Here is a 288,358-nt window from a genome sequence, read left to right on the forward strand (position 1 = left end):
TTCTTTTTAGTAAGTGTCTTTAAATAAAGGAAAACGTGTAATTTTAGAGCTTCACAATGCTACCAACAAGCATTGTTTTTTAGGGAAAGGATGGAGTTCGCAATAGTGTTTTGAAGAAAGAAATGCTATTTTTAGAGTTTCGTGAACTTCACCAAGCTTGATGCTAAGAGGTTTTTACTTCAAGAAGCTCAGTCCCCATAGTCTAGGTAGGAAGGACAAAGTCATTTGAATAATCCATCTTAAGTTTCCCATGTTTCAAGAGTTGATACCTTAACTCAAAAGCAAGAAAATTTAATTGAATTAAGATGGCAACTCTAGTAGATACATGGATTAGGTGTTTGTGACAAGTAAGGGGACATTAGGAAGATGGCAACAAAGCGGATAGGTTTAAACAACAATGTAAAAGCTAGTGAAAACAACAAAACAGAAGTTAGTAACAACAAAGTGGTGGCAAGGAGGGTCAAGCGTATCATGGACAAAATCTTGGTTGAGGTAGATGTAATTCTAGAAGTAGGTGTAAGTATCAAAACCAAAGTCTAAGATGATTTAGAGCATGTCTTTACTTGGGCATAAAAAATATGAGGAAAAGATTAAAGGCTGGTTGACATTGAGTTAGATGTGCAATCATAAGGAAACTGTGATTCAACTAAGCGAAAGGATATGGGCAAGGATAAAACCTTGTGTGCCATGATGTGTCGGGAGTAGCATGATAAGAAGATTGGTATATATATTCAAGAGCATGAAACCGTATATCGTCACATGGTCGATGATAGCATATTTAAACCAGGAGACCTTTCTATGCATTTAGTAATGATGATACTATTCACCCAAGTATTACACACGAAAAAAAGTGTCATTCAAATTGCCTAAAGCTCGGATGGATTGTGTATTGAATATATTGCATGTTATACCAAATCTTATCTTAGTTGGCCAAATGGTAGAGTAACATTTATAGATTAGATTTAATAGTGATAGATGCTTCATAGATAACATATATATATATATATATATATATATATATATATATATATATATATATATATATATATATATATATATATATATATATATATATAGATGTAGGTTGATTGCCAAAAGTAGAAGGGAAGGCAAAATGTGTACATTGGATGCATCAACGCTATAGTTGCAAGTAACCATGTATGCCCAAGGTACAAGAAATAGGCATTGTGATCAAGTTACCTACATTTATAGCCACAAGACTAGAAAGTATATGTGAGGCATAGTCATTTGTTGGTAAGCACCATTCCCACAACAAGGAAAGAGGACTAAAATGCTAGTGAACTTGATTCATACTCATGTATTGGATCCTACTCTATAGACACCACTTGTTGGATAGCATCACAATGATTTATAACTATTCTAAGAAAGTGTGATCCTACTTTCTAAAGGCAAAGTCAAATGTGTGTTAGAAGTTTAAAGAATTTAAGTCAATGGTTGAGAATAAGAAAATCAAAGTGACTAAGGTTAGATGGAGGAGGTGGGTAAATCTCAAAAGAACCTAATTCATACGTGAAGCAACATGAATGCTTGAAGCAACCCATTTCTAGGTGCACTCCTTAGCAAAATGGAGTAGTTGAGAGGAAGAAGAGGCATATAGCAAGATTGTTATAGATCTCATGAATATGAGAAGCGAAGCACATGCCATTATCTTATTAGGATGAAGTAATTGCATGTAGAGTGTATGTTATGAGCTGGATGCCTACAATTGTAGTATATGATATAACTCTAAATGAAGCTTTTACAATTTATTCAAACCAGATATTTCACATTTTGTAGTGTATGGATGTATTTATTTTATTTGCATGGGCGAGATGAGGTTAGGACAAAATTATAATCCAAGGCTTAACATATATTTTTCTCTATTGAGAGCAAGCCACCAAGAGATGTTATAGTCCTATATTTATCAAGCAAGCCAAGAGATGTTATAGTCCTATATTTATCAAGGAAGTTTCTAGTAAGCAAAGATGTTTTTTTGATGAGTTTCTAGTCCTATATTTTTCTCTATTGAGAGCAAGCCAAGAGATGTTATAGTCCTATATTTATCAAGGAAGTTTCTAGTAAGCAAAGATGTTTTTTTGATGAGTTTCTAGTCCTATATCAAGGAAGCTTCTAGTAAGCAAAGATGTTTTTTTGATGAGAGCAAGCCAAGAGATGTTATAGTCCTATATTTATCAAGGAAGTTTCTAGTAAGCAAAGATGTTTTTTTGATGAGTTTCTAGTCCTATATCAAGGAAGCTTCTAGTAAGCAAAGATGCTTGTTTTGATGAGTTGGATAGCTTGTACATGTTAGGCATATGATGAGTGTATGATGTGGATGTAAATGACATGCATGGGAATATAGATGGATCTCTTAGAAGGGGGTTGATCAGGTTGTAGCAAACGCTATGTACAAGTATTGGACTTGGTGAAGTTATGAGCATCCTGGGAGTAAGGTCACCATGTATAGGAAAATCAAGAACATATGTAAAACCGTCGGGAAAAGGACAAGAAATTCAGTAGTAGCATCAAAGTCTCTTATACGTATCTTGAATGGAAGCATCAGTCAAATGGAAGCTACAAGAATTGTAGAAGTTGAAAATGGAGTTTTGTAGGCTAAAAGAAGGGTTGGTATAGTAGCCATAAAAGAAATTTAAAAAAAATACAATCAAACATGCATTTTGATGCTGGAATGACAACCTAGATGTTGACTCAACATTTGAATTACATTTCATATCAGGGGAAAAAACAAGGATATATTTCTATCTTAAAACTACAGAGGATGAGGTAAGTTCTTAGTTCCTAGTCATGTACATGACAAGTTCCTAGAGGGGTAAAGTAGCTAGAAATAAAAGGAGATATCAGAGGGGTGATGAGGTCATGATCAACAAGTGGGATGAGGAACACACTAGAAAAGAGAAATTGCAATTTGAACATTGGTGGAGGATGCATGGGTAAATTAAAGGGAAGGAATTCTTTAAATGTCTCTAAGGCAAAAGGTAGAGAAAATCTATTAATCAAATTCTTAGCGATGAAGGAAAACTTCTACCATGGTTAGATTCCTAAAATTTTACTCAAAACTACTCAATTCACAACCTTGCCATGATAGAGTCAAACAAAACATTTCATAAAAGATCATTCCCAAAATTATTTTCAGAGTATGCCAATTATTCTGTAAATGCACCCCTAGATGAACTTAAAAAGGCATTAGATAAGATGGAGGATGATAAATATGTAGGTCCATATGGATGCACTATTGTGAATAGTCTAAATGGGCTTGGAAAGTCATCATGGATGACTACAGGGTAATGATTCAGCATAGCGTACAGGTCTAGATGGATTCACTACTATTAAATGGTTTAAATGCTTGGGATTTTATCCAAGAAGTGAGTTTGTGAGTTTTTTTAAAGGGGGTCTTTTTGGCTTTTTATTTTGGATTAGTGGTTCCACTTTAAATCGCCCAAATAAATTACACAAAGGGATTCGATACATGATAGGGGAAGAAGAAGAAGAAGAAGAAGAAGAAGAAGAAGGGGAGAGAGAAAGGAGACACTAAAGTAGAGGTGTAACATACCCATGAGATAATCATAGTGAAGCACATGTGTAAGAGACATGATAGAGGAAAAAGAAGAAGAAGAAGGGGAAGAGAGAGAGAGAGAGTTCTATTAATATCTACAAAAGAGGAAAGGGTCTATGAGATCAAAAGTGTTACAATGTGTCCATGAGATGACAACATCATGAAAACAACATAATAATAAAAACCCAAATAGAGGTGAGAGAAGAAACAACATCCGTGTAAGTTCCACTGGTATAATGTTACTATAGTACAATGTGATGGATCGTTGACATCTATGACTGTATAGAGACTCTTCACATCCATTACTTATGTGAGGGGCACCTTGGTTGATCTTTTGAAAGAATTTAGGGATTTCTTTGCATGGAAGTACATGGATATGAAGGGTGGTGCAACCTACCGTTCCATCAGAAGTGGTGCAACAACATATCACTGCTTTACATGGAAGTGCATAGATATGAAGGGTATCCCATCTAAAGTGGTGTAAAATATCATTCCAATCATAGGAGAGTCCCAACCTACTAGGCAAAGACCAAATGACCTAAAATACTTACATTAATTGTAAAGAAGAAAATCAGTAACTCATTACTATTTGCGGGACTCATTTATGAAATCAAGCATATTGAGTGGATTTGTCCCATTCTCATTATGCCCAAGAAGAATGGAAATTGGAGGGTATATGTGGACCTAACGCTGAATGTCAATTTTACAACACACAAACACCATTATTCACCCCACTGTCCTACATGGAGCATATTTTAGGAGTGGCTAAAGAAGCCACCTACATCTTCTTGGTTGGTTTCTCAAGATACAATCAAGTGCCTATTGCTCCCGAAGACTAGCACAAGACCACATTTACAACAATAAGTGGACTATTTACCTATAGGGCTATGCCCATTTGGTTAACTAATGCACCGACCATATTTCAATGGTTGATGTAGATTACATTTAAGGAGGATTACTTTAGGATTCTTTGCAACATCTGCCATTGCACTCTGACTGTCAATGAGAATACGAGGTGTTTGAAGGGACACAAAATGCAAAAGTGGTTAGAGGTATTCATAGATGAATTATATGCTCACTCAAGATGGAAAGATAATCTAGCTTGCTTAATAAAGGTGTTTCTAAGTTGTCAATTATATCCGATATCTTTAACCCCTTTAAAATGCAAATTTTGGGTAAAGCATGGGGTAATCTTGAAACACATTATATCCCAAGATGGTATTTCCATCGATGATAGCAAGGTCAAGACCATATATCCATATTAAATAGCCTTTGATGGGATGGAAGAATACCAAAAGTATATGATGAACTTAAGAATGGTATTGGCTGGTGTACCCACCTTAAGACCACCCAAATGGGACCTAATCTTTCATGAATACATATATATGCTTTAAGCTTTGTAATCGGCTATGTGTTGTCACACAACCAAGGGAATACAAATTGGACTACCATGTTTTTTTTTCTAGTAGACAACTCAATGATGCTGAGATGAATTACAGGAGGGTGAGAAGCTGCGAAGCCAAAAGTCGTCGCATGGTTGGCTTCCTAGCTTAGTTTTCTATATGTGTAGTAGACAGTTACACTTTGGGTAAGATTGAGGTTATGGTTAGTGATCCTTCAGAGATTGGCTTGGCACTAAGGAGAGAAGAGATACCCTAAGCTTTTGTGCACTTACACAATGCTCTGGGGAGGTTAACTCCTCCAGGTCAAAGATTTGATTTTAATAACAATGCTACCTTCTCTCTAATGGTCTATAGAGTCCCAACAGGAGGATGGGCGCATGGGGTTGGTGAAATTTTGCCTCCGTGGAATAATTACACTTGAGAAGAGCAAAATATATGGGAGATTGCTAACAGCTAGTTTCTAACAATGTTTGTGCCTCATTTTATAAGTAGCTTGAACTCGGCCACTTATGCCACCAGAAATAGTCATTTATAAAAATATGGGAGCTTTTAATGATGCACACATTGAGGTGTGAGATAGAGGTTAGCATAATCCACGAAAGCCATGTAAGTAGATTTTCCAATGTGTAGTCTCTAATCTAAAAAACTGGAGCAATAATTGGCTTGATTTAAAGCATCTTTATGTTTTTTGCATTTTGCAGGCTTACAATCTTGTACTATCCTTATTTATGAGGGCATCCTTGGTACCGTCTTATGTATACCCTGAGCTAGACTATTGGAAGGATAAAGGTGGAGCAGGGGAATGGAAAATAGACATTTGTGTGGATGAAGCTTATAGAGGTGGGTGTTCCTTTCCTAAGTTTGACGAATAGGTGTGGTTTAGAATCTTGGTACTAGCTTGATAACTTTGCGATGTTCATAAACAAGTGGGTTACAACATGGAAGAGCTTAGCCATGTCATGCGACATGTGCGTGATTCCTTCCATGGCCCCACAACCAAGGATGGCGTGGAATGGCACAATATCACCCGGTAGGAGTCAGTGATGCTAGCATGGGTGCTCTCCTTCCTCCTCACCACACATTGGGTGGATCACTTCAACCACTGGAACCTCTCCACCCTTGCCTGCGTTCATCAAGGCATGCCAGTCAACTGGGTGGAATACCTACATAAGGAGCTACATGCAGTCTATATGAACCCACAAGGCAGGCTGGTAGCCTCATCCCTTCTAACAAAAGTTTTATATCACAAACTAGAGTTTATTCGGACTCAAGAAACAGGAAGAACTTGAGTGTAACTCCATTATTCAAGCTCAAAGAAGACGGGCACAACTCGAGGGTGATTGAGTGTTGCACAAAATACGTGCAAACTATCTACAACATTTTTATTTTTGCTTGTAAATTTTGTTTTCACACCTTTGAAAAATCTATAGAATTGAAGGTCTTAGCTTTATTTTAGATACTGTGTGCAAGAAATGGGAGTTATACATGGAGAGGTCATCATTAGAGAGGCCATGAGAGGGGTGGCCACCTCCCTAATTGTTGCCAACAACTAGGATTAGACCTTTCACAAGCGCAACATCTCTCAAAATTCTCTCTTGAGAGCTTCCTTATGCGGTTCTCTACAAATATAATCTTGAGTTGTATGTCTTAGATCCCTCTCCCACACTGTGAGTTTAGTCAAATCTAGCTCTTAGTGTTTGCTTGCTCTTCTTCCATGGATAGTGCTTTCTATGCCTCTGCTTTCCTTCTCAACGCCCTTCTAAGGCTATTAGCATGTGGAGGCGTATATAATGCAGCAGCAAGGTGGCGTGCTAGGGTTGCATATGCTGGCATAGATATAATGGGGCAAGGGAACGCTAGCGAGAGTGGTCTCTCTCTCTCTCTCTCTCTCTCTCTCTCTCTCTCTCTCTCAAGCTCGATGCCCAATCTTGAGTGAGAGAGCACCATCGAGAACCCCTTTCATTGCACCACTCACACACACACCCATGTCTCACACACCACCCATGTCAGGGTTTAAACCTGGGTCCATTTGTTTAGGTAGGGTAGTGGTCTGAGCTAGACCACTTGAGCTAGAGCTCACTGACCCATCGATTACCTTTGAGTTACTTCTAGCTCTCAATAAAAGTTTCCAATTGTTTCATAATGCTATATTGGCATGGTCCAAATTGTAGTAGACGTGATGTACATCATTACCAAGCCTCTCAATCCAAACAATGTACATCATTACCTTCCACATCTTCAACCTAACACACCTAGACATTTCATATAAAAATGACAAAATGGCAATAACTAATCTGCAACCTAGGTATGGGCTAACTTAGTGTGAGATTTCTAGATCGAGAAGGGTTTTAAATAAGTGAAATCATCTTTACACTAGACTATCAATGGAGGAATGCATTCTCGTGGTGACAATGAAATCAATGTATGACAAAATTTGGATAATTAACGTATTTGATACTATGCATGCTCTTGCAAGGAGCTACATTAAGGTATTTGATACTATGCATGCTCTTGCAAGGAGCTACATTAAGGTATTTGATATTATGCATGCTCTTGCAACAAGAAGCTACATTAAGGTTTACTAGCTCTCCATGTCCTTATCAAAAGGCTCAATAAAAACCTTCTCATCTACAATGATTTAATTTTTTAGTACTTAAGGATTACCACATTTTAAATTTAGAATAAAGAATAAACTTTCTTTAAGAGAACAAAGGAAAAGAACAAGACTATGCTAGTTAAATTTAGAATAAAGAATAAGCTTTCTTTAAGAGAACAAAGGAAAAGAGCAAGATTATGCTAAGTTAAATTTAGAATAAAGAATAATCTTTCTTTAAGAGAGCAAAGTAAAAGAACAAGAATCAAAAGACTATGCTAATTACAAAATAATGTTGAGTGTTTTCATCATACTAGTTAGAAAATCATAGCACTAGTTAGAAAATCGTGTCGGTGTTGCTTGGACAAAGCCCAAGCAAATGTGATTGTGTGAAATTGAGAAGAAAAATTATTGATAATTTTTTATAGTTTAAAATGTATGTAATATAATGCTGGGTGTATCAAATTAGAGTCAAAGTATACAAATATAAATACAAATTATGTTTAAAACAAAACATTACAAAAGTGACCAAAAGCACATAACATGCATGCCGGTGCCTCCCTTGAAGGTTAACTATACATAAAAATTAAGTTATCTTATTTGGGTACTTGATATGTGTATACATAATTGTGTGTGTGTGTGTGTGTGTGTGTGAGAGAGAGAGAGAGAGAGAGAGAGAGAGAGAGAGAGAGAGAGAGAGAGAAGGGGGGAGTGTTATGTGTGTGTGTGCGGGTGCGCGCGCGCGCGCGTGTGTGTGTGTGTGTGAGAGAGAGAGAGAGAGAGTTGTGTGTGTGTATAGTTATGTGTGTGTGTGTGAGAGAGGGGGGTAGAGAAAGGGGGAGAGAGAGAATTGTGTGTGTGTGTGTGTGTGTGTGAGAGAGAGAGAGAGAGAGAGAGAGAGAGAGAGAGAGAGAGAGAGAGAGAGAGAGAGAGAGAGAGGCATTGTGTGCATATCTCTGTGTGTCTAAGCACATGAATATGTTTATGTTTATTTTCACCTCTCCTTCCTTTATTATTTATCTCATGCATGTGCTTCACCCTAATTCTCTATTGTGTGTGTTACATAATAGCAAATGTGCTTCACCTTAATTCTCTATTGAGTTTGTTACACAACAAGTTTTCTTTATTCTCTTGTTTCATCCTTCAATTTATATTCACCACATCAAGTTTTCTTTTCCCTCCTTTAATTACTATCTCATGTGCATGCTTCATCTTTATTATCATCATTAGGTATCACAAGACTTAGCCTTAAACTATCGTCACCTTCCTGCTAGGCAACATTGACTCATCTTCACCAACATATTATGAGGACGGAATCTACATCAAGAAGGGGGCATGTTAACCCTTGTTGTTCGATGTATTGTATATTTTACGTGAGTGCTTGTCTGGTGAAAGGTATTCCATGAGACACCTTACTGAAAGCTAGGGCCTAATTTTTAACTTTAGCTACCTAAATGGTGTAAACTCTAGACACAAAAAAGATTAGCAAGCAAAAGGAAAGCCAACCCCTCATTCTTTTGTATTCTTTTATGCTAATTGAATGGAGTGCTCTCCTTCTCTACTACTCTCATGTGCTATTTCTTTCTTAGTTGCATGTTGCTAGCTTGAGCTTTTGTGTGCTTGCTTGCATGGCCTATTGCTTGTTTTTTGAGCTCTTATGTATGCTTGCATGCATGGCCTATTTCTTGTTTGAGCTCTTATGTATGCTTGCTTACATGTGTGTGTGAGAGTGAGTCTGTGAGATTGAGTTGTGAGGAGGGTCCAGCTTCCACCATTGGTGTGCGGAAAACAATGAGGAGGTCAAGCTTCCACCTTGGTGTGCGGCGAATGACAAGGAGGTTGAGCTCTCAAGTTCTTCTTCTGCAATGCTACCTATATGAGGATCAGTGAGAGCTGCAACAACAAGCATTCACGACATGAGTGACACACCTCGACTGTGCTTTGTATGTTAGACCATGGCATATTGGTTTCTTGATTGAGCTTCCACGTGCTCTCAAGAGGGCGAGACGAGGCAAAGCCCCATAATAAGAGTTCTTTCCTATACCCTTCCCATGGAACAAGGAGTTAGAAGGCATAGCCTATAGTACAAGCATCTCTCAAACACTTACTATAGATAAGGAATATACTCTCTGCTCAACTTTGAGTTCACACATAGGTCATCTAGAGGTCACACAGAGGTCATCCACCATGAAAACCTCTAAGAATTTCTATAAAAAGAACTTGTACACGCGGTGAACATCAGTCTCATTAAAATATAGTTTTTTTAGTCCATTTGGTATTACTTTGTATGCAAACGTCTAATCCTCTATAGCAAAGGAAATTTTATGTTGGACTTTGGGATCTATGGATCCTTGGTTATATCTTAAAAATCCATTTAAGAAGCTGTAAGCTTCTTTTTTTGCTACCCTTTTAAGTGTTGAAGTATCGAGCTCAACTAGTGCTATGGACATTGATGCCATGCCTAGGTGATATCTTCCGCACTTACACCACTAGAGTAGCTGGGTTGGTAAGGTTATGGCCAATATGTCGCCAGTGGTTTATGGGCTATATGATAGCCACTTTGGTGTACTAGAGTTATAGTATAGTTATAGTACCATCTCATGTAGTGGAGTTCATAGTATGGACCAACATTTATAGTAGGAGAATACTTTCCCTTATAGTTTGTACTCTCATCTCTTTATGTTATGGTTCTAAAGAAAAGAAAATTCAGCCATCCATCTCTCTTGTGTGCTTATCTACTCTTGTGTGCATGTGTTTGCTTAAGGAGCTCAAGCTCATCCTCTCTCTTGTTTGCTTATCTACTCTTGTGTGTATGTGTTTGCTTAAGGATCTCAAGCTCATTCTGTCCCCTATATTGTTCTCATGGTATTAGAGCATTGGTTTGTGTAAAGAGCTCAACAGGCAAGAAAGAGGGCAAGCAAAGGAATTAGTACACGGGTAAGAGTAACTTCATCATTTTCGCTTTAATTTGGAAGAAAAGCTCTACAATATCTACTAGGTAGGAGTAACAAGTAGGCACAATAATAAGGTGCATTGTAGGTGCACCTTACTATTGTTGCTACTAGGCAAGAGGAGCAATTAAGCACAATAGAAGGTGCACCTTACTATCTTCACAATGCATTGTAAGTGCATTGTCACATCTTGAGGTGGGTGAAGCAAAGGCATTGTATTATGATTTTAGAATTTAGATTCGAGACCATTTTGGCTTTGCAAGTTATCCACATGCACTATGTGAAAGTGTCAATGTTGAGTCCCATTTTGGCTCTACAAGTTGTACATGCACTATGTGAAAGTATCGATGTTGCTGTGTATGTCTAATTTTCGGTTCGGTGCAAAGTTATAGAAAATTTTTTGTTTCAAAACAACCTGTGCAAAGAAACTGAGATTTACAAGTTGTTGGTGGATGTATGTTTGTGTGGATGTTCCATATACAATTACTGTATAACAAGTTTATAGTTGTTGGTGGATGTTGGAGATTTTACTGCCCGTAAAATAAGTGCAGAAGCTTTTGCAAGCACTATTTGGTAAGTTGCAGAGCAAGTAAAGATGTCTGACAACTTATCATAAATTGTGAACGAGAAGCAGACAAGAATAATTTCTAGGCTTGGAAATTTAGGATGGCCAAATTCCTTAATGAAAAAGGATATTGGGAGTTCATTATAGGTGATAAAAAGGAGCCAGAGATTGTCGATATCCCACCCTATAGTAAGTGCATGCATATAAAGCATGGCATGAAAGTGCTAGAAAGGTGTTGTACTAGTTGTTTGTCTCAGAGTGACAAACTATGTAATTATGTATATATAGCTAAAGCAAGAATTGCATAATGTGACTAGAGGAAATTCCAGTTTAAATGATTATTCAATGAAGGTTAAAGGGCTTGTAGATGCTTGTAATTTTATTGGATCACCAGTAGAAATGATATTAAATAATTATTCGATGAAGGTTAAAGGGCTTGTAGATGCCCTTAATTTTAATGGATCACTAGTAGATAATGATGATATGGTATCGATGTCAGTGTCCTTGAATGGTGTTCTTTAGACCTCCATTGGAATTCGAGAGAACTTTACTAATTTTTAGGGAAATGAATTCTCTCATCTTTTAGGAGATGAAAATTATGGGAAGTTCATCCTCCAAAAATTCACATGAGCATACCTTCTACTTAGATACATATAGAGTAGCAACTACTATTTATATTATGAACAAGACCCCCACATCATTTATGGCATAACACCTAAACATAAGTTTACATGCATAAAACCAAATGTGTCTCACTTTTGAAAGTTTTTGGGTATATTATATATGTGCGTGTTCCTGATAAAGTGAGAACCAAGTTGGATCCAAAGGCAAAGAAATGCACCTTCATTGCTTATGCTTTGGAGCAAAAGGTTATGGATGCTATAACCCTAATATTCATGAGATGCAAGTAAGCAAAGATGTTATCTTTGATGAGATGAGTAGCTAGTATGCACCATCGAAGGTAACCAAAGATGCTATCTTTGATGAGATAAGTAGCTCTGGTCTGCACCAATGAAGGTAACTAAAGATGTAGATGTAATAAGATAAGTAGCTAGTATGCACTAGTAAAGGCAAGCAATAGTGAGATGAAGATAACTAAAGATGAGTAGCTAGTATGCACCAGTGAAGGTAACTGAAGTTGATTAGCTGGTATGCATTAATTAGCTTCAATGGTATATAGCAGTGAAGGTAATTGGTATGCACTAGTAAAGGTAATTGGTATGCACTAGTGAAGCTAGCTGAAGATGTAGTTGGTATGCACACCACTTAAGGTAACTAAAGATGAGTACCTAGTATGCACCAATGAAGGTAATTGAAGATGAGTAGCTGATATGCACCATTGAAGGTAACTAAAGATGTAGATGTAAGAAGTAATGATGTTGTCCCACATGTAGAGTAGCAATCATAGGTGCTTTTAATGGACCTACAGAGTCCTCTAGCAGTGAATCTAGTGTTAGTTCATGGTCAGGCTAGTGTGCACTAGTGAAGGTAATTTGGTATGAAGCACTAGTGAAGGTAACTGAAGATGAGTAGTTAGTATGCACTAGTAAAGGTAGCTAAAGATGAGTAGCTAGTATACACCAATGAAGGTAAGTGAAGATGATTACCTAGTATACACCAGTGAAGGTAAATGAAGATAAGTAGCTAGTATACACCAATGAAGGTAACTAAAGATAAGTAGTTGGTATACACCAGTAAAGGTAAACTGAAGATGAGTAGCTAGTATACACCAATGAAGGTAAACTGAAGATATGTAGCTGGAAATTACCTTCACTAGTATGCACCAGTGAAGGTAACTATTATTATGCACTAGTGAAGGTAAGTGGTATGCACTCTCACTAGTGAAGGTAACTAAAGATGTAGCTGGTATGCACCAATGAAGGTAAGTGAAGATGAGTAGTTGGTATACACTAGTGAAGGTAACTGAAGATGAGTAGTTGGTATGCACCAGTGAAGGTAGCTGAAGACAAGTAGCTACTAATTGAAGATAAATATGTGAAGATAAGACTAGCTTTGCTGAGACATATAGCATTCACTATGAGGAGACATTTAGCCCAATTAGAATGGTAATAACCATGAGAGCTATCACATTTCTATGGCTATAGTGAAGGGTTGGTCTTTACATCAAATGGATGTAAAGAATGCATTCTTACATGGTGATTTGCAAGAAGAAGTTTACATGATTTAGCCACCAGGTTATGAGAGATAATACACATCCAAATTTTATGTGCAAGTTATGCAAAGCCTTGTATTGTGAGAGCGATGTTATGAAAGTAGCTTATGAGAGAAATGCACATCCAATTTTTTTGTGTAGGTTATGCAAAGCCTTCTGTGTGGCTTGGAGCAGGTTCCCAGAGCATGATTAAACAAGATCAAGGAGTATCTTGTTACCATTAGATTTCAGATATCCAATGTAGATTTTTTATTTTATGTGATCATGATGCTAGTTATTTATGTGGATGACATCGTGATGCTAACATATATGATGTCAGTAGAAGTTTGAGCCTTGGCCATGTGGTCAAGTATGGTATGATAGCTTGAAAGCCTTTTAGCGCCATTAGAGTAGAACGCTATGCTTTCCACGGATATAGGAGAGAAATTGGAGAATCTCACTATGTACAAGTGTATAATGACCATGTTGATCTACATGGACCTTATTTGTCTAGATTTGGGCTATGTTTTTCAAATCATGAGTCAGTTTATGCAAGCCCCCCAGTGATGATGAGAAGAATATGAGGGAGAGGATGATCTTGAGCTCCTTACAAGTAAACACATACATGAAAGAGTAGACAAGCACACAAGAGATGGATGACTAATTTTTATTCTATTCTATTCTCTTCTCTACAACTCTATCATAAAGAGATAAGATTACATACTATAAGAAAAAGTTATCTCTTATTATAACATATAAAGTTTGGTCCATAGTGTGAGCCTGACTACATGAGCTAGCACTATAACTATGTCATAACTCTGATACACCAAAGTGGTTTTCACATAGCCTGGTAGCATATCAACCGTATTTCCAACCATGCCAGTGGCATAAGTGTGATGATGTCCTCCCAGCATGTTAGTATCTCAACACTTCCCCTCGATCTCAACTCCATACCCTACACTCTAAGTAAGCTCCTAAACAACTTGCAGAGCTTCTCTATAAACCAACACCTTTGTGAAGATGTCAGTTGCATGAACCTATGTGCTGACATACACCAAATCCATGTCACTTGCTGTGTTAGAACCTCCTCCCTTACAAAGTGATAATGTACCTCAATGTGCTTTATCCCAGCATGATACACAGGGTTACGTATGTTGCTTATGTTTTCGTAATATATGACAATATCCCTATCCATGGGCACAAATATGTATGCCAGCATGATACATTGGGTGACGTATGTTTCTTATGTTTTCGTAATATATGACAATATCCCTATCCATGGGCACAAATATGTATTCCAGTAGCTTCTATATCCAACCTACCTCACATGCCTTCCATAATAGTGCCCTTGCACTTAGCCTTTATACTCGATAAAGAAAACCCTTGGTTACTTCTTGCTACTCTACCTAATAGTAACACTCCCAAAAGAAAACATAAAGCCGCTAGAGTAGATCTCCTATCTAAGATACTACTAGCCCAATCTTCATCTGTATATCCATGCACCAGCACCTATACCTTTTGTACCTCTATCTGTAAAAAAATTCCATAGTGTACTATATGGACTTTATATATTTAATTATCCTTCTAGATGCATTCAAGTGTGGCTTCCTTGGGGCTTGTATAAACTGACTCACCAACCCAACAACATAACCCAAATTTGGATCGATGATGGTCATATAAATCAAAGTACTTAAAATGCACTTGTACATAGTATGGTCCTTCAAAAGATCATGTGTATCCGTAGCTAATTTTGTGTTCTACTCCAATGGCACTGAGATTGATCCAAAGCATAGTAGCTCTATAAAATCCAAATACCTTGAGGTGATCTAATCACCTCTATACCACCCAAGAAGTAGTGCAGCTCACCCAAGTCCTTCATTTTAAACTTCCTCTTAAGGAGCATCTTCAACTCATGATGAATGTCACCATCATTTTCCCTTGTGACAAATCAAGTCATCAACATAGATGATGAGTAAAATGATGTCCCTTTTTCATCTTTTTCACATAAAGTGAAAAATGTGTTGGTAGATATATGAAATCCAATACTGAAAAGATACTCTCGTATCTTGTTTGACCATGCTCTAGGTGCATGTTTCAAGTCATATAAGGCTTTATGTAACCTATAAAATAACTCTTGGTGTGCATGATGGTCCTCATATCTTGGTGGTTATACCATGTAAACTCCTCCTATGAATCACCATGTAGAATGTATTCTTTACATCCATCTAATGTAAATACCATTTCTTAGATAAAGCCATAGCACAAGGACTACTCTCATGGTTTCCATCCTCGCTTTTCATCCTAGCAAACAACTGAACTGAAGGTCTCCTCATAACCAATGCCATAGGTCTATGCATATCCCTTGGCTACCAACCTTGCATTGTAGCTACTCACAAACCCATCTAAATTTTGCTTTATTGTATAGACCCACGTGCATCCAATTGCCTTCTTCTTCTCCTTAGGAAAAGGGCACCAATTCCCATATCTCATTTACATCCACCACTGCAGCCATCTCTTCATCCATAGCATCTTCCCAATGTTTATGTCTAAGTGCCTCCTCAAAGCATGTGGACTCTATATGTTGTATTGCTTTGACCATATAAGCATGTTCCCAATGCTTATATCTAAGTGTCTCCTCAAAGCATGTGGGCTCTATGTTGTATTGCTTTGACCATATAGCACAATGAGATGGGATATATACCCATTATATCTTAACATGTCCAGTGGGGATATCTAACCCTTGTATATTGTATGTGCACACCTGGATCACTACACCGAGTGTTCTCAACACCGCTTTGGCTCTATGTACACATGGTGTAACAATAGTCGGGATCCTAAACTCCTTATTAAGATTCTATTTTAAGCCATTATTCCCATCAAAAAATAAAATCAAGTCATCTACATAGATGACAACAATCACCACAATACCATGTGTTGTCTTCTTTGCATATAGTGATGAATCTGATGCTCCCACATGAAAACCAATGCTAATGAGATACCTGCTTATCTTTCTGTCCAAGCACATACAAGGCCTTCTTCACCTTACATACATGTGTAGGATATTTGGGATGCACATAACCTTTTGGCTACTCCATGAACACTTCTTCTTGCAATTCACCATTTAGAAATACATTCTTGACATCCATCTGATGCATTTCCCAACCATTTGATGCAGCTAATTTAATCACAAATCTCATTGTTCCCATCTTAGCCACAAGGCTAAATGTCTCATCATAATCCAAACCATGTGTCTGTGCACATCCCTTTGCGACCAGCCTTGCTTTATGCCTTTCTATTGATCCATCTGACTTACATTTCTCTTTATACACCCATTTGCAACAACCAATGACATTCTTTCCACTTGGTAATGCAATCAAGTCCCATGTATCATTGTGTACTAAGGAATGCATTTCTTCGTCCACACCATTGCTTTCTCCCATACATGCTTTCCAATAGCTTTGCTAAAACATGATGGTTCCACATGCTTTATCATTGATGTCATGTATGAATAATGCATTAAATACCCATTGTATGTCAATCTCTCCACCACTAGATACCTAATCTTTGTGATCTTCTCAAAACCTGTGAATCACTTTGTACACCCTGTGCTCTAGCATATGGGGAGGAACATATCTCTTTTGCCTTACACCTAGAGTACGTAAGGCTGGGATGCCAAGTTCTTTATCTAAGCTTTCTGAGCTAGATGACTCATAACCTGTTATACCGATTCCTTCAACCTTCTTTTTTCCTTTGTCAACAACACTTTCACTTGTGCTCACACTAGCATGTCTCAACCTTCTTGACCATGGACTTACATTATCACTTCCACTTGATGTTTCACTTGGCCTAGATAATGAAATAGTACTCTCTTTTGGCAAGTTCACATGCACATCTGCATCTATGTTATCCACCATAACATCATCTTTGTTTTTGTACCAACTTGCCAACTCATCAAACACCACATCTCTAGAAATGATCACCTGTTTAGTTTTTGGATTGTAACATTTGTAAGCCTTTTTATCTTGCGCATAACCAATGAATATACACTTCTTAGCCTTTGGGTCCAATTTCCTTCTCTTCTCATCTGGCACATGTACATAGACAATACATCCAAAAACTTTGAGATGTGCAATATTTGGCCTAAAACCTATCATCCAGGAGTACTCTCATGTATGGCAGTTGTAGGTGTCTTATTCAAAAAGTACACCGTTGTGGCACATACCTCTGCCCAAAAATACAAAGGCATACTCTTCTCATTCATGAGTGCTCTTGCCACTTCACCTATCACACGATTCTTTGTCTCAGCAACTCTATTTTGCTGAGGAGTGTACCTACATGTAAGTTGCCTTCTAATGCCATGGTCTCTCAAGAATGCATCAAATGCAGGTGAGCCGTACTCACCACCACCATTTATCCTCAAACACTTAATCCAATGACCATATTGCTTCTCCACAAGTGCTTTGAACTCTTTGAACTTGCCCAAGGCTTCACTCTTCTCTTTCAAAAAATAGATCCATGTCATCCTGCTGAAATCATCAATAAATGTGATATAATACTTGCTCCCATTTATTGATTGGGTTTGCATGGGACTCCATATATCACTGTGCATAACCTCAAGTGGTCTTCTACTCATTTGACTATCCTTGGGAAATGGCAACCTTGCTTGTTTCCCAAATTGGCATGCATCACACACGTGTACTCCACACACGTGTACTCCCATCATATTTGAATCTAGGTAGACCACCAACAATGCCCTTTGTTTGCATAGATTTTAGCTTTTGAATGTTTACATGACCAATCCTTTTATCCCAAATATCAATGTCTGACACTATCCCATGACTATGAGAAAACATGGCTGACTTCAATTCTTGAATGCTTGCATCTAGCTTAAACAATCTTCCTTCTTTTTAACCTTTGGCAATCAATTTGTAGCCATGCTTGAAATCCTCAACAAAGCAACCATGTTCATTAAATCTCACTTGCAATCCTTGTTCAACCATTTGTCCCACTGATTCCAAACTGTTTGTAATCGATGGCACATACAACACCTCAGACATAGTTTTCACCCTACCATCATGCATCCTCAATGGCACACTACCAACATTTATAATAGGATGTTGAGTATCATCACCTGTAGTAACATAACCTTGGTTTTGTGTTGGCATCATATTATCAAACCACTCTCCATGACATATGTGGTTTTATGCTCCTGAATCCATGTACCCAAGTTTTGTGTTAGCATCATATTATCAAACCACTCTCCATGACATATCATGTGGTTTGATGCTCCTGAATCCATGTACCATGTGTCATCACTCTCTTTGCAAGATGTCATAGTACCCATCACATGTGTCATGGCAAACAAATGATCTATGTGTCCTTCATTGCTAGATGATGCATAATTTCCATGCTATGCTCTACCACTTCAACTATCATTTTTCTTTTTGTAGCAATCTCTAGCCATGTGTCCAAATTTGCCATAATAATGGCAGTCACTGTCATGCATATTTTGTTGTTGTGGCTTCGACCTCTACCACGAGATCCAAACATCCCTCTAGCATGAGGGTAAAAACCTCTACCACCACGTGCACCAAATGATGGCTCTGAATCATGTTGTTGTTGTGGTGGTGGCCTATCATGCCAACCACGTCCACTTGTACATCCTCTTGGACTAGCTCTCCCCCTGCCTCTAGCACCTCTATGAGTGTAGAATGCTTGGTCCCTTGCATGTCCACTTGTGCCAGATGAGGCACTAAGACCAAGTTTCATCTTCTCCACAATAAGGAAAGAAAAAGCACATCAAAATCTGGGGAGTCTCCACCCTTTAATCTCGATAGAGGTTTCAAATGCATTGTAATCATTTCCCAAACCATTCAATGTAATGGCAACCAAGTCATCATCTTCCATGGGATAACTAATGGAAGCAAGTGCATCATCACATTTTTTGATCTATTACACATAATCATTTATACTCATGTTGTTTCGAACCACACCACGTATCTTTTGCTTTAATTGCATCTGCTTTGGTTGTGTAGTCGTATCATACAGCTTCACCAAAGTATCCCATATATCCTTGGGATTATGTGTGTCCTGAATATGGCATAACATGATATTTGTCACACAAATCGAGAAATAATGCAACACTTTGAAGGCCCTCTCTATCCAATTCCTGTGTTGTAAGCTAGGCGGGTGTTGCATTCACTGGGGGAACCCTTGGCTCTGTCTCCTCGCCTGTCACCAAGTTCCATAGTCCTTTATCTTTAAGAAAGTTTGTCATGTGGTACTTCCAAATCCGGAAGTTATGTCTATCAAGATTTTCCCCAACAATCTTGTCTGGTCTGTCACTCATTTTGTTATACACAATGTTCACTGAGTGTTTCAACCAATCAACTCAAACACACATACATACATATACTTCATCACCAATGTTGTCCACACATTCGACAAATTTTATCGACAAAATCCAGGACTCAAAACCATTGTTTACATCAGTTGTTGCTGATGAAAATAACTTGGCGCCACTCACAAAATCTGAGAAACACATCCAAAATAGTCCTCCACTTCCGAAACACTCCAATGAGTTCACACTTTGCATAAAAGTTCACCCAATTAGCATTTGAGCTCAACTATGTATGAACAATCCACTATGCCCTATTGTGACGGATTTTGCCGAGCTTTCCAATCCTTCAAATCACTACAAAATGATCAAATCAAGTGTAAAACATATACATTTACATCCATACATCCTCCATGTTGCATATGGGCATCATCCGACCTCATTTCATGCCAAACACTTGTCAAAAATTGTCAAAAGTTGTTCTCTGTTTTTGATGTAAACCTGTAAACATTGACTAACAGTAACTAATCCCACTCTAATCACTTCAAATGAGATCCAAATTCAAGGCTTAGGAATTCATTATCTTTGTATCAATGTCCTCTAACTTCGTATGCGAGGAATTAGCCCAATTGTGAAAGTGGAGAGAGTAATTAGTGTTTTAGTGATGCTTTGTTCACTAATTACAAATTAATCTCTCTACTAATCTGCTCCAAATCAGCTTCTTATTGCTCAATGTACTAATCCTAATGTTGAAAAAGCTTCTCCACATCAATTTTCACACATTTGCCAAGCTCTATGTGCATTCAACCACTTCATATGGCTCCAAGAGGCATCAACCATGTGTAAAATGATAAAAAATTGTAATGCACAGTAAATTCAGCGTCGCCTACTCCTAGGGGATTTTGGAAGCTTTTTAACCGTCAATTATTACATATAAGCCTTAGAAAACTATCTATGCATGCTCCCAACACATCAATGCTTCCGATTTGTGCAATAAACACCTCTAATGGCATCCATTTGTGGCAGGTATTCTCTGTTTTTGTGAGGCTTCCGAAATAGTGATTTTCCCACTTGCACAATGCAAAGATTTGCTCTAAAAATAAATCTAGGGTTTACATATGAGTTGCTATTCGATTCACCAATGCCATGTACATGTGTCCTTGACCTATTACATGCATTCAAGCTCTCAAGCGTTCCATTAAAGTTTGCAAAAAATAGAATTTCCACTTGCTTTTTGGGCAACTTAAATCTTGCTTTGCTTGTGTCAAATCACCTGCAATCCGCTCAAGGGTGTTTAGCATTGCTTACTCATGGTCCTTAGCTTTCAGATCTGTTTTGAGTAGGTGTGTGCTCTAAGCTTCTCTTTGCTCCAAGCTCCAATGGATAACTCTAAAACATAATTTTCCTCTTATTCACTCACTCACAAAACCCTAATAGAGAGAACCAAGCTCTGATACCATAGACATAAGGATAGAGAGGCAAACCCTAATTAGATTTCATTATCTAAAACCATCAACATCTACATGACAGAGAAGATGCATAGCTTTCCTTCACTGCACACCACAAAACACAACACACTACACTAGTGATAAGTTCACACCTGAAATAACCTAAGTCTAATGTCCACACACTTGGCCAGCTAGACGCGGCCATTATTTTCCACATACACCACTACTAGAGTGGTGTCCACATGCTACCACTATCCACCAGATCTCGATGAGCTTGCATTCTCAACACAAAAGAAAAGAAAGAACATACAAGATGAGTTTTTTTTTTCTATTTTTTAATTCTCTAGAAATCCAATCAAATCAGTGATCCAAATATCTAATTAGACGATCTAAATGTTAAACAATTTGAATATTTGGTAGTAATCCGAACAAACCGTAATTTGAAAATTCTACAATCAAGATATCTTGATAATCCATAGATTGTATTAGCATTTGAATAGAGGCTGTGATCTAGATCATAAAAAGTCTAGAGATAGGATCAATGATTAGGGAACGACCAATATCTGATCATAAACTTATCTGATCTGAAAACGATAAAGATTTGATTTTTGGGATAATTTTAGAGAGTAGGATCAGCGATTCAGAATCTCTAGCTGAGATTGGCGAGATCAAGATTAGATGTAGGGTCAAGGCGGTGATCCATATTTGGGATCAACAATCTAATAGTGCATTAATGGTGATTGCTGGCACCGATTTCTATGTACTTTCTAGGTACAACATGGATCTTTACTCAACTTTATACCCTCTTATGAGAGAATATTTGATTGGTACATTGACAACCCTTGAAAGTCCCCTTTCTTAATGTTTAAGTGTGTGGAAATGGAAGATTATTTACTAGAGATAGTCCCTCATCACAATAATGATCTGAATGCGGATTTAACAATTTGATTTTCTTAATGATCTAAAAAATTTCTTAATATTTTCTCAAAAAAGAAACATTTGGCATCTTTCAAATTTTCCTTCCAAAAAGGACCTTTTTTTAAGAGTTTTTTTGAAAACATTGTACTCATAAGTAAAACATGTCAAAAAAATGACAAAATGTTGGACATTGTGTACAAATTTGACATGATACAAAAACGACAAATAAACTAAAAAATTAGGATTTTTTTTACAAAATGTTACTTGAAAAGTAGACTTCTTCTCGATTAAAACTACAAATTCATGCCATAATTTGGAGTCTTACATTAATGATTGGAATGTCAATAAAAAACCATACTCTACTTAGTGCAGCTCCCACACTACTTATTCTTCACTACCACTGAGTCCTCCACTATCACTAGTGGTAGTCTCATCCCCTGACGAAGTTGATGATGCATACTCCTCCTCACTATCCACAAGTACATTTCCCTCCTCTACGTGAACTCCTAGACAGAACTCCACTACTTCGTTGGCGTGTAAGCGGCACATTTGGTGATGAAGTGTTTGCATGCTCCCCAACATTCAAAGTAGGAATTTTTTACTTAAGAATTGATATTGCAGACTTCCGTAAGTAACTAGCTTTTGTGAGAGTAAAGTCATAAACCAAAATATCCACATCTGTAAGTACCAATAGACTAGTTCTTGGAGTGTCCAACATTCATTATGTTTCAACTTGGATGTCCAACATCCATTATGTTTCAATTCGGATGTCCAACATCCATTTTTTTCATTTGGATGTCCAACACCCATTAGATTTCAATTTGGATGTCCAACATCCATTTTGTTTCCATTTAGATGTTGAGAATCCATTTTGTTTCCCCATTATGTTCCCATTTGGATGTCCAACTTCCAACATCTATCTTGGAGCAAAAATTGGAGCAAAAATGTAAACTATCACACCAACCTGTTTGTAACCATTTGAATGTGGGACATCCAATTTTTTGTCACCCTAACCTCTTGTTCTTTGATGTCACCTATAGTGGTTGTTGACTTTTTATATCACTCTAGGTTGAGTTTTGTGGCAATTTAGATGTTAAACATCCAAATTGCTACAAATATTTTTAAGTTTTGTGGTAATTTGGATGTTGAACATCCAGATTGCTACAAAAGTTTACCTCTCTCCAAACTTAGCATGAAAAATGCAAGAAGGCACCTTCTTACAAACTGCTAGAACACATGCCTTTGATGTGGTTGATAAAGCGGGTACCTACCTCATGTATAGACAAAAGGGCAATGAAAGTAGTTTGTCATGGGGAGAGCAACACTTACATACATATCATAAACATTCTCATTTATCTTCTTTATATTTTTAATTATTAAAAAATATATTTTTAAGTAATACAACCATTTATGGTACTTGAACCATTGATAATATATTATATTAGCTTAATTATTATGTTGATGATTTATTAAAATCACATATAGTAATATTAATACGTATATATAAAAATAGTAACATATAGATATTAATCTTCGTGGGTGTTGATCATCGCTTCCGGCCTCCTCAGGAGCCGCTACCCTGCACCCCCCTTCGATGTCGACCCCGTGGCCGTGGCTTCCACCCCCCCATATATGCCACCGACTATTGCCCAACTTTTCAAGTTGTAACGGATAGCTTTATGGTGAGATGACCCTTTTTGGCATCCTAGTAAACAACAAAGATCAAATTAAACAATTATTATGATAACGGAAATTAAATACTCTTGGTCCTAGCATCAAAAATCTCTCTCTTATATATTTGGATGGTATTTTAGATTTATTGTATTGTCATTTATACACACCGTTAGGCATCCTTTTTCCTTCGTTGAGTTATAATTGGCTTCTACATGCATCAAGTATGTTAAGTGCACTATCCTCCCATCCCATTCGCGCTACCCCCATCTCTTTCGCGTTACCCCCACCTCTTCCCTCTTTGCTAACTATATCAATTGATTTCTTTTTCAAAGAAACTAATAAATTCTTTTTCTAGCTTGCCTTGTATGTTTAAGTATTTTAAATTTTAAACATGCCATGTCATCACACAAACTTTTGCCTCTTTAAGAGCTACTATTTGTGTAATAATAAAAAAATAAGCATTATATAAGCATTGTTATTTTAAAGATAATTTAAGTACAAAAAATTGATATATTTTGAAGGTAGTACTTTGATTTACTTAAGTTATTTAAACTCTAAACAAATTTTAGTTTTTTTTGAGAATCAAATTGTAAATTTATGTCCAATACTCAAAAAAGATATATATTTTTAATATTTGGAAGGGAATCTTTCCAGGTAGTCTAGGTCAATTACTTTTTTACTCGCAAACGTGTTCTAAGGATTTGCATCCAAGGGTAAGAGGAAAGATAGAGTGAGTATAATAAAGGATTTTTTAGTAAAAGATAGCTCTCTTTCCTTACTCATCCAAGACTAATTCAATCCCCAATAGGAGCATCATTTGTTTATGTCAACTTTCTTACTCTCTAGCAAGGAGCCATAGTGTCAGTGGTGGTTAGACCATTGACACTATGGTTAGACCATACTCTCTAGAAAGGAACCATAGTGCCAGTTGGTTAGACCAATTTTCTTGGATCATGGAAGTCCCTCTGGGAGAGACTAAAGAGGCCAAGAGGTGTGTCAATCCCTCTCATTTGATCCCTTCCTCTATTCTCAATCAACTAAGTAATCCTTACAAAAAGCACCGGTTAAGCTAGAAAGCTTGAACCAACTTCTTCTCTAATCATGCTCAATCACACTCAAGCTAGCAAGCATGCACACTCAACACATTCCATCCACACACAAGCATGCATTCTACAATCAAGAAAGCAAGAAGGAAAGAGCTCAAGAGAAGAAGAAAGCTTTGCACTTGAGAAATGATTGAATTCTCTCATTCACATTATCAAAAGTTGCATATATATATAAATGGACTTTGCTTGGCCACCCAACTTAAGTGGGTGCCCATTGCCTATCCCTACCCATATATATAAGGCTTATGGGCTAGCTTTCGATACATCATTGGGCCTATGGCCATACATAATGTAAACTAATCCTAGGCTAGATGTGGAGATTTTGGACGTATAGAAAGAGTTACCATTCATAGAAAATAAATGCCATGTTGTCCTTTCTTGACACTTGCTAATGCATAGTTATCCTGCACTTTGCCACTTTTAGCATCCACTTGCTTCTTCCAACCATCCTTTTGCATATGCAGCCCCACTTGCTTGGCTAGTTGTGCTAAGAACCTCTTACTCTAGAGGTTTTCCTACCTCTAGAACCATAACCACTACCACCTCCACCACCTCATGTAGACTATTGTTGTTGGAGTTGTTGTTGTTTGCCATTGGCCTCTATCTCTACCTATGCCTCATCCATGAGAAGAGGCTCTCCCCCTACTTCCTCTACCTTTGCCTCATCCATGAGAAGAGGCTCTCCCCCTACTTCCTCTACCTCTGCTATGTCAGTGTTGCACCTACATGACTAGGTCCTGCCAACTTCGTCTCCTCACACTAATGAGAAGAGCCACCAACTCACCAAAATTTGGAGAACTCCCACAACAAAATAACCTTAAAAAATCAGGTCCAACACCCTTTCAATACTAAAAGCAACTCCACAAACCACCAATGGCATTCTCAAATTCAATGCCAACACATAGGCAGTTCCATAGTACATTCATATTGGGACATGTCCACAATATAGTTGTGTTCTTGCTTCAATGCACTAATACATATGTGATCTTGAGGCTTATTATAAAGCTTTTTAACCTTTGCAAATCTCTTGTGATGTCAAAAAATCACCAAGCTTACACACATTAAGCAATGCATTATCACCATTCATTACATACATTGAGCAATGCATTATCACCATTCATTACATACAGAGAATGGTTAAGAGCTGCCTACACTAACTTTGAGCAAGCATTACTCACACATGCTTCAACATTTTACTGAGCTATCTTCATAACTTAGCAAATCCAAAGTTAAACCATACAAGAGGGATCTTGAAAGCAAGGCCTTGAAATTACCACCTCAAAAGTGTAACAAAAAACTATAACAATCTATTTTAGTGTAAAACTATAACTTCTTGTTAGTTTGATTTCTCTTCAATTTGAGCACCAATCCAATGGCTTTCTTACTTAAGATTTAGCTTAAAAACAATGCTAAACATATACCCAAGAGAATTGGAACTAACATGGTCTCTACACTAATCAATTTGTTTGATTTTCAAAAAAAGCGCCACATATTGCTGTGTGTTTTTGGAGCTCTTGCCAAGCTTCCCATGCTTCACATAGCACATATGAAGTACTCAAATGATAGGCTATGTCATGAATAATACATGTACTAGTTTTTGAGTTTAATGGAGCTCCCAAATCTCGCTCTAATACCAAGTTTAAACTCTAATTTGCAGCTTCAAGGGTGTGGACACTTCATAACCAGAGATGTACCTCACTTAATTAGCTTAATTAACATACTTAATCAACTCAAGCTGCTTAGTAATTATGTTGGAAACACTATAGGTCATGGGCTAAAGCTTCTCTTCACTTCATTTGATATAATAATTTCTCCCAAAAGCAAAAACAATTTTTTATATCTTCTAGATCCTATTTTTTCTCCAAGAACTCTTCATTACAAGCCCCCATTCACATGCATTAGGAAAAAAGGGAGCTCATTTTGGGGCCTTTTACGGTTTGGAAAAATAAGCTCTCAACCAATCAACAGAGGGCCAACGTAACGTTGGAAATTCACAAAAATAAGAGAAAATAGATAAAGAAACAATAATTTATGTAGGTACAAGCGTGCTACATTAATGTGGAGATTGGTTTTTTATTCTCACAAGATCTTTGGACATGAAGATAGAATCTAGTCTGACATTTTCTCTGACAAGGGCCTTCCCGCTTTCACCTTCCTTTGAACTTTGAAATGTTGTGCTGCCTTTCCTTCGAAAGGTCTACCATTCTACACCACTGCCTCATTGTGCAGCAGCCTCTTCTTTTTCAAAACTGCTCCCTTGGTCCTGTTTGTCTTAGAGTAAGATGTTTCTTGTCAACTGTCTGTCTGCCCACTTTCTCTTTCTTGAAACTTCACTTTGTTATCTTGTTTACATTACTTTGCTATTGTTACAGATTCACAAGGTCTCCATGGTGAATAAAAACTATGGCCGTTCTTGTGGAAGATGCTCTGTGGATGATAATGCTATGAAGGCAGAATTATACCCGTCGACCTGCTTCTTCTATTTCTTCGGTAGAGAATTCAAGTACAGTCAAAACGGAAGGAACTTGGGAAAGGTTTAGTGTTTCGAAAGGAGCATGGATGCTCATGCAACCTAGCAAAAGAAAGAGACCCCAGACAAAAAACATTTTCTTGGCGTCATGGAAGGGAAGAGTACGAGATTTTAAAATCACCAGAGGGAAGATATCGGTGAAAGAAGTTTTGATTAAGCATGTGTACATGCATAAAGAACTTGTCTTGCGAGACTATCCAAATGATCTTCCGCAACACAGGCCTAATTGTATATTTTTCTATTGTGGTTTTGTTCTTTATGAGGTGTATGGATTTTTAAGATGAAGCTTTCTTTCTTTGCTTATTGACATTCTTGTGTTATTTTATTTCAGATTTATACCCTTCATCGTATGAGACATGGCAAAACATCGATTGTATTCTGGGATTTATAGATGTTTTGCATGGATCGATAGGAGAACAACAATACCAAGGTCGATGTGCAACAGAGCTAGCTCAATCGGGTATATTTTTTACTGATCATTTTTATCAGTTGGCTGGACAATGCTAACACACATGGTGTGTTAAGAAAACAAGATCATATGACTTATCCTAGTCTCATTAAGCACTGCTATTAGTTTACTTTACCCTATTGATTCATATTGCTTTTTTGCAGGTGCTCAAAAGAAGAGAGAGTTCAATAAAATGCAAAGACATTGAAAATTTGAAAATTGAGATAACACAGACTCCATAAACAAAGGTATTATATTCAATAAAGTAAAATTTTGTACAGAAGTGTTTAATTGTATATGTAGAACATATTCTTGACAACCATTTTCTATTTATCTACAGCCTGATCCAGAGGTTGCTCTACATGGTCCAAGCTCTCCGTATCATCTTTTTTTGGAGAATCTGTTTTCTGCTACTCCATCCTGTCCTGTATAATCTCTTGGTGCTGCTCCATTGTCTTCTCTACTACCCCTGGAGAATCTGTTTGCTGTGCTGCTCCATCTTCTCCTCAATAACATCAGCAGCAGCAGTCCTTGTTCCTGTGGCTTCTCCTCATCATCACTAGGTCCTTGTTCCTATGGCACCACATCAGCATCATCTGTGTCATCAAGGTGTATGACACCTTCTCGGACTTTAGAGCTCTCACCCAACTTGACAGTAGCTGGTACAATAGGTTTGGGAGAGGCATACTTCAAAAACTTCCAAATTGTATCAACTCTGAAACTATATATATAGTTCGAGCTGAAGCTATCTTCTCTCATTTGCAATGGCATATGATGATTTAGAACACTTTGTACCAATATCAATTATTTTGAAGCTAAATGAAAATTATTTTTTCTTACAAGGTCTGGCTGTCCTATCTCAAAATAGCTTGAAAGTATATATTTGGCACTGATCAGCACTCTCCAGCAGCCCCGCAGCTACTTGAATCATCTTGTTATGGTGTCTGTACAGTTGGAAAGATATGTTAGAAACTGTTAACATCTGAACAAAACAAAATTATTCAATAGGTTCAAAGGCATAGCATGAAATAGACATCAGTAGTAGGGGAAACGACTTTCTACCTCTAAATTTATTGACTCTATTGAATCCAAAAGATTGACATTAGGAGGATAGTGATCCAATGCATCTAGAAACCTTCTAATACAACTACAATACATATAATTCAGTTAGTGTGTGCATTAAAACAAAATAATAAAGTTTAAAGTTAAAAATAGCACACACACCACTTACAATTTCAGCTCTCTGTGTGTGTTTTTAAGAGAGTTGAATATAAAGCATTGCTTCTGCTGGATATCAATAGAAGCAAAGCTCCAGTGGTCACTGTGTAAGAAAAAAGCATTAAGAAATCAAAGGCTACAAGAGTTCTCAATCTTAAAGAAGAATCCCAAAAGAAGCAGTCACCCACATACCTGTTATGGTATGGAAGTAGCAAAACATCGATAACATCAAAATTGCAGTGTCTGAACCAATTGAAAATATCCATGGGAGTTTCCTTTGCATCTCTTAACCTGGAGAAAATGGCAGGATTAATAATATGAACTGTATGTTGTACAGCGTGGTTAAGCTAGCTTCTCATCATGCTGCATTAGACTAAACAATAATTAGGGTAGGGTGTAAAGGAGGTATAAGAAGGATTGTTTTGCAACAAACAAATGTAAAATAAAAGACACTTACTAGAGCATTGCAAGAATGATAGTATCTGAGCAATACTCATTCTTATGAGCCAATGCTGCCAAGCATGGTTTTGTCAAGTCAAAATTATTCACTGAAGTTTCATCCTCAATATGGACAACTATGTTAGGACCCCAGCTCCTGCAACCTTCTCTGTATCTGCAGCTCCCTCTTTACAGTCTCCACATCTATAACAGATTTGGATTCTTTTATTTGCTGCTTCAGTGACTCCTCATAAGTAGCTTTCCCTCTGGTGTTCTTTGAGTGGGTTACTTCAACAACCTTAACCTCATCTACCTTCAACTTTCTTGTAGGTGGAATTAATAATATGTCTCTCATCTTGATGTCCTGCCATACATTGCATCTTCAAAATATTTCTCCAAGTAATCCTCTGCCATTTCCTGTAAGGAAAGAATGGCAGTCCTGTTCCACCTGAAACCAAGGTGCCAACTATCACATATGTCTTTCACTAGTCTCTAAAAAGGTACCTTGGGGATTGCAAAGCCTATAGCTTTCTATTGCTTCCTGATCTCCTTTAGCACACCTGCACCATGTTTCAATCTCTTGGCCTTTTGCTGGAGCAGGCTCATTGGCTTCCCCTTCCTGCCATGTGCAACTCTTCCCTTTGGAGGCACACTAAATTCTTTGATACCTGCCCCAGCTGCTGCTGCTGCAAGCCCTGGCCCCTTGCCAGCACTCCTTGCAGTTGACTTGGTTCTAGCCATCACTCTGACAAGCTGCACACAAAGCAATAGAAAGAGATTACAGCCATGGAGAACATGGAATGATACAAAAAGGCAATGATAGGGGTGGATGAAGCAAGATTTATAAATTTGCAACAAAACGCGATTTCGACAGTTTGAAATTCCTAATAGCTAACTCGCGTTTTCCTGCAAATATTTGAAGTAACATGTTGGTACATTCCTACAGTGATTTCTCTGTCTTTATAACTAAATACAATACATTAGGAAAAAAGGAAGCTCATTTTGGGGCATTTTAGAAGAGAGAGAAAATAGGCTCTCAACCAATTAGGAGTGGGCCAACGTTACGTTAAAAATTCAACAAAAGAAGATGAAAATAAGAAAAATAAATAGTATTGTATGTTCATAGAAGCGTGTCACATTAATAAGGTGATCCAATTTGAATCTTTAAAAAATTTATTTTTTGTGCAGAATTTGGTGATTCTGACACTGCAAACGCGTCTGGAACGGCCCAAAACCCCAAAAACGGCACTTGAAACACTGGAATCGGACATCCGGAGGCCCGGAAACGGCCAAAAAAGGCCCCAAAAGTGAATTTGCAACAAAACGCGATTTCAGCTGCTTGAAATTCCTAAACCCTTCTCCTCGCGTTTTCTTGCAAATTTATGAGATAGCCTGCTGGAACATGCCTTCAGTCATTTCAACCAGCCCAATTCAAAAGTCTTTCTGCTTGTGGTATTTATTCTAATATCTAAGCTACATCACATCCCAAAAGTATGTGTTATACTATTAAACAAGAAGATAAGGATATAGAGAGTCTTACTGACCTGGAAGCTATCTGTGGGTGTGCTGTGCTGTTGATGAGTACCTTGTGCTGGGGATGAACCTGTGCTACTGGTCAGGATGCTAATGGTGCAGAGTAGGGAGGTAGGGAGGCAAGAGAGCTGAGAGGGGAGGGCCAAGACAGGAGAGATTAAACAAGAGGGAAAAGATTAGTGCAAAATACAAAAAAGGCAGCTACTAAATGATGGAGCCGTTTTTTCACACGTGTGGATGGGACCCAGATCTCTTGGAGTTTGAAACTTGGCACTGTGAATGGGACACTTTTTGCCTTGGAACTTGTGTCAATCATGATTTCATAATCAGTTCCATAACCACTCTTCCCTCCCCGTCTTTCATCCTTGCCAGCACCCTCCCATCATCCTTTTCCTTCCCTCTCTGATCCCTTCCTACCCAACACACTCCATCCAGACTGCAACCTGCCTGAAGACTACTACCACTGCCAGATCTCTAGGTTACCTAGGCTGTAGCTCAAGTTTGGGAGAGAGCAGAAGATTCACCAACTCCAACAGCATGGAAAAGGAAAAGAAAGGTCAGAGTTCTATATCCTTTTCAATGTTTTTTGATATATATTTCTTCCATCCATAGAATTCTTGATGTCCAGATATCTGGGCAATTCCCATCCACCACATCCCATATCCCAAATTTCCACATCCTAGTTTTATATTTGCAACAAAACGCGACGCGATTTTGGCTGTTTGAAATTCCTAAAGCTTTCTCCTCGCATTTTCCTGCAAATTCATGAGGCAGCCTGCTGGAACATGCCTTCAGTCATTTCAACCAGTCCAATACAAAAGTCTTCCTGCTTGTGGTATTTATCCTAATATCTAAGCTACATCACATCCCAAAAGTATGTATGTTATACTATTAAACAAGAAGATAAGGATATAGAGAGTCTTACTGACCTGGAAGCTATCTATTTGATTGGAGATGGATATCAATAGAACCTAGAAGTTTGCAACAAAATGCGAGGAGAGTGCTTAACATTTTCCAAATAGCCCTATATCGCGTTTTCCTGCAAATTCCTATATTTCTTTTGGTTTTCATTTCTTCCTCATTGTTTTGCTTTCTTTGGCCCTGGGGAATTCTTCCTAGTATCATCTACTGTCCAGGAATCTTTGAGGTGATCCTAGCATTTGATTGGAGATGGATAGCAATAGAAATGGAAAATTTGCACAACAAAATGCGAGGAGAGTACTTGACATTTTCCAAATGGCCCTACATCGCGTTTTCTTGCAAATTCCTGTGTCCCTTTTGGTTTTCACTTCTTCCTCATTGTTTTGCTTTCTTTGGCCCTGGGGATTTCTTCCTTGATGATGAGAAAAGTTTTTGCTTTGGAACAGTTGATTCTCAGGCCCCTCCTTTCAAGAGAAAGTTGGACTTTTCTGCTACTATACTTAGACCACAACAATCACCAGGTGAGTCATGTGTGCTCATGAAGGGAGTTGTTTGGTGATATCTTATACATTCCCTGATTACATATGTCAACATATAGAATTCATGATATATAAATTTTGGTTCAGGCAAAAGGAAGAGACTGGAGCAGAAAGCTGAGTCTTCCCTCTCAAAACAAAAGGAATCAGAAGAGCACAAATCTCCAAATTTGCTCCTATTTGACTTTCTTCACAAATGCAAGGCTCAGAGGAACTTCCACATATACCACAGTATTTTCAAACAGGGAGTTCACTATGAGCTCTGTATTGGAGCATCATAGAGATTTTCTTTCAGATCATTGGGATACCTTCAAACAACTGACAGAGGCAGGAAGAATTGTGGAAGCTGAAAAGGTTTTTGTGCATATAAATCATATTGTCTCCATTGACAGGCTGAGGTACCATGTGAATAGAAGATTTGACAGCCTGCCTGAGAAATATAAATCTTGCACACCAGAAAGTGTAGAGTGCTTGAGGAAACCATGGCATTCCTTATGTACATTGTCTTTAGTCAGTACTCTCTAGAAGAGCAAGGGCAGGAGGCTGAAGAACAAGACACATTTGAAGAAAAGGAAAAAGAGGATGTTCCTATGGCAACAGAAATGGCAGAGCAAGAATTAGATATCACTCTCCAGGAAAAAGAGTCCAATCAAGATCAAAAAGAGAGTTCCGATTGGTAGGCCCTGGGAGTAATAGGATTTAGTCATCAAATATAGCACAAACATTATGTTGAAGTTGAACTGATTTGTACAAAGTCTTTGATCCTCTACCTTTCCCTTTTGCATTTGTCCCATCACTGTACGACACTTCAATACTCTTCCCACACTCAGTAGCTTCTAAAAGCGTTTGACACTCATCAGTACACACTTAGTAGCTTCTAAAAGCGTTTGACACTCAGTACACACTCAGTACCTTATTGGTAAGGATCAATAGTGTGTCTAGCATAATTAAGTAGTATTGATTGAATTTTTTGTGTGTAGCTCATGGATGTATTGATGCTTGTTTAATATAGATCACATGTTTCACAAAAGAAATACTTTTGATGGAGTCTTAAAACATATAGGCATAACACCAAGAGTCACTTGTTCCACAAAATAAAAATCTATTGATTGAGTTTGAAAACATGTGGACATAACACCAATAAGTTACAAACTGCTATTCATGTTTACTTGTCCATTTATGGTTTCTAAATATCTTCGAATCCCTCCATTGTCTATGTCTCTCTGCTGCCATTGAATTGTCCAAAGTTTGTCTTCGTCTTTGCTTTTGGGCTAGAATAAAAACAAGCTTGACTTTGGAGCTAGCAACTTTTCTTTTAGCATGCAGCCTCTGTAGTATGCCTCAGTAAAACCATTGGAAGACTTCCTTCAGACTATTTGCCTTTTGACTCCCTCCGTAGTGTTGTGTGTGTCTGAAAAATGCATTACGTGCCATGTAGTGAGACTTCTCCATGCCTTGGGTAGACCAACAAATTGCTGGGCATCCATACTTTTTGACAAAATAAGGAAGGTGGTTGTAGATGATATGCTGTTTTCACGGAGACATAAGAATGCATAGTAAGTTATAAAAAAAAAGAGGATCACACTTAAGTAAAAGAAGAAGACAGAACTTTACCATGTAGTGAGTTATATTGCAGGCTGTCCATGCGTCTTTCATTGACTTTCCAAAATGTTTAATTGCCTCTTCAAAGTTCTTGTAATCACTTTTTGTCCATGTTACATTGTCACAGAACATGAAGAGTTGATCAAGAGACCTCCACACCTCTGCCTTCACATTTCGTGCTTCTCCATCTACCTCATGATCTTTCACGGCATTATGGACTTGCTTCCACAATCCATAATTAATCCTTGAAACTGTTCTACCTTGCCTTACTTGCTTACTACTGTGTTTGGGTCGAGACAAGAATCTTCTTGCCTTAACGCCACCAATAGAGGGCTTGATTGGTACCTCCTTGCCATTGGTAGACTTTTTAAAATCCTTTGTGATATGAACATCACCTCCATGCAGACCTATATCAGATAACACTTTTTCCAATGCTTGAAGAGCATCCTTTCTATTTTTTTTGGGACGAAGTTTCCAAGCAAATCCAATATACAAAAATACCAATTTCTCAATAATTCGACACAGACCATGCAATGAGCATATGTGAACATTACATAGTGGAATGTCAAGAATGGCCTTGAAGTCAGGGTCAACTTTATCTCTATTAGGTGCTCTCTTTCACCATTTGGAATCCATTACTTGAGCTGATTCTTTGCAGTAAAGACAAGGAGACTTTGAGTTGCCTCCTTTACTAACGTTATACATGCACTTAAGTGTTTTAAGATCCCCCGCCATGTGCCACTCTACTTGAAAATTACCTTTTCCTGCAACATGGAGATTCTCTCCTCGCACTTGTCTTTTATTTATTCTTGGTATTTCCGTGTGGTGAAACACCGAATCTAGTGTTTCATGGTCTTCTATCTTTACCTGTGATTATAGAAAACAAAAGTCTTACTATAAAAGATTTGAAAACAATGACTAAAATCAAGTACGAAACAAAAAAATGATCATACCTGGAATGAGCCTAACCACCATATGTGTTTCTCTGACTACACACTAAAATACTTCAAACTCGCTTCAGTCAATGATGTATCAAGTGCTCCATTCATCAATGTAATAGTAATCCTTTCCATTTTCTTTTCCTTTACAACCTCACACTCATCCAGTTTGATAACAAATTTCAAAATGCCTTTGCACTCCTCAAATGTTATTCCATAAAACTCGACCATTCTTCTAGTTGTTGTAGATCTACAAATATATTGTTCCAAGGGTCATACACAGTGGTTCCTTTACCACCATGAAATATTTCTTCAATATGCTTGTCAATCTCATAGTCTTTTTGTAACATGAATCATGGAAGTGTGGCAGTATCCATGTAAATATTTTGAAAAAGTGCAATCATCAAGTTCAGTGATGGATTCTTTATGAGAGGCCTGCACACGTCGTCAAAAGAGATGCGGAATCTTCGGGAAACAAAAAAAAACTAAGGAGATATTTAATGCAAAATCGTGTTAGTTAGACAAAAGATTATCTTATTCCTTTCTGAACTGACAGTTCTGTAGTCCTTACTGACAGTTCTGAGCCACGTTTCCGTATTTTACTATTTTTGAGGTCTTTTAGGAGAGAAATAAATAAAAAAATAGTGAATTTCTTACAGGGGCCCAAAATGAGCTCCCTTTTTCCCTAATGAAGCTTCACACCTACTCATATGCATTCACACTTTGGCCATGTGGTGACCAGTAATTTCTTCTACACGGGTGCATATCTATCAAACATAACTATCATGTACTATCAATAATGCCTCATGATGGTGCTTATGATGGTGCTACCCATCATCCCACTACCTGTCAATCAACCATGATCCATTCATCTTGCTTTCTCAATAGGTATGGATCCCAAAAGCCAATATTATGATCCTGTAAATAGAAGGAAAGTGAAAAGTTGGCATGGATCCCAAAGAAAGGGAGAAGCCATAAATTGAAGAATGATCTAGCCTCATAGGGATGAGTAACCATAGAACGCTCCTTAAAAGCCTCAATAAAGATCATCATCGTGCTCAAAGAGAATACACCAAAACAGGCTGCATCAAAGCAAGTTTGAGTGTCTAAAAAAAGATCAACAAAGGCTTGGCCAAGGTAGAGGGGCCATGACTAAGAGAGAAAGTAAAAGAAAATCCAAGAATTCCCATCAACCTCTAGCCTACATGAGATTCCCTTAAAACAGATCCCATCATTTCCTACTGCCACACACTCACAGTAGGAGTAGAAGAGCTAGGTTGAGAAGCAACCTCAATCTTAGGCATCCCCAAGTCCCTTAAGTCTGTGATTCTTACATGGACTAAAGCTTTGAAGGGGTTGTTGTAAACTATGCGTTGAATTCACAAGATAGAGGAAGGTGTTGCTTACCCAATAGTGACAAAAAGGTAGAAAGGAAAGATAGGTATATAAAACCCGCCATAATGTCAAGTTGTTGGAGCCAAAATATGCTAAGGGCATAAGAGTTAAGAGTTATGTTAAGAGTCATGTTACGAAAAAAAAGCCCAATGTAAGCACATCACATGTTGTAATTCACGATCTCTTCAAAATCTATCGCTTATGCTAGAGGGGCAAGCATAAAGTGTCAAGTCAAGTCACCTATGTGGGATGCGGTAGGCATAAAAGTCAATTCCATGTCTAAGTCTAAGGAGTGATGAAGTTATGTCTCACTCACATACTACTCATTAAAAACTTTTAAGAAAATCCTCGACTTTGAGAGCCTCTTAGGTACGTTTCTAGGTGGAGGGGCACTAGTGAGAGGATGGAAGGGAAATCTTTCTCTGTTTGGCCTAGTGTACGACCCATTGCCTAAGAACTACCTGTTTAATCCTTTCTCGCACCACATGACTATGCCTTTAAATAACTAAGCAACCATGATAAAAACCTTATCACATATCCCCACTAAGTTTACTTGCATAGCATGTTTTATGCATTCAACTGCATACATGGGACACATACACATGCATTAGGTACCTTGAAATTGTTGGGCCCATGCATAGATACCCTGGTCAAAGAAGAAAAACTTAAAAAAAAGAAAATTAGTACAACTATTATTTGAATCACCGAGTCCGATCGCCGATCCGACTTTCGAAGGATCGACCCATTTTTGATCATCATCCTAAATTTACCAGTTTCGATTATCGATCTTAAATCCGACAGTTGTGATCGATGATCCTGAAATCTAATAGTTCTGATCGTCAATCCCAAATCCGACAATTCCGATCGCCGATCCTGAATCCGATAATCTTGATCTCACCAATCACAAAATCAATATTTCCGATCATCGATTCTACGTTTGGATCATCCCAGTTCCGATCCGTCTCCGCGGATCCCAAGTTTCAAATCGTTAACACTTTGAATCAGTGCCGATCCCAATTTCACATCGTCTCACTTTTGGATCGTCTCACTTTTGGATCGTTCTAAGATTGCAGATCGTTCCAAGTTTTCAGATCGTCTAGTTTTTGGATAACCACAATTGAGATCACCGATCCCGCCTTGCGGACGATCTCACTAAGATTTCTATTAAGCATAGAGTGCAGACTACCTTGTTCATTTCTCAACAATCTGAAGTGCATTTGTGTCTACATGCTACTATATTCACACCAAAACATCTAGATCACCCTTTATAAGAACAATCAAGCCATTAACGATCTGCATCAAGCAACAAATAGCTACACCAAAACATCTAGATCAAGAACAATCAAGCCATTAACAATCTTTTAGATTGTCACCTATACTCTTTTAGATTGTCACCATGTGGCATCGATTGCTTCCACGCATTGAATTCTTATGATAGGATGACCAAGCAATGGAATGGCACTTATCATATGTGTGTTGACTATAGAACCTTTAATAATATTACGATAAAGAATAGATACCTTATCCCTAGAGTTGATGATTTATTGGATAGATTTAGAGGTGCTAAAGGATTTAGAAAAGACCTTTAGGTACCACCAAGTGTGAATGGATGAAGATGATATTTATTAGACTACGTTTAGGACCTAGTCTGGTCATTATGAGTTATGATTATGCACTTCGGACTACTAATGTTCTCGCGACTTTTAATGATATGATGAATCGAATATTCCTCAAGTATCAATCCTTTTTGTGGTAGTATTCTTTGATCTCAACCCCGAGAAGAGTAGTTTCTTCCAAGATAGGATTGAATACTTAGGTGAATACTTACGCCACATTGTTTCAGCCTAGGGAATCGAAGTTAATCCAAAGAAGATCGACACGTGATATACATGGGTTATGATCATTGTTGTGTTTATGTGGCTACTATAGGAAACTCATCAAGAATTTTACTTACATTGAACATCCATTGATTGAACTCTTAAAGAAAGCTAAGCATTTTCATTAGACTAAAAGACAAGATAGGTCCTTTGAAGCTTTGAAAGAAGCTCTTACTCATGCACCAGTGTTACAATCAACTACCTCACTTTCATAGATTAATTTTTGTAGTTGTAAGGCCAGTGGTTATGGGATTGGAGAAATTCCTATGCAGGATGGGCATTGCTTAGCCTATGAGAGTCACAAGTTAAAACTAGCATAAATCAATTATAGTACTTAACAAAGAGTTAACTCTTGTGGTACATGGTCTGGAAGAATTATCTTCTGGGATCAAAACTTTTGATAAAGACTAAGCAACAAAAAGCATTAAACACTTGTTGTCTCAACCATTAATTTCAAATAGCTATATCAAGTGAGCATCTTTTATTTAGAGTTTTTAAGCTATGATTCAATACGAACCTGGTAAAGAAGATGTAACTAGTGATGCTCCAAGTAGAAGACCAAGTGTTAATTACATCTTAGCCCTAGAGAGTACACCCTTTGAGGAGCAAGATCTGATTTTTTATAACATTTGGATCAAGTTGCAAGACAATAATTGGATTCATACCATGAGGGCTATTTTTTGATAGTGCATCGTAGGACCTTCTAGACACACAATGATGGAAGAGATACACCAGCCTCCATGCATGGGACCTTTTAGACACACATTGATGGAAGAGATGCACCAGCCTCCATACATGGGACATGGGGGGGGGGGGTTTGTCCTCTACTTTACAAATATTGGCTCAAGAATTTACTGGCCTACAACGAAAAAGGATGCAGCTACCTTTGTTTCCAAATGCATGACATGTTAGAAAATCCAAACCTATAAAGGTAAGCAACAAGGTTTATTAATATCATTGCCTATACCAACAAATAAACTGTGTAAACAGATCTTAATGGACTTCATCACAAGCTTTCCTAGTCATAATGATATGATTTGGAAGATAGTGGACCATTTTAGTAAAACAAGTCTAATTCATTCCTTATAAGAAGACATTGACATCTCAGCAACCCGAACACCTATTCATCAAGAAAATCTTTTTGCACCATAGCTCATCTCATTTCATTGTATCTAACAAATACTCAAAGTTTTGCAGAGATCCCGAAACCAATGGACAAACATACTAATAGCACCATTATGGATTTACTTAGAGCCTACGTTTCTTCTCAAGCAAAGATTTAGGACAGATATATTCAAACCTTCTCCTACCAAAACACACGTCACTTTAAGCGATTGGATGAGCGCACTATTTGATTTATCAGACGGCTTTACCCATTCCGACTATATGTTTTTCTCATATACTCCTAGTAGTTAATGATTTGTAGGACAAGACTTTGATGCTATATTCAAACAAGTATGACAAGCTATACGTCAATCCCAATAGAACTATTCTAAACATGCAAATAAGAAGACAAAGTATATATCATTGTGAAAGAAGATGATTATGTTTAATGAAAAATTGAGAAAAGGAGACTCAAGAGCGTAGAGAAGCATCCAGTTGTGTAATTGGCACCAAGGTATTATGGCCCATTTAAGATTATTAAAAAGTTAATAACCTTGCTTATATTGATTAGATCTATTAGATTGGAATATACACAATTCTTTTCACATTAGCTTGTCAAATTTTTTTGGAGGACCACTTCCTACACATTCTATGAAGAACCACTAGTGTTATTAGTATTACAAGTAATCTCTATGTTAAAAATGTTGAGCTAGTGCATTATTGGTGTATGTGTTTGTGCCTATTTTACATTGTCATGATGTTGAGATTGATTGTGTAGATTCTAATTAATTAGTTGAGCTGACATGGTTGACGTTTGTGAGATATGTAACGAGCAGTGCAATGGCGCCTACTGTGGTGCAGCATTGATGATGGTTCGTACATAGTGCGTAAATACCCACCACTGAGTTGTTGCATTGATGATAGTTTGTACATAACACGTAAACACCCACTATGGTGTCGTACAAAGTATTATCTTAGTTGACTATGTGCCACATTTTTATATTTGATATTATTCCACTTATTTTGTATTCTTGGAGCATTGGTTCATAAGCTTACATGCTTTAGTAATTTATTTTATGTAAAAACCTATTATGCATAAACATATGGTTATTTATGTGAAAGGAAAGCCCAATTTTCTTGGGCTAATTTTGGCAATATGATTTTAAATAGCCCCATCAAAAGAGGGAGTCTCTCATTGAGATAAGAGATTGCACCCAACGCTCTTTGCGTTGTTCTTTTTCCTCATGCTTTGCACCCAACGCTCTCACATTATTTATGTGAAAGGAAAGCCTTCTTGGGATAATTTTTCACAATATGATACCCACATCAAAAGAGGGAGTTTCGCATTAAGAGAAGAGATTGCACCCAATGCTCTTTGTGTTGTTCTTTTTCTTCATGCTTTGCCTTAGGGTGTTTAATTTGCTTATGTCTATCAAGGAAGGGTTGTAGGCATGTATGTGGTTGATTAATATCTACTTGTTGAAGATTCTAAGGTCAGATCACATCCCTCTATGGTTATTCAGGGATACATCAGAACAGGAAGCTTCTAATATTGAGAGAAAGACTGCACCCAAGGCTCTTTGTGTTGTGCTTTTTCTTCATGATTTTCCTCGGGTTGTTTAATTGCTTATGTCTATCAAACGATGGTTGTAGGCATGTATATGGTTGATTTTTCTTCATGATTTTTATTGAGTTCTTTAATTTGCTTATGTCTATCAAGCTATGGTCGTAGGCATGTATGTGGTTGATTAATATCTCCCCTACCACTAATGCTAGAACACATCCCTCTATGGTTCTTCAGAGATGCCTGGGTGACCATTGTACCATGCTGAGTGGTTGGTATCATGGATAAGACCACTTAATACGGATGACTCACGATTATTGGTATATGTATTTGGGACCATGCTAGTGTTATTTATATTTGCAAGTGATCTATATACTGAGCCAATTGTAATATTGGTATATGTTTCTGCATGTTTTACACTATCATGTCCAAATTGATTGTGTGGATTCTATTTAATTTTTTTAACTAACATGATTGACATTTGTGAGATAGGTGATATGAGAAATACGATGGCACATTGACTAAGGTGCTACATTAATGATGGTTTGTACATAGCGCGGGAAAACCCACTATGGTATAGAGTATATTCTTGATTGACTATGTGCCACATTTTTGGATTTGATAATATTCCACCCATTTTGTATGGTTAGGATGTTGATTCATAAGCTTATATGCATAGACATCTAATAATTCATATAAAAGGGTAGCTTAATTTTGACAAGGAAAGCTAATATTGTCTCATGTTTTGTGAGGTTTTTATGAATAGATCTGGTGATTTTTACTTTTTTTTTTTGGGTATTATCACCAGGCTTAGCTTCAATTGATTAAGTGTCTAACTATCTTAAAACTATCATTAAAAATATGATTAAGTGGTTTGATCTACCATAGCTTGACACTAGATTTATGTTTTTACTTATAAAAGACACCCAACTACCAACGCAAACACATGAGGAGTTGCATGTAGTTATACATGCATTAAAGAAGTGGAAACATTCCTTGTATGGTATGTACAAATTACAAACAATTCAAGCACTTTTACAACCAATCGGATCTTTAGAAAGAGGAGGCTTGATGGACCAAACTTATTAAAGAGCTTAAATTGAGATAAGGAATGTTGCAAATGCCTCCAACTAGATGGGTAATGTTCTTAAGAATATTGCATAAAATATATTATCCATAAAACTCATTTCATGGGGATGTCCAAGCGACTCATACTTTGGTCATATTTGGATAGGAGCATCTGGCACAGCCAACACGATGTTGAGTACCCATGCTACAAGAGAACGTGTGAATATAGCTCGTCATTTTGCTATTTCACAAGGAATATCATTCCGAGACGGTCAAGTGTGAAATAAAACATGAAGATTTAAGGCACCAATCCAATATGAATCTCACGATTTACCATCCACAATACATCTGGGCATGTAGAGATCTATATCTCTCATTTCATGGAGATGTCCAAGTGACTCATACTTTGGTCATATTTGGATAGGAACATCTGGCATAGCCAACCAGATGGTGAGTACCCATGCTGCAAGAGAACATGTGAATATAGCTCATCATTATGCTATTTGACATGGACTATTTTGGGGATGATTAGGTGTATGAAATAAAGCATGAAGATTAAGGCACCAATACCTATACGAATCTCACCATTTACCATGCACAACACATCTGGGCATATATGGATTTAATTGAGATAAGAGTTTCTACTACCATGCCAACAAATTCCAAGACATATAGAGACCTTCAATTTTCTGTGAGAATTTGTATTAGCCTAAGATAAAGGTGGATGCAGAGGATTATGCACAAAACTATAAGCAATGCCGAGCAAATAGAGTAATTTGGCTACTTGACCTTTCGAATATGGAAAAAAGGTGGCACAATCTATTGATGGATTTTGTGAAGAATTATGTATGCCCATGACACTATTTGGATTGTGGCTGATAAAATACGAAGTTGACAAAGTTATACCAACATGACTCAGCAAAAGCTTCTAGTCTAGCAGACTTGCTCATAGATGAAAAATTCTAGAGTTATTTGAGAGAGAAAGTTGTGGACTTCTTGTTTTCTAATAAAAAATTGTGGGCGGAATATAACATTCTAAGAAGATGTATACAAATAGAAAAAGCGAGAGGTGGGGGTGGGGGGGCTTTTTTATGGTTGGCTGCTCTTGGAAAGACATGGAAGAAGCCACTGGAAGCCTAGAATACAAGTGACACCCAAGTAACAATCTTTGTGGTCTCAAGGTCCAATGCAACAGATGAATCTGCCACCATACCTATTGCACCTTCAGGCAAATCCAAAGGCAGTGATGCTAGGACTCCTCAGGAGCGCTGCCGGCCACAAGAGACCAAATGGTTCACGATGGGAAACCGAGTGCCCAATGCAAGACTCAAGTGAGCCACAAGCCAAAGGAAGCGTGTGATCTTCCTTGGATGAAAGCAGAGGGGATGCATGGATGCATGAATGCCGGGATCCGTTGGAGTGCCACCAACTTCGTGTAGCTGGATCCATTATCCCAATGGACAGAGTATGTGAAGAAGGGGAAGTTTGATGAGGCTGTGGGGCCCCTCCAACGTCACTCTCCTGACGCCACTGAAGCCGGACCAATGGACGATTCGCCTAAAGCCACAGCTGCGAGGGATTATTTGCAACCTTGGGAGGGGAGGGGTGGATGTGTCATCTGTGCTCATGGAAGCCAACTACCCACACCCATTGTTTAGAGGCAAAGCAGTCCTCAGAAGGTGTCCCCGTGCACACTAGACACCCATGACTGCCGATCTTAAAGGCAAGCAGGAGGCATCCCTTCAGATGCTGAAAACTGCAAGGGGAATGTAGTGCCGCGACAATATCGCCACCCACACCGAAGTATGAGGGTGAGGCTAGGGGGTCTACTAAGGGGGGTGATATTTCTAGTTGTATATGCTTTCACATTGATTCCGATTGGGTTGGAAGTTGTGATACACAAGTGTCCACTAGTGGCTTTTGCTTTCATCTTGGTGATTCATTTATATCATGGCTCCAACAAGAAGCAGCTCGACAATGGCCACTTTGAGAGGTGAAGCGCACGGCCATTTTTATAGCAAATCTGGAGTGTGTATGGCTCAAAAGCTTTTAGGGCAATGGCTGAGTTGATGAAGAGAATGAGGTTTGCTCTCTAATATCTGCAAGCTTGTATACTTGTTTTTATAAACTTATTTCAAATGCCACACATTAGTCTTTAAATTGATTTCACCAAATCATGTACCTGAGATAATGAGTCCGGCCCAAAACTGTGCAAATACTCCAGAAAAGTACTACATCAAATTGTGCGACATTCAGAACTTGTTCACAACCACATGGTATCAAATAATACTAATTATGAGGACTGTTCCCGCTCATGACAAATATGTGCAAACATAAATTTGAAGAACCCAGTAAAATGTAGCTAATTCCCAAGTGACACCGATAATTTGTGGTATAAAGCAACCTATCGAGCACACACTGACTTGAACTACTTTGTTACTTCCTGTAGTGGGAACCTTGGGAGGGTGTTGTAAGGATGTTAAAAGCTAATAAATGATTCTTCCATGCAAAATTTGTTACCAATGCAACCATTTGCTTAAGATGCCATTAATAGCATTATAAAAGTTTTACAAACCTGCAATCATCTCCAGGGCAAGCTGGAATGTACAGTCCATTTAAAAACAGCAGCACTTGCCATAAGTATGGTCAACCGTCCACCTACCCTCCACATCAATGATACAGTCAAGTGCAAGCTTTAAGTAGGAATATGTCACTCCTTAACCATGATGATCTATGTGCCGACCATGATGACCTCAATATAAGCATGTTTTTGCATATAATGCCGTGTAACCCATGGAAAGACTTCTATGAAGGGCTGTATGCTATAATTATAACACGTGCTTTCATGGTCCCATGTTCCATCATAATCTCTCCATTTTAACTCGCTTAGCTGAGGGTTGCTCTGCTGGAGGGGCCTTTTGTGCTTGTTTACTGTGCATTAAGGTATCTGCAGCACCAGTCTGTTGTTGTACCGGTTGTGTTTGAGCACCATCATTCAAAGTGGAAGTTACAGAAGCAACATTGTCGACAGCAACAACAGGCATGAGTGGAGGTGGAGAAGGTGCCGGTGGAAGCTGATATTATACAATCGAGTATTAAGGCTCTCTCTCTCTCTCTCTCTCTCAAATTATCAGCCTATTTCAACACCATTCAGCTTATCGCTATCATGCTTACATTCAACTTCAAAGTTCACAACGTGACAGCTTTTGACTACCACAAGCTCCATTAAGCCTATTTTTGGACCAAAGCTAATGAGAAAGGTATACTTGCTGCTACTGTTTCATATGTAGCACATCAGGAAGCCCACTCAGCTCCCACTGTAGATATATAGTAGAACTCAAGGGCTCCCTTTCATTTGCTTCTCAAGAGGTCGAGGTTTTGTGGAAGGCCTCTACTATAGCTTATGTGAGGACAGGTCCAGAGTTTCCGAAAGGTACACAAGCAGGAGTGATGGTGGCCGAGTACATTTTACTACATAAAGGCTAAGGTCTAAGGTCCAGCTAACTGGTCAACCCTGGTATTTATGGCACCTCCCTTAAGTGGATGAGGTAGAGGGAACATGGGCAAGTGGCCCTTGGCAACAAACATAGTGCCTTGAACACTTGCATCGATATGTGATCCATCGCACTTGAGCTGGAGACCCCCCTCTCTGCCTGCGTTTGTGTGCCCCCCTCCCTTCTCTCGCCATCCATCCCCCGCTGCCGCCTGGCCCTCACCTCCGCCTTCTTCAGCGCCCTGCGCTTCTTTCCGCCACCCCCCCCCCCGCCCCCCCCCCTCTCTGCACTTCCGTCAGCCACCCAGCTGGTTGATTAGCCCCTCACAGCCAGTGCCACCTTGAATCCAAGCATAAAAGTGACTTTCAGAATCTGATTCAAGAAGCAACAATCGCCGATTCCAGAAATAAGGTGCGTGTGATGATCCATCCACGAAAAAGTTACACACCAGTTTTTCAATTTCCTAAGGTTCAAACCATAAGGTAAGGTTTCCAATCCATAGAAACCAACGTTCACTCCTTTTACACAAAGCTTTCATACCCTTCAAAGGTTAGAAACCTTTTGCTATAGCACCTTTCCTAAAGCATAAATTGATCCTTTTCTCACTAAGGTTTCTTTAAATCTTCCTTTCTCCTTAAAATGGATTTCCGCATTTCACCTACCTAAAAGACAAAGCTATCTTCTCTAATTGAAGAGGCTTTAAATGGTGATTCTCATTGGATTTTCCATGCGAACCACATGCATGAAACAACACCCAAAATAACTATTTTATACACACAAGTTACTAATCCATTGATACCATTGAAATTAAGCTTTCACAGAGACCTTGGTGTAGCACCAATGAAAACTCATCATCAGCGTCTCCACCTGGCACACTCCCTTGGCAGAGACCGTCAGACATATTTGGAAGGACATCATACACCCCCTTCAGGGGAGATGGGACTGCCTCATAACAAACTCTGACAGGATGTAGCAGCAGCTTGCAACATTTCTCCTCACGTGTGGTCAGGGCTCTTTCCTCGCCATGGGACCCGACCACCCAGTGTAGCACTACAGGCCCCCAGTGTGGCTTTTTCCTCCTCTGCCCTACCTCCAAGAGTGGCCAACCGGAGAGGAAACCCCTCCTCATCTTTCTGATTATATCTTAAACAGACATCATACACCCCTTCAGGGGAGACATAGGCAACTCTGACAGGATGTAGCTGCAGCTTGCAGCATTTCTTCTTGCGTACGGTCGGGGCCCTTAACTCATCATGAGACCCAACCATCCTGTGTGGCACTGCAGGCCCCCAGTGTGGCTTTTCCCTCCCCCACCCTACCTCCAAGAGCAGCCAACTGGACAAGGAAACCCCCCTTGTCTTTCTAATTATATCTCGCTTGAGGGACATATGTTGATCCACGAGAGATGCTTTGTAGCTCACTTGAGGATGTTTTTGCTGAAATAATACACCAAAATACCATGTAACATTGGGGATATGGGCATATGGTTCATTAGGTCTATAGCCAACTTGGTGTGAACAACCTCTTAGTTAAGAGTCAAAAGATAGGGTCTGATGCCTATAAAAGGGTATTATACTTGTAGTTCATATCATCTCATTCGTTATACATTCACCTTGTGTTGTGCCCAAGTTACTCTCTTTTGTGTTCTCAAGCTTCCTCTTCTCTCTCTTCTTCACACTCCACAACCATGGAGAGATTTCATCCTCCATAGCTCCATGGTTGATCTCTTGTGATTGCCAACATGGTATCAGAGCCATGATTCTTAGTGCTTAATCTTTGCTTATCATCTACTCCAAGTATGATTAGCTTCATCTTATCACATATCCTAGTTATGATTAGTAGTTAATCTCTTTTTTCACCATTTTTGCCATTTAGGTTATCTCCCTCACTACCCACAGTCGGTGGAAGATTGATTTCTCTCCCCACTCACAACCAACGCTCAAGCCAATTATTAGGGCCTCTACCCAGCTCAAGGGTGCAATCACTAGACGTCTCAATCGAACAGAATCGCGCGGAACAACACCGGAAGCGGCCAATTAAACGAAGCTTGCGTTTTTTTGGGAAAAACGCAATGGAGAGCTATTGCGAGCATTTTGGTCTAATTCCTTGAGTGCCCACGGGTTTTTGATAGCTCCGAATCTGCCTACGACATCGGCTTGGTGAATTGACATCCACAAAAGCTGTTACAACCCTGGGCACTTCTCTAAGAGTCACTTTTGCATAGAGGTAATTAAAGAGTCATTATTAAGGCTAATCATGTGTTTAGTGTTTCTAAACCCATGTTAACCTATTGCTGTAAGTGCCCCTTGAAGATTTGTGAAAGGGCTTCAATTTTACACTCCATGTTACTCCTCCTGCACTACGAATAGTTTTTTGCCTCCACTGATCAATGATTAATCAACATTAAGCACTTTTGGACCATTGAGGGTTCAACCCTACCATTGGGAACTTGCTACAACTTGCCAAAGTTCATCTTGAAAAAGCCCCTTGATTTGCCCCTCCGACAGTACTCTACAAATTAGGGTATTTTCTGCACATTCAACAGAAAATTGATCTCAATAATATCTTGATTAGTGCTAATTATATGAGGTTTTTAGGGCCATTGGTGGTTCATATCTCACATTCAAGTGTTGCTAAACGTCTATAAAGAATCAAAGCAGATTTACCCCTTGATTTGAGTAGTCAATTTGTTAATCCAAAACCGAGTATAAATCTGTATTAGCATTGTTTGGGACAATGGGATTTTTGAGCTTGATTGTTTCATGTAACTCATCTATCATGCTCATAAATCAATTGTACAAGGGAAAGACTCTAGCCATTGATAAGGCTAAGACCCTCTTAAGCAAATTTAATGCATTATCATCTGAAAGAGATATGCATCATTATCATGTCAAGCTTTATGAACACAATGAGAACAAGATCTACCTTTGCCTACATGGATTTCATTACACAATGAAATCAAGAATGAAGGAGACTAAGGGCTACATCAACATCAAGATCTACATCGACATTGTGAGCTACATTAAGAAGATCTTCATCGGCATTTTGGTTATCGAGGAGAGACTCTCCCTTTATTTCTAATTCAATTTATATATTGAGTCAAGGGTTCTCTGCCTAGGTTGTCTCCCAAAATCTGAATCTTTTTGACTTTTTGGACTTTTTGGACTTTTTGGAATTGTTGAAAAGCCTTGATGCTATAAAAGGCATGGGTGGCTTCCTAGGCCGGCCTAGCTATGGTCACCCCTCTATCCTAAGTGAATTGTAATCATAACTAAATATCTAGCATCTGTCATCATTGCTAGCATTGTAAACCACCATGAGTAAGACCTACGGGCACTTGGATGGTCATCGTGAACAATGTTGTAAACAATAGCTAGAGCTAGCATTGACATCATAGTAGCCATGGATATTTTGTTGAGGGAGGATATTGAAATAATACACCAAAATACCATGTGAATTGGGGATATGGACATATGGTTCATTAACTCTATAGCCAACTTGGTGTGAACACTGTAGGTGTAAACAACCTCTTAGTTAGAGTCAAAAGATAGGGTTTGATGCCTATAAAAGGGTATTGTACCTGGTGATTCATATCATCTCATTCATAATACATTCACCTTGTGCTGTGCCCAAGTTGCTCTCTTTTGTGTGCTAAAGCTTCCTCTTCTCTCTGTTCTTCACACTCCACAACCATGAAGAGATTTCATCCTCCATAACTCCATGGTTGCTCTCTTGTGATTGCCAAGAGTTTTCTTATGACTAATGAAGGACTTTTCTCAAAAAGGTAAAAAGTCACCCTATGACTCAACTTCTCGTCTATCTATTGCATTTGTTATTTATTTTCAAGATATTCAAGGTCATTTACCACCGCATTATCAGCAATCTTGAATTACAATCAATTACCTTCCTTTGGACGGTTGCAAGAATATGTTCAATTCTCATAGCTTCCTTCATATTAAAAACATCGGTCCCCTTTCTACTATCATCGGCACTTTTTCTTTCTGACTTTGGTCCTTCGGCTTCATTATCTGAAATCAAAATTACACCTGTGAACTTCCAGCCGCAGCCATTGAATCGACATTGCAAGTGTAATATCACTTAAATTATAAAAGGCAGTACCTTACTACACCTAATTATTCAATTAGGTTCATAAAAGACCAAAATAAAATAAACCAAACAAGAAACTTAGAAAGTTATGATTTAAATTAAGAAAACTAGTCCACATAAATATATATGCGTGTGTATGTACGCATGTATGTGTGTATGTCTACATGTATGTATGTATGTATGAACACACACACACATATATATACACGTGTCTATGTATATAAACTTATACATACATATATGTATATATATATACATATACGTATATATAAACATATACATACATATATGTATATATGTATGTATACATGTATATGCATACATATATGTACATGTACATGTACACACACACACACACACTACACACGCACGTACGCACACACGCACGGATACACACATATATATGTGTGTGTATATGTATGTATATATATATATATATATATGTATATATATATATATAATGTATGTATATATACCTAGATGAATCCAGGAACATGCCCAAATTCACCTTTTAGGAACGTGCATGTTATATACTCATGGTAGTCAACCCACAAGACTATATAACTAGCAACTCCATTATGCATAGTATGGACTAGATACTACGACATCCCCACCAACGCCATCAGTGCCCAATAGTGGTGTAGAACTCTGTATCAAGATAGGCTCTCACACACGCACTCCACACACACACACACACACACACAAGAGCATATATTCACACAAAGCCCTTCGTACTGAGTTTTTGTCAAACCTCCGGAGATGCAAGGCAGACTCAGCCATAATGAAGCCTAGCAGTAAGGGAAGTAGCAAATAGAAAGAATTAGTACAACAAATAAGTAGTTGACAGGACAAATGTATGTATAAATGTATATATGTATGTATATATGTGTCTGTGTATGCATATATACATTTACACACACACACACACACACACACTTTTTTTTTTTGTAAAGCTTCATGTCATTAATTACAGGTGGGAAACCTCAAAACGAGGAAAACCCACCAAAAAGACCATATACAAGGGAGACTACTAGAGTGTTCACTATGTTCAGTGTGAACATAGTTAAACATCTAAAAACAATCTGTAAAAAGAGCATACAGAGATGAGTCAATCTCATGAAGAGAGAGACAGTCATATAAAGATTGCTGAAGAGAGGAACGGAAGAATGAGTAAGCATCCAAATGAGGCCCAGCAAAAACTATCCTGTTGCGAGACTCCCAGGTAGTCCATAAAGCCCAATAGCGAACCCAATCAAAGAAGACTTTATAGGATCTAAGGGGTGAAGGGAGAAGACCGAAGATCCAAAAGTATTTCCCAAAGGGTGCCTGTCGGAAGCGGGCTCTCAAACGTGCAGCAATCCGATCCAATAAAGTCCTGGTGAGAGGACAACTCCATAAAAGATGAAAGACTGTCTCTTGAGAAGCACCACAACTATGACAAGTTGAAGGTGCCAAAAGTCGCCTAGCCAAGAAAAGGCCGACTGGCAAGACTCCAATCAAGCATCTCCATAAAAAAAGTTTACTTTTCAAAGGAAGACTGCATTTCCAAAGAGAATGAAGCCACTGTTTCCACCAAGCCTGACTTTTATGAAGATGCCAAATCTGATTCGCATGTTCTTGAACCCAAGAGGCAGGCAACAAGAAATGATATATCGAATGAACCGAAAGTTTAGCCATTGATAAAGGGCCTCGTGCAGGTTGTTCTCTTTTAAGGCTCCAATCAACCAAACGATCAGAGCGATCCAAATCTGCGATTGATTCAAAAGGAGCAAGAAGCTCTCGAATAAGCTGCCAGATTGATCTATAATGCATCCCCAGACCAAATTTCTTGGCGGCAACCACAAAAGAAAGCACATGGCCACCAGCATCCAAAACATCATCAATAAGATAAACTCCTTTTTTTGAAAGGAAATATGCCTTCCTAGGCTCACGTAGAGCCAAGGGTACATCAAAAGCCTTCGACCAATGAATACTCTCAAGGCGAAGCGAAGAAGATTGTGCATTAAGCCTGGGATTCCAAAAAAGATATTGCGTAATCTGTTTCCAGGCAAAAATTAACTTAGATGAAAGAGGGCAGCCGACAATCTTTCCATCGAAATGGCTGAAAATTGCATCCCAATACGTAACAGTCCACTTTCCAAAAGCAGGTGAAGACATAGACATACACATATGACCCAACATAATAGCCCATGGCTGGCGCTGTTGTACAAATTCCAACAGCAAAGTGGATTTACGAGCAAGCACATGAAAATGAATATTCAATATGTTCAAGCCACCATGTATCTTTGGAGAACACATCTTTGGCATTGACAAAAGACGAAGACCCTTTTTACGATGTTGAGTTTTCCACACAATTGCCATTGCCAGAGACATAAACCGATCTATATCAGCTTTCCTCCACATAATCAATGGAAGAAAGAACTGTATGTAAGCCATCACAATAGCCTGCACTATCCTGAGACGTACATGAAGAGGCCAAGTGGAAAGCTGCCAATAATCAATTTTGCGATTCAATTTTAGCATAACCCATTGAATCATTTGTGAAGATGACAACTGCCAACCCAAAGGGTAACCCAAATGACGAACGATATGTCCACCAGGAGGTATTCCACCGGGCCACAATACATGATGCCATTGCTGTACATTAAGCACAAGCAAGGTAGACTTACGGAAGTTTACTTTCAAACCAGTAGCCAGACCAAAAAGTTCCAAAGCCTCCATTAATCTCTGAAGATCTTGTTGCGTATTCTTGGGCATAAAAAAAGAATCATCAGCATAAGCCTGAGCCAGGAAAGTATACCCAGCAGGAAGCTGTAAGCCATGCAATTCATCAGTGGCTTGCAAAAAATCCAAGTAGCAAAGAAAAGGATGTGTGGCAATAGCAAACAACAAGGAACTAAGCGGACAACCCTGGCGAACTGAACGTCCCAATTTCCAAGAATCTGATAGAGAAGAGCTCAAAATCAAAGAAGCATCACTATCATTATAGAGCCAATACACAATATTTTGCCACTTTGCACCGAAACCAAGATAACTCATAGTCATAGCTATATAGTCCCAATGCACAGAATCAAAGGCTTTCTCAATATCAACCTGCAAAATGAGTACATCCTGCTTAGTGTATTTGGCATATTCAATGGCAATATAAGCATTGGCTAAATTATCATTGATTTGCCTCCGAGGCACAAAACCATATTGCGCAGGATGCAAACCATCATGTAAAAATCCTTTAATACGATTTGCCAACATCTTAGTCAGAAGCTTATAGATGACAGGCATAAGAGTAATGGGCCTCCAATCAGAAAAAACTTCACAAAGATCCCGTTTAGGGAAAAGCTTAACCAATCCTTCTTTCCAAGAAGATAGTAGTACATCATTTGCCCAAGCTTCATTGATCATATACAGCAATGATTGTTCCAGCTGAGGCCAAAAAGCATGGAAAAATTCCACTGTCAATCCATCCCATCTGGGAGATTTCCATCGACCCATTGAACGTAAAGCATCTTTAAGTTCAATATCAGTGAACGCAGATTCTAATTCCAATGCATCCTGTGGAGAAATAATGGGCTGAACATGATGCAATAAAGCATAACGAGCATTAAGTATGTCAGATGAAGTAGTTGGCGGTTTAGCAAAAAGAGCTGCAAAATGCTGACTAGCAATATATGAGAGCTCCGATAGAGAATGAGTCCATTGACCATCAGATTTTTTCACCCTTCTGATGCATTCCTTTTGTCTTGAAGCATGTAGATTTTTGAAAAAATCTTTGGAAGAGCAACCCTTATCTATGATAGCTCGATGTCGCGAACGTGTCAACCATTTTTGCAATTTTCTCTGATCATTTAGCATGAGGAAATGCTTAGCCTGCATTAAAGATTCTTGTTCATTAGTATTTAAAACCCTATACTGAGCAAGATCAGCCATAGATTGACATGTTTCTTTAGCCTGCAAGATCCGATCCCGCAAGTCGGCCATGTAATAACGACCATAATCACAGATCACAGCCTGCATGCGCTGAACAAATTGAAACCAAGCAATGTCAATGTCCTCATGCATTTGAAGGGGCAAAGGCTCAATGGCTTGCAAAACCATTTCCTTGAGATCAGCATGCACAAGATAACTGTTGTTTAAAAGCAACAGCCTATGTTTCTGAAGAATAGAGACATCTTGTGGCATGTCGAAATAAAGGCCTAACCATAAAGGAGAATGATCAGAGAGTAACATGGAACGATCAATCCATAGTTTGCAAACAAAATCATCGTATTGGTCAGCATGTAACAAGTACCAGCGATCCAGACGTGTCCAGATATGTGGAAAAGCATTGTGGTTAAAAGTAAACCCTTGCAGATGAGGGAATACATGCTGCCATAGGTCCAAAATATTGCAAGAAGAGAGCAAATCATTCCATGTTCTACATTCAGCTCCAAGCATATGAGTTCTTCCAGTGGAATTAAATTCAGGAGATGGAGCATTATTAAAATCTCCACAAAGGAATGCATTATGGGGCCAGGGATAAGCCAACATTTGTGACCATATATTTGCCCTGTCAGCTGAGCTTTGTGGTGCATAAACTGCGGCAAATTCATAAATTTGTCCATACAATAAACATTGAATGACCATCCATCTGCCAGCAGAATCATTGTAGGCCAACATTGGTTGTAGATCATGCTTAACAAGCATAAAAACTCCCGAGTAATGCTGAGTGCCCGCATAAAATATATCATAACCAACAAAGTGACCTGATTGACCCACTAAGGTATGCTGATTGTGTTCTTGCACACACACCAGATGAGGCTGCATTTTATGTACATAGTGCCAAAACAACCTAAATTTACTTGGATCACAAAGTCCTCTAATATTGTACGAAAGACATTTTATTGGAGCATCAAACATCAAATCTGTACAAAGGTATATACAGTGAACAGCCAGCAAAATCAATGCTGCATAACAACAACTGAATCAGGGAGAGAGCCCTCGCCCTGAATGAAGAGAGACTCATGCATATTCGTATCAACACACATATCCAAAGCATTTACATCGGCATCCATACTCGAGGAAGCACCTCGAACTACATCCGACCATATGAAGTGGAAGACTGTGCAATAGTGGCAGATGCAGTCCAATTACGTGAAGGAACGGGAGCACGACGAACTGTAGTAGCTTTTTTCGGAGTTTTCCATTCAGCCGAAGATATTTTATCTTTTCCTTTATCCTTAGGTTGATTAGGCACTGCCAAAGAAGAAACAACTTGTGGAATAACTTTAGCTTTTCCTTTCTCTTTCTCCTTTTGAGTATTTCGAGTGGCTTGATTTGTTGGTATCTCCTTAATTTGAGTTGGCTGCTCATTCACTGAGATGGGAGGTACAGCAGATAACGGCGGAGGATGCAGCAGAGAAGGACATTCAGAAGCCATATGCCCAAACTTATGACAAGTGAAACAAGCACCTGCAAAGACTCCCCAATTTAATTTGAAGTAACGTGCACCCATGCCACGCACATTTTCTACTTCAACAGCAATTGCAGGTGGTTTCTCATGGTCTGTATCCCACAAGATGCAAAATCTGTTTTTGTTTCCTGTAGGACGAGGTGCACAAACCACTTTGTCCAGAGTGGCTGCTATACCTGGCAAATGTTCCCTCAAATATTCCGGAAAATCCACGACCTCGATCCAAACAGGACAACGATGCCTAATCAAGGACTGATAGTCCTTGGTCGGGGACCAAGGTAACACATGTACCAACTGTACACCAAACATAAGGGGAGAAGTTTCAAGCATCTGCTGCTTATATTGACCATCAGACAGTAATACATCATAAAAACCCCTTGCTGCAAAGTGAACTCCATCTACAAAGGGTCCACCTAGAATGGACTGAATCCATTGAGCTACTTCTTGCGCAGAAGGCATTTTACCTGGAAAGAAGAGAATAATCTCTTTCTTTGAGTATCTACGCAGAGGAGACATAATCGTCGGCAATTTAATCTTGTAACTGAAAGAAGGAGGCGGGTCCTTCCATTTGACACGACTGTCTACAAAGTCCTCACATAAAGCCTCATATACAAACTGTGCATCCGACGAATCTTGCTTAATCATGGTGACAGATTCAATTGCAGCATGCTGCCTCTTGTTACTGATTGCAGCATTATCCCGGCGAGCATAGGTCACAACAGTCTCAGACATAATCGCAGAGTAAAGTCTGTACAACACTGCTAAACAACTCTTTTTTTTTTTTTTTGAAAGCTGTATGCTGTATACAGGAGCCTTTGAAATTTAGGCGAGTAGAGTCGCAGCTTCGAAGCAAAAGGAGTCGCAGGCGAAGAGGCGAACAAGGTCGTAGGCGATAGGCAAATTAGGTTGCAGGCGATAGGCGAACTGGGTCGCAGGCGAGCACTCGAACAGGCGAACTGGGTCGCAGGCGAGTAGAGTCGCAGCTTCGAAGGCAAAGGGAGTCGCAAGTGATAAGCGAACTGGGTCGCAGGCGATAGGCGAACTGGGTCGCAGGCGAGCAGTCGAACAAACAAACTGGGTCGTAGGTGAGCAGGCCTCTCTCTCACACACGTGCGCACACACTCACGCACACACACACGAGCGCGCACACACGAGCGCACAATACCAAGCATTCTTCAACTCTCCCACACACACACACACTTTTTTTTTTTTTTTTTTGTAAAGCTTCATGTCATTAATTACAGGTGGGAAACCTCAAAACGAGGAAAACCCACTAAAAAGACCATTTACAAGGGAGACTAGTAGAGTGTTCACTATGTTCAGTGTGAACATAGTTAAACATCTAAAAAACAATCTGTAAAAAGAGCATACAGAGATGAGTCAATCTCATGAAGAGAGAGACAGTCGTATAAAGATTGCTGAAGAGAGGAATGGAGGAATGAGTAAGCATCCAAATGAGGCCCAGCAAAAACTATCCTGTTGCGAGACTGCCAGGTAGTCCATAAAGCCCAATAACGAACCCAATCAAAGAAGACTTTATAGGATCTAAGGGGTGATGGGAGAAGACCGAAGATCCAAAAGTATTTCCCAAAGGGTGCCTGTCGGAAGCGGGCTCTCAAACGTGCAGCAATCCGATCCAATAAAGTCCTGGTGAGAGGACAACTCCATAAAAGATGAAAGACTGTCTCTTGAGAAGCACCACAACTATGACAAGTTGAAGGTGCCAAAAGTCGCCTAGCCAAGAAAAGCCCGACTGGCAAGACTCCAATCAAGCATCTCCATAAAAAAAGTCTACTTTTCAAAGGCAGACTGCATTTCCAAAGAGAATGAAGCCGCTGTTTCCACCAAGTCTGCTGACTTTTATGAAGATGCCAAATCTGATTCGCATGTTCTTGAACCCAAGAGGCAGGCAACAAGAAATGATATATCGAACGAACCGAAAGTTTAGCCATTGATAAAGGGCCTCGTGCAGGTTGTTCTCTTCTAAGGCTCCAATCAACCAAACGATCAGAACGATCCAAATCTGCAATTGGTTCAAAAGGAGCAAGAAGCTCTCGAATAAGCTGCCAGATTGTTCTATAATGCATCCCCAGACCAAATTTTCTGGCGGCAACCACAAAAGAAAGCACATGGCCACCAGCATCCAAAACATCATCAATAAGATAAACTCCTTTCTTTGAAAGGAAATATGCCTTCCTAGGCTCACGTAGAGCCAAGGGTACATCAAAAGCCTTTGACCAATGAATACTCTCAAGGCGAAGCGAAGAAGATTGCCCATTAAGCCTGGGATTCCAAAAAAGATATTGCGTAACCTGTTTCCAGGCAGAAATCAAGTTAGATGAAAGAGGGCAGCCGACAATTTTTCCATCGAAATGGCTGAAAATTGAATCCCAATACGTAACAGTCCACTTTCCAAAAGCAGATGAAGACATTGACATACACATATGACCCAACATAATAGCCCATGGCTGGCGCTGTTGTACAAATTCCAACAGCAAAGTGGATTTACGAGCAAGCACATGAAAATGAATATTCAATATGTTCAAGCCACCATGTATCTTTGGAGAACACATCTTTGGCATTGACAAAAGACGAAGACCCTTTTTACGATGTTGAGTTTTCCACACAATTGCCATTGCCAGAGACATAAACCGATCTATATCAGCTTTCCTCCACATAATCAATGGAAGAAAGAACTGTATGTAAGCCATTACAATAGCCTGCACTATCCTGAGACGTACATGAAGAGGCCAAGTGGAAAGCTGCCAATAATCAATTTTGCGATTCAATTTTAGCATAACCCATTGAATCATTTGTGAAGATGACATCTGCCAACCCAAAGGGTAACCCAAATGACGAACGATATGTCCACCAGGAGGTATTCCACCGGGCCACAATACATGATGCCATTGCTGTACATTAAGCGCAAGCAAGGTAGACTTACGGAAGTTTACTTTCAAACCAGCAGCCAGACCAAAAAGTTCCAAAGCCTCCATTAATCTCTGAAGATCTTGTTGCGTATTCTTGGGCATAAAAAAAGAATCATCAGCATAAGCCAGAGCCAGGAAAGTATGCCCAGCAGGAAGCTGTAAGCCATGCAATTCATCAGTAGCTTGCAAAAAATCCAAGTAGCAAAGAAAAGGATGTGTGGCAATAGCAAACAACAAGGAACTAAGCGGACAACCCTGGCGAACTGAACGTCCCAATTTCCAAGAATCTCATAGAGAAGAGCTCAAAATCAAAGAAGCATCACTGTCATTATAGAGCCAATACACAATATTTTGCCACTTTGCACCAAAACCAAGATAACTCATAGTCATAGCTATATAATCCCAATGCACAAAATCAAAAGCTTTCTCAATATCAACCTCCAAAATGAGTACATCCTGCTTAGTGTATTTGGCATATTCAATGGCAATATAAGCATTAGCCAAATTATCATTGATTTGCCTGCGAGGCACAAAACCATATTGCGCAGGATGCAAACCATCATGTAAAAATCCTTTAATACGATTTGCCAACATCTTAGTCAGAAGCTTATAGATGACGGGCATAAGAGTAATGGGCCTCCAATCAGAAAATGCTTCACAAAGATCCCGTTTAGGGAAAAGCTTAACCAATCCTTCTTTCCAAGAAGATGGTAGTACATCATTTGCCCAAGCTTCATTGATCATATACAACAATGATTGTTCCAACTGAGGCCAAAACGCATGGAAAAATTCCACTGTGAATCCATCCCATCCGGGAGATTTCCATCGACCCATTGAACGCAAAGCATCTTTAAGTTCAATATCAGTGAACGGAGATTCTAATTCCAAAGTATCCTGTGGAGAAATAATGGGCCGAACATGATGCAATAAAGCATAACGAGCATTAAGTATGTCAGGCGAAGTTGTTGGCGGTTTAGCAAAAAGAGCTGCAAAATGCTGACTAGCAATGTACGAGAGCTCCAACAAAGAATGAGTCCATTGACCATCAGATTTTTTCACCCTTCTGATGCATTCCTTTTGTCTTGAAGCATGTAGATTTTTGAAAAAATCTTTGGAAGAGCAACCCTTATCTATGATAGCTCGATGTCGCGAACGTGTCAACTATTTTTGCAATTTTCTTTGATCATTTAGCATGAGGAAGTGCTTAGCCTGCATTAAAGATTCTTGTTCATTGGTATTTAAAACCCGAAACTGAACAAGATCAGCCATAGATTGACATGTTTCTTTAGCCTGCAAGATCCGATTCCGCAAGTCGGCCATGTAATAACGACCATAATCACAGATCACAGCCTGCATGCGCTGAACAAATTGAAACCAAGCAATGTCAATATCCTCATGTATTTGAAGGGGCAAAGGCTCAATGGCTTGGAAAACCATTTCCTTGAAATCAGCATGCACAAGGTAACTGTTGTTTAAAAGCAACAGCCTATGTTTCTGAAGAATAGAAACATCCTGTGGCATATCAAAATAAAGGCCTAACCATAAAGGCGAATGATCAGAGAGTAACATGGAGCGATCAATCCATAGCTTGCAAACAAAATCATCGTATTGGTCAGCATGTAACAAGTACCAGCGATCCAGACGTGTCCAGATATGCAGAAAAGCATTGTGATTAAAGGTAAACCCTTGCAGACGAGGGAATACATGTTGCCATAGGTCCAAAATATTGCAAGAAGAGAGCAAATCATTCCATGTTCTGCGTTCAGCTCCAAGCATATGAGTTCTTCCAGTGGAATTAAATTCAGGAGATGGAGCATTATTAAAATCTCCACAAAGGAATGCATTATGGAGCCAGAGGATAAGCCAACATTTGCGACCATATATTTGCCCTGTCAGTTGAGCTTTGTGGCGCATAAACTGCTGCAAATTCATAAATTTGTCCATACAATGAACATTGAATGACGATCCATCTGCCAGCAGAATCATTGTAGACCAACATTGGTTGCAGATCATGCTTAACAAGCATAAAAACTCCTGAGTAATGCTGAGTGCCCGCATAAAATATATCATAACCAGCAAAGTGACCTGATTGACCCACTAAGGTATGCTGATTGTGTTCTTGCACACACACCAGATGAGGTTGCATTTTATGTACATAGTGCCAAAACAGCCTAAATTTACCAGGATCACAAAGTCCTCTAATATTGTACGAGAGACATTTTATTGGAGCATCAAACATCAAATCTGTACAAAGGTATATACCGTGAACAGCCAGCCAAAATCAATGCTGCATAACAGCAACTGAGTCAGGGAGAGAGCCCTCGCCCTGAATCAAGAGAGACTCATGCATATTCGTATCAACACACATATCCAAAGGATTTACATCGGCATCCATACTTGAGGAAGCACCTCGAACTACATCTGACCATATTCTAGAAAGCACAGTCGAAGAAGTGGAAGACTGTGCAATAGTGGCAGATGCAGTCCAATTACGTGAAGGAATGGGAGCACGATGAACCATAGTAGCTTTTTTCAGAGTTTTCCATTCAGCCGAAGATATTTTATCTTTTCCTTTATCCTTGGGTTGATTAGGCACGGCCAAAGAAGAAACAACTTGTGAAATAACTTTAGCTTTTCCTTTTTCTTTCTCCTTTTGAGTATTTCGAGTGGCTTGATTTGTTGGTATCTCCTTAACTTGAGTAGGCTGCACATTCGCTGAAATTGGAGGTACAGCAGATAATGGCGGAGGATGCAGCAGAGAAGGACATTCAGAAGCCATATGCCCAAATTTATGACAAGTGAAACAAGCACCTGCAAAGACTCCCCAATTTAATTTGAAATAACGTGCACCCATGCCACGCACATTTTCTACTTCAACAGCAATTGCAGGTGGTTGCTCATGGTCCGTATCCCACAAGATGCAAAATCTGTTTTTGTTTCCTGTAGGACGAGGTGCACAAACCACTTTGCCCAGAGTGGCTGCTATACCTGGCAAGTGTTCCCTCAAATAATCCAGAAAATCCACGACCTCGACCCAAACAGGACAACGATGCCTAATCAAGGACTGATAGTCCTTGGTCGGGGACCAAGGTAACACATGTACCAACTGTATACCAAACATAAGGGGAGAAGTTTCAAGCATCTGCTGCTTATATTGACCATCAAACAGTAATACATCATAAAAACCCCTTGCTGCAAAGTGAACTCCATCTACAAAGGGTCCACCTAGAATGGACTGAATCCATTGAGCTACTTCTTGCGCAGAAGGCATTTTGCCCGGAAAGAAGAGGATAATCCCTTTTTCTGAGTATCTACGCAGAGGAGACACAATCGTCAGCAATTTAATCTTATAACTGAAAGAAGGAGGCGGGTCCTTCCATTTGACACGACTGTCTACAAAGTCCTCACATAAAGCCTCATATACAAACTGTGCATCCGACGAATCTTGCTTAATCATGGTGATAGATTCAATTGCAGTATGCTGCCTCTTGTTACTGTCTGCAACAGTATCCCGGCGAGCATAGGTCACAAATTGTCTCAGACATAATTGTAAGAGTAGAGTCTGTACAACACTGCCAAACAACTTTTTTTTTATTTTTAATGAAAGCTGTATGCTGTATACAGTAGCCTAAAAATTTCTGCTGATGCGAATCAAAAAGAAGCTCTATTTGCTGGAATGCTGAAACTGACTTTTGCTGATGCGAATGAAGAGAAGCTCTGTACACTAGAAATCTGAAACTGATTTCGAACTGTAGAAAATCTACAGAAGCGAAACTGAATCTAAAAAGGAGGGCGAAGCTATACGAGGAGAGAGGAAGGCGTGCGAAGAACCGACAAGAAGAAGCGCACACACACACACACTACACACACACACACAGCCGCGCGCACACACACAGTCGTATAGGCGCACACAGAACGCGGAAGAGAGGAAAAGGGGCTGATAGACGATGGGAAGGCAGAGTAAGTGTGCGTATAGAGGGGATCCCCAGGTGAACGCGATGAGGGCTGGAAAGACGACACAGTCCAGGAAGCAAGCCCGATATAGTTCAGGAACCACGCGCCTCATCACACGTGCACACATAGAAGGAGGCGAGTAGGTCGAGGGAGCAGGCGAACCAGGCGAGCAGGCGAGGCCAGCGAACAGGTCGAGCCACACACACACACACACACACACACACACACACACACACACACACACACACACACACACACACACAAACACTTTTTTTAGTGAAACCACTGTCTCATTAGAAGAAACAATGTATATTCATAGTTGTCCCAGAGTGGGGCAACTACTACTAAGTTCAGAAACAATGGGAAAACACTTCTAGTTGCTAAAAGGAAAGGTCTCCGAGTTCATGAGAATCTCGGAGGGATTGTAAAAGAGCTCTCCGGAAGTAAGCAAAGAGGTGAAACGAATCTCCAAAGAAGAGCAACTGATTCCGAGCATGGTAGATAGTCCACAATGCCTAGAATCTAGTCTAGTCAAGGAAGTCTGTATAAGCTAGTAGTGGAGGAGAAAGACAACCAAAAAGCCAAAACATTCACTCGAAACACCTCCCAAGAAAACGAGCCTAGAGGTATCAGGACAAGTCATCAAGAAAACCCCGAGAGTGCAAGCAATACCAAAGAAGGTGAGGCAGTCGCAATATGCCTCCGTGCCAAAAGAGTTCCCACTGGGAATACCCCAACCACACATCTCCATAGAAACAGTCGTTGCTTGAGGGGCAATCCGCTCTACCAAATTCTTTTCAATGCACCTTCTCACCAAGCAAAGATTTCGACATATGCCAGAGGCAATTTGCAACCTATAAGCCTTGGCTGTAGACAATTGATAAAAAAGCACAAAAGTATATCCTTGAAGGTGCCTATCACTCTCCCTGCCTCCTCAAGCATTGGGACTGGTTGAAAAGATTGCATCATTTCCAAAATGACTCTCCTGATTGGCCTGTGACACATCCCCAAATTACATTGCCTGATGGTTTGTGGAAAAGTGAAAACATAACCATTTTCATCCATGATGTCACACACGTAAATATACGTACACACACATGTAGATATGCCCATATGTGTGTATATATATAGATGTACATACATGTATATATATGTACATGCGTACATACCTACATACACATCATACATATATGTATGTACATGTGTGTGTGTGTGTGTGTGTGTATACATACGTACATATATGTATGTATGTATGTATGCATGTATATGTGCATGCGTGCGTGCGTGCGTTTATGTGTGTGTGTGTGTGTGTAAACAAATCATATCTCTATGTATGTGCGTGCATGCGCGCGTGTGTGTGTGTGTGTGAGAGAGAGAGAGAGAGAGAGAGAGTTCTGCGTTCCTGGAGAGAGGATCGTCGCGAGTTCTTGCTGAAGAAAAGGGCCAATGGTTTTCCTGTTGCAGTGGGTGTGAGGTGAGGCAGTCGTCGCCTTTTCTTGCTAGAGAGAGCCGTCGCCTATTCTTTCTGGCAGTAATCTGTTCCTGCTGCAGAGAGTTGTCGCCTCTTCTCTCCCGCCGTTATCTGTACCTGTTGGGTGCCGTTTTTTCCTGCAGGCTGTAGCCCTTTTCTTTTTCTAGAGTTGTTCCATTCCCACCTGCTAACCGTTGCCAGCTCTTGTTCATAGCCACCTCTGCTTCTGCTCTGCCTCTAGCCTTGTGTTGTATGCTGCTTGGTTCCCTTGTGTTTGTGTGTGCGCGCGCACGTGCGTGCGCTCAACTGTGTGTGGTGTGTGTGTGTGTGTGTGTGGAGATGTGGCGACCTGCTACCCTGTGCGATTGCTGTGCGATCTGTTGTGCGACTGCAGGGATTGCGTCGAGCTCGAGCCAAGGAACTCCCTGCTGCCGTCGCGACTGCCTTCTAGGGCTTCTAGCCCTGCATCGCCCTCGCTTCAGGCCTGCGTCTTCATCCATTGTCTGCCTCCTGGATTGTGTGTCGGTCCTGCAACCCTCATCGCAAGCTTCTGGGGTTCCACTCTGTGCGCACAGGTTCTCTGTTTTTTCCTTTTCTCATCGTCGATCTGCCCCCCTCCTCTCTTCCGCGACCTGTGTGTGTGTGTGTGTACAGCCAGCCTGTGTACAGCTGTGTGTGTGTCTGTGCCTGTTGTTTGCTGATCAGGGCTTTCTTCATGGAGCCTGTGAAGACTTTTCAAAGAGGCGACCTCAAGCATTGCCAGCTTTTGGCTGATGATGTGCCTATTCGCTGCGTGAATCCAGGACAGGTCTTGTATGCTCTAGTAATGAGTTTGGCACAAAAAGCGGTTATGCTGTTCTTTCCAGGCTGCATGCCTGATGCGGGGGATGTTGCACCGTGGATTAAGTCTTTACTTGAAGGATGGTTTGTTGCAGGCTGTTACAAAGCTGCCCGTGGTTTTTATGAGGTTATCTTTACCGAGCCACAGTATAAGCAAAAATGCTTTTGGAAAAATCTCCCTTGTTTTATGGTTGCCAGTTGGTGCATGTTTTTCCTTGGATGCCAACCAAGGATTATCAAAATCTTATCAGACACAAATGCCTGGTTTGGGTGGAGGTGTTGGACTTGCTTTTGTATTGCACACCTACATTACCGTTCTTAGCTGAAGCATTGGGGAAAGTTGTATGTCCACCTCGTTCGAATGGCAATGTTACTCGTTTTTGTGTGCTGTGGGACACAGACAAACCCACTCCTCCCCATGTGGCGTTTCATATTGATATGCCTGATATGCCCTCTTAGGAGGTCTTTTTAAAACTCAAATGGGGAAATTTTGCAAGCTCCTGCTTTGAGTGTAAAAAGTTTGGTCATATGCAATATGATTGTCCCCAAGTTTTGTTAAAGCCTCCACCCGCTGCCGTTCACCTGGTAGACCCTCCTCTTTCCGGTCCCTCTTCTGCAACTAAGTCTCATCCCTTGATTGCTTCGCCACCCACAGCAACTGAGAAAGGGAAAGCTTAAGTGTCTACCCCGCCAGTCAAGACTTGGGACAAGGGGAATGGTGCAATTAAGGTTGCTGCTTCATCGGATTGGCAACTGCCAAAGAAACCACTTAAAGCCAGGCAAGTGGTCAACAGGAATTGGACCGAAACTCGTCCTTCCTCTGAGGCTATGCCTGATGATGGATTTGGGGTGGGGCGACTTTGGTCAGCAGTGGTTCGAGGAGCCGATTCCTTGCATCCATTATCGGGTACTCATGTTTCTACTGACGCCCCTACTTTTGACTTTCCGGAGCTTGCTAATGTTGATGAGCAGTTAGTCATGGCCCAGCCTAGTACAGCCATGCAGGTTGAGAGCTGAGTGATGGCACTTTCTTGCAGTTTGTACATATGTATATACCGCTCAAATGCATTACGTACAATGTTCAGGGCCTCTGCCATGTAAATAAATGGAGGCTAGTGCGGAACTACATTAATAGCAGTAAGCCGCATATAGCGTGTTTGCAAGAGCACAATCAACACTCCTTGGTAGGCCGTGAAGGATATTTTGCTGGGTTTCACATTTTCTATGTTGATTCTTCTGCTTTCTCAAGTGTTGCTATGCTTGTGTATCATGAATTGCAGCCACATGTTGCGTACAATGATCCACAGGGCCGTTTCCTTGTCATTCAATGTATGCTTAATGGGAAGATTTATGAGTTTGCCTCAGTTTATGCCTCGCAAACTTCTGCTACACGAGCTTAAATGTGGCACCATTTGACAGCCTACCCTTGGATGGGACATGCTTTTCTTTGTGGGGATTTTAATAATGCACCTGATCCGCGGGACAATAGTACGCATCGGTCTCATATGCTCTTAAGGGAACGTCACGCTTGGGGTCGTATGTTTGATTCCTTGCACGCATGTGATTTATGGCTGCATCTCATGCCGAGTCGCACTGGCTATACTTCCAAATTCCATCACAATGCTCTCACTAGCGATTCGGCTCGACTGGACCGATGGTGCATGTTGAATGCAGTGCAATTTGATGCTTTACCTATGCAATGAGCTTGGATTTCTTGATGCGCTTGTCGGATCATTTCCCGCTCTGTATGACGTTGCATTTTGGTCTCCCACAGCAATATGTGCCACTGCCTTGCACGAGGCTATTGTTGGTTAATAATAGTTATCTCAAGCATCAATGCTTCCAGTTCATGGTACATGGACTCATTGATCGCCTTGTTTTGCATGTTTCTGTCGATGCCAACTGGGCATGGGATCATTTTTCCAAGGGCATTTAAGATATTATCCGAGACTATGGCAAATGCTACATGGGAGGCTTACGAACTCAGGTGGCCAATGCTAAGCCTCAACTACAGTAGCTTACAAATCTTAGTCAACAACATGCCCTTTTTGCTGCCAAGCAATCCTGCCTTCAATCCGCACATCATTGCTTGGTTGACAATGATAAACGTAAACTCCACAAATGGCAAGTCCGTTCTCATCAAAAAGCATTGCAGGATAACGGTTGCAACACTAAGGCTTTTTTCAAAAGCCTCCACACTTCCCGACGTATGCATTCCCTTCATGGGGTGCAACGGCATGATGGGACTTAGACTGACGATAAGCAGCAGCTTGATGGTGTTGTCCAACAGTATTTTTGTAGATCCGGTGGGAGGACAGCCAAGCTCCTTCAATAATCTCCGCAACCAAATCGCCTCTCTGTAGTTGAAAGCGCCACAGTAGGCTGCTCTCCAGACCCAAGTGAAAAAACACAACCAATGGTCGAACGCCAAGTATCTGGATCTCCAACCCAATCTGAATTAGACCATCCAAGAAGAGTGCATCCTTGGCCATAGAAGATGCCAAGGTCCAGAGTGCCACGCAAGTACCGAAGAACTCTGAGAGCACACCGCCAATGCTGCTGACGGGGTTTGGATGAGAAAGAACTCAATAAGCTGACTGCGAAACACACGTCCAATTGGGAGTAGGTCAACCAAGCCAAACAATCGACAAGAACCCGATATTGTCCCTGATCAATCCCTGGAGAAGCATCAAGAAGAGAAAGCTTCTCACTAGTATCCATAGGAGAAGATACTGGTTTGCATCCAATCATCTGAAATCTATCAAGTATCTCCCGTGTGTACTTCTGTTGAGAGAAGAAAATGCCCTTCGGGGTCTACCAAATCTCAAAGCCAAGAAAATAATGCAGAAGGCCAAGATCCGTCATCTTAAACTCTGTCTCCAAAGCATCCATGACTGAACGGATCCTCACAGAATAAGAACCTATAAAGATGAGGTCATCAACATAGACCACAATAATAACAATCAACCCCCTCTCAAGGAGGATATAAAGGTTCGAATCTGCATGAGAACGGCGCAGGCCAAACTTCTGCAAGAACTCATCAATCCACTGGTACCAAGCCCGCAAAGCCTGCTTCACACCATATAAAGCTTTCTTCAGCCGGTACACCTGATCTTGTTTGCTTGGAACAACCAATCCCAACGGCTGATCAACATAAACCCCTTGTGTAAGCTCTCCATTCAGGAAAGCCGACTTGATGTCCATCTGGAATACGGGCCATTATGATGTCTTGCAAGAGCAAGAACGGTGTGAATGGTAGTAATCGGGGCCGTCGGAGCAAAGGTCTCATCAAAGTCGACTCAAGGGCGCTGAGCATAACCCTTGGCAACCAAACTCACCTTGTGCTTGTACAAGCTGCCATCAGCTCGGAACTTCGATTTGAAGATCCAGCGCACACCAATCACCTTACATTGCAGTGGCCTAGGCACCAAAATCCAAGTGCCATTCCGTTCAATAGCATCCAGCTCTGCCTGCATAGCACAACGCCAAGGCTCATGTGAAAGAGCCTCGTCCACAGAAGTGGGATCAGAAGGACCATGAATGATAGAGGACATAAGAGCGTAGTTAACAAACATGTTGCCCTCATGAATTTGTTTCCCTAAAACTCTAGAAGATCGCCTGAGAGAACTAGGCGGAGAAGCAGAAGGAAGCTCACGTAACCCAGAATCATGAACTATCTGAAAATACCATCCAAGCACAGATCTGCTCGAGCTCGCTGGAGGAAGAGCAGAGGCATCATCATCTAACTAAGAATCCACAGCTGGAGGTGTAACAGAAGCAGAGGGAGGAGGAGGAGGAGGAGGCGGAGAAGGAGAAGGAGAAGGAGGCAGAGGAAGAAGAAGCTCACCACCCCCCTCTGAAGATGTAGGAGTCTCGTCGAACACCACATCACGGCTCACAACAACTTTGCCGGCCTGCTGATCAAATAGACGATATGTCTTGGACATAGTGATGTATCCGAGAAAAGTCATGCGCTGAAACTTGGAGTCCAACTTGGAGCGATGCTCCTTAGGCACATGTACATACGCCGAACAACCAATACTCGAAAATGAACAACAGAGGGCTTCTCACCATGGAAAACCTCATATGGAGTTTTTATCTGGAAGAGCAGCAGTAGGAGACCTGTTCTGAATGTAGACAACAGTAGAAGCTGCCTCAGCCCAAAAACGTCGAGGTAATGAAGAATGCTCAAGCATAGCACTGGCCATCTCCATAATGGTCCTATTCTTCCTCTCTGCAACTCCAATCTGTGATGGAGTATATGCTGTAGTAAGCTGTCTCCGAATGCCAGGAGCCCTGCAATATTGCTGAAACTCCTAGGATGTAAACTCACCACCTCTGCCAATCCTGAGAGCCTTGACCGAGGAACCAGTCTCTTTTTCCACCTCAACTCTCCAATCACAATAGTGTTGAAAAGCCTCATCCTTGGACTTCAGAAAGAAGACCCAAGTATATCTGGAGAAGTCATCCACCATCACGAGCATGTACAACGCCTTCCTCAAAGACGCGATACTCATAGGACCACATAAGTCTGCATGAACAAGAGCAAGTGATATTGAAGATCTGTGTGCTGCCTCCTTCGGAAAGGCGGCTCGGTGTTGCTTCCCTTGTAAACAAGAGGAACAAACAGAAGATGGAGCCTTGATGTTCGGTAAACCCTCAACCAACCCATCCTTCAAAGCTCGTTGTAGAAGCTGATAGCTCAATGGCCAAACCGAGCATGCCAAAGTGCTAAAGAAGAACCAGAAGAAAGCAAAGTGATCAACTTGTACAGACCACTATCTTGGACTCCTTGAGCCAAGATGCTACCAGTCTCCTTATCACGAATGGTAATCTCATAACGAGAGAAGATCACCTTCGCACTCTGAGCTATAAGCGCACGCACTGACAAAAGGTTAAATGCCAAATCTGGAATGTCCAGAACGTCAAAGAAGCACCTCTTGTCCTCGGAGGAGCGGAAGATGCGGATGGTGCCATGTCCATGCACTGGCACAGAAGAAGAATCACCCAAAGTGATCTCGCCTGTCCTGGCAGTGAAGTCCTCGGAACCAATCTCGATGAGGTGTCGTGTGAGCAGTAGCACTGCTATCCACAATCCACGACCGTGATTGAGAAGTCACAAGAGCAAGTACACGACGAGTACTTGCTAATAGAAGAATACCATCATTCTTCTTGGTCTGAGGCACCGCTGTAGAGGAAGAGTTCTTTGCTTCTTTATCCCGCTGCTTCTTGTGACATTGGGGCAATTTATGACCCTTCTTGCCACAATAATGACACTCAATGTCCTTGTTTTTAGAAGATCTACTTGTCTTTGTCTTTATCTTTGTCGTTATCCTTGGAGTTCTTGTCATAACCCCCTTTCCCTTTCTTCTCTTGATTCTTCCCTTTATCTCACGCAACCAAAGCTCCATCAGAACCACCAGAGGTGCCAGTCCACTCCTCAAAGCGAGACTCAATCTGCATAATGGAGGGGAGAACTTCCTCCCAAGTAACTGGAACAGGACAAGGAGAAGAAACAAGAGACTAAAAATAAGCATCAAACCTCTCTGGAAGCTTGGAGAGAAGCTGAATAGCCATATCCTCTGTAGAGATATCCTTGCCACAAACAACAAGCTTGTCCCGGAGATCTTTCATCGTCGAGATGAAAGCAGATAAAGATGGAAAGGCAAAAACCGACAAGTTCATAAGCTGCTTTTCCAACGCCAAAATCCAACCTGGAGACTTAATCTCGTAGAGATCTGCAAATGCCTTCCAAACTTCATGTGCAGCATCTGTCGTACGCACATGAGAGAGAACAAAATCCAGACAATTCAACATCAGAAAGGAGAAAATACGACAATCATTCACCTGCCAAATATCAATCTGTGCCTGAGTCACACCACCGGAAGCAAAGGTGGGAGGGGAGGCATTGACAGGTGTAACAAGCCAATCCCAGAGATCCCGCCACGCAAGGCTGATTTCACCTTCACCTTCCACAAGGTGTAGTTGGAGCCATCCAACTTTGCAAACTCAGAGAACATATGAAGTGTAGTCGGGGTAGCCATCACAAGAGCTTGGGCTCAATCTCAGAAAAAATGCACAATCTCGGAAGAAGTGTCCACCACAGGTACCAAGGTTGCCACCAAAGCTAGAACCACCATGAGACCCCCTCTGCAATAGGGAATGTCCACTAGAGAGGAAAACACAGCCAAAAGGGGCTGCAGACCTGAAAATACAGGCCACCTAGTTCCACACTCCAAGAAGGGAAAAACGCTGATGAAAAAAGTACCTTCAGGCTGTAAGCGATGAAGCCAAAGTGATGGGAAAGCGATCAGCAGCAACTGTCCAGAAAACGCAGCATCCAGAGAGCTGCAAATCTGAGAAAAACGCATAAATAAAGGGGCTGTAGATAGGGCACACAATCTGGGGCAACAGAGAGAATCGTTGAACTGGGAGCGATGATACCATGAATGAGTGCACAGAGCGGAAGCAAACAAGCACTAGAGTGTGCCGAGCAGAGAGTGCTAGAGAGAGAGAGATATGGAGCAACTATGCTGAATATACTGAAATGATACAGTCCCAAGCAAGAGACAGGAAGTGTCTCATAAGTGAGGGAGCAAAAGAAAGACTAGCCTATATGAAAAAGTGAGAGGTCAGCCCACCTATTTATAGGTAAGAGGGGCTGGCCAACTGGACAAGATGAACTGGCCGATTGGACAAGGTGAAGCTAGCCGACTGGGAAAAATGCATCCAGCATGGGAAAAATCCCAAAAAAATATACAAAAAAGGGGTGGCCAGCCCACAATCAAGGGCCATGAAAAGGGACCAAAAGGGACACCAAATATGGGCAGAAATTGGGGATGAATGTGCTAACACTCTCTTCCTCTTGGACATTGGGCCGCTCCGTTCGGCAAGGCTGTCCTCTCAGTGCCTTGGTATATGCTATCGCCATTCACCCGTTATTGCTATACATGGATGCTTTGGTTTCGGAGCAGCGCTTGCATGGCATTGCTATTCCTGGGGGGACACCTTTTGTTAGCCACGCTTATGCTGATGACTCCTTTTTCTTCTTGCGTAATTCTCAGTCAAATCTTCAACAGCTTACGCAAGCCCTTGATCTGTATGGTTTGGCGGTGGGGTTAAAACTTAACTTTGCAAAATCAAAACTCCTGCTGCCTTTGCATGAGCGTGACTGGCATCGTTTCTTGTGGCCGGGCCTCTTGCTCCCTCCTGATCATGTGGTGCAGCATTTGGGGTACCCCATTGGTTGGCACATTTCCTTGTCACACGAGAGACAGTGGGTGCTTCAAAAGCTTTACCATGAGCTGGACTACTGGAAACTTTCCACTTGGGTACTTCATGTTTGCCTTCGAATTGTCCACTCCATCATTATGGCTTATGTGCAAATTCATCTGCCGCTCGTTCCTTGGTCCTCTTCGAACATTCAACAAATTATGTCCAGAGCGATAGAATGTCTTTGGCGTACCGAAACTGACCGTAAGGCGGTGCGTCTTCTCAAATGCAGTTATGTTTGCACACCAAAGATGCATGGGGGCTTGAACATCCTCAACATACATGTTCATGTGCTTGCTCGCAAGGCCATGCTCTTGCCTACTTTCTTGGAACAACGTCAACCTTGGACACTCATGCTTTCTCACTTTTCTACATCTTCTCTGGGCTTGTCTCGCCGCTTGAGATTTCCTAGCTCGTTTGACAACTCTTCTCCATGCCCGGTTTCCCAACCTTTCCTTTGGCAGGCACTTTTGGCTTTTTGGTAGATATCCCTCTACCCCCGATTATGCTCTCTTTTTTTCGTGGTGCCGTTATTGGGCCTTATGGAGTTTATACCATGCCCGCAACACTCAATTGTTTGGGCACACTTCGGTGGATGTCTTTGCCTTTTTCAGATTTTCCTTGCTCCAGTCTCTCCAAGATGCCCACTTTCTTGGGGATCTTTCCACGGCCTAGTTGGAAGTGTTTTTATCACTGTTTCTAGTTTTCTGTAGTAGCTGCCCCATGTAGGGGCAGCTATGAATGTACATTGTTTTTATAATAAAACAGAGGTTAAAACCGGTCTATGGACACATAAAGCGGTAATTCATTCACAAATAACCTGGACTTACTCAGACACACAATCACAGAATCCTCGCTCCCTCGCTCAACAACACATTGGCCCCGAAGTCCGGCGCCCCTTGCGGTATTTCTTTATTGTTAAAAGGTTGGAAATTACAAAGCACAAGTGCAACAAAGCACTCTACTTGCATCAGCTGAGTTTTATAAATTCTGGGAGAAATTTGCCAGCATAACTGCACTAAAACTGTTCCATAACATCTCAGAATGAGTCCCAACTGACAGGCTCACTTCCATAGGCATCAGACTACCCAATGGAGTCCAAAACATCACAATTCAGCTTGCTGTAATTTTCTGCACAGACCTGTTTTCAGCTCTGTTTTCAGCCCAAAATAACCCTTGTACTGTCTTGGAGGACTAAAGCAAAGTCCTACTGCATTTTGGCATCAACCGAGCAACATAACAGCCCAAAAACAGCACTTAAACAGTGCTGAAACAGCATTGTATTGAAGAGGTTATTACCCTCTTCCGTCCCTGCTTTGGTGTAGGAACTAACTACACCGGTTCCTGTTCAAGGAGGCAACTAGCCTTTGCATAAAAGCATGAAATTCACACAACTGTACCTGATTTTATCTGATGAGAGCATTTCCATAGTCTGCAAGAGAGAGAAAGAGAGAGAGAGGCTGTGGGGAGCAAGCTCAACCCTCAATTCATGAGTTGTAGGGCAAGGGAGTGCACCACAAATGCTGGTTTTCCTGCAACAAAACCACACGATGGCTGCAAATGAGTCTCCTTTTTCCAAATTCCCACGCTTCCTTCTTCTCTATGAGGAAAATGCACCAAAATTTGACACTTGGCACATTTTTAAGCCTTTTCCACATGCAATCTTCCAGGCTAAAAATCTCTCGACTGATTCACATTCTCACAACAGTCCTTTGTCAGCTTTTGGTCCCCTTGACATTGCACAAACTGACGCGAACACTTTTCAATTCCGACACTGCCAAAAATAGCAGTTTCCTAGATTTTAGGGATGATGTCATCTGCATTCCTTCTGGTCTCCTGACCATCTTTGACCACTATGGTCACTTCAGAATTTGCTTAGAATTCAAAATACATTCACATTTCGGTGGCGGCCACTTACTAATGTAATCTGGCCTATACCCTCATTCAGTGGCCATGTCCTGGACACTGTCATTCATCTTTCAGTGCCCATGTCCTGGACACTGTCCTTCATCTTTCAGTGCCCATGTCCTGGACACTGTCATTCATCTTTCAGTGCAGTTCTCAGGCTTAGCCAACCACTGGTCCAAAGTCCCACTGGCTGACCCATTCTGACATTGCAATGGCCCAAGCCCTTCCAAGAGATCCAGGGGGAAAACAACAGCAACCAAAGAGAAAGAAAAGAAAAATATATATGTACAAAGAAATGTAAATAAAGAAAACAACTGCAAAAAGTTTCACCTCCTGGTGACATACCCCCCTCTTGAAAGAAGCAAGCGACCTCGATTGCAAGTCCAAATGCAAACGGATGACACAGGACGATCACAAGATTCCCTAGGTGATTAGTGTCATCGCATGTATCTCCTGCCAACGGATGACACGGGGCGATGATAGGAATTCCCCACTACCATTTGTGCCATCGCAGGTTTAAGCCTTTCAAATACATGTTTCCGGATGCAACACAGGGCGATAGCATATATCTTGTACTATTAGTGTCACAACATGTAAATCATTCATTTGAAGCGTAACAGATACAACTTCAAAGCACTGAAAGTTCATTCATTGATTAAGTCATTGACAATAAACGTCAAAACTGTACATTGCCAAACATATAATACAAATGTACAGGTCATTCAGAATTTAGGTTCAAAAAGCAGAAATAACTGGGACAGACTCTCCTTTCAGCTTCACATCCAGAACATGAGTCTTGTCCCTATGTACAATTGTGATTTTCCTGTTGAAAGCATCCAACACTGCATGTTTCCTATGACACCATGGAATTCCCAATAGGACATCACATCCTTCCAAGGGCATGATAAGAAACTCCTCTGTGTCGACATAACTCTGTATATGCATGTGAAGTTTGCCAAGTATGGGAGTGACAGGAACTGAATGCCCAGGGCATGCCAAATCAGCCTGTCCAACTGGTCCCATCTCTTTAGCACGAATTCCTAACTTGGCTGCCAATGCTGGTGAAATAAAGTTGGCTCGAGCACCAGGGTCAAAGAAAATCAGCACTGTAGCATCTCTGATTTTACCCCATGCTCTGCACAATTCTGTCGCATCATCACATGGCTGGTCACCAACCATGTCAGGTATCAATCCTGCACTCGGCATTGTCTTCTTCTTGGGTGGCCCTTGTTTATCCTCCGCATCTTTTGGTGGCTGTTGTGGACATTTTGCAGCCATATGCCCTTTCTGTTCACAGATGAAACATTTCCCAGCTTGCATCAATGCCTTTCTCTCTTCAAATGACTTGCCATATAGTGGCCTCTTCTGTCCTTTGTCTTGAGGTTCCTTCTTCACTGTGCTCTTAAAGCCACGTGAACCTCCCTGTAGCAATGCATTAGCCATGTTTGCATTCTCAATGAGCTGAGTCATATTAGAAACATTGGTCTTAATGCAATAATCCCTGATTTCTTTGGGCAAACCACAGCAATACTTTTCTATTTGCTCTGACAATGGCACTGTCCTGTAAGAAGTTACTGGCAAGAGTGCATCCCAAAACTTCTTATTATACTCTTCCAAATTTACATAGTTAGCTGCATCAAGTTTGTGCCATGCTGTCATTACATCCACTTCAAAAGTATTTGTAAGCCAGGCAAAAGAAAACTGCTGCTTAAACTGAACCCATGTAGCAGGTGCTTGTCCTTGCATCAACAGTGAGGTCCACCATTGCAATGCATTACCTTTCAAGAAAGTAGCAGCCTTCCGCACCTTAGAAGACTCTGTAAAGTTACCCCCAGTGTATGCTGCATCAAACTGTTGAATGAAAGTCAGCGCTTTCAATTTGTCCTGCATCCCACTGAAAGTCTCAAACTTTACTGCTTGACCTCCTTCTTTGTAATCCTTTTGTACCTTTTCTGCATTAGTCCTTACTGCTCTTTGTCCACTAGGTTGAGAAAATTCAGCCACACTGACAGGTGCTGCGGGCCCCAAAACTGGACTAAAATAAGTTTGAAATCCGGGCTGCACATCTATATTGGCATAAAGAGGGTTCACAGCTTCCATAGGCATCATTCCTGGTGACCCTCTTGACATCAGTCCTGGCAAAACTGTGGGCGGCCTAGCCATGGCCTGGAAAACAGATCCACCACCAAAATAGCCAGGCTGGAAAGCAACGAATGGAGGAATGGTCGGCATGACCCTTTGCACATTACTTTCCTGGCCATTAAATGCATGTACCTGTGCCTGTGTAACATGCTGCACTGGATCAGCTGCCACTGCTGGTGTCTGCTCTACATGCTGTGGCATCCTTGGCATTTGTTCTTGTGCCCTCTCAACTGCATGCTGAGATGATTCAGCCTGGGAATCCCCTGTCCTTGACTGCAAATACCTCTTCATCCTGGGATTCTTCACCAACTGTTCAAAGGTACCCACCATGCTCAGGAGCTACGCATGAAATAAATCCTCTTGTTCCTGTTCTTCCTCTAACAAGGCTGGCTGTACTACTGGCTCCATCCGAGCAGAGGCTGACACCTGGACACCTGTCACCTCTATACGCTGTCTGCGAGTAGAAGAGGAACTCTCTTCGGCAGGGAGCTTGCCTCTCCCTTTGTCTGTCATACTGTCAACTGAAAGTTTAAGGGAACCTGTATCCAAAGAAAGAGACCATACTCTTTCTCACCTGTAATCAGTTGTACCTCACTATGTGTGTCTCCTGTTCACCCAATCCAATCCGTGTCCGGGCTCTTGCAAAAAAGAGGACCCAATCCCGGCAACGGAACCATAAAACCGGTCTATGGACACATAAAGCGGTAATTCATTCACAAATAACCTGGACTTACTCAGACACACAATCACAGAATCCTCGCTCCCTCGCTCAACAACACATTGGCCCCGAAGTCCGGCGCCCCTTGCGGTATTTCTTTATTGTTAAAAGGTTGGAAATTACAAAGCACAAGTGCAACAAAGCACTCTACTTGCATCAGCTGAGTTTTACAAATTCTGGGAGAAATTTGCCAACATAACTGCACTAAAACTGTTCCATAACATCTCAGAATGAGTCCCAACTGACAGGCTCACTTCCATAGGCTTCAGACTACCCAATGGAGTCCAAAACATCACAATTCAGCTTGCTGTAATTTTCTGCACAGACCTGTTTTCAGCCCAAAATAACCCTTGTACTGTTTCAAGGAGGCAACTAGCCTTTGCATAAAAGCATGAAATTCACACAACTGTACCTGATTTTATCTGATGAGAGCATTTCCATAGTCTGCAAGAGAGAGAAAGAGAGAGAGAGGCTGTGGGGAGCAAGCTCAACCCTCAATTCATGAGTTGTAGGGCAAGGGAGTGCACCACAAATGTTGGTTTTCCTGCAACAAAACCACATGATGGCTGCAAATAAGTCTCCTTTTTCCAAATTCCCACGCTTCCCTCTTCTCTATGAGGAAAATGCACCAAAATTTGACTCTTGGCACATTTTTAAGCCTTTTCCACATGCAATCTTCCAGGCTAAAAATCTCCTGACTGATTCACATTCTCACAACAATCCTTTGTCAGCTTTTGGTCCCCTTGACATTGCACAAACTGACGCGAACACTTTTCAATTCCGACACTGCCAAAAATAGCAGTTTCCTAGATTTTAGGGATGATGTCATCTGCATTCCTTCTGGTCTCCTGACCATCTTTGACCACTATGGTCACTTCAGAATTTGCTTAGAATTCAAAATACATTCACATTTCGGTGGCGGCCACTTACTAATGTAATCTGGCCTATACCCTCATTCAGTGGCCATGTCCTGGACACTGTCATTCATCTTTCAGTGCCCATGTCCTGGACACTGTCCTTCATCTTTCAGTGCCCATGTCCTGGACACTGTCATTCATCTTTCAGTGCAGTTCTCAAGCTTAGCCAACCACTGGTCCAAAGTCCCACTGGCTGACCCATTCTGACATTGCAATGGCCCAAGCCCTTCCAAGAGATCCCGGGGGAAAACAACAGCAACCAAAGAGAAAGAAAAGAAAAATATATATTTACAAAGAAATGTAAATAAAGAAAACAACTGCAAAAAGTTTCACCTCCTGGTGACAGAGGTTTTCACCAAAAAAAGAAAAGAAAAGAAAGTGTGTTCTAAGTAAAATTTACTAAGCCCGGGACAAACCAATAAGAGTAGTTTACAATAAAGAAAGCGTATTAGTAACGATTCTCGAAAGTGAGGCTAAGATGACCAACCTTCAAGGAAGAGATACCAACGAACAACACAGTGGCTAGGAAAGCCCCAAGAAATAGGGAGGGTCAAAGTAAGCTATGGCTTATGAATGGTAATATGAAGTAGTAACGGTCAGAGAAAATTCACAATGTATATACCAGATGCCACTCTGATCTCAAGGAAACATAAGCGAAACGAGTCAAACTAGCAGAGAATCCAAAATTTCAATTTCTCTCTAACATACTACACAAAGATTACGAATTGCCACACAAGTGGAGCAAGGCAAAACTGTATGTGAAAGTGGTAGTGCAAAGAGAAACCATAATGCCTAAAGTGAGGAAATTTTCACAGTAGGCTACAATATTGTTTTTCCCGAGACATACCCTCAACGAGGGATATTCATCAGTGGGTCAACAATCTCTTGGCTGAAGAATGTGTGGAGGAGTTTACTTCAACAAGAGGATTCTCAAAAATCTTGCTTAACTCAGTGCAGGAAGAGAAAAAGTTGTTTGAGATTGCACCTCTATTTTACACCAAGCAAATGGTGCATCTGCTGTCATGGGTGCTTGTTGCTACCTATCAAGGGCTGCTAAAACATCAATGCCCGTTATAGGTTGTTGTAGTGGATTTTCCCATTGAACTAAGGATGCACTGCCTTAGATAGCTCAAACATTGGGAAAAGTAGTGTGTGCACCCAAAATCATGGGCAATAGAAAAAAATTATGTGCTATGGCATACGAATGTGCCAACACCTGAAAGCATTAAAGTCGAGATTGCTGATGTTCCCATGGGGGAAGAGCCATATGTATTACACCGGTCTCCTTTTGTTGGGTTGTGTTTTAAATGTAACAAGTTTGGGCATTTTGCATCGGAATGCCCAACACTGAAATTGCACCCCCCCGAGGACTCAATTCCCTCTCGTTGGTGTAGGAACAACCAAAACTGCCATAACAAATACCAATGGTAAATGTAGTGAATGCAAATGCGAAACAAAGTATGGCACAAAATAAAGGAAAAACAATGCAGCAAGCACAAAATAAAAGCAATGTGCAAAACCGACAAATCAATCAAAGAAAAGATGTTGATGGTTGGGCAACACCAAATGCTCGAAGAATAGTGGCCTTGAAAAATAAGCCATTGATTGTGAGGCACTGGGATAAAACATCTATGCTCCACCTTGGGCGAATCAACTACATGTACATCCATGAATTGGTTGAATGCAATGGAGGGAGGGATGGAATACTTGCAACAAATGCATGGAGAGCTACAGAGAGATCTAGTATTAGCAAATGACTATATGCAAGTCGCATGATGGACATGACACCATGTAAATATGTAACATATAATGTGCAGGGTTTGTTTGATCCAAATAAATGGAGGTTCCGGACATGGTTTGCTTAATCAACATGCTTTTGCTGGAAAAGTAGCCTATTTTAGAGGTTTTAGTATATTTTGTGTGGGAATTGCTGATAACTCATGCACATGCATAATGATAGGAATAGCTTTGAGACCAGTGATCGCCTATAATGATCCTCTTGGTAGATACATTGTGCTGCAATGTATGCTAAATGAGCAAATGCATGAATTTGAGAGTGTATATGCACTAATTGTCACGTGCACTCCCGTGCCATGACTAATCTTCAGCATGAACTGGCCACTTTGATTATCCTTTATGTGGATGATCCTATTCTCACTGGCTGTCATGTGGAGCACATAGCTGTGACAAAGGCTGCCTTGTCAAAGGAGTTGGAGATGATCGACTTAGGCTTACTCCATTTCTTTTTGGGATTGGAGATTTGGCAGACCCTGAGGGGGTTCTTTGTTTCTCAACAACGGTATGTTCATGAGTTGTTGGAGATCTTTGGGATGGAGAAATGCAAGCCTATTTCTTCACCAATGGACCCAAACACCAAACTTACACTTAACGATCCTTGTGAGCAAGTTGGTGCCTCCTTGTATCGGAAGCTTGTTGGTTCATTGATTTGGTTGCTGAACACCAGATTGGACTTGAGCTTTCCAATGGGGCTATTGAGCTCATTCATGCAGACACCTTTGAAGACTCATTGGGACACAGGATTGCGGATCTTGTGGTATCTGCAGGGTACGAAGGATCTTGGACTCTTCTATGACATTAGAGGAAAAACGACGAAACGAGTCAGACTCGGCAAGGTTGGAGTGACTCAGATTGGGGAGGAGATCCAGACACGAGGAGATCCACATCAAGCGACGGATTTACCCTTGGCTCGGGAGCTATTTCTTGGAGCAGCAAGAGGCAGCCAACTACTGCCTTGTCTTCTAAAGAGGCAGAGTACCGGGCTGCTTGTGTTGCTCGCAAGGTTGTGTGGTTGCGGAGGTTACTTGGCAAAATAGGGTTTCCACATAAGGAACCCACGGTCATCCAGTGCGATAACCAGAGCTGTATAGCTATTGCTTAGAACCCGGTCTTCCATGCCCGGACCAAGCACATAGAGATACAATATCACTTTGTTCGAGAGAAGATTTTGACTGGTGACATCTTGCTTAATTATTGTTCGACGGCGGACAATGTGGCAGACCTCTTCACGAAGTCTCTACCTCAGGCGATGCTCCGGCTCATTGGGGTTGCTTCCAATGGGGTTGGTGCCTCCTTGTATCGGAAGCTTGTTGGTTCATTGATTTGGTTGCTGAACACCAGATTGGACTTGAGCTTTCCAATGGGGCTATTGAGCTCATTCATGCAGACACCTTTGAAGACTCGTTGGGACACAGGATTGCGGATCTTGTGGTATCTGCAGGGTACGAAGGATCTTGGACTCTTCTATGACATTAGAGGAAAAACGACGAAACGAGTCAGACTCGGCAAGGTTGGAGTGACTCAGATTGGGGAGGAGATCCACATCAAGCGACGGATTTACCCTTGGCTCGGGAGCTATTTCTTGGAGCAGCAAGAGGCAGCCAACTACTGCCTTGTCTTCTATAGAGGCAGAGTACCGGGCTGCTTGTGTTGCTCGCAAGGTTGTGTGGTTGCGGAGGTTACTTGGCAAAATAGGGTTTCCACATAAGGAACCCACGGTCATCCAGTGCGATAACCAGAGCTGTATAGCTATTGCTTAGAACCTGGTCTTCCATGCCCGGACCAAGCACATAGAGATACAATATCACTTTGTTCGAGAGAAGATTTTGACTGGTGACATCTTGCTTAATTATTGTTCGACGGCGGACAATGTGGCAAACCTCTTCACGAAGTCTCTACCTCAGGCGATGCTCCGGCTCATTGGGGTTGCTTCCACATCCAAGAGCTGAGAGGGGGTGTCAATAGTCATCTCCTATCTTTAGCATATCAATCAATGAGGACCTCTGTTGTGGGTGTGCCCGCCTAGGAGTTCTTGTTTATACTTTGGCCGCAGTTTCTCTTTGGTGGAGGAGGTGTGGACACATTACCTGAAGTAAATGACCTCTTGGTGGACGGTAGGGATTTTTGTGTAGCTTTCACTGTAAAGGCTTTGGTGAAATCTTCAGCCACGGCCACTGCTTTAGAAATTGTTGCAGGCTTAGCATTCTTGATGTCGAGAGGCTCATCTAGCTTTCGGACAAACTTGTTCAAAAGAGTTATTTTGTCCATTTGTGGAGCAAAATGTAGAAGATTGGTGAAGGCTTGGTGGTAAACTCTTTGATTGTCTTGCCCTCGTGGAACTCATTTATTTTATCCTCATGAAATCCTGGTGGGCAGACTCTTTGGCGAAGATATTGTTTGACATCATCCCTTCTTAACTGACTGGAATCAAGCCCAGTGGACTCATAGTAATTCTTCCACCCTGCGCGAGCGACACCAGCAATATTTAAGCGAGCAAGCCCCATTTCGCTCCTGTCATTGTAGGCGGCAACATCAAAATACTCATCCATGGAATTAATCCATGGTTCAACTGATTCTCCTAAGTTTCTTCTCTCTCCCTTGAAGGACTTGGTTGCGCTTTGTGAAGAGCTTCCTTGACATCATTGTCAAGGGGTTCTTCCACGGGTCCAAGTTGATGTTTGGCTTGATTCATAGCTTCTGAAATTTATCAAGAGCAATTTATTATTCAAAATTACTTAAGAAAAATATATTTAATACTTAAGTTCTTAAACAAAAGTGTATAATCCTTTCAGATTTATATTAGAGCGCCAAAAAGTTATTTATTTGCAGAGTGGTTACAGGGTCATTCTCCTAGGCTCTGGATCCAAACAGCTTAAAGCAGCGACCAAGGTGTTTGAATACAAACTTTTTATGAGGAAGATACACGCTAAGATGGTTAATCCTAGCAAGGTATTCACCCATGCATTAGCTACGCAAACTAGAGATCCAACATTCTTTAACTAGGCCCAACTCTTCCATGATCATTGCCAACTTGAGGTTGGCACCATAACATGGTCGAAGAAATCCTAAGTCAACATTTATGATGTTCCTTCTTTCTTCAAAGTCCCACTCGTGCTTCCACATGAGGATTTGTAGATGGATATAAACAGGGTTGATTTTTGACGAGAGGGTATGCCTGTCATCTAAAATTTTGATGATGGGTTTTAGCTTTACATTGCCCTTCGTGTGATGTTTTCAATAACAAAGTATCCTTCAAAAAAAAAAAACATATTTCGATCTTCTAGCATCTTACACATAAAAATCTGATGTCAAAGGAGAGAAAAGAACTATACTTCAAAGATATATTGAGAATTCTTACATTCAGCTTGATAATAAGCCTTAATGTCAAAATTACAAATTAAACTCATGTGGTACAAAAATTTGGAACCATGAAAGAAATAGTATCATGAACATGAAGTTCCACACATCACATGATTTAAGTCCACTCAAAATCATACACCATATGATTTAAGTCCACTCAAACGTGAGAAAAAGCATAATTATGAAAGAAATCTAAGTAACCAAGTGTGATTTTCTCTTGACATTCTACAAAAATCACATATCATAGATCTTGCGTTCCTTTGCATCCTTCCAAGTTTCAAAGACTCTGTCCCATTCAACATCATCCAACATTGGGCCTGTCGATGATACTCTCATTAGATCATCTAGAGTCTTAATTGTGAGCCTACTTCGCATCAAATCTTTTATTATGTTTTGCTTTGAAAACCCCCTCTCACATGCCACTGTGCTAGTTGGGATAACAAGGATTGCTTGCCATAGTTTCAATATATTGGGAAAGCTATCTTGCCAATCTCTTATCTTGGAGAAGGTTCCCCATGAGTCTTGCATAGTAAATCCCTTGCAATTTAAATACAAAGTGTCAATAAATGTGTACAATTCACGTTTACATGCCTTTTCATCAATCACAAAAGAGTTTTGCTTGCTTGATTGAAGATGCTGCAAGAGTTTATCAAGCCAGCACTTTGCATTACCCTCTCTTGTCGTTTCATCTTGAGCCTAATTGCATGGACTAAATAGTTTAGTTGCATTAAATAGAGGGAGATCAGGAAAATGAGCATTCAATCCATCCACAAGTGCTTGAATATAGTCCTTGGTCAATGCAATGCAACTCTCAATGGTATGGCCTACCAATTTTGGCTTCATCACCCTCATTTGCTGCATCTTTCTTCTCGCTCAGTTTAGGAATCTCTTTGAAGCATAAGTCATGATGATGCACGTGACCCTCCTTGTCTTTGATTTCCAAATATCCAAATGTGGCACATTTCAAGAATGGTGCAAGATATGTATCTTGCACGATAATCAGAAAAGGCATTATGATAAATGTGAAACCTTTTTTGTCTGGACAAGTTTCTTTCCAGACATCCATTGCATTCAAATAATGCATTACATTTTCCCATGATACCTCTTCACCTACAATCATATGTGATTGACCACGGGTGTTGTTATCATACAGTGGTGAATTATCGAAGTCTCCACATAGAAATTCATTTGCTAGCCATGGATACTGCAAAAGTTTGTGCCAAAGCTTAGCTCTTTGGGGTGATATTGAGGGAGCATAAACCGATGCAAATTCATAAACTTGGCCATTTAACATACACTATACAATGATCAGGCGGCCTTCTAGATCATTATACTCCATTATCGGTTGTAATGCATGTTTGACCAGTACGCAAACTCAAGTATTCAAGCCTGCATAATATATATCATAGTCATGGAAAAAATCAGTTTGCCCAGCTAGAGCATGCTGATTATGTTTGTGTAAGCAAACTATATCCAGTTTCATTCTGTACATATAGTCCCAAACCAATCTCCAGGTTCTTGGGTTATTCAACCCCTGTATATTATATGACATACATTTTATTGGCACATTCATTGTCAGAAGAAAGGGAGCAATTTCAAGTAAAGGCCACATCAATATCATCTTGTATGCTTTGCAGTTTCATCATTCCACCTTTAAACACATCAGCCCACAACATCCCAGCGTCAACATTTGCTGCAGTGGATGCTTTATTCTGATATGTAGATGGAGATGACTGTCCAAGTGCATGATTGCAATGGTCACGGTCTAACATTGAGTATTTTTCTTTGGATGGGCTGTTGCACAGTTTTGCTTCTTGTCTGCACAACCATATTGGCAACATGGGCAGAAATAAGTGTCCAGCTTGTAGGGGGCCTTTCTTGAACTACTGGTTCATTCACCATCAGAGGAAGAGGAACAGAATCAGCCGAAGGTCACAATGTGAGAGTAGGACAATTTGAAGCTAGATGCTCACCAAACTTATGGCATGCGAAGCATGAACCTGCAAACACACCCCATTTCAAGTCAAAGCATTTTTCCCCCATATGTACATCATCTATCTCCATAGCTATAGAGAGAGGGGGTGGGTTTATCAGTGTCCCACAAAATGCAGAAACGATTATGATTGCCCATCACACTTGGGGCACAAATTATACACACACATTTTTTGTGAAACCACTGTTTTATCTTATATTTGAGAACCCTCAAAGTGAGAGGCTCTCATTAAAATACATCTAAAAACAGTGGAAAAACACTTTGTAGTTCTGTTGATCAATCTGTAGCTCAAAACTGTCATGCAATGACTAACATTATGATTGGCGGAAGTATACGTACTCGTCAATCTGAGGTTGTGCAAACACCTCATAATAACAATCCAGCCATATTGTCCATTTAGCCCAATATCTCGCCCAGGCAAAGAAAAGAGCAGATTCTTATATCCTCCCATTTTCCCAAATGTCACCCTACGGAATCTTGTTCGCATATCCGAAAATAGACGATTCAAAAAATCCCTTGTGTCAGTGCATGCCCATAGCATACCCTCCATCTACACTGCAAACAATTTGGAGCCACATTTTCCGCTTTGTCAAATACTCTTCTATCGGGAGCGTTCCTGTGAGGCATCTCCATAGAAAAACCTTCTGTTTTAAAGGCAATGTGCTTTTCCATATCTTTCCCAAATTACCTTTCCACTAGCCTAAGGATTTGTTCATATGCCACCCGATTTGCATGTCATGTTATCCATGGCTGTGGAAGCAATAATCTATATGCCCTTGCCGTTGTCAGTCTACAAAGAGGAAACTCCGTGATATAACCTGGTCGGCTGTTCTTCAGCAGCCAATCATCTTGTCGTTGCCCAACCGATATATACGACATATCCCCATGTCTTGCTAGCTAAGCAACAACAAGTCTCCATATAGGGTGGTAATGGGCTCCCAATCGCCACCGTCGTCGTGCTTGTGGAAACAATACTAGTCTTCTTTCAGTCGATGACATCCCCCATTGTGCAAATTCCTTTTTGTGCTAAAAAATAAGCTTTTCTTGGCTCAACCACTTCCAATGGCGTATCAAATACTCTGCTCCAATGCACATTCTAGTTACCATTGTGTTTCCAAGAGGCACTAGCCTATGTATCCAATGCAAATAAATGAGCATAGACTTCCAATCTTGCAGCAATCTAGAAGAGTAGGGGCAGCTTGGGGTTTTCCTTGCACCTGACCTACCAAGATATCCCAGTAGGAGAGGTTCGAATGCCCAAAATAATCAACCTTGTAACGTGCACACATTGCAGCCAGCATCCGTGCCCATGGCTGTCATTGTTCCACGGAAGTTGTTATCATGGTACTTTTCTAAGCCAATACATGGTAACGTGTAAGCCCAGTGGGGCGTGCCATGAAAGACTCAACCACATGTCCAAGAGATAAAGATATAGAGAGAGAGGGGAGAGAGGGAAGGTAATAGGGATCTTGCACAATACACCACATTGAGCAGGGAACAGGTCCCGCCCCCTTTTCAGGAATTTATTCAAGAACAATCCAAGGGTACGCTGGCCAAGATCAATACAATCAATGAATACAAAACAGACATATATGCCGATGTAGGATATCCAAGTCGATGTTGATGTCGAGGCACAAGATCTCTGATGCCGTGCACACCACGGGGATGACCCACAAGCATCTCTCACCGGGCTAGTACCAAATCCAAATCCAATGAATCCAAGTCCAAATCAAATCTAAAACTAAGTCTAGATCAAGTCCAAGTCCAAGTCCAAGTCCAAATCCATGTCCAAGCTATATGTCTAAGTTCCATGTTCATGTCCAAGTTCATATCCAAGTTCAAATCCAAGTTCAAGTAGTCCAAGTTCCCATGAGTAATATCCACAACTCTTACAACCTTGTCGATAAAGAAAACCATGAAAAAGCTCTTTCTGGCAAGAAAACTAATATAAAACTTGTTTTAATAGTTTTTGGGCAATAAAAACATCCAAAAAGCAGTTTTTAGGATTTTTGGAATAGTTTTAGGGTTTCTGAAAGTTTTGTCCATACAGCTCTGTACACGCGTCCCTATTGCCCGTGCATATGCCCATAGAAGTCTAGGGCTGACCGTACATCTGAAAAGCAGTTGGAGAAGGTGTTGATGTCGAAGAAGAAGCTCTCCTAGATCATAATGATGCCCACACACACTCCACGATCTCCTTCATGATGCTACAAGAGAGGTTCAAGCCCTTCTATACTTGAAAAGGGTGCTTTTTGCCAAAAGCTTGTCCATGCTTTTGCTTTGCTTTTTCCTTTTTGCCTTTGCTTTTGCTCTTTTTACTTTTATTAATAAAATATTACTCAACTTTTGGTGCTTTGCTTTTTGGCCTTAGAGCTGCTTTTTGAAAAAACGCCTTATAGCTTTTTGGTCCGGCTTAGTCTCCTCTTTCCAATGGTACCATTGGCTCGCGGGGTCAACCCTGTTTTACTTTTTGCTTTTTCTTGCTTTTTTAACCAAGAATGGTGCTTTTTCTTAATCAAATCTTATGAACCCTGTCCCCATGTCTTCTTCCATCTATCTGATGTCCGGGCATGGGTTTCATCATGTGAAATAGAGCTAGGAGGGCCAAATAGTTACATTTCCTCCCTCTTATATCGCACTTGTCCTCAACTGTAGAATGCAAGTGTTTCAAACACATCCATATGTTCCATGTATATCCGTGTGTTCCAAGTACATGAAGTACTTCCATATGTTTTTCAAGGTCCTAGCCCCATCTGGTGAGCTTGTGCATTTGGTCTTTCCCCATATTTGTGGTGTCATCTGCTCATCTGGCAACATCTCAATGCCTTTTCTTTGACCAATGTCCTTGTTCTTGATGGTACATCTTCGTTACCTGTCACATGTGTTAGATAAAATAAATGCATACCTACCTCCTGCAAAAACTAGACACAAGCTAGTCAACAAACAAGCATACATCATTCGCGTCTACTGGGTATTCCAGTACTGGCCAGATAGTCTGTAGCCTAGTCAACTATCACATGCCATAAATCCAAGCATTGTCCATACATCAAAAACAGCACACAAAGTCAAAGAAATTCAAACATACATCAGTATGCAATGCACAAGTAATGATCCTTCTGTTCATGGATTGTCTTGTCTGGTTTCATTGAAACCGTGCTGAGTCATCTGGCCACTAGGACAACTCAAACTATCCTCAAGGCCATCTGGTCACTAGGACCGCCCGAGAGTTCTTCCATAGTCATCTGGGTCATCTAGTCGCATTGACTGCCCGACTATGAGATCCAATACAGTCATCTGGGCCATCTGGTCACAATGACCGCCCAACTGTGAAATCCAATACGGTCATCTGGACGATCTGGTCACAATGACTGCCTAACTGCGAAATCAAATGCAGTCATCTGGGCCATCTGGTCACAATGACCGCCCGACTGCGAAGTCCAAGATATCTAGCATCATTGCCGTCCAATGGTTCATATGGCATCGTTGCCTCCCATATACAAATCTCATTTTGGCATCGTTGCCGTCCAATGGGTCATCTAGCATCGTTGCCTCCCATATACAAATCTTGCTCCTTGGGCTATCCGGCATCGTCGCCACCCAACTAGAGCATGTTCAAGTAACCATTATAAGCAGAACAATGGTCAATTCTAGTCCAATATATATATATATACAACGAAGAGAGCTAGAGGCACAATCCCTCTAGTCCAATAATGGTCAATTCTAGTCCAATATATATACAACGAAGAGAGCTAGAGGCACAATCCCTCCCTCTTGAATCTGTCTTGATCGTAAGACGTCCATATCTGTTTTTCAAATACATCTGGACCAACCATTTCTTCATAAGCTCGAAGTATATCTAGATAGTCCTAGAGGTACTTCTCTAGCATCCATTTCACATCTAATAGCAAATAATTCTCGAATTCCAAGAGAAACTTTTTGACCACTGTCTTTCCTCTTTTTCTCATAGAATGAAACACAATCTCTTCTGGCTCTTCCACCCTTGGTGGATCCTCCAAAACAGGCTCCTCTGGAGGTAACCTGTACATGGTTTCAATAAACTGTCATGGAAGGCATTATGTGTCCTGCAATGATTTGAAAGGCCCAACCGATGATCTTCTTGGTAATCTGAAAGGTCCATATATCATCATTCCCTGACTTTGGCAATCCAAAGATAAAATCCATAGCAATACTCTTCCATAGAACATTCAATGGGTGCAATAATCCCGCTAGCTTTTGTTCGTCAAATTTGTCCTTCTAATAAACCAAACATTCTCGAATATATAATTGAATGTTCTTTCTCATAGTAGGCAATAGAAGTAGCTCTCCAAAGCTGAAGTGTAGTCAAGGTGTCTCTATGCCCCATGTAGAAAGGAGCATGGCACTTCCATTTCCTTGGCCTCAATTTCTTATGTCACACATAACCTGGGTTTGCATCATAAGAAAACCCTACTTGATGACATAAAAGGTCACCAAATCTCTATTCTGCAATCTGTTCCAAAACATCTTTGAAATCCTCTTTAGTAGCATAAGGATCCTTCATCAAAGTGAAATCCATAAGGTAACCCCATAGAAACCTCATGGCTCAAGGGTCTCCAAGATAATGCATATGCTTTCTTGTTGTCTTTGACATTCATGGGCCACAGCATGGCCTTTTTGGTTCAAGACTGCTCCAATGCAAGCTCATCATGTTCAACCACAAAAAAGGTCTAGAATATCCAACACTGGTCCTTTGCTAGCATAAAGTCTCAATGCTTCAAAAGGATTCTGTTTCAGCTTTGGTCCACAAAGATCCCATGGCTTTATTTGCCGAAACATGCAATGGCCTAAGCACCACTGCAAACCATTTGTCGAACTTCCTAGCATGATATCAATCTGATGATCTTCCGATTTTTCTAGCTTCTTTGCCTTCATTTCCCTTACCTGTCCTGAGGAAACCGCATCTGAAAGAGTAGGCCTAGGAGTAGCTTCCTTGTCTCCTCCATGATAAATAGAGCGGGTAGCTCTAGATCCTCCTGCAATGGTGACTTCTTTGGTCCGAAGATAGGCTTTAGTTTTAGGATTTCTGAAAGTTTTGTTCGTACATGTCCGTACAACTCCATACACGCGTCCATATCGCCCATGCATATGCCCATACAAGTCTAGAGTTGACCGTATATCTGAAAAGACAGCCAATCCATCCCATCCTGGTGACTTCCACTTACCCAGTCTAGCAAGAGCACTTTGCAACTCCATGTTCGTGAAAGGGGATTCCATCTGTGCATCTTCTTGTTGATGAACTGATCCACAGCCCTAAGCATACTTAAGAACATTGATGATAATTAACTTGAGATTAAGACACAAAGGAGAGAGAAGAAGAGAGAGATTAGGTGTCAGGTTTTCTTTATTCATATGGTACAAAACGGTTACTGAAGCTTGTACATGATGGAGGCATATGGTTAGCCCCATAGGGGTTGACCCTTAGCCCTTCTACATGAGTTCTACTGAATGCTATGATGAATGATGACTGAATTACTGAATAATGAATTGTGTCTTTGCTGAAAATGAGATGATGCTTATATAATACATTGAGACTGCAGTCAGCCAGTTATCCAGATTGTCGGCCTGTTTTGGTGGACAAATACCTACTGAATTTGTATCTTTAATGCTGTGTTTGTACGGCTGCTGTCCACACCTTTGCCATGCTGTTGGCCGCCTGCTGTTGGGACCCCAGCCGACAGCATCTCTGCTGGCTGCCAACAGGGTTCCCAGCCCCTTCATGATGATGCCAATTCTGTAGCTAATGCTTATGGAGATGATAATGATGATGTAGCTGATGATGGTGCTTGATGATGACTTTGATGATGTAGACAATGCTGCTACACTGATGATGATGCTTCTGATGTCAATGTTTACCTAAATACTTGTCCTAACTGCTGCACTAATCAGGGATTAATTTTATATTAGGATGCAATGTTGTGAGTTGCTTCTGCACTACTCTCATATCCTATAGAATCCTTCCTCACATGATGCAAAGCATGCAGCTTTGTATTCAGCCTCTATCGATGAGAGGGCAACAGTGGGTTGTTTCTTATCGATCCAAGAAATGCATCCCGAACCAAGAGAAAAACAATACCCTGTTACTAAGCACCTGGTCTCCGAATCACCTACCCGATTAAGGCCACAAAAGCCACTGAAGGTCTTGCCCACACCATACGTGACGTCACACTCCTGAGTACCTTGGATATATCGCAACACCCACATACCTGCTTTCCAATAATTCTCCCAAGGCTTGTTGGAAAACCTGCTCAAAACACCAGTGACCAACACCAAACATACAGTCGCAACAAACCGTCCTTTTGCCCAACAAACAAGATTGGTGCTGCAAAAGGTGTCCTACTAGGGCATATGACACCAAATTGCAGTAATTCTTCAAGCTGGTGGTCCTCCTAGCCCTCTGTGGCCTTGGTTAGGCACTATGGAAATTTGCTCAAAGGTTCCAAGCTGAGTACAAATTCTATCTTGTGATCCTCTACGTAGGAGGTTGGGAGTTTGGGAGGTAGTTTGTCCCGAAGGAACAACTTTTGAAACCCGTCATGTAGCATTGTGTACCCATCCATGGTACTGGCTATGGTCTAATTGTTGTCTCAATATATATAATCATGTATTGTGCGCCTTTCCAAATACCCCTCTTCACCTAAAGATGAGAGATCAAAGGAAAGTTCGGGATTCCTGTTGGTCATGTCCACTCCTGGCTAGTTCAGGTGTGAACCCAGCTTACTCACGGGCACTTTTTCCCTGTGACTAGACACAGGCTTTTTCCCCGTGTGAACACACTTATGTGTGTTGGGCACTTAGCCCGAGGCCTTTTACTACTCACTTGTACTTTCATTTCATATCATTATTGAGTACATCTTTTCCAGCACTCTCACGTTTCTCTCTGCTTGATATTGTGTGTGTGTGTGTGTGTGTGTGTGTGTGTGTGTGTGTGTGTGCAGGCTAGCTTCCCTCCTACCCAACATTGGTATCATAGCCTGGTTAGGGTTAGGGTTAGGGTTTTCCCCCTACTGCCCTTCAGAGCTTGAGCTTCAGCCTATTGGCATTAGGGTTTTGCTGCATTAGGGTTTTGTTGTTTAGGGTTAAGGTTTCACCTTGCCGCCGCCCTCAGCCACCACTGTGTGCCACCTAGGGTTAGGGATTCGCCTTGCAGCCGCCACTGTGCTCAGCCGCCTGTCAGATCTGCGTGCAGCGCCGCCACCTTCAGATTCGTTGTCGCCGCCTTGCGTTGCCTGCAACACCGGCGCCCTGCGCCACTTGCAATAGCAGCCGCCTGTGCCAGATCTGACAACTCTGCGCCTGCTGTCAACACCATCGCCGCCATCGCCCAAATCTGCGCCGCCTCATGCTCGTACTGTTCAGATCTGCTCCGCCCCTGTGCTGCCCGTACTACGCCGCCTCATGCCCGTACTGTGTACCTGCTACCCGTACTGCTGCCTCATGCCCGTACTACTGCCTGCCTTGTTGAAGCCACTGCAAGCTCAGTAATTTCCTTTTTGATTTTTTCTCAATTTTTCAAAACCTCAGAAATTGCTAAAATTAGCAAATTAGTTGCATTAATTTTGGTGCTTTGAGCCTTTGAGCCTACAATTGCAACATTGGCACACATTGGCATTGATTTTAGCAGATTTGGTGCATAATTACACTAGAAATTTGGGGATTCTGCAGAAATTGGCACTATTTGCAAGCAATTTTGGGTATTACAGGCACATTTGGTTGGCATTGGGGCATTTCCCCCAATTTTTTGGGTATTATAGGCACATTTGCTTGGCATTGGGTCATTTGCCCCAATTTTTGGAGCATTACAGCATTTGGTACAGCTGACAATCGCATTAGCAGATTTACAGGTGCAGGTCCGATTCAGATTTGGTCTAATTGGCTGCCTAAAAATTAGGGCTTTTCTACATTGAGCCCATTTTTGGAGAATTCGACCAATTTACCTTTGATTTGACAGGATTTGAGCATTTGCACCTTTTACAAGTATCGGCTGATCGTGTTTTTCACAGCACATGTATACATTTGTGGTTTGCTGTAGAATATGTATGCCATTGTGGACACTTTGACAGATTTACATCATCGTGCAATACAATTGCAGATTTGGGACATGCATATGTATTTCTCGTGGTGAAGGACTTCCCTTTCAGTCCATTATTATCCTGCTATTTATCCCCCACATTCTTACGGTTTTGCTGGGCATTGCCTACTCATGGTGACTTGTGACAGATTTGTTGTGTTATCATGGCCAACAGTAATAATGACCTCTTTGGAATGCTATCTGAAGAGGACAAGGTCAATGGGAATAACTACCCTATGTGGGCTTATATGATGCGTCATGTTTTGGTTGCCAAGAATGTATGGCTATATGTGGATGGCACTGAGGAACGTCCTCTTGCACCTGCTCCAGCGGAAGGTGAAGTGATTCCCGCTCACCCTCCTGCAGGTCTACCTCCTCGTCTTCCTCCTACTCAGCAGCAGCGTACTTGGGATGCTAGGAATGCTCAGGCCCATGCATTGATTGCTCTCTCGTGCTGCAGGCATATCATTCCGCACATTCGTTCCTGCACCACTGCAAAGGGTGCTTGGGATACCTTGGCGGCGGCATATTCAGGTCACAATGAGGCTCGTGTAGCTTACCTTCGGGGCAAGCTTGAGACTGACCGCATGCTTGAAGGTGAATCTATCGATCATTACCTTACGCATGTGAAAGACCTACGAGAGCAGCTCATTAACATTGATGAGGTCTTGACAGATGGCTATCTTGTTAAGACAGTTTTGCATAATTTGCATGACCCTTATCAAACACTCGGCACCACTTTGCGGTTCTTGGCTGGCAATGCACCTAATGCGGTCACTTTTGACAACCTTGTGACTCTCTTGCTCAATGAAGAGCAATCTCGTTCCAACAGGAATAACATGATGTCTGCTGAGTCAGCAATGACTCCTCCCTTTCGTGGGAATAGACCTGGGCCTAAACCTAGCCCATCGAATCCTCCCAAGACAAAGGACAAGCCTGAAAAGAAAAAGTGTTGTAACTATTGCAGGAAAACAGGGCACACCATAGAGGAATGTAGGAAGCGTATTGATAGTGAAAAAAAGAAGAAGCTGGCATCTTCTTCCATAGGTGCAAATCAAGCCAATTTGGCTACACATGTGTAAGCCTTGACCCTTACATCTTCATCGCCTGCAGAGATGTCTTCTGATGCCGTTGCTTTTGATGACTATGCTCTATAGTCTGTACTCCATGGTATGCATTGTCTCGCAGATGCATTTCAGGGGGAGATTTTACTTACCCACGTGCAGTTGGTGATGCCTCATGGTCACTTATGCTTGTTGACCCTTATGCTGGTCTATGCTAGATGCTTTCTCTTATGTGATGTCTACTGGAGATGCCTTTTATGTTGTTTTCCCTTGCAGCGGGATTGTTTCTACAGTGTTGATGTTGTCACTTTACTGGGAGTGCCTTTTACACACTTGGCCAGTGTTGGCTTGCTCTCATGGTTTTGACATGTCACATGTATATTATTCATTGTGGGATTATGCATCTTTACACTTGCCATACATGCCAACTCTAACGAGCGAAGTGACAAGTTACAACAAAATCACACACAAATTATGTGTTCTGAATCACGAGTTTGGCACTACAAACCTCAAAGTCAATAGCGATACTCATGCCTATGCCAGACCCCTCAACTTTTTTATCCATCAGAGTCAGAGGGAAACACGTTCACCAAGCCGCCTGCTCTATGATTACATTCTCGGTACTGCCCACTGTCGCACAGAATGACAACTCATTGTCTCTCAATGTACCCATAACACTTGAGCAACTCTAAGTGCTCATACTCCTGAGGGTCAGCCTGCTTATCTTCTAGCTCCCTATTAACAATAGCACCAACAAAGGAACTGGGAGCTGGTAAGGCTAGGAAAGTACATGAATTTTGGGGTTGAGCAGCCACGGGTTAACTCACCACCATAGCTGTGGAGGCAGGAGCCGGGGCTAGGGTCTCGATTTTCTTGGGACACATCTTCGATGTGTGTCCCATGGTGTGGCACCAGAAACCTTCATGCTGATACTCAGCCTTTTCAACCTCGTTGAGCTTGACACCAGTCTTGCCTTCTGGTCAAGAGCTAGCTTAAAGCTTCAAAGCTCTCATACCAATGTTACATACGGAAGCTTAAGGATGCTTTTTAGCTTGTGTGTAAAACGCAAACAAGCACAGATGACAAATCTGAAAATAGAGAGGGTAGAAGAAAGCGAGAAAGACAAGTATACCAGATTGGGTCTGAATAACCCTCTGAAGGGCCCCACAGTGAAGGTGTATTTGCTTTATTGCTGAATATGTAGACAGACTGTCCTGGGGGCTGAATCGTGCCCTAGAAACAGGTTGGAACTGGTTGATACAAGGTTCCCTGGCTGCCACTGGTCTGGACAGCACTGCAGCTCCTGGAACCGGTGTAGTTAGTTCCTACACCAAAGCAGGGACGGAATAGGGTAATAACCTCTTCAGTACAATGCTGTTTCAGCACTGTTTAAGTGCTGTTTTTGGGCTGTTATGTTGCTCGGTTGATGCCAAAATGCAGTAGGACTTTGCTTTAGTCCTCCTGCGGGGCATTCACATCTAACTCTGACACACCTGCGGCGGCTCAATGGCTGACACATCCTTGGACAAGGGCTCACAATGGGCCAAGTGTCCAACCACACGGCCTTGCACTTGAGTGAGGTAAAGTCATGTCCACGGCATCCGAGTGCCGGATGCACGTGCCAGACTCTGAACATTTCATTTAGGACGTCATCATGGTCCAAGAGATCTGCTCTTTAAACATTATGCTTTTTAAACAAAAAATTTTTGGGAAATACACCCAAAACCTATGCCCATGCACTAAGGTTAAAGGAGGCATATTAAATCTTAATTCTATTCATGTAAGAGCTTCGAGTTTACTAGAGAAACTCATAGAGTTCAAGTGGCATTGGAGGAGATTCCATAGCATTTAATAAAGCCCACAAGGTTTGACTCTAAGCCCACATGGAGCCTAGATACGTGGAGCGGATTGAGGAGAACCCTTGAGCTCATCAATGATGTCATGGAGCTTTGTAACTTGAGCCTATATAAGAGGCCTTCTATCAATATAATATGATAACGAGCCTTTGTCTAATTCTCTTAATCATGTTATAATGACAATGCTCATCTTCTGTGATCCTCCATAACCCCATCTTAAACCTCTCTCTAATGCCAACAAAAAAAAGGTAAACAAAACAACTGAGCAAGTCTGCTATTTTATAATCTAAAACTGGAAATAAATAAATAACCAAGTAGGTATGCGTTAATCTCCTGCACAGAAAGGACGACCCTTACCATATCCAATCTTCTCAAGTTTGGTTGCAGCCTCTGAAAAAGCTTTAGAAATGTGATAAAGGGCCCTTACCTGCCAGGCCCAGCACATTGTAAGAACACAAATACTCTAGGAATCTTGACAACTGTACACAATTGGCCTCCATGCTCTCATAACCTACTTCATTCTTAAAACTCAACTGCTCTTCTTTTTGATCAAAATTTGCTATGATTAAGTTAGTGTGTTGTCAACTGGTTTCCACGTTTTGTCGTGGGTATATGTATGTGTACGTGTAAGCATTTTTGAATGCAGATTCAATCTACAAGGTTGTAAGTGAAGGGAAGGGGGTGGGGGGTGGCATTAAATAAAAAAACAGGTGGGCAAAACAACTTGGGAAGGCCACACAGCAAGGAGAGGTGAGAAGATAGGAAGGTCGGACAAGACAGCTCCAATAGTGTTTGCAAGCAAGTCACAGAAGAAGGAATCACGACAGAGGAAAGACAACAGACACATGCCATGCGTTCACCAGAATATGCGCATGAGCAAGAAGGGTAAGCACAGCTTTGCAGCAGACACATGCCATACGTTCACCAGAATATGCGCATGAGCAAGAAGGGTAAGCACAGCTTTGCAGCAGACAAGCTTCATCAAGCTAATATTTACTATTGATATTCATCATGGAATCATGTCCTAGCACAAGTTGTACAGATTGACTAAACAACTGTACCACCGCCCGGGATCACTGCGGCTACAAGGGACTAGAAGGCATATCCGCAAAAGCAGTAGTAGTTTAAAACAGCAATCCTGTATATCTATGCAAGAAAGGAAAGTTATTTTTTGAGATTCCTTTTTATTCTTTAGCTTCTTAAATGTCTTTTTCACTTTGAGGTAGGCTTCTTGATTACTATTGCATGGTATTAAAGGTACATTGATTTGATTACGAGGAAATAAAAATAAGAAATCAAATGAAACACATACCACTCTTGACCCTATCACATTATGTAAATTTGGGGCTTGATAGATAGAGCCATCTAAAATGTAGTATGCAGATATAGGTGTCACTTTCTCTGGACCATCCCGTTTCTGTTTTCTAAAGACAAACAAATTAGGCTCTTGAACTTCATGAAGCATATACTCAATCCCCATCATTTTCCTGTTGCAGCATGAACAGCATCAGTGATAAAGTTGCTCAATGCTGATAAACATTCAGGACCAACCTTGTGTGCCTAGTTAAGAACTTTGCCAGCACATCAGCAGCTTTAAAGAGGAGTAGAATATTCAAATCTCTCTCTCTCTCTCTCTCTCTCTCTCTCTCTCTCTCTCATGTTTCATGGAAGCATCTATTGGGGGCTGGTGCTCCTCTCGTGTTTCATGTTTCATGCTCCTAGTATTCCATCATGAGATTTCCATGGACAGTTTTGTATCACTCCAGTGAGATAGTTTTGATTTGTTCCACTGTATTTTCTGTTCCATGATGAGATATGCCATGGACATAGTTTTGATTTGTTCCACTGTATTTTCTGTTCCATGATGAGATATGCCATGGACATTATTGTATCACTTTGGTCTCTGAGGCCCATCCGGTCTTTAGTAGACGCTTAAAATATCTTTCTTTCTTTCTTTAGTGACACACTGGCATGAACCGATGGTAACAGTTCATGAGAGATGGCAGGGTCATTATCACTAAGCAATCTCCTGGAGTTGACCACAGGGTTCCATTGCAGTTCCATACTGCTAACCTCAAGCAAGGATGTCATTTTCTATACAAAGACTCATCAGAACCCTGAGAGGATTCGCCATACATAGTCAGATATGAGTGAGAGTCAATTTCCCGAGGCAAGACCCTCACATCAGGAGGAGTACGTTGCTCAGGAGGGGTTGCTATTCTTTTTAGACCTCACCTCCAACAGATTCTCAACATCGTCTAGAAGGACGAGGTGTGAGGGAAAAAGGACAAAAGGACCAAATATATGAGAGATCAGAGCAAATCAACACAGCATGCAATGAGTGAGTGTATATATGATAAAATCCAGTACAAAAGCAAAGTATGAGACTCCGAAGGAGCAGAGAGGGCTGCTGTACCGTGATAATGCAGAGGGTGGAGAAGGCCACAATCCAAAGCAGATGGTAGGCTGCTGTCCTGAAGAAATGAGCAGAGAGGGCTGCCGTCCCAATGTCGAGGTCAAGGAGTAGAGAGGGGCTGCTGTCCCATGAGCTGTGGAGAAAACGCTGATGTGCTGATGTAAGCACTGATGATGTGCTGAAGTAAACGCTGATGTAAGCACTGATGATGTGCTGAAGTAAAACGCTGATGTAAGCACTGAATGTAGTAGAGAGGATGCTCAGCCTATAGCAGCAGCCGGAGAAGATAATCGGCGTGTAGCAGCAGTAGGAGAGGATGCGCAACCAGAAGATGCGACAACACCAGCATCAGCAGAAGGTAATAATGCACTGCCTGAAGATGAAGGAGCACCGGCTGCAGCAAGACTCCGGGTTGTGTTGTCTCTGAAGTGAATAATGTTGAGTTTCTTTTAAATGCTTGAAGGACTGCTGGTCGGTCAGGGTAAACTGTCGGCCAGCAGCAAAGACAAAGTAAATACCAAAAAGACCCTTTTGGGCTGGATAAAATGGCATGTTCTCACACACCCCCTCTCAGGCCAAAAGCGAATCATGAGAGAAGATGAAAAAAGGGGTTTGAAGACGAATGGGGCGTTGGTTTGTCGATGGTGTAGAACCGTTTTTGAGTTTGGGCGGTACTGGATCAATGCCACAATGCAAGAGGTTTTCACATGCATGAATGCCCATTTTTGGGTTTTCATTCACACATGCCAAACACAAAAAACAGAATGCTATGCACAGGGAATGCAAGATGGTAAATGCAATGCAGTGGGTTTTCACACGAGTCGTGCCCTCATGGTGTTTTCACTGACTCATGTGCCCGATACAACAATGATAAAAAAATCTAAAAGGAGAGGAAGATCCCCCCCCCCCCCCTCAATATGCGGAGGGTGATGGTGGAGCACCGATGCCGATCCGTTCGCGAAGACGCTGGAGGATGGGCCAGTTGATGGACTTTGTAAGGATGTCTACATGGTTGTCCGCCGTAGGAATGTACTAGAGTCTGATGGTACCAAGCTCAACATGTTCACTAGTAAAATGAAAATGGGCACCCACATGCTTGGTACGGTTAGAAAAAATAGGATTGCCAGCAAGGGCAATCGCACTCTAACAGTCGACAAAGATGGTAGAAGCGGTGTCAATGGGAATGCGCATCTCCGTAAGAAGCTGACAAAGATACAAAGCCTCAGTGGTGGCATCATAGAGGGCCCATATAGGGCCTCAACGGAAGAACCTGCAACGGCTGCTTCTTTCTAGACCAAAAGAAAGGGGCAGATCCGAGGGAGTACAAATAACCACAACGAGAACATCGGGAATCGAAATCACCGGCCCAATCGAAGTCCGTGTAACCACGCAGGGTGATCCCACGACCATAGTGAAGTCCAAACATATAGGTACCTACTAGATAGCGAACAGCCCTCATTGCTGAACTCCAATGTGGCCCACTAGGAGCATTGAAATACTGACTTGAAATGGATGTGCAATAGGCAATGTCAGGTCGAGAATTTGTGAGCCATATGAGTTTCCTAACCACTTGGCGGTAGACTCGCTCTTCATGTGGAGATGAGTCTTGTTCCTTTGATAGTTTGATGGTTGGAACTTGGATCCAATGGGGTAGCCACAAGGATAGCACCATCAGGAAAGTAGGAAGTAATGAGTTGAAGACAGTACTTTTGTTGGGACCACCTCCCTGCCAAGGAAATATGAGAGAAGACCGAGATCAGTCACCTCAAAAGTTCGTCTCAACTGTGCCATGATATCAGCCACTTCGGCTTGATGTGAACCAGAAATGATGAGGTACAATACTAGGTAGCAAACCATCCCCTGGTCTATGTGGCATAGTCACAGGGGACGGAAGGGACGTCTGCTTGGAACGCGGGGACGCCGAATTGGGACAGAACAGCGACGGGGACGGACGGACGTCCCCCACGACGCGTCACTCACAGGGGACGAGGACGGGGACGGGGACGCCGGTGGGGGACGGCTCTGTGGGGGGACGGCAGAGAGCCGTTGCATTTTTTTATGGCTGTTTTTTTGCCGTTGTGCTCGCCGTTTTTGGCCGTTGCGCTTGCCGTTTCTAGCCGCTTATGGCTGTTGGCTTGGCCTTGGGCCTTGGCCCTTGATCCTTGAGCCTTTGAGGCTTGGCCCTCTCTCTCTCTCTCTCTTGCCCTTGAGGCTTTCCTCTCTCTCTCTTGCCTATCTATATAAGAACAAGCCTCTACAAGGCTACAAGCGCACACAACTCTCAAGGCTCAAGCTTTCAAGCTTTCAAGCTTGGCCCTCTCTCTCTCTCTTGCCCTTGAGGCTTTCCTCTCTCTCTCTTGCCTATCTATATAAGAACAAGCCTCTTCAAGGCTACAAGCACACACAACTCTCAAGGCTCAACTTTCAAGCTCAAGGTTCAAGCTTTCAAGCTTCTTCTAGCTTCCAACTTCCAAGTTCCAAGCCTCTAGGCTCTCACGCAAGGCCCGTGGGCCGTCGCCCTACTATCTAGATTCTAGACTCTCTCTCTCTCTCTCTCTCTCTCTCTCTCTCTCTCAAGCCTCTTGAGTCTTCCAACTTCCAAGCCTCTAGGCCTCTCTCTCTCTCTCTCTCTCTCTCTCTCTCTCTCTCTCTCTCTCACACCTCTCCCTCAACTTTCAAGCCTCTTGAGTCTTCCAACTTCCAAGCCTCTAGGCTCTAGCCTCTAGGCCTCTCTCTCTCTCTCTCTCTCTCTCTCCCCCTCAACTTTCAAGCCTCTTGAGTCAAGCCATCCTCAACCATGGCATCCTCCTCACGTGCCAGGGCTTCTCGTAGAAGGACAACGGGATGGACATGGTGGGAGGAGGTTAACTACACCTCATCCGCTCATGGAGGCGGTTCTCGGCCATGGGTATGCAAGCTTTGCCCGTACCGGCGAACGGGTGGCGCCGACAAAGTGCGAGCCCACCTCTTGCATGAGAGTGGGCATGAGGTGAGGTTTTGCACGAATGTCACGCTCGAGAAGAGACGGGAACTTCTTGACAAGCTTAATGTCTACGAAGCGGTCAAAGCGACAAGAAGGACACCACGAGTGGCCGTGGATCCCACGACGATGGGGAGAGGAACTCAAGCCTCTACAATGGAGTCATGTGGTGGATCGAGATCATGCACACCATCACCTTTACCATCAAGTCGGAATGTTACTCCATCCACGACGCCGGCACCCTCCATCTCCAGGGCCTCTCAACCATTACGTGGCCCACGGCGACAATCTACACTTGGGGAGAATTGGAACCCCAAGTTGAAGGAGGAGGTGGATATGGCGGTGGCCCGCTTCTTCTTCCACGACCACGTTGCCTTTCAAGCGGCTAGGTAAGTGCAATCGATCATTGCCAATTCATCATTCATGTTTTCATCATCCTAGTCCCCTTCTCATTAGTAAATTACTTTCTTGAATAGGTCGGAATACTTCAAGGTCATGGTTAAGAAGATTGGGGAGTATGGCTCAACCTATACGCTCCCCTCATCCGAGAGCTTGATCACTACATTGCTCGAGAAGGAGAAGCGCATTGTAGAGCAAGCCGCGGACAACACAAAGCGGCAATGGGAGAGGAACGGAGTCTCCCTCATTGTGGATGGATGGAGTGACACCCGCAAGAGGAGTATTCACGGCATGGTTGCATATTCCCGCAGAGAGATGTACTTCATCTCATCTCATGATGCATCCGGTATTGGGAAGAGCACGGATGGGCTTGCGACGGAGTGGGCTACCACCATGGAGATCGTTGGCCCCGAGCATGTAGTGGGCTTTGTTGCAGATGGGGAGCCTTCCAATAGGGCGGCGGGAGCTATTCTCCAAGGTATGTATGGACATGTCACGGTGTCCTTTTGTATGGCTCATTGCCTAAACAACCTCCTCAAGGACATCGGGGCATTACCATGGATCAACCCGCTCATTGAGGAGGCCAACACCATGGTCTTCTTTGTCCTCAACCACCAAAGACTTCGGCATGAGTTCAACAAGAGGTCTTGTCTCTCTCTCCTCAAATATTCCGATACCCGGTTTGCCTACAACTTTCTCATGTTGGGCCGGTTGAAGGATTGTAGCGGTGCTTTGAGGGGGCTTTTCCTTAGCGACGAGTTTGTCGCCATGCAAGAGTCCCATACAAACACTGGCCAAGAGTGTAGGCTACGGGCGGATGACGCCTCTTGGTGGGAGCATGTGAAGACCACAGATGCTATGGTGAGGCCCATAGTCCACCTATTGAGGATTGTAGACGCTATGCAACCATGCATAGGCAAGGTCTACGAGGCCATGGATCGCATGATAGAGAAGTTGAAAGACTTCGTGCCTGACGAAGACAGATACGAGGAGATCCATGCCTTGTGTTTAGGAAGGTGGAATTCCTACTACTCTCCATTGCATGCAGCAGTATATGTGGTGGACCCAGAATTCCAAGGCAACAAGCAGGAGAGTGACCAGGAGGTGCGCGCTGGATGGAGGATCATCTTGGATCGTCTTGTGCCTAATGCATCGGTTAGGCGCAAGATCAGGGACCAGCTTTCGATGTACAGGTCATTTCATGGCTCCTATGGCTGTCATGATGCACATGTTGACCGCTCCAAAGTTGGTGCTGCTCTATGGTGGGAGGACTTTGGTTCAGATGGACCAGAGCTGCAGCAGCTTGCCATCCGCATACTTAGCCAGGCCGTCAACTCCTCTTGCTTGGAGAAACTTTGGAGTACCTACAGCCACATTGCCTCTAGGAAGAGGAACCGACTCGGGGTAGAGCGTGCCAATGACCTTGTCTTCGTCAGCGCGAACTTGCGAATGCTTTGCAAGAGCGTGACCAAGAAGGCAGATTCCTTCACCGAGTGGGAGATGAGTCAACAAGAAGAGCAACAAGAGGATGAGGTGCAGGAGCAGCATGCCAGTGAGGATGAGACTAAGGATGAGCTTGATGCTTCTTTGGCACAAGCTACCCATGACCATGAGGCGAGCACTTCACGTGGATGATCATTCATGGATTATGATTCATGGGCCTTACTACTTAGCTCTAGCCTCTAGCCTCTAGTCTTCAGTACTTTTTTGTCATTGACTCATTTGAGTCCGTCCATGTATTCTGCCTCCTTAAGGCTTAGTCCTGACTCTTGACTCGAGTCATGACTCATTTTGTATCTACTTAATTATTAATATGACTCAAAAGCTTACCATTTTAGTGTAAATTTGTGCTCATTTTGATGTACTTCCAAAGTAGAATAAGTGTAGAGTAGAAAATTTTTAAAAAAAAAGTATTTTTTGAGTGCCGTTCCCTCCCCCGTCCCCGTTCCCTACTTATGGCCGTCCCCCGTCCCTTGTGACTATGCTATGTGGATATAGATATTGGGATCACAGTGAGATGGTTGAAAACCTTGGCTGTGAAAAAATTTGTCGATGCGATGATACCACGCTCTGGGGACTTGCTTAAGCCCATAAAGAGCTTTATGGAGGCGGAAGACTTTGTCCTCATACCCTTGGAGAGGGAAACCCGGAGGTTGGTCAACATATACCTCTTCCTCGAGAATGCCATTAAGGAAGGCACTCTTGACATCCATCTAATAGACCGGCCATTTGTGGTGTGCGGCCAGATTGAGTAAGAGACGGATTGTCGTCATTCAAGCGATAGGTGCGAAGGTCTCGTCAAAGTCAATGCCTTCTTTTTGGCAAAAACCTTGCACCACAAGCTGGGCTTTGTTTTTGTCCAAGGTACCATCGGCTTTAAATTTGGTGCGAAAGATCCATTTGGTCCCAATGACCTTATGACAAGGGCGATCCACAAGGAACCACGTGCCATTACGATCAATGCTTTCGAGTTCTTGTTCCATAGCCTGTTTCTAGGCTGGCTATTGGATAGCATCTTTCCACGATGTTGGCTCATCATGCGCCACATAGTTTGCGGAGAAAACAGAGGCAAATGAGGCACAGGGAGTGAGTCTAGTGGACCGACGAGGACCGTCCAAAGGGGTATCATGGGGAAGCATGCCAGAATTACGCATGGTCTACTAGTACGGCGGGATAAAGGGTTCCTTGGTGGCTATCGAGAGGAGGAAGACTCCTCAAGAGGCGAAGTTATGGTTGACTGATTGGGTTCATGTAGCACAGTCGGAGATTCTTGTTCGGTTGGTATGGGCAGTGGAAGGCGAAGTAAATCCTGCTCATCAAAGACAATGTCTCGACGAAAACGAAGACTTTGTTCGATCTTGGATCAAAAACTTTGTAAGCCTTAGATTCTGAAGAGTAGCCCACAAAAATGAGTAACTCACTCCTTGGCTCAAGCTTGTCCCTTGTGTCATTCAGAGTGTGAGTGTACGCACGACACCCAAAGACACAGAAATGGGAAACACTCGGTTTTTTGCCATAAAATGCCTCGAACGAGGTCCTATGAGGAACAACGGCCGTGGGACAACAATTCATAACGTACACAGCAGTGTTGACCGATACTGACCAAAGGTGTTCAGGCAACTCAACTGCAAAAAGCATGGAGCGTGCCATATTCATCACAATTCGGTTCTTGCGCTCAACCACTCCATTTTGTGAGGGGGAGTTGGTGGAGGTGAGTTGGCGTTGAATGCCCTGTTCTTGAAAGAACTCAATAAATTGATGGGAGATAAACTCACCACCATTGTCACTGCAAGAAATCCCAATCGAGACGCCCATTTGATTAGTGACTAACCGTACCCACTGTCACGTGCATCCCGCACTTGGATGCCACGTAGACATATTTGTACAGAAGGTGGAGGACCTGGGATAGAAAACTGGTCCCATGTGAGCCCAGTCCGGGACGAGTCAGCCAAGGTTCCATTCCGGTCGTCCGAGGTCAGGTGTGCATTGTCGTACACATGCATCCAAGGTCAGGTGTGCATTGTCCTGCACATGAAACAATGCCAGTCCGCGCTGTGAATCTCCCTCTAGAATGATGTCAGTGGTTCTGTGTATCTGCCATCTGGTATGATACAAGATGCTAGACCACTGTGTAGACAGTTAGGGTTTGCATACAGGAAAGGGGCCAGCCCATAGGGCTACCCCAAGGACAGATATGGGCATGGGGGAGGTGTAGAACCACCCCCATAGGGGCAAGGAAGGCCTTGGCTGTGCCCACCAGCCATGGGATGGCCATGGAAGGGCTGTAGGACAGCCCTAATGCTCCTAGACAGGCAGCCAACTGGGTACACAGCCCTAGAGGACTGTAGGCCAGGTGTGGGGCAGCCCACACAGGCTGCCCAACAGCCAGAAACAGAGGCACCTGATGGCCAGCAGCCCATTTATGTGATGCGCAGGATTATTAGCATTTAATGCTGATTTTTCTAGTCGTCGGACTATTTTCAGTTAGCCGACTGGCTTTAATCCAACCAACTAGCATCAGGGCGGGGTGTCACCAGCCTCGACATTTCCGAGTATGAAAGGGGTCTGGTGGACTCCAGGATGTCTAAATATTTGGAAAGTACAAGCTTTGGGAATGGGGGATTATCCTAGAATACAAAGGACCACACTCCTAAAATTTAGGAGAGTTGCTATTTTTGGCCCGACCTCAATGGAAATTCTGTTCGCGTCATTACATCTGGAATTGAGCAGATACCAAGAGTTGGCAAAGTGCCTATGACAGAATGTCTACTAGTTGGGATATTTTTAGAGGTAAAGATTATGGGAGAACCCATCTCTTAGATTGGGACATGTGGCAAGAAAGTGGATCAAAGTGAGACAAGTGGCCTCACACTTGTCGCTCCAGCTATTGTGTGGCTCTCCACTTGTCATTGTAGCCTTCGCTTGCCATTTTAGCTCATGGGAGGCCCAAATCTATAAATTGTAGCCCTCTCTCTTCATTAAAAAAAAGGCTCTCTTGTTGCACACTAGCCTCTACCACCGTTACAGGCTGCCCTAATGATGGCTACTCGCTTTCTCTCTCTCTTGAAGGCTGCCCATGAAGAATACCGGCTGTTGGGGACTGTTTTGGAGGCTTCCATCGCGAAGAAATACTGAAGGCAAGGGTATTTAATCATTTATTATGATTTCTAGCCATTGTACTTGTTGTACCAGCCCTTGTACCTACTATACCAACCACTGTATTGGCTGTATCAGTCCTTGTACTTGTTGTACCTGCTGTACCAGCCATTGTATCGACTGTACTAGCTATTGTACTTGTTGTACCAACCACTGTACCTACTGTACCAATCACTGGTACTTGCTGTACCTACTGTACCAGCCACTATACCTACTGTACCGGCTGAATGGAGAGTTGTACTTGCTGTACCAACTCTATTGCATGAAGACCCGTGGTTTTTTGGGGAAGAATCAATACCCACATGGAGGTATATGGATTATATTGTTGGTTTAGCATTTCTACAGCCTGTGTTCTAGCTCGGTTGTCATTTGTATATGGATAATCCGGCATCTCCCATGGGGAGAGTAAGGCCCTCAAAACTTGTACATGATATTATTCTCCTTGGATAATAAAATACTCCAAGGGGGGGGGGGGGGGGGGGGGGGGGGGGTCGGCCCATTCCGGCCTCTATGCGGTGTCACACATGCAAGCTCCACTTTCAGCATTTGTTATTTTTTGTCTAGCTTTTATGTTTCATGGACAGTGATGATGGATATATGTTAAGGATGTGGCCATGTTTAAATGTTTTAATATGCATTGATGGTATCAACAAGTGTGTCAAAGGTCCTAGTCCCCCGAGCACCCGCTGCGAGTTACAAGGAGTATAAATACCCATTGCATAATTTAGTTCCAATCATCTTGTCACATGCATCCCACACTTGGATGCCACGTAGACATATCTGTACATAAGGTGTAGGACTTGGGATGGAAAACTGGTCCCATGTGAGCCCAGTCCAGGACGAGTCAACCAAGGTTCCATTCCAGTCGTCCGAGTTCAGGTGTGCATTGTCCTGCACAATAGTCCAAGGTCAGGTGTGCATTGTCCTGCACATGAAACAGTGCCAGTCCGTGCTGTGACGCTCCCTTGGAATGATGTCAATGATTCTGTGTATCTGGTATGATATTGGATGCCTGATCACTGTGTAGACAGTTAGGGTTTCAATATAGGAATGTCAGAATATGCAACGGAGATGAAGATAAGATCTGAAAACACTAGAGCAAGTGCACTGCAGAAAAACACAGAAATGGAGAGAGAGAGAGAGAGAGAGAGAGAGAGAGAGAGAGAAGCGTATAACTCTGCTATATACACAAGCGAAAATCTCGGATACAAGATGTGTAGTGTGGGGGGGCAAGGGGCCATTTTATATGCCCCCAGCAACCGGTCGACCTACTGAAAAACAGCCGACAAGCAGCAAAACAGCCACGACCTTCTCCCACCTCCAGTCGGCCAGCATCTCTCAGTCGGCCAGTAATAGCAGAGGAAAGTCGGGGGCAGCAAAGTCCAGTCGGCCAGCATCAGGAGCAGCCAACAGGCATAGGATAGCCTCCCACACCAAGGAAAAATAGGGAAAAAATAGGGAAAAATATGGAGGGGAGGAAAAAATGAGACAACACCTAAATCGGGCGGGCACACCCACAACAGAGGCCCTGGTGTAAATATATAGACAAGAGATGACTGCTAACACCCCCTCTCAGCTCCTGGATGTGGAACCAACCCCAGGGAGCTGGAGTGCCGTCGGAGTATAGCCTGAGGTAGAGACTTCGTGAAGAGGTCCACCGCATTGTCCTCCGTCGAACAATAAAGAAGCAAGATGTCACCAGCCAAGATCTTCTCACAAACAAAGTGATATTGTATCTCTATGTGCTTGGTCCGGGCATGGAAAACCGAGTTCCGAGCAATAGCTATACAGCTCTGGTTATCGCACTGGATGACAATGGGTTCCTTCTATGGAAACCCAATCTCGCCAAGCAACCTCCGCAACCACACAACCTCACAAGCTGAAACCGGCCTCTGGTAGAAACCAAAGTGCGGTAGACTAGCAGTCACCCTTCCACTTGTAGTCTAGATATGAAAACAAAATAGATTGGAGCTAGAGTGCCCCAAATCTGAAAATAGAACGACACCTGTTGGCCCCAAAGCTTGGTGCCCCTTGCGGTATTTCTTTATTCAATTTCAAAAATATGTAAGGCTGAGTACAACAAAACCAACCAAGAGAATACACCTGTATGGCCAATCTCACAGCCCACAATACCTCTTAGCACAGAGGATTCACACACAGATCTGTGTCTCAAAGCAACACTCTGTGCTTTCCTCTGATCAGCCAAGACCATTCAGCAGGACAGCCTTCAGCATACATCTGGCATATCTCATGCACCTGATTCAACAACTCAGCACAAACATACATTCACTGTCCAGTCTCTGTTTCCACCCTTTTCAATCTGCCATACCCCTCCTCTCACAAGGGGCCAGATAGCACAAATCTGCAGCAGACATAAGCTAATGGAAAGAAAGGTAGATGAACAAATTCAGAGCTTACCAAAATCAGCTCGTGGATCTGCACCGGAGGAAATGACCGTACCAGTCTGTACTTGTAGACACTTGTTTCAACAACTCTGCTTCACACGTGAGTGTACCTGTCTGTACCTTCCTCCCTGCATCCATCTCAATGCTGTACCTGTCTGTACAGACCAGAAAATCTGCACCGTACCAGTCTGTACAGTTTCCACACGTGTCAGCTCTGCACTGGTCAGTAACTAACAGCAGCCGCCTGCTGACTGTACCTGTGAATTCAGCCTGTAACTGTACTGTCCAGCGCCACCTGCTCCTGAACTGTCCGTACACTGTACCTGCAGTCATACTTGTCTGCGCTGCCTGTACCAGCAACTGCAGCCGCCGCCAGCACCCACAGTACGGATTCCTGTCAACGCCGCCTGTACTACCTGCAGTCGTACAGCTCTGTACGGCCTGTTTTCTCACACAGTTTTCAGCAGCCAAACTTCTCTGCAGCAGCCGACTAGCTTCCTTCTCCTCTCCACGCTTGAGCATACACGTTTGTCACACGCCTCCCAAAAGCAAGAGAGAGAGTGAAGAGAGAGAGGCATGCACTCCAAAAGTGGAGTTGCCCCCTCTCTAAACTTATCCTACGGCCCCAACTTTAATAATAATTAAAGTTCCCTAGGGGCCACTAAGGCCTAGGGGCAACCATACATAAAACATTAAAATATTAATGTTCTAGTTCCTCCCTTCACACTTGGAGATGTCCACACATCATTATCTCTGTCCGGGCACCCCAAATGTGAATCATTTAATATTTTGGCTCAGCAACCACCATGCCCACACTTATGCTGTTCCATTTTCACAGGGCCATGACATACCCCCCTCTTGAAAAATGGCAAGCGTCCTCGATTGCATTCTGGTGATACAGCAAAATATCCAAAGTGAAATATACAATATGGCAAGATCAGCGTCCCAATCTCTCTAAGCCATGCACATGTATCAATATCATTCACTGCAAACCAATGGCGTAGTAGTAGTCCAAGTTGTATACCACTGTGAACATACACAACCACAATATCCCATGTGACTAGTACACATATATCATAGAAGTCCCATAAACAGATGTACTGTCAGCCATCAGTACCTTCGGGTGAGATAAAAACTGCACCAAGCAACCTCTAGATGTCATCTGAGCCTGTCTGTATCAAGGGAGTGGAGGTGCTACCCCCCTCTTGAGCATCAGGTAATGCTCCAGACCCATGCTCTGCTGAACCTGAATGAGCCACAACAAGAGTCGGCTCTAACTCAAAGGCATCGAGATAAAGCTGCAAAATCTGAGGTGAATCTGTTAAGTCACCTTCCTCCATCCACTTCGCATCCATCGGTGAATAGTTCTTGAACTTCACAAGATAGCGACGGGAAACTTTACCTTGTACCTTTCTTTCCTTATGTGCCAATATCTGCTCTGGAATCAGAACCTCATCAAGTTCCTCAACTTCCGGCTGAGCCTCATCTGATACATCCTCAGGCACATCCCCACAAAATGGTCTAAGGAGACTCACGTGAAAAGCATTGTGAATCCTCCAGTGATCTGGTAGCTTCAATCGATAGGCTACCTCACCAATCACCCAATGCAAACTCTAAAGCATGTCTGTGACGGTCTGCGGCTTTCTTTTGCTTCTACTGAGTTTTCTGGAGTGCCAACTTAACTCTCCGATAAGCTTCATCCATACTCTCCACATACTAATCAGCCTCAAAGATCTTATCCTTTGTATGCAAAATGGGTGGTACCTTCTTCCCTTCTTCCACAATCTCAAAAGGCGCCTTGCCTGTCGAGGTATGAACACTGTTGTTATATGCAAACTCCACCAAAGGAAGATACTTTTCCCATTGTTGCTTGTGCTCTGACACATAACACTTAAGAAGATCCAACACTGTAGAGTTAGCCTCTTCTGATTGACCATCTGTTTGTGGATGAAATGACGATGAAAACTTGAGAGTTGTACCCATGTTGTCAAGCAACCCTCTCCAGAACAAACTCGTCATCCGTGGATCACGGTCACTAATGATAGACGTAGGTAAGCCATGATACTTGAAGATGTTCGCCATGAACAACTTCACCATATGATCCACTTTGATCGTCTTACGCACGGGAATGAAATGGGCCTGCTTACTGAACCTACATATGATAGTCCAAATGCCATTATTGCCCGTTTGTGTCCGTGGAAGATCAAATATAAAATCCATGGCAATGCTCTCCCAAGGTCTATCTGGAATAGGTAAAGGCTGTAATAACCTTGGTGTCTTTTGACGGTCAAACTTTACCTTCTGACATACAATGCATTGCCTAACAAAGGCATCAACATCTCTTCTCAAAGTTGGCCAATAAAAGAAAGTCTCCATTGCTTTTACCGTGGCATCAATACCTCTATGACCTGCATACGGTGGAGCATGACTTTCAATCATAACCTTGAGTCACAATGGCCTAGTAACACACAGTCTGCCATGCATCAATAAAAACCCATCTCTGAGAGTATAATGCTCATGCCGCTGACCCTCAGACATCTGATCATACACCCTGCCAAAGTCCTCATCATGGGCATACTGCTCTTTCATTTCATCAAGCTCATGATGATAAGCAAGTGAAACTGCAGAGACCTATGGCTTGCGTGACAAAGCATCTGCCACTACATTCTTTTTGCCTTCCACATGCACAATCTGGAAGTGAAACATAGACAAAAAGTTTGCCCAACGCATATGCTTCTCTGAAAGCTTAGTTTGCGTGAGGAAATAACGCAAGGTCTGATGATCTGTCTGCACAGTGAAATCAGCCCCAAGCAAGTAGTGTTTCCATGTAGAAAGAGCATGAATTACAGCCAACATCTCTTTCTCATAAACCTGTAAATGCTTCTCAGCATCTTGCAATATTCTACTCTCATAGGCTATCACATGTCCCTCTTGCATGAGAACTGCACCAATGCTACTTCCGCATGCATCACACTGGACAACAAAAGCCTTTCGGAGGTCCGGTAATACCAATACTGGATCCGAAGTAAGCTTTTCTTTGAGCTTTTTGAATGCTGTAATTTTCCGATCAGCCCATCTAAAGGGAGTTGCCTTCTTTGTCAAGGCATGAAGAGGCGAAGCAATTTCAGCAAAGTACCGTATGTACCGCCTGTAATAGGAACACAATCCTAGAAAGCTGCGTACATCATGCACGGTCCTCAAATCTGGCCAATTAAGAATTGCTTCCACCTTTGCTGGATCCATACGGACTCCATGCTTAGACACAATATGCCCCAAGAAATGTATCTCTTGCAAAAAGAACTCACTCTTTTTGCCATTAACAACCAGCCTATGGTTCCTGAGTTCTGCAAACACAATGGCCAAATGCCTTCTATGCTCCTCCTCAGTTTGTGAATGCACAATCATATCATCAAAGAATGTGCCCACAAACGCTCTATGAGGCCTGAAAATCCTGTCCATCATTCTGTTAAATGTGGCAGGTGCATTTGTCAAACCAAAGGGCATAACCAAGAACTCATACAACCCAAACGTGGTTCGGAATGCTATCTTATGCACATCCTCGGGTCTAATACGTATCTGATGATACCCGCTTTTCAAGTCAATGCGACTAAAGACCGTGGAGCCCTGTAAGCAGTCCAAGATGTCATCGATCCTCGGTATGGGGAATCGATTCTTGATGGTATTCTTGTTCAGTGCCCTGTAGTCAATACAACCATCCTTCTTTTGCACTAAGAGTACAGGTGAGCAAAAGGGTGATGAGCTAGGCTGTATCAACCCTTTATTCAAAAGCTCCTGCACCTGACCCATAATCTCTTCCTGTTGGGCTGTACTAACACAACACGGCGGTCTATTCGGTGGAGTACTACCAGGAATTAGATCAATGGCATGATCTTCTGGCCTCTTAGGAGGAAGTTCTCTTAGCAATGACTCGGAAAAACAATCTTGGAACCCACATAAGAAATCAGTCCTGTCCTTATCTAACATAGACAAATTAGACTTAGACTCATCATCTTGTGCATCCTTTACATAAATCAAGTACGCGGAAAGATGCTTTTTCATTACTGATGAAATTGCCAAAGCGGATACAATAGGAACAGATTCCCCTTTAAGTTTTACATCCAAAACATGTTCTTTTCCTCTATGAGTCAGAGTGATTTTCCTATTGTATGTGTCCACCACCGCATGTACTCTGTGGCACCATGGCATACCCAACAAAACATCACAGCCATCAAGTGGCATGATGAAAAACTCTTTGCTGTCCACATAACCCTGCAAATGAAGCCTGAGCTTCCCAATGATAGGAGTAACGGGTTCTGCATACCCTGGACAAGCCATGTTAGCCTCATATAACGGCCCCATCTCCTCTACACGAATCCCCAATCGGCCAGCCAAATTTGGTGAAATGAAGTTGGCTCTAGCACCTGTGTCAAAGAATATCAAGGCATTCTGATCTCTCACTTTGCCCCATGCCCTGCACAACTCTGTCTCTTCACCACCTGGCTGTTCCCCCCACAAGATCAGGAACTAACCTTGCAGAAGGTTTTGGTTTCTTTGACTTGGGCTCTCCTTTATTGTCAGAGTCCTTTTGGGACTTTCTCTTGGGACAATTAAATGACATATGTCCCTCTTCTGTACAGTAAAAACATTTCCGAGCATCTCTCAAAGCCTGTCTTTCCTCAGAAGTTCTCTTGGGCATTGGCAACTTCTTATACCCCATCTCTGAAGACCCTTTAGCATCACGCGAAGCATGCCCAGATTTTTCAGCTTTCTTGCTCAAGTTCTTACTGCCTTTAAATCCAGATGATCCTCCAGTGAGTAATGCATTACCTGTCATAGCATTCTCTATCATCTGTGACATGTTCGTTACTCGAGTCTTGATACAATAATCACGCACCTCCTTGGGCAGCCCACAACAATACTTCTCTACCTGCTCAGACAAAGGCACTGCACGATAAGAAGTCACTGGGAGTAAAGCTTCCCAAAACTTCTTGTTATAATCTTCCAAATTTTCACATTTTGAAGCATCCAACTTGTGCCATGCAGTCATAACATCCACCTCAAATGTAGATGTGAGCCATACGGAAGAGAAGACCTGTTTAAATTGTACCCAAGTAGTGGGTGCTATGCCCTGCAAAAGAAGAGTAGACCACCACTGCAAAGCATTGCCCTTGAGAAAAGTGGCAGCTTTCCTCACCTTAGAGGACTCTGTGTAATTCCCACTAGAAAAAGCAGCATCAAACTACTGTAAAAAGGTGAGTGCTTTTAGTTTATCTTTGGCCCCACTGAATGTATCAAACTTCACAGCAGCTCCCCCTTCCTTATAATCCTTCGCCTTTCCCATAGGCGTTAGATTATCATATGGAAGTGGCTTCGCAAGATTGCTGCCCCCAACATTCATGCCCATCATAGGGTCAACATTTCCCATTCCCACACCTGACATGCCATACATTCCAGCCATGTTTCCAAACATACCATTATGAGTCTCTGTTTCCACCCTTTTCAATCTGCCATACCCCTCCTCTCACAAGGGGCCAAATAGCACAAATCTGCAGCAGACATAAGCTAATGGAAAGAAAGGTAGATGAACAAATTCAGAGCTTACCAAAATCAGCTCGTGGATCTGCACCGGAGGAAATGACCGTACCAGTTTCTACTTGCAGACACTTGTTTCAACAACTCTGCTTCACACATGTGAGTGTACTTGTCTGTACCTTCCTCCCTGCATCCATCTCAGTGTTGTACCTGTCTGCACAGACCCAAAAATCTGCACCGTACCAATCCGTACAGTTTCCACACGTGTCAGCTCTGCACTGGTCAGTAACTAACAGCAACCGCCTGCTGATTGTACCTGTGAACTCAGCCTGCAACTGTACTGTCCAACGCCGCCTACTCCTGAACTGTCCATACACTGTACCTGCAGTCGTAAAGTACTGTACCTGCAATCGTACTTGTTTGCGCTACCTGTACCAGCAACTGCAGCCGCTTGCAACAGCCGCCGCCAGCACCCACAGTACGAATTCCTGTCAACGTCGCCTATACCTGCAGTCGTACAGTTGTACCTGCATTCGCACAGCTCTGTACGGCCTGTTTTCTCACACAGTTTTCAGTAGCCAAACTTCTCTGCAGCAGCCGACTAGCTTCCTTCTCCTCTCCACGCTTGAGCATACACGTTTGTCACACGCCTCCCAAAAGCAAGAGAGAGAGTGAAGAGAGAGAGACATGCACTCCAAAAGTGGAGTTGCCTCCTCTCTAAACTTATCCTAGGGCCCCAACTTTAATAATAATTAAAGTTCCCTGTTGGGGTAAAGGCGTTATGCCCACCCTTATAGTGTGTACAAGCCCATAAGTTATAGTACATAGTACACTTAGTACTTTTAATGTACTAAGTGCACTATGTGTACTAGTGCAATATACATGTGTGATAGGGGAGTCACACACTCATGCTTTTTGATGAGTTGACTTATCCCCACAACTCTCTCTCTCTCTCCCTTGCTTCTCTGTGTATGTCTCCCATCAATGAACTCTAAACCCTAATTCAGGTTCCTTCTCCCATTAACTGGTATCAGAGCCATATGGTCCCTCCCTCTTCTCCTTGCTGATTTCTGGTCGTATTCAGCCCCATCAACTGGTCGCCTGCTTCCATCAACTGGTCGCCTGCTTCCATCAACTGTAGAAGGTCGCAGACAGGCTGGGCGAGCTAGTGGCACAAGGCAGCATTCGCAGGAGCCGATGCAGGTTAGCCAGCGCACCAATTCGTAGGAGCCGATGCAGGTTAGCCAGCGCACCAACAAAGTGCACTAGGCGGGTTCTGTGCAACACAAGGCGTCGACAAGAGCAGCGAGCGGAAACAAACGCTGGGCGTGGAGCGAAGGAGCATAGGATTGCTGGCCCTTCAGCGTAAGAGGCGAAGCGTGTGAGCGAAGGTATTAGCGCTGGGCGTATAGGCGCTAGGCAAGTTGAGCGAAGGCAACGAGCGAAGCGTGGGCGAATAGGCTGCGAAGTCGATCAACTGGCGCCGGCTGCATGCTTACACCTGCCAAGTACCCCTTCACCTCTTCTTCCAACGAAGGCCTTACGTTCACCTTTAACGAGATATGCTCACAATTACAGTGCGCATCTCCGCGTGCGTGTCATCACCTGCTGCTCCCCTCAGTCGCTCTCATTGGAGCAGCCGTTGGAGCTGCAGGAGCATCAACATCAAGACTCCTGGGGTAAAGGAGTAAGGAGATGAAACCCGCCCTACCTACATAGCTGCAGGAGCATCAACATCAGCATCAGCATCAGCATCAGCATCAGCACCAAAATCAACCTGCAAATCAGAAAAAATCAGAAATTTCAGAGGTATTTTTGCTTCAATTTTGCGAATTTCTTATCAATTCAAGCAATTGAGCAGGTACAGGTGCCCAAATTGCTCAATTTTGAGCAAAATTGGCAAAATTGGGTGACATTGGTCACAATCAGGATAAATTTGCAGGAAATTGGTCAAATTAGGATCAATTTGCAGGAAATTGGATGTCGAAATTTGGGGCTTTTGATGTAATTGTGCAATTAAGCACTCATACATGCTGTATGATGTGAGAAATCGCACATTTGGGCAAAATCGCAGCAAATTGCAGCAAATTGCAGTGCAAATCAAGGGGCTTTTGTGCCGATTGAGTTGATTTGCATGCAGGCAATCGCATTTGATGCTGTGGATAATGTGCTGATGCCTTACAAGCACTCAATGTGCCTGTAAATCAAGGGGCTTTCATGTATTTGATGTATATGTGGCCAGGGGGAAGCATCGTGAACACACAGGATGCCTTCATGTGCGTCAATGTACCATGTATGATCAGAAATTGATCTCAAATCAAGGGGCTTTTCAAGTTTGTATGCTTGTTGAGCTTGGCAAAGCAGCAGGCAAGACATTTATGCCTTGAATTCTCAGAAATCAGCTTGCAGTCAAGGGGCTTTTGCCCAATTTCTGTTCGGGACTGTTTTATGCAGTGTTCGTGACTGTTAAAGTCTGATTTTCACTCATTTGGACAGCCAGGAGAGCATTTATTGCTACTGTACCTGCTGGTACAGATTTGGCACAGCTTTGTGCATGTTTTGGCATGGCTGTACACTGTTTTGAGTGACCAAAAGGTTCAATTTCAGCTGCTGTACATCATTGGTGAGCACTTGGTACTGCTGTACAGTACTTTGGAAGGGCAAAAGAGCACATTTAAGGTGCTGTCCAAAATCTGCAGCAACCAGATTTTGGTGTTTTCATCACATAAAGTGGGAGAAAAGTTGCATTCTTGCTTCCGCAGTGGGAGATAAAGCTTGGGAGAACATTTGTGAGCACTTTGTGTGCTCTGGGTGCAGTGTTTGCACATCTTGGGTGCAGTGTTTGCACATTTGCAGGGAGTCAGGCATTAAAGGTTGCATATTGCTATGGCAACCACAGGTGAGAGCTCTTCATTGCTTCACATCAAGAAGCTTGAAGGCTCGCATAACTATGATATTTGGCAAACCCAGTGCTACAATGTGTTGCTCCAGAAAAAGCAGCACAAGCCTATCAAAGAAAGGGGTGTGATGCCCGCTTCTCTTACTGCTGAAGAGTGGGAAGATATGGATGAGCTGGCAAGATCTACTATCATGTTGTCTGTGTCAGACTCATTACTTTTCAGCATTCGTGAAGAGAAGACAGCTTGGGGAATGTGGCAGAGATTGCAGGACTTGTATGCCCAACAAAGTGCCTCAAGCAAAGTGTATTGGTTGAAGAAACTCATAGGTCTTCAGATGAAGGAAGGGGCTTCTATGACAGCCCATCTCAATGAGTTTAATGGTATTGTCAGCCAGGTTATCAATCAAAAGTTGGCAATGGACGATGAGTTCAAAGCCACTTTTCTGTTATGCACTTTGCCAGAGAGTTGGGACACATTTAGGACAGCCACTAGCAATTCGAATGCTATGCTGTCATATGCAGATGTTGAGGGTGCTCTTCTTCAAGAAGAGATGAACAGGAAGAACAACTCTGTTGGAAAGTCCAATGCAATGAATGCACGTGGGAGATCCCAGCAAAGGGGGAAAAGCCAAGAAAGGGGAAGGAGCAAGTCTCGCTCCAAAAAGGATTTGGAATGCCATTATTGTGGCAAGAAGGGACACATTAAAAAGCAATGCTACAAATGGAAAAATGATCAAAAAGAAAAGGGAAAAGGCAAAGACAAAGAGAAGGATGAAGCCAAAGATGTAAAGCCAAAGGGCAAAAGTGGAGTCAAGATTGAAGAAATCAATGTGTCACATGCAGGTGGCAGTGAGGATGAGGTCCTCTTTACGTCTTCACTTGATGCCCATTCACTTCTTACAGGTGGTCATGGTATGCACTCATGGATCATTGATTCAGGTGCCTCCTTTCATGTCACAGGTTGCAGAGACTTGTTTGTCAGGTACACTGCTGGCAATGAAGGAGTTGTTTATTTGGGTGATAACCATGCATGCAAAATTCTTGGCAGAGGTGATGTGAGGCTTGTATTTTCAGATGGCTCACAGCTTATGCTCCATGATGTCAGGCATGTGCCTGAGATCAAGAAGAATCTGCTTTCTACTGGACAGCTTGATGATGCTGATTATGTTACCACATTTGGTAGTGGAAAGTGGAAGATTAGTAAGGGCTCACTGGTTGTTGCCAGAGGCTCTAAGGTGGACACTCTTTATTTCATGCATGCAGGTGTTTGTCACCATGCTAATGTAAATGCAACCGAGCTGCCGGAAATTTCTATGTGGCATAGCCGGTTGGGACACATGAGTGTCAAAGGAATGGAGCAATTGTCTCGTTTGGGTTACTTGCCTTCTCTAAAGTTTTCAAGTTTTCAGTTTTGTGAGCATTGTATATATGGTAGGCAACTACAGTGCTCCCACAAGAAAGCTCTTGGACAGAAAGATGCTCAGTTAGAGCTTGTGCATACAGATGTATGTGAGATGCCTCAGCTTTCTTTGGGAGGGGCAAAATACTTTGTGTCTTTTATTGATGATGCCACACGCAAGGTGTGGGTTTATCCTCTTCGTTTGAAGAGTGATACATTCTCAGTGTTTGAGAAGTTTGTTGCTCTTGTTGAGAATCAAACTGGCAAAACACTGAAGGCTTTGCGTTCCGACAATGGTGGAGAGTATACGTCCAAACAGTTTCAGGACTTTTGTGATGCTAAAGGCATCAAGAGGGAGCTCTCTACTCCTTATGATCCTCCACAAAACGGGACAGCAGAGAGGATGAACAGGACCATTCAGGAGAAGGTCCGTTCTATGTTGTCACATGCTGCATTACCTCATGGTTTTTGGGCTGACGCTGTTATGACAGCCGTTCACCTTATAAACAGGTCACCTAACACGAGGCTTGGTGGGAAAGTGCCAGAAGAAGTATGGACAGGGAAGCCTCCGTCATACAAGCACTTAAGAGTGTTTGGTTGCGTTGCGTACGTGCACATACGCAGGGAAATGCGCACCAAACTTGATCCTAAGTCTCACAAATGCATATTCCTAGGATATGGTGACAGAGGTGAAATGGGGTATAGACTTTGGGATCCCATGAATAGAAAGATCATACGCAGCAATGATGTCATTTTTGATGAAACATGCATGTATAAGGAGCCTGCAAGGCAACAGGAGCCTGGCAGAGTCATCTTTGATGACGATGGACATCATGGACAACAACAAAGGGCTGTAAATCAGCCATTACAGCAGGAAAACCAGCCCTTAAATGGTGCTGAAAATGGTCCAAATGGACAGCCAGATATGGCAGAAGATATCCCTATGGATATACCACAGTTGGAGGATATACCGGGCATGATTTTTCAGCCTTATGGCATGGAACAGGAGCCACCAATGGGTGATATGCAGGCTGGACAGCAACCTGCAAATGATGGTCATTGGGTACGGAGGTCCACAAGACCCTCCAGAGCCCCTGACAGGTTTGTTCCAGGGGTTGACTATTTAATGCTTACTGACTGTGGAGAGCCCTCATGTTATAAAGAGGCTTTACAGAGGGCAGACAAAGCTCTATGGGAGCGTGCCATGAAGTCAGAGATGGATTCTCTGCATAAAAATGGAACTTGGAAGTTGGTGCCTTTGCCTGCAGGCAAGAAGGTTTTGCCATGCAAGTGGGTATACAGGCTCAAAGTTGCACCAGATGCAAAGCCAAGATACAAAGCCAGATTAGTGGCTAAGGGCTTCAAGCAGGAATATGGTGTGGACTTTGATGAGATCTTCTCTCCAGTGGTCAAAATGACCACACTTAGAGCTGTGTTGGCTTTGGTTGCGCATGATGATCTGGACTTGATTCAGATGGATGTGAAGACTGCTTTTCTTCACGGTGATCTCCATGAGGAGATATATATGCAGCAGCCAGAGGGTTATGCAGTGAGTGGAAAGGAGAAGCTTGTATGCAAGCTGAAAAAGAGTCTTTATGGGCTCAAACAGGCACCACGAGAATGGTATCATAAATTTGATACATTCATGAAATCACAGAAATTCAGGAGAAGTGACATAGATCACTGCTTGTACACCAAGAAAGCTTTGGATGGCAGTCTATTGATTCTCATTTTGTATGTTGATGATATGTTGATTGCCGGGAAATCTCGTAAAGAGATGGATGCTTTGAAGAAGAGGCTGCATGAGACCTTTGATATGAAGGATCTGGGTGATGCAAATCACATTTTGGGTATGCGGATACTTCGGGACAGAAATCAGCATGTGTTGTATTTGTCTCAGAAGGAATACATTGGCAAAGTCTTGCAGAGGTTCAATATGGACGGGGGGAAGAAAGCTAGTACTCCTTTGCCTCCATATGTGAAACTCAGTGCTATGGACAGCCCACAGTCAGATACAGACAGGGCTGATATGGCCAAGATTCCGTATGCTTCAGCTTGTGGCAGTCTCATGTATGCCATGGTTGCTACTAGGCCGGACATTGCATTTGCAGTGGGAGTGGTTTCTAGATACATGGCCAACCCTGGCAAGAAGCATTGGGAAGCAGTGAAAGGTGTCATGAGATACCTGAAGGGCACACAGGATTTGTGCATTTGCTTTGGCAAACAGGATGCATTAGTGCATGGTTACACGGATTCGGATTATGCCGGTCATCCAGATAACCGGAAGTCTACTACCGGTTATGTCTTTACATTCACAGGAGGTGCTGTGTCATGGATATCCAGGATGCAGAAGTGCACTGCCTTATCTACTACAGAGGCCGAGTATATTGCAGCCACAGAGGCTTGCAAGGAGGCATTATGGCTATCTCGGTTAGTGGTTGATTTGGGTTATACAGGGGATATTCCATTGTTGCATTGTGACAGTCAGAGTGCCATTCAGTTGGCAAAGAACCCTGTTTTTCATGCAAAGACGAAGCATGTGGATGTGAAGTATCACTTCATCAGAGAGGTGATAGAGAACAAGCAAATTCAGCTTGTTAAGATTCATACGGATGACAACCCGGCTGATCTGTTGACGAAGAGTTTGCCTCCAGAGCGGTTTGCTCATTGCAGACACTTGATGGGCATTGGATGAGGCCATTTTCAGCCTTGATATGGCCTTGTATATTATCATGTACATGCTGATTTTTCTTTTCCTTTACTTAAGGGCACTTTGCCTTTAAGTGGGAGGTTGTTGGGGTAAAGGCGTTATGCCCACCCTTATAGTGTGTACAAGCCCATAAGTTATAGTACATAGTACACTTAGTACTTTTAATGTACTAAGTGCACTATGTGTACTAGTGCAATATACATGTGTGATAGGGGAGTCACACACTCATGCTTTTTGATGAGTTGACTTATCCCCACAACTCTCTCTCTCTCTCCCTTGCTTCTCTGTGTATGTCTCCCATCAATGAACTCTAAACCCTAATTCAGGTTCCTTCTCCCATTATTCCCTAGGGGCCACTAAGGCCTAGGGGCAACCATACATAAAACATTAAAATATTAATGTTCTAGTTCCCCCCTTCACACTTGGAGATGTCCACACATCATTATCTCTGTCCGGGCACCCCAAATGTGAATCATTTAATATTTTGGCTCAGCAACCACCATGCCCACACTTATGCTGTTCCATTTTCACAAGGCCATGACACAAGCAGCCCGGTACTCTGCCTCTGTCGATGACAAGGCAATAGTTGGTTGCCTCTTACTGCTCCATGAAACCGCTCCTAAGCCAAGGGAAAAACTGTAGCCTGATGTGGATCTCCTCGTGTCTAGATCTCCTCTCCAATCTGAGTCACTCCATCTTTGTAGTCTGACTCCATCCATCAATTCCCCTCCTGTGTAAAAGAGTCCAAGATCCTTCGCATGCTACAGAAACCACAAGATACGCAATCTTGCCTCCCAAAGAGTCCTCTGCAAACATGAGCTCAACAGCCTCATCAGGAAGCTCCCGTCCAATCTGGTATTCAGCAACCAGATCAATGAACCATTCTGCTTCCGAGTCACTTAGGCATCATACTGCTCACAAGGATCAACAACTGTTACGGTGGGATGCCAAGTCTTGGAAACCTCCTGAAGACCACTCAAGGCCTTCGAAAACCTGTAAACCACCCCCTCTGAATCCGGAACCACAAAGCCTAGAGAATGTGCAACATCCACCTCCTCCTGCAAGTAATCAACTACCACCTGCCTGGCCTTCCAATAGGTCCCCGTGGAAAGAGCTTCCTCAACTACTAAAGTTTCTTTGTCCCGAATGCTACGAGACATCAGAGCATAGGTTACCTGTAAAGTTTCCTCTGACTAACAAACACAAGAACTACCAACATCTGTACTGGAAAGTTCCAGCCAACTATTGCCATCATCTGGCAAGCCATCCACCATCTAGTCCGGGGAAGCCTGCACCGACAGCGTATCCACACTTAAGTGGCCATTACGAGCCTGCCACTCTTCACAAAACTGAGGACCTCGGAGAGAGAGTGCAGAAAGTTTGTAAACTCCATTCTCCACTCCGGCTTCCCAAACTACCTCGCCTGTTGCTTTGTCCCGAAGAGCAACAAACTCCAACCTGCTCTCACTATGAACTGGGATAGTGGATGTATCCCCAATAAGGATGTGACCAGAATACCTGCAAAGAGCCTATAAAGCCATGCAGGAAGGAGTCATGTGCCTGGAAGCACCACTGTCTAGAATCCACTACCGAGTATCCACAGCGGAGAGTCCTCCAACTCCTCCCTGCACGAAGAAGACGAAACACCGGTATCCATAACCTCCAGGTGCACAAAAGCTGGAGTCTTCACGGTTGCTGCTGAGGATTCTGCACCCTTCTCGGTGCTCCGCTTCGGACACTTCCTCCAATAGTGGCCTTTATTGCCACAATCATTACAGGTCCTCTCTGCCTTCAGTTTCTCTCGGTCAGAGTCGGGCTTCTTCTTAGAAGGCTTCTCCGATGAAGCCTTCCCTTTGCCCTTGTTGTTATTACGGCCTTTCGACCGTTGGCGAGTTAAGGCGTCAGAACCTCCGCCCTGTGGAGGATTCGTGAATCTTTCCTCCTGGTCCAAGACCATGGGCACAAGCTCCTCCCATGTGATGGTGCTGAGCCTGCCACTAGTAATCAACGAAGAGAAAAAAGCTGTGTACTAAGAGGGCAAATGTGACAGCAACGTAATGGCCATATCCTCCGATAATATCTCTTTCCCAGCCTAGAGAACTTCCTGCTGAAGAGCCTGCAGCTTGTTGGTGTGCTCCCGCATCGTCGATGACTTTGCAAGATTCATCACCCGAATCTGAACTTCCAAGGAGATCCTCTTCATGGGTGATACGCTGTTGTAGAGAGAAGCCAAATGCTACCAAATACCTCTGGCCAGCGTCATATGCTTGATATGATTGATTACCTGTGGTGTGCGATTGAGGAAGATGAAAGAATGGACTCTCGCATTAACACGATCCCATAACTATGCTTGTGCTTCTCGTTCCTTCCGAATAGAGGGTAACTCCCCTTCCTCTAACTCCGCCCGTGGAACCCCAACAACAATGAAATCAACAAGGTCATAAGACTCCAAAACAGATTCCATCATTACCTTCCATATGCCATAGTTGTTCCCATCCAACTGATAAATCTGCCATTGCGGGGGTGTAACTGAAAAGGGAGCGTGGGTGGGAAAAAATGAAGAACTAAACCTGCAAGTGGCTGTCCAGCAACAAGGCCCGCCTTTCGCTTGCTTCTCCTCTTCCCGTACGGCCCAAAACAGTCCTACAATCAGCAACACAAACAGCCCCCCTCTTGCTCACACAATTCCCAAGATATTCCAAGAGCCTAGAGCTTTGATACCATGTGAGAATATGTAGCGGAGATGAAGACAAGATCTGAAAACACTAGAGCAAGTGCACTGCAGAAAAACACAGAAATGGAGAGAGAGAGAGAGAGAGAGAGAGAGAGAGAGAGAGAGAGAGAAGCATATAACTATGCTATATACACGAGAAAATCCCGGATACAAGATGTGTAGTGTGGGGGGGCAAGGGGCCATTTTATATGGCCCCCAGCAACCAATCGGCCTGTTGAAAAACAGCCGACAGGCAGCAAAACAGCCACGACCTGCTCCCACCTCCAGTCGGCCAACATCTCTCAGTCGGCCAGCAGCAGAGGAAAGTCGAGGGCAGTAGAGTCCAGTCGGCCAGCATCAGGAGCAGCCGACAAGCACAGGACAGCCTCCCACAACAAGGAAAAATATGGAGAGTGGGGAAAAATGAGAAAACACCTAAATCAGGCGGGCACACCCACAACAGAGGCCCTAGTGTAACTATACAGACAGGAGATGACTGCTATGTTGCTAACATGGAAAGGGGCCAGCCCTTAGGGCTACCCCAAGGACTCTTGTGGGCATGGGGAAAAGTGTAAGACCACCCCCATAAGGGCCAAGAAGGGCCTAGCTGTACCCACCCCATAGGAGGGCTGTAGGACAGCACTAGGGCTCTTGCAAGGGTAGCCGACTGGTTATCCAGCCCTAAGGGACTGTAGGGCAAGTGTGGGGCAGTCCACACAAGCTGCCCAGCAGCCAATACAACATGTGCCTAGTGCCCAGCATTTAATGTAGGCATGCGCAGCATTTTCTAGTATTTTCTAGCATTTTATGCTGTATTTTACAGTCGTGGAGCAATTATGAGACAGCCGACTGCTGTAAACTGGCCGACTGGCTGTGTCCAGGTCATTTATCTCATCATTCATCAAGTGCTGAAGCTGAACCAAGGGCCAGGACAGCCTAGAACAAGCTAATGCAGAATGGGTGAAGGATTGAAGGTCAAGGGCAGAGATCCATCTTAGCCAACAGTCAGTCTTTTATTTCAGTATTTTACATCATTCTAATAAAAGCAAATACACCATTCGTGGTGGGGGCCCTACAGAGGGTATTCGGGACCCAATACTGTGTCCTCTTCTCCCTCTCTCTCTCTCTATTTTTCTGCACACATTAATTTCGTCGCAACAAGTGTGCTGTTTTTCTGAGCATTGAAGTTACTGATCTTCCTCGAAGCTTCCGCATCTTACAGTGGCATCAGGGCCCACTTCAAGTGTAAAGATTCAACAAGAAACCAGATATTTTTTCTCGCTCGTGTGGTTGGTTTTCAGACTCCGGTAGACTACCCCTTTCGGAGTGACTCCTGTCCCTCAAAGGACGGTTGGTTTTCAGCCTCCGAAAGTCTTCCGGTAGACTACCCCTTTCGGAGTGACTCTTGTCCCTCAAAGGACGGTTGGTTTTCAGCCTCCGAAAGTCTTCCACATACATAGTGGACCGGTCAGATTGCGCTCCAGAAAGGAAGTGTGTTTTCCTGCTATGGCGAGCTTCGACGACGAGAGAGACCAAGAACCTTGGGACCATAGTGCACCAAGCAGCCCAGCTAGGGCAACAGGCTTGAGTGTTACAGAGATGTTCCAACAGATGATGCGAGCAATCGTAGACCACACGACCAAGTTGGAAGAGCAAAAGGCGCAGATCCTGGCTCTGGAAGAGCGTACACGTTCTCCAGCGCTGCGTTTTTTCATCTCCTCCTCCCTCTCCTTCCATATCCCAGATTCCAGATCCTCTACACACGGACCCTCTCAAAGGGTCACGACCGCAGCCAAGTTCTTTGCTTGACTTGCAGCTGTGTGCATTGGAGATCCGACAACGTGAAGACGAAGCCATGCGACGCGTGGAACATGAGTGTTACCTTGCAGCTTTGGACGCCAGATTGACACCAGCGGCGCCCTTGAATCATTTTCCCAAGAAAATAAACTTCAGTAAGTATAATGGTAAACTCGACCCCACAACTCTTTATTCATGGTTGCATCAGTTTGAAGCTTACTTTGCCGCAGTTAGAAAGAACGATACTGACAGAGTGACATTGCCAGTTGGTACTTGGAAGGTGAGGCCATTCCTTGGTGGACCCAGTGGGCTCATGCCCACAACAGATAGGGTATCGCAGCTTATGTATGAGACGAGTTTGTCCGCGACCTTAAGCAGCGGTTTCTACCGCCCCATTACCATGAGCTACTCAAAGACGAGTTCAGGGGAATGCGTCAGAACGGGCAACCAATCCTTCAGTTTGCCAATAGAATTTCGACTTTATGTTTGCAATTAGGCTTATCTGATTCGGACAAGAAAGGGCAATTTTTGTATGGCCTTGACATGCAAATCCAGTAGGAGGTGCATCTGTTTAGGCAAGCCACCTTCGAAGACGCAATCTCCCTTGCGCAGAGTGTTGAAATGAAGCATAATGGTAGCAAGCCCAAGACTTCCCAACCGACTGCTCCCAAGGCTACCGCCTTGGGGGAAAAGGCCAGAACCAGACGGGGTCTTTCCCAGGACAGAGCACGGGAGCCTCTGGCTCCACGAACTCGAACAATGCGTCCAAGCTTACTCCAGACCAGAAAGCGGAGGCTAGCAAGATGGGTGGCAAGTTGAGTGCTGAGGAGATTGCTCAGTACAAGGAGGGTAGGTGTTTCTTTTGTCATTTGAAAGGCCACGCTTCTCGGGAGTGTCCTAAGAAGACTACCGCTCCAAAGACCGCCTCCACAGCTTCCGTGGTGGTGAGCCCAGCTCCCACACACCCCAGTGGCTGCCCCTAATTCTTCAAATCTCAATGCTTCAGTTGGAGCAATCATTAGCCGGAAGCTCGAAGATAAACAGAAGGACTTCCATGACCAGGAGTACGAGCGCACCAGAGAGTCGTCGTCTTGTTTGACAGCGGCAACACGAAGAATGTGATCACGGAACAAGCCGCTCAGCGTGATCGTTTTGTCCTGACTTCGGTGGACAAACAAGTTGAGGGTTTTAGCACATGCATGACAACGAGCGTCAAGTAAAAAGCTCTAGGTGCTAAATTGGTTATTCAGGGGGCAGAGTTTGTGCGTGTTTTTATGGTTGCCCCTCTTGTAGGAGGGGACATAATATTGGGCATTTAGTGGTTTCACAAGTTTCTTCCTGATGTCCAGTGGGACAAGCACACTTTCCAGATTAATCAGAATGTGTCAAACGGCCCAGTGACCATTAAGTGTGAGCCAAGAATTCCGAACTTTCCGCTCATAAGCCACTTACATGCTAAGCGAGCAGTCACAAAAGGACCACATCGTGCCATGATATACATCCAGGCGGCCCAGACGGTGGCTAGTGCTTCCGAGAAGTAATTGGCTCTCCATGAAAAGTTCCAGAAGATTTTTCTTCGGGACAATCTCCCTCCCCAACTCCCCCCGTCAAAACTGGAGAACCACAAGATTGACCTCCTCCCAAGCTCAGAACCCCCGAGCAAGTTTCCATATCGCCTTTCCAAGGCAATGGAATCGGAGTTGGACCGCCAACTCCAAGAATTGTTGCAATCTAGCTTCATCCACCCCAGCGTGTCGCCATTTGCAACACCGATCTTGTTTGTCAAGAAAAAAGGTGGGTCTTCTCATTTGTGTGTTGATTATCGTGCACTCAATAAGTTGACTATCAAGAGTCACAATCCTCAGCTAGTGGTACCTACTCTTTAAATCAAGTTTCGACAACACCTTAGCCCCATTCATCCTCTCGAGAATATAATCTATTCGAGGCATCGGGAGTCTGAGGGGGACATCCCCAAGACAGCCTTCTGTACGGAACGGGCCCACTTTGAATTTGTGGTCATGCCGTTTGGCTTGTTGAACGCCCCAGCTACATTCAACCGCATGATGATGTGTGTTTTTCAGGATTTAATTAGAAAGTGTGTGTTCATATTTCTGGACGACATACAAGTATTTTCAGCTATAGTTGAACAACATGACATTGATGTGGAGAAAGTCCTTAAGTTGCTGGAAAGCAATAAGCTCTACGTCAATGAGAAGAAGTCGGAGTTTTATTTGTTCCAAAGTTCATTACCTTGGATACATAATTAGTGCAGAAGGCATTCAACTTGATCCGGCTAAAGTGGCCGAGATTGTTAATCGGAAAGTACCTCAGACAGCTTATGACATCAGATCCTTTGTTGGTATATACCAGGCATACTCCACCCACATAGACAAGTTTTCTAACCTCTCGGCGGATCTCACCGATCTACTAAAGGGTGTCAAGACAAGAAGGCAACGGATTCGAATGACTCCATGAGCGTTGGAATCATTCAAGAACCACAAGGTGGCTTTATCAGAAGCGCCTTGTTTAGCACTTGCCTCATGGGACGAGCCATTTCAGGTGATCACCGATGCGAGTAACATCGCAATTAGCGGTGTATTACAACAAAATGGTCATCCAGTAGCTTACATGTCTCGTAAGTTACTGCCCGTAGAGAAAAATTACTCAATCTATGATCATGAACTCCTTGCAGTTATACAGGCCTTGAAACATTGGAAACATTTTCTTTATGGCCGTGCCTTTGAGGTTCGCACTGACCATCAGGCATTACGCTGGATTCAAACAATGCCCAGTGCATAGTGGAGTGACCGAGAACATTGCTGGAGCCAGATATTCTAGCAATTTGGTGGTATGATTGAGTACCTTCCAGGAAAGGCCAATCTAGTGGCTGATGCTTTGAGCAGGAAGGGATAAGTGACTTCGATTCAGACCACTAGACTCGACCTTGTTGATACAGGACTAGACGACATGAAGCACATGTACGCGGATTCCGAGGAATTCGGTACACAGTGGAAACAGGCATTGGATGCCACAGGACCATGTCACTTTCTGATACGCGATGGTTGGCTTTTCTACAAAGGTCGACTGTGTGTCATGAAGTCGTTCAGGGCAACTCTTCTCCATGACGCCCATGATGCCATTACTGGTGGTCATAGGGGCATGAATTCGACTTTGGAGAAATTGGAACGGGAATATCATTGGCCAAAGATGACGCGACATGTGTTTTCATATGTACAACACTGTGATATTTGTCAAAAGGTGAAAGCTCCTCGTGGAATGAAGATAGGGTTGTTACAGCCCTTGCCAATTCCTAAGGGACCTTTCCAAGATATTTCAATGGACTTTGTCACGAATCTGTCTCCCAGTCTGAGTAAGCGTAATACTCAGTGCTTAACTTTAGTTGATAGATTTAGCAAATTTGTTATGCTAATGTGACCGCCGAGGATGTTGCCCAATTGTTCATTCGGCATTGGTACCCAATTGGCGGGATTCCTAGGACCATAGTGTCAGACCGAGATGCCATGTTTACCAGTCATTTTTGGAGGGCATTGTTTGATAACTTTGGTACTAAATTGAATTTTTCCAGTGCATTTCACCCACAGACGGACGGCCACACAGAGATCTACAACCAGTTGAGATCAACAAGGTAAGTGGGAATCATATTTGCCTTTAGTTCAAGCTATGTTGAATGATTCGTTTTATTCAGCTATTGGCAGGACTCCATATGAGGCAGTACCTGAAGCGAACAGAGTGATGGAGTCTTACAAGGAGATTTTAGAATCGGTAAAAGACACGTTGGCTAAAGCGCAAGAGGCCTACACTCGACAGGCGAATAAAGACCGAAGAGAGATGAAGTTTTCGGAAGGGGATTGGCTTTATCTTCGAATTATAAAGCAAAGGTTGAAGCAAGTGGGCAAGCGATGCCCAAAGTTGTCTTTCAAGAGCTTCAGACCTTTTCCTGTCCAGAGAAAGATTAACGAGGTTTCAATGAAGTTGAAGCTACCTTCGAGTTGGACTATGCACGATGTGTTTCACGTCAGTTGGTTAAAGCCATATGCAGGTCCGATCCCTTCAGAAGTTAAAGGCGAGGCGGAACCAGATATTATTGATGAAGCTGATGTTATGGTTCCAGAACATATCCTTTTGCACCGTTTCAAGCATGGCTAAGGCCGAAGGCAAAGACAGTTCCTCACGAAGTTTCAGGACCGGGGGACCCACGAAGCGGTTTGGCTTGACAAAGAGTTTTTCGACGATTATCCGGCATTATTGACGGATTATTTAGAGGCTATGCAGCTTCCGTCAAGTTAAGCAGAAGGGGATGTCACGTGCATCCCGCACTTGGATGCCACGTAGACATATCTGTACAGAAGGTGCAGGACCTAGGATGGAAAATTGGTCCCATGTGAGCCCAGTCCAGGACGAGTCAACCAGGGTTCCATTCCAGTCGTCCGAGGTCAAGTGTGCATTGTCCTGCACATGAGTCCAAGGTCAGGTGTGCATTGTCCTACACATGAAACAGTGCCAGTCTACGCTGTGAGTCTTCTGTCAGTGATTCTGTGTATCTAGTATGATACTGGATGCCAGATCACTGTGTAGGCATATAGGAAAGGGGCCAGCCCATAGGGCTACCCCAAGGACTCTTGTGGACATGGGGAAAAGGGTAAGACCCACCCCATAAGGGCCAAGAAGGCCCTGGTTGTACCCACCAGCCATGGGAGGGCCATAGGAGGGCTGTAGGACAGCCCCAGGGCTCTTGCAAGGGTAGCCGCCTGGTTATCCAGCCCTAAGGGACTGTAGGGCAAGTGTGGGGCAATCCACACAGGCTGCCCAGCAGCCAATACATCATTGCCTAGTGCCCAGCATTTAATGTAGGCATGCGCAGCATTTTATGCTGTATTTTCCAGTCGTGGAGCAATTACGAGACAGCCGACTGCTGTAAACTGGCCGACTGGCTTTCCAGGAGGGTATAAATACCCAAGGCTCAGATCAAGTCATTTATCTCATCATTCATCAAGTGCTGAAGCTGAACGAAGGGGGCCAGGACAGCCTAGAACAAGCTAACACAGAAGGGGTGAAGGATTGAAGGTCAAGGGCAGAGATCCATCTCAGCCAAGAAGGTTCAGTCAATCTTTTATTTCAGTATTTTACATCATTCTAATAAAAGCAAATACATCATTCGTGGTGGAGGCCCTACAGAGGGTATTCGGGACCCAATACTGTGACCTCTTCTCTCTCTATCTCTCTCTCTCTCTCTCTCTTCTTGGCCTTTCTTACACAGACATTGTATCATATCCACAAATTGTTGTAACCTTTTTGGTCTCATAGGTCATCTTGGCCTTTTCAGGACGTTAATATATCATTTCATTTCTCTCTCTCTCTTCGCCAGCCCCTCGCCCCCCTCTGCGCTCCCTCCCGCCAGCGCCTCGCCCCCTCTGCGCGCCAGACCCCTCTGCCCCCCCCTCCCGCCAACAACCCCCTCTGCGCCAGCCCCCCTCTGCGCCCCCTCCCGGCAACTCCTCGCCCCCCTCTGCCCCCCCTCCCGCCAGCAACCCCCTCTGCGCCAGCCATCCCTCCCGCCCTCTCTCACGCCAGCCCCCCTGCCCTCCCTCTCTCTCTCTCCCCTTCACCAAAGCATGGAGAGCCGGGAAAGACTCAACACGCAAGCGAGCCCTCATCCCACAGTTTGCAGGAGAGACGGAGAGGGTCACCTTCATGAGGAAGAGGGTCATATTACGAGGTTTAGAGGGAGCTCCTATTTTCTTGGATGATCTCACGAGGATGCAGCTTGAGCATAGGAGAGCTTGCATGCCACGAGTCTTACACGCGAGGAGAGAAGACAAGAAGGCCTTCAATCGAGATGGTCGGGTCATCATTGATGGCCGGCCCATGGATTAGCAGTTTGGGCCTATGGGACACAAACCAGGCAACTAACAGAGATACACATGGCAGTATGGAACTGTAATGGTTCACTATGGGTGCAGCCTGGATGACTGGAGCATGTTATGGTGGGGAGAGACATCATACTTCTGACAGAGACACATCAGAGCCCAGAGAGAGGGCTACCTCGAGTAGAGGGATTCCAGTGGGAGTCAGCATACAAGAGGACCACACGCCAAGATACCTCGAGAGGGTCCCGGGAAGTAGCAGTTCTATTCAGGCAAGAGCTACAGGGGAGACTGAGAGTGGTAGCACAGGATCCAGAGGCCAGATACATGTGGATTAGCTTACAACTCTCACATGACAGGGTTATATACATAGCCCTATGTTACTTTCCTCCATCAAGATCCTCCTATGTCATTACAGAGGAGATGCCACAGGAGGAGGAGACAGGAGCCTCGCCATACACTTGTCTGTCAGAGGAGATTATGCATTATTCTACACTAGGGGAAGTATTTCTTACGGGCGACTTCAATGCCCACACACAGAGCAGACAGTGTGAGGTGTATGACTATGATGACATGGAGATCCTCCACCCTGTGGATCCAGAGGAGATAGGGGCTAGTCGGGCATCAGAGCACACTGGACCAGACAGAGGACATTATGGGGACCACTTACTAGAGTTGGGAGCCAGGCATCGTCTCGTTATTTATAACGGGATGCTACAGTGGCCGGGATCAGGAGGGCTAACATGCTTCCCACATGGGGGTCATACACGGACCGGAGGCACGGTGGTAGACTACATTATGGGATCTTTGGAGGCATCACAGTTTGTCACCTCATTCTCCATTCCACCTCGTCCTATTGGGGCAGATCATACATACTTGGCATTTTCACTAGCCGGATCACCAGTATCACCAGCCCCCCACATACCGACGCCACACACTACCATCTACTTCACACATGACATGGCAAACATATACACTGGCAGAGTAGAGGATGGGCTCCTACTCATGGATCCCCTGGCACCTATGGATACCATTACAGCCCAGCTGGCATCACTCCTACACACGGCTGCATTACAGAGCTTCCCACATCGTGTCCACTCAAGAGAGCCTACGAGATCTGGGACTATGCCCCAAAACACATGGTATGATGACGAGTGCAGAGCCCTATACTCACGGCTCCGCGTACAGAAAGCCTTGGGAGCCATCACAGAGCAAGAGTCGAGGAGAGAGATGAGGAGACTTACTCGCCGCAAAAGGCGGGCCTTCGCAGAGATACAAGAGCTAGAGATCTTTCATTTCTTCATGAGTAGAGATAGCCATGTCTCATCACGGCACTTCAGAGAGCCCCGGGCACCGACACCTATTGTGCAGACCCACAGACATGGCACACATATGCAGAGGGCCTATACCACGCCCCACAGCAGCCACCTATACCTCAGCCAGGGGAGCCTCGACCTACCACATCTAGATTCTTTACCCACTCGATGGTACAGGAAGCTATCCCCCGCCTACAGCATGGACAGGCCGCTGACCATATGGGCCTGCAGGGTGAGCATCTCATATATGCAGTAGATTCTTTGGCTCCTTTTCTTGCACACCTGTTTAACAGGGCACTAGCAGAGGGTTTGCCTGCGGAGTGGACGATGCACACCATTGTGCCGATTCACAAAACAGGGGATATGCTCGATCCGAGCAACTACAGGACGGTTATGGTTGGACAGGTGCTGGCCAATATCTATGGTGCAGTGTTGGAGCAAGAGCTTAGCTTATATGCTGAGCGAGCAGGTTTACGCTCATCAGGGCAGGCAGGCTTCAGGAGAGCTTTCTCTACCACTGACCATGTATTCACTTTGAGATGTATGATTGATCAGGCCAGAGTGAGGAAGCGAAAGCTCTATTGCTGCTTTGTGGATTTCCACAACGCATTTGACACAGTACCACGAGAGAGGCTCTTTCAGCGCCTGCAGTCTCTTGGCATACCAGCACATATGACATGGGGCATCTATGCATTATATGAGCAAGCTTTTGGGAGAGTCAGATGTCCAGGAGGTATGTCCGAGACTATTGCTAGCACCATTGGTGTGAAGCAAGGATGCCCACTTTCCCCCATGCTATTTGGGTTATACATTAATAAGGTGGCTGACTTCATTACACGGGGAGGCGGAGATGGAGTTGCCTTAGCAGGTACCTCAGTACATATTATGCTTTATGCTGATGATATTGTATTAGTGTCTGAGTCTCCAGGAGGTCTATAGCAGCATCTACATGCACTCGATGATTTCTGCACACAGAGGGGTCTTACTGTGAACCTTGGGAAAACCAAGGTTATGGTCTTTCATACATCGAGACAGGGCAGGAGTCAGCTGACATTCACTCTCGCAGGACACCAGGTGGAGGTGGTGACATCATACGTGTACCTAGGGGTTACCTTCTCTGCCAGCAGCCACACGCTTCACCATGGGTTCAGCAGCCAGAGCTAGATTGACACAGGGATATGCAGCATTGGCTATGCTAGAGAGACAGTGCCACCAGGCGCATTTTCAGGAGCCCCGGACGAAGGGGTGGCTATTTGACACATTAGTCACACCGGCATTGATGTATGGAGCAGCGATATGGGCGCCAAGCCTTGCTACCCATTGGTGGACACAGATAGAGAGACCATAGGCCCTCATGATAGCACGCATGATACGCAGCAAACCGTCAGTACCTCTTGACATTATCCGAGTAGAGTTTGTTGCGCCTCCTATGATGGTAGAGGCCATATTCAGACTATATGCCTCCTAGTCAGATTCAGAGAGATTCCACAGGACAGATTGTCATACAGAGCTTCCGAGGCATCTAGACAGCTGGCTGAGGCAAGAGACAGAGGATCATGGTATGCACAAGTCACACATTGGTTCTCACAGCATGGCCTAGACATGGATCATCTACCACCATTCCAGTATGACAGGGATGCACCACATATCCGTCTCTCTTCTAGTGAGAGGAACAGAGTATTGAGACAGGACTATGGCAGCTCTATACACGAGAGACATGGATATCGCCTACACAGCCTCTTCCACCGAAGATGCTATACTACAGAGATCACTTCATGAGTATCACTGATGATGGATTTAAAGAGAGGCCTAGATACATGGAGGGCTTTTTACCACACGGCTCCCGAGTGGCTATTGGTCAGCTTAGAGTTTCATCACATCGATTGGAGATCGAGACTGGCAGAGCAGCATGGATCGCCCGAGAGGAGAGGGTATGCAAATTGTGCAGAGAGGAGGTGGAGAGTGAGGAGTTATGTATGCAGATGCAGAGCATATACAGCCATCAGAGATCCCATTTCATTCAGAGAGCCACATTCCCTACGCCAGATCTTTGAGGCAGCAGGCCAGCGCATACTGGGGAGATTCATTCTAGACATACAGCGTCACAGAGAGACATCATTACAGGCTCAGACAGCTCCAGAGGGGGGACGACAGACACAATTTACTACACTTTTTCAGAGATCCATCCCACTCCCAGCCCCTACACGGCAGGGAATTACTCTCCAGAGAGCAGAGACACTTAGAGCCCGCAGGAGACAGAGGACACCTGGCTTTCGGACACCACGCCTATACCAGAGAGAGATGACAGAGATTAGAGCTCAGTTTCACAGAGAGGGTGCGGAGCGACTGGCTCGCTTCAGAGCAAACCCATGCATGTTCTTCAGGGAGCTGTGGACACCCCCTTCATTGATGTATACCATTTTATACCCCCAGTATGGTACAGGATGGAGCTAGCTAGGTTGCGTATCATGATTGTATACTCCATGCATATAGCTTTGCATTCTCCTAGTGGTAGAGCTGCATCCCCTCCCCCACTCATTGTACTCACTCTCTCTCTCTCTCTCTCTCCCCCGTCACCTTCGCATCTCTCTCCCCGTTGCCTCTCTCTCTTTCTCTCCCCGTCGCCTGCGCATCCCCTCCTCGTCGCTTCGTTTTTGTCGCCGCCTATGCTGCTGCTGCCGCCATGTGAAGCCCCAGCCCAATCCAGGTTACGTTCGCTACCCTTTCCCCACTCATTGTACTCATTGCACACCCAGATTCAGCTTTTTAGTTCAGTACTTTTTCATTTTGTTGGGATGACAGTGGATACCCCGTACAGGTACACAGATTTGTCTCATAGGCCGAGTTCGGTCTTTTGGAAGACGTTAATAAAATCTCTCTCTCTCTCTCTCTCTCTCTCTCTCTCTCTCTCTCTCTCTCTCTCTCTCTCTCTCTCTCTCTCTCTCCCCCATCACCTTCGCATCTCTCTCCCCGTCGCCTCTCTCTCTTTCTCTCCCCGTCGCCTGCGCATCCCCTCCTCGTCGCTTCGTTTTTGTCGCCGCCTATGCTGCTGCTGCTGCCGCCATGTGAAGCCCCAGCCCAATCCAGGTTACGTTCGCTACCCTTTCCCCACGCACCCTTGCTCAGGCCTCCAAGGCAGCAACATAAGTGTTAGGGTTCTATCTCTTGGAGGCACATCGACATGGCCAAGGGTGCAAGCAAAGAGGAGATAGTCAAAATGCAAGATAAGTTGAACATCTCCATCAGAGAAAACAAGAAGACGGCGGACTCCGCCATCAACAACATCATCAACCGACTTTCCAAAGTCGAGGAGGAGATCGAAGCTTTACAAAAAGTGAAGGAAGCTTGGAAAAGGGAGAAGGAGACTTGGGAGAAGGAGAAGGAGAAAGAGAAGGAAGGAGGGAAGAAGGAGAAAGAAGCATAGAAAGAGGAGAAAGAGGGATGGAAGAAGGAACGGGACACTATGAAGGAGGAAATCGACATCCTCAAAGCAGAGGTGATCTCTCTACGGGACCAACCACCACGGGAGGAGGGGGAGATTGTGGAAGTTGACAAAGAGGCCATCAAAGAGGAACTCACCAAGGCAATCACCAAGAGCCTAGAAGCTAACATGGAGGCAACAAGGGAGGGTTGGGTAGAAGTGGTGAAGAGCAACATCAAAAAGGAAGTGAAAGAGGATGCCCAAAAAGAAGGGCTCCAAATCGTCAACACCACCATTGAGGAGGAGCGGATGCGACATGCTCGTAGACTCAATGTGAGAGTCACGGGGATTCCCAAGCTAGCCGACTCTACACCCGAGGGGGATGGGCGGACACTATGCACACGACTTGGATACTCACATGAGGGACCCCCCCCCCTTCCTCAAAGCTTGGAGGGCCGGGAAAGACATGACAAAGAAGAGAGCTCTCATCATACAGTTTCGGGATGTGGAGGCACGCACCATCTTCGTGAGGAAGAGGGTCATACTACAAGGCTTAGAGGGAGCTCCTATTTTCTTGGATGATGATCTCACGAGGATGCAGCTTGAGCATAGGAGAGCTTGCATGCCACGAGTCTTACATGCGAGGAGAGAAGGCAAGAAGGCCTTCTATCGAGATGGTCGGGTCATCATTGATGGCCGGCCCATGGATTAGCGGTTTGGGGCCTATGGGACACATACCAGGCCACTGACAGAGCTACACATGGCAGTATGGAACTGTAATGGTTCACTATGGGTGCAGCCTTGACGACTGGAGCATGTTATGGTGAGGAGAGACATCATACTTCTGACAGAGAAACATCAGAGCCCAGAGAGAGGGCTACCTCGAGTAGAGGGATTCTAGTGGAAGTCAGCATACAGGAGGACCACACGCCAGGGTACCTCGAGAGGGTCCGGGGGAGTAGCAGTTCTATTCAGACAAGAGCTACAGGGGAGACTAAGAGTGGTAGCACAGGATCCAGAGGCCAGATACATGTGGATCAGCTTACAGCTCTCACAAGACAGGGTTATATACATAGCCCTATGTTACTTTCCTCCATCAGGATCCTCCTATGTCATTACAGAGGAGATGCCACAGGAGGAGGAGATAGGAGCCTCGCCATACACTTGTCTGTCAGAGGAGATTATGCATTATTCTACACTAGGGGAGGTATTTCTTACAGGTGACTTCAAACACACAGAGCAGACAGTGTGAGGTGTATGACTATGATGACATGGAGATCCTCCACCCTGTGGATCCAGAGGAGATAGGGGCTAGTCGGGCATCAGAGGACACTCGACCAGACAAAGGACATTATGGGGACCACTTACTAGAGTTGGGACCAAGGCATCGTGTCGTTATTTATAACAGGATACTACAATGGCCGGGATCAAGAGGGCTGACATGCTTCCCACATGGGGGTCATACACGGACCGGAGGCACGGTGGTAGACTACATTATGGGGTCTTTGGAGGCATCACAGCTTGCTTGTCACCTCATTCTCCATCCCACCTCATCCTATTGGGGCAGATCATACATACTTGGCATTTTCACTAGCCGGATCACCAGTATCACCAGCCCCCCACATACCGATGCCACACACTACCATCTACTTCACACATGACATGGCAGACATATACACTGGCAGAGTAGAGGATGGGCTCCTACTCATGGGTCCCCTGGCACCTATGGATACCATTACAGCCCAGCTGGCATCACTCCTACACACGGCTGCATTACAAAGCTTCCCCCATCTTGTCCACTCAGGAGACCCTGCGAGATCTGGGACTATGCCCCATAACAAATGGTATGATGAGTGCAGAACCCTATACTCACGGCTCCGCATACAGAAAGCCTTGGGAGCCATCACAAAGCAAGAGTCGAGGAGAGATATGGAGACTTACCAGCTCCTTCACAGAGATACAAGAGCTAGAGATCTTCCATTTCTTCATGAGTAGAGATAGCCCTATCTCAAGAAGGCACTTCATAGAGCCCCGGACACCGACACCCATTGCAGACCCACAGACATGGCACACATGCAGAGGGCCTATACCACGCCCCACAACAACCACCTATACCTCAGCCACAGGAGCCTCGACCTACCACAGCTAGCTTCTTTACCCACTCGATGGTAAAGGAAGCTATCCACCGCCTACAGCATGGATTGGCCACCGACCATATGGGCCTACAGGGTGAGCATCTCATATATGCAGTAGATTCTTTGGCTCCTTTTCTTGCACACCTGTTTAACAGGGCACTAGCAGAGGGTTTGCTTGTGGAGTGGACGATGCACACCATTGTGGCGATCCACAAAACAGGGGATATGCTCGATCCGAGCAACTAGAGGACGGTTATGGTTGGCCACGTGTTGGCCAAACTCTATGGTGCAGTGTTGGACCAAGAGCTTAGCTTATATGCTGAGCGAGCAAGTTTACGCTCATCAGGGCAAGCAAGCTTCAGGAGAGCTTTCTCTACCACTGACCATGTATTCACTTTGAGATGTATGATTGATCAAGCCAGAATGAGGAAGAGAAAGCTCTATTGCGGCTTTGTGGATTTCCGCAAGGCATTTGACACAGTACCACGAGCGAGGCTCTTTCAGCACCTGCAGTCTCTTGGCATACCAGCAGATATGACATGGGGCATCTATGCATCATATGAGCAGGTTTTTGGGCGAGTCAGATGCCCAGGAGTTATGTCCGAGACTATTGCTAGCACCATTGGTGTGAAGCAAGGATGCCCACTTTCCCCCACGCTATTTGGGCTATACATTGATGAGGTGGCTGACTTCATTACACGGGGAGGCGGAGATGGAGTTGATCTAGCAGGTACCTCAGTACATACTATGCTTTATGCTGATGATATTGTATTAGTGTCTGAGTCTCCAAGAGGTCTACAGCAGCATCTACATGCACTCGATGATTTCTGCACAGAGAGGGGTCTTATTGTGAACCTTAGGAAAACCAAGGTTATGGTCTTTCATACATCGAGACACGGCGGGAGTCAGCTGACATTCACTCTCGCAGGACGCCAGGTGGAGGTGGTGACATCATACGTGTACCTAGGGCTTACCTTCTCTGCAACAACCACGCGCTGCACCATGGGTTCAGCAGCCAGAGCTAGATTGACACGGGGATATGCAGCATTGGCTATGCTAGAGAGACTGCCACCAGGCGCATTTTCAAGAGCCCCGAACGAAGGGGTGGCTATTTGACACATTAGTCACACCGGCACTGATGTATGGAGCAGCGGTATGGGCGCTAGGCCTTGCTACCCATTGGTGGACACAGATAGAGAGACCACAGGCTCTCATGATGGCACGCATGATACGCAGCAAACCGTCAGTACCTCATGACATTATCCGAGCAGAGTTTGCTGTGCCTCCTATGATGGCAGAGGCCATATTCCAGACTATATGCCTGCTAGACAGATTCAGAGAGATGCCACAGGACTGATTGTCATACAGAGCTTCCGAGGCATCTAGACAGCTGGCTGAGGCAGGAGACAGAGGATCATGGTATGCACAGGTCACACATTGGTTCTCACAGCATGGCCTAGACATGGATCATCTACCACCATTCCAGTATGACAGGGATGCACCACATATCCGTCTCTCTCATAGTGAGAGGAACTGAGTATTGAGACAGGACCTATGGCAGCTCTATACACGAGAGACATGGATATCGCCTACACAGCCTCTTCCACCGAAGATGCTGTACTACAGAGATCACTTTATGAGTATCACTGATGATGGATTTATAGAGAGGCCTAGATACATGGAGGGCTTTTTACCACGCGGCTCCCGAGTAGCTATTGGTCAGCTTAGAGTCTCATCACATCGATTGGAGATCGAGACTGGCAGAGCAGCACGGATCCCTCGAGAGGAGAGGGTCTGCAGATTGTGCAGAGAGGAGGTGGAGAGTGAGCAGCATTATGTATGCAGATGCAGAGAATATACAGCCATCAGAGAGAGATATCCCACTTTATTCAGAGCCACATTCCCTACGCCAGCTCTTTGAGGCAACAGACAAGCGCATACTGGGGAGATTCATTCTAGACATACAGTGTCACAGAGAGACATCATTACAGGCTCAGACAGCTCCAGAGGGGGGACGACAGACACAAATTACTACATTTTTTCAAAGATCCAGCCCCTACACGGCAGGGAATTACTCTCCAGAGAGCAGAGACACTCAGAGCCCGCAAGAGACAGAGGACACCTGGCTTTCGGACACCACGCCTATACCAGAGAGAGATGACAGCGATCAGAGCTCAGTTTCACAAAGAGGGTGCGGAGCGACTAGCTCGCTTCAGAGCAAACCCAGGCATGTTCTTCAGGGAGCTATGGACACCCCCTTCATTGATACCATTTTATACCCCCAGTATGGTACAGGATGGAGCTAGCTAGGTTGCATATCATGATTGTATACTCCATGCATATAGCTTTGCATTCTCCTAGTAGTAGAGCTCCTTCCCCTCCCCCACTCATTGTACTTATTGCACACCTAGATTCAGCTTTTTAGTTCAGTACTTTTTCATTTTGTTGGGATGACAGAGGATACCCCACACAGGTACACTGATTTGTCTCATAGGCCGAGTTCGGTCTTTTGGAAGACGTTAATAAAATCTTTATTTCTCTCTCTCTCTCTCTCTCTCTCTCTCTCTCTCTCTCTCTCTCTCTATATATATATATATATATATATATATATACATATATTTTTCTGCACATCTACATTCAGTTTTGTGCGTTAATTTCGTCGCGACAAGTGTGCTGTTTTTCTGAGCATTGAAGTTACCGATCTTCCCCAAAGCTTTCGCATGTTACACATCTCATAATTCACCAAGTGCTGAAGCTGATCAAAGGGCCAAGACAGCCAAGGACAAGCTAACGCACAAGGGGTGAAGGATTGAAGGTCAAGGGCAAAGATCTATCTCAAGCAAGAAGGTTTAGGTTCAGACTTTTATTTCAGTTTTGCATCATTCTAATAAAAGCAAATACACCATTTGTGGTGGGGGCCCTATAGAGGGTATTCGGGACCCAATACTGTGTCCTCTTCTCCCTCTCTCTCTCTCTATTTTTCTACACATCTATATTCAGTTTTGTGCGTTAATTTCGTCGCGACAAGTGTGCTGTTTTTCTGAGCATTGAAGTTACTTATCTCCCCCGAAGATTTCGCATGTTAGTGGTATCAGAGCTTAGGTCATCCTAGGACAGCCCTTGGCTTATGTTTGGTGCATGCTGAATTAGGGTTTGCGTTTTAGGGTTTGCGTTTTTGCATTCAATTTGCATTTTTGCATCAACTTTTTATTCATTTTCAGCATAGTATAGTGCTAGAAAGTCTAGATTTCAGCCTAGCATGATCCTAGGGAGTTTAGAAAGCATGTAGAACTCTAGGGTTAGGGTTTTTAGGCTGATTACAACCGAAAAAACAGCAAAACAATATCATGAGTTCAAAGGCAGTGGATGACGACTTTCTCAAGACTTTATCCAAAGAAGAGTTGTGGGAATTTTAGAAGTCAGCAGTCAGATTCATCCAGCTTTTAGCAAACAGTGGAGAAAAGCTCGATGATCCTAAAAGGCAGAAGGCAAAGAGACGCTTGTCGGCAGTTCAACTTGAGATCCAAAACCGACGGGAAGCAAGGATGCTAGCACAAGAAATTTCACTAGTGGTTGACACTCAGTAGGAGGAAGTTTTCAAGAATACCAAAGAGCTTCCAAGATCGGAAGTGGACCAAGAGACAATTTCCTCAAGAAAGGAATGTGGATCGGTGAAGGATTTTGAGGAGATGTCAATGCCCATGGTGGATAAGTTAGAGGCAGCAAAAGGAATCACCCAAGGTTGTGGAGCAGCCAAAGATTGAGAGCATTAATCCGAGTGAAGGAGAACTTCCAAGGCAAGAGAAGTTTCACAATGAATGCTATCACAAATGGAGAGATTTACCAACCATTGTTTGAGATGTCATTGCCCGAGGCCAAACTAATTCATGAGTTACAAGAACGTCAAGAGCAAAGATCTATCTCAGCCAAGAAGGTTCAGGTTCAGTCTTTTATTTCAGTTTTGCATCATTCTAATAAAAGCAAATACATCATTTGTGGTGGGGGGCCCTACAGAGGGTATTCGGGACCCAATACTATGTCCTCTTCTCCCTCTCTCTCTCTGTCTGTTTGCCGCCCACTGCGCCTTCTGTTCGCCGCGCTGGCCGCCCCCCTTGCTCAGGCCCCCAAGGCAGCAACATAACTCTCTCTCTCTCTCTCTCTCTCTCTCTCTCTCTCTCTCCTCCCTGCCTGTGGGAAGGACTACAGAGTGATCTGGAGGAATGGCCCCGAGTCTCCAAGAGAAACTCGAGGCCCTCGAGACGGCAATGAAGGCACTAATCAAGGAGAACAAGAAGACATCCGATTCCAACCTCAATGAGGTGGAGAACAAACTACACCGGCACATCACGGCTCTCGAAGCACGGGTCACGAACCTCGAACAAGAGAACACGGCACTCAACGAGGAGGTGAGTGCATTGAAAGTGGAAATGGTAGCCATCAAGAATACTAAGAAGGATGGCCTATGGGACACAGACTAGGCCACTGACAGAGATACACATGGCAGTATGGAACTGTAATGGTTCACTATGGGTGAAGCCTGGACGACTGGAGCATGTTATGGTGGGGAGAGACATCATACTTCTGACAGAGACACATCAGAGCCCAGAGAGAGGGCTACCTCGAGTAGAGGGATTCCAGTGGGAGTCAGCATACACGAGGACCACACGCCAAGGTACCTCGAGAGGGTCGGGGGGAGTAGCACTTCTATTCAGACGGGAGCTACAGGGGAGACTGAGAGTGGTAGCACAGGATCCAGAGGCCAGATACATGTGGATCAGCTTACAACTCTCACATGACAGGGTTATATACATAGCTCTATGTTACTTTTCTCCATCAGGATCCTCCTATGTCATTACAGACCTATGTCATTACAGACCTATGTCATTACAGAGGACATGCCACAGGAGGAGGAGACAGGAGCCTCGCCATACACTTGTCTGTCAGAGGAGATTATGCATTATTCTACACTAGGGGAAGTATTTCTTACGGGCGACTTCAATGCCCACACACAGAGCAGACACTGTGAGGTGTGTGACTATGATGACATGGAGATCCTCCACCCTGTGGATCCAGAGGAGATAGTGGCTAGTCGGGCATCAGAGCACACTGGACCAGACAGAGGACATTATGGGGACCACTTACTAGAGTTGGGAGCCAGGCATCGTCTCGTTATTTATAACGGGATGCTACAGTGGCCGGGATCAGGAGGACTGACATGCTTCCCACATGGGGGTCATACACGGACCGGAGGCACGGTGGTAGACTACATTATGGGATCTTTGGAGGCATCACAGTTTGTCACCTCATTCTCCATTCCACCTCGTCCTATTGGGGCAGATCATACATACTTGGCATTTTCACTAGCCGGATCACCAGTATCACCAGCCCCCCACATACCGACGCCACACACTACCATCTACTTCACACATGACATGGCAAACATATACACTGGCAGAGTAGAGGATGGGCTCCTACTCATGGATCCCCTGGCACCTATGGATACCATTACAGCCCAGCTGGCATCACTCCTACACACGGCTGCATTACAGAGCTTCCCACATCGTGTCCACTCAAGAGAGCCTGCGAGATCTGGGACTATGCCCCAAAACACATGGTATGATGACGAGTGCAGAGCCCTATACTCACGGCTCCGCGTACAGAAAGCCTTGGGAGCCATCACAGAGCAAGAGTCGAGGAGAGAGATGAGGAGACTTACTCGCCGCAAAAGGCGGGCCTTCGCAGAGATACAAGAGCTAGAGATCTTTCATTTCTTCATGAGTAGAGATAGCCATGTCTCATCACGGCACTTCAGAGAAGCCCGGGCACCGACACCTATTATGCAGACCCACAGACATGGCACACATATGCAGAGGGCCTATACCACGCCCCACAGCAGCCACCTATACCTCAGCTCGACCTACCACAGCTAGCTTCTTTACCCACTCGATGGTACAGGAAGCTATCCCCCGCCTACAGCATGGACAGGCCGCTGACCATATGGGCCTGCAGGGTGAGCATCTCATATATGCAGTAGATTCTTTGGCTCCTTTTCTTGCACACCTGTTTAACAGGGCACTAGCAGAGGGTTTGCCTGCGGAGTGGACGATGCACACCATTGTGCCGATTCACAAAACAGGGGATATGCTCGATCCGAGCAACTACAGGACGGTTATGGTTGGCCACGTGCTGGCCAAACTCTATGGTGCAGTGTTGGACCAAGAGGTTAGCTTATATGCTGAGCGAGCAAGTTTACGCTCATCAGGGCAGGCAGGCTTCAGGAGAGCTTTCTCTACCACTGACCATGTATTCACTTTGAGATGTATGATTGATCAGGCCAGAGTGAGGAAGAGAAAGCTCTATTGCTGCTTTGTGGATTTCCGCAAGGCATTTGACACAGTACCACTAGAGAGGCTCTTTCAGCGCCTGCAGTCTCTTGGCATACCAGCAGATATGACATGGGGCATCTATGCATTATATGAGCAGGTTTTTGGGAGAGTCAAATGTCCAGGAGGTATGTCCGAGACTATTGCTAGCACCATTGGTGTGAAGCAAGGATGCCCACTTTCCCCCACGCTATTTGGGTTATACATTGATGAGGTGGCTGACTTCATTACACGGGGAGGCGGGGATGGAGTTGCTTTAGCAGGTACCTCAGTACATATTATGCTTTATACTAATGAAATTGTATTAGTTTCTGAGTCTCCAAGTGGTCTACAGCAGCATCTACATGCACTCGATGATTTCTGCACACAGAGGGGTCTTACTGTGAACCTTGGGAAAACCAAGGTTATGGTCTTTCACACATCGAGACAGGGCAGGAGTCGGCTGACATTCAGTCTCGCAGGACGCCAGGTGGAGGTGGTGACATCATACGTGTACCTAGGGGTTACCTTCTCTGCAGCAGCAGCCACACGCTTCACCATGGGTTCAGCAGCCAGAGCTAGATTGACACGGGGATATGCAGCATTGGCTATGCTAGAGAGACAGTGCCACCAGGCGCATTTTCAGGAGCCCCGGACGAAGGGGTGGCTATTTGACACATTAGTCACACCGGCATTGATGTATGGAGCAGCGGTATGGGCGCCAGGCCTTGCTACCCATTGGTGGACACAGATAGAGAGACCACAGGCCCTCATGATGGCACGCATGATACGCAGCAAACCGTCAGTACCTCATGACATTATCCGAGCAGAGTTTGCTGCGCATCCTATGATGGCAGAGGCCATATTCCAGACTATATGCCTACTAGACAGATTCAGAGAGATGCCACAGGACAGATTGTCATACAGAGCTTCCGAGGCATCTAGACAGCTGGCTAAGGCAGGAGACAGAGGATCATGGTATGCACAGGTCACACATTGGTTCTCACAGCATGGCCTAGACATGGATCATCTACCACCATTTCAGTATGACAGGGATGCACCACATATCCGTCTCTCTCATAGTGAGAGGAACAGAGTATTGAGACAGGATCTATGGCAGCTCTATACATGAGAGACATGGATATCGCCTACACAGCCTCTTCCACCGAAGATGCTATACTACAGAGATCACTTCATGAGTATCACTGATGATGGATTTATAGAGAGGCCTGAGGGCTTTTTACCACACGGCTCCCGAGTGGCTATTGGTCAGCTTAGAGTTTCATCACACCGATTGGAGATGGAGACTGGCAGAGCAGCATGGATCCCCCGAGAGGAGAGGGTATGCAGATTGTGCAGAGAGGAGGTGGAGAGTGAGGAGCATTATGTATGCAGATGCAGAGCATATACAGCCATCAGAGAGAGATATCCCACTTTATTCAGAGATCCACATTCCCTATGCTAGATCTTTGAGGCAGCAGACCAGCGCATACTGGGGAGATTCATTCTAGACATACAGCGCCACAGAGAGACATTATTACAGGCCCAGACAGCTCCAGAGGGGGGACGACAGACACATATTATTACATTTTTTCAGAGATCCATCCCACTCCCAGCCCCTACACGGCAGGGAATTACTCTCCAGAGAGCAGAGACAATCAGAGCCCGCAGGAGACAAAGGACACCTGGCTTTCGGACACCACACCTATACCAGAGAGAGATGACAGAGATCAGAGCTCAGTTTCACAGAGATGGTGCGGAGCGACTGGCTCGCTTCAGAGCACACCCAGGCATGTTCTTCAGGGAGTTGTGGACACCCCCTTCATTGATGTATACCATTTTATACCCCCAGTATGGTACAGGATGGAGCTAGTTAGGTTGCATATCATGATTGTATACTCCATGCATATAGCTTTGCATTCTCCTAGTAGTAGAGCTCCATCCCCTCCACCACTCATTGTACTTATTGCACACCCACATTCAGCTTTTTAGTTGAGTACTTTTTCATTTTATTGGGATGACAGAGGATACCCCATACAGGTACACCGATTTGTCTCATAGGCCGAGTTCGGTCTTTTGGAAGACGTTAATAAAATCTTTCTTTCTTTCTTTCTCTATTTTTTTGCACATCTATATTCAGTTTTGTGTGTTAATTTCGTCGTGAGACAAGTGTGTTGTTTTTCTAAGCATTGAAGTTATCGATCTCCCCCGGAGCTTCCACATGTTACAGTGGTATCAGAGACTACTTCAAGTGTAAAGATTTAGCAAGAAACCATAATTTTTTTCTCGCGCGTGTGGTTGGTTTTCAGACTCCAGTGGACTACCCCATTTCGGAGTTACTCCCGTCCCTCGAAGGACGGTTGGTTTTCAGCCTCCGGAAGTCTCCCGCGCGCATAGTGGATGGCCAAATCGCGCTCCGAAAAGGAAGTGCGTTTTCTTGCTACGGGCATCAGGCATGTGTTACATAGATATTCCAACAGATGATGCAAGCAATCGTAGACAAGAGTGCCAAGTTGGAAGAGCAGAAGGCGCAGATACTGGCTCTGGGGGGAAAAGGCCAGAACCAGACTGGATCTTCCCCAGGACAGAGCACAGGAGCCTTTGGCTCCAAGAACTCGAACAATGCGTCCAAGCTTACTCCAGACCAGAAAGCCGAGGCAAGTAAGACAAGTGGCAAGTTGAGTGTCGAGGAGATTGCTCAGTACAAGGAGGGTAGGTGTTTCTTTTGTCATACAAAAGGACACACTTCTCGGGAGTGTCCTAAGAAGACTATCGCTCCAAAGACCGCTGCCTCAGCCTCCATAGCCTCCGTGGTGAGCCCAGCTCCCACACAGACCCCAGTGGCTGCCCCTAGTTCTTCAAATCCCAATGCTTCAATTGGAGCAATCATTAGCCTGGAGCTTGAAGATAAGCAGAAGGACGCCCATGACTAGGAGTATGAGCGCAACGAATTGCTCAAGACCTTTGGCTACATAGGTGGCCAGAGAGTTGTTGTCTTGTTTAACAGCGACAGCACGGAGGATGTGGTCACGGAACAGGCCGCTCGACGTGCCCGTTTCGTTCTAACTTCGGTGGACAAACAAGTTGAGGGTTTTAGCACAGGCATGACAACGAGCGTCAAGTATGAAGCTCTAGGTGCTAAATTGGTTATTCAGGGCATAGAGTTTGTGCGTGATTTTATGGTTGCCCCTCTTGTAGGAGCAGACATAATATTGGGCATTCAGGGGTTTCACAAGTTCCTTCCGGATGTCAAGTGGGACAAGCACACTTTCCAGATTAATCGGAATGTGTCAAACACCCCAGTGACCATTAGTCCCTCCCCAGCACTCCCCGTCCAGACCGAAGGACCACAAGATTGATATCCTCCCAGTCTTGGAACCCCCGAGCAAGTTTCCATATCGCCTTTCCAAGGCAATGGAATCGGAGTTGAACCGCCAACTCAAAGAATTGTTGCAATCTGGCTTCATCCACCCCAGTGTGTCACCATTTGCAGCACCGATCCTGTTTGTCAAGAAGAAAGATGGGTCTTCTCGATTGTGTGTCGATTATCATACACTCAATAAGTTGACTATCAAGAGTAGATTCCTGATGCCTCAAATAGATTATATTCTCAAGAGGCTGAATGGGGCTAAGGTGTTCTCGAAACTCGATTTGAAGAGTGGATACCACCAGGTGAGGATTGTGGAGAGGGACATCCCCAAGACAGCCTTCCGTACGGAACGGGCCCACTATGAATTTGTGGTCATGCCTTTTGGCTTGACGAACGCCCCAGCTACATTCAACCCCATGATGATGCGTGTATTTCAGGAATTAATTGGAAAGTGTGTGTTCATATTTCTGGATGACATACTGGTATTTTCAACTATGGTTGAGCAGCATGACATTGATGTGGAGAATGTCATGAAGTTGCTAGAAAGCAACGAGCTTTACATCAATGAGAAGAAGTCGGAATTTTATTTGTTCGAGGTTCGTTACCTTGGATATATAATTAGTGCAGAACGCATTCGACTTGATCCGGCTAACGTGGCCGAGATCGTCAATTGGAAAGTACCTCAGACAGCTTATGACATCATATCCTTGTGGGTATATGCCAGGCATAGTCCACCCACATAGATAAGTTTTCTGACCTCTCGACGGATCTCACCGATCTGCTTAAGGGCGTCAAGACAAGAAGGCAACGGATTCGAATGACTCCACGAGCGTTGGAGGCATTCAAGAACCTCAAGGTAGCTTTATCAGAAGCACCTTGTTTAGCACTTGCCTCGTGGGACCAGCCATTTCAGGTGATCACCGATGCGAGTAACATCACAATTGGCGGTGTATTACAACAAAATGGTCATCCAGTAGCTTACATGTCTCGTAAGTTACTGCCCACAGAGAAGAATTACTTAGTCTACGATCGTGAACTCCTTGCAGTTATACAAGCCTTGAAACATTGGAAACATTTTCTTTATGGCCGTGACTTTGAGGTTCACACTAACCATCAGGCATTATGCTGGATTCAGACAATGCCAAGTGCAAAGTGGAGTGACCGACAGCACCGCTGGAGCCAGATATTCCAACAATTTGGTGGTATGATTGAGAACCTTCCAGGAAAGGCCACTCCAGTGTGGCTGATGCTTTGAGCAGGAAGGGACAAGTGACTTTGATTTAGACCACTAGACTCGATCTTGTTGGTATGGAACTAGACGACATGAAGCACACCTATGTGGATTCCGAGGAATTCGGTACACAGTGGGAACAGGCATTGGATGCCACAAGACCATGCCACTTTTTGTTATGCCATGGTTGACTTTTCTACAAAGGCCGACTATGTGTCATGAAGTCGTTTAGGACAGCTCTTCTCCATGACGCCCATGACGCCATTCCTAGTGGTCACAGGGGCATGAATTCGACTTTGGAGAAATTGTAACGGCAATATTATTGGTCAAAGATGAGGCGAGATGTGTTTTCATATGTACAATACGGTGATATTTGTCAAAAGGTGAAAGCTCCTCATGGAAAGAAGATAGGGTTATTACAGCCCTTACCAATTCCTGAGGGACCTTTCCAGGATATTTCGATGGACTTTGTCATGAATTTGTCAAAATACGTAACGGAGATGATAACCAAATCTAAGACCACAAAAGCAAGTAGAGTGCAGAAAATAGACAGCACAAGAGAAGGAGAGAGATAGGCGTGTAACTCTTCTCTATACACAAGATCCCGAATATGAAAACAAGATACAATGTTGTGGGGGCAATGGAGCCATTTTATATGGCCCCATATATCCAGTCGGCCAGTGGAAAAACAGGCCGCCAGCCTCACGACTGGGTCTCCTCTAGTTGGCCAGCCAAAAAAAAGTCCACGACCTCAACAGAATAGTCGGCCAGCTCCATATGCACACGAGTGCAGTCGGCCAGCTTCTGGGTCATCCTACCAGCATAGGGCAGCCACCCACACCATGGAAAAAATAGGGAAAAAAATACGAGTGAGGAAAAATGAGAAAACACCTACAAAGGGCGGGCACACCCACAACAGAGGCCCTGGTGTCTGATAAAGACAGGAGATGACTTCTAACACCCCCTCTCAGCTCCTGGCTGTGAAATCAACCCTAGGGAGCTGGAATGCCCCCTAAGCGTAGCCTGAGGTAGAGACTTCGTGAAGAGGTCCGCCGCATTGTCCTCCGTCGAACAATAAAGTAGCAAGATGTCACCAACCAAGATCTTCTCACGTACAAAGTGATATTGTATCTCTATGTGCTTGGTCCGGGCATGGAAGACCGGGTTCCGAGCAATAGCTATACAACTCTGGTTATCACACTGGATGACTGTGGGCTCCTTCTGTGGAAACCCAATCTCGCCTAGCAGCCTCCGCAACCACACAACCTCGCAAGCAGCACCACAAGCAGCCCGGTACTCTGCCTCTGTCGAAGATAGGGCAATAGTTGGCTGCCTCTTACTGCTCCAAGAAACTGCTCCTGAGCCGAGGGTAAAACTTAACCTGAAGTAGATCTCCTCGTGTTTGGATCTCCTCCCCAATCTGAGTCACTCCAACCTTGGAGTCTGACTCCATCCCCTCCTGTGTAAAAGAGTCCTAGATCCTTCATACTCTACAGATACCGCAAGATCCGCAATCCTGCGTCCCAATGAGACTTCAATGGCGTCTGCATAAAAGAGCTCAACAACCCCACGGAGAAGCTCAAGTCCAGTCTTGTGTTCAGCAACCAGATCAATGAACCAACCAACTTCCGATACTGCGAGGCATCAACTGGCTCACAAGGATCATTAACAATTAACTTTGTATTTGGGTCCATCGGCAAAGTATTAGGCTTGCAGTTCTCCATCCCAAAGGCCTCAAGCAACACATACCGCTGCTGAGAGACAAAAAACCCCCTCTGGGTCTGCCAGATCTCCAATCCCAAAAAGAAGTGGAGTAAGCCTAGGTCGGTCATCTCAAACTCCTTTGACAAGGCAGTCTTCGTCGCACCAATGTGCTCCACATGACCGCCGGTGAGAATGAGATCATCCACATAAAGGATGATAATCGTAACCATGCCGCGTTCCTAAAAGAGATACAGGTTGGGATCTGCAACCGATCTTTGAAAACCAGTCCGAACAAAGAAGGAATCAATCTTCTGATTCCAAGCCCTGGGAGCCTGCTTAAGACCGTACAAGGGCCACCTCTGAGAAGAAGCAAGGGCTAGAACGGTTCGAATCGCGTTCATCCGTGCTGTCGGTGCAAAGGTATCCTCATAGTCGATGCCTGTTGGGTTTTATGCTGTGTATGCACCCAGGGGAGTGCGAGTGATCATCAATAGGTTACTGGGGCACTTTTTACTTCAGTTAGTGGAGGTTTTTTTCCCCCAGCTTTAGCTTAGTTTCACTTATAAAGATTTAAAAGTGATTTGGTCCACCTGGCACTATTTATGGCCGGACCATGTGAAGGTCACATCCTTTTATGTGGCTATTGTACTTCATTTTATCACAATCAATACATGAGCAGTATGTCTAGCCACTTGAACAAGCTGCAGGATTTGAGAGAGCAACTCATCAATGTGGATGAGATTATTCCTGAGACACAGCTTGTATCCACCATCTTAAACTCTTTGCCAAGATCCTACTTGGTTTTTCATACCTCTTTGAACCTTAGCATGAGGAATGCTATTGAACCCCTAAAGTATCAGGAACTTGTTACTCTCTTGTTACAGGAAGAGCAAATCAGGAAGAACATGAACATGAACACAAGTGCTGAACAAGCATTTACGACAGGTCAAAAAGGGAAAGGCAAGTCTCAGCCAAAGAGTTCAAATCAGAATTCAGGTGATGGTGGTTCATCTCAGGATACCAAGAAAGGTGATGGACAGCCCAAGAAGAAGGGCAAATGTCATTACTGTAAGAAGCCAGGTCACTACATCACAGAGTGTAGGAAGAGGATTGCCAAAGAGAAGGCGAAGGAATCTGGAATGTCTGTAAACGATGCCTCTAAAGCTCCTTCGGAGACTACTTCCTTTGTTGAAGACGGGGATTACTGTTTCTACACATGCAATTATGATGCCTCTTGGTCTTCACAGGCACTCAGTGTGACTGAGCATGCATGTACTTGGTATTTTGATAGTGGTGCTTCAAAGCATATTACATCTCGCAGGGATTTGTTTTGTAATGTATGCCCTGCCCCTGTTGGCAAAACTGTTCAGTGTGCCAATAATGCTTCATATCCACTTTGTGGCATTGGGGAGATTCAGCTCACCGCCATTGATGGCTCTACTCTTCGCCTTACAGATGCCTTATATGTACCAGGGATAAAGAAGAATCTGTTGTCCATTTCTTCTTTAGCACAGTGTGGTATGCAAGTCAACTTTGATGATGACAAATGCATGGTCAGAGACAAAGCTAATGCCTTGACCTTGATGCTTACTGGTACATTATGTCATGGACTCTATCAGTTGGATGCATTTCAGCTAGTGGATCAGTCTGCTTATAATGCATTCACTCTTACTCCAGCTATGGTTGATGCGGAGTTATGGCATGCTCGCATGGGGCATGTAAATTTTGGTAGTCTTATGCTTATGCAGCAACATAACATGTTGACAGACCTACCTCTTATGGAGAAGCCTCCAGATCACATATGTGAAGGATGTATTTTGGAAAAAATGCATCGGTTTTCCTTTCCACGTGATCAAGCTCTACGAGCAACTGCAAAGTTGCAGCTTATACACAGTGATCTTTGTGGTCCCATGCAGACGAAGTCATTAGGAGGTTGCTTCTACTTTGCTACATTTATTGATGACTTCTCTCGTATGTGCTGGGTCTATCCGTTGACACAGAAATCACAGGTATATGATGCATTTTTGGCCTTTGTAGCACTTGCTGAAACAGAGTCAGGATGCAAGGTTAAGACTCTCCGTTCTGACCGAGGGGGGAAATATGTGTCACACATGTTGAATTCCTTTCTTGAGAGTAGAGGTATCAAGCATCAGTATACTACTCCTTATACTCCACAGCAAAATGGGGTTGCAGAAAGGAAGAATCGGTCACTCATGGAGATGGCCAGATGTATGTTAAAGGCAAAGAAGCTACCACATATCTTTTGGGTGGAAGCTGTTATGTGTGCTTGTCATATTTTGAATCGATGTCCCGGTTTCCATTACTCCTTTTGAGGCTTGGCATGGCCGCAAGCCTTCGGTATCACATTTTCGTACTTTTGGGTGTCTAGCATATGCACACATACCCAAAGAGTTGAGGAGGAAGTTGGATGATAAAGCCACAAAATGTATTTTTGTTGGGTATAGCCGTGAGAGCAAGGGCTACCGGTTATATGACCCACTGTCCAAGAAGATATTTACTAGTCGGGATGTGATTTTTGATAAATATCCATGGCTGGTTATGATGCAAATCAGGCTGAAAATGATGTGTTTGAAGGTCTACTACCTATGGAGTTTCATTCCACAGTTGGTGATCCAACCCATGAGGGTGCGGGACAGCCAGCCAATCATGAAGGTGGTGCAGAAATTCAGCAGCAAATTGAGCCAGAAGTTGAGCCACATATGGGGCAACATGCTCCACAGGTCAGACATATACCTAGATGGTATTTGAGGACATTACAGGACAGCCATCTAGAGGGTCCTCTTGCTGGCCGTACTCGTAGGGAGACACGGACCAATGAGCATGCACACATCATGGATTTAAATATGGTTATGGCAGCCAGTTTACAGGATGATGATGAGCCTGATTCATTTGTGGATGCACGAGACAATGTGCATTGGAACAAAGCCATGCAGGATGAACTTGATTCTATTAAAAAGAATCAAACATGGGATTTGGTTGATCTGCCCAAAGGCAAGAAAGCCATTGGTACTAAGTGGGTCTATAAGTTGAAAAGACATGCAGATGGATCCATTGACAGGTACAAAGCCCGTCTAGTTGCAAAGGGCTATGCACAGAAGAAGGGCATTGATTATGAGGAGACATTTGCTCTTACATCCCGTATGTCGACACTTAGGAGTGTCATTGCATTGGCTGCACATCGTGGTTGGGTTGTTCATCAGTTGGACATCAAGACTGCTTTCCTACATGGGGACCTCGAGGAGGAAGTTTATGTACATCAGCCCATAGGTTTTGCAGAACACAGTCATGAAGGGAAAGTATGCAGGCTGAAAAAGGCCTTGTATGGTTTGAAACAAGCTCCACGAGCATGGTATGCAAAGATAGATGCTTTCCTGCTCACTGAAGGCTTTGTGAACAATCCATCAGAAGCCACTTTGTATGTAAAGAAAGAAGAGAAAGATCTGCTGGTCATCAGTCTTTATGTAGATGATCTTTTGCTCATGGGATCAAATGATGACAAAATTGCAGCTTTTAAAGAGATACTGCAACAGACATTTGACATGTCTGATTTGGGGCTCGTACACTACTATTTGGGCATACAGTTTGTGCAGGATAACAGAGGCATTGGGTTGTTGCAATCTCGGTATGTTGCTAAACTTCTGGAGAAGTTTAAATTTCAGGATTGCAAGCCTATTAGCACTCCTATGGAGCCTCGGATGAAACTGTCACTACAAGATGACAGTATTTTATTTGATGCCACTACATATGCTCAGGTTGTTGGGTGCCTTATTTACTTGTGTACTACACGGCCAGATATTCAGTATGCCGTATCTCAGTTGAGCAGATTCATGCACAGCCCGCGATTGTCACATTGGCAAGCTGTGAAGCATGTATTTCGGTATTTGCAGGGTACCTTGTCTCTTGGATTGCTATATCCTGAGGGGGGTGACATGCAGCTATATGCTTACAGCGATTCAGATTGGGCTGGTGATTTTGATACCAGACTTTCAGCAGACCACAGTGGCCACTTCGTCTTGTGAGGCAGAGTACAGAGCAGCCTACACTCCTACCGTTGAGTGCATATGGCTGCGTCGTCTTATGACTGATATGGATATTTCAGTGGAGGACGATGGTCAGAGTGCCATTGCCATGGCCAGGAATCCTGTGTTTCATGCTCGCACAAAACACATTGAGATTCACTATCACTTTGTTCAGGAGAGACTGGCAGACATCTTCACCAAGGCATTACCACGTCCGAAATTCGAAGCATTCCACACTGCTTTGAATTTGTTTCCTTTTGGTGGATGATGTACAGTGATCACATATCACTCTAGGGGGGTTTGTTGGGTTTTATGCTGTGTATGCACCCAAGGGAGTGCTAGTGATCATCATTAGGTTACCAGGGCACTTTTTACTTCAGTTAGTGGAGGTTTTTTCCCCCAGTTTTAGCTTAGTTTCACTTATAAAGGTTTATAAGTGATTTGGTCCACCTGGCACTATTTATGGCCGGACCATGTGAACACACTATTAGGTCACATCCTTTTATGTGGCTATTGTACTTCATTTTATCACAATCAATACATGACCAGTCGTGTTCCTCTCTCTCACTCTCACGCCTCCTGTTGAAGTACCTTCCAAACCCTAACACTAACAGCTCAAACCCTACAATGCCTGGCCACTGAGCATAACCTTTAGCCATGAGTCTGGCTTTGTGTTTGTCCACCGACCCATCTGACGCATATTTGGTCTTAAAGACCCATTTGACACCAATGACTGACCGTTTCGACGGCCTCGGTACCAACTCCCATGTGTAGTGCATCAAGTTCCACCTGCATGGCTTTCCTCCAAGTATCCTCTGAAAGGGCTTCCTTAACGGAAGTGGGCTCCTTGTCCCGCATAATACGAGACATCAAAGCATAGTTTACCTGAAGAAGCTCCGTTGTATTGCTTTTGTCACGGACTCTGTGCGATCTTCGAGGGCCGTCCTCTGTGGTCCACTCGGAGGGTAGCTCCGTGACACCTTACTCCCGAAGGGTGTCAATCAACCACTTGGGTACTCGAACAGATCACGGAGCCTCCTGCCGTCGTGGGGGCTCTACTCCAGCTGCAGGCTCAACCTCCTGTACTGACTGAGGTCGATCAACTGAAACAATGGTCTGGGAATCATCATCAGACTCTTTTGGATCTCCAAGAAGTGGCGGCTCCTCAATAGTGGATACAGGAACATGCTCATCAAAGACCACATCCCGGCTGACAACAATCTCATTCCTCTCTGGAACATACAATCTGTATCCCTTGGAAAGAGAATTATACCCCACAAATATGAGCTTGCGGGATTTGGAGTCAAGCTTCCCTCTCTGCTTCTTCGGAATATGTACATACGCATCACTCCCAAAAACACGGAAGTGGGAGACATCAGGTTTCCTGCCAAAGTATGCCTCAAACGGAGTCATATTAGGTACTAAAGTTGTTGAAGACTGGTTGAGGGTATGGACAGCCGCCGTTGCCACAGCCTCTCCCCAAAGTGGACAAGGAAGATCACGATGCTCCAGCATGGTCCTCGCCATCTCCACCACAGTCCTGTTTTTGCATTCTACAACTCCATTCTCTGAAGGCGATCCTGTATTGGCCAGTTCCCTCTTGATGCCATGATCTGCACAAAATCTAAGAAATACATTCGAGGAGAATTCACCCCCTTTGTCAGCCCTGAGAGTCTTTACCTACAATCCAGACTCTTTTTCCACCATCACGTGCCAATCCTTGAACCGTGCAAAAGCTTGGTCCTTCTGTGAAAGAAAGTAGACCCACGTGAATCTGGTACAATCATCAACAAGCAGCATGAAATAGAGAGATCCCCCCAATGATGGTGTCTGCTGAGGTCCACACAAGTCAGTGTGAATCAACTCCAATGGTTTTGAAGCCCGCCTGGAAGCCTACTTCGGAAAGGATTCCCTGTGCTGCTTACCACGTATGCAAGAACTGCAACGTCCTTGCCTGCTACCAACATCTGGTAAGCCAACCACCATCTGGTCTCGGAAGGCTTGCCGTAGTGCATCCACATTTAAGTGGCCAAAACGAAAGTGCCACAAATCTCCGACCTGAGAACCTGTCAATGAGGAGAGTGCAGAGAGCTTGTAGATACTATTCTCCACACCGCCTTCCCAAACAACCTGGCCAGTCTCACGGTCCCGTAGAGCAACTGAATGCTCCTCAAATTCCATCCGAAAGCCACTCTTGCATACTTCATGCACTGACAGAAGATGAAAACCAAGAGCAGGGACGTAAAGAACACGTGAGGCATGCTTGCCCCCCTTGCCGTCGGGAATAATCTCCATCTGGCCCTCACTGTGTATCGGAATGGTGGAGTTGTCGCCAATGAAAATGCGACCTGACTGCCGTTTCAGATCCAAAAAGAAGTCACGGGACGGAGTCATGTGCCTGGAAGCACCACTGTCAAGAATCCATTCCCGGGTATCCTTTGCGGTGAAGCCAGCTGCCTCCTCGCTCGAAGACGATGAAGCATCGGAGTCCATTATCTCTAAGTGCACAAATGCACGAGTCTTTGCAGCTAAGGCTGAAGAATCAGCACTCTTCCCAGTCTGCTTAGGACACTTCCTCCAATAGTGGCCTTTCTCGCCACATTCATTGCACGACCTCTCGGCCTTCAGTTTCTCTCGTTCTGTGTCAGGCTTCTTCTCAGAAGACTTCTCCGGTGAAGCCTTCCCTTTGCCCTTGTTGTTATTCCGGCCTTTCGGCCGTTGGCCAGTTAAGGCCTCCGAACCCCCGCTGTGAGAAGGGTTCGTGAATCGTTCCTCCTGGTTCAAGACCATGGGCACAAGCTCCTCCCAGGTAATGGTGCTGAGCTTGCCACTAGTAATCAAAGAGGAGTAGAAAGCGGAATACTGAGCAGGCAAGTGGGACAGCAAAGTAATGGCCATATCTTCTCATGATATCTCCTTCCCAGCCTGGAGGACTTCCTGCTGAAGGGCCTGCAGCTTGTTAATGTGCTCCCACATCGTCGACGACTTTTCAGGGTTCATAACCCGCATCTGTACTTCCAAGGAAATCCTCTTCATGGGCGATACCTTGTTATAAAGAGAAGCCAAGTGCTGCCATATGCCTCTGGCCAGCGTCATATGCTTTACGTGATTGATTACTTGCAGTGTGCAGTTGAGGAAGATAAATGACCGGACCCTGGCGTTGACACGATCCCACATCTGTGCCTGTGCCTCGCGGTCCTTCCTCGTTGACAGTAACTCCCCTTCCTCTGCTTCCGGTCGTGGAACCCCGATAACGATGAAATCAGCAAGGTCATATAACTCCAGTGCACAGACTCCATCATAACCTTCCAGATGCCGTAATTGTTCCCATCCAACTGACGGTCCACTGGGAACGTAGGGAGAGTTGGGATCTTCACATGCTTCTCAGCCAGCTCTAACAAATCTGCCATCGCGGGGATGTAACTGAAAAGGGTGGGTGGGTGGGTGGGAAAAAAAAACTTTAAACCTGCAAGTGGGTGTCCAGCAACTCAGCCTGCCTTCCTCTTGCTTCTTCTCTTTCCGAACATTCCCTAACAGTCCACCAATCAGCAACGCAACAATCCCCCTCTTGCTTAGAAAACTCCCAAGATCTTTCACGAGCCTAGGGCTCTGATACCATGTCAAAATACGTAGTGGAGATGATAACCAAATCTGAGACCACAAGAGCAAGTGGAGTGCAAAAAATAGACAGCACAAGAGAAGGAGAGAGATAGACGTGTAACTCTTCTCTATACACAAGATCCCGAATACGAAAACAAGATACAATGTTGTGGGGGCAATGGGGCCATTTTATATGGCCCTATATATCCAGTCGGCCAGTGGAAAAACAGGCCGCCAGCCTCACGACTGGGTCTCCTCCAGTCGGCCAGCCAAAAAAAAGTCCACGACCTCAACAGAATAGTCGGCCAGCTCCATATGCACACGAGTGCAGTCGGCCAGCTTTTGGGTCATCCTGCCAGCATAGGGCAACCACCCACACCATGGAAAAAATAGGGAAAATGGAAAAAAAATACGGGGAGTGAGGAAAAATGAGAAAACACCTACAAAGGGCAGGCACACCCACAACAGAGGCCTTGGTGTCTGATAAAGACAGGAGATGACTTCTAACAGAATTTGCCTCCCAGTCCAGGTAAGCGTAATACTTAGTGCTTAACTATAGTTGATAGATTTAGCAAATTTTTTATGCTTATTCCATGCAGGGCCAATGTGACCGCCGAGGATGTTGCCCAATTGTTCATTCGGCATTGGTACCCAATTGGCGGGATTCCTAGGACCATAGTGTCAGACCGAGATACCAAGTTTACCAGTCATTTTTGGAGGGCATTGTTTGATAACTTTGGTACTAAATTGAATTTTTCCAGTGCATTTCACCCACAGACGGACGGCCAAACAGAAATCTACAACCAGTTGGCCTTTGATGTGCTGAAGTGTTATGTCCATGATCAGCAAGGTAAGTGGGAATCATATTTGCCTTTAGTTCAAGCTGTTTTGAATGATTCTTTTTCTTCAGCTATTGACAGGACTCCATATGAGGCAGCGTTTGGAAGACCATTCCAGTCGCTATTAACTTGAACCTCGTCTTCAGTACCTGAGGCGAACAGATTGACGGAGTCTTACCAGGAGATTTTGGAGTCAATGAAGGACAGGTTAGCTAAAGCGCAAGAAGCCTACACTCAACAGGCCAACTCAACAGGCCAATAAAGACCGAAGAGATATGAAGTTTTCGGAAGGGAATTGGGTTTATCTTCGGATTATGAAGCAAAGGTTGAAACAGGTGGGCAAGCGATGTGAGCTTCAGACCTTTTCCCATCCAGAGAAAGATTAACGAGGTTTCAATGAAGTTGAAGCTACCTCCGAGTTGGACTATGCACGATGTGTTTCACGTCAGTTGGTTAAAGCCATATGCAGGTCCGATCCCTTCAGAAGTTAAAGACGAGGCGGAGCCAGATATCATTGATGAAGCTAAAGTTATGGTTCCAGAACAAATCCTTTTATACTATTTCAAGCATGGCTCAGGCCTAAGGCAAAGACAGTTCCTCACGAAGTTTCAGGACCGAGGGACCCACAAAGCGGTATGGCTTGACAAAGAGTTTTTCGACGACTATCCGGTATTATTGACGGATTATTTGGAGGCTATGCAGCTTCCGTCAAGTTAAGCAGAAGGGGATGTCACGTGCATCCCGCACTTGGATGCCACGTAAACATATCTGTACAGAAGGTGCAGGACCTGGGATGGAAAACTGGTCCCATGTGAGCCCAGTCCGGGATGAGTCAGCCAGGGTTCCATTCGAGTCGTCCGAGGTAAGGTGTGCATTGTTCTGCACATGAGTCCAAGGTCAGGTGTGCATTGTCCTGCACATGAAACAGTGCCAGTCCGCGCTGTGAGTCTCCCTCTCGAATGATGTCAGTGCTTTTGTGTATCTGGTATGATACTGGATGCCAGACCACTGTGTAGACAGTTGGGGTTTGCATATAGGAAAGGGGCCAGCCCATAGGGCTACCCCAAGAACAGATATGGGCATGGGGGAGGTGTAGAACCACCCCCATAGGGGCCAAGAAGGCCTTGGCTGTGCCCACCAGCCATGGGATGGAAATGGAAGGGCTGTAGGACAGCCCTAATGCTCTTGGACAGGCAGCCAACAGGGTACACAGCCCTGGAGGACTGTAGGCCAGGCCCACACAGGCTGCCCAGCAGCCAGAAACAGAGGCACCTGATGGCCAGCAGCCCATTTATGTGATGTGCAGGATTATTAGCATTTAATGGTGATTTTTCTAGTCGTGGGACCATTTTCAGTCAGCCGAGTGGCTTTAATCCAGAGAGGGGTATAAATACCCATTGCATAATTCAGTTCCAATCATCTCATAATTCAGTTCCAATCAACTCATAATTCACCAAGTGCTAAAGCTGATCAAAGGGCCAAGACAGCCAAGAACAAGCTAACGCAAAAGGGGTGAAGGATTGAAGGTCAAGGGCAGAGATCTATCTCAGCCAAGAAGGTTCAGGTTCAGTCTTTTATTTCAGTTTTGCATCATTCTAATAAAAGCAAGCCTTCAACTAACTGGTCTCGAGACAACTCATAGAGTGTGTCATAGGGCAAGTGACCATAGCGAAAGTGCCATAGTCGTTCAATGTCCGAAGGAGCTCTAGTCACATAGGCACGAACCTGATGAAACTCGGAACCCTCCGAAGATGGCTCAAATAAAAAAGTAGACATCCGGTATAAGCCATCCTTTTGTGCCTGGCCGTGGGCAACAAGACCGGTAGTCTTATGAATTACCTCTACAACTCACTTGTTGAAGTAAACTCCACGTTTGAGTTGGGTCAGCTCGAATACAGAAAGTAAATTGAGGCCCAAGTTAGGAACAAGATAGACATTGTCCAATGTTGCCTAATTGGGGCCTGTGTTGGTGTCAAATAAAACGGTCCCAACAAATTTGATGGGCATCAGTGTTGTTGCCACATCAAACTTCACCCTTAGCAAGTCGCTGAGAGATTAAAATGTCAGCATTGCGTGCCATATGGTGTGTAGCTCCAGTGTCAACTAGCCACAGGAAAGTAGCTTCGATGATAGGCACAAAATGATCATCACGTAACTGACAAATCTGAACGAGGGCCAACACTTCCACGCGTGGACTGCCTCGCCTAGGTTGTTGTTTCTTCGTCCTTCTAGAAGAGTAATCAACCTCAAATATGACCTGAGCGACATTGGCCGAGGGGCCGAGATGTGGTGTAAGAGATCACCAATCAGACATCTCTTCCGGGGTGGTAAGAAAAACTGACTGGTGGGAGGGCCTTGAGCAACTTGACCAATGGGTCGCCATGGAGATGATCTAGGCCAATTCGTACCATTGTCTTGTCGCGGGTTCCTCGGGGGGAACCCTGCAAAGTAGGTGCTAGATTATTACCTCCTCTTGACCGCCAATTAGAAGCATTACTGCCACCTTGATTGTTTGGCAATTCGAGTTAGTGGGGTTGTTACCTCTATTTTCCTTGGCTTTAATGCCACACTCATCATCAACATGACCAGGCATTTGGCAATGAGTGCAGAATCTATTCTTTTGGGGAATATTTTGCCAATAGGGAGTGGGTGTTGAGCCAAGGTTTTTTGGGTCAGTATTGTTGCCTTGAGGTTTTGTCACATGCACTCTGCACTCAGTGCATGGTGACAAGATGGCTCATCATCAGAAGTGCAACAGTTGTACAGTATTAGAACCCAGTAGGATGATATTTGTCGTATGCCGTGACCCCATCGTACATCCTCAGTCCAGATAAGTCAGGCACGAGCTACGTAGGTCATTCCTCAGCCTTAGCGGGTCAGTCAATCAGTCAAGTCCCTTAACCCACTTGGAGAGAATCATTCATGCATGTAGAGTCAATAGAAGCCTTAGGGTTTGCATCAGAAAGCACTCTGCATCCTGCATAATATGCATTCATATGCTTGTGCATCATTTAGAACATCCCAGAAGCCTTAGGGAATTTACTAGGATTTATCTGGTATTTTTTCCATATTTTATAGTATTTATTTAGCATTTATTGTCATTTATAAATATAAACTTTATTAAATGACCAGCCAACTTGACCAACCTCTAGTTAGTATAAATAGGCTTGCATAGGGCTTAGTTTCTCATTCAGTCTTCAGTGTGCTAAGAGCTTTCCTCCTCAGCCCTAGGAGTTCCCTTGCCTTCAGCACTAGACTAGTCTCAGCCAGCCCTTGGAGTGCTTGAGGTTGCTTCAGCCAGCCTTGTTCATCCAACACCTACAGTTCAGCAGTCCCTACAGCCCTAGGCGCCTGCATTCAGCATCAGATCAGCCCCTGATTCAGTATACAGTCCTGCGTTTTCTGCATGTGAACCAGCCGCCTACAGTCAGCCTGCGTTTACAGATCTGCAGCACCTACAGTCTGCGTTTTCTGTCCAGTAGCAGCCTTACGCATCTGCGTTTCTGTCCAGCATTAGTACAGCCTACGTTAACAGTTTGACACCAGTATTCAGCAAGCGTTTCAGTCCACCAGCCTCAGTTCCACGCCAGAACTATTCAGTCCTGCGTTTGCAGATTTCCAGCAGCCCCTTTCATGCGTTTTCAGTCCTGCAGCAGTTCTACAGCAATTCCTCCGCCTATATGCATCATCCATACATGCAACAGTCATCTGGTGAAGGTAACACAGCATTCATAAGCATTTACAGCATTCTAACATAGCTTAGAACAGTCCACCATCTCCTTTTCTCAGCCTCAGGTGTGCAGCCCTTCCTCATGCCCTTGGGAAGAGTGCATAGGCTCGAGATCAGGTCATCGAGGTGTTTCTACAGCCGTGTACAGTGCAGCCAATCTCCGATCCTCCGAGATCTTGCGTTTGGCTTATCTACAGGCCACAGTCATTCTCTCTAGAGAAATAAAGCAAATACTATCTCGTTATCGGGATAGGGGGTCCTTCAGTGGGTAATTCGGGACCCAATCTGGTGTACAGTTCTCATATCTCTCTCTCATATCTCTTTAAAGTTTGAAGTATTAAAGTGGATTGCTAAACTCACGAAACTCAAGATACAGAAGACGGTGTGAGCATTTGTGTGACAGGATCTTCCAATACAAAGACTTCTGCTGCATATCACATTGGTATCAGATTCAGATTGTCCACACACACCGTATCCTAGCGTGGGGGCATCCTTGGATGGTTAGATTGCATTCCGGCACGACCACCGACTTCAGCATCATGTCTACAGAAGAGAGCACTCATCAGCCGGAAGACGTCTCCCCCGAAGGAGACCTTGTTCTTCCGCCTACAGCAAACACCATAGATCTTCTTAGAGCTCAGAACCAGCTGCTCATGGAGCGTCTCCAACTCTTGGAGGCAGCAGCAACACGTCCTACACCTCCAGCAGCACCCGACTACATCTCCCTCTTCTTTCAGATGGAACAACAAAGGAGAGAGGACGAGGCCCGAAGGAAAAGAGAAAAAGCAGAAAGACGGGACTATGAGGAAGCCCAACGCAGGATCGACGAAGACCGGAGTCAGGCTGAACTCGCCGCTCAGGAACAACACCGTGAGCTTGATCGAGAACGTATGTTACTCGAGCACCAATGAGAAAAGGAGGCCATACACTTGAGGTATCAGCAGCTCTCCTCAGTCTCCCCAGTCATAGGTGTCACCAACCAGCAGTCCGCAGCAGCATCAACCACCATCATTCGCAGTCAAACAAACTTCAGTAAGTATGATGGTGAGTGTGATCATTCATCAGTTAATCAATTTATTCATCAGTTTAATGCTCATTTTCCATTAGCTAGGATCACAGACCCACAAGACAAAGTCCACTTAGCGGCTCCCCATCTCACTGGTGAGGCAGTCACTTGGTGGCAGCATTGGTCTAGTATTCATACAGACCAGGCCACAGGTGTCACAGCCTTTGACTGGGACATCTTTGTCCATGACCTGAAGACCAGATTTCTCCCGCCCCAGTACATGACCGGTCTGAAAGACGAGTTCTATGGACTCAGACAAAACGGATCCCCAGTGCTTCAGTTTCCGGTAAGGTTGTTACTTTAGCACATCAATTAGGGTTATCTGAGCAGGTTAAGATGGAGCAATTCATTCGTGGATTGGACTCTAACATTCGGTTCACAGTTCGTAACTTTGAACCAAGTACATATGACCGGGCTCTGACTCTCGCTCAGAATGAAGAAATGAAGATGAACGGAGGCAAGCCCAAGCAGTCATCTCAGTCCAGTACCAAACCCCAACAGGGGAATTCATCTTCTAAAGACACTAAGACAGACAATAGTCCTAGCTCTAGTTCAGGGGGTAAGGAATCCAAGCCTAAGAAGACCCCTGAGGAAAAGGCTCAAGCAGGCATCACTGGAGGCTATCTTCCTCCAGAGGAGCAAAGACAGTATCAGTCAGAAAACAAATGTTTTTTCTGTCATACCATTGGGCATGGTAAGAAGGATTGTCCAAAAAGACAAGCGGAGCAAGCCTCCAAAGAGCCTTCTGCCACAGTTGCCGTAGTATCCCCCGCTTCTCCACACCTGCCTGCTACCACCAATGCGGTTCAGATCTTACCTTCTATGCATTCCATGCCATCTGTGGTACTTGATGCTAAGCAGGAGGGTGAGGCAACAACCACACAGAAAAGCCTGATCCAAGCTTATGGCTCTGCCAAGGGCCGACAGTTCATAATCCTTTTTGACATGGGCAGTTCTGAGGACACCATCTCTCCCCAGTTGGCTACCAACATGAGCTGTACCTTAGTGCCCTATCATTTGGAGGTAGACGGTTTTACACCTGGTCTCCGCACCCACATCTCTCAGAAGGCACAACAGTTTTCTTTTCAAGTTCAAAAGGCCTCATTCCAGCCAGATTTCATTCTCTCTCCTCTTTTGGGATGTGACATGATCTTAGGAATCCAATGGTTTCGTCAGTATGAACCTATTCCCAATTGGGGACAGGACACCTTTATTATTTCTAAAGGTTTTCCTGAGCCTGTCAGATTCGGGGGGATAGGAGCATTCTTGGCGTTCCTATGATTTCTCATCTCCAGGCCCGACGAGCTATGTGCAAGGGAGCAGAAGGAGCATTAGTTTATGCTCAGACAACTTCTATCTCATCAATAACCGTTGTCTCATTATCTTCAATCCCTCAATTAGCAGATCTCCTTTCTCATTCAGACATTTTTAAGGATGATCTCCTACCCAGTATCCCACAGTTAGCAGAACCTCCTAGCAAGTTTCCCTCTTGTCTTTCCAAGACTTTCAAGGGCAAGCTAGAACAGCAGTCAGTTCTCAAACATTTGAAACATGTTCCTTATGGACACATTTTCACAGTCACCACAGACCACCAAGCACTTAAGTGGCTCCCGACGATGCCAAGTGCCCAGTGGAGCGCTCAGCACACTAGACAGGGTCAGCTCTTCCAACAAGTTCGAGGAATGATTAAGTGCATCCCTGGTCAGCATAACCCAGTAGCAGATGTTCTTAGTAGAAAGACCAGCATCCCGACCAGTCAAGAGTCTACCATTCTCAACATCTCTGGAAAAGACTTAGAAGATCAGTATGTCGATTCCGCAGAGTTTGGTACTCAACCCAGTTTGGCCCTCAATTTTGAGCCTGGCCATCATTCAGTTCACAGACAGGCATGTAAGTTTAGACAAGATATCCACTTCAAGGAAGGGGATTGGGTCTCTCAGTGCATCATGAAACAAAGATTGAAACAAGTGGGCAAACATTGTCCCAAGCTTTCATTCCGTAGTTTTGGCCCTTTTCCAATAGTCAAAAAGTTAAGTGATGTCTCCATGAAGTTAAAATTGCCTACCAGTTGGACAATGCATGATGTTTTCCATGTTTCTTGGCTAAAACTTTATGTTGGTCCAGAAGTGTTTGATGTTTCAGATGAACAGCAGCCACACGTAGTGGACGAGCCAGAAGTGATTGAGCCTGAGCAGATCCTTCTTCATCGATGGAAGCATGGTTCCGGTCGACGGATTCGTCAGTTCTATATGAAACTCCGAGATCGAGGCACCCACGAAGCCGTATGGCTAGACGAGGAGTTCTTCCAGGAGTACCCCCAGTTATTGGCGGACTACTTGGAAGCCATGAACCTGCCGCCAAGCTAAGCAACAGGGAATGTCACATGCACTTTGCACTCAGTGCATGGTGACAAGATGGCTCATCATCAGAAGTGCAACAGTTGTACAGTATTAGAACCCAATAGGATGATATTTGTCGTACACCGTGACCCCATTGTACATCCTCAGTCCAGGATAAGTCAGGCACGAGCTACGTAGGTCATTCCTCAGCCTTAGCGGGTCAGTCAGTCAGTCAAGTCCCTTAACCCACTTGGAGAGAATCATTCATGCATGTAGAGTCAATAGAAGCCTTAGGGTTTGCATCAGAAAGCACTCTGCATCCTGCATAATATGCATTCATATGCTTGTGCATCATTTAGAACATCCCAGAAGCCTTAGGGAATTTACTAGGATTTATCTGGTATTTTTTCCATATTTTATAGTATTTATTTAGCATTTATTGTCATTTATAAATATAAACTTTATTAAATGACCAGCCAACTTGACCAACCTCTAGTTAGTATAAATAGGCTTGCATAGGGCTTAGTTTCTCATTCAGTCTTCAGTGTGCTAAGAGCTTTCCTCCTCGGCCCTAGGAGTTCCCTTGCCTTCAACACTAGACTAGTCTCAGCCAGCCCTTGGAGTGCTTGAGGTTGCTTCAGCCAGCCTTGTTCATCCAACACCTGCAGTTCAGCAGTCCCTACAGCCCTAGGCGCCTGCATTCAGCATCAGATCAGCCCCTGATTCAGCATACAGTCCTGCGTTTTCTGCATGTGAACCCAGCCTGCGTTTACAGATCTGTAGCACCTACAGTCTGCGTTTTCTGTCCAGTAGCAGCCTTACGCATCTGCGTTTCTGTCCAGCATCAGTACAGACTGCGTTAACAGTTTGACACCAGTATTCAGCAAGCGTTTCAGTCCAGCCTCAGTTCCACGCCAGAAAACAGCTATTCAGTCCTGCGTTTGCAGATTTCCAGCAGCCCCTTTGATGCATTTTCAGTCCTACAGCAATTCTACAGCAGTTCCTCCGCCTATATGCATCATCCATACATGCAACAGTCATTTGGTGAAGGTAACACAGCATTCATAAGCATTTACAACATTCTAACATAGCTTAGAACAGTCCACCATCTCCTTTTCTCAGCCTCAGGTGTGCAACCCTTCCTCATGCCCTTGGGAAGAGTGCATAGGCTCGAGATCAGGTCATCGAGGTGTTTCTACAACCGTGTACAGTGCAGCCAATCTCCGATCCTCCGAGATCTTGCGTTTGGCTTATCTACAGTCCACAGTCATTCTCTCTAAAGAAATAAAGCAAATACTATCTCATTATCGGGATAGGGGGCCCTTCAGTGGGTAATTCGGGACCCAATCTGGTGTACAGTTCTCATATCTCTCTGTCATATCTCTTTAAAGTTTGAAGTATTAAAGTGGATTGCTAAACTCACGAAACTCAGGATACAGAAGACGGTGTGAGCATTTGTGTGACAAAATCTTCCAATACAAAGACTTCCGCTGCATATCACAGGTTTGCCTTGATTACCTGAGTTATTGTTCCCGTTCCCATGCTACCCTTTTTTGAGTAGAGGTGGTATTGGACACAAGGGCCCCCTCTTGAGTAGAGGAGGAAGATTTCTTGGGATGAAACTGGGCATGCAACCGAGCGAAGCGCAAGAGTTGGCAATGAAACCGATCCCGTCAAGTGGGAAAGACTCCGTTGGACACCCACACGCTTAATAGCACAACTTTAAAACCACAAATTTGAAATGGACAACTTAATACAACTTGAAATTAAATGAAATGAAATGGAAAGATGGACACCAGCACTGGGGCCGGAACGGGCCGACCCCCCCTCAATATATGATATATTTATTGGGAGTATTTAATGAATACAATGCTCCATGGGTTCCAAGAACCAGATGTCCATGTACATATGAAAACAGTACCAAACAAATAGGCTCGAATTTCGATGTAGAAGCTCGAAGCAGAACGACCACTAGTGTGGTCCAATCTCTGCGGTCCTGTGCTTTCACTGGACTCCGCGGAGAGCGCCTCACTGGTGTTCCGAGACCACGCACAGACAGGCGCTCTCGTACTAACGCCTGGCTCTCCCGATCTCAGCACCTTTGGACCGAGGTTCGCCAATATAGCTTGGACAACCCGGCACCGAACGGGTGTTGGCCGAGCGGGATGAATCCTTTATCAGATTTAAACATAAAATACTTTACTCAAATCTGAAAATCACTTACTTGTAGATGGTTGATAGAAAACCAATACTTGTGGTGTTTGTGTAGAATATGAAGCCACCCTTGTTGAAGAAATAGTTGCCTCGTGTAGAACCATCAAGATAAGCACCACCACAAAGGGTACAGCCGCCTGCTGTGAGAGAAGAAGCATCCACTTGCAAGGGAGGAGATGCCTGGCCGCAGTGTGGAGGAGCTCAAGCAAAGTCGCCTGAGGGAGAAAAGAGACCGCCAAATATAGAGGAGGTACCAGTCTGCTGTGCACAGCTACTTGGGTAGCTTGCTAGAGAACCAAGCGCAGGTTGCTGGAGAGGACCCACGACTGCCTGTAAGAGAAAACAGGCAGCGCCTACTGCCAATATGCTGCCGCCTGTAGGAGTATGTGAAAGGGCTTGGATGCAGCCTGTAGTGTAGAGGAAAGGGCAGCCTGTCAGTAGCCGCCTGTGGGAGCAGCCACATCAGTGCCTTGTGGAGGTGGCCCACGTCTAAGAGCAGTGGAGAAAGGCAGCGCAGCCTGTAGGAGCAGCCGCCTGGAGAGCAGCCACAACAGTGCCTTGTGGAGGTGGCCCACGTCTGAGAGCAGTGGAGAAAGGCAGCGCAGCCTGTAGGAGCAGCCGCCTGTAGGAGCAGCAGTACATCAGCCGCCTGGTAGGGAAAGGAGAAGCAACCGTACAGCAGCATGCACAGCTTGTATGGAGGAGGCAGCAGCGAAGAGGTGGTCGCCGGTTCCTTCACGCAAGCGAGTTGATCGCCGGATGATCTCACGTCAAAGGGTGAAAGCGATGTTGTTCTACGCTTGATGGAGAGAGCTTTTTTTTAATAAAATTAATGTGGAGTTAACTTTGTGATACCCACGTTTGCATGTGGGTGGGGAGTTTGGGTAGGTGCCCATGCCCACCCCCACACTCACTTAAGTGGGGCTCCCCACCTTGGCCCCTAAGTGGGTGCCCAAAGGGGGTGCCCACATTTAAGTGAATGTGAACGCCTAACCTTATAAATTAAAAGGTTAGAATAAAATATTAAAAACTACATGTGCAACATACTTACCACCTGTTCACATGCACTAAAACTCGTCAGAATACAGAGCAGACTTCACGACTCACTGGCAGGCGTCCCCGCTCAGTAAGTAACACGTCAAGCAGGCAAACACACAAATACATGTCATGCGAAAACAGTTTCAAACATGCAAAATATGTGTGCATGTGCAAATAGTAACATGGACATATCTCCCGTTCATGGAACAAGTACAAAATATCTGTCGGCACAAAACTGGCACGACATAAAACATAAAAACCTGGTCTTCCTATGGAGTGACAGTCCCATAGGTAAGACACAGTTCCAGGCACGAGTCTCCCTATGGTGGCAAAACACGGCACGAATACTGGCTCTTCCATGGCGTGACAATCCCATGGGTCGAACACAGTCCAGGTCATACACGGGTGGCACTGGTCTGGCTCCCGTCCATACGACACCATCCTGCTAACACGCGGGTGGCACCAGTCTGGCTCCCGTCCATGTCAGCAAAATACTGGCCTCTTCACATGAGACACCGGCCTGGCCTCAAGTGAACGAGACGCAAAAACTAGAGATGGACCAAATGGTCGGCCAATTGGTGACATCCCCCCGAGCTTCTAAAGAGTTGACCTCAACTGAAAAGCCTCAAGATATGCCTGCAACAATTGCGGATAATCTGCAAAATAATCCTCATTTACCCATTTGGCATCAATAGGCAAATAATTTTTAAACTTCACAAGGTATCTCCTGGAAAGCTTTCCTACAGGTAGCTTTCTCTCCTTGTGAAAAACAATCTGTTCTGGCTGGAGGATCTCCTCAAGCTCTTCAATCTCGGGTGGATCTTCTGTGTGACAGGCTCATCAGGATCTGGCCCCACATATTTCCGAAATAGACTCACATGAAAAGCATTGTGAATCTTCCAATGAGTAGGTAAAGCAAGCCTGTAAGACACTTCATTGATTTTGTGAATCACCTTGAAGGGTCCATAATAGCGAGGAGAAAGCTTAGGATATGATCCTTCTCGTCTTGGCCTCTTCCGAAGCCTAGCCTTCTCAAATTTCAGCAATACCCAATCACCTTCTTTGACTTCCATGTCCCTTCTATGCTTGTCAGCGGCCAGTTTATGCTTATCCTGAGATCTTGCTATGGCTGTCCGCACCTGACCAAAGGCAACATCTAAGTCACGAACATATTCATCAGCTGCAAAAATCTCATCCTTGGTACGAAGGATGGGTGGCAAGACCACTCTGCCATAAATAATCTCAAACGGAGCCTTTCCTGTGGAAGCATGGATCGTATTGTTGTAGGCAAACTCAACAAGTGGAAGATACTTCTCCCATGCAGTCTTTTGATCTGCCGCATAACACTTCAACAAATCCAACACGGCTGAATTTGCAGCTTCACTTTGGCCATCCGTTTGGGGATGATAAGCTGATGAAAACTCAAGCTTAGTACCCATATTATCAAATAAAGCCCTCCAAAATAGGCTTGTAGTCCTGGGATCTCTATCCCCAACAATGGATTTAGGCATACCATGATGCTTGAAAATATTAGCAAGAAAAAGCTTTACCATATGATCAGCTTTAATAGTTTTCTTGGCGGGCAAGAAATGAGCTTGCTTGCTAAACCTGTCCACAATAGTCCAAATAGCATCATTCCCATGCTGGGATCTAGGCAAATCCATAATAAAATCCATCGTGATACTTTCCCAAGGTTGCGAGGGAATAGGCAATGGCTGAAGCAAACCTGGAGGCTTTTGCCTGTCAAATTTCACCTTTTGGCAAGTAATACATGCACGCACATAAGCCTCAATGTCTTTACGCATGCTTGGCCAAAAGAAATACCTCTGAATCATGCGAGTAGTAGGCATAATACCTCTATGACCAGCATATGGTGGAGCATGACATTCGTCCATAACCTTTGGACGCAAATCCTTCACCACACATAGGCAATTATCCTTCATGAGATAACCCTCGTTGATAACATAAGAGGCATGTGAATGACCAGCCATCAAATCAGTCCATATATGGCAAAAATCAGCATCCAAATGATACAAATCTCTCATAGCAGATAAGTCTCCATGAGAGGCCACTGAGACTGCAGCAACATAAGGCCTCCTAGATAGTGCATCGGCCACCACATTTTTCTTTCCTGGAGTATGCACAATCTGAAAATGAAACATGGAAAGAAAGTTTGCCATTCTCATCTGCTTCTCTGAAAGCTTGGTTTGAGATAGAAAGTATCTCAAGCTTTGATGATCTGTCTTGACTACAAATTCAGCCCCAAGAAGATAATGTTTCCAAATCTTTAAGGCATGAATTACAGCCAAGAGCTCTTTCTCATAGATATCCATATGAAGCTCAGCATCATGCAAACGACGGCTCTCGTATGCAACTGCATGCCCTTCTTGATTTAGGACAGCTCCTATGCAATCACCACAAGCATCACATTCAACCACGAATGACTTGTGCAAGTCAGGAACAATCAATACTGGACCACATATGATCGCATGCTTGAGCTGCAAGAAAGCATCCTGTTCCTTTGAAGTCCATTTGAAAGCAGTTTTCTTCTTCGTGAGATCATGTAGAGGAGTGGCAATCATAGCAAAATGCCTTATGAAACGCCTGTAGTACGAACATAATCCCAGAAAACTACGTACTTGATGTACGTTTTGCAATTCGGGCCAATTCCGAATAGTCTCGATCTTTGTAGGATCCATTGTAACTCCATTTTTGGATACAATATGACCCAGATAATGAATCTCTGAAAGGAAAAACTCACTTTTCTTGGCATTGACGAAAAGTTTATGCTTCCGCAACTCTTCGAACACTGTGACCAAATGAGTTCTGTGTTCCTGCTCATATTCTTGGAGAAAACCAAGATATCATCAAAGAAGACTCCTGTAAACTTGCGATGGGGTCGGAATATCCTATCCATCATACGATTAAAAGTAGCAGGAGCATTGGTGAGACCAAAAGGCATTACCAAGAATTCATATAATCCGAAGGCTGTCCTGAATGCAGTCTTATGGACATCTTGTGGCACCACGCGTATCTGGTGATAACCACTCTTCAAATCAAGTCTGCTAAAGCAAGTCGAACCATCAAGCTTATCCAAGATATCATCAATACGTGGAATTGGAAATCTGTTCTTGATGGTAAGCTTGTTCAAAGCTCTATAGTCTACACACATACGGAATGATCCGTCCTTCTTTTGAACAAGAAGCACAGGAGAGCAGTAAGGTGAGGAACTGGGCTGAACCAAACCTTTCTCTAAAAGCTCGTTTACCTGCCTCATGATTTCTTCTTGTTGTGCGGCACTCACTCGGTATGCGGGTTTGTTAGGTGGAGAACTACCTGGCACAAGATCTATGCGGTGATCTTCGGGCCTTTGGGGAGGTAATTCACCTGGCAACGAGTCAGCAAAACAGTCTTTGAATGCATTAAGAAAATTCAGCCTATCATTAGACATAGCATCCATATTTTGATGATTTGGCACAAGACTATCACGCACAAAAACCAAGTACGCTGAAAGACTCTTTTTCATTGCTTTATTAATTTGGATGTGTGATACAATTGGGATAGAATCCCCTTCTTTGCCAGCATCAATAAAATGCATGCGGCCTTTATGCATAAAAGAAATCATATTGGACTTGTAGTCTTTGCGGGGCTCAAGCCTATGGTGCCACGGCTTGCCCAACAATACATCACATCCATTCAGTGGAGCAACTAAGAAATGCTCATTATCAAGGTAGCCCTGAATATGGATACGCAACTTCCCTATCAAAGGGGTAACCTGCACCTCTTTACCAATAAATGCAGCTTCGGCTTCAATCTGAGGTCCCATGTTTTCAACCTCAATACCCAATGCAGCTGCCATTTGCATAGAGATGAAATTGTCAGTTGCACAGTCATCAAACATGAAGAGTGCGGGCTGATCCTTGATTTGCCCCCAAGCCTTGCAAACCATTCGCTCTTTTGCATCAAGACCTGTATTACCTTGCACATCGGGAACTGCATGTACATTAGCTTTGGTGTGCTTGTCCTCGTGCTTTGATTTGCGATCTGGGCATTGCCGAAACATGTGGTCTTTGCTACCACAAGAAAAGCATTTTCCATCCTTAGCATATTGCTCTCTTTGCTCCGGGGTTAATCCAAATTTGTTCTTCCTTGGGCCCTGTTCTTTAGATGTGTTATTTTCAGCTTTACCACCCTTGTAAGGCTCCCGGAAGTTCTTTTTAGGTGGCTGTCCACGCTTTTGCTGATTTGGGACAGCCTTGTCTTTCCCCTTGGAACCTCCTTGATCCTGCTTAATCTTGAGCACCAATTGCTCCGTAGCAAGAGCAGAAGCTGTGAGTTGTTGCAACGTATGTTTCGGGTGCAATTCAATACCCGATCTATATGCTGGTTGCAGTCCAGAACGAAACTTCCTCTTTCTTTCATCCTCTGTGATTTGCATGAAGGGAGTCACTTCCAGCAACACTTTCCAGAATTTGTTAACATACTGTTGCACACTCTCATTATCTTTTTGTTCCAACCTGTCCCACTTTTGAGTGAGAGTTTGCTCTGCATTGGGTGGCAAGAACTGAGCATAAAATCTATCCTTGAATTCCTTCCAAGTGGAGATGGGATCCTTGGTGATCTTTTCAGTGATCCACCAATGAGCAGCAGTCCCTTTCAAAAACATGCTAGCATGGCGCACCTTTGACTTTTCTGTGAAATCCTCATCGCTAAAAGCAATGTCGAACTGTGCCACAAATGCTAACACCTTAGAAGCATCATGTTCACCATGAAAGACATCAAATTTAACAGATTTATCACCTGCTTTGAATTCCTTGAGCTTCCTGGCATGAGGCTCATGGTCTTCTCTTTTTCTTTTCCCCTTATCCAACGGGGCAACCCTATCTGCATGGGCTCCATGGGCCGTCATAGAAGCTTCATGGGGCACGGTGGCATGTGCTCCACGAATTCGAAATTCAGATGCATGTGACTTACCTGCATATGGCATGGTCTCTCCATGAGACAACTCAGAAGGCAAAATTTTTCTGGAAGTAGACCTGTCACCATGAGATACATGTCTGGCATGCATGTGACTTTCATGCCCTCCATGAGCACTGGCATACATATATCTGTCAGGCTTAGTGCCTTGGGGAGAAGATGCATGTCGAGAGGTGACAGTCACCTCTTCCTTTTGCATAAAAGATTTCAGCCTCTGGGATGCGGGATCTCCATGCTTCAAACGAGGTGGATTTCTGAATGTCAGCTCTCCGTCATCCCCCTCTTTGATATCACCTTTGCGAAGGAGATAGGCAAGTGCCAACTCCCTTGGTTTCTTGCCCACTTCACGAGCCATTGATTCGAAGGTTACATCTACCATAGCATCAGCCTTCCTGGCTTCAATAGCACTTTGTAGATGGGGATCTTCATGTAAAAACTTTAACTCTTGCTCTTGAGCCTGCAAAAGTTTTCTCATATGTTCCATTTCAGCTCTCATAGCATCAGGCTCTTGTTCAAGCATAACTGTCTTTCCTGGAGACAGTTGACCCTTGGATTCACTATCCATAACCCTTTCAAGGGACTTGTGTCTACCTCGCAGGGCATCAGACCCACGAGAGGCACTAGATGGACCCCTCGAATTAGGCACTTCCAAAGGGTTGCCTTGGCTGTCCATTGTGTTTTAAGTTTGCTAAAAGCGGGATGTCCAGTACACAGGTTCGTTTCCCCACTAGGAAGAGGGAAACAACCGTGCTCTGATACCAATGAAACCGATCCCGTCAAGTGGGAAAGACTCCGTTGGACACCCACACGCTTAATAGCACAACTTTAAAACCACAAATTTGAAATGGACAACTTAATACAACTTGAAATTAAATGAAATGAAATGGAAAGATGGACACCAGCACTGGGGCCGGAACGGGCCGACCCCCCCCTCAATATATGATATATTTATTGGGAGTATTTAATGAATACAATGCTTCATGGGTTCCAAGAACCAGATAATGTCCATGTACATATGAAAACAGTACCAAACAAATAGGCTCGAATTTCGATGTAGAAGCTCGACGCAGAACGACCACTAGTGTGGTCCAATCTCTGCGGTCCTGTGCTTTCACTGGACTCCGCGGAGAGCGCCTCACTGGTGTTCCGAGACCACGCACAGACAGGCGCTCTCGTACTAACGCCTGGCTCTCCCGATCTCAGCACCTTTGGACCGAGGTTCGCCAATATAGCTTGGACAACCCGGCACCGAACGGGTGTTGGCCGAGCGGGATGAATCCTTTATCAGATTTAAACATAAAATACTTTACTCAAATCTGAAAATCACTTACTTGTAGATGGTTGATAGAAAACCAATACTTGTGGTGTTTGTGTAGAATATGAAGACACCCTTGTTGAAGAAATAGTTGCCTCGTGTAGAACCATCAAGACAAGCACCACCACAAAGGGTACAGCCGCCTGCTGTGAGAGAAGAAGCATCCACTTGCAAGGGAGGAGATGCCTGGCCGCAGTGTGGAGGAGCTCAAGCAAAGTCGCCTGAGGGAGAAAAGAGACCGCCAAATATAGAGGAGGTACCAGTCTGCTGTGCACAGCTACTTGGGTAGCTTGCTAGAGAACCAAGCGCAGGTTGCTGGAGAGGACCCACGACTGCCTGTAAGAGAAAACAGGCAGCGCCTACTGCCAATATGCTGCCGCCTGTAGGAGTATGTGAAAGGGCTTGGATGCAGCCTGAGTGTAGAGGAAAGGGCAGCCTGTCAGTAGCCGCCTGTGGGAGCAGCCACATCAGTGCCTTGTGGAGGTGGCCCACGTCTGAGAGCAGTGGAGAAAGGCAGCGCAGCCTGTAGGAGCAGCCGCCTGTGAGAGCAGCCACAACAGTGCCTTGTGGAGGTGGCCCACGTCTGAGAGCAGTGGAGAAAGGCAGCGCAGCCTGTAGGAGCAGCCGCCTGTAGGAGCAGCAGTACATCAGCCGCCTGGTAGGGAAAGGAGAAGCAACCGTACAGCAGCATGCACAGCTTGTATGGAGGAGGCAGCAGCGAAGAGGTGGTCGCCGGTTCCTTCACGCAAGCGAGTTGATCGCCGGATGATCTCACGTCAAAGGGTGAAAGCGATGTTGTTCTACGCTTGATGGAGAGAGCTTTTTTTTAATAAAATTAATGTGGAGTTAACTTTGTGATACCCACGTTTGCATGTGGGTGGGGAGTTTGGGTAGGTGCCCATGCCCACCCCCACACTCACTTAAGTGGGGCTCCCCACCTTGGCCCCTAAGTGGGTGCCCAAAGGGGGTTCCCACATTTAAGTGAATGTGAACGCCTAACCTTATAAATTAAAAGGTTAGAATAAAATATTAAAAACTACATGTGCAACATACTTACCACCTGTTCACATGCACTAAAACTCGTCAGAATACAGAGCAGACTTCACGACTCACTGGCAGGCGTCCCCGCTCAGTAAGTAACACGTCAAGCAGGCAAACACACAAATACATGTCATGCGAAAACAGTTTCAAACATGCAAAATATGTGTGCATGTGCAAATAGTAACATGGACATATCTCCCGTTCATGGAACAAGTACAAAATATCTGTCGGCACAAAACTGGCACGACATAAAACATAAAAACCTGGTCTTCCTATGGAGTGACAGTCCCATAGGTAAGACACAGTTCCAGGCACGAGTCTCCCTATGGTGGCAAAGCACGGCACGAATACTGGCTCTTCCATGGCGTGACAATCCCATGGGTCGAACACAATCCAGGTCATACACGGGTGGCACTGGTCTGGCTCCCGTCCATACGACACCATCCTGCTAACACGCGGGTGGCACCAGTCTGGCTCCCGTCCATGTCAGCAAAATACTGGCCTCTTCACATGAGACACCGGCCTGGCCTCAAGTGAACGAGACGCAAAAACTGGAGATGGACCAAATGGTCGGCCAATTGGTGACAGCACTCACACTGATATAGGTTAGGCATAGGTTCTAGACTAATGGTCTGTGTGACAAAAGTAAAGAAACTAGGAGACAACTGTCAGAATACGCAGCGGAGATGATGACCAAATCTGGGAACACAAGAGCAAACACAGTGCAGAAAAACAGCACAAGAGAAGGAGAGGAATAGAGGCATGTAACTCTGCTCTATATACACAAAGAAGATCCCAAATACAAGATACAAGACAAAATGGCAAGGGATGTGGGAGTCCATTTTATATGGACCCCAAGCAGCAGTCGGCCTACTCCAGGGGCAGCCGACAGGTGCAAATCCTCCACGACCAGCTACAAGACCAGTCGGCCAGCACTATACTGAAGTCGGGTACAGTCAGCCAGAGGAAGAATGCACCTGCCAGCTCACAACTGCCCCCCAAGCCACAAATAAATGGGAAAAATACGGGGAGTGAGGAAAAATGAGAAAAGCACCTACAAGGGCGGGCACACCCACAACAGAGGCCCTAGTGTCTCAATAAAGACAAGAGATGACTTCTAACACCCCCTCTCAGCTCTTGGCTGTTAAACCAACCACAAGGAGCTGGGGTGCCGCCTGAGCAAATCCTGAGATAGTGACTTCGTGAAGAGGTCCACCGTATTGTCCTCCGTCGAACAAAGCTCTAGCAAGATGTCATCAGCAACGATCTGTGCACAAACAAAGTGCCTCTGGGGTTCCCCCAGTGGAAGCCCAATTCTGCCATGCAACCTCTGCAACCTCACCACCTCACGAGCAGCACCACAAGCAACCCGGTACTCTACCTCTGTCAATGACAAGGCAAAAGATGACTGCCTCTTACTGCTCCTGGGCCTGAAGTAGATCTCCTCGTGTCTGGATCTCCTCCCCAATCTGAGTCACTCCAACCATGGAGTCGGACTCCATTCATCAATCCTCCTATTGTGCAAAGAGTCCATGATCCTTCGCATGCTGCAGAAACCACAAGATACACAATCCTAGCCGCCCAAAGAGTCATCTGCAAACATGAGCTCAACAACCTCATCAGGAAGCTCCCGTCCAATTTGGTATCCATCAACCAAATCAATGAACCATTCTGCTTCCGAGTCAAGAGGCATCATACTGCTCACAAGGATCAACACTTGTTACGGTGGGAAGCCAAGTCCTGGAAACCTGCTGAAGACCATGCAAGGCCTTCAGATACCTGTCAACCACCCCCTCTAAATCCGGAACCACTAAGCCTGGAGAATGTGCAACATCCACCTCCTTCTGCAAGTAATCAACTGTCACCTGCCTGGCCTTACAAGAGGTCCCCGTGGAAAGAACTTCCTCATCTACAGGAGTTTCTTTGTCCCGAATACTACGAGACATCAGAGCATAAGTTACTTGTAAAGTTTCCTCTGACTGACTGACGAACACAAGAACTACCAACATCTGTACTGAAAAGTTCCTGTCAACTGCTGCCATCAACTGGCAAGCTATCCTCCATCTGGTCCCGGAAAGCCTGCACCTTCAGCTCCACACTTAAGTGGCCATGACCAGACTGCCACTCATCACAAAACTGAGGACCTGGGAGAGAGTGCTAAAAGCTTGTAAACTCCATTCTCCACTCCGCCTTCCCAAACTACCTAGCCTGTTGCCTTGTTCCGGAGAGCAACAAAATGCTCATCAAACTCCACCCGTATGCCAGTCTTGCAAACCTGATGCACTAACAACAGATAAAAAGCAAGTGTGGGAACATACAACACCTGGGAGGAATGCTTCCCCCCTCTGCCATCGGGAATTATCTCCAACCTGCCCTCACTATGAACTGGGATAGTGGATGTATCCCCAGTAAGAATGTGACCAGAATACCTGCAGAGATCTTGTAAATCTGAACGAGTCATGTGCCTGGAAGCACCACTGTCTAGAATCCACTCCCGAGTATCCGTTGCGGAGAGTCCTCCAACCTCCTCCCTGCCTAAAGAAAATGAAACATCGGTGTCCATCACCTCCAAGTGCACAAAAGCCGGAGTCTTCATGATTGCTGCTGAGGAATCTTCACCCTTCTCAGTCTTCCGCTTGGGACACTGCCTCCAATAGTGGCCTTTCTCGCCACAATCATTACAGGTCCTCTCTGCCTTAATTTCTCGCGGTCTGAGTCGAACTTCTTCTCAGAAGACTTCTCCGATGAAGCCTTCCCTTTGCCCTTGTTACGGCCTTTCGACTCCTGCCTAGAAGAATATTCCCCCATTTGCAGGTGCGCCCCTTTGAGAGATGATGCTCCTGGAGGAAAAGGATATCTATGGGTCCCCCCACTATGGCCCTCTAAAGCTCGCCTCATAGGGCCTCGTCTATGAAAACACAGAGGCCCCCCTAAACCCTGAATGTTCCATGAAACAATCTACATATCATTCTCTGTGTGATGCAGCACTAGCGAAATTTCCCTCCAATCGAAGAGTCTTGGTGGGCGAGGGTTTAGACGAGGAATAATCAAAATCCGTGCGGGGGTGAAGGCACGCCAGGTGGGCATATATACAAGCTCCTCCCACATGATGGTGCTGAGCCTACCACTGGCAATCAAAGACAAGTAAAATGCTGAGTACTGAGAGGGCAAATGCGACAGCAACGTTATGGCCATGTCCTCTGATGATCTCCTTCCCAACCTGAAGAACTTCCTGCTAAAGAGCCTGCAGCTTGTTAATATGCTCCCGCATCGTCCACGACTTTGCAGGGCTCATAACCCGCATGTGTACTTCCAAGGAGATCCTCTTCAAGGACGATACCCTGTTATAAAGAGAAGCCAAATGCTGAACAAGTTTTCAGACTAGACTGTTTTGTTATAATTAGACCCATTGAAACGAGTCTTTTCCGTGAAAGCATTTTTGGACATAAAGACGTGAAAGGAAGGAGGTGGGGGAGTCCAGGGTGGCTGGCTGGTACCCATATCTAGAGTGTAAAGGGTGAGGAGGAACTCTAGAAAATCCACTAGTAGAAGACATAGGTGCAGGACCTGGCGAGGGTACTCCATAAGATGGAATATAAGGTTGGGCACTCGGCATAGGTGGAGTACCTAGCTGAGACACAAATCCTTGAGTGAGCACATAAGCAGGAAAAGCATTAGTGCTAGAGATGGGTTGGTAAAGCACCTGATACCCCGGAATGCTAGGTGGCACCGCAGTGCCAAATCCTTGAGTGAGCACATAAGCAGGAAAAGCATTAGTGCTAGAGATGGGTTGGTAAAGCACCTGATACCCCGGAATGCTAGGTGGCACCGCAGTGCCAAAAGGCAGAGTGCTGATAGATACCTGTGTTGGGTAAAACCCATACGCAGGACCCAATGGGGGTGCAGTCAGTAATGATTGCATGCCAACACTGGCAGGAACAGAAGGTGAACAAGAAGAGAAAACAATGTTACCTCCTTGAACACCAGAAGTTGGGAGTGAATTGTACTCCTAGACCCTCCTCTATTTGGGTTAACATAATTCCAAGGATCGTGGGTAGTTGATGGTACCATATGTTGAACCTGTGCTATAGAAGAAGACACCCATGTAGAATTAGGAACATAAGTACTCAAAGGCACATACAAACCTGACGCGGTCACCGACAAGGTTGATGATGATGGATCTCCGAAGGACCAAGGAGGTACCTATCCTTCCTAAGAAAGTCCCATACCGAAGTCTAGGTTGTCGGCTAGACTGAGTAGCAGGGCTCTCCAGATGAGACTGAATACCTGGGTCCGGTACTAGCACACTAGCTGTACCTCTAGAAGTGACGTCTGATAAGCTCAAAGAAGAAAGACGAGATGCCAAGGGTGTAGAGGGTGAGTAGGTGAAAATGGGCTGGTCGTCTCCCAATGAAAGACCTCGAACGGGGCTCTCCAGTGAATAAGGAGTCCTATCCTCCATGTGATCTATATATGAATAAGGAGAATCAACATCTGGTAAGAAAGGCTGGCTGGTCCTCCGGAATCGTGGGTAGACGATCCATGTTGTGTGCTCTCAAGGTCTTCAATCCTTTTGCTCACGATAGCTCTGATACCATGTGAGGGCAAAAGGACGAAAGGACCAAATATATGAGAGATCAGAGCAAATCAACACAGCATGCAATGAGTGAGTGTATATACATAAAATCTGGTACAAGAGCTCAGTGTGAGACTCTGAAGGAGCAGAGAGGGCTGCTGTACCGTGATAATGCAAAGGGTGGAGAAGGCCACAATCCAAAGCAGATGGTAAGCTGCTGTCTTGAAGAAATGAGCAGAGAGGGCTGCCATCCCGAGGTCGAGGTCGAGGTCAAGGAGCAGAGTGGTGCTGTTGTCCCATGAGCTGTGGAGAAAACGCTGATGTGCTGATGATCTGCTGATGTAAAGTTTAAACACTGATGTAAGCAGTGATGATCTGCTGATGTAAACAGTGATGTAAGCACTGATGATGTGCTGAAGTAAAACACTGATGTAAGCACTGATGACATGCTGAAGTCAAACGCTGATGTAAGCACTGAATGTAGCAGAGGATGCTAAGCCTGTAGCAGCAGCCAGAGAAGATAATCGGCCTGTAGCAGCAGTAGGAGAGGATACGCAGCCAGAAGATGCAACAACACCAGCAGCAGCAGAAGGTAACGATGCACTGCCTGAAGATGAAGGAGCACCGGCTGCAGCAAGACTCCGGGTTGTGTTGTCTGTGAAGTGAATAATGTTGAGTTGTTTGTGAAGTGAATAATGTTGAGTTTCTTTTATATGCTTGAAGGACTGCTGGTCGGTCAGGTAAACTGTCGGCCAGCAGCAAAGACAAAGTAAATACCAAAAATACCCTTTTGGGCTGGATAAAATGGCATGTTTTCACACACAAGGATGCACGGTATCCTTGGGTGCGGTTACAACTTACCGCGGACGGAGTCATCCACATTGCTATGTGTTATTTTGCACCGAGCCACTCCCCTTATGCCACACAGCATGGCCAGTCACCGTACTTACCATTATATGGGGATATTATGGAGTTCTCACAAGTGGGGGAAGTCCTGCTCAGGCACTTCAACGCCAAGACAGGAAGTCAGCAGGTCCCACTACTTGATCTGGACAACCCTATCAGACTACAGGAGCTGGACATCATTGACATGGGGTTACACATGTCATCACAGGACCGTGAGGAGGTCGTGAAGGCCTACGTCCCTCTTGGACCAATAACACCATTGTCCCCATCCATAAAGCAAGAGACCCCATGGACCCCAGAAACTACCGAACTATCATGATTGGCCATACATTGGCGAAGATCTATGGTGCAGACTTGGAGGATAAGATTAGCTCCTTGGCAAAGAGGTTAAGACACAAGGCCAAAAGCCAAGCATGGTAGACTTGGAGGCTAAGATTAGCTCCTTGGCAAAGAGGTTAAGACACAAGGCCAAAAGCCAAGCATGTTTCAAGAGGAACTACACAAAATTAGACATCTTTACTCTCCAAGCTATCATTGAGGAGGTCAAGGTACAAGGACAAAGAGTCCATTGTTACTTAAATATGGAACCTCTAAAGGCAACATGGGCAAAATATAGATAAACTTTGCTTTGTGATGGGCGGACAATCTAAGAAAGAGAACTGTTCATGAAATTCTCATATCCTCATGCAAGGCACCAGGTTTGTTCGTGCTGTAAATGCAAGGGAGTTCATTATGAGCATATATGCCAAGACAAACTTTATATTGGCTCCAACAACAATGTGCAAGTCATTAGAAACCATGGGTCAAATTGTGTCTCAATGAGAAAGTTGCTTAAAGAAGAGTTTCTGAAGATTGTGTGGATGCCTTGCGCAACCTATAGCCTCAATTTGTTGATTGATAATGTGGACATGTACCAAGCCAACAGTGACCTTAAGCTCTTAAAGCCATCAAAAACTAGAATTGCATACATGTTCATCGTGATGGAGAGGCTAGTGAGAGGGGGCATGGCCTTTCTACATGCTCTAGTATGTTAGGAGTGGTCAACATGGGAGGTCCAAGACAAGCCTAGTCAATATCATATGCTTGTATGGTTACGAGAGACACCTAGTGGGACGATACTAAGGGTCTTAACATCGCTCTCATGGTCGGACTCCTCTACAAGGATAAGATTGGGGAAGCCCTCAATCTTTGCACCTCATTGTTTGCGGATAGGTACTTACACTGCCATCCAAAGAACCCAATGCTCTACTCCTTGGTTTGCTCGGCTAGTGTGTGCATAGGAAACTTATCTGGAAAGAGATCAATGCTAAGACGAAATGTTGAAATAAGAAGGCATTTGCTATATTCTAGCCATGGCACATTATAAAAAGATCAAGTACTATGAGGGTTAAAGTAGCTTCACACACACACACACGTACATGATGCATGCATGCACATACACAAGGCATACATGATAACTTTTAAAAATAAATTTTCCCCCAAAAAAAAGGGTCTTTCCCTTTTCCGAGAAAACCCTTCCTCCTCCAGTATTAATAATTATGCTATCCAAAAAAAAAAATATGGACATAGAACTATGGAGAGGGCACGTACGAGAGGTGGGAGGTGTCGAGAGGGTGGATGGATCGCATGCGGAGCTGTTCGTTATTGCAGGCGCGGTCGTAGAAAGGGGAGAGGGCGAAGTAGTCGAAGACAAGGCCCCGCTCCAGAGGGAACGAATTGAGCCAGAGCTGGTCCCTGAAGCTGATTCCCGTCATCTCTGTGCCTGGGGGGCCGCCTTCTGCATTACCTACCTCCGCCATCGCCATCTGTCGTGTAAGTATGTCTGAGAGAGAGAGAATTTAAATGTTCTTCTCACACATTATTTTGAAGGACCGACAGCTTGGATTTTATAATTTTCGATTTTGATTCAGTATAATGAATGCTTGCTGGTTTCTCACCCTGAGGTGAGATCAATGGATGGCTTGATCTAAATCACGATATTTTTTTTGGGCCATTGGATAAAGTAAATTCGGACAAGTAAATTATGTCAAATAGACTACAAAGTAAACTAAAAAAATTTCAGTTTACTTTGTAGTCTATTAAACGATCATAGTTTACTTCCTAGTTTATTTTGTAGTTTACTAAGTAGGCATAGTTTACTTCTTAGTTTACTCGACAAATCGTAGTTTACTATGTAGTTTACATCATGGGGTGAGGGTGAATTTGGGTTTGGGACTTATAAAAATGTTATGTGCAAAAGAGGACTTGAGCTTGAGACCTTAGGTCACCATTGGGAACATCTTACCACTACCCTATACCTTCAAGTGATGTAACCATGTGGTTTCAAGCCATTATATTACTTCGTGATGCGCCAACGTAGTTTACTTGTCCGAGTTTACTTTATCCGATGGCCCAAAAAAAAGGCGTCGCGATTTAGATCAATATCATCCATTGATCTCACGTGACAAGGGTCTTAAGACCCCATGGTGCTGAGGGTTTCTCATGGCTAGTTGTCCACCAGCACACTATCGCACGACATTATTGTTTGCAACTTTTAAAGAGACTTGTAGCATTATTATTTGCAACTTTTAAAGACACTTTCAGTTCAAACAAAGCTTAGTGATCTCTCCCTTGGAGTATCTATTTTGTAATGTTGTCTTTAAAAAATGAACTCACTTTCTTTCTCTCCCTAAAGATATGTGAACAATGCCAATTAATCATTATCAACAGAAATCATAATAGCCCAAGCTATAATGAAGTCTAAGGCTAGCATTAAATCTAATTGCCCAAGCCATAATGAAGTCTAAGGGTATCACTAAATCTGATTATGCCAAGCCATAATAAAGTTTGTGTCTCTGAGGAGAGTGGATATCATCGCTGGAACATCACGTCCATTACAATAAGGGGGGTGACCTGGCTCCAACACATTTAGCATGTAAAGTGGAGGTCTTTTCCTCTCTCACACGTGGACCTACATGCAAAGAGAGAAGGATTAACATAATATTATGTCAAAAAAAAAAAAGCAATATCATGTCCATTATAATAAGGGGGTGACCCATCTCCAACACATTCATCAAATAAAGTGGAGGTCTTTTTCTCTCTCGTACATGGACCTGCATGCAAAGAGAGAAGGATTAATATAATATTATATCAGCGAAAAGTACCATCATGTACATTACAATAAGGGGGTGACTTAGCTCCAACACATTTAGTAGGTAAAGTGGAGGTCTTTTTCTCTCACATTTAGTAGGTAAAGTGGAGGTCTTTTTCTCTCACACATGGACCTACTGCAAAGAGAGAAGGCCCTTAATATAATATCATGTCAAAACAAAAAACACAAAGAAAGATCAATGGAAGGCACTACTGAAGGTGTGATGGGTGCTACAAAGAACTCATAAGATTTTGACAAAATCTTGGATTTAGCATATAAAATTTAATCTTATGGTCTAGAATATCCCTCAACTATAGGAGCACCTATCTACAAGTCACCGTCGCTAGAAGTTAGAAGTACACTCTCTCCTATATAAGTAGGTGCCAAGGTATTCATCAAGAACACTTAAGCCATACCTTTCAAATTCTTGGTCCACATCTTTGACCATAAATATATCTACCTCAGGAAAATACCTTTTAAAAAGTATAAAATAAAAAATTTTGTGTGTCTAAAAATACATATCTATACTCACAACACAAATTATTTGTAACAAAAGTTTACCCGTCTCTACTAGCATTCTCTACTAGCATCTAACATGGTGATGCTAGCAACATGCCTGGATGATAAAGGTGAGCAATGGACCTAGAGAGAAAAAAATCATTTTCGTAAAACAATGGATCTAGAGAGAAACAAATCATTTTCGTAAAAGAGTGCGCATTTTCATCACCTATTTCATAACAAATTAAATTTGATAACTAAAAACATAGATAGAATTTGGAATCATATTCTCCGCCATATCCAAAGTGAATAAAACCTTAGACACAAAAGCAAAATTAGCCATATTAGGTTTATACACTTACTTGGTATTTGAAGCATTTGGCAAGATGTGTGATGGTCTAGGTGGGGAAAAGCTTGATAGAAACAACTTCTAGATTTGGAAGTATCGTAGGAAAAACTTTCTGAAAGGCAAAGGGATTTGGAATTTGGTGAGGTGAGGAGACGGAGACAAGGGTTCTAGCAGTTAATGTAACTCTAGCTCAGCTTACAACACATAGGAACTGGACAGAGAGGACATTCAAAGTGCTGCATTATTTCTCGATTTGTGTGATAGATGGGATGCTATGCCATATTTAGGATATAGACAATCCTAAGGGAACATGGGATACATTGGTGAAGTTGTATGATACAACTACTTAACCAGAAGATGCAGTTAAAGTAAAAGATACATCATGTGACTTGAAATAACAGGAACATCAATGAGTATGTGCAAGAGATTAAAGAATGTGTAGATGCACTTACATTTATTGGTGCCCCTAGAAGATGATGATTTGGTTGCCATTACACATTGAATGATTTGGGCAAATACTATAAGGCATTTGAAACCTCTATCAGGGTTAAAGGTGGTGATCCCCCATATTTTGATGAGTTGGGTTCTTTGCTTATTGTGGAGGAAATGAAACTTGGTTTAGGTACTTCATCTAATACTAGTGGGCATGCAAGAGACCAGGAATTCTACACTCATAGAGGTGCTAGAGGCAAGGGGAGATCTAGTTTGAGAGGACGTATAGGTGGACGTGGTTGGCATGATAGGCCACCATAACAACAACAACAACAAGATTCACAACCATCATTTGGTGCATGTGGTGGTAGAGGTTTCTACCCTCATGCTAGAGGGAGATTTGGATCTCATGGTAGAGGTCATTGGCAACCACAATATCAGAATATGCATGTGGTGGTAGAGGTTTCTATCCTCATGCTAGAGGGAGATCTAGATCTCATGGTAGAGGTTATTGGCAGCCACAATAGTATAATATGCATGGCATTGAGTGTCATTATTATGGTAAACTTGGACATATGGCTAGAGATTGCTACAAAAAGCAAAATGATTTTCATGGTGGTAGAGTGCAACATGGTAACTATGCATCATCTAGCAATAAAGGACATACATATCATTTGTTTACTATGAAGCTTGTGATGAGTACTATGATGTTATGTAAAGAAAGTGATGAAACATGATATATGGATTCAAGTGTATCAAACCACATGACATGGAGAGTGGTTTAATAACATGACATGCCATGGAGAGTGGTTTAATAACATGATGCTTACACAAACTCAGGGTTATGTTGCTATAGGTAATGATACAGAGCATCCTATTACACATGTTGGTAGTGTACCATTGAGGATGCATGATGATGGCCAACTAAAAATCATGTCTGAGGTGTTATATGTTCCATCTATTACAAAGAGTTTGACATCTGTTGGAAAAATGATAGAGCAAGGCTTATAGGTGAGATTCAATGAGCATGGACCTTTGTTGAGGACTTTAAGCATGAGTGCAAATTGATTTTTAAAGGTTAAAAAGAAGGGAGATTGTTCAAGCTAGATGCAAGCATACTAGAATTGAAGTCAACCATGTTTTCTCATAGTCATGGGATAGTGCCACACATTAAAATTTGGCACAAAAGGATTAGACATGTGAACATACAAAAGTTGAAATCTATGCAAATAAAGGGCATTATTGGTAGTCTACCAAGATTCAAATATGGTGGGAGCATGCATGTTTGTAATGCATGTCAATTTGGGAAACAAGCAAGATTGCCATTTCCCAGGGATAGTTAAATGAGTAGAAGGCCACTTAAGGTTGTGCATAGTGATATATGGGGTCCCACTCAAACCCAATCGATAAATGGGAGCAGGTAATACATTATATTTATTGATAATTTCAGCAAGATGACATGGATTTACTTTTTGAAAGAGGAGTGAAGCATTGGTTAAGTTTAAAGAGTTAAAAGCAATTGTGGAAAAGCAGTATGGTCACTGGATTAAATGTTTGAGGACAGATGGTGGAGGTGAGTATGCCTCACATGCATTCAGCTATGGCTGCATGTGAGGTGGTATGGTTGAAAAAGCTATTTGGTGATTTGGGATAGCATCATAATGGACCTATTATCATACATTGTGATAACATGAGTAGTATTTGGTGATTTGGGATAGCATCATAATGGACTTGTTATCATACATTGTGATAACATGAGTAGTATAAAGTTGGCTAGTAATCCGGTTTATCATGAGAGGACCAAACACATAGAGGTCCACTATCATTTCATCAAGGCGAAAGTGTTGGATGGAAAGATAGAGTTGACATATGTGAAGATTGAAGAGCGGGTTATAGATATATTTACCAAACCACTTGGTAAAGAGAAGTTTGAGTACTTTAGAGATAGGCTTGGAGTACATAAGATGGATATGGTGAGCTTCAGGGGGAGTTTTGAGAATGCAAGCTCATCGGGAATTGGGGTAGCATTAGTGTGTGGAAACTAGCCTAACAACATGTGTGTGGATAATAATGGCCATGTCTAACTTGCCAAGTGTGTGGACATTAGCATTAGATTTATTTCAGTTTGAACTTATCATTATATAGTGTGTTGTGTTTTGTAGCATGCAATGAAGAAAAGCTATGGAGCCTCTCTACTTGCAAGACATAATCCCATTCTCACAATTGAGTTTGAATCTTCTTTAAAGTTGCTTGTATGATTTTCTCTTCTTCTTTGTTGTATGCATGCTTAAGGATTGTGTGGATGAGTGATGGTGTTGATGTATACTCTCTTCTCCCTCTCTCCTTCTCTTGTCTACTCTCTCATGATTTCACTCACCATAATATAGAAGTAGATGTTAAGCTTTCCATAGCTCTCTCTCTCTCTCTTCTCCCCACCCATTTACAAAGCTCTTTTGTGGTGACAACAAAGAAGTCAAGGTTGAGCACCCTAGCTCTCCACAAGAGGGAGTTACTCTACCAAGAGCAGCTTGAGGTGCAAACTAGTATGACCCTTCCATTATCCCCTCCTTCTCTCTATCTTGCAAGTCCTGAGTGTTCTCTCCCATGAAAATCTTTGGCCCCACTATCGGGGAAGTGCCTTTTCTTAGGACTTTCTTGCTATACTTTGGATTTGGAGTATTGACATAGCTCGATTAGAGTGAAAATCCACCGATTTAAACTTTTGCTTGTTGATGTTTTATGGTTTATTTTATTCACCTTGATGCAATGGAGCATGGAGCAATCCTTCAGGCTCGAGTTGCATGAATACAAGTAAGTGTTCAATTTAATTTCCTTTTATTTTGGTTGATTCCTTCGTGCATATGTAATTTTCTAAGTTTTTGTTCATTTTAAGACTTAATTTCACCATTAATCTTTTTATAAAAACCCTTAGATTGCATTGTGCACATCGTTAAATAGGTTAGGGAAAGTTAAAGCATGCTATCAAATCAAAAATAAAAAAATATGCACCATTAATAAGGAGATATCAGAGGGTAAAATCTAGACTTTTAGACTAGAACTACTCTCTGGTTTGCCTGCGTACATGCTCAATTGGGCCTAGGTACACATGTTCTTAAGTCCAAATGCACATTCACAAGTTTGACACTCACAAGTTTGACAAGGAAGATCTGCACAATATTCTCATTAAGTAAAGGTAAAAAAATATTCTTCTCATAGATGCTCATAATTATAAAATGGTTAAAAATTGACCATCATGTGGCCTTCATTTCCATCACTGCAAGTGGTAGACTTGTGAGAATTTCCCATGTACGTGCCAAAGTGGGAACGCATGCTCCCATGTATGAACATACGTTTGTAAGTTCTAACCATGCACTTTCTTAACTTTCCTAGCCACGCACATATAAATGTACGTTTATAAGTCCTAGCCATGAACTTTCTTCACTTTCCTGGCCATGTACATTTCAACTCCCCACGTATGTTCCAAACATTTGTGAGCGTATGTTTGCAAGTCTAACTGACATGAGCAACGCACATTCCTAACTTACTTAGCCACACATTGAACACACATTCTCAACTTGTGAATGCACATTCATAAGTCCAACAGAGATAAAAACTTAAAAAATTCAGTTGAATCTGGAATATCTAGAACTATTGCTAGACTTATGTAAGTAGGAGGAGTGCTCTAAGTTGATCACCCTTATATGAACACAAGGTCAGGTAGGATTTTTGGAGTCAGTCCCACGCTTGAGGAGAGTGCCTCGAATGACACCAAATTAAGAGCACCTTCTCAAGAGGAATCTCTACACGATTCACAATCCCTAACACCTTATAGAAGCTAAGAAACCTTAGAAAAACTAAGCCCTCAAGAGATAGCGAGCATGCTAGCTTGAGTGAGGCCTATTCCTGGGAACATATCTCTTTAGAGATGTGTATGGACCAAGAAGTTGGAGTGCCTGACTCCCCCATAACTACTCAAAGGAGTTTTATAGACATCATTAGAAACCTTATCAAGAAGTCCAACTGAGAGGAGTGGGAGTCAAAGACTCATCAAACTATCTAGCAAGAGAGAAACCATCTAATAGAAAGACTAAGCACAAAGGCCTCTGCTCTCGATATGGACCCTAACCAGTATGGCTTGAAAATTAGAAGCATCCACCCTATAGAGAAAGGAGTAATCCTTCCTAGAATGATTGCTAGAATGGTTGTTGAGATGGTTACATCTATAGCTTTTGGCTCGCCCAGCTTATAGAATATGAGCCTTGTCCAGTGTTTGGAATAGCTTGGAGACCCACTGTTCCTTTTAGCTTCATGCATCAGATCTTGGTACGAATAGTGCAGAGGGATTTAGGTCCAACATAACAACAGAGGCCACAACAATCACTCAGGCCACTAGGGCTGAGGAGGAGTCAGTCCAAGCTGCCGAATATACATGACTATGGGAGCCATGCGGCCTGGAGTAGGGAGCTCTAGGCTAGAACCAACCCTAGAAGGAGCATACATGCCATAGTACAAACTAGCCTTGCACAAAAATCCCTCACATTATCCAAACTTGCCTGAAGGACAACGGCAACACCCATCACATACCATGCCTCCCACCAACCTACCCATACCCATACTATCACCCACAACCATTGTCTCAATCACAACCTATAACACTACCATCTACTCTAACTCCTAAGGATAGTAGTCCAAATAGGGGGTAGGAAAGGGGTTAGCAACAACAACAACACCATCTTAGCCACCATAATCAAACCCTAGACACTAAACTACTATCAAACTCATGCAAATCATGAAATTGATGTCCAAGTTCAATGGGACTTGAGACCCCATCGCACACCTGGAAGTGTTTGATTAGATGTGTGTGGCCTGATGACCATGTATGGGTAAGTGTCTTTGGCCTTACCACCATGGAAGGAAAGGTAGGTTAGCGGTTCCGATCACTGAAACTAGAAGACAAGGCTAACTTTTACTCTCATCCTACTTCAATTGGTTACTCTTGCTAGGGAACCCAATCTGAAAGCTTGAATTTTGCCTCACTTCCAGAGATGGAAGACTCTGAAAATTGGATGCACATCCTTGCAACTATGGACATCCTCCCAATGAGAACATGCATAAGGTATGCCACAGCAGATGGCAAGGAAATTGCTTTCATATATACATATTGAGTGCCATAGCAATGCAACGTGCAACATAATTTGAAGGCAATAGACGTGAACAAGAGGTGATATCTTGGGGTCCAAAAAAATAAAAAATGGATTACCTATATCTTTTTTAGGGAGGAAAAGAAGACCATTGGCTTTGATACGTCAGAGCCATAGACTCCCATGTAGACTTTTGACATCAGTGGTGTACAAGGAGGTCAATCTTTCTAAAAATTCCGTCAAGTTAATGGCCACGGAGAGAGATGAACATATAAGATCAAATGAATCTATAAAATTATCTTGCTCTGTAAGAAGAGCGAAGAACAAAGCCTTAGCAAAGGCTAAAAAAGAAGCTAAGCTTGCCTTATAAGATAGTGCTTGTGCTGAAAACTTTAGATAGGTGTTAGAGAATTTCAAAGCATAGAATGTGGGCGACCGCTTTTTGTACACTTCAAGAAGGCAAAGAGAATCTTACAATGGCCGGCTAAGGTTACTGGCTGAGGTTAAAGAGGTCAACCTCTCATAACTTGACAAGCATCCTAAACTTTTATGCATTGGGAAGAAGAAGGACCTATCTCTAAAGGAAGAAAAAGACCTCATTGACCTACTCACAGAATTCTAAGACTACTTTGGTTGGAAATATAATGACATGAAGGGCGTACCCCTAGAGGTGTTCAAGCAAACTATTCCCATTGTGGAAGAATCATAGCCAACCATCAAGGTATAGGTCCTACCAAATGGGAGATTATATTAATTATCCTTTAACCCACTCAAATGCCAATTTTGGGTAAGGCATGATGTAATACTAGGCCACATTATTTCTGAACATGGCGTCTCCACACTAATGATAGTAAGGTGAAGCTAATTCTTGAGCTTCCACCACCCACTAACTTCAAGGGTTTTGAGTGTTTCATGGAACATGTCAGATACTATATATGATTTATAATCTTTTATGCCGACATTATAAGACCCTTGTACAGGAGACTTGTCATCTTTGAGTGGACGAATGAGTGTCAAAATACCTAAGACACCCTCAAGAATGCCCTAGTAAGCCACCGATTCTAAGATCTCCCAACTGGGATATTATTTTCCATGTGCACATAGATGCCTTAGCTTTTGCAACAATTGGTTGTATTTTGGTACAACCAGGAGAGCATAACATGGATTTCCATGTTAGCTTTACTAGCCTGCTATGCTAGTTGAATGATGCCAAATAAATCTACACCACCATGCCAAAAAGTTCTACTCATAGGCTTATCATGGCCCACTTTATTTGGAGATATAGCTAAATTTTTAAAAGCCTGTGTGATGAGTGTTGGTGATTCAATGGTGTTCATAACTACAATTAGTAAGTGTTCACGACTATGATAAAATGCTTATGCATCATGTAGTGCCTCTTCAACCATTTGAGAAGTGGGGCGTTGACTTTGTTGAACCGATTAGTCCAATTGCTCGAGAAACTCAAGCACATTTTATCATCACCATGGAATATTGTACCAAATGGATTGAGGCCCTTGTTGTGTCCAAAAAGGTAGATGCTAGGGTAACATCAAATTTGGGTGTCTGTTTGAACTAGTAAGTGATCGGGGAACCCACTTCGTCAATGATGTAATCATGTTCTTGTTAAGCAAATTCATGATCGTGCATTGAAAATCCTCACCCTACTATCCCCAAGCTAATGGTCAACCAAAAAGCACCAATAAGATTATGTGTGCTATCCTAACTAAGACTGTGGAAGCCTCATGCAATGACTGGGAACAAAAGTTGCTAGGTGTTCTTTAGGCTGAGAGAATAGCCTACAAAGTAGCCATGCACATGACACCTTTTAACTTGACATACGGAACAAACATTGTCATGCCCATGCAGTTCTTAGTGCTAAGCTTAAGAATTGATGTCAAGGAAAGGTTAACACTGATTGACCAATTATTTGAACTCGAATGCTTGGAAGAAGCCAGATTGCATGCCATCTATAGAATGATAATTGAAAAGTTGAGGTGCAAGGAATGGTTTAACAAAAAGCTCAAGGAGATATCAAAGTTCGAGACATGGTTCTTATGTACAACATAAAAAACCAAAAGTGTAAGCTAAATTATAAAGGGATGGGATCGTGCCTTGTGTGCGAACTCACCCTACAAGGATCTACATGCATTGAAATGCTTAATGGTGTTAAATGCAAGGATTCTTCAATAGTAACAAACTTAGATGCTAATATGGCTCTTCAATTTCAAATGCCTTGAAGGCCACCAAAAAAAAGGAGAAAATAAAATAAGCCACACTAAAACGAGATGCAGCTCGATAAGAAAAGTTATGCACATTTTAGTTAACATGGCCCAAGTTGTTGACCTAGAAGAGGAGGACTGGGAGGTGAAGCCTACTAGACTTTGGTTGGTGGGCATGACCACAAAGACTAGCTTAGAACACAAACTCGCACTTATTGACATGAGAATTAGCCATAACCTAATGTCCCATGCAACTTGGTGTGCGCTACAACAATCATTGTTGAGAACCACAAATGTGCAAGTTGAAGGAGTAGACATATTAAAAACCTCATGTATAGGGTCATTCACTGCTGCTATGTTTTACATTAGAAATAACCCCTTGTAAGGAAAGTTCTATGTTATGCCTATAGAAGTTCTCCTTAAACGAGGATGGATGGGGCATAACTGAAGCTAAATAGACTGAGACTCATGAACTACTTTACAACTAACCAGTGGTGGGATAGGTAACTATCCTAATGACAGATGAGGATTCCATCTTATTAAAATTCAACATGAGAGAACCATTATTTCATCCAAGAAGTCCTCATACCCACCGAACATCCAAACGTATCCACACCCCAGTCAAGCCGCTTAAAAAGAGGCCAATCCTATACTTTGTCTTGCAAAGGCAAGTGACCATGCCCCAATAAAAGTCTTGCCTTGTAAAGAAAAGAGGATCTAGCTCCATGATGCATATGCAAGAGGCTATGGAGCTTCCATGGCTATGGAGGTAGAGAGAGTGTAGCATTGATACTGGTTGTGAGAGAGATAATGAATGAAAAAGAGGAAGACACGAGTTTGCAAATTGTGGACAAAAAATGTTTTGCATAAAAGATCACACCCTTCATTCATTTCTTATGCCATAATATAGGCTAGTGCTTACATAGTAGCTTGCACCCATTGGTGCCACTTGGACTTGTTCTTTTTCTTCATTGGCTTCTCCCATTCCCTTGCAATGCTATTGGAGCCCCTTTACAACCATTCAATTTCCATTCTTTTTCTTATGCTCTAGTTCACATTTTCTCATCCTAGGCATGCTAACATCATTATTTCAACACCCCCCCTTGATGTGTGCATGGTCATTACCATACTTGAGAGGTGAAAATCCCCCCTTAATGCCCACTTAGTCCTTTAGCACTGTGGTGTCACTTTCAGGTGCACGATTCTTACAAAGAAAAGGATTACAAGATAGAGTCATAAGTCTTATAGCCCATAAGCTTTAAAATAACACATCTTGGGGTACATCAATTACATCATTGGATTGGGCATTTACATAATTTGCCGACTAACAATTTGATTCATCATTACCAAATTTGTTACAGTTCTTACATTTAGGCTTACCCTTGTTTCGACAAAACTTCTCTATGTGGTCTTGCATGCCACAATAGTAATAAGTGATCCTTTATGGTGCTTGTCCTCGTCCTCTTGATGCCAGTGATCTACCTCTGCTTAAATAGAGTGCCCACTCAACATTTGATGTAGAAGCTTCACCTACATTCTTTAGTTTGGCTTCCTTCTCAAGTAGAGAAGACTCTATGTCATGCATTGAGAGGTTGTCCATGTTTGATAAGTACTCCACAAGGTCACTATATCCTTCAATGCCACAACTAGCTAATAGATTTCCTTTGGCTTCATCTTCTTCAGATTTTTCTCTATGGAAGTGAGATGCTGCTTAATACTTTTGTACTTATTTATGTGTCTCATCATGTCATCACTAGGTTTAAGCTTAAGATATGTATGAGTAGATTAACCTTAGAGTGCTTAGACTTTGTCCCAAATATCATCTCTAGCTCATCCCATGCTTCCTTACCATTAATGATTCCCATGATATTATGTATGACCTCATCACCTAATGCGGGTGCAATTGTGCCTAATGCTTTCTCATTTTTCTCTATCTAAAGGTCTTCTAAGCTTTCCTCAACTTGCCTTCCTTTTACTAACCCCCATAAGTTTTTCCTCATAAGTAGGAACATAAGCTTGGATTGCCAAGTGTGGAACCCAAAGCCATTAAATTTATCTTCAATGGTAGGTGCCATGGTGATGTTTCATTATTAGTAGGGTCTTACCTTAGGACTCTTGAAGCAGTGTCTAACTGCTTCACAAATCAGGCATACAAATCACATTTAGTGTGAGGATTGTCTTGAGATATTTACACCAAGGAGTCACGATAGATACAACAAAGGGTCATACATTCAAGATAAGAGCAATAGTGTCCAAAGCTACAACTTGGAGGGACGCCCGTAATGGTGTGACAGAGTATTTATGGCGATTCCTACTTCAAGAGCTTGTGGTAGCAAGATAGGATGAAGTCCTAAGTGATTTACTTCATGGATATATTATGAGAGTAGTCATTGTAATAGCATTAGGTCTCTTATGAGCCTAAAGTGCCCGGTCGGCCATAGTTTAAGTGACTGTGAAAACTTATGGCTATGTATACAAGTGAATATCTCTCATAATACAAGATACTCTCCCATTGTGTATACAAGTGAATATCTCTTGCTCTTGTAATCTCTCTCCCTAATGCATGCTAGTGAGTGTGTGTGAGTGAAGTGAGGTGAGAGGAGGGACGAGTACTCGTAGTGCAACACGGCGATGTGACAATGCTCGTGCAGGGAGGCGTGGTGGAATTGCTTCTTAAGGAGTTGTAGAGCTTGGAGACCTCAAGGGTTATGAGCTGGGCCATTGAAAAGATCCTCACGACAGTTGCGGTTCACCTGGTAATCTCTTTTTAGATGTGTTTCAAGGAGGGTTAGAGTGAGTCATAACATTTTGGGCACCACTGTCGGGGAGCCATCCCTTGGCTTTTTCCATCATTTTTCCTCTAATCTACACATTACTCATTGCCCATTATCTTGATTAATGGTTTCCCATGAAAAAGATGTGGATTTGATGGTGATTTGTGTGTGATTTGGTGTAGAATAGCTCTCTTTTTTGTTTTGAAAAGAATGCCTTTTGCTTAATTTTTAGCTTAATTTGTTATTTTTATTGTTGTTACTGTGGTTTTTCTTGTTCTTAGGGCTTGCACATAATTTGTATTAGGCTTAGTTTGCATCCATTGCATCAAACAATGCAATAGAATGCAATTTTGGTGAATATTAGCTCTCTTTAGTGTTAAACATAGAACTAAAATCATTAATTTTAGCTTAATTAAGTGTTTGTTGTTGAAATTGTTTGCATTAGAGTGTTAGCAAGCATTAGGAGTAGCTTAATCTTTTAAAAAAATTTCTTAAAACTGTCAAAAACCCTTAAACTCGACTAATTTCTCTTTTTTAGAACACCCTAAAAAATGTGCTGCAAAACAGGGAAAAAAAGTCCTGAAATTTTTTTTCCGTCTTGAGATAGTGATGGAAAATAGGTTTTAGGACCTCCTCTTCCATATGGGAAGTTACTAGCATACACTTTTTTCTGAAAAATTATCTTTAAGAGGTCATTCACGTGCGTATAATGCCTAAGCTATTTAAGACAAACGGACACTCTTGTGACCCAACAAAGAGTACGCTAGGCCTCTTGAGGTTGTAACGTGCGGTAAGAAAATTAAAAAAAAAACATGTGTGCTTGCTTATTAAGGAGCTTTTAGGTAATCCAACATGACAACGATAGAGAGATCGCTAGGGATTACATAAGGACTGAACTTAATGGCTGACATCTTTGAGCCATTGAGATCTATGCCACAAATGCACCTGGATCTTGGGGCATAAATGGACTATTGCTGCTGCTGCCCAAGCACCACTGTGCTTTGCTAGCGATAGAGTCATCAAGGTGGTTAACAACAAAAAGTTGACAATACCATACTACAAGGAAGAGGATTCAACTTTAATGGATTTCTATAATGCTGAACGCAAAAGGTTATAAGCCTCTTTCACAGAAGCCCCTCTACACAATGGCCTACCATCTACGTCAACAATCGACTCCGTTAGAGGATCTACTCCTTCAACCCCATCCTCACATATGAAGTTTGATGCCAAAACCTCGCAATCAACAGCTATTCCTGAAGAAGTTCCCATAACTCAACCATCTATCTCTAACAAGGAACTTAAAGGAAAAGCCCCAAAGCCTATGCATCTTCATTGACAAACCTCAACAAAGGAGACAACCACATGCTCAAAGGCCTCCTCCATCGACAACCACTCCATAAGAGACTCTAGCCTCATCATCATCATCAACAATGCCAATGAGTCTTAAACCTATAGCCTCAACGCCAACCAAAGTCAAGGAGGGTCCCAAACCTTCCACATCAACCAAAGTCAAGGAGGGTCCCAAACCTTCCACATCAACCCAAAAGAAAACTCCACCAAGACAACCACAATTAAGGTAGCTTAATAGTATCAAGATGTGGGTGGAAAAGCAACTACTTATAGCTCAAGGCTACTATGAAGGTGCCAATCAAATTTGGGTGCCTCGATAGTTAAATTCTCTTCCTTAATGTAGCACTCAGAGGCCAAGGAAAAAGAAAAGCACTCCACAACATCATCCATAAAAGCCAATGCGAGTTCCTTAAAGAACTCCACCAAGTCAACAAGTGTGGGTACCAAAAACATTATTGAAAGCACAAGGATACTACCAAAGTAATACCAAAGCTTGGATTCCCAAGCGCATCACAAAGTCCCCTAAGCTTGCACAAAGAAGGAAGCCTCAACACCAAGCACATCAACCCACCAGTTTATGATGTTCATCAAAGATGGGTGCTTGTGCACATGCTTCAACAACAAGGATACTATGATGTTAATCCTATCATATGGTTGCCAAAATCGAACAACGTAAAGAAAACCTCACCAATGGACTTCAAGCCCAACAGCTTCACCTAAAGTTTGACAAGAGTGGAGGCCCAAGTAACACCAAGTAAGTCACTCAACCACTCTCGTGCATTCAGCACCTACACAAGAGCTTGTGTGTTCAAGTAACCCCAATGGTATCCAACAAGCAGTCTTATCTACGGCCTCAGAATCAATTCCCACGTTTGTAAGACTTATGAGCACATCAAAGACAAACTCACAATGCTCATGTCACCCCTCTGGATATGAAGCATAAGTGCACAAGAACCTATTGCTCGCATGTCATGCTCTAGCTGACCCATAGAATCATTTTTATAAAAAATTATCGGGGTCAGAACCTGCACTTTCACAGGTTTAGGCCATATCATGGAATAACCTTTCACGGCTTTAAAAAAAAAACCTGCAATCTCATGGAATTACAACTCAGGGAATTCAATCTCGTGGCAAAAAAACCAGCAATCTCATGGAATTACCTCTCACGGAATTCCATCTCACAGAATTACAACTCACAGAATTCCATCTCACGGGCCAAAAAACTTGCAATCTCACGGAATTCTATCTCACGGCCAAAAAACGTGCAACCTCACGGGATTAGGCCATTTCACAGAATATCCCTTCACGACCAAAAAAATCTGCAATATCACGAGTTCAGGTTTCACACGAATGAATAGACTCACGGCTTAAGAATTTGCACTTTTACGATTTAAGCCACATCACGGATTAAACCATCTCACACATTAACACTTTCCCAACAATTTTCAATAGCCATTATATATTTGTTAAGCTTATTGGTTACTATTCTTTTGGCAAAAAATAATGTAGCAGCTGCTCCATGAGTACATATCCATACTCATGCACTGCAGAACATTTGCACCAAAGCCTTGTTGAAATTTGAGCAAAATGATGAGCTATGGTGGATCACAAACACTAGAATCAACATAATTAACAAAGTGATTAGTAAATGATTAAGATGTAATTAGTGAATAATTAGCACACATAGATTAATGTAGGTATGGATACTCAAAAACCAGCAAATTCTCATTAGGGCTATGCCTCAATTTATAGAGTTTACATCAAGCATCAAATCCCATTGATTTCTCCATGATTCACTCCCAGAATATCTCCACCTCTTGCCTGATTCTCTCCACCTCTTCTCTTTTCCCTGAATATCTCCCAGAATATCTCCACACTCCTAAATTCCCTCATGCTACCCATTATTCTTTCCCAGTAGATTCTTCTCACCTTTTCACAGGTTCTTTCACAATTACATCTCCTCTTTTACAGCCTCTATCCAAGAGCTTGTTCCCACACACACCCTATTCACTTGTATTTTCAACACTTCCCCTCAAGTGAATAATCCTAGTACACCTAGACCCTATACCAAGTTTGCCTCCCCTTACTTGGTAGTCCGCGACCAGTGTCTACTCCTCCCCTCAAGTTATCTCAGCACACCTGGACCCTGTATCAAGTTTCTTTCTTACTTGACAGCCCGCGACCAGTGCCTCAAGTCCCTAAACTCCATAGTCCTTGACACACTCTCTCTCTATGTGTCCAAGGCTACTATAAGTGCCCGCGACCTTGACTAAAGTACTCACACATACATCTACCACGTGGCCTACATCATTGGTGGCTCAGAGGTGGTTTTACTTTATTGGGACAGGTTACATTGGGTTGTGGGGTCTCTCTCTCTCTCTCTCTCTCTCTCTCAGAGATTTTCACATGGCTCCTCACTCTTTGGAGCCTCACATCTTCTCTTGTCTTCAGTCTTCTTCTCGTGGCAGCATCTCTCCACGCGTCCGTCTCTTCTTTCAGTCTTCTCGGGGCAGCTTCTCTTTTTGTGGCAGCTTCTCTTCTCGTGTCCATGTCTTCCTTAAGCTTTTCTTCTTGGTGTGGATCCTCTTCTTGGGAAGAGATATTCTTCTTCTTTCATGGCTGGGGCCATGAACTCGTCCGTCAGGTCATTTTGCTCCATGTGAGCAACATGTTTCAATGTTTTGCTGACAGTTCCTTTGGGCTTTTTATGTTTATTTTGTATCATTATGCAATGCAAACCCAAATTTATGCGGGAGGTCTTACCTCTTGCCTTAATCTGGACAAGGGCAGTGTCTATTCCCATTTTTATACTGATAAAATGTGCCCAATACATAATGCGTATAGCATTCATTCTCATGCACATTCCAAATGCAACTCTGGCTGTGAATAATCTTGAATTTGAGTGAGATTTATAGGCATTAACCAAGGGTTAAATGCAAAATGATGATTTTCATAAATTTATCAGCACAATTTTACCAGAAATTACATTAAATCAAGGGTAACCAATTTGTACGGGATGGTTGGAGTATCAAACCAACTCCGATTTGCAATTTGAAGTTATAGGAATCTGTATCAGATACCTAATGGTTAATTTGAACCCTCAATTGCACCAAAATATAGTGATTAGCATTAATCACTGATTAGCAAATTAATGCTCTGGTTTGTGTGCAGAAAACAGAGTATGCGGGGAGCCCGGATCTGGTGCCTTCTACTTCAAATGAGCTCAAATGCTTTCAAGGGCATCAATAGCAATGAGTCTAGTAGAGGATTAAGCCAAGAAACACAAGATTTGACCAAATATTGAAAGCTTAATCTCTGTTTTACCAAAGTCACCTGCAGATTTGATGAAGAGCTTGGATCTCAATGTAGACTTGATGAAACTCAATTCTGTCTTCACCAGCTTGTAGAGCATGCTTGATTACCCCTTGGGGTAAGAGGAATTAGAGAGCTTTGATCTGTGGAAGTTGCAATGTCCATTTCACTCAGAAAAACAGGCGCTAGCGAATTTCGTGATTTCTTCTTCGTTTCTACGCGGTTTGCTGCGCCGTCTTGCTGAGCATGAAGCTAAAGGTGTTAGCTAGCTTGTGTTAAAAGATCAAGACCTAATGTTGAGTGTGCAAGAAGAATGGAGTCCTCCACTGGCTGGGGGTGAAGGGAAAAGTGAAAACTCACTAAAATTTTGATTTTTTTGCTAATTTTCTACTAATCCTAATTAATTAACTAATAGGCTCATAAACCTAATTGATTCTAGGCATGGCTCTGATACCATGTTGAAATTTGAGCATAATGATGAGCTATGGTGGATCAAACACTAGAATCAACATAATTAACAAAGTGATTAGCAAATGATTAAGACGTAAAATTCGTGAATAATTAGCACATAGATTAATGTAGGCATGGATACTCAAAAACCAGCAAATTCTCATTAGGGCTATGCCTCAATTTATAGAGTTTACATCAAGCATCAAATCCCATTGATTTCTCCATGATTCACTCCTAGAATATCTCCACCTCTTGCCTGATTCTCTACACCTCTTCTCTTTTCCCTGAATATCTCCCAGAATATCTCCACACTCCTAAATTCCCTCTTGCCTGATTCTCTACACCTCTTCTCTTTTCCCTGAATATCTCCCAGAATATCTCCACACTCCTAAATTCCCTCATGCTACCCATTATTCTTTCCAGTAGATTCTTCTCACCTTTTCACAGGTTCTTTCACAATTACATCTCCTCTTTTACGGCCTCTATCCAAGAGCTTGTTCCCACACACACCCTATTCACTTGTATTTTCAACAAGCCTCACCATTGACAACTTTCATGTACATCTTTGGATGGGGGGGCCATGGTGGGTGAAAGCTTGGTCAATGGTATAACCCATCGCCTGGAATTTTTCTTCAAATTACAAACCTCTCCAAATGATAAAACCATCTTCACAAATTAATGATCTTCAATCCTGAGTGAAGATATCTATAGTAGCCTCGCAAGTTAACGTAATGCTTTCAATCCTCACCAACAAGTGGCTACTTCAACACAAAGCAGTTCAATAAGAGTCTATATGACTCAATTCTTGTACTTCATGTAAATCTGCTTCATAAGAGCACTTAAATATACATAAAAACATAAAAAGCACATGGATAGAAGAAAACAGGAACATGTCCTACTCAACAACAATTGACAAGAATCCTACCACACAAAGGGATATCATTGAAGAACAATTTCTTCAAATGATAAATGTCACTTCAGTGAATCACATGAGGAACTGAGAATCACCATCTCATTTTGATAATTAAGTCTACGTTCCTCCGGATCCTTCCCTCTCTTCTCTCCCAGTATCCCCACTAACAAAAATTACATGTAACCTTGATTGCCAAAAACAAAGTGAGAAAAAAAAGACTCACTCAAATATGAAAATGCAATCATTCGCAAAAAAAATAAATCCCACCTCCCACCCCGTTAGGAATAACCAATAAACCACTCACCTTTTCATTCACTAACTAGCTCCTTCAAGAGAGACAAAGACCATTGAGCACAGAATGCAAGTCAACAATCACAATCATTGAGTGGACCAGGAGAGTCCTCATTCAACGGTTCTATTGATAGACCATGGAGTGGCAGGCTATGTCATAATACCAATCCTGAAAATGTAGTTGGTACGTCACATAAAGGCAAAGAGAAAGTGGTTGAACGCCTTGGTATGCCTGATATTTATGCAAGGCATTCTCTTGTTGATTGAGATTCTAGTGGCTCAGAGATGAGCCTTGATGAGGAGCTTGGGATTCCAGCAATGAGGACACCTAGTGTGAAGAAGGCTATGGAAGCCATGAATGCAAAGTTACAAAGATTTGGAAGAGTCAAAAACCCTGAGCAAAGGTTGACTTATGATGGTTATGTGGCACATCACTATGGCTTATATAGTAAAAGTCGTACAGGTTGTAGAAGCCACATGTTTTGATGAGGCTATTGGAAATGTGTGTTGGGAGAAAGCTATGGATGAGGAGATGGATGCATTGTATAGAGATGAGACTTGGGATTTGGTACCATTACCTAAAGGCAAGAAATCTATTGGATGTAAGTGGGTGTATAAGGTGAAACATAATAGTGATGGTAGCATAAGCAGGTGTACAAGGCTAGATTGGTAGCCAAAGGATATGCATAGGCACATGGGATTGATTATGTGGAGACATTTTCCCCAGTTGCCAACTGTGAAAGTTGTTATTTTGCGGTGACTATAGCTTTAAAGGCTGGTTTTTAGATTAGATGGATGTAAAAAATGTGTTCTTGCATGGTGACTTGCAAGAAGAGGTGTATATGGATCAGCCCCACCAGGTTTTGAGGACACAGGTCACCCAGAGTTATGTATGTAAGCTTTGTAAAGATTTATATGGGCTGAAGCAAGCTCCACGAGCATGGCATGACAAGTTTGTTGAGTATCTTGTCACTATTGGTTTTCATATGGCAGATGCAGATCACTCTTTATATGTGCGCAAGTGATAAAGGTATTGTGATCATCACCATATATGTAGATGATCTTATTGTTGGGGGTGACAACTTGGATGAGATTGAGCATGTGAAAAGTGTTCTCAAAAGGAAGTTTGAGATGAAGGATTTAGGAGATCTGCGCTACTTTTTGGGAATTGAGGTCATTCGCACACTTGAGGGTATTTTGCTCGGAGACAATATGCGTTGGACATGTTGTCCAAGTATGGGATGGCTGATTGTAAGCCAATCTCAATGCCATTAGATCAAAATGGCAAGCTTAGTGCGAATGCAAGTCATGTGTTGGAGGATCCCACTATGTACAGGAAGATTGTGGGGAGTTTGATCTATGTCATGATCGCAGACCAGATTTGAGCTACACTATTGGCTTAGAGAGCCAGTTTATGCAGGTTCCACGCAAACCACATCTTGGCTTAGAGAGCCAGTTTATGCAGGTTCCACGCAAACCACATCTTGACAGTGTGCGATGCATGCTTTGGTATTTGAGGGCCACTGTTGATTATGCGTTATTTTATGTAACGGGTGTACCATTGGAGTTATATGGGTACACAGATGCAGATTAGGCAAGTAGTATCTCAGACAAGAGATCTACCGGTGGATTTATGTTTTCATTGGGAAGTGTTGCTATGACATAGAGCAGCAAGAAGCAGCCCATAGTTGCCTTGTCAAGCACAAAGAAAGAGTACAGAGGAGCTGCGGTGGCAGCATGTAAGGTAGCTTGGTTACGCAATCAGCAAGCTACTTGCTGATTTGGGATTGCATGTGGAGAGAAAGGTTCTCATATATTATGATAATCTTAGTAGTATACAGTTGGCCAAGAACCCAGTTTTCCATGCACAAATGAAACACATCGAGGTACATTTCATGAGAGAGAGAGAGTCTTGGTAGGCGACATCGACTTGGCCTCATCAGCACCACACCTCGCTGACATCTTCACGAAGGCCTTGGGAGCTGAGAAGTTTCGTAGATTTTGAGATATACTTGGAGTTCATGAGCTAGAGTTGAGCTTGAGGGGGAGTGTTGAGATGTTAAGCTCAACATGAGCTTACGCTCACGAGGTGCCTGCATGACCGCTCGACATTTATATCACTGGCGGGTTTGGCAGCTAGCATTGACATATCTTTACCAAAGATTCGACAGCTAGACTACATCAACTAGTCCATATCTACCCACTCCTCTTAGCGTCTTCACATTATGGACTGCTTGTATATACTCGAGTTATTATGTGTGTTAGCCACTTTATCTTTTTGTAGACCTCTTTTGTTGTGTGAAGAAGAAGAAGAATTTTTAGCCTCTCACCTTGTGTGTTCTCTTCTAGGGTTTGTGTGAGTGTGTGTGTGTGCTTGCAAGATCTCAGGCTCTCTTCTCCCCTACATCTTTTCAATGACCATATCAAGCATTGACTCTCTCTTGAGCTATTACTACACAAAGCTCTCTTATATGTATATGCTATTGGTAACTTTTTAGGGCTTATATGTTTATGTTATTCAATGGTGTACTTCCTAAATATAGAGACGGCAAGGTAGTTCGATGGAGGGAGAAGATGACTAAAGAGTTCAATGAAAATTTTGAAAAAGATTTTTTTTTTTTTGCCCTGAAGTGGTTCAGGAAGCAATCATCTTATGCAATGAATCACACATATTTCATGTTAGCACACAGAAGGGTCACGAGCCAAAGGTGTGAACTATTCGGTCATGATTTTGGAGCTCCCTTGTTGCACTTGTGAGGAAGTAAGAGAGCAAACACCTTACTTATGTATCTTGTAAACACATGTACTGGTGTTCCTGCAAGTGTTCAATTTTGTGTTCCTGCAAGTGTTCAATTTTGTGTTCTTGCAAGTGTTCATTCCTTCATGCATCAATTTGCTCTGTCTAAGGTGAAACTATTCTAGGCCCTATCACACGATACAAGTTTCACACTGGGCCTTGACAATATGTCTTGATGCTAGATGGGACATCATAATCCCCTAAGGAAAAGAATAATTAGGACAAATGAGTCCAACTTTGTGGTGTTGGACAAAAGTAAGTTTTGGGTTTGGGCTATTTGTCTGTTATTTTGTCATTTAAAACTATCGTAGACTACTTATGTGTGTGAAGAGTGTATTGAGGTCAAATGTACCTTATTTGCTTGCTTGATGAGAAAGTTATACTCCGTGGGCTTCTTGTATTTAAAAATTAAATGTATGCTAGATTTTTGGCACTCGCTTGGAGATGCTTTCTACTTGGTTTCGGTCGCTTGGAGTGTGTTAATCCTCCTAGAAGGCCGATGATTAGAGAACCTAGTGTTGGCATCCTAGCAAACTCTCCTTCACAAGTCTCCATCCCCTTACTTTCCTTGACTTTTTTATCTACTTTCTTTGACATTTTTTAAAGTGTTTTTCTGATGTGTAACCCACGTCATCTTTTGAAAGGGTGAGGTACATGGTTTTGGCCCACTTGGTGAGGCTTTAACGTAGTAGGGAAGTGTGTGGGGTAGGGCCCTTAACTGCATTATAGGCCAACCAAGTTTGAGGTGGAAGGAATATCATGTCCCAAGTATGTTTGGAGATAGTCATGCTAAGGCTCCATGAATTGAGCAATATTTTCCTTGCCCTTGGAAAGCTTTGTGGTAGCAAGGCGATGGTTTTCGTGTTGCTAGGAACCTTGGGTGGCGGTTTACCATCGCTCCTTAGTGCTTTCTGTTGTGAGACTAAAGAGGGTGGGGAAAATGATGGTGTGCCCTTAGGGACCCAAATATTTTTATTACATTTATATAATGCCCTTGGGCCACTAGAAGCATGTCACCAAGCACCCACCATCTTTGGGTAGTGTAGTTTTGTGGAGGCTGTCTTACTCGACAGGGCATTGTGGACTACACTACATTGAGTAGCCAAAATTGTTTTTGCCCGGCATAGTAGCCCAAGGCCTCCAACAACCTCATGTTTTAACAAACCATGTTTTTGCTCTGGGGTTGGGGTTCAGTGACATCCAGTTGCTGGCATGACTTTAACTGGTGTATGTTGGACCTTTCTCTTGGGTATCCAAATTTTCGATCACTCTTCATAGTAACCTTATGCTCAGAGCATTACTTTTGGTACACAACACTTGTTGCCTTTCTAATGGAAACATTGGTGTTGCTAGGGACCAATGGGTGTGGCCTTGATTCTACAAGGTTATATGTGAGCAATACTGATGTTAGGTGGGCTAGTTTTTTAAGAGGCCACTTATGTCGAGAGGATACTTGATGGTGAAGGTTGATCCTGCTTAGGCGTGTTGATATAATGATGTTAGCATGCCTAGGATGAGAGAGGGATGAGAAAATGTGCACTAGAGCATAAGTAAAAGAATGGAAATTTAATGGTTGTAAAGGGGGTCCAATAGCATTGCAAGGGAATGGGAGAAGCCAATGAAGAAAAAGAACAAGTCCAAGTGGCACCAATGGGTGCAAGCTAATATGTAAGCAATGGCCTATATTATGGCATAAGAAATGAATGAAGGGTGTGATCTTTTATGCAAAACATTTTTGTCCACAACTTGCAAACTCGTGTCTTCCTCTTTTTCATTCATTATTGTTATGGCTCACCCTAACCCTCCTTGAAACATATCCAAAAAGATATTACCTGGTGAACCGCAACTGTCATAAGGATCTTTCCAATGGTCGAGCTCGTAACCCTTGAGGTCTCTAAGCTCTACAAGTCCTTGAGAAGCAATTCCATCGTGCCTCCCACAAGCGTTGTCACATCACCGCATTGCACTACGAGTACTCGTCTCTCCTCACACCTCACTTCACTCACACACACTCATCACTAGCATGCATTAGGGAGAGAGATTAGCAAGAGAAAGACTCAATTGTACAATGGGACAGTGTCTTATATTATGAGAGATATTTAATTATATACATGGCCATAAGCGTTCACACTCACTTAAACTATGGCCAACTGGGCACTTTAGGCTCATAAGAGGCCTAATGCTATTACAATGACTACTCTCATAATATATCCATGAAGTACATCACTTTGGACTTCATCCTATCTTGCTACCACAAGATCTTGAAGTGGGAATCGCCATAAATACTCTGTCACACCATTACGGGCGCTCGTCCAAGTTGTAGCTTTGGACACTATTGCTTCATATCTTGAATGTATGATCCTTTGGTGTATCTATCGTGACTCTTTGATGTAAGATAATGGCGGTAGATCTTGTTAACCCTAGAATTGGGTTAACATCCCTCCCTTTCTGATGGTGATCGCGTCGTTGTGATTCCACATTTTCACTTACATCAACCCCAACAGCATCTTTTTCAGAGTAGCATACCAGCTACTCATCTCAGCAAATACAACATCCCTGCTTACCCTCAATTTACGTGTAGTAGAATTATACATTTATATCCCTTTTGCTCAAGGGAATACCCAATAAACACACATTTTTCTACTTTTGGATCCAGCTTGGTACTACGTAACTCATCTGGCACATGCACATATGCAATACATCCAAAAACTTTCAAGTGAGATAAATTAAATTTTTTGCCAGTAAACTTCTCTCTGGCATTACATCATATATGGCTGCAGTAGGAGTCCTGTTCATGATATAAACTACTGTAGAGACACAGCGTTAGCCCAATAGCTATGTAGCATATTCTTCTCTGCCCATCAATGCTCGTGCTATCTCTGCAATGTGCCTGTTTTTTTGCTCATCAGCAACTCCATTTTGTTGCAGAGGGTATCTACATGTAAATTGTCTTTGAATGTCTCTTCCGTAAGAATTTAGAGAACTCATTAGAGAAATATTCTCCAACTCCATGTGACCTTAGGCACTTCACATACTTTCCTGTCTGTTTTTCAGCCATAACTCTGAAATTCTGAAAATGAGTGAACACTTCACTCTTCTCCTTCATGAAATACACCCACACTTTCCTTGTGTGGTCATCGAATGTTACGTAGTACCTGCAGCCACCCATAGACAGTCTTTGCAAGACCCCATACATCTGAATGCACAACATCTAGTACATTCCTGCTTACATTTTTGTCATGTGGAAATACATGTTTTTTTTGCTTTCCAAATTGACATGCTTCACAAACTTTCTGCATACATTCAACTTTAAACTTAGGTAGGCTTGTCATAATTTCTTTAGTTTGCGCCGCATAGACTTCATTCTTTGCACATTTACATGCCCAATTCTCTTATGCTAAATGTCTGTATCTGCAACAACTCTTGAATCATTTACAAACATTGCAGCACTCACTTTAAGCATATTCAATTTAAACATTTTGCCCACTTTGTTGCCTTTTGCAACCAACCTACACTTATGTTTAAAGTCTTCTACATAGTAACCATCAGGGTTAAACCGGACCTGCAAGCCCTGCTCAATCATTTAGCCAATAGAAACAAGATTCTTTGTAATGTTCAAAACATGAAGTACGTCTGCAAGATACTTCACCTTACCATCCTGCATAGACAATGGCACATCTCCAACATGGGTAGTCGGATGAGCAGTGTCATCCCCTATTTTCGACAAAACCTGGTCTTTCAAGACTCTTCATTTCTTGAACCACTCACCATGACTTGTCATGTGGTTCGAAGTACCTGAATCAACATACCATACATCATCCTTACATGCTGCTACATCATTTCCAGACATAATATCATTAACCACATGTTGTATAACAAATAACCTCTCATTATCCTCATTATTTCTGCTAGAGGATGCATAGTTGTTTTATTGCACTTTTCCATTTCGCATCACTCTGTTTCTTATAGCAATCTGCCTGCACATGTCCAGGCTTACCACAATAAAGACACCCTTGTGTATCATTATACTGCCTTTGCAATTATCATGACCTCTTTGACCCCCTACCTCTAAACTGGCCTCTTTCATTTGTATGTTGTTGTTGGGAATCCTGGGGTTGTTGCTGCTCTACTGACCATAATTTTGAATACCTATTCGGGCACCACCTTGGCCATGTCCACGATCTCTACCTGAACTTTGTGTAGAAGGTTTGCTGCTCTAAACTGTTTTTGTTTTGTGAAGACTGTTGATCTTCACCCAAGTTCTTCTCTTCAATGATCAGCATTGACACTAAATATGTGAAGTTGGGAATGTTTTCTTGAGTTTGAATAGACGTCTTGAATGCCTTGTATTGTGGCCCGAGACCATGTAGACACACTTCCACCTTACTATCATCATTAAAAGAAACACCAATTGATGCAAGGGGTTCCACAATGCCCTTAATCTTCAAAGCATAATCATTCACAGACATATTCTTCTTCTCCACAATATGAAGCTCATTCTTCAATTGAATTTTTTGTGCCTTGGTGTTGGTTTCATATAGCTTCACCAAGGTGTCTCATGCCTCCTTAGGTGACTTGGCATCCTGTATATGCCTAGTTATAGTGTCTTGTATGCTAATAAAAAGCCAATACATAACTTTCCTTGCTCCTTGATTCCAATCCTTGAACTCTTTTATATCTGTAGTAACAGTTGGATTAATCTTCGATATCTCTGGTACTTCCTTATGTTCACCTTCAATGTAGTCCCAATAACCTTTTCCCATGAGAAAATTTGTCAATCTAGACCTCCAAGAATGGAAGTTGCAATAATCTGGTTTATTCCATCATTTGACATCTTTTCTGCAACACAAATTTACTAACAACAGCACTCTTGCACAAATTGTTGTATTCTTTGTAGGCGGTACTATACTGCACTCAAACTGTCACAACCAGTGACCTCAATTTGTATACATACACCCAATGGCAACTTTGATATTGCGCAATACACACAGTGTTTGCATAACCAATCGCCCTTCCTGCAGTTCTAAAAACAGATTTCTATAGAGAATTGAAACTTACCCGCAATGCCCGCGAACGCCTTGCCAAACTGAAAAATGGAGGTCCAGACGTGCCTGAAATGCATTTTTGGTTTAAAAAATTTTATCCAGCGGACAAAAGACAATATAGTTGCCCTGTAGTTTTGCTCCCACAAAGAAAGCTCCTCAATCGGAGTTCGTTTGCTGGTGTCTCCCGAAGAGCTCCCGACAAGGGTGTAGTGGCCAACACAAAGGGGGAAGAGTAGATAAAACTGTTACCCTCATACCATTTCCTGTGCTTCTCTTGCTTCCGCTCAGCCCTTAGCATGAACTAGGCTCTAATAGCATGAAAAGATGTAAGGGAGAAGAGACCTTGAGCTCTTGCAAGCACACACACACTCACATAAACCCTAGAAGAGAACACACAAGGTGAGAGACTAAAAATTCTTCTTCTTCTTCACATAACAAAAGAGGTCTACAAAAAGATAAAGTTACTAACACACATAATAGAGTATATACAAGCAGTCCATAATGTGAACACGCTAAGAGGAGTGGGTAGATGTGGACTAGTCGGTGTAGTCCAACTGTCGAATCTCTGGCGCGAAGATATGTCGGTGCCAGCTACCAAACTCTCCAATGATATAAATGTCGAACGGTCATGCAGGCGCCTCGTGAGCGTCAGCTCATGTTGAGCTTGACATCTCAACAATCATGAAAATAATAACATAACAATTAGAGGCCAAAAAAATGATAACAAAGTAATTATAAGGTATTATAACATAGGAGTAATTGGAATATAGCCAGTCATAGGACGTGATCCATCACCTTTGAGAAAGAGTCACCAGTGACCCCTTTCAAAAAGAGTCGATAGTAATATCATTCAAATTTGTCCAAAACTCAATTATTCTGCATGCAATTTTAAAAATAACACTTTTCCAGCTAGAGTTCCTCATTACTCCTGATCATGATGCGCTCTTCAAAGGCTGCTAGTATGTCCGATTTTCGTTCACATTCCCTCACCACCCACAGAAAGGGGTGCTCGCTGGGTGCTCGCTGCCCAAGGCTATCTCCTCCAGCTGCTCATCAAATATTGTCACAAAGCTACCAAGAAAAATGTACACCCATGGCCAAAGATGATGAGCAGCCCGCATCGACACGGACTGCTGCTCATCATCGTTGACATCACACTTGAAAAAATGTCAATATCACACTATGCTTTTAGACTAGAGACCGTTCAAACTTCGTTCTCCCCATACTAACATCTTGGCATCCTTCTTCTGTATCCAACCAATGAGTCGGCTATGTCACCTTGCACCTTCGCTAGCCAATTCTCAGAAGAAATCCCATCCATGCAGCCCCGACGAGGACATGGCTCATAGCGTTTTCCCATAGCCAGCAACAGCATGACCAAGTGTGATATTAATGTTTTTGTACAGGAGAAGATGAAAATATTTACCAATTGGTGCTACTGGCTGGCTCAAAGAGGAGGAGGAGGAGAAGAGGGAAATTTGGATGATGGGAAGCAGCCTGTGTCGACGCGGCAGGCTGCTTCCCACCATCTTTGGCCATGGCCATGGCCATGGCCAAGTCCTCATTGCACTGATCTCTCTTGCACTGGTTGAGCCTGACGGCATCTTGGCGAAACAAAACGGTCTCTTGTGTGAGTAGTGGTGACTGATGACGATGGTTGGTGTGCTTGGACAGAACGCTGCATCCACACGTCTCGTCTAAGGCCGGTGAAACACTCAATTTCTTCTAAGCCTTCCCAAGGTGGAGAATCACTCACAGAGCTAGATGTTGAGGAGCCAAAAGAGAAATGGCCATCCAAGCTTGATCATAAATTGAAGTAGCATACACTACCACTACATCTAGTGTTGAAGCCATGAATGAAACACTACATCTAGTGTTGAAGCCATGAATGAAACGATAGGGAAATGAAATAGCATAGATTTTGTAACACTACATGAATGAAATAATGTGGACATTCCACTTTCACATAGCCAAAACTAGAAGAAAAACCACTCCAAAAACCTATTATCAAGGAAAATTATGATAATTAATCCATAAAAGAAGCAAAAACTCAGACATGCTTTATAATACAAGAGTAACATGCTACAAAACATTCATACTTGATTCACTGGATGGTATTGGCAATTTACTATAGGATACATATCCAATAGTAAAAGTCATGATGTTGCCATGTTGGTCTTGCACCAAAAAAAGAAGTAATTATAGGTCAATAATAACAAGAAGAACCTTGATTTTTACACCAATCAAATAACCAAACTTACATGTGGTATCTCGACGATCCCCTTTGCGACTTTGCTTGCAAACAGTTTTGACCTTTTTGCACTAGTTTTCCCTCAGAGAGCATTTTCTTGCTACAACTTGCTGAACACACAACACAAAACTTGCTATATTGTCCATCCTCACAAGCATGTGACCATCCAAGAAAGTGTTGGTTCGGCATATACTTCTTGTTCTATGAAAGCTCTTGAAAGCATTATCCACAAGCTGCTCATGTAAGTGCAACATGAACTTAAAACGGCTCACATCCTACTTACCATTAATGTCTCTCCACAACATTAGTAAATAATGAGTCCAACACACCAAAGAACAATGCATGCCACCATTTCTAGGCATGAATGGTAGTCTGTAAGCTATATCCATTTCCTAGTACCATGCTTTCAAATGTATCACACCCAACTTTGCACTAATTGTATTAGATTGCCATCTTTGAACAAGGCATTCAAACTTTAAAACCATTTGCTATTTGCCTCTTCACCTCCGCTCTCTTCATCCCAAAGACATTTGAAGCAAAGAAGATAGGTATTTTTTCCATCCAACTACATGCTACGAGACCCTTTTGAGTTGAGAGTGCATGAACCCCATGGATCCTTATTCATGTGCAACATGTATTTGTTGGGAAAGTGCTTCCTATTTTGAATGTAGGTTCCTGTTGCCCCTTTCCCCTCATCACGCAAGTGTTCTAAAAGCTTGATAGAAGTGAAGTACCTATCAAAGTACACATGATGACCCTTTGATTTCAAGTCTTTCATAAGACTTGCTACTATGTGATAAGATAGCTCAAGACATGGCAACTTATCATACACACAAAAGGAGTAATCATACCTAGAGATAGAATCACAAAGGTTCCACAATTGGATACCAAGCTTGTGGGGCTTCTTTGGGTTATACACATTGTTAGCCGTAGGCTAGCTTGAGCCACGGGCCAACATCAACCAGCACCATAGCTATAGAGCCGCATGTCAGCACCACCAACTATCAGGGTCCGCCTACTTTATTATAGGAAACGATGCTTCCTTAAACACTGAGCTGGGGTATCTTATTGTCACAATACTGGTAGATATTATAAGAAGGCACTATAAAAGGATTAACCCGTAGCCTTGCAAAGGCTGATTGTTGATTTTATCATTTTGTTTTGGCTTAATATAAGCAAGATCATCCCCTTTTGCTATCTCTCTCTCGTGTATATTCATCTTCTTGCTACGTTTCTGTATATTTTTAGTTCCGCTGGCAAACCTTATAGTCATCTACTGTTAACATATCGTGTTTTGTCAATGTTTTATCAAGCAGATAGCTCGATAGTGTTCAGTAATATGTGTGTTGTGTTTATTGTGTTAGATCTACAGTTGCCTAGTGTATGCTATGCGTATAACAAGTGAACCTCAGTAAGTTGTAGAGTGGGAATAAGCGGTCATGTTCCCCCGCCAACAATTTGGTGACCACGATGCTTTTGCACCTTTTTACTGTTGCCTTTTCGCTTGGTTCCTGATTGCCATCCTATTTGAATCTCTTCCCGTTGTTCTCTCATGTCAGCATGTGAAAGGCACTATTTGGAGTGCAACCAAGCTAGGAAGTTCTTATTTGGCAACTCTGAAAACCAACCCATTGTATCTGATCAAAAACAATCTCTAAAACACTCCCCATCCCACTGAGAAGAGAAGAACCACTCACCCCTACTTCCCCGACCTCACAAACGTTGTTCATACCCCACCACCACCACCACCCTTGCAACCTCGCCCCTCCACTACTACAATATGTTGCCTCCAGCAGCTGTCAATGTCAAGTACCCCGAATTTTAAAAAAAATCCTCAAATGATGTAGATACTCACATCTTGATATTTGACACTGCTTGGTGTGTCAATATACCTAGTCTAGTTGATTTCAGCAACCCAAAAAGATGCCTTTGTTCCCACACTCCAGAGAAGAGTGCTGCTCTCTAGGTTGCTTAGTATGAGTATTCCCATTTTCCCACTTATGATGTCATTTGGGATGCATTCCTTTAATGCTTTAGAGAAGATAAGGAATTGGTTGCAGCTAAGTTGGCCAGTGAAGGTGCGTAGCCCACTCCTTCCGTCTGGTCAGACATCTGGTGTGTGAAGTGTGGCACAATTATGGACATGGAGCTGATAAATGTGGCATGAATGAACTCTAGTGTGCCGTTTGTAGTGAGGCCACCCATACAACAAAAGCTTGTCGCTTACAATGGTAGGAGGGCCCCTCCAACTGGTAATCCAACTAGGGGTGGCAGCAGTCCAAGTCACCCAATCCTAGGCCACGCCCGACCAGTTCTGCACAACCTAGTTTTGCCCACGTAGAGACTTTCCTCCTCGGGACGCAACTGGTTCCCTGAGACCTATCCTCATATGTTTTTACTACCATGGTCAAGGCCATCAGAAGTCGGAGTGTGAATTATGGAAAAAGCATAAAACAGAACTAGATGGATCACAGGCCTTCAGGTCCAATCAACCTGCAATGAACGTGGTAGAAATCCAAGCTCTGGAAGAGTAAGAAATACCAGAGCTAACCACACAGGCATTTGAATCATCAGCCATGGTGGTGACCAGATCCATGCAACCCAAGAGTCCAGAGGCGGTGCAAATACCCACCCCGACTAAGAAGGGCAAGTAGAAAGGAGTCACCTGGTAGGAACAACACAAAGTCGGCACAGAAGTATCTACTTGGGTGGAAGAGTAGCAGGCCAAAGTTGTGCTGCTGTGGAAAAAGCACTCGAAAATGCAGAAGTCTATCTATCACCCGGAACCACAACTTAGTTTTTCGGAGATGAGCATGAAAGGAAAACAAGGTGAACTGGCCTCGCCAACATCGGCCAATGCAAGGTGCAGAGACACTAAGGTCAGAAGAATGTGCGGAAGCATAGTAACGGGTGGATTCCCTAAGAAATTTCACAAAAGTAGCACACCAGCTATATGATATATGGGAAGATCTAAAATGGCAGCCAATACACATGTGAGTGGAACATTTACTTACATTGGTGCCTAGTTTCAGGGAGCAGCTGATTGGTCACCTAAAACCTCAGGAAGAGGAAATGCCACCCGTGCAGTCATTGGAAACCCCGAATATTGGAAGGGAAGGTATCCCACCAAGGAAAGACCCCATTTATGATGAAGCCATCCTAATGATCCAGGTGAAGTTGGCCGGAGTGGATACAATAGAAGTTCTGCTGGATGGCAGTTCTGGAGTTAATATCCTATCAGATGCAACATGTAGCATGCAGCATGCTCGGATTGAGTGAAAAGATACAGGGGAGAAGAGAGCTTGAGCTCTTGCAAGCACACACACACTCACAAAACCCTAATAGAGAACACATAAGGTGAGAGGCTGAAAATCTTCTTCTTCACTCAACACTCAACACCCATATACAAAGATAAGAGTACTCACATATGAAAGGTACTCAACCAAATACATAATAGGGTTCTATATAGTGTGAACCCAACTAAATGAGCTGGCGCTATAACTATGATAGTCTCTAGAATGGCTGTCACACAGCCTATCATACAACTGGCCGCATATCACCCATGATCTCACCCACCATGCCAGTGGTGTAAGTGTGGGGCCTATCCCCCAGGTGGGTCATCAAGTATCCACTGCCTCACTAGATGAGCTCAATATCTCAACACTCCCCCTCGAGCTCAACTCCATCTCATGTACACTAAGCGAAGCCCTGAATCTGCGGAGCTTCTCTGTACCCAATGCTTTGGTGAAGATGTCAGCTACCTGATCCTGTGTGCTGACATAAACAAGGTCAAGGTCTCCTGCCAAGACCTTCTCTTTGACAAAATGGTAGTGGACCTCTATATGCTTCATACGAGCATGAAAAACTAGGTTCCTGGCCAACTGTATACTGCTAATGTTGTCACAGAAAATGACAACTTGTCTATCCATTGATAGACCCAAATCTACAAGTAGCTTTCTCAACCAAGCTACCTCACATGCTGCCATAGCAGCACCTATGTACTCGGCCTCTGTACTGGATAGAGTAACCGTAGCCTGCTTCTTGCTGCTCCAAGTCATAGCAGCACTCCCCAAAGAAAACATGAAGCCACTAGTAGATCTTCTATCTGAGATACTACTAGCCCAATCAGTATTTATCTGTGTACCCATGTACACATATCTCTGTCACAGTTTCATAAAATAGTCCACAATGCAAAGTAGACCTCACATATCTCAGTATGCATCTCAATGCATCTCAGTATGCATCTCAATGCATCCAAATACGGCTTCCGCGAGGAACCTGCATAAACTGACTCACCAACCCAATAGCATAGCTCAAATCCGACCTGGTGATTGTCATGTAGATCAAGCTTCCTACTATGCACCTATACATAGTAGGATCCTCCAAAATCTCTCCTGATTCTGCACTCAACTTGCCATTTTGATCCAATGGCACTGAGATAGGCTTACAGTCTATCATACCATACTTGTACAACATGTCCAAGCCATACTGTCTCTGCAATAATCCAATACCATGTGGTGACCTAATCACCTCAATGCCCAAGAAATATCTGAGCTCCCCTAGATTCTTCATCTCAAACTTCTGTCTAAGCAAGATATTTACATCAAAGATCTCTGCATCATGGTCCCCCTTAATGATCAAGTCATCTACATAGATGACAACAAGCACAACCCCTCTATCATGGTCCCCCTTAATGATCAAGTCATCTACATAGATGACAACAAGCACAACCCCTCTATCATTGTGTCTCACATATAGCGAGAAATCTGCATTGGCTACATGAAAGCCAATAGTGACAAGATATTCAGAAATCTTGTCAGACCATGCTCTTGGTGCTTGTTTTAAGCCATACAAGGCTTTCTTCAACCTGCAAACATGCTCGGGGTGACTCACATCCTCATAGCCAGGTGGCTGCAATATATACACTTCTTCCTGCAAATCCCCATGCAAGAATGCATTCTTTACATCCATTTGATGTAAAGACCAGTCATTGCTATCACAACTCTCACTGTTGCCATCTTGGTAACTGGGCTGAAAGTTTTCTCATAATCAATGCCATATATCTGCGCATATCCTTTGGCTACCAATCTAGCCTTGTACCTGCTTATGCTTCCATCACTGTTATGTTTTACTTTGTTCACCCACTTGCATCCAATGGCTTTCTTGCCTTCAGACAATTGCACTAAATCCCAAGTCTCATTTCCATATAGTGCATCCATCTCCTCATCCATAGCTTTCTCCCAACACATTTCCAACAGCCTCATCAATGCATGTCGGCTCTACAACCTGTACAACTTTTGCCATGTATGCATAGTGATGTGCAACATAACCATCGTAAACCTCTACACAGGATTCTTCACTCTCCCACATCTTCGCAGCTTTGCATTCATGGCTTCCATAGCCTTCTTTACACCAGGTGTTCTCATAGTTGGAATCCCAAGCTCCTCATCAAGGCTCATCTCTGAGCCACTAGACTCTCCACCATCAACATGAGAATGCCCTGCAGAAATGTTAGGCATACTAAGGGACTCAACCACTTTCTCTTTGCCTTTATTATGTGATGTACTAATCATATTTGCAGGATTGGTATTATGACACAGCCTGCCACTCCATGGTCTATCAACTGAACCACTAGATGAGGACTCTCTTGGTCCACTCAAAGATTGTGATTGCTGACTTGCATTCTGTGCAACCACATTTCCACTCACATCAGCCCCAACAACTTCTTTTTTAGCAGCATACCAGTTGCTCATCTCATCAAAAACAATATCCCTGCTTACCCTCAACTCATGTGTAGCAGGGTTATAACACCTGTATCCCTTTTGCTCAAGGGAATATCCAATAAACACACATTTTTTAGCTTTTGGATCCAGCTTAGTTCTCAGCTCATCTGGTACATGCACATATGCAATGCATCCAAAAACTTTTAGATGAGACAAATCAGGTTTTCTACCAGTAAACCTCTCCTCTGGAGTTACATCATGTATGGCTGCAGTTGGAGTCCTGTTCATGATGTAAACTGCTATAGAAACAGTCTCAGCCAATAGCTATGCGGCATATTCTTCTCTTCCATCAATGCTTGCGCAATCTCAGCAATGTGCCTATTTTTCTGCTCAGCAACTCCATTCTGCTTTGCGGAGTGTATCTGCATGTAAAATGTCTCCGAATACCATTTTTCTTCAAAAATTCAGAGAACTCATTGGAGAAGTAATCTCCCCCTCCATTTGACCTTAGGCACTTTACATATTTCCCTATTTGCTTTTCATTCATAACTCTAAAATTCTGAAAGTGAGTGAACACCTCACCCTTCTCCTTCATGAAGTATACCCACACTTTCCTTGTGTGGTCATCAATAAATGTCACATATAATACCTGCAGCCTCCCATAGACATGGTATTCGTAGGACCCTATACATCTGAATGCACAACATCTAGTGCATTTCTGCTCACATTTCTGCTACGTGGAAATACATGCTCTGTTTGCTTTCCAAATTGGCATGCTTCACATATTCTCTGCATACCTTCAACTTTAAACTTTGGCAGCCCTGTCACAATTCCTTTAATCTACATAGACTTCATTCTCTGCACATTCACATGTCCAATTCTTTTATGCCAAATGTCTGTGTCTGTAACAATTCCTGAACCATTTGCAAATATCGCAGCACTCGCTTCAGGAATGTTTACATTCAACGTAAACATTTTGCCCACTCTGTTGCCCTTTGCAACCAACCTGCACTTATCTTTAAAGTCTTCAACATAACAACCATCAGGTTTAAACCGAACCTGCAAACCCTGCTCAATCATCTGGCCAACTGAAACCAGATTCTTTGTTATGTTCGAAACGTGAAGTACATCTGCAAGGTACTTCACTTTGCCATCCTGCATAGACAATGGCACATCTCCAACATGGGCAATTGGATGAGCAGTGTCATCCCCTGTTTCCACAAAACCTGGTCTTTCAAGGTTTTTCATCTCCTTGAACCACTCCCCATGACTTGTCATGTGGTTTGAAGCACCTGAATCAACGTACCATACATCATCTTTATGTGCTGCTTCTACATTTTCAGACATGGCATTAACGACATGTTGCATAACAAACAACCTTTCATTATCCTCATTGTTTTTACTCGAGGATGCATAGTTGTTTTGCTGCAATTTTCCATTTTGCATATCAGCCTGCTTCTTATAACAATCTGCCTACACATGTCTAGGCTTACCATAGTAAAAGCATCCACGTGTATCATTATACTGCCTTTGCCAATTTCCACGACCTCTTTGACTCCCCCTGCCTCTAAATTGGCCTCTTCCACCTGCGTGTTGTTGTTGTTGTTGTGAATTCTGGGACTGTTGTTGTTGCTGCTGGCCATAATTCTGATTACCTGCTCGGCCACCTCCTTGACCGCGTCCATGGCCTCCTCTACCTCGTCCTCTTCCTGAACCTGTGTAGAAGGCCTGTTGCTTTGAACTGTTTTTGTTTTGTGAAGACTGTTGATCTTCACCCAAGCTCTTCTCTTCTGTTATCAACATAGCTACCAAATCTGTAAAATTGGAAATGTTTTTCCGAGTCTGAATAGACGTCTTGAACGCCTTGTATTGTGGCCTGAGACTACGTAGACAGACTTTGACCTTGTCATCATCATCTACTGAAACACCAATAGATGCAAGGGATTCCACAATACCCTTTATCTTCAATGCATAGTCATTCACAGACATACTCTTTTTCTCCACAGTATGAAGTTCATTCTTCATGCGTGCCTTGGTATTTGTTTCATAGAGTTATACCAAGGCGTCCCATGCCTCCTTGGGGGACTTGGCATCCTGTATGTGCCCAATCATGGTGTCTTGTGTATACTGATAGAGAGCCAATACAGAACTTTTCTGGCTCCTTGGTTCCAATCCTTGAACTCTTTCACATCTGCACAGCAGCAGTCGGATTGATGTTCGGTATCTCTGGTGCCTCTTCATGCTCACCTTCTATATAGTCCCAATAGCCCTTTCCCATCAGGAAATTTGTCAGCCTGGACCTCTAAGCATGGAAGTTGTTCTTATCAAGCTTCTCAGCAACAATCTGGGTTATGCCATCATTTGACATCTTGCCAAACACACAAATTTACCAGAAACAGCACTCTGGTTTGTCCTGCACAAACTGCGGTACTGTAGTACACTCAAATGTCACAACTAGTGACCTTAATGTGGATACATACACACCCAATGGCAACTGTTGACCTCCTTACAGCACACACAGTGTCTGCACAACCAATCTATCTTCCTGCAGTTCCTAAAACAGAGTTCTATAGAAAATTGATGACTTACCCGCAGTGCTCGAAATTGCATGCTTTCTGAAAAACGGAGGTCGAGACACACCCGAAACGCGTTTTCAGCCCAAAAAATTATGTCCGATAGGACTATATAGTTGCCCTATAGCTTTACTCCTACGAAGAAAGCTCCTCAATCAGAGATCGATTGCCGGTGCCTCCTGTAGAGCTCCCGACAGGGTGTAGTCACCAACACAAATAGGGAAGAGTGGTTGAAGCTCTTACCCTCGTACCGCTTCATGTGCTTCTCTTGCTTGCAGCTCAGCCCTTAGCATGAGCCAGGCTCTGATACCATGAAAAGATGTAGGGGAGAAGAGAGCTTGAGCTCTTGCAAGCACACACACACACTCACAAAACCTTAATAGAGAACAGACAAGGTGAGAGGCTGAAAATCTTGTTCTTCTTCACTCAACACTCAACACCCATATACAAAGATAAGAGTACTCTAATTAAGATCATCCCCTTTTTCTATCTCTCTCTTGTGTATATTCATCTTCTTGCTATGTTTCTGTATAATTTTAGTTCTGTTGCATACGTTATAGTCATGTGTTAACATATCGTGTTTCATCTCACTGTTTTATCAAGCGGATAGCTTGGTAGTGTTCAATAATCTATGTGCTGTGTTTATTGTGTTAGATCTGTAATTGTTTGGTGTATGTTGCATGACCAGTGAACCTTAGTAGATTGCAGTGGGAATAAGCGGTCATATTTTCCCACCAACACACACGACATGGATTCAAGTTACACTTGGAAGGGTCCTTTCATCCCCATGGTCACACACTTGCTAGGATTATATAGATTTTGAAAGGGGTGGCATTTAGTCTTTCTTCTAGAGGTATAATTTGCTATAGCTTATTTGAGAGTTATCCCTAATGTGTAGAAAACGTTTAATCTATTGGTAGGTGGCTGGAGGCATTTTCTCACCATAGCTAGGAAACTCATAACCCCATGCCTTTCCTGTCTACAATAATAGTCCTTATAACCCATAAATTGTAAAGCCATACCTAAGGGCACACCCACAAACCTAAAAAATGTATGCTTATCCAAAGGGGTCCAACTTCGTGTGGAGTCATGCAAGCTCAATGACTTCACATGTTCTTCTTGCCAGCATATCTATTTGTCTTAATGAGGATGGCATCAATTAAATCCAAAGGAAAGAGTAATGGAAACAGCTAGATTTCAAAAAACGCACAAGGTAATTGTCCCAAATTGGGACCCCACTGCCAAGGAATGTAGGCAAAGGAAAGAATGTACCAATGGGCTCTTGCTCCAAAGCATCTCCACTCTCCCATATTGGTGTTGCAACATTGCTCCACTCATTGTCACCACAACATCTTCTAGAACAGTCCCTCAGTTTCCAATTGCTTATTATCGATATCCACACACTCTGGGCCTGTGCTTGCATGCTCATCATTTGATGTGTGATGTTACCAACCTCTAGAAATGTGGTGCCAAAGAGCACAAGGAAGAGATAGGGAGTGAGTTGAGTAAGCCAAACAAGAGCAAAGTCTAGCAGCATGAAGACACATGAGCAAAGGGAATTATACCACATTGATGTACAAGACCAAGGGTGTACCTCCTCATATAAAAGGGGGCCATTTCAAGCTATGAATTGTATCATTACACATATCTCAAGCCTCTTTATGAGTACAAGTCTTAATCTTGTAACCTAATTGTGCTTGAGTCTATTACGCATACTCATCATCATGAGTTCACTTAGGTATCATCCACCTAAGATTAGTCATGTTAATTGTCTTATCATTAGAGCAAAATTAGAATATGATTAGGTAGATGTTTGTTATTAGGAGAGTTTGATTTGCATTTCTTAACAAATCTCCTAATAATTAGCCTTGGGTGAGGTGGCAGAAGCTCACAAAGAGAGCAATATAGTGGTGAGGGCCCCTCACCATCGAGCCATCCTCACTAACCACCACCATCAAAGAATTCTTGGGCCATAATTATAGGGTGTTCCACTGTACAATCGGGAGCTAGAGTCAAGAATATGGTCTTGTTTTTGAGCAAACATACTTGGTTCTTTTTCTAAATGAATGTAATGGGGGTTGTTTGGCTTCCTTATGTGTTGATAAGAATATTCATTCTTATGAACTCTCTTGTCCTGCCTTTTATCAGCTAGGGCATGCTTCTTGCTTCTATTTCTCATCTCGTGTGAGCAATTCGGATGTTATATGGACTCTAGTCCAATCACCACAATTTTGATTGAGATAGCTCCTACTACAGATTGGTGTGGTGCTAGTCACCACCTCATTCCATTGGGCATAGGTGGCGAGTACGGTTGTAAGATGCTGACGGGGTGGTCTCTTAAACCACTAAAGTGTAGGGTTTAACTAGACGGTGACACTTTTTGTAGAGAGAGAGAGAGAGAGAGAGAGAGAGAGAGAGAGAGAGAGAGAGAGTGAGAGAGAGATTAGTAAAATGTGCCTTGCAAAAATAAAATATGGATTTGAAAAATAGATATGCATGCATGTTTTTTTTTGGGTTATGACTGGATGATTTTCAACTTGTGCTACAAAGAGGAAAGGAAGGCCAATTTAACTTAGAGATTAGTAATAAGCCTATCTTTACTTGAACATGTCTTAGTCACGTGCCTATGGTTACGATTCAATCTCAAGAGTGAAGGTGATAAAGTTTTTGTTTCTTTTTTTATTTTTTATTTTTACTAAATAAAGATAAATAGGGATAAGGTACCAACCCGTGAAGACCAAGGCAATGGCCCAAAGACCTTCGCCCCAAGAGTATCTAAGGACCACCAAAGCAATGGCCCAGAGACCTCCACCAAGAGTATCTAAGGACCACCAAGAACTTCTTGATTATGGCGATGGCTTAGCTTGTTTTTTTATTAGCTTATTGGTGACACAAGGTCCTATCCTATGAGAACCAAGGTATCGGCCTCAAGGTACCACCATGAGTAACCAAGATTCTGTGAGGTCCCTCTGCCCCCTCCACGCATCGGACTCCCAGTGATAGCGGAAGCAACGCCCTCATGCGCGGGGCAGGGTTTCTCACTCGGGGCCTCACCCACGAATGTCCGGGCACGAGACTAGGCTGGTGGTCACTCCGAAAACCGAAACCGGGAAAATTTCCCATGCCCGGAAAGCGGGGATGATTCCACCTTTTTGAATTTTCTTAAACGAATTTTTCTAATGAGATCAAATCTAAACTAACCTTCACCTAAATAAACCAGATAGAAGGAAACTATCATTGATATAATTTGATCATCTGAGCAATTTCAACGTTTTTTTCCTAATCAAGATTAAGCACAGCCGTTGATCCACTCAATTGAGAAAACTTCACTGATTCTAGCCTAACCCCATCCAGCCCATGGATTAGCCACCACCCTACCATTGGAATCGGTAGAACCAAACAAGTACTCACCCACCCATAATTGAATGCCTTTCTTAACTTTAGCTTTAGAAAACAGATATGCACACACTCCTCTTTAAAACTTTAATATAAAAATAATCCATTGACAAAACAGATATGGTCACAGATTTCATAACTCAAAAATTTCCATTTAATCCCTTGTTTCACAAAAACAGTACCACTCTGGACTCTCCGTTGGGACTAGCTTGTTAGCCAACGAGATCTAGTAATAGATTACAATAATCATTCCGTCAACATACATATCTTCCACAACATACGCATGGGTGTCCTAAGCACCGCGAGCCCGTGCATCGCCTAGTCAGAACCCTCCAGGATCCTCCTTAGGTGTCCTGGCACTTCACTCAGGGACCGCTTCGTCGGCCCTCGCCCATCGTACCAGAAGCACACCATTTTGTACCATACCCAGGCTGGTCAAGACCTGGGCAAGTTTTTGCCACGTGAGCTGTCCCTTGAACCCTCCCCGCCCCACCAGCTGTTGCCAACAACCGAACTTCCCTTAGATAAACACATATGCCAAATGCTCCCTCCAGCATTCTGGCATAAGACAGTCCTTTAAGAAAACAAGGTTTCTATGCAAGTTTTCAGTTTTGATTTTTTTTAAATGTAATGGTTATATCTTAATTCCGTATCCCAATACTTCTAGATCACAGGTCTGGATTCCCAAGCAGAATTCCTCGAATTCTGTAATCTTGATCCTCAGATCAAAATCAAAGGTCTCAACTTAGTTTCAGATTCGATGGGTGATTTGAGTGCATTTTTCCTGAACTGGGCACATCGTCATTGATCGAAACTGACGAAGGAATTAGGTCTTGGTCAATAGTCTGAATCAGAGTTTGGGTCTGGAAAGGTTCTTCCTAAACTATCTTTCTTGAAAGGTAATATTTCAATTTCTCTTTTTCTAAATTTCGTTCATTGAATATTTGCTTACAGATTTCTAAACTAAACATGAATTCCTATGAGGAATAAAATAATCATTTATCTCGATCTCCGACTTTGATAGTTTATTTGAATTTTCTCATTACCATCTTAGTGAATATGAAACGGTAGAATTTCCTCTCATAGATTATCTACTTATTCATTTTTCCAATTTTTGCGGAAATCAAACAGAGGATTCAAGAGAACCCTTATTTAAATATAAAAATTTCTTTTATGCATCCATTTATGCATAAAATCATTTATGATGAAAATCACACTTTTAATATAAAAATATCTTTTATGCATATGTTTATGCATACAAATCATTTATGATAAAAATCGCTCTTTTAATATAAAAGAATTTCTTTTATGCATCCATTTATGCATAAAAATCATTTATGATGAAAATCACACTTTTACTATAAAAAAATATCTTTTATGTGCATACAAATCATTTATGATGAAAATCACTCTTTTAATATAAAAGAATTTCTTTTATGTATCCATTTATGCATAAAAATCATTTATGATGAAAATCACACTTTTGTAAAAAAATATATTTTATGCATATGTTTATGCATACAAATCATTTATGACGAAAATCACTCTTTTGATATAAAAGAATTTCTTTTATGCATCCATTTATGCATAAAAATCATTTATGATGAAAATCACACTTTTAATATAAAAAAATATTTTTTATGCATACAAATCATTTATGATGAAAATCACTCTTTTAATATAAAAGAATTTCTTTTATGCATCCATTTATGCATAAAAATCATTTATGATGAAAATCACACTTTTAATTTAAAAAAAATATCTTTTATGCATATGTTTATGCATACAAATCATTTATGATAAAAATCACTCTTTTAATATAAAAGAATTTCTTTTATGCATCCATTTATGCATAAAAATCATTTATGATGAAAATCACACTTTTAATGTTAAAAAAATCTTTTATGCATATGTTTATGTATACAAATCATTTATGATGAAAATCACACTTTTAATATAAAAAATATCTTTTATGCATATGTTTATGCATACAAATCATTTATGATGAAAATAACTCTTTTAATACAAAAGAATTTATTTTATGCATCCATTTATGCATAAAAATCATTTATGATGAAAATCACACTTTTAATATATATTTTTTTCTTTTATGCCTATGTTTATGTATACAAATCATTTATGATGAAAATCACTCTTTTAATATAAAAGAATTTCTTTTATGCATCCATTTATGCATAAAAATCATTTATGATGAAAATCACACTTTTAATATTTTTTTTTCTTTTATGCATATATTTATGCATACAAATCATTTATGATGAAAATCACTCTTTTAATATAAAAGAATTTCTTTTGTGCATCCATTTATGCATAAAAATCATTTATGATGAAAATCACTCTTTAATGGATCAAAATAAAAATTTCAATATGCTTCCTTCTATGCATAGAATTTAATTCTAAAGAAAGTGACCCTTTTTTAATAACATATTTTTAGTATGCTTTTTCTATACCTAGGATGAAAATAACACTTTAAGAATACATATACGATGGGAATTACTCTTTTTGAATTAAAAAAAGAGTGGAATGGGGTCTCAAATGATAGCCCCATCTTTGGTAATAAGCGCAATAAAGAGTGGAATGGGGTCTCAAATGTGGACACTCCGTGTGCTAGTATGGTTAGCTCAACAAATCGGGCACCATACTAACTCTCTCTTTGGATAAAGATGGGGTTAGCTGACTCGATCCTCTCCTTGGAATGTTCTCCAATATTAGGTTATTTGTTGCATCAAGGCTGCTGCCAACTGCTCTACTTGTTGTCCCAAGGAGGACTCTTTCCCTTTTCCTTCAGATCTTGTGGTGCTGGTTTTGAAAGATTCCTCAAATGTGCCCTTATGCAGTTCTTGGGAAATGAGTTCTCTTGAAATTATCCTCAAAGTCCATGGCACTCCTATAGCATTGCTCAAAGGAGGTGTGTGCTAGAGCGTATAAGGAGTTTGTGTAAAGGTATATCGTCAAGGCCCTTAAGGAACCTCCCAATCAACCTTTCATATCTGAGAACTTGTCTCTGTCATTATAGCAGGAGTGGAGGTATCTCACCCAGTTGTTGATATAGTCTCAAATGGATTCCCCATCCCTATGTCATTACAATGGGAGTGGAGGTATCTCACGTGGTTGATATAGTCTCAGATGGATTCCCCATCCCTCTATTTCACATTGTGAAGTTGTTTGATTGGGCTCCATCGGGTTCCTTGGCAACATAAGTATCCTACTTTGAAGGCCTCTTTTAAGGCGTCAAAGGTGGCTTTATCCTCCACCTTTAGTGATTGAAACCACTACCCGGTACTCACCTTAACTTGGTCATCTACGTGCCAAATGTCTTATACACCTGATTGAACATTTCTAAATGTGGTATGGGGCCTCCAATCCCATCAAACATGATGATTAACTTGGAAATGTGGGCTGGCTTTTTTTGCTCTTGTCTTAGCTTTTGTGCCAGGTGAATTGGTGCTCGTGGTGTTATTACAGCAGCTACCCCCTCCCTATTTCCATGGCTATCCTCAACATTTAGGAGTTAGTCCTACCATGGCTAGAGCTGGTGTGTGCGAGTTGGGATAAGGTAGGTGGGGTAGTTGGGCCGGGCGGATAATATACCAGTGGGGGTCCTTGTCTTGAAGGAGGACCGATTTGTGCTTCATAGAGTCCCATGTGGTATCTATGGTATATCCCGTGAGGTGGGTACTGATAGTACATTAGTGCGGTGGGTTGATAGGATTGTGCAAGGTAGGCTCTCTCTCCTTGTTGTTGGTAGGACATTTTTGGACCTTGAAGAGAGGGCTCATTAATAATGTCTTGTATCGTTCCATAGTAATCAAGCATGGCAACTTCACTACTTAGGTCACTTGCACCTGAACGACTTTCTTGCATATGAAATTTTCTTTGACACTGCAGTCAAATGTTGTTCGTCTTATATATTCGCTCCACTTGAAAGTGATGAACGCATGACCAAAGTGCACCAAATTTGCGATACTGCAAGCAAAAGATCATGAAATTGTACAAAAACTTATACAAGGCTATGTCTTGTTGTGCGGTTTCTTGTGTACATATAAAAACTCACTTACATGGTAATCCACAACCATCTGCAAGCTCCTCCTCCTTGTCACTTATAACCTTGCCACTATGTTTTTCTTATTGTATGGTTTGCTGAAGCCATCTACTAGAAGGAAATTTTGGAAGTTGAGTGAGTGAGTCTGGGTATGGCAATGCTCTAGTTGTCCGAATCTTTCTAAAATTCAAACGATCTCAGTCTCTTTCTCTCTTCTTTGCTAGGTTATACCCCTTGAGGATGTAAAATTTATTAATCTTCTCTCGCAATGCCATATCCATTGTTCCTTGAAGCCCTTGTCCTTGAGGCTCTTCCCCAATGAGCCGACCATCCTCTTCTTGTGTCCACAATCATGGTATATCTAGGTCTGACGTACTAAGAAATTTTGTTATGTATATAAGAGATTCTTGAACAAGCCATCCCATTGCCATACTACCCTTAGGGTGACATTTTAGGTGATGAATAAAACCTTTCAATGTCTTTATAAATCTCTCGAAGAAAAACATCCATCGGCTATAAACAACACCTGCTATAGCAACCTCGTCAACCACATGAACAAGTAGGTGCAATTGAATGGCCAGGAAACTTATTGGAAAGAATTTCTCTGCCATTGTAACTGCTTCAATGGAGTTTAGATGAGCTGCTTCTAATGTATTTCTTCTAATCTCCACCATACCACTACACACTAATCTTGTATATTGTCACTCTTATGCCTTTGTTGAGGCAATCTTGAATGGCTATTGGCAGCAAAAACTGTAAGATTTTGTGCCAGTCATGAGACTTCAAGCCACTAAGCTCTTCATCCTTTGTGAATTCTCCCTTCAAGCAATGCACACAACCACAGTGGGAGTACGAAACTCATTGATGTACTTCTTTACACGGCTATTCTTCTTTGGTTAATACCCAATGTTCTTTAGGGAGAATGCCCATAAGTGTTGCATGCGATCCACCTCTTGTAGATCATCCCTTTGTGCCTTATTCTCTCTAGCACCTGTGATGGTTTTCCAAAGCATATCAACTATGTTCTTGAAAATGTGCAAAGAGTCAAGAAGATGATTGACCAGAAGATCACTCGAATATGGGAGTATATGGAAGATGGATAGCCACTTCATTCCAGGGTGGGGTGAACAACTTGGATCCACTTCCCATGCCCTCCTCTCCAATCACTTGGCTTTAGCACACGAGGAGGCCTCCCTAGAAATCTCTCTGGCAACTCATGGTTGTCAGGGAGATACTTTCTATGGCCCTCGTAGAAAACCTTCCTCAAAGTTGTTGAGTACTGGGACTCAAATCTAGGCCCACATATAGGATGTCAATGTGAATTGGATGGATGTGGTGAATATGGTAAACCTCTACATTTTCCACCCATTAATTAGGTTTTCATCACTTGTCATTTCAGAAGAAGAAACCCAAAATCTCAAAAATCTCAGAGGGAGGTTTGGCACATTCTATCTTCTGAGAAGAGTACGCCTGTTCACTCCTCAAAGACACAGTCATTCCTTCCTTAGCCACACGACTGTTTCTTCCTTCTAGAGGTAGATCTTTTCAAATCTTCTCTATAAATATGATCAATGTGCATTCAAAGAGAATAAATTACATTTATAAGGGTATAAAGAGCATTGAAGAGGGGTACAAAAAGGGTACAACTATACAGTTTGGAGAATATTAGGGGGTGGCTGTCAGAAGACACATCGTGCCTATGTATTTAGGAGATCTACTTGACCTTCCTTCATCAATGTACGGCCGTTCGTTTATCAATGTATGGCCATTCCTTCAATGTATGGTCATTTGTTTATCAACGTATGGCCGTTCCTTCATCAACGTACAATCGTTCCTTTAGTACCGTATGCCCATTCCTTCTTCCCAACCACGTTCGTGCCTTCCTCAAGTGTACGTCCGTGCCTTCCTCAAGCATACATATGTTCCTTCCTTAGAGTACACCCATTCCTTGTTTAGAGTACATTCCTTCCTTGCTCAAAGAATGCTTATTCCTTCTAGAAGAGAATGCTCATTTCTTAATAAGCGTACGACTGTACCTTCACCCCAAAAAAATAAAAATGAAAAAAAATCAAGGGTAGCTTTTTAGAGAGAGATTCAGCACTTCCACTTCCCACATTCATGCACTTACACTTGGGGAAATTGGTGCGAAACAACCCTCTATTCGACGACGTTGACCTTGCTGATGCTCCTTCTCACTTATGTAGAAGATTAGACTCTTTGGTCAACACAACTTGGAGCCAAATGGTGTTAGTCTTTGATAGCACCAGTGAGAGCAAGGAGCATCCTAGCACACGTCGCACTACCCTTGATCTAGAGAGAGGAGGATTGGTGGCGAGTGCATGGACATACAACTTAACTTAGAGCAAGACCCAGATTTTCCCATGCATTCTTAAAGGAGTTTTGCTTCAAGACTCAAAAATTTTATCCCAGGAAACACACAATCCCACTATTTTACAGGTGGGTTGATTTTTGACATTTTTTTCGATGGATTTAAACATGTAAAAAAACCTCAAAAGCATCAATATGCATGTCGAAAAAAGTGTCGATATGGAACTGTCAATATGCATGTCGAAATACACGTGTATATATGTGTCGAAATATGTGACATTAAAACCGTAAGAAAAAGTTTTTTTTGACCTCTGTTTTGTTTCGACGCTGACGACATTTTTGATTGGTATTTTGACGCTTCTAGCGATGGTTATATCGATGGATACATGTTTTATTTTTTAAAAAAATAATGGTACACTCAGGTGCAGTCTTGTAGCTGGGTGTACTAGTATACTAGTTTTACAAAGTACATCCCTGATCTCTACTGAAAGGTCACAAAACTTAAATTTTTATTAAGTAATAAAAGTTACATAGCTCATAATGGAGCCGATAAAAAGAAGTACACAAAAGAGGCATAGAGCCGACAAAAAAAAAGTACACAAAAGAGGCCCGACTCCTGTACATAGAACCTAATCATTATTGTTGCCCTTAGGGTTTGGCACTGGTCGTGTTTTTTTTTGTGAGTGGCTTGAGCTAACCTCAAGCTACCCAATGGTACCTAGAATGCTTAATAAAACCTATTTATCTAAGACTAATTAAGGGATTAAGCTACTTATGCAAGTTTGAACAAATGTTGAAGGAAACAAAAATTTATGAACTTCAAGAAGAGAAAAATTAGGCACTTGTGTCTCCCACTTTTGATGAAGACTCCCAAGCTCCTCATGCTCCATTGAACTAAGATCAACAAACAAGAAAATATACCAAAACATACAACTATCGGTGGATTTGATTTGCAATGACTAGCAAGTGATAGAGTGTGGATGACCCTAAGCTAAATGCCTATCCCTAGAAGCGGTGCTAAAGATGTTAACCAAATCAACATGCTACCTTTCACAAGAGAGGGAGAGAAGAAGAGAAGGAAGACCATGCAAGGGTCGGTTTAAGAACTAGCAAAAACAACCAACCCTAATGAGGGTTAACTCCCCTATGCGAGGCCAGTAGGGGCTCACTCCACCTCCACTTGTGTCACTCAAATGGAGCTTTCACAAGCTAGGGAGAGAGAAAAGAGGAAGGGATCTCTGGAGAGCTCAATCTATACTCTATGCCTTTGTGTGTGTAAGAGTGATCTCAAGAAGAAGACAAGGAGACAGAGGAGGAAGTAACAAAAGAACCATCACCTACATGCACACCACCACAATCAAGCAAGCAAGCATTCACAAATACAAGCCCGCCACACCATAGCCACAAGAGAGTGAGATAGAGATAGAAGGAAAAACTCAATTGTGATAATGGGATTGCCCTTTTCATATTTCATGAGTCACTTATATACATGAGCTCACTTTTTACAATGGCCAGCTACCCATTTAACAATTGGGGCCCCAAAATTGATTTCCTAGCTCTATGTACACCTAGGCTTATTCTCGTGAGACCGGCATTACACAAGTCTTAAGCTCAATCATCCCATATATCTTTTTCACATGAAGTCCTATAATAACGAGTTATAAGAAGCGTAATCATGCTTAAAAATGATGTTAACTAGTGTGGCTAGCATTAGAAATAAAAAAGGAAAAAACATTAGTCATACACAGAGAGAAATCAAGATGCCCATGGTGCGATAGAAGGGGGTGTACGTGCTTTGGGGTTTCCATTATTGCATGACTCTTGCATGGTGAGGTACCTTGAAACAAATACATACAGTTTTGCATCTCCATGATGACCAAGAATTGCGTTCATGAAATATGTTGCTTTATGCTCAATATCAATTGTGATTACGCTTCAATGACTCCTTAAAAAAAGATACTGAATAAGGGACATTTTCATCTCAGTAGGAAATACTTTCTTATAGAGAAATAGAGAGAGGGAGAACCTTTCATGATAAGGAAACAAAAACACTTTGACAATATTGAAACAAAGTCTTAATTCATATTTTGTTTTGTTTTAATCTCTGATATGAGCTATGTAGGATCCAGTATCCAAACTTGTCATTCGATGTCATCTAGCTTCTTTGCCATCACGAAACTTTAACAAAAAATAAAAGTTAGTTTCATAAAGAATTCATTTTGAATACCGTGCTTGACTATCAAGAAGGGCTTAATGTATACCTTAAAGGGAGATCAATGATTGCATCATTGATCTCCCTTCTCTACTATCATGAAGGGTCTAATGTATACCTTAAAGGGAGATCAATGATTGCATCATTGATCTCCCTTCTCTACTATCATGAAGGGTCTAATGTATACCTTAAAGGGAGATCAATGATTTCATTCATTGATCTCCCTTCTCTACTATCATGAAGGGTCTAATGTATACCTTAAAGGGAGATCAATGATTGCATCATTGATCTCCCTTCTCTTGTCTATTAGAATTTCCATGTCCTCTCAACCGTGGTGGTAGTCAAAATTCCCTCTCCATAGGCAAAAAGGATTTGCACATTGAACCCTTGAGACATGCTCGAGAGTAATTTTCATTTTTTGCATCCAATGTGATAACTATCTATTGTGTTTCTTTAGTTTGCAAGTCTCTGAGACTCCAATGTGACTCACTATCTGTTGTCTTTCTTTGAGCAATCCGTTTTGCAAGTCTCTGAGACTCTTCCAATTCAAAATCAGCCACCTTCCTCGTATTTATATTTTGAGTTACTTCTTTAATCTTTATCATAGCATCACGTGGTTTCCTATTTGGAGGGATATTTAGTATTTCATAGGTTTTTTAATTTTTCCATGGGCTAGGCTCAATTGATTTATCAAATCTATATCACACTCTCCTTAGAGAGAGCATACCTTTATCCATGAGCGTGTGCGCCAATACGCAGAAACTCGATCAAAAAATCTTATGAAGCCTCTTTTAAACAATCAAGGGATTCCCTGTGCCACCTGAAAGTTTATAAGGTCTAATGTTTTTCACATTTTCTCTTGCATAATTAGAAAGGAAGCTTGGGGATAACATTTAAAAGTGCCTTTTGTGCTTTTTTGATATCTCTAAGAACTAACACTTTTTGTGAAAGCCATCAAGCCCTTCCATGCTCCTTTAAAATCTCTATTGATTTCCCCTTTGTATAGCTATCTGCTCTTTCTTTATAGTTGTTGTGTTGCCTTCAACAAGACCTATTCTTGTCTTCAACAAGACCTATTCTTGCCTCTACCTTTCTTTTTTATCTCTTTTGTCCTTGCCATTTGAGAAATAAAACAAAGAATATAAGTCAATTGCAATGTGGGTATCTTGATCGGTTTGTGGAAATTTAACAAAGCTACAATGTGGGTAGCCCACAATCATGTGATGAGTATACAGTTGGGGCCCTTGTAGCCCCTCCTATCACATGATGGTGTACCTTAACCTCTAAATCCTAAAGAAACGAAAGATTAATGATGTATATATGAAAAAAATGAAAAAATTACCTGAGGAAATTTTATTGCTCTTACATGTTTTGTTGATGATGCCGGATATGATTTGTTTGTTATCAAACAATGTCAGATATGATGTGTTTGTTGCCTATGGAGTGATTGTTTTGCTGATGGTAACATTGTTGGGAATGTAAAAAAAGAGAGCATAAAGCTAAATTTGGTGGGGTTTAAATAGGTTTGATGAGTCGATACTAAAAGATAAGATTTAGCGCATTGATGTTCAAAGAAATAGCTTCAAGAAATTGGGAAATATTCGTTTATAATTGGAAAATTTTAAATTTTAATGCTAATAAATGTTTTCGAGAAATGAGATGTGATGTTTTTTGGAAAAGACAATTCCTTTGGAAAAAGACACTTACTTTTGGAAAAGAATTACTTTAGAAAAAGAGCCCATGTGTTTTCAAGAGCTTCGTTGCTTGTTGCAAAAAGAAAATCTATCTTGAAAAAGAAAATCTATCTCAAAAAAGAAAGAGAAATTCTACCTTTGATGCTATTTAAATTGAGATAAATATTTTTGGAAAAAGACTAAAAACTAATTTATGCATTGGAGATGCATTAGAAGATGAGGAGATAGAGAAGCTACCTCTGAAGCTTGAAGTAAGGGCAGAGCTTAGTAAAGAAATTGAAATTTTAGAGCTCAGAATGAGGAGAATGTCAGTGGAGAGGAATTAAAAAGATCAGTGGACTTACCATGCCTACCATCATTTAAAATCAATGAGACTAGACAAGGACTTTGTCTTGCTATTTGATATACAAATGATATTCTCCTTAAGGGAAGATTATTGTATTGCCTACTATTGCACAGATGACTGAAGATGAGGAGGATTGGGTGGATTGTAAGACCAACTTCTCTTATTTGGATGTTGATACACAAAATTATATTTGTACATCTAAGGCCCTCAGTGTCTTCTTTAAGAAAGCTTCAAATTACACTTGGAATGGATTACCAACAGATGAAAAATTTCTTGCTATTCTAGAGAGGCTCGATCTAACAAATTTTGGAAGATTACTAGAGTCTACCAGCAAAGAGTAGTCATCTTAGACAAGCAAAATATACGACTAACTTATGGGATGAGTCATCTCTACTTAGTGAGGAAAACTAGTAGGTATTTCCCAATCTTATCATTGTTGTCAATTTATGTTGCACAAAGTTTTTTTTTGCCTTCACAAAGGAAGGTTCTCTATTGTGCAAAGAGAAAGATCCAAGGCCCCTTGGATGCCTTTCTATACCATAGGTCACCTCCATAAATTTTAATCTAGTGGATTATTCTTTTTATCAGATTACGATTGAAGATGTTGATGGATTTATTGGACGAGGTGGTGCAAACCGAGAAGGGAGAATTGGCAAGGACTTTGGGCTCGGTCATTATATTGGTAAAATAAACAATGCAAGGAGTCAGTCTTTAAGCTGGTGACCGAAACCCTGACACCCAAAACACCTGTTCTAACTTCTAAGCCTATCCCTCTGAATCCTTGAAAGAGGTGGGGCTCTCGAGAGAGTTTTTCGAGGGAAGGGTCTTCCTTCACTTCTGAATTTCCCAGCATCTTGATTCTCATTAGGGCCTTGCTGCCTCTTTGGGGGTGGAAAGTTTGAAGCACTTCCCGGGGTTTGGAACCTTTTAAAGTTTGAGGGTACAGGATTCGGCAGGACCTTAACAACAAATGCTTTGGCAAAGTCCTTTGCCATTCTGATAGCTTCTGCCACCATTGAGACTAGTTTGGCATTTTTCACTAAAGTGTCCAATGGCTCGTTCATCCCTCGAATGAATCTAGCCATCAGCTGCTCTTCATCCAAAAGTGGAGAATATTTGAGGAGAAGGGCAAATGCTTGATGGTATTCTTCAATCGTCCGGCTATCCTGCTTCAGTTCCAAGAACTCATTCATTTTGGTTTCCAGGAAGCCCGGAGGACAAAACCTCTTCCTGAGGTAAGCTTTAAGATCTGACCAGGTCTAGGTATTTCGATCGAGATGGTTTGTCTCGCAATGGTTCCTCCATGCGGCAACCCTGGTTGTTTCCACAATTTTCAATCTGGTGAGAGCCATCTTGCTCTTCTCGTTATAACCGGTTACATCAAAATACTCTTCCATTGCCTCGATCCATTTTTCCACTACTTCTCCTAACTGTTCCCCTTTACCCTTGAAGGGACTAGGTTGGGATCGGTGTAGGGCTTTACGAACGTCTGGATCTAACTCTTCATCATCGGTAAGAGGATCCGATTGCCTACCACGGGCCGCGCGCGTCATGATTCTGACAAAATGATATTTTTGTCAACTTAACTTTGTCATCAAATTTATGACTATTTAATTTTTGAGATTTATTTCTTAAACAAATAAATATTCCATCATAATTCTTGAAAACAAGATTCACTCTGCTAATTTTGTTAACCAATATTCACACAACCACGAAAACAATTTGGAATCTTTTGCAAAACATCATTTATTATAAAAAGTTTTTTATATATACATAGAGTGTCTCGGCTCCAAAAGTCACCGCCTCAATCGCGTATGCATAAAAAGGTGATACTGCGATGGAGACATGCTATGATATACACGATTCATTACTAATAATGGTGCTGTAATTCTTCTCCTAGGAATAAAGCGGCTAAGAAGTCTAAAAATACGGGAAGAAATTCTAAAATTCTAGGGTGAGTGATTATAGAGTTGTACATAATGAACAACTCCTAGCCTTATCAAGATCATGGCTAGCGAGGTATTCTATCTGAGTCTTTGTCGTTGATTGGTATTGACGCGAATACTTCACCCTCCAGAGAACCACATATGCTGATGTCGCTCTACTGGATCAGGAAAGTATAGATCCTCAAAGTGACGAGCGAGTCTCACTCTACTTCCTCGGGTTGTAGCGAAGTTGATGAGATTTTCGAAGGCAAAGGCGATCATATCCTGACTCTGGGAGAGTCCAGGAATGCTAGATAGATTTGGGGTATCCATCTAAAAAACCAGTTCAATTTATGAGTTTTCAATTTATGAAGTTCATTTCAATTATAATTTTAACAAGTGAAAACATTATTTCCCAGATTTACTTTAAAATTTTAGGCAATTTTTGCTACTATTTCGTAAGTTTACAACAGCGCTCTGATACTAGCTGTGAGACCCCTCTGCCCCCTCTGCGCACCGCGGATTCCCATTTGCTCTAGCAGAGCGGAAGTAGCTTCCTCTTGCGCGGGGTAGGGTTTGCCACTCGGGGCCTCGCCCTCGAATGTCCGGACACGAGACTAATCTGGTGGTCATTCTGAAATCAAAACCGAGAAAATTTCCCTTACCCGAAAAACAGGAGAAAAAAGGCACCTACTTCATGAGGGGAGATCCCCACACTGAGGTGTCAAAATTCAGTTTTTTAATTCTTTTCTTTGGTCCTTAGTCCACTCTTCATCTTATGTGAGCATTTACTCATTTTTGGGGGGTTTTTCTTTCATTCTTCAATTTATCTCGTCCCTACATTTGGATTAATCTCATTGGCCTGTCAAACCTTTGTTTGGACCTTAATCCAAATTTTTTTGAAAAAAGGGGCCCTTAGGCTAAGGTCTTTTGTGCACATTATAATTTATTTCTAATGCACCTTAGGAATTTCTTTTTAAACTTCTGTTTTGAGGAAATTTATATTAATAAGAAGGGATATTTTTCCATCTAAAGATATCTAAAAACTGAATTATCTCTCTCTAGAATATTTTCTCTCTCTAGGCCAAAACAGGTAGAAACAAGATCTTTTATTATTCTGAAAAGGGGATTGATTACAGGGAAAGAAACTAGACATCTTGAGGGGTTGGGGAGGAATCTTACATCCTCTCCCTCTTAAAAAACGCGAGATGTCCTCATCTCACAAATTGGAGGTAATCTCGCATAAGTTCGGCTTCTTTCTCCCAGGTGGCGTCTTCAAAAGAATAGAACTTCCATTTGACTAATAATTCTCTCAAAATTTTGTTCCTGAGAACCTTCTCTCGAACATCAAGGATTTCTTTTACTGGAATCAGATGGGCAACTTTGGTTAGTCTGTCAACTACCACGAAGATGGAGTTGTAACCTGATTGCACTGAAGGTAGTCTAGTAATAAAATCCATACTGATACATTTCCACTTCATCTGGGGGATGTCTAATGGATGTAACTTCCCAGGCATTTTTACTCTCTCGGCTTTGACTTTCTGACATATTAGGTATTGACGTACATGATTAAGTACATCCTTTTTTAGTCCAGGCCAAAAGAAGCTTTTCTTTACAGACATGTAGGTCTTGATGAAACCTAGATGTCCTGCTATAAGGCTATCATGGGCTTCATTTAGAATTTGACCCTTAGTTCCCTCATCATTGGGAATGCATAGCCTGCTATTATAATACATAATTCCTTCATCCAGGTTGTACCCTTGAACTCGGTTCAACTCCTGAGGAGTTTTGCTGTCCTGCATAAGTAGGGTAGCAATAGGGCCAAAGAATCTATCCTGCATGATCTTCTCTCTTGCTTCATTAATGGATTTAACATCACTGTGATTGTTTGCAAGCAAGGAGGCTTTTCTGTTGAGGGCATCTGCTACCACATTTTTCTTTGCCTGGGCGGTACTTGATTTCAAAATCAAATTCCTATAGGGTCTACATCCACCTTCTTTGGCGCATGTTGAGATCCTTCTGAGTGAAGATCCACTTTAAGCTCTGATGATCTGTCATCAAAGTGAATCTTTGACCCAGTAGGTAATGTCTCCACAACTTCAGGGCATAGACTACTGAAAGTAGCTCTAGGTCATGGACATTATAATTTCTCTCATGCATTCTGAGTTTTCGGGATTCATAGGCCACTGCATGACCTTCTTGCATGAGCGCATCTCCCAGCGCAAAATCACTGGCATCAGTTACTACCTCAAAGGGTAGAGAGGAATTTGGCAACTTCAGAACGGGATTGGTTTACCAAGGCGGTCTTTAGCTTATCAAAAGCGCTCTGACACCTGGTAGACCATTGAAACGAGGTATTCTTCTTGAGAAGATTAGTTAAGGGGGAAGCTATGAGAGCATACTTAGGTATAAAAATTCTATACCAACCAGTTAATCCCAAGAATCCCCTGACTTCTTTCACTGTCTAATCTATGACTACTTGGACTTTTGCGAAATCTGGAGAAATTCCATCTTTGGATACCAAAAAGCCCAAGTATTCAACATGTTCGAGAGAGAAAGTGCATTTGTCTTTTTTGCAAAGAGTTGGTGCTTCCTTAGAATTTCAAGAACTTTACGGATGTGAGCTTCATGGTCAGCTGCATTCTTTGAGTAAATCAGAATATCATTAAAGAAAACAAGAACAAAATCATCCAAGTATTCTCTGAGAATGTCTTGCATTAGGCGATTGAATGTAGCTAGGGCATTTGTCAATCCAAACGGCATGACAGTAAATTCATAGTGCCCATAGCGAGTAGTATTGATGGCTGTCTTCGGGATATCTTGATCATTAATCCTGATCTAGTAATACCGTGATTTGAGATCTATCTTTGTGAAGATCTGGGCTCCATTTAGCTTGTCTAGAAGCTCATCAATTCTGGGGATAGGATACTTATTCTTAAGTGTCAGCTGATTGAGACCTCTATAATCCACACAGAGTCTTAACGTTCTATCTTTCTTTTTCTGAAAGAGAACTGGCGCTCCCCAAGGTGAAACACTCGGTCTTACAAACCCTTGTTCTAACAACTCTCTAAGCTATTCCTTGAGTTCAATGGCTTCAAGGACTGGCATTTTGTATGTGCGCTGGGCTACTGGCTGACCTCCGAGGGTTAATTCTATCTCATGATCTACTTCCCGAATCGGAGGCATCTCAGTTAGCTCTGCTGGGAATAAATCATCATACTCACTTAACCATTCTAGTTCTTTAGCCTTTAACTTTGTGTCTACCGAATTCATTTTGACAACATAAATGCGCTGCTTCTTTCTAAGTCCTTTCAGCAACCTAGAAGCTTTTACTAATAGCAGATCTAGGGATCCGAAAATTCCAGTTCCTTGAACTTTGGTCCCGTGAAGGCCACGGAAGGAAATGGTTCCATTGTGACAGTGAATGTCAGCTTGATTTTTGTGGAGCCAATCCATTTCAAGGATTTCGTCGAAAACTCCCAAAGGTAAGACTCTGAACTGGTAGTCAGTTACATTCCCATCTAGATTGAACTCAATACGATCTGTCTCATGGTGGTGAGTGAAAAGAATCTTCCCCCCCACTGGCCAATTCAACTTGCATAGCTTTCCCTGATTTTTGTTCTAAGACTAGCTTACGCAAGCATCTTGGGGAAATAAATGAATGAGTACTGCTTGAATCAATCAAAAGCTTAAATGGCTTACCCTTATACTCAGCTGGAGCATGGATGACAAAGAATTGATGATTTGACCCTTGGTTTTCAATCGTGGCATAAATGTGACCTCTTTCCTCTTCCACTACTTTTGCTATCGTAACTGCTATGGCTGCTGTAGATTGGGGCGGAACTCTTTCTCTTTGGTTACCCTAGTTCTGGGAGGGAGTTCTGAGATTACTCTAAATTGAGGCAGATGGTTGAGCTGGAGTCCTCTTGGGATTGCCCTGATTTTGGCAAGATGGACCCTGATTTGAGTGATACGAAGGGGCTGGTCTCTGCACTCTGGGTCCTTGACTTCCCTGTCCTCTTGACATGGTAGGAGTCACACAGTCTTTGAGCTGGTGACCAAAACCCTGACACCCAAGACACATGTTTTCACTTCTAAGCTTATCCCTCTGAATCGTTGAAAGAGGTGGGGCTCCCGAGAAAGTGTTCCGAGGGAAGGGTCTTCCTCCTTCACTTCTGAATTTCTCAGCATCTTGATTCTGATTAGGGCCTTGCTGCCTCTTTGGGGGTGAAAAGTTTGAAGCACTTCGTGGGGTTTGGAACCTTTTAAATTTTGAGGGTACAGGCTTCGGCACGGGACCTTAACATCAAAAGCTGACAGCTTTTGCCACCATTGAGACTGGTTTGGCATTTTTCACTAAAGTGTCCACCAATGGCTCGTTCATCCCTCGAATAAATCTAGCCATCAGCTGCTCTTCATCCAAAAGTGGAGAATATTTGAGGAGAAGGGCAAATGCCTGATGGTGTTCTTCAATCGTTCGTCTATCTTGCTTCAGTTCCAAGAACTCATTCATTTTGGTTTCCAGGAAGCCTGGAGGACAGAACCTCTTCTTGAGGTAAGCTTTAAGATCTGACCAGGTCTGGGTATTTCGATCGAGGCAGTTTGTCTTGCAATGGTTCCTCCATGCGACCCTGGTCGTTTCCACAATTTTCAATCTGGCGAGAGCCATCTTGCTCTTCTCGTTATAACCGGTTACATCAAAATACTCTTCTCGTTATAACTGGTTACATCAAAATACTCTTCTCGTTATAACCGGTTAGAGCCATCTTGCTCTTCTCGTTTATAACTGGTTATATCAAAATACTCTTCCATTGCTCGTTATAACCGGTTACATCAAAATACTCTTCCATTGCTCGATCCATTTTTCCACTACTTCTCCTAACTATTCTCCTTCACCCTTGAAGGGACTAGGTTGGGATCGGTGCAGGGCTTTATGAACGTTCGGAGATCTAACTCTTCGTCATCTCAGTAAGAGGATCCGGCTGCCTACCACACAGGCTGCGCGCCTCATGATTCTAACAAAACGATATTTCTGTCAACTTAACTTTTTCATCAGATTTATGACTTTAATTTTTGAGATTTATTTCTTAAACAAATAAATATTCCATCATAATTCTTGAAAAACAAGATTCACTTTGATAATTTTATTAACCAATATTCACAACCACGAAATCAATTTGGAATCTTTTGCAAAACATCATTATTATAAAAAGTTTTTGATATATACATAGAGTGTCTCGGCTTAAAAAGCCATCGCCTCAATCGCGTATGCATAAAAAGGCGATACTGCAATGGAGACATGCTATGATATATACGATTCATTACTGATAATGGTGCTATAATTCTTCTCCTAGGAATAAAGCGGCTAAGAAGTCTAAAAATATGGCAAGAAATTCTAAAATTTTGGGGTGTGATTATAGAGTTGTACATAATGAACAACTCCTAGCCTTATCAAGATCATGGCTAGCGAGGTATTCTGTCTGAGTCTTTGTCATTGATTGGTATTGACACGAATACTTTGCCCTCCAGAGAACCACATATGCTAACGTCACTCTACTGGATCAGGAAAGTATAGATCCTCAAAGTGACGAGCGAGTCTCACTCTGCTTCCTCGGGTTGTAGCGAAGTTGATGAGATTTTCGAAGGCAAAGGCGATCATATCTTGACTCTAGGAGAGTCCAGGAATGCTAGACAGATTTGGGGTATCCATCTAAAAATCCAATTCAATTTATGAGTTTTCAATTTATGAAGTTCATTTCAATTATAATCTTAACAAGTGAAAACATTATTTCCTAGAGATTTACTTTAAAATTTTAGGCAATTTCTGCTCTGCTGATTCGTAAGTTTACAACAGCAGCGCACCAGCTGTGAGACCCCTCTGCTCCCTTCGCGCACCGGATTCCCGGTTTACTAGCAGCGGAAGTAGCTTCCTCTTGCGTGGGGCATGGTTTCCCACTCAGGGCCTCACCCTCGAATGTCTGGACACCAGACTAATCTGGTGGTCATTCTGAAACCGAAACCGAAAAAATTTTCCTTGCTTGAAAAACAGGGATGATTCCACCTTTTTTATTTTCTTAAATGAATTTTCTAATGGGGTCAAGTGACTAAACTATCCTTCACTTGATTAAACCAACCCTTTTTTCCTAACCGAAATAAGGCACAGTCGTTGATCTAATCATTTGAGGAAATCAACGCTTTTTTCCTAATCAAAGTCAGGCGGCACAGCCATTGATCTACTCATTTGAGAAATTCTTTAGGTTTTTATTTAACTACTTGAATTCTAAGCATATTCCTATTATTTGAATTTAATTATTAAAACTCCACTAATTCCAGCCTAACCCCATCCAGCCCATGGGTTAGCCACCACCACCCAACCACTGGAATTGGTAGAACCAGATAATTACTCACCCACCCAACCAGACAATTACTCACCCACCACCACCACCCAACCACTGGAATCGGTAGAACCAGACAATTACTCATCCACCCGTAATTGAATGCCTTTCTTAACTTTTGCTTTCGAATATAGATACGCACACACTCCTCTTTAAAACTTTACCATATAAAATAATCTATTGATAAATAGTTATTGGTTACAGATGTCATAACTCAAAAATTCCATCCAGTCTCTTGTTTCTCAAAAAATAGTATCACTCTAGACTCTCCGTTTGAGACCACTGGTCAGCAAACGAGATCCAGTAACAGATTACAATAATCATTTCGTCCATCATACATATCTTCCACAATATACGCATGGGTGTCATAGGCATCGCGAGCCCATGCATCTCCTGGTCAGAACCCTCTAGGATCCTCCTTAGGTGTCTTGTCACTTCGCTCAGGGACCGCTTCATCGGCCTTCGCCCATCGTACCGGAAGCACACCATTGTGTGAGCCGTCCTTTGAACACCGCTAGCTGTTGTTGCAACCGAACTTCCCTTAGAAAAACATATACCAAATGCTCCCTCCAGCATTCTGGCATAAGATAGTCCTTTAAGAAAAGAGGGTTTCTATGCAAGTTTTCAGTTTGATTTTCTTTTGAATACAAGAAGTATTTCTTGAATTCGTATCCCCAAAACTTCTTGATCGGAATTCTGAATTTCATACCAGAATTCCTCGAATTCTATAACCTTGAGTCACAGATCAATTCGAAGGGTCTCAAACTTAGTTTCAAATTTGGCGAGAGTTTTGAGTGTATTTTTCTAAACTGGTCACACCTTCTTTCCTTAAAACTGACGAAAGAGTTTGGGTCTTGGTCATAGTCTGATTCAAGGTTCGAGTCGGATAAGATTTTTCCTGAACTATCTTTCTCGAAAAGGTTTGATAATTCAGTTACTATTTTACTGAATTTCTTTCTTTGAATATTCACATAACTGTCTAAATTATTTACGAATTCCAATGAGGAATAATTTAATCGTTTATCTGAATATTTCGATCTCGATAGATTTCTTGAATATTCTTTTATGATTCGTGTGAATATAAAACAATAGAAATTTCTCTCTTAGAGTATTTAATTATTCATTTATCAAAAACTCATAGAATTTAAACATAGAATTTAAGAGAATTCTAATTTTGATATAAAAATTCTTTGTGCATCTATTTATGCATAAAAATCAACTTCAATGAGAATAACACTTATAAAAAAAAATCCTTTTATGCATAAAATCAAATTTAATAGAAATAACACTTTTAAAATAAAAAGAATTTCTTTTTGCATCTTTCTATGCATAGAAATCAAATTCAATAAGAATAAAACTTTTGTAATAAAAAAAATTTCTTTATGCATATTTATATGTATAGAAATCAAATTTAATAAGAATAACACTTTTGTATTAAAAAAAATCCTTTAAGCATCTTTCTATGCATAAAAATCCTTTAAGCATCTTTCTATGCATAAAAATCAAATTTAAAAAGAATAACACTTTTTTAATTAAAAAAATTCCTTTATGCATATTTCTATGCATAGAAATCAAATTTAATAAGAATCACACTTTTGTAATAAAAAAATTTCCTTTATGCATCTTTCTATGCATAGAAATCAAATTTAATAAGAAAAACAATTTTGTAATAAAAAAAAATCCATTATGCATCTTTTTATGATAGAAATCAAATTTAATAATTAATATCAGTGATATCCATGCATATTCATAGGTGAATATGTACATGCAATAGTTAGAATATTTCTTTTAAATGCAAAAATGGTGGGAATTACTCTTTTGGAATAGCATAAAAACAAACTTTCTTTTTCACAAAATTTTGAAAAATTTGGCCATAACCTCCTTTGTATGGCTGACCATTTCTCATTTTTATCTTTCTTCACTTAACTTAATTAACCCAATTTAGAATTATAGAACTCTAATCTACACAATTTTCTAAATTCAAGAGAGTAAATAATAAGAAGAGTTCAATTAATCACTTAATTAATCTTTCTAGAATTAAGAAAGGTAAAATGGATAGAAGAGAAGGGGGTGGCCTTTTCATCAAGGCATAGCATTTGAATATAATTCAATCATTTGCAAAACATAAAAATCAAGAAAACCATAGATTTTTCATTGAAATTCATAAACAAAGTAAAAAAATTAGCTTACATGGAGCTTGTAAGCTCTCCTTTGGCTTGAGGGATTGAGGGTTCTACTCTTGTTTGAAGCAATAGTGGCCACCAATTCACTTTGGAGAGGATTAGGCCAAAAACAATTGAATTATTAAAAAATTCAATGTAGATGGCTCAAGACAGGAGTAGAGTAACAGTGCATAAACACCATTAAGCTTTTACAAAAGGGGGAGGCTTCTATTTATAGGAAAAGGTGAGCCTCTAACCAAGCAAACTGATTCTAGAATTTTCCAGATCAGTTTGGTCAATTTTTGGGTCAGTTCAGCTTACTTTTTGGATCTAGATTTGAAACAGGAGACATGAGAGATGAAAATATCTCATTTTATTGATTAAAAATTGGGTTTAATGATGAGAAAAAGATGCCTACTTCATGAGGGGAGATCCCCACACTGAGGTGTCAAAATTTAGTTTTTTAATTCTTTTATTTGGTCCTTATTCCACTCTTCATCTTATGTGAGCATTTACTCATTTTTGGGGGGTTTTTCTTTCATTCTTCAATTTATCTTCTCCCTACATTTGGATTAATCTCATTGGCCTGTTAAACCTTTGTTTGGACCTTAATCCAATTTTTTTTGAAAACAGGGGCCCTTAGGCTAAGGTCTTTTGTGCACATTATAATTTATTTCTAATGCACCTTAGGAATTTCTTTTTAAACTTCTGTTTTGGGGGAATTTATATTAATAAGAAGGGATATTTTTCCATCTAAAGATATCTAGAAATTGAATTATCTCTCTCTAGAATATTTTCTCTCTCTAGACCAAAACACGTAGAAACAAGATCTTTTATTATTCTGAAAAGGGGATTGATTACAGGGGAAGAAACTGGACATCTTGAGGGGCTGGGGAGGAATCTTACATCCTCTCCCACTTGAAAAACGTGAGATGTCCTCATCTCGCAAACTGGGGGTAATCCCGCATCAGTTCGGCTTCTTTCTCCTCCCAGGTGGCATCTTCAAAAGGATAGAACGTCCATTTGACTAATAATTCTCTCAGAATTCTATTCCTAAGAACCTTCTCTCAAACATCAAGGATTTCTTTTAGTGGAATCAAATGGGCAACTTTGGTTAGTCTGTCAACTACCACAAAGATGGAGTTGTAACCTGATTGCATTGAAGGTAGTCCAGTAATAAAATCCATACTGATACATTCCCACTTCATCTAGGGGGATGTCTAATGGATGTAACTTCCTAGGAATTTTTACTCTCTCGGCTTTGACTTTCTGACATATCAGGCATTGACGTACATGATTAAGTACATCCTTTTTTAGTCCAAGCCAAAAGAAGCTTTTCTTTACTGACATGTAGGTCTTGATGAAACTTGGATGTCCTGCTTAAGGCTATCATGGGCTTCATTCAGAATTTGACCCTTAGTTCCCTCATCATTAGGAATGCATAGCGTGCTATTATAATACATAATTCCTTCATCCAGGAGGTTGTACCCTTGAACTCGGTTCAACTCTTGACGAGTTTTGCTGTCCTGCATAAGTAGGGTAGCAATAGGGCCAAAGAATCTATCTTGCATGATCTTCTCTCTTGCTTCATTAATCAATGGATTTGACACTACTGTGATTGCAAGCAAGGAGGCTTTTGTGCTGAGGGCATTTGCTACCACATTTTCTTTGCCTAGGCGGTACTTGATTTTAAAATCAAATTCCTGCAGGGTCTACATCCACCTTCTTTGGCACATGTTGAGATCCTTCTGAGTGAAGATCCACTTTAAGCTCTGATGATTTGTCATCAAAGTGAATCTTTGACCCAGTGGCTAATGTCTCCACATATTCAGGGCATAGACTATTGAAAGTAGCTCCAGGTCATGGACATCATAATTTCTCTCATGCGTTCTGAGTTTTCGGGATTCATAGACCACTGCATGACCTTCCTACATGAGCGCACCTTTCAGGGCAAAACCACTAGCATCAGTTACTACCTCAAAGGGTACAGAGAAATTTGGCAACTTCAGAATGGGATTGGTTACCAAGGCGGTCTTCAGCTTATCAAAAGCGCTCTGACACCTGCTGGGACATTGAAACAGGGTATTCTTCTTGAGAAGATTAGTCAAGGGAAAAGCTGTGAGAGCATACTTAGGTATAAAAATTCTATACCAACCAGTTAATCCCAAGAATCCCCTGACTTCTTTCACTGTCTTTGGTTCAAGCCAATCTATGACTGCTTTTGGACTTTTGCGGAATCTAGAGAAATTTCGTCTTTGGATACCAGAAAGCCCAAGTATTCAACACGGTCGACAAAGAAAGTGCATTTGCTCTTTTTTGCAAATAGTTGGTGCTTCCTTAGAATCTCAAGAACTTTACGGACGTGAGCTTCATGGTCAAATGCATTCTTTGAGTAAATCAGAATATTATTAAAGAAAACAAGAACAAAATCATCCAAGTATTCTTTGAGAATGTCCTGCATTATTAGGCGATTGAATGTAGCTAGGGCATTTGTCAATATAAATGGCATGACAATAAATTCATAGTGCCCATAGCGAGTATTGATGGCTGTCTTCGAGATATCTTGATCAATAATCCTGATCTAGTAATACCCTGATTTGAGATCTATCTTTGTGAAGATCTGGGCTCCATTTAGCATGTCCCTAGAAGCTCATCAATTTTGGGCATAGGATACTTATTCTGAATTGTCATCTGATTGAGACCTCTGTAATCCACATAGAGTCTTAACGTTCCATCCTTCTTTTCTGAAAGAGAACCGGTGCTGCCCAAGGTGAAACACTCAGTCTTACAAACCCTTGTTCTAACAGCTGCCTAAGCTGTTCCTTGAGTTCAATGGCTTCAGGGACTGGCATTTTGTACGTGCGCTGGGCTACTAGTTGAGCTCCGGGGGTCAATTCTATCTCATGATCTACTTCCCGAATCGGAGGCATCTCAGTTTTAGCTCTGATGGGAATAAATCATCATACTCAATTAACCATTCTAGTTCTTTAGCCTTTAACTTTGTGTTACCGATTCATTTTGACAACATAAATGAGCTTCTTCTTTCTAAGTCCTTTCAGTAACCTAGAAGCTTTTACTAATTGCAGATCTGGGGATGTGAAAATTCCAGTTCCTTGAACTTTGTTCCCGTGAAGGTCACAGAAGGAAATGGTTCCATTGTGACAGTGAATGTCAGCTTGATTTTTGTGGAGCCAATCCATTCCAAGGATTTCGTCAAAAACTCCCAAAGGTAAGACTCTGAATTGGCAGTCAGTAACATTCCCATCTAGATTGAATTGAATACGATCTATCTCATGGCGAGTGAAAAGAATCTTCCCAGTGGCCAATTCAACTTGCATAGGTTTCCCTGATTTCTGTTCTAAGACTAGCTTACGCAAGCATCCTAGGGAAATAAATGAATGAGTACTGCCTAAATCAATCAAAAGCTTAAATGGCTTACCCTTATACTCAGCTAGAGCATGGATGACAGAGAATTGATGATTTGGCCCTTGGTTTTCAATCGCCGCATAAATGTGACCTTTTTCCTCTTCCACTTCTTCTGCTATCGTAACTGCTATGGCTACTGCAGATTGGGGCGGAACTTTTTCTCTTTGGTTACCCCAGTTTTGGGAGGGATTTTTGAGATTACTCTAAACAGAAGCAGATCGTTGAGCTAGAGTCCTCATGGGATTGCCTTGATTTCGGCGAGACGTGACTGATACGAAGGGGGTGGTCTCTGCACTCTGGATCCTTGACTTCCTTGTCCTCTTGACATGGAAGGAGTCGGGCAATCTTTAAGCTGGTGACCGAAACCCTGATACCCAAAACACCTGTTCTCACTTCTAAGCTTATCCCTCTGAATCCTTGAAAGAGGTGGGGCTCCTAAGAAAGTGTTCGGAGGGAAGGGTCTTCCTTCACTTCTGAATTTCCTAGCATCTTGATTCTGATTAGGGCCTTGCTGCCTCTTTGAGGGTGGAAAGTTTGAAGCACTTCCCGGGGTTTGAAACCTTTTAAAGTTTGAGAGTGCAGGCTTCGGCGGGACCTTAACAACAAATGCTTTGGCAAAGTCCTCTGCCATTCTAACAGCTTCTACCATTGAGACTGGTTTGGCATTTTTCACTAAAGTGTCGAATGGCTCGTTCATCCCTCAAATGAATCGAGCCATCAGCTGCTCTTCATCCAAAAGTAGAGAATATTTGAGGAGAAGAGCAAATGCCTAATGGTATTCTTCAATCGTCCGGCTATCCTACTTCAGTTTCAAGAACTCATTCATTTTGGTTTCTAAGAAGCCTGGAGGACAGAATCTCTTCCTGAGGTAAGCTTTAAGATCTGACCAGGTCTGGGTATTTCGATAGAGACGGTTCTCGCAATGGCCTCCATGCGGCGACCCTTGTCGTTTCCACAATTTTCAATCTGGCGAGAGCCATCTTGCTCTTCTCGTTATATCCGGTTACATCAAAATACTCTTCCATTGCCTCGATCCATTTTTCCACTACTTCTCCTACCTGTTCCCCTTCACCCTTGAAGGGACTAGGTTGGGATCGGTGCAGGGCTTTATGAATGTCCGGACATCTAACTCTTCATCATCAGTAAGAGGATCCGGCTACCTACCATGGGCCGCGCGCCTCATGATTATGACAAAACGATATTGTTGTCAACTTAACTTTGTCATCAGATTTATGACTATTTAATTTTTGAGATTTATTTCTTAAGCAAATAAATATTCCATCATAATTCTTGAAAAACAAGATTCACTCTAATAATTTTATTAACCAATATTCACAACCACGAAATCAATTTGGAATCTTTTGCAAAACATCATTTATTATAAAAAAAATTTGATATATACATAGAGTGTCTCGGCTCCAAAAGTCACCGCCTCAATCGCGTACACATAAAAAGGCGATACTGCGATGGAGACATGCTATGATACACACGATTCATTACTGATAATGGTGCTGTAATTCTTCTCCTAGGAATAAAGCAACTAAGAAGTCTAAAAATATGGCAAGAAATTCTAAAATTTTGGGCTGAGTCATTATAGAGTTGTACATAATGAACAACTCCTAGCCTTATCAAGATCATGGCTAGCAAGGTATTCTGTTTGAGTCTTTGTCGTTGATTGGTATTGACGCAAATACTTTGCCCTCCAGATAACCACATATGCTGATGTCGCTCTACTGGATCAGGAAAGTATAGATCCTCAAAGTGATGAGCGAGTCTCACTCTGCTTCCTCAGGTTGTAGCGAAGTTGATGAGATTTTCGAAGGCAAAGGCGATCATATCCTGACTTTGGGAGAGTCCAGGAATGCTAGACAAATTTGGGGTATCCATCTAAAAATCCAGTTCAATTTATGAGTTTTCAATTTATGAAGTTCATTTCAATTATAATCTTAACAAGTGAAAACATTATTTCCTAGATTTACTTTAAAATTTTAGGCATTTTTTGCTGCTGTTTCATAAGTTTACAACAGCGCTTTGATACCAGCTGTGAGACCCCTCTACCCCCTCCGTGCACCGGATTTCCGAGGTTGCTAGCAAAAGAAGCAGAAGTAGCTTCCTCTTGTGCGGGGCAGGGTTTCCCACACTCGGGGCCTCGGCCTCGAATGTCCGGACAGGAGACTAATCTGGTGGTCATTCCAAAACCCAAACTGGGAAAATTTTCCTTGCCCGAAAACCGGACCATTCCACCTTTTTTATTTTCTTAACGAATTTTCTAACGGGGTCAAGAGACTAAACTATCCTTCACTTGATTAAACCAGATAGAAGGAAAACTATCACTGACTTAGTTTGAATAAATCAATGCTTTTCTCCTAACTGAAATCAGGCACAGCTACCGTTGATCTAATCATTTGAGAAAATCAATGCTTTTTTCCTTACCGAAGTCAGGCAGCCATTGATCTACCCATTTGAGAAATTCTTCAGGTTTTTATTTAACTACTCGAATTCTAAGTGTATTCCTATTATTTAAATTTAATTATTAAAACTCCACTGATTCTAGCCTCATCCGGCCCATGGGTTAGCCACCACCCAACCACTGGAATCAGTAGAACTAGACAATTACTCACCCACCCATAATTGATTGCCTTTCTTAACTTTTGCTTTCGAATACAGATATGCACACACTCCTCTTTAAAACTTTAACATATAAAATAATGCATTGACAAACAGTTATTGGTTACAGATGTCATAACTCAAAAATTCCATCCAATCCCTTGTTTCTCAAAAAATAGTATCACTCTGGACTCTCCGTTGAGACCAACTGGTCAGAAATGAGATCCAACAACACATTACAATAATCATTTCGTCCATCATACATATTTTCCATGATATACGCATGGGTGTCATAGGCACCGCGAGCCCGTGCATCTCCTGGTCAGAACCCTCCAGGATCCTCCTTAGGTATCCTGGCACTTCACTCAGGGACCGCTTCGTTGGCCCTCGCCCATCATACCGGACACACACCATTTTTCAACCATACCGAGGCTGGTTAAGACAGGCTTTGCCGCGTGAGCAGTCCTTTGAACACTCCCGCCAGCTGTTGCAACCAAACTTCCCTTAAAAAAACATATACCAAATGCTCCCTCCCGCATTCTGGCGTAAGACAGTCCTTTAAGAAAACAGGGTGTCTATGTAAATTTTAAGTTTGATTTTCTTTTGAATACAAGAAGTGAATCAGTGTCCCCAAAACTTCTTGATCGGAATTCTGAATTTCATACCGCAATTCCTCGAATTCTATAACCTTGATCCACAGATCAATTCGAAGGGTCTCAAACTTAGTTTCAGATTTTAGCGGGAGTTTTGAGTTTATTTTTTAAACTGGTCACACCTTCTTTCCTCGAAATTGACGAAAGAGTTTGGTCTTGGTCATAGTCTGATTCAAGGTTCAAGTCGGATAAGATCTTTCCTGAACTATCTTTCTTGTCGAAAAGGTTTGATAATTCAGTTACTATTTTACTGAATTTCTTTCTTTGAATATTCACTTAACTGATTTCTAAATTAGTTACGAATTCCAATGAGAAATAAATTAATCATTTATCTGAATATTTCGAGCTCGATAAATTTCATGAATTTTCTTTTTACAATCCGTGTGAATATAAAACGATAGAAATTTCTCTCTTAGAGTATTTAATTATTCATTTATCAATTACTCATAGAATTTAAACATAGAATTTAAGAGAATTCTAATTTTGATATAAAAAATTCTTTATGCATCTATTTATGCATAAAAATCAACTTCAATGGGAATAACACTTTTTTTTAAAAAAATCCTTTTATGCATAAAATCAAATTTAATAGGAATAACACTTTTAAAATAAAAAGAATTTCTTTATGCATCTTTCTATGCATAGAAATCAAATTTAATAAGAATAACATCAAATTTAATAAGAATAACACTTTTGTAATTAAAAAAAAAATCCTTTATGCATCTTTCTATGCATAGAAATCAAATTTAATAAGAATAACACTTTTGTAATTAAAAAAACTACTTTATGCATCTTTCTATGCATAGAAATCAAATTTAATAAGAATAACACTTTTGTAATAAAAAAATTTCCTTTAAGCATCTTTCTATGCATAGAAATCAAATTTAATAAAAATAACACTTTTGTAATTAAAAAAATTCCTTCATGCATCTTTCTATGCATAGAAATCAAATTTAAGAAGAATAACACTTTTATGCATCCATCTTTCTATACATAGAAATCAAATTCAATAAGAATAACACTTTTGTAATAAAAGAACTCCATTATGCATCTTTCTATGCATAGAAATCAAATTTAATAATTAATATCAGTGATATCCATGCATATTCATAGGTGAATATGTACATGGAGTAATTATAATATTTCTCTTAGACACAAAAATGGTGGGAATTACTCTTTTGGAATAACATAAAAACAAACTTTCTTTTTTCACAAAATTTTGAAAAATTTTCCCGTAACCTCCTTTGTATGGCTGACCATTTCTCATTTTTATCTTTCTTCACTTAACTTAATTAACCTAATTTAGAATTATAGAACTCTAATCTACACAATTTTCTAAATTCAAGAGAGTAAACAATAAGAAGAGTTTAATTAATCACTTAGTTAATCTTTTTAGGATTAAGAAAGGTTGGAATGTAAAGAAGAGAAGGGGGTGGCCTTTTCATCAAGGCATAGCATTTGAATTTAATTCAATAATTTACAAGTACAAAATGCCAGTCCCTGAAGCCATTGAACTCAAGGAACAGCTTAGGCAGCTATTAGAACAAGGGCTTGTAAGACCAAGTGTTTCACCTGGGGAGCGCCAGTTCTCCTTCAAAAAAAGAAGGATGGAATGTTAAGACTCTGTGTGGATTACAGAGGTCTCAATCAGCTGACAGTTAAGAAAAAGTATCCTATCCCTAGAATTGATGAGCTTCTGGGGACAGGCTAAATGGAGCCCAGATCTTCACAAAGATAGATCTCAAATCAGGGTATTACTAGATCGGGATTATTGATCAAGATATCTCAAAGACAGCCATCAATACTCGCTACTATGGGCACTATGAATTTATTGTCATGTCATTTTTGGATTGACAAATGCCCCAGCTACATTCAATCGCCTAATAATGCAGGACATTCTCAGAGAATACTTGGATGATTTTGTCTTCGATGATATTCTGATTTACTCAAAGAATGCATTTGACCATGAAGCTCACGTCCGTAAAGTTGAGATTCTAAGGAAGCACCAACTCTTTGCAAAAAAGAGCAAATGCACTTTCTCTGTCGACCATGTTAAATACTTGGGCTTTCTGGTATCCAAAGACGAAATTTCTCCAGATTTCGCAAAAGTCCAAAAGCAGTCTAAACCAAAGACAGTGAAAGAAGTCAGGGGATTCTTGGGATTAACTGGTTGGTATAGAATTTTTATACCTAAGTATGCTCTCATAGCTTCCCCCTAGACTAATCATCTCAAGAAGAATACCCCGTTTCAATGGTCTTCCAAGTGTAAGAGTGCTTTTGTGATAAGCTGAAGACGGCCTTGGTAACCAATCCCGTTCTGAAGTTGCCAAATTTCTCTCTACCCTTTGAGGTATTAAACTTATGCCAGTGGTTTTGCCCTGGGAGGTGCTCTCATGCAGGAAGGTCATGCAGTGGCCTATGAATCCCGAAAACTCAAAACGCATGAGAGAAATTATGCTGTCCACGACGTGGAGCTACTTTCAGTAGTCTATGCCCCGAAGTTGTGGAGACATTACCTACTGGGTCAAAGATTCACTTTGATGACAAATCATCAAAGCTTAAAGTGGATCTTCACTCAGAAGGATCTCAACATGTGCCAAATAAGGTGGATGTAGACCCTGTAGGAATTTGATTTTGAAATCAAGTACCTTGCCCAGGCAAAGAAAATGTGGTAGCAGATGCCGTCAGTGCAGAAAAGCCTCCTTGCTTGCAATCACAGTGGTGTCAAATCCATTGATTAATGAAGCAAGAGAGAAGATCATGCAGGATAGATTCTTTGGCCCTATTACTACCCTACTTATGCAGGAAAGCAAAACTCCTCAGGAGTAGAACCGAGTTCAAGGGTACAACCTGGATGAAGGAATTATGTATTATAATAGCAGGCTATGCATTCCCCAATGATGAGGAAACTAAGGGTCGAATTCTGAATAAAGCCCATGATAGCCTTATAGCAGGACATCCAGGATTCATCAAGACCTACATGTCTGTAAATAAAGCTTCTTTTGGCCTGGACTAAAAAAGGATGTACTTAATCATGTACGTCAATGCCTGATATGTCAGAAAGTCAAAGCCGAGAGAGTAAAAATGCATAGGAAGTTACATCCATTAGACATCCCCCCAGATGAAGTGGGAATGTATCAGTATGGATTTTATTACTGGACTACCTTCAGTGCAATCAGGTTACAACTCCATCTTCGTGGTAGTTGACAGACTAACCAAAGTTGCCTATCTGATTCCAGTAAGGAGAGCTTACAAGCTCCATGTAAGCTGATTTTCTTACCTTGTTTATGAATTTTAATGAAAAATCTATGGTTTTCTTGATTTGTGCTCTAGGCTATTGGGTGGCTGAGCTCCGAGGGTCAATTCTATCTCATGATCTACTTCTTGAATCGGAGGCATCTCAGTTAGCTCTGCTGGGAATAAATCATCATACTCAACCATTCCGGTTCTTTAGCCTTTAACTTTGTGTCTACTAGATTCATTTCGACAACATAAATGAGCTGCTTCATTCTAAGTCCTTTCAGTAACCAAGACGCTTTTACTAATTGCAGATCTGAGGATCCGAAAATTCCAGTTCCTTGAACTTTGTTGCTTCTTTGAAGGTCACAGAAGGAAATGGTTCCATTGTGACAGTGAATGTCAGCTTGATTTTTGTGGAACCAATCCATTCCAAGGATTGCGTCGAAAACTCCCAAAGGTAAGACTCTGAATTGGCAGTCAGTTACATTCCCATCTAGATTGAATTGAATATGATCTGCCTCAAAAGAATCTTCCCAGTGGCCAATTCAACTTGCATAGATTTTCCTGATTTCTATTCTAAAACTAGCTTATGCAAGCATCCTGGGGAAATAAATGAATGAGTACTTCCTGAATCAATCAAAAGCTTAAATGGCTTACCCTTATACTCAGTTGGAGCATGGATGACAGAGAATTGACAATTTGGCCCTTGGTTTTCAGTCATGGCATAAATCTGACCTCTTTCCTCTTCCACTACTTCTGCTATTGTAAGTGCTCTGGTTGCTGCAGATTGGGGCGGAACTCTTTCTCTTTGGTTACCCCAATTCTGGGAGGGAGTTCTGAGATTACTCTGAACAGAGGCAGATGGTTGAGCTGGGATTGCCTTGATTGTGGCGAGACGGCAGACCCTGATTTGACTAATATATGAAGGGGCTGGTCTCTGCACTCTAGGTCCTTGACTTCCATGTCCTCTTGACATGGCAGGAGTCGAGGAGTCTTTAAGGCTGGTGACCGAAACACTGAAACCCAAAACACCTGTTCTCACTTCTAAGCTTATCCCTCTGACTCCTTGAAAGAGGTGGGACTGGTGAGAAAGTGTTCTGAGGGAAGGGTCTTTCTTCACTTCTAAATTTCCGAGCATCTTGATTCTGATTAAGGCCTTGCTGCCTCTTGTTGGGGGTGAAAAGTTTGAAGCACTTCCCGGGGTTTGGAACCTTTTAAAGTTTGAGGGTGCAAGCTTCAGCGGGACCTTAACAACAAATGCTTTGGCAAAGTCCTTTGCCATTCTGACAGCTTCTGCCACCATTGAGACTAGTTTGGCATTTTTCACTAAAGTGTCCAATGGCTCGTTCATCCCTCGAATGAATCTAGCCAATCTTCATTCAAAAGTGGAGAATATTTGAGGAGAAGGGCAAATGCCTGATGGTATTCTTCAACCGTATGGCTATCCTGCTTCAGTTCCAAGAACTTATTCATTTTGGTTTCCAGGAAGCCTGGAGGACAGAACCTCTGAGGTAAGCTTTAAGATCTGACCAGGTCTGGGTATTTCGATCGAGACGGTTTGTCTCGCATTAGTTCCTCCATGCGACCCTAGTCGTTTCCACAATTTTCAATCTGGCACGAGTGCCATCTTGCTCTTCTCGTTATAATCGGTTACATAAAAATACTCTTCCATTGCCTCGATCCATTTTTCCACTTTCTCCTAACTGTTTCCCTTCACCCTTGAAGGGACTAGGTTGGGATCGGTGCAGGGCTTTACGGACGTCTGGATCTAACTCTTTATCATCGATATAAGCGGATCCAACTGCCTTCCACGGGCCGCGTGCCTCATGATTCTGACAAAACGATATTTTTGTCAACTTAAATTTGTCATTAGATTTATGACTATTTAATTTTTGAGATTTATTTCTTAAACAAATGAATATTCCATCATAATTCTTGAAAACAAGATTCACTTTGATAATTTTATTAACCAATATTCACAACCATGAAATCAATTTGGAATCTTTTGCAAAACATCATTTATTATAAAAAGTTTTTGATATATACATAGAGTGTCTCGGCTCCAATTAATCATTTATCTGAATATTTCGATCTCGATAGATTTCTTGAATTTTCTTTTTACAGTCCGTGTGAATATATAATGATAGAAACTTCTCTCTTAGAGTATTTAATTATTCATTTATCAAATACTCATAGAATTTAAACATAGAATTTAAGAGAATTCTAATTTTGATATAAAAATTCTTTATGCATCTATTTATGCATAAAAATCAACTTCAATAGGAATAACACTTTTATTAAAAAAATCCTTTTATGAATAAAATCAAATTTAATAGGAATAACGCTTTTAAAATAAAAAGAATTTCTTTATGCATCTTTCTATGCATAGAAATCAAATTTAATAAGAATAACACTTTTGTAATAAAAAAATTTCCTTTATGCATCTCTATGCATAGAAACCAAATTTAATAAGAATAACACTTTTATAATTAAAAAAATTCCTTTATGCATCTTTCTATGCATAGAAATCAAATTTAATAAGAATAACACTTTTGTAATAAAAAAAAATTCTTTATGCATCTTTCTAAGCATAGCAATCAAATTTAATAAGAATTTCACTTTTGTAATTAGAAAAAATTCCTTTAAGCATCTTTCTATGCATAGAAATTAAATTTAATAAGAATAACACTTTTGTAATTAAAAAATTCCTTTATGCATCTTTCTATGCATAGAAATCAAATTTAATAAGAATCACACTTTTGTAATAAAAAAATTTCCTTTATGCATCTTTCTATGCATAGAAATCAAATTTAATAAGAATAACACTTTTGTAATAAAAAAATTCTATTATGCATCTTTCTATGCATAGAAATCAAATTTAATAATTAATATCAGTGATATCCATGTATATTCATAGGAGAATATGTACATGGAGTAATTAGAATATTTCTTTTAGATACAAAAATGGTGGGAATTACTCTTTTGGAATAACATAAAAACCAAATTTCTTTTTCACAAAATTTTGGGAAATTTTACCATAACCTCCTTTGTATGGCTGACCATTTCTCATTTTTATCTTTCTTCACTTAACTTAATTAACCCAATTTAGAATTATAGAACTCTAATCTACACAATTTTCTAAATTCAAGAGAGTAAACAATAAGAAAAGTTTAATTAATCACTTAGTTAATCTTTCTAGGATTAGGAAGGTTGGAATGTAAAGAAGAGAAGGGGGTGGCCTTTTCATCAAGGCATAGCATTTGAATTTAATTCAATCATTTGTAAAACATAAAAATCAAGAAAACCATAGATTTTTTATTAAAATTCATAAACAAAGTAAGAAAATTAGCTTACATGGAGCTTGTAAGCTCTCCTTTGGCTTGAGGGATTGAGGGTTCTACTATTGTTTGAAGCAATAGTGGCCACCAATTGAGGATTAGGCCAAAAACAATTGAATTATTAAAAATTTCAATGTAGATGGCTCAAGACAGGAGTAGAGTAACAGTGCATAAACACCATTAAGCTTTTACAAAAGGGGGAGGCTTCTATTTATAAGAAAAAGTGAGCCTCTAACCAAGCAAACTGATTCTAGAATTTTCCAAATCAGTTTGGTCAATTTTTGGGTCAATTCAGCTTACTTTTTGGATCCAGATTTGAAACATGAGAGATGAAAATAGCTCATTTTATTGATTGAAAATTGGGGGTAATAATGAGAAAAAAGGTGCCTACTTCATGAGGGGAGATCCCCACACTGAGGTGTCAAAATTCAGTTTTTTAATTCTTTTCTTTGGTCCTTAGTCCACTCTTCATCTTATGTGAGCATTTATTCATTTTTGGGGGGTTTTTCTTTTATTCTTCAATTTATCTCCTCCCTACATTTGGATTAATCTCATTGGCCTGTCAAACCTTTGTTTGGACCTTAATCCAAAATTTTTTGAAAACAGGGGCCCTTAGGCTAAGGTCTTTTGTGCATATTATAATTTATTTCTAATGCACCTTATGAATTTCTTTTAAACTTCTGTTTCAGGGGAATTTATTTTAATAAGAAGGGATATTTTTCCATCTAAAGATATCTAAAAACTGAATTACCTCTCTCTAGAATATTTTCTCTCTCTAGGCCAAAACAGGTAGAAACAAGATCTTTTATTATTCTGAAAAGGGGATTGATTACAGGGGAAGAAACTGGACATCTTGAGGGGCTGCGGAGGAATCTTACATCCTCTCCCACTTGAAAATGCGAGATGTCCTCATCTCGCAAACTGGGAGAAACTGGGGGTAATCCCACATCAGTTCGGCTTCTTTCTCCCAGGTAGCATCTTCAAAAGGATAGAACTTCCATTTGACTAATAATTCTCTCTCAGAATTCTGTTCCTGAGAAACTTCTCTTGAACATCAAGGATTTCTTTTACTGGAATCAGATGGGCAACTTTGGTTAGTCTGTCAACTACCACAAAGATGGAGTTATAAGCTGATTGCACTCTGAAGGTAGTCCAGTAATAAAATCCATATTGATACATTCCAACTTCATATGGGGGATGTCTAATGGATGTAACTTCCCATGCATTTTTACTCTCTCGACTTTGACTTTCTGACATATTAGGCATTGACATACATGATTAAGTACATCCTTTTTTAGTCCAGGCCAAAAGAAGCTTTTCTTTACAGACATGTAGGTCTTGATGAAACCTGGATGTCTTGCTATAAGGCTATCATGGGCTTCATTCAGAATTTGACTCTTAGTTCCCTCATCATTGGGAATGCATAGCCTGCTATTATAATACATAATTCCTTCATCCAGGCTGTACCCTTGAACTTGGTTCAACTCCTAACGAGTTTTGCTTTCCTGCATAAGTAGGGTAGCAATAGGGCCAAAGAATCTATCCTACATGATCTTCTCTCTTACTTCATTAATCAATGGATTTAACACCACTATGATTGCAAGCAAGGAGGATTTTTTGCTGAGGACATCTGCTACCACATTTTCTTTGCCTGGGCGGTACTTGATTTCAAAATCAAATTCTTGTAGGGTCTATATCCACCTTCTTTGGTGCATGTTGAGATCCTTTTGAGTGAAGATCCACTTTAAGCTCTGATGATCTGTCATCAAAGTGAATCTTTGACCCAGTAGGTAATGTCTCCACAACTTCAGCGCATAGACTACTGAAAGTAGCTCCACATCATGGTGGACAACATAATTTCTCTAATGCATTTCGAGTTTTCGGGATTCGTAGGTAGTTGCATGACCTTCCTGCATGAGCGCACCTCCCAGGGCAAAACCACTGGCATCAGTTACTACCTCTCAAAGGGTAGAGAGAAATTTGGCAACTTCAGAACGGGATTGGTTATTACCAAGGCGGTCTTCAGCTTATCAAAAGCGCTCTAACACTTGGCAGACCATTGAAACGGGGTATTCTTCTTGAGAAGATTAGTCAAGGGGGGAAGCTATGAGAGCATACTTAGGTATAAAAATTCTATACTAACTAGTTAATCCCAAGAATCCCCTGACTTCTTTCAATGTCTTTGGTTTAGGCCAATCTATGACTGCTTGGACTTTTACGGAATCTGGAGAAATTTCGACTTTGGATACCAAAAAGCCCAAGTATTCAACATGGTCGACAGAGAAAGTGCATTTGCTCTTTTTTGCAAAGAGTTGGTGCTACCTTAGAATCTCAACAACTTTACGGACATGAGCTTCATGGTCAGCTACATTCTTTGAGTAAATCAGAATATCATCAAAGAAAATTAGACGTGAGCTTTATGGTCAGCTGCATTCTTTGAGTAAATCAGAATATCATCAAAGAAAATCAGAATATCATCAAAGAAAACAAGAACAAAATCATCCAAGTATTCTCTGAGAATGTCCTGCATTATGTGATTGAATGTAGCTTGGGCATTTGTCAATCCAAATGGCATGACAGTAAATTCATAGTGCCCATAGCGAGTATTGATTTGGCTATCTTTGGGAGATCAAACTCTTTATCATCGATATAAGAGGATCCGACTGCCTTCCACGGGCCGCGCGCCTCATGATTATGACAAAACGATATTTTTGCCAACTTAACTTTATCATCAGATTTATGACTTTAATTTTTGAGATTTATTTCTTAAATAAATAAATATTCCATCATAATTCTTGAAAACAAGATTCACTCTGATAATTTTATTAACCAATATTCACAACCACAAAAAAAATTTTAGAATCTTTTGCAAAACATCATTTATTATATAAAAAGTTTTTGATATATACATAGAGTGTCTCGGCTCCAAAAGTCACCGCCTCAATCGCGTACGAATAAAAAGGTGATACTGCCATGGAGACATGCTATGATATACACGATTCATTACTGAAAATGGTGCTATAATTCTTCTCCTAGGAATAAAGCGGCTAAGAAGTCTAAAAATATGGCAAGAAATTCTAAAATTCCGGGGTGAGTGATTATAGAGTTGTACATAATGAACAACTCCTAGCCTTATCAAGATCATGGCTAGTGACGAGGTATTCTGTTTGAGTCTTTATCGTTGATTAGTATTGACACGAATACTTCGCTCTCTAGAGAACCACATATGCTGACGTCGCTCTACTAGATCAGGAAAGTATAGATCCTCAAAGTGACGAGCGAGTCTCACTCTACTTCCTCGGGTTGTAGCGAAGTTGATGAGATTTTCGAAGGCAAAGGCGATCATATGTTGACTCTGGGAGAGTCTAGGAATGCTAGACAAATTTGGGGTATCCATCTAAAAATCCAGTTCAATTTATGAGTTTTCAATTTATGAAGTTCATTTCAATTATAATCTTAACAAGTGAAAACATTATTTCCCAGATTTACTTTAAAATTTTAGGCAATTTTCGCTGTTGTTTCGTAAGTTTACAACAGCGCTCTGATACCAGGCTGAGACCCCTCTGCCCCCTCCGCGCACTGGATTCCCGGTTGCTAGCAGCGGAAGTAGCTTCCTCTTGCGCGGGGCAAGGTTTCCCACTCGGGGCCTCGCCCTCGAATGTCCGGACACGAGACTAATCTGGTGGTCATTCCGAAACCGAAACTGGGAAAATTTCCCTTGCTCGAAAAACGGGGACGATTCCACCTTTTTGATTTTCTTAACAAATTTTCTAACGGGGTCAAGAGACTAAACTATCCTTCACTTGATTAAACCAGATTATAGGAAAACTATCACTGACTTAGTTTAAAGAAATCAACGCTTTTTTCTTAACTGAAATCAGGCACAGCCGTTGATCTAATCATTTGAGAAAATCAACCCTTTTTTCCTTACCAAAGTCAGGCACAGCCATTGATCTACTCATTTGGGAAATTCTTCAGGATTTTATTTAACTACTCAAATTCTAAGTGTATTCCTATTATTTAAATTTTTATTAAAACTCCACTGATTCCAACCTAACCCCATCGGCCCATGGGTTATGGGTTACCACTGGAATCGGTAGAACCAGACAATTACTCACCCACCCATAATTGAATACCTTTCTTAACTTTTTCTTTTGAATACAGATATGCACACACTCCTCTTTAAAACTTTAACATATAAAATAATCCATTGACAAACAGTTATTGGTTACAGATGTCATAACTCAAAAATTCCATCTAGTCCCTTGTTTCTCAAAAAACAGTATCACTCTCTGGACTCTCCCCGTTGAGACCAACTGGTCAGTAAAACGAGATCTAGTAATAGATTACAATAATCATTTCGTCCATCATACATATTTTCCATGATATACGCATGAATGTCATAGGCACCAGGAGCCCGTGCATCTCCTGGTTAGAACCCTCCAGGATCCTCCTTAGGTGTCCTGGCACTTCACTCAGGGACCGCTTCGTCGGCCCTTGCCCATCGTACCAGAAGCGCATCAATTTTCAACCATACCGAGGCTGGTCAAGACCTTTGCCGCGTGAGCCGTCCTTTGAACACTCCTCGCCAGCTGTTTTGCAACCGAACTTTCCTTAGAAAAACATATACCAAATGCTCCCTCTAGCATTCTGGTGTAAGACAGTCCTTTAAGAAAATAGGGTTTCTATGCAAGTTTTTAGTTTGATTTTCTTTTGAATACAAGGAGTATTTCTTGAATCAGTATCCCCAAAACTTCTTGATCAGAATTTTGAATTTCATACTAGAATTCCTTGAATTCTATACCCTTGATCCACAGATCAATTCGAAGGGTCTCAAACTTAGTTTCAGATTTGGCAGGAGTTTTGAGTGTATTTTTCTAAACTGGTCATACCTTCTTTCCTCGAACTGACGAAAGAGTTTGGTCTTGGTCATAGTCTGATTCAAGGTTCGAGTAGTGGATAAGATTTTTCCTGAACTATCTTTCTCGAAAAGGTTTGATAATTCAGTTATGAATTTCTTTCTTTGAATATTCACTTAACTGATTTCTAAATACAAATTCCAATGAGGTGCATAGCTTGCTATTATAATATATAATTCTTGCATCCAGGCTGTACCCTTGAGCTCGGTTCAACTCCTGAGGTCAAACCATCAAGCCAAAGGAAAGCTCTCAAATTCCTTCGTAAGTTGGAAATTCTCTCTTTTTTTCTGTTTATTTTATGGTTTTTATGATTTTTATCTTCTCTAAAATGAATATGATGTTATGCCTCATTGAAAAAAGGCATTCCCCTCTCTTCTTTAGTAAATCCAACCATTCTTTATCCTAGATGAACTCTTGGTGAAATTTTAATTAATTTTTGAGAGTTAAAAATTAAAAAATGATCACCCATACAAAGGAGGTTATGGCAAAATTTTCTAAAATTTTGTAAAATAAGTTTTACTTTTTTATTGAAAAAGAGTAATTCCCATTGTATATGTATTCTTAAAGTGTTATTTTTCATCCTAGGTATAGAAAAATGCATACTAAAAATATTTTATTAAAAAAGTGTTACCTTCTTTAGAATTAAATTCTATGCATAGAAGGAAGCATATTGAAATTGTTATTTTGATTATAAAAGTGTTATTTTCATCATAAAATGATTTTTATGCATGAATGGATGCATAAAAGAAATTCTTTTATATTAAAAGAGTGATTTTCATCATAAATGATTTGTATGCATAAACATATGCATAAAAGATATTTTTATAATAAAAGTGTGATTTTCATCATAAATGATTTTTATGCATAAATGGATGCATAAAAGAAAATCTTTTATATTAAAAGAGTGATTTTCATCATAAATGATTTATATGCACAAACATATGCATAAAAGATATTTTTTATATTAAAAGTGTGATTTCTATCATAAATGATTTTTATGCATAAATGGATGCATAAAAGAAATTATTTTATATTAAAAGTGTGATTTTCATCAATGATTTTTTATGCATAAAAGAAATTCTTTTATATTAAAAGAGTGATTTTCATCATAAATGATTTGTATGCATAAACATATGCATAAAAGATATTTTTTATATTAGAAGTGTTAATTTCAAATGATTTTTATGCATAAATGGATGCATAAAAGTAATTCTTATATATTAAAAGAGTGATTTTCATTATAAATGATTTGTATGCATAAACATATGCATAAAATATATTTTTTATATTAAAAGTGTTATTTTTATCATAAATGACTTTTATGTATAAATGGATGCATAAAAGAAATTCTTTTATATTAAAAGAGTGATTTTCATCATAAATGATTTGTATAAATAAACATATGCATAAAAGATTTTTTTTATATTAAAAGTGTGATTTTCATCATAAATGGATTTTATGCATAAATTAGATGCATAAGAGAAATTCTTTTATTCTAAAAGTGTAATTCTTACTAAATTGGATTTATGCATGGGAAGATGCATAAAGAATTTAATTTAATCCAAAAAGTGTTATTCTTTTCAATTTTGATTTTATGCATAGAAAGATGCATAAAGAAATCTATTTTTATTTCAAAAGAGTTATTTTCATCAATTTTGATTTTACGCATAGAATGATGCATAACGAAATCTATTTCTAGTTCAAAAGAGTTATTTTCATCAATTTTGATTTTAGGCATAGGAGGATGCATAAAAGATTGATTTTTATTTTGAATTTATGCATAGGAAGATGCATAAAAGATTGATTTTTATTTTTCGAAAGTGTTATTCTCCTTAAAATGGAATTTATGCATAAATAGATGCGTAAAGAAATCTTATATCAAAAATAAGAATTCTCTTATATTCTATAAATAGATATGATGATGTGAAATGAATCAGATAGATAAAAATGAACGAAGAATGGATGGAGATGTATGTATGTGAAAGAATGGATGTAGATATATGTATGTGAAAGAATGGATGTAGATGTATGCATATGAAGGATGGATGTGAATGCATGTGAAGAATGGATGTGTAGCATGTGAATCGAGATGTGAATGAATGAAATGTGATGTGAAGTGGATGTGATAAGATGCAATGTAAACTGAATATATGTTAATGTATGAGAAGTGATGAGATGTATGGGTAGATGCAAGTGGATGAGATCTGATGAGGATAAATGAAGAAAAAAGTGATGAGATGCATGGGTAGATGCAAGTGGATGAGATCTGATGAGGATAAATGAAGAAATAAGTGATGAAATGAGATGTATGGGGGTAGATGCAAGTGGATGAGATCTGATGAGGATAAATGAAGAAATAAGTGATGAAATAGAAAAAGATATGATTAGATAAAAATGGGAAATGCTTATGAAATAAATGTGGATTGATGTAGATGAATGTATGAATAATGTGGATTGATGTAGATGAAGGTATGAATAATGTGGTTTGATGTGGATAAATGTATGGATGATGTGGTTTGATGTGGATGGATGTATGGATGATGTGGTTTGATGTGGATGGATGTATGGATGATGTGGATTGAATGTGAATGAATGTATGGATGATGTGGATTGATGTGAATGATGTAGACTGATGTGTGGATGATGTGGATTGACGTGTGGATGATGTGATTGGATGTGAATTGATGTGAAAATGATGTGATGTGATAGGGATCGATGAAGTAAAATTGTGGTAAGATGAGAAAAGATGGAGACTAATATGTAAGGATGTGGAGTGATTGAGAAAAGATGGAAATACTGTTGGGACTGTAATTGTATATGAAATCTGTTTTTTAAATGATTGTTTTATGTCAAGAATGTTGGGCTAGCATTTTGACCGTCTTGTGAATGAGGTCGTGGAGGTCTATCTGTTAAAGTTGCAACTGCTGATGGAGAGTCAATGGAGGACGTCTCGCGTAGCAAGGTCGGCCGAGGTCTTAACCAGCCCCGATTTGATTAAAATGGTGAGCTTCCGGTACAGTGGATGAGGGACCAAGGAAGCGGCCTATGAGTGAAGCGCTAGGTGACCTGCGAAGGATCCTAGAGGGTGCTGACCATACGGTGCTCGGGCTCTGGGTTGTCGAAGATACCCACAAGTACGTCGGGGAAGATATTGGAACAAGGAGTAAGAGTTGTTTTCTGAATTCGGGTGTGGATCTGGTTGATTGACCTTGCTAGTCCTCAACGGATGAGTCCATGACTCTTTTATATGGATCTGTTGGTGGATCTTGCTGATCTTCCATGGAGATTCCATTTTGTTATGTGAATATATTGCCGGTCACTTGAGTTAGGAACTATCGAAAAGACCCCTGAGTGAACAGGTGGTGAGCGTTCTGGTTGCCAATGATGCCATAAGTACACCGATGAAGGAATAATTGAAAATAAGGATTCAACCAGAGATTTTGAGGATTGTGATCAGTGACACAATGGTTTTATTAAAGGATTGTTTTAAAGATAGCTGATGCTGCTGAGAAAAAAAGGCAATTTCATATTGGGTGTGTAAGTGGTGTGACTAGTTTATGTTTGCATGAACTTCTGGCTAGGGGGCCTGGGAACTCTTTTCCCTGGTACCCAGGATAAAACCTAACCAAATTCCTACTTGGATCCCATCACTAAAGTGGTTGGGCGGTTGGCTAACCCATGGGACTGATGGATCCATAAATCGAGACTCAATTTCTGTTTAGTTCGATAGATGAAGTAAATTCCGGACAAAAATTGTTCTATGGAAAAGAATCAACGGTTGTGCCTCTCAATGAGGAAAAAAGCGTTAGTCTCTATGATCCAAGTACAGTCTTTTTCCCTGATCTGACTATGGGACTTACGGGTTCGATCAGATGAGCTCAGTTAGTTAAGGCTTTTGACTACGTTAGGGAAAAGTTATCCTGGTGGAATCGCCTGTGCTTTTCGGACAAAGGAAGTTTTTTCGGGTTCAGTTTTAGAAAAACCGATGGATTATTCTCTTGTCCGGATATCCGTGGTGGGCGAGGCCCCGAGTGTGGGACCCTGCCCCGTGCAAGAAGTGTTACTTCCACTCTACTAGCACCCTTGAATTTGTTGCGCGGTGGGGACATGGATCTTATAGTTGGTATCAGAGCTATTTGGCTAATGAGGATTAATCGAGAAGCCAAATATGTCAAAAAATTATCAAGAAGCACTAAAAGGTTGTAATTGTGTGATAAAATTCATGCAATTTGATATTCAAACTAAAATATTTGTAAATTGGTAATTGGGTCTTTAGATGGAAGTACCGCAATTGTATGGAATCCCTGACTTGCTTGAGGCCTAGACATGATGGTATTTACCTTAAAGTTCTAAGAACCATGACTACCCATATATACCGAGGGTATAACTACAGCTCTTTATTACTGGCAGTATATACGAGTAAATCTAAGACTTGAAATTATAAGCATTTATGCTATCCAGCTGATGAATTCGAATGTGGTTGATATGATTATTAAATTCTGGTTGAGAATTGATGAGTTGATTTAGATTCTGATTGAAAAATGACGATCCCTGAAATTTGGTTGAAATGTAATAAGCTGAGTGAAACCGCAATGAGGATGAATGGGACGAGTCCCTGTGATGATGTTCTTAATTGGACTGACGTTAATGACTTCAGCCAATCACTATGAGATTAGTGGATTGTGCTGGCAGATTGCTACTGTTAACTTTTGTCCAGTGGATCAAGTTAAGGGATGATAAATTAAAAATCTGAAAAATTGAAATCCCCATGGAGGACTGTTCAGATGGAAAAAATTAGTCAAATGGACCATTATTGTGTTAAAGATATGAATGAGATATTCTGAATGAATTGTTAAATTGATAATGCGTTCTATATGAGTATCTTTATCCCTTGATTCTGTGGGGAGCCGACCTATTTAGAGAACCTAGAATCAGTTGAATCAAAAATCGGATTGAATCATAAATAAAGAGACTTAACAAGAATTTTTGTATTGATAGGGACATGGATCGAGGTCGCCATGGTAGAAATGTTAACCCCCAACTCAATGAAGAAGAGCTTGACCTGGATGTTCATAAAACTCTTCATACTTCGTAGCCTGGACCTTTCAAGGGTGAAGGGAAAAACTTAGGCGAGGCTATGGAGAAGTGGATCGAATCAATGGAAGAATACTTCGATGTCACCGAGTACAATGAGAAGAGCAAAATGGCTCTTGCAAGGCTAAAGATAGCGGAGATAGCTAGAGTAGCATGGAGAAACCACTGCGAGACAAACTGTCTCGATCGAAATACCCAAACCTGGGCTGATCTCAAAATTTACCTAAGGATGAGGTTCTGTCCTCCCGGCTTTTTAGAAACAAAGATGAACAAATTCTTAGAGTTAACCCAGGGGAGTAGATCTATTGAAGCATATCACCAAGCATTCGCCCTCCTCCTCAGATACTCGCCTCTGCTGGGGATGAAGAACAGCTGATGGCCAGGTTCATTCGGGGACTGAACGAACCTTTGAATATCCTGGTGAAGAATGCCAAGCCAGTTTCCATGGCCGAAGCAGATGGCGAAGGATTTCGCCAAAGCCTTTGATGTCAAAGTCCCGCCAAAGCCAGCACCATCACCTTTCAAAAGGTTTTTATTCCTAGAAGATGATTCCAATCTTCCTCCGCCTAAGAGATATCAGGGTCAAACCCAAGATATGGAACGTTCCAGAATGGAAGAAATGTCCTTTTCCCGAAACTCAATCCCTTGGATTTCAACTTCAGAAGTTCCACCCTTGAACAAGAGAGTGAAATGCTATAACTGTCAAGGGTTTGGACATCGCAGCATGGATTGCCCAACTCCTTTTGGATCAAGGTTTTCAGGGCAGGAAAATCAGGGATCAAGATTCCAGACTCCAGCCCCTTCTGTCTAGAGTAATCAGGGTTCTATTCGCCAAAATCAAGGAAATCCCAGAGGTAGACCCTCTATCTAACAACCTGCAGTTTCAATCCAAAGTAATGCAAGACCTCCACCTCAGAATAAGGGAAGTCAAAGAGAGTTGTTCCCAAATCGGCCATCCACTTCCAAGGCAGTAACGCTGGAAGTGATTGAAGAAGAAGAAGAAGATGAAAGAGATCATACTCCACCTGCGAGATGAAGACATCTCGCTTTTTTTAAGTGGGGTAGAATGTAAGATTCCTTCCCAGCCTCTCAGGATGTTCAGTATCTTCCCCTGTAGTCAAATCCCTCTTCAGAAATATAAAAGATTTTGTTTCTACTTGTTTTGGCCTAGAGAGAGAAAATATTTTAGAGAGAGGTTATTCAGATTTTGGATATTTTTGGATGGAAAAATATCTCTTCATATTTAAATAAGTTTTCCCAAAATAGAAGTTCAAAAAGATTTTTAGAAGATGCATTCGAAATAAATTATAATATGTTCAAAAGGCCTTATCCTGGGGGTCCAGATTTTTTGAAAATTTTAAATTAAGATTTCAAGGGGCCAATCAGATTCATCCAAATGTGTGGAGGAGATAAATGGAAGAAATAAAGAAAATCCCCCCAAAAATGAGTAAATACTCACATAAAGTGTAGAGTTGACTAAGGACAAGGATATTAGTTAAAAAAGAGGAGATATTTAGTGAAATGATGAATTTTTGACACCTCAAGATGGGGATTCCCCCTCATGAAGGAGGCGCCTACTTCACATGTGTGGTGAAGTTTAAAATTATCAAAAATTGAGATATTTCATCTCTCCTCTCTCCAAATTCAAGTCTAGTTCCAAAAAGTAAGCTAAACTGACCTAAAAATGGTAAAAAAATTGACCAAACTGATCTGGAAAATTCTAGAATCAGTTTGCTTGATTAGAGGCTCACTTTTTCCTATAAATAGAAGCCTCCCCCTTTGTTGAAGCTTAATAGTGTTTTTTGCACTGTTACCCTGCTTCTCCCAAGAGCCAAAAACTGTGAATTTACTCATAATTCATTAGTTTTTTGACCTTCCCTCTTCTAAAGATTGGTAGCCACTCTTGTTTCAAACAAGAGTAGATCCCTCAAACCATCAAGCCAAAGGAAAGCTCTCAAATTCCTTTGTAAGTTGAAAATTCTCTCTTTTTTTTTCTGTTCATTTTATGGTTTTTATGATTTTTGTCTTCTCTAAAATGAATATGATGTTATGCCTCATTGAAAAAAGGCATTCCCCTCTCTTCTTTAGTAAATCCAACCATTCTTTATCCTAGATGAATGATTAATGGATAAAAAATTCATAATGGTCCTTTTAAATAAGTTAGAAAATGTTTACATTAGAATGATTTAAATACTCTTGGTGAAATTCTAATTAATTTTTGAGAGTTAAAAATTAAAAAATGGTCAGCCATACAAAGGAGGTTATGACAAAATTTTCTAAAATTGTGTAAAATAAGTTTTACTTTTTTATTCAAAAAGAGTAATTCCCATCGTATATGTATTCTTAAAGTGTTATTTTTCATCCTAGGTATAGAAAAATGCATACTAAAAGTATTTTATTAAAAAAGTGTTACCTTCTTTAGAATTAAATTCTATGCATAGAAGGAAGCATATTGAAATTGTTATTTTGATTATAAAAGTGTTATTTTCATAAATGATTTTTATGCATGAATGGATGCATAAAAGAAATTCTTTTATATTAAAAGAGTGATTTTCATCATAAATGATTTGTATGCATAAACATATGCATAAAAGATATTTTTTTATAATAAAAGTATGATTTTCATCATAAATGATTTTTATGCATAAATGGATGCATAAAAGAAATTCTTTTAGATTAAAAGAGTAATTTTCATCATAAATGATTTGTATGCATAAACATATACATAAAATATATTTTTTATATTAAAAGTGTGATTTTTATCATAAATGATTTTTATGCATAAAAGAAATTATTTTATATTAAAAGTGTGATTTTCATCAATGATTTTTATGCATAAATGGATGCATAAAAGAAATTCTTTTATATTAAAAGTGTGATTTTTATCATAAATGATTTGTATGCATAAACATATGCATAAAAGATATTTTTTATATTAAAAGTTTTAATTTTATCATAAATGATTTTTATGCATAAATGGATGCATAAAAGAAATTCTTTTATATTAAAAGAGTGATTTTCATCTCATAAATGATTTGTATGCATAAAATATATTTTTTATATTAAAAGTGTTATTTTTATCATAAATGATTTTTATGTATAAATGGATGCATAAAAGAAATTCTTTTATATTAAAAGAGTGATTTTCATCATAAATAATTTGTATAAATAAACATATGCATAAAAAAAATTTTATATTAAAAGTGTGATTTTCATCATAAATGGATTTTATGCATAAATTAGATGCATAAGAGAAATTCTTTTATTCTAAAAGTGTAATTCCTACTAAATTGGATTTATGCATGGGAAGATGCATAAAGAATTTAATTTAATCCAAAAAGTGTTATTCTCTTCAATTTTGATTTTATGCATAGAAAGATGCATAAAGAAATCTATTTTTATTTCAAAAGAGTTATTTTCATCAATTTTGATTTTATGCATAGAATGATGCATAAAGAAATCTATTTTTAGTTCAAAAGAGTTATTTTCATCAATTTTGATTTTAGACATAGGAGGATGCATAAAAGATTGATTTTTAATTCAAAAGTGTCATTCTCACTTAAAATGAATTTATGCATAGGAAGATGCATAAAAGATTGATTTTTATTTCGAAAGTGTTATTCTCCTTAAAATAGAATTTATGCATAAATAGATGCATAAAGAAATCTTATATATCAAAAATAAGAAATCTCTTGTATTCTATAAATAGATATGATGATGTGAAATGAATCAGATAGATGAAAATGAACGAAGAATGGATGGAGATATATGTATGTGAAAGAATGGATGTAGATATATGTATGTGAAAGAATGGATGTAGATGTATGCATGTGAAGGATGGATGTGAATGCATGTGAAGAATGGATGTGTAGCCATGTGAATCGAGATGTGAATGAATGAAATGTGATGTGAAGTGGATGTGATAAGATGCAATGTAAACTGAATATATGTTAATGTATGAGAAATGATGAGATGTATGGGTAGATACAAGTGGATGAGATCTGATGAAGGATAAATGAAGAAATAAGTGATGAAATAGAAAAAGATATGATTAGATAAAAATGGAGAATGCTTATGAAATAAATGTGGATTGATGTAGATGAATGTATGAATAATGTGGATTGACATGTGGATTGATGTAGATGAAGGTATGAATAATGTGGTGGTTTGATGTGGATGAATGTATGGATGATGTGGTTTGATGTGGATGGATGTATGGATGATGTGGTTTGATGTGGATGAATGTATGGATGATGTGGTTTGATGTGGATGGATGTATGGATGATGTGGATTGATGTGAATGAATGTATGGATGATGTTTGTGGTTTGATGTGGATGGATGTATGGATGATGTGGTTTGATGTGGATGGATGTATGGATGATGTGGATTGAATGTGAATGAATGTATGGATGATGTGGATTGATGTGGATGATCTAGACCGATGTGTGGATGATGTGGATTGATGTGTGGATGATGTGACTGGATGTGAATTGATGTAGGAATGATGTGATGTGATAGGGATTGATGAAGTAAAATTGTGGTGAGATGAGAAAAGATGGGGACTAATATGTAAGGATGTGGAGTGATTGAGAAAAGATGGAAATACTGTTGGGACTGTAATTGTATGTGAAATCTGTTTTTAAAATTACTGTTTTATGTCAAGAATGCTGGGGTAGCATTTTGACCATCTTGTGGTGAATGAGGTCGTGGATTTTTTTTTAATTTTTATGAAAATTAAACAGAGGATTAAGGAGATCTCGTATTTAATTATAAAGATTCTATATGCATCTAATTATGCATAAAATCCAATTCTGATGAAAGTCACACTTTTATCATCATAAAAATCCTTTATGTTGAAAATCACTCTTTTATCATGAAAGACTTTCTTTTATGCATATGTTTATGCATATAAATCATTTATGATGAAAATCACTCTTAATAGAAAAGAATTTCTTTTATGCATATGTTTATGCATAAAAATCATTTATGGATGAAAATCACACTTTTAATATAAAAAATTATCTTTTATGCATAAAAATCATTTATGATAAAAGTAACACTTTTATAATAAAATTATTCTTTTATGCATAGAAATCAATAATGATAAAAGTAACACTTTTATAATAAAAAAATATTCTTTTATGCATACTTTTATGCATAGAAATCAATAATGATAAAAGTAACACTTTTATAATTTAAAAAATATTCTTTTATGCATACTTTTATGCATAGAAATCAATAATGATAAAAGTAATATTTTTATAATAAAAAAATATATTCTTTTATGTATAGAAATCAATAATGATAAAAGTAACACTTTTATAATTAAAAAAATTCTTTTATGCATACTTTTCAATAATGATAAAAGTAACACTTTTATAATTAAAAAAATATTCTTTTATGCATACTTTTATGCATAGAAATCAATAATGATAAAAGTAACACTTTTATACAAATAAAAAAAAATATCAATAAGTATCTTTCATAGAATTTAATTCTATTGCAAATCATTTTTTTATAAAAATTAATCAATATGCATCTTTCTATGCATGAATGAAAATGACACTTTTAGAATACTCTAACGATGGGGATTACTCTTTTTGATTAATAAAAGATGAAATTTATTTCATAAATTTTCAAAAAATTTCGCCATAACCTCCTTTGTATGGCTGATCATTTTTCAAATTTTAACTCACTGAAATTAATTAAAAGTTCACCAAGAGTATTTAAATCATTCTAGTGTAAACATTTTCTATTTATTTAAGAGAACATAATGAAAAACTTGATTTTATCCAATAATCAATCATCTAGGATAAATAATGGTTGGATTTACTAAAGAAGAGAGGGGAATGCCTTTTTTCAATGAGGCATAACATCCATTCAATTTAGAGAAGATAAAAATCATTTAAAAAACCATAAAAGAAATAGAAAAGAGAAGAATCTCCAACTTACATGGATAATTTGAGAGCTTTCCTTTGGCTTGATGGTTTGAGGGTTCTACTCTTGTTTGAAACAAGAGTGGCCACCAATCTTTAGAAGAGGGAAGATCAAAAACTAATGAATTATGTAAAATTCATAATTTTTGGCACTTGGGAGAGGCAGGGTAACAGTGCAAAACACTATTGAGTTTCAACAAAGGGGAAGGCTTCTATTTATAGGAAAAAGTGAGCTTCTAACCAAGCCAACTGATTCTAGAATTTTCCAGATCAGTTTGGTCAATTTTTGACCATTTTTGGGTCAGTTTAGTCCACTTTTTGGATCTAGTTGAAACAGGAGAGATAAAAATATTTCATTATTTGGGAGTTTAAAACTCATTCAAGCATGTGAAATAGGCGCCTCCTTCATGAGGGGAATTCCCCCATACTGAGGTGTCAAAAATGTATCATTTCACCTAAATATCTCTCTTTTTTAACTATTAATCTTGTCCTTAGTCAACTCTTCATCTTATGTGAGTATTTACTCATTTTTGGAGGATTTTCCTTTTATTCTTCTATTTATCTCCTCCCTACATTTGGATGAATCTTATTGGTCCATAGGAACCTTAATTTAAAATTTCAAAAAAATCTTGACCCCCAGGATAATGCCTCTTACAGATTATACTTAATTTCTAATGCACCTTTTGAAAATCTTTTTGAACTTCTATTTCAAGGGAACTTATTTTAATAAGATGAGATATTTTTCTATCCAAAAATATTTAAAAATTGAATTACCACTCTCTAGAAGATTTTCTCTCTCTAGGCTAAAACTGGTAGAAACAAGATCTTTTATATTTCTAAAGAGGGATTTGATTACAGGGGAAGATGCTGGACATCTTGAGAGGCTGGGGAGGAATCTTACATACACTTCATACATACTCCATCTAGAGTCTGTCTAGATCGCCATCTAGGCTCTACTTGAGAGCGCACAAGTGGACAGCACCATCACTTGTACCTCTTTGGTATAATCAAAATTTTAAATTATCTCCATTGTGTATCTATTGCATTGTCTATTGTAGTTTGTATTGCTATCTCTTTCCGTTGTGCTATATTCTTATATGGTATCAGAGCTTAGGTGCTCTTAGCAGGAATAGGACATAAAGTTTTTCTTTGCATCATAGAACCCTAGGAGTGATGGCTTCTACCTCTGTTGCTGTTGCACCCGTCTTGCGCATTTGTCCACATGCCTTCACAGAAGACAAGCTTGATGGAACAAACTATACTCTTTGGAAATTCAAAATCAATGCCATTCTAGACTCTTATCATTATGAACTCCTAGAAACTATTCTGGGAATGGATGCAGAACCAGTGGGAAGTCCCAACCCCAATAATCCTCCAAACATGCTTCCACCAAATGCTACACTTCTTCGGGCATGGAGAAGGCGCAATGCTGATGCACTTTGTGCCATCCTCACCAGCGTAAGTGATTCGGTTCTCACTTTGATTCAACATACTTCGAAGGCTATAGAGGCTTGGATTATACTGAGAAATCACTATGAGACTCGCAATCAGACCTAGATTTTGAACTTAGAGAATCAACTTGTTACCGAAAAGTTTGTTGACGGAGAATCTGCTGAAGCATTTATCTCGCGGATCAAAAATCTGTGAGATCAAATATGGCTGTTGTAGAGATTACACACACCAGTGAGGAGTTGGCCCCCCCCGGTCCGAATTCTTCCACAGAAGTATGATGGCTTAGCTACATCACTAAACACTTAGGTTAGAGTACCATCTTTATCATTTGAAGAATTTAGTGCTATGCTCCTTGAGGAGGAGATGCGGATGAAGACCCATGATGGTAGTGAATGCTAAAGGTAAAGGCATGACATCTTCTAATGAGAAGAAGAAGTTTCAAGGGAGCTGTTATTACTATGACATGAAGGGTCACGCTGTCAAAGATTGTAGAAAGAAGCAGGCTGACAAGAAGAACAACACCTTGAAGGAAAAGGAGTCAGTAAACAATGTCGAGATTGAGCTTGAACTTTGGGTCGCCAACCGCCGCAGATCAAGCAAAATAGAGGAACAGAGAAGAGAATCTTATCTCATTGTCAATATGGCCTTGATGGCTAAGATAATGGGAATAGTGAAGAAGCCAGCCACCTTGGATGAAGCCTTAGCAAATCCAAAGGGGAAGTCACGATGCAGTCTGACATCATAAAGAACAACACTTGGGAGCTAGTTAATCGACCACCAAACAGAAAGGTAATTGGTACCAAGTGGGTTTGGAAAGCTAAGTATAAGGCTGATGGCTCACTTGAAAAATACAAGGCTAGGTTGGTTGCACAGGTAGAGGGTTTCTACTTTGATGAAACCTTTGCTCCCACAGCTCATATGACAACTATCAAAGGCGGTACTTGCCTTGGCTGCTCACAAAAAGTGGCCAGTCTTTCACATGGATGTCAAATCATCATTTTTGAATGGCCATCTCAAGGAGGAGGTATATGTAGCTCAGCCACCAAGTTTTGAGATGCCCAGATCAAAAAACAAAGTTTGCTGGCTGAAGAAGGCATTGTATGGGCTGAAACAGGCCCCAAGGACATGGTATCACAGGATAGACCAATTTTTCAAAAAGATTGGGTTTATAAGAAGTGCTTCTCATGCTAACTTGTATGTTCTAAAAAGGCATGGCAAGATTGTTTGGTTGTCTTATGTAGATGACTTAAACATTTCAGGTGAAGAGATGATCCAAGAGATAATGGATATGTTGAGACATGAGTTTGAGATGACAGACTTGGGTCATGCATTTCTGTTTGGGGATTGAGGTCTGGCAAGAGTCGGGTAAAATCTTCATTTCGTAGCAAAAGTATGCTTGGGAGGTTCTCAAAGCATTTGGGATGACAAACTACAAGCCTGTGTCTATGCCAATGGAAGTGCACATAAAGCTTTCTGCAGAGGATTCTTCATCACTTGTTGACATCAGGAAGTACAATAAGTTGGTGGGGAGTTTGAGTTTTCTCACTAACACTAGACCTGATATCATCTTCACAGTTGGTGTGTTGAGCATGTTTTCCAACAAGCCACGAGAGTCATTGGAAGGAAGGGATGAGGGTTCTTAGGTACATCATAGGTACTCTTGAGTATGGCATCACTTACAGCATGGGTGACACTCTGACAGGTTATTGTGACTCAAATTGGGTAGGAGATTGTGATTCTGGGAAATTCGTTTCTGGATATTGTTTTTTGCTTGGTTCCGCCCATGCTTTATCTTGGACACATTGAGATTCAATATGATTATGTGCGGGAGCTGATAGAGGATGAGATAGTGGAGCTGGAGTATTGCTCTATAGAGCAAAATTGCACCGACATCTTCACCAAGGCTCTTGGGAAGGACCAGCTCACTCGGCATCTTCATCGACTTGGTGTTGGGCCAAAAACCTAGTTCATCTTCTGGTGGACATTGAGGGGGGGGGGGTGTTAGTATACACTCAATGCCTGCCTCTCATCATGTATCTCACTTTGATGTATAATGCACATTTGTTAGGCCCAACTTGTCAGACACCACAAAAGGACCAAGGAAAGTGTATTCATATAGTGATGATATAAATTAGATATATGAGCTTGTAGTGATTGATGCTCTCCATGCATATACTATCATGGGATATAAGGTTCAAGGTATCACAAAATGCACTTGCCATTAAATCAATGAGTAAAGGGACCAACACAAGATGAGATTATGGAGGAGTCCCTATCGGCAATAATCCAAGTTTGCACATGCTCTTATACCATAACCTTGCAAGTGTAATGCAGCAAGTGTAAAGAGTTGATCTAGTTCATTAAAACCTAGTAATTGTATCCGTATTTAAAGTTGGATTGACTTTGGGTAATAAAAGAAGATGATTGGAATAGAGGTGCAAGGTAAGGTGATTAAGCATGGACTCAAACAAATCCATTAAAGAGACAACATGATAGAAACGTGGAGGATATATCACAAGATAGAAACATGGAGGAGGATGTATCACACACAAAAGATAATTAGTGGTGGTGAATGCCCAAGGATATAACAAGATAATTAGTTGGTGAATGCCCAAGGATCTAACAAAAACCAAAAGACAGTGCCCAATGTCTTCAATGTTGGGAGCCATTGAAGACTGTGTGCTTATGTACCTTATGAGACAACCCTTTATGCCACAAGTCAACAGTGATCATCTAAACATTCAAGCCATTAAATCTAGATACACGTTACCACACAAGGGTTTGTAGAATCCAAATAAAATTTGGGTGCCAAGAATAATGCAATCAAGGCAAATGAAAAATGTCCATTGAGATTCCACAAGCAAAGTGAGGAGGTGTAAGCAAATGATGAAGGTTCCATGCCAATGACCTCGCATGCAATGGTCACAAAATTTAGCTCCAAACATCCTCCAAAGTAACATACTTATATGAGCATCAAGAAGTGTGTTCATTGAGCCCACATAATTTTTTCTTCATGCTTTGATCGAAACCCGATGGGTTGAGGACCTCTATAAAGTGACGACCGTGTTAAAATAGATTGAGGGTTGCTACTATGGAGTACATTGCAAGTAACATCTACCACTAGGAGGTTAACAAATTAGAAGTAATTACCTCTGTACTCAAAGGTATAATAATTAAAGATATGGAAAACCATCATTTTGGTTTTTCTAATATTTACATCAAATCCTTTTGTTTAAATAGTAAAATCATCAAATGCGTTGAGTTGTTTTTGCAAGAAATCAATTTATGATGAGGAAATTAGCAAGTGATTGTTGTACCCAAGCACTCTAAAAACTTAATCCTTACTAAAGAAATGCTAGAAAAAAATTCTTGTACATAATCTAATCTCACACCCAGCCACATGACAAAGTCTTTAGGTACTTTAAAGAATTAATTTCTTTAGGCACTCTAAAAACTTAATCCTTACTAAAGAAATGCTAGAAAAAATTTCTTGTACATAATCTAATCTCACACCCAGCCACATGACAAAGTCTTTAGGTACTTTAAAGAATTAATTAAGCATTGAAGCATGATCCCACACACTAGTTATATGCATACCAATAGCACATCATAGGGATGTTCCAAGTAACATACAAACAATACACATTAAAATGTATAAAGCAATACACATCATAGGGATGTTCCAAGTAACATACACGCAATATACATTAATATGTATAAAAGCTTTGTTATTATGTGAAGCCATGGAACAAATGCACAAAGATATTCATAGAATTTTTATACTAAATCTCAAAGCTCGTGAAGGAGACTACATAAGTATACTTCTTCACCTTGTTTTGTAAAGATACATATTTTTGAATAGTTTGTTTTAGGTAAGTTTATGAAATAAGTAATTTCAAAGTCACTTTTTGCTATGCATGGGATAGATTACATATTCTTATTTGAAACCCTTTACTTCTCTTCCACAATACACAATGTCGTAAGGTAGTGACACTAACCGATTTTACTCTTATAAATCCTTAAGTAAGCTCCTAATGCTTTCTTTATACCAAGAATTTCACATCATGCACAATGCCACTTATGAAAAATATTAGCAAACTTATGAACTCATGGATGATGACACTATGCTTGAAAAAGTTTATGGCACTAATCTTGTTTTCAAAGCCATGAATACCATGGTTCTCATACCCTTGGCTAGAGGATAACAAAGTAATTAAGTTGGCTAAAAAATATGATCTCATAAAAAATATTACTACTTCTTTATCTTTTTTTTCCATTCCCAATGGAGATAGCACAACCATGTAGCAACACCTTAACTTATTGAATAATAAATACCTTAATTTATTCCGTGACTTACATCTTTTTCATATGGAAACCACACCACCTTGCACGTGGTAGTTTAGAAGTTCTGTACGTAAAAAACATAAACATGAATACCTAAGAGACTAAATAGGACTTGATGGAGTACTAATAGTGTAGAGTCCCTAAAAAAGTAAATTTATTTCTTCTTGTAAGAATCTCACCATGATTTATGAATGTGACTTAGAAGAGATCCTACTTCCTTCACTCATTTAATAATAAAGATACAAAGCTTGTGTCACCATCATCCAGGAAGATTCTACATGTGGGAGATAGACACTCTATTCCCACATTTTCTTACTCAACAGTCATACCATAAAGAGCTTCTATGTGTAATCCAACTATACGTCCATAAGTCTAAGCATTATCTTTTTAACTAGCACCATAACCTCTTTTTGTTAATTGATATACCAATCTCCATGTGTGCACACCTATGTATGCATGCATCTATACATTTGTGTGTGTGAGATTCTCTGTGTGTGTGTGTGTGTGTGTGTGTGTGAGAGAGAGAGAGAGAGAGAGAGAGAGAGAGAGAGAGAGAGGAGAGAGAGAGAGAGAGAGAGAGAGAGAGAGAGAGAGAGAGTGAGAGAGAGAGATTCTTCATGTGCTTATCTTTCTTAATTAATGATAAGATATTTGATCACATGCTAGGATATGGAGTGATTGGATATGTGCATGTGTGTTTACGCACGTGCACGTGCACGCACGTGTGTGTGTGTGTGTGTGTGTGTGTGTGTGTGTGTGAGAGAGAGAGAGAGAGAGAGAGAGAGAGAGAGAGAGAGAGAGAGAGAAATCCCCTCCCCCACCCTCTAAGTGGAGAGCTTGCGCCACTTGGGGGGCAGGGGCGGGAGGGGGAGTTTTTTCTCCCTCCCCTCCCCTACCCTCCAAGTGGTGAGCTCATGTACATCAGATTCTTCATGTGCTGATCTTTCTTAATTAATGTGACAAGAAATTTGATCACATGCTAGGATATGGAGTGATTGGATATGGGTCAATATCACATCCTTAAAAAAAAATGAAGTCTTCTTCAACAAGACCTATATTTTATTATGTAATTATGTTAATAATTTACATATATATGATCCAAAATTGTACTATAGCATATATTGTACTTTAAAAAAAATGAAGTCTTCTTCAACAAGACCTATATTTTATTATGTAATTATGTAATTATGTTAATAATTTACATATATATGATCCAAAATTGTACTATAGCATATATCCTACTAGATCTTCTTTTGCACTTCCTAATGAGTTGACACATTGCAATCGCCTCTTTAAACCTTATGTGAATCATTATTTATGTACCATTTTAAAAGAAGATTTAAAATGTCTTAGATATGTACACATTGACTCTTATACAAATCTTTTCACATGCAAAAATATACAATATTTAATCTAGCCCGCAAGCACAACATTGCTTTAAAGATAAAATAAAAAACTTTGGGCACTAGTCCTAGATATCAACTTCTCAATATGTGTGTGCACTCCCTTTGGACAAACTTTTCACAAATGTTATGGTGAATCTTCTTTTGCACTCATTTTAAAGAGAACAAGTTGCAACCAACTATGCAAAACCGATTCAATGGCCATAAATGATTAGATTTGAATTGAAAGTACAACAAATAGCTGTGCCGGCAATTCATACACATGGAAAATTAAGCAAGACAATCAATAATATTTAATTAAACTTTGCAAGATTACACGAGAGAGAGAGAGAGAGAGAGAGTTCAAATGGCACGTGGCAATGCTTTAATGTTGTTTTTTCAAGTGTGGTAGAGTGTCAAAGGTGGCTAAAGAGTGGCATATACCTTTCACGGACAAGATTGGTGAGGTGCCTAGATGAATGGGATGACACATGAAGACATGGGCGGTGGAGGTGTCTAGTGTGAAGCATAAGAGACTATTGAAAAGAAAAGGAATGAGAACAAAGAACAACCGTGAAAGTGAAACTTAAAAAGGAAAAGTAGAAGTGAATAAAGTATGGATGAAGGGTAATGATGATGAGCAAAGGCTATAGGAGTTTAGTAAGTGGTTAAGGGTTATTCTCATTAATCAACCTACATCTAGCCAACCCCCTAGCCTAGAGTGGTAGGGAGCCTTTGTTAGCTCTATGCATGCCATGGACAATGACCTCATGACTAGAGAGGTAGGGCTTCACTAATTGTGAATGATGAAGAAAAGAAGAGGCATTCAGAGGTTGGAGTCATCAAATGCATGCCATGGTCAATGACAACCTACATCTAGCCAACCTCCTAGCCTAGAGTGGCAGGGAGCCTTTGCTAGCTCTATGCATGCCATGGACAATGACCTCATGACTAGAGAGGTAGGGCTTCACTAAGTATGGATGATGAAGAAAAGAAGAGGCGTTTAGAGGTTGGAGTCATCAAATGTAGGGAATGTAAGTTTGAGGATGACAAATAAGGAGAGAATGGAGATGTTAAAAGTGGTGCAAAGGTAGGCTGTTCCAAAAGTCCTTACTGGTTGTGCTATTATAATGTTTATCTAAGGCACACCTCACACACTTTCGGGTGGAAATGCCCAATAAAATGAAAATGCATCAATGACCCACGTTCCCGTCCATAGAGGATAGAGGATGGGCATTGCCCATGTGTATACAATACATAAAGACTTTGCACACATTTCGACTGATTATAAAGGCAAAAACTTGAATGAGGGAAAATTGTAGCTTGTAAGATGTGGGTTCAAGAGGATGGAGGTAGGCTATGGCTTCATGAGTTGGAGATGGTGTAGAAGTGGGTGAGATCACTGTTGATTTTTGTTGGGTTGTCATGCCTCTTTATTTATTTTTGTTGGGTTGTCATGCCTCTAAACTTGACCCAAATGTATTGTTTTGCATGTACACTTTAGAAGACGTATGTAGCTAAAAGAACTTAGTTTTCAGTTAGTACATATACTTATTATTGATCAAAAAATAAAAATAAAAATAAAAGAGAGTCTCACCTTAGAAAGGGAATGGATTTGGTAGAGGAAATGTTTTTAGATAGTGGCCAAAAATTAGGCTTGTTAATTAAACCACTTAATTGAGGTGTTTAAGTCTAATTAGGGTATTCAACGAGGTGGTCAACAAACATTTATTTATTACGCTACTAGATAAACTGGGGAGCTTATCCATCTTACATCAACACTGTGGAGATCAACCGCTTTCAGGGGTTTTCTGTTCACCAACTCAGGGTTGCTCTGTGCACCATCTTAGAGTTTAACTCTGTGTTATCTTGCGAGAGGCTTTCTGGTTTTAGGGGTACCTCTCTGATTCTTCTTCCATAGCCACTTCTTTCCATCGAGCTTCAGGGTTTCTAATTTTAGGGCTAGTTTTGAATCTTGGGATTCGAAGGTATTGAGGAACTTGTCTTCGGCCATAGCCATCTCTCTGCGATACTCTCTGCATCATTAGCTAGTTCTAGGTTTGGTTAGTTCTGACCGAGGATCTAAGGGCGATCTTAGGGTTCGACTCTGTCACAGGTATTCTGTGCTGCACCAGGGTTTTCGGAGAGCTTTCTAGTGTTTTTGGCGTTTTAGGAATTTTGTGGCCATGTCACGCAGATGCTCGCACTGCGGCCACAACGGCCACAACTCCAGGACATGCCTAGACATGAAGGGAGGGTTCAAGCTCTTTGGGGTGCAGCTTTCTGCGGAGTCTCCATCGGCTGCTACCGAGTGTTCATCTTCATCTTCTACAGTGATGAGGAAAAGCTTCAGCATGGGAAATCTGTGCAACTATGGCGGTGCCTCTCCCCCCTCTGCTTCCCCCCTTGAACAGCCTGATTTGGGTGACACTGTTGAGGGCTATGCCTCTGATGACCTTGTCCACACCGACAGTAGCTCTCGCGAAAGGAAGAAAGGTAATTGAGGGAAAGTTTCGTGTTTTTTAGAGAATTTTCGTTTCTTTTGTAAATCTGATTAAACCATTTATCATAAGAAATCGAAAAAAATTGCTAATTTTCTAATGCCAAGCTTTGTAAAGCACCGAACATCCATGGCTATAATTTGTTCAAATATTTTTAAGGAGCAGAGCAGCAAAGGATCTTATAATTTTTGTGAGAGCTCTATTGAAATGTTGGTATTTGCATCAAAGGTTTGGGGGATGTGGGAGCAATTACATGTATGAAATGCTGCAGGAGTACCTTGGACTGAGGAAGAGCACAGAACGTTCTTGATCGGACTTCAAAAGCTGGGTAAGGGGGAATGGCGAGGAATTTCCCGCAACTTTGTGAAGACTAGGACACCCACCCAAGTTGCTAGCCATGCTCAGAAGTATTTCCTAAGGCGGAACAATCTGAACAAAAGGAGGCGAAGGTCCAGTTTATTTGACATTACTCCTGACACGGTATGTGGGCCTGTGTTTGGTCTTTTGAAGTTTTGCTCGTCTTGCATATGGAATTGATGCTAATTATGCCAATCTACCTTTTCCCTTTCAGCAATGGGCTGGGGGATGTCATGTAGGACTCCCCAGCCCGTCTGTTCAAAATGAATTGATGTGTGTGTACTCTATAGAATCTGTGCTTTCTTTTTGTCCAGCCATCATATATTTTGTTGTGTGTATGTGCGGATGCGTGCATGTGCATGGCTGGTGCTATGGGATGACACGCCCTTTTGTATATTTCATCCATTTGTAAAGCATTAAAAGGTGGTTAAATTGGTGGGGTGTGCCAGTGTGCTATTTATGTGCATGCGCTGGCTACTGTGTGTGCATGTTTTTTTTTTGGCCAATGTGTGGTTAGTGGACCATTCATGCATATGGTTTCTGCACTAAGTTTTGTACAGGTGCCAGTGGGTGAGACTCTGGTTTCTGTTACTGTGTGTTTAATATGCAGCACTTCCACTTATTGCTTGTGTGGGCTCATAAATTTGCACTTTCTGCATGCTATATCTGTTACAGGTGTCAAGCTTGCTTGGGGAACCTGTGTTGGAGGAGACCGGCTGTGATGAGGCTGATGTCTGTCCTGAGTTAAGTCTAGGTCAAAGTATTCCATACGGAAGCAGTCTTTGCATGGAAGCATCTATGTTCTCTCGGCACGCTTACCCTATTGGAGGTTTCTCTGTGCCCATACGACGACTTCCTCTCAGTTGTCCGCCCATGATGGTCTCTGAAATGACAGAAGAGGTTGGTGAATTTGCTGAGGCTAAAGATTTGGAGATTGGTGAAATGGGGGAGACTGTCGAAAATGGTCTTTTACAGCCGCCAACTGGTGTAGATATGCTGGAATCTGTCCCAGAAGTCGATGATAAAGAGAGAGGGTTGAATCATTCGGCTCTTCAATTTCTTCCGATACCAATGTGGCTGGGGCACGGACTATATGGCACCGCAAATCAAGAGTTATGGTCTACGGAGTCCAAGATTTTGAAGCCTACTCCAATCATTCCAAGGCCTCCAGTAAAGGTAGATGACAGGATGAAATTGTCAGAGCTGACCATCAACACGACTCGGCCTGTGATGGAGCCGACACCCTTATCCTATAAGCTACTGGAGGAAGGCTCAAGGCATTCGGCATTTCACACGACATCATCGTCCACTGGCAATGATGGACAGGGAAGCCTGAGTAATGCAATCAGTGTGCTGTGAGATGTATTCTATTAGGCTGCATTGTGGACCAGGACTTTGGTGTGAGCACAGAAGTTGCCAAGTGGACTGTGTGGAAGGCCTCAGAATATCAAAATCTTCTTAGGAAGACATGGTTGTACATATAGATTTTGGGGCACTCAGTGGATGTGGGTAAGATGTTACTTGGGCCATAGCGGACCACATTCAAGCTATTTATTTTATCACTCACGAAAGGGAGTATACAGAACCTCCAAAGGCATCTTTTGTGCTGTTTCTTTACAAGGAAAACGTGGTATTCCTTGTAGGAGGGTGCCCTAGATATATGAACATTTAATTGTCCTACAGAAGCAGAATAGGCCTATTCTTTTTTAGGGTGCCTGTTTGTTAAGGCGTTATTGAAATCTGGGCTTAGACCTTAACTCTTTAGTTCAGACCATAGATTTGACCTTTCCCTTTGAGGTTCCACTGTTTTTTTTTTTGGTTTTATCCCAGGACATTGTTCCTTTTCTATGTTATGTGGTTAACACTGAATGCCTCTTTGGTTCTGGTGTATGTACACTGTATAGGAGCTGCCTTTGCACAGTCAGGGGTCAATGTGGCTGAAATTTTCCAAATGTGTATATTGCATCTAGAAACCAAAACCCTCCAACCCTCACCTCCTCTGCCATTCAAGCTTTTTATTATCACTCACAAATGGAGCATATAGAATTGTACAGAAAATGGCAGGCATCTTTTGTGTGGTCCTTCAGAAGGAAAACCGGGCATGGGCAGCCTACACATTGCAACATTTTGTTCTTGGGGCACCTGTTTGTTAGGTGGAGGCATGTATATAGGTTTGGCCTCATACAAGTAAACTTTTTAGTTTAGACCCATAGTAGCAATGAAACGCATTTCGCTGTCCCTGAGGCATACGAAACGTTTCGAAACGTTTCGTTGTTTTTGAAACGAGTTTTTTTTTTGACTTTTTTTTTCCCAAAAACTGCAATATCCACGTTAAAAAAAACGTGGCTGCCGTTTTTGTGCGTTTCTGTGCGAGCGCCGAGCAGCCTGCATCTTTGAAGTCACGCCGGCGCACAGGTTCTCACGCGTCCAGCGGCCAGCCTCGCAGTGCGCACTCTAGCGTGAGTGACCACTGACTTGCCTCTCTCTCTCTCTCTCTACACCTCTCTCTCTCTCTCTCTCTCTCTCTCTCTCTCTCTCTCTCTCTACACACACACAGCCGTGCTGCATTGCTGTCGTGTCTCTCTCTCTCTCTCTCTCTACACACACACGTCACACGTGACACGTTCTCTCTCTCCACCTCTCTCTCTCTCTCTCTCTCTCTCTCTCTACACACACACGTCCTCTTTACACACCTCTCTCTCTCTTTAGTATTTCTCTCTCTCTCTCTCTCTCTCTCTCTCTCTCTCTCTCTCTCTCTCTACACACGTCACACGTCCTCTTTACACACCTCTCTCTCTCTTTAGTATTTACACCTCTCTCTCTCTCTCTCTCTCTCTCTCTCTCTCTCTCTCTCTGAACTACAGAATTATGATTAAAGTTATAAGGCTGAAAATTAACCTTAACTTTGAACTTTGAAGGCTGAAATTTTCTTGAACTTTTTACAATCGTGATGCTGTAAATTATTAAGTTGTGCTAATTTATTTGAGCCTATGAGATCAAGGTAACATGTGTCCCCCCCCCCCCGGGGACCCTTGCCGTTTCGGCTTCACCATGAAACG

At 42.0% G+C, this 288,358-nt stretch overlaps 2 protein-coding genes and 1 pseudogene across 3 annotated transcripts; 2 read left to right on the forward strand and 1 right to left on the reverse strand.

The window, feature by feature from the left end:
• Positions 1-44,424: 44,424 nt before the first annotated feature.
• Positions 44,425-184,189, reverse strand: MED6 (RNA polymerase transcriptional regulation mediator-like protein). Its single transcript, XM_086800592.1, has 5 exons — positions 183,871-184,189; positions 96,582-96,756; positions 95,627-95,696; positions 49,291-49,415; positions 44,425-44,967 (listed from the first exon to the last, which is right to left on the reverse strand). The coding sequence occupies exons 1-5, from the start codon at positions 184,083-184,085 to the stop codon at positions 44,755-44,757; spliced, it is 798 nt and encodes a 265-aa protein (XP_086656718.1). The 5' UTR covers positions 184,086-184,189; the 3' UTR covers positions 44,425-44,754.
• LOC147641878 (uncharacterized) lies at positions 135,558-136,625 on the forward strand (annotated as a pseudogene).
• A 100,005-nt stretch (positions 184,190-284,194) lies between the features above and the next one.
• On the forward strand, positions 284,195-287,219 carry LOC147641879 (transcription factor MYBS3-like). Of its 2 annotated transcripts, XM_086800611.1 has the most exons (4): positions 284,195-284,557; positions 284,639-284,937; positions 285,214-285,422; positions 285,975-287,219. In XM_086800611.1, exons 2-4 carry the CDS (start codon positions 284,688-284,690, stop codon positions 286,656-286,658), a joined length of 1,143 nt encoding a protein of 380 aa, XP_086656737.1. In that variant the 5' UTR covers positions 284,195-284,557; positions 284,639-284,687; the 3' UTR covers positions 286,659-287,219. The 2 variants fall into 2 exon arrangements, with proteins under 2 accessions (XP_086656737.1, XP_086656730.1); XM_086800604.1 differs by having other exon boundaries at positions 284,205-284,937.
• The last annotated feature ends 1,139 nt before the right edge of the window (positions 287,220-288,358 follow it).

Source organism: Cibotium barometz, chromosome 1, assembly GCF_041138505.1.
Source record: "Cibotium barometz isolate CiBa-2024 chromosome 1, ASM4113850v1, whole genome shotgun sequence".
In the NCBI taxonomy this organism is placed as follows: Eukaryota; Viridiplantae; Streptophyta; class Polypodiopsida; order Cyatheales; family Cibotiaceae; genus Cibotium; species Cibotium barometz.

Excerpts from the sequence above, each read along its gene's own strand:
- MED6 (XM_086800592.1), bottom strand. The coding sequence starts at position 184,085 with ATGGCGATGGCGGAGGTAGGTAATGCAGAAGGCGGCCCCCCAGGCACA. Across the intron at positions 49,416-95,626 it reads ACTTGAGAAGATTGGATATG|ATAATGAAGCCGAAGGACCA; the intron begins GTAAGGGTCGTC and ends TTTTGATTTCAG. Across the intron at positions 44,968-49,290 it reads TTGCAACCGTCCAAAGGAAG|CTTCCACCGGCACCTTCTCC; the intron begins GTAATTGATTGT and ends GTATAATATCAG.
- LOC147641879 (XM_086800604.1), top strand. The coding sequence starts at position 284,628 with ATGTCACGCAGATGCTCGCACTGCGGCCACAACGGCCACAACTCCAGG. Across the intron at positions 284,938-285,213 it reads CTCTCGCGAAAGGAAGAAAG|GAGTACCTTGGACTGAGGAA; the intron begins GTAATTGAGGGA and ends GAAATGCTGCAG. Across the intron at positions 285,423-285,974 it reads TTGACATTACTCCTGACACG|GTGTCAAGCTTGCTTGGGGA; the intron begins GTATGTGGGCCT and ends TATCTGTTACAG.